Consider the following 261907-nt stretch of genomic DNA (forward strand, 5'->3'; position numbering starts at 1 on the left):
GTGAGAGTTCATTGTTGTAAATTAAGGCTTCATCTTTAGTTTTCAAACGAATAGAACTAAGTTAATGAGTGCCAGTGTAGGTATGTACCTACCATCAGTAATGGAACAAAGTTGGACGAAGAGGCTTGGTAAGTAGGTAAACGATATTGGAAAATATATTGGCAAAGAACCGTGAGATGTAGCACAGTGGACAGGCGGCCAATACGGGTATACGAGTACCTATAATAATCAACGGATTTCGATGAGTTATTAATTAGAAAGGTAAACCATTGTTAATTTTGTTTTGGTTAATGAGACTCGTGTCATCCAATTAGATACAGTAGTTAACATCACTTTGAGAAGATATCGAACAATGAATATATAACTTAGAGTAGGCGCACACCGTTGATTTTTCGTCGGCCGATAGTTTAGTCGGGCAGTTGTTCAGTATGGGCATGTATGGGAGTGCGCACACTACGCCGATTCGATTTGGCCGATTCTTCATACAATTTAAAATCGGGCACAACTACTTATCGGCCAACTAAAAATCAACGGTGTGCGCCTACTCTTAGAACTTATACTTAATACGTAAGAGTCAGTAACCATCCAGCGAGAATTCTTTCAGCATCAGTTCTTACAGAGCACCCAAGTTGCATAGCTAGATTTTGAACTTTCTTGTCTCAGAGGCCTACTACCTACTATATGTCTGCTATGTGCCTACCTATTACACAATGGTCTTGTAAGTACTTGTAAAGAATAGAGACAATCAAAGATTTAGTGCCTTCTAGCATCGTTCGTTAAAAGCCAAAACTAATACCACCTACTAATAAGTACTAAGTACGTAAGTAGTGTAATGTCTCTCACTAAGTCCTCCATCTAGTAGGTAGGTGTATTTTCTTATTTATTTACCGTAAGACATTTTAACCTGTTAATTAATTGTATAATATCGAGTAATTAAGGCTAAAACACTGTTCAAATATTGTTATTCCTGCTCCCAGTTTTACTTACACTAACGTTGACAAGTCCCTTATAATTCGTTGTAAGTATTTAAGTAGGCAGCTTATTATGTTAACACTGATCATGTTTTTTTTTTTTATTTTTTTTTTTTTATTTATGTTGAGCGGCTATTCTAGTTCAATAAAGTCCTAGTATCACTGCGACCGTTATCGATCTATTGTGATCGCCGCTGTTTTCATTACAGTTCGCCTCCGAGTCCTGCATCCATTAGGAAGTGCAGTATCTTTTGGGGGGCGATATGTTTTACATCTTGTGGGCTTAGGATGTGTTTGCCCAGGTGTAAGCTCCGCTTGCGCATCAGAGGTCCGCAGTCCGTGAGAATGTGTAGTGGCGTTTCATCTGCCTCTTGGCACATCCTGCACGTTCTTGTTTCGGACAGTCCCATAGTGGACAAGTGCTTGTTTAAGCTGCAGTGTCCAGTGAGGGCTCGAACTAAGATGCGCATTTTGGTCCTACTCAGTCCTATGATCTGCTTAGAGCTTTTTCGATCATAGGCTTTTATGAGAGCTTTGGAATGAGTTAATCCTGGCGTGTCTGACCATAAGAATAAGAATAAGAATAAGAATACATTTATTTGCTTAAAACACGGTATATACAGATGTTACACAGAAAAATGTTCAGTCATGTTTTGCTTACACGAAGCATGCAAATATTAATTTTGGGCCAAAAAACCCAGTCATGTTAAAGGTACATACATTAGTGCCAAATATTGTTACATAATCATTATATTCAAAACTCTCGGTCATTAAGGAACTCTGTGACACTATAATAGTTTTTACTTTTAAGCCATCCACGCAGTTTATTTGAAAATTGGCTAGAATTTAATGTTTTTATACTTTTTGGTATTTTATTATATATTCTAACACACATTGCTACACAATTTCGGTTATATTTCTCAGATCTAGGTATGACTTCCAGAACAAGTCTATCTGGGTCTCTACGGGTTCGTAAATTTATATCGCAGACTCTTTTGAACAACGTAAAATGTTTCTTGACAAAAGTACATATTTCTAAAATATACAAAGACGGTAATGGTAACAAACCAAACTCTAGAAATAAGGGTCTACACGATTTGTCGGATGGTATCCCAGCTATAGCTCTAATACATTTTTTTTGCGCGATGAAGGCTCTATTAAAATCTGTACTATTTCCCCACGCTATGAGGCCGTAGCGCAGAATCGATTCAACATAGGCATGGTAAGACACTAGTGCTGTTGATATATTAGTCACTTTCCTAACTTGTTTCAATGCATATACAAACCGATTGATTCTTATACAGAGATCATCTACATGTGCCTTCCAATTAATGTCTTGGTCGATTGTTATACCTAAAAATTTTGTTTCGGATGCCTTCTTGATTGCTACATTTCCAACATTTATATTTAAATTAAAATTATATTGTAAGTGTTTGGATTGATTAAATTGTATGTAATTAGTTTTATTCAGATTAATTGTCATCATGCCATAAAGGATTTGTTTAAATAATGGTGGCTATAGACCTAGGGCGTGCATCGTTCATAACAAAAATATTGACCTTTTACCTGTTCCAGAGCTTTGCAATGACGACCTGGTCGCAGGATACATCAATCTCCAAGGGTGGAGTGGGGCTAGAGTAATCGTCTGCTCAGCCTACCTCCCCGGTGATAAGCCCAATCCCACAGAAGACCTGGTGAACGTTGTGGCCTACGCACAAAGACACAACGCCGACCTGCTTGTGGGATGCGATGCCAATGCCCACCACACCTCGTGGGGGAGCACCGACATCAACAAAAGAGGTGAGTTACTTTATGACTTCCTTCTATCTAACAATCTGCATACACTCAACCTAGGATGCACACCGACCTTTGTAACGTGTAACAGACAAGAAGTTCTTGACATAACTTTCGCAACGAATGCCTTAGCCAGGCACGTCATCGACTGGCAGGTAAGTAATGAAAACTCTATGTCAGATCACCGACACATTCGATTTAACCTGGAAGCATCGCTGTCAAGGCGAATCGAAACCTACAGGGATCCAAGGGCTACTGACTGGGACCATTTCAGGGACCAGTTAAAAACCAACCTTGATGTGATCCCAAAAATCATCAGAACTGTGGAGTGCTTGGAATTAGCAGTGGAGGTAGTCACAGTAGGAATAACCAAAGCCTACGAGGACAGCTGCCCTGTGAAAACCAAAGCATCCACAAGTAAAGTCTCATGGTGGAACTCTAAGCTGCAAAAGCTACGAGAAGAAACCAGGAGACTCTTTAATAGAGCTAAAAAATCCCATGAATGGGACACATATAAGAAAGCTCTAACCAAATATATCACTGAGATCAGGAAAGCAAAGAGAGCATCGTGGAGGAAACTGTGCGAGGATGTCGAAAGTCTTCCTCGAGCAGCAAGACTCCAAAAAATGATCTCCAAAACTCCTGTTAGGCAGATTGGGCTTCTGAAAAGACCCGATGGAACTTTCACTTCATGTGAAAACGACACATTGGAGCTGCTGGCAGCAACCCACTTCCCTGGATCGGTGGGCAGCAATTGCTCGGCGACTACACATAGCAACCTTCGCAGGCCGAAGAATGACGACTGGCGGAGGGCTGCTATAATCATAAGACCCAACCAGGTAAAATGGGCCATCAGCTCCTTTAAACCATATAAAACGTGTGGCGAGGACAACATATTCCCTGCTCAACTGAAGGAGGGGATGGAAATCCTCACTCCACATCTGGTCAAAATCTTCAGAGCCAGCTTGGCCTGGGGACATATACCGGAACGATGGACCACAGTAAAAGTCATATTCATTCCAAAGGCTGGCAGAAAGGACTACGCCTTGCCAAAGTCCTTTAGGCCAATAAGCCTCTCATCCTTCCTTATGAAGGTTATGGAAAAGGTAATTGACATCTATATTAGGGACGTAGCACTAAAAACGAAACCTATTCACCACACACAGCATGCCTACCGCAGAGGTAAATCTACGGAAACAGCCCTGATCAGCCTGATTGACAGGGTCGAAAAGGCACTGGAAGACAAGGAAATCGCAAATGTCTAGAAATGCGCTTTGCGCATTTCTAGACATAGAGGGAGCTTTTGACAACACTCCTACTACACTGCTGGTCGAAGGTCTGGTTGCAAAAAGCCTTGACCTGACGACCACGAGATGGGTGGAGTCGATGCTCTCCAACAGGAGAGCTAAGGTATCTCTGCTTCAAACCACTATGGAAGTTACAACCACCAGAGGATGCCCGCAAGGGGGCGTGCTTTCGCCCCTTCTCTGGACTCTGGCGGTTGATACACTACTGTATAAAATGGCCGACCTCAACATTGACACTCAAGGGTACGCTGACGACCTTGTTGTCATAGTTAGGGGCTTCTGCCAAAGTACAATATCTTCCATAATGCAAAGAGCGCTAAACACCATAGGTGGGTGGTGCAAAAGAAACAGTTTATCAGTTAACGCTGATAAAACTGTCATTATTCCATTTACCAGGCGTAGACAGTTGAACAAACTAGTCAAACCCTCTCTAAATGGAAAAGAGATCGAGTTTTCCACGGAAGTCAAATATCTGGGCGTCACTATCGACCAGAAACTTACATGGAATACTCACCTTAATAACATCATACAAAAGGCAAAAATTGCCTTAGGCTCCTGTAGCCGCATGATGGGCAACAATTGGGGCTTGAATCCCCGATCTGTCTTATGGCTGTATACCACTATCGTGAGGCCGACTATATCGTACGCCTCTGTAGTGTGGTATCACAAAACCAGCCAAAAGACAGTAACAGATAAACTAGGTAGTCTGCAAAGACTTGCCTGTCTCATGGCAACTGGGGCAATGTCAACCGCACCTGGGGCGGCCCTGAACGCACTACTGTGCCTAACGCCCCTAAGTATGCACATTGCTAAGGAGGCGGAGGCAAGTGCCTACAGGATAGACGCTCAGGGGGGCTTCCATTGCATATCCCAGAGAATGAGAACATTACTGGAGGCTATAAAGAGCACACCTACTCTTTGCATGACTTCTGACATCATGGTTCCAAGTTGTAGCTTCCAAAAGAACTACAAAGTGGAAATACCACACAGGGAGGACTGGCTGAACAAGCAAGTCACCTGTGAGAAGGGCAGCCTTATATGGTTTACTGATGGGTCAAAAATGGGCCCTAACGTAGGCTTTGGCGTGTATGGAGAGCAGCCGAAGCTTAGGCTATCTCAAAGCCTGGGCAAATTTGCCTCTATCTTTCAGGCAGAAGACTACGCCATTATTGAATGTGCGGAAGCTAACCTGCGAAAAAATTATGCCAACCACATAATTTACATTAACTCAGACAGTCAGGCCGCGCTGCTGGCCTTAAACTCCAACTTAATCACCTCAAAGTTGGTAGAAAACTGCATGAGTCGACTAAATACTCTAGGAGAACGGAACAGAGTAACGCTGAGATGGGTTCCAGGTCATGCGGGAATCGAGGGCAATGAAAATGCCGACGAACTAGCCAGAGCGGGAGCGGAGGGAACACAATATGGTCCAGAACCCTTTTGTGGTGTTCCCAAAAGTCTCGCTCGAATGACCCTGGAGAACATCTGATCATGTTTAGTTAAATAAATTAGTTATATAAGTCCTTTGTACAAGCTTCGGTAACCACAATATTCGAAAAGGTCACTGTAGTCGTCGTGTAAATAACTAAGTATAAATAATTAAAACCACACTTTTAATCGCAAGCTTTACGTGAAAGTTGTAAAGCAATTATGGACACAGTGTTTTATTTTATGGTTTTTGACAAAGTTTATAATTCATTAGGTTCCTAAGATTATACAAATAAAACTAAAGATTTTGTTTGTTTCTCTTTTTAATTGTACTCGCTAGTCTCAAGAAAGAACTATTGATTCGAATTGAAAAAATAAATTTTGTGTTGGATACTTACTTACTTAGTTCATTAGTATTTATTTTGGAAGGCTAAAAAACCACGCTAAGATCAATAGGAGCGGGGCGGCGCGCAGAGCATCATTGAAAAAAACCGGCCAAGTGCGAGTCGGGCTCGCACACCGAGGGTTCCGCCGTACAAACGTAGCGGTTTACAATTTATGACGTATAAAATCAAATTACTTACTTGATTCCGTTGCGAGTAGTGGCGAATTTCAAAATATGCGGTATGATTATTTTTTATTTATTTATTTTTCCTATATTTGCATTATAGGATAGGCGTTTTGAATTTTGAATTTTGCGTTGATATGAATTTCAACTTTAATATCTCTACGCGTTCATGTGAAAAAGGGTAGGTAGTAAGTTTATAATTATTAAAAAAATATTTTATGTCATGTAAGCAAAAATAATATTTTAAATTTTATATAACTTCAAATTTATCATTTTCGCAATTTTTCCTTTATCTGTACTATATAACGTTGCTTCGTGCCGAATTTCAAGATTCTGAGTTCACAGGAAGTACCTTGTAGGTTTTGATTCCCTAGCGTGTGACGGAAATTCGTCTAAGGTGTCGGTATAAACTGCTGTATCTTTTGATCGCGTTAACTTAGAAGTTTGATTTTTTTACTTCTTAAAGGGACAATAGATCTAGGTATTTGGTATAAATTTCAATTTGATACCTTTATTCGTTCGTGAGAAATAAGGTAGTAAGTTTCATTTTATTAAAATATTTTTATTATATTATATAACTAAAAAAATGTAATTTTCGCAATTTTTCCTATATTTGCATTATATGACAATGCTTTATGCCAAATTTCAAGATTCTGAGTTTACGGGAAGTATCCTGTAGGTTTTGATTCCTTTGCGAGTGTCGAAAATTTGTTGAAAATATCGACATAATCGGCTGTATCTTTTGATTGGCTTGGCTTAGAAGTTTGATATTTTCACAGCTTAAAGGGACAATAGACCTGAGTATTTCATGTGAATTTCAGCTTGATACGTTCACGCGTTCTTGAGATAAAGGGTCTTGACAGACGGACGGACAGACGGACAACAAAGTGATCCTATAAGGGTTCCGTTTTTTCCTTTTGAGGTACGGAACCCTAAAAACAGGAAAATAATAAAATTTAGTTTGAATCATAACTTATTTACACGTTTGATGAAGTTTCACAAGCACATAATATTCATAAACTGAAGCAGTCGTACAGTCAGCGTCAAATAGTCCGTGACACCCAAAGTGGCCAAAAAGTTGACAAACAACCTTAATCCAATTGTAACAAAGACTTTGCCTGTCCCAACCCAACTATTTGATCCTGCATTAGGTACTAATACGAATACCTATGACAACGATTTTGCCCGATCAGTCTCCCAGCACACCCAGACGCGATCCAAATTAGAACTGACTGTATAAATTGATCGGACCGGGTATCGAACCCGGGACACCTTGAAGAATTTCTCCCATAGGTAGGCACCTATCTACGCCACAGGAATAAGTAATCTGTATAGGTATTAGGGTAGGTAATCGATTAAATTATAAATACGTGATTAATTATCTCAATAATGGTACCTCCTATATGTATACAGGGTGGAAACGATAAGTGATCTCATTCGATTATTTCTAAACTATACAAGATATCGAAAAACTGGTTACTAATCTTGAAAGTGCTTCACAAGCTCTATCCAACGGTACCAATATTAGGTTACAGAATTAACTGGATCTATGCGAAAATTTAATATTTTCAGCCTCCATACTAAATGTATGCCAGCCAAACAATAAATAGAAGTATAATTTTTTTTTATTAAATAATAAACACTTAAAATGAACTCGAAAATTGCATTCTTATTTAAAATTATTATTGGAAAACATTGGTTTTAGGCTTTACTTGCTATAATATTAACAAGACATGAGTGCCATGACTGTGGCTATACTAAATGTATGGAAGCTGGAAACATTAAATTATCGGATGGATCCAGTTTATTTTGTAACCTATTATTGGTACCGTTGGATAGAGCTCGTGTAGCACTTTCAGGATCAGTAACCAGTTTTTGAATATCTTGTATAGTTTTTAATATTATGTGGTTTTACTAAATGTATGGAAGCTGGAAACATTGAATTTTCGGATATATCCAGTTTATTCTGTAACTTATTATTGGTACCGTTTGATAGAGCTTGTGAAGCACTTTCAGAATCAGTAATCAGTTTTGCGATATCTAGTATAGTTTAGAAATAATCGAGTGAGATCACTTAACGTTTCCATCCTGTATGTATATAAGCACATGTAAATATTAAACGACTAGGTGAGTGATTATTATGTAAATACACCACCACCACCGTCCACCACACACCAATGACAACCAACGCATCTATATATTTTTTTTTTGTTCAAATAAGTACGAGCAAGTACCTACATAAATAACAATAGTCTCTCATTAGTCCGCTCTTCCGTGACTCGAAAATCCGCTTTTTCGTGATTATCCTAAATTATATCCCAACTCAGGTTTTCAACTATAACAGGAACAGTGATACCTACTAGGTACCACAGAAGTCAAAATGGTCCACGACGAAATAAAAGAAGTGCGTGTCGGACTCACGCACAAAGGGTTCCGTACCATTGATTTATGAATTTTTTTTTTAAATTTAGGTTATTTGTATGAAACATTACGCGGTAATAAGCGGTTTACGATTTACGAGGTATTAAAAAAAACTACTTACTAGATCTCGTTCAAAACAATTTTCGTTGGTAGTTTTTATAGTAATGTACAAGTTGGTAGTTTTTATATTATGTTTTTTTTTAGATTTTTCATTTTCTTATTTTAGAAGTTAGAGGGGGGGGGGGGACCAATTTGTTTCCACTTTGGAAGCGTCTGTCACGCAAACTATTCGGTTTAGAAAAAAATATTTTGGAAACCTCGATATCATTTTTGAAGACCTATCCATAGATACCCCACACGTATGTGTTTGATGAAAAAAAAATTTTGAGTTTCAGTTCTAAGTATGGGGAGCCCCCAATATTTATTATTATTTTTTATTTTTGCATCAAAATCTTAATGCGGTTCACAGAATACATCTACCTACCAAGTTTCAACAGTATAGCTCTTATAGTTTCGGAAAAAAATGGCTGTGACATACGGACGGACAGACGGACGGACAGACAGACATGACGAATCTATTATGGGTTCCGTTTTTTGCCATTTGGCTGCGGAACACTAAAAATACATAAAGTACAAATTATTATCATGCAATCAATTATTTAGTGTGATAATTATTATTATTATTTTTTGAGAATTTGATATTGGTCCTGCTGTAGGAAAAGTAACCTAGTTGTATTTGAGTAGTAGAATCAACGTTGTTTGTTTGATCAACTTTAATAAAAACACACCCTGTAAGGATTCCTGTTGCTCGCCTCCCCATTTCCCCAACGTGTGCATCTCGCCCGGTAAAAGGTTAATAAAGTAAATACTTATTTATCACAACTCAAGCTTCACCAGATCAAAAGTCGGCATCCGGAAAAATGCAAATTAAGTATAGGTGTACCAGAATCTCATGGCAAACAAAAATATTGGAAAAGTGTGTTTTTCATATGGCCATTGTCTATGGCTTTATTGTCACCTGTCAAAGTAAATCAAGAGATCTGTCAGCCGCTGCAGAAATTTTGTAATCTCTTCATGCCTATTTGTTATTTTTGTGAAAAAGTTGAAAAAGCTCAAGCAAGTCATATTGTTTTCAATGTGTATTGTAAAATAAGGCATAATTCAAAGTCAGTCTTTGATTTTAAAGCGTGTCGTTGAGTTGACAGTAAGTTGGAGTGAAATGTTTTGATACATTTAGTTTATTACCTAACTGCGTCAGAAGGAGGGTTATGTTTATATTATTCTTTATCTGTTATATTATTCTGCTTTATCGGGGTTTTCAGGTGTATTTCATACATTGGTGCAGAGGAATGGTGAAAATGTTATGACCATGTAAAGAAAATTGAAAAAGATTTCATCACGCAAGTTTGAGTAATTAAGGTTTAAGGTTTAAGAATTTATTTCACAAAAGAAATTGTACATTTCACTTAAAATGAGAAACAAGGTATTTCAATTATTTATAAAATAAATGTAGGTAGATCTTAAACTAAGGGCGCACGGATTTAATTGTTCACCAAACACAAGACATTCGTCGGTAGACGTGAAAAAAAAAAAGACAAGACACATTGACCTTATTAAGTATCACTTTTTGACTCAGGTGTAGAAGGCGATCACTTGCCATCAAGACCTTTATGCGGACCTTTGAGGATGTGGAACTTTAATATCTTTTTGAAAAACGGAAAAGACTGAATTTCTTTGATGTTTTTGGGTAGCTTATTATATTGCTGAGCTCCTTCATATAATATACTTTTTTTACCATAATTAGTTCTGGAAGGTTTCAAAAGAATATTGTTGTTTTGCCTAGTTATATTTTTTCTTGATTGTCCTACTTTAGTAAATGATATTTTTGAATGAATATCTTTAGTGAGGATCTTTCGTACAAGTACACATATATTATATAGGTAGGTCTGGGATACGGACATTAATTTTGTATCTTTGTAAAGTTTTTCAGAGGAAGTATAATAGTCGTAATGGAAAAGAAGTTTAATTAGTTTGTTTTGCGTTGTTTGTAACTTTTTGAGGTTGGTTTTAGCAGCTGTGCCCCATATTTCAATGAGATAGTCGAGGTGAGGTTTGACCATGGAGTTGTAAATCAAATACCGAACCGGAAGAGGGAAACAATTTGCCACGCCATGCAGTGAACATATCAGAGCAGATAATTTTGATCGAACTTGGTTTATGTGAGGCTGCCATGTTAAGCGATTGTCAAGTATTAGTCCAAGGTACCTTTCTGAGTATATTCTGGTCAAGTGTTCGTCGTTAATGGTTAAAGCTGGGTGATTTTCGATTTCTTTGTTTTTGGCACTAAAAATGATATAATTTGTTTTAGATACATTGATCGTAAGTAAATTTGATTGCAACCAAGAATTGAGTGAGTCTAAGTCTTTTTGTGCCTCTTGAATAATTGGGTTTATTTTGGTGCCGAAGTAAAAAAGACTTGTGTCATCCGCGTATAGTGTAATGTCACCTTTCAGACCAATGTCATTGAGTAATTGAAATGTTGAAAGAGCGATTTATATTATAATAAATACCTCTTTAACTTGATAATCTATTGAAGAACAAGAAATGCAATAGTGGAGTTCTTAGAATCGTTTTCGAGTTCTGAATGAAGTGATAAGTTATAAGTATGATAGTTAATATAATTATTTACAGTAAATTATACGGTTTACTTATTTTTCAAGACATGTTCCTATGTTAAAAACCCGATGTATAACAACATTCTTCATACACATACCTAAAATGTAGAGGTAGACATTCGTACTTCATGTTCATTAAATTAAAGTCAATAATAAAAAAATAAATAGTATCAAGATCGTTTAATCCAATTTTCCCAGTATTGCACTCAACAAAGTTTATTTACCCCATTTGCCATGAGATTCTGGTACACCTATATTTGTATTGTTTCGCTTTGGTTGGAAATTGGTTGAAATCGGTGCATTTTTGGTAGTTCAAGCACGTTTCGTTTTTCACAAAAATGCCATTATAATTACTTAACTTAAAAAAAAAACAATAACTTACGTGTATTCAAAATAACAAATAAGCAAACTGCGAATTTAATTAAAATTATATTTTTCATTGTCTGATTCCGTAAAGATTAATTTCCACTGTTCCACGTAACGGAACGCCGTAAATGTCAATGTCACTAAAGTCACAAAAGTGGAACTTGTTTGTGGCACAGTGCAATATTTTGACATTTAAAGTTTATCTTTGCGATTCCATACAAATCATTGGTTAAGTTTTTTCCCAATAATTACATGTGAAATCCCTGCCAAAATGATTCCACCACCAGTTGAATTAAGTTTTGACGAGATTTTGAAGTTCATGTTGGCACATAATGGCAAAGTTACAAACCATGAGTTAGTGAAACATTTCAAAGTGTTCCTCAAAAACCCTGATATGAGAGGTGAGTAATATATTTGCTCTCTATTGTTATCTGTAGAACCTTGAATAGGTTAGGCTGAAAGCAATTTCATAAGTTTGTTTTCATTCAACAAACTAGACCTAAGACAAACAATAACATCTTCATGTTATGGTTTCTAAAATTTCGTTGAAAGACACGGTTAGATACATTATGAACTTTGCATGTATCAGTTCAATAATTAGCTTAACAATCAATGTTTTTAACTGTTGTTTAATACTTATTGGTAAAGTACCCAAAGCTTGTATCTGCTTTGCTTAGTTTGGAATTTGAGGTTAAAGTAAAATATACAAGGATATTTATAATTATTAGGAAACCAGATACCACACATTTCTAAGTTTGTTGTTTGTTCTAATATTGTTGACCCGGTTGATATTCAACTAGGCAACTCATAACATTAACTTCAAAATAGTACTTATTCACTTAATAATATTGATTTTATTTAATAGTTACCTAAATGTTACCTACATGCTGATAGACATACATATTATAGGTTAATACTCCTACTTTTACTGGTATTTCTGTGTTTTTTTCTTTAAAAGTGTCTGCAATTTATCAAGTAACTTTTTCAAACATGTACCTAGGTTGATATTGTAAACCCTATTCTTAAAATGCAAATTAGTGATATATTTAATTTATTATGTATTTAATTTTTTTAGATGAAGCTAGAAACACTTTCAAAAAACATGTCAATACCATTGCTGTGATAAAAAACCAGAATAATGAAAAATGGTTGATATTGAAGAAAAAGTATATGCCAGGTGACAGTAAAATGTCAGACGAACCAAAAGATGATATGAAAACTGAAGAACCCAGTGTCAGCACAATTCAAGACGAGTCCGTTTCTATGGAAAGCAACATTCAACCTCCATACCGACCCCCACCACCTGTGCAACTGAACCAAGATTTCAACATATTAGCTAACATCATACAAGATAGAAATGAAGTAGTATTAAGAAATACTCCGATGGACATAACACCAACTGAGTCCAAAGACAATTTGACTAGTCCTGTTGACGATGTGCCTCCAAAGGTGCATCCACGTAAAAAGTCATTGGATACCAAAGTTGTTACCGAGAAACGTTCCAGTATTGGGCAGATTGGACAGCGGTCCTCAATACCTAATCAGGAGAATGTTGAAGTTGAAGAACCTTTACTGCCAACTTTGTCATCGTCGAGGAGTGAAAGTATGTTGGTGGATAATGAACAGAAGATTTCAGTCAAGGAAAGGAAGCAGATGTTCAATAGGATGGCATCGGAGAGTGATGTGCTGAGATCCAATAAGCTGGGAAGCATGAGCCCTCAGGTATGTTTTAAAATAAATTATTCATTTACTAGTAACTGTGTCTAACGCACACACAATGCATAATATCATCAATGCATTATCAATAACTGTTTTTATACAAAATGAAAACTTTTAGTTAATTGTTTATAAAGTGTATTTGCGAGCAGCTTTAAGAATTTTAGCCATGGTTCCAGAGTGAGGCTCATGAGTTAAAATAATGCAATTATTTTGAGACCGAAAAGTATTTAGGTTGTCAATGAAATCATTAAACTATTTATTATTATCTTACTTCCGTAAAGATTATACAGGGCAAACACTGTGTAAGTGTTTTTTTGTGTATGCACACTATACTGCAAGTTTATTATGCTGCTGCATGCTTTAGGCTTTAAGTATAAGTAGACAGATAAATTTAAAAGAAATCTTAATCTAAAATAGTACAAAAGTGATATGATGATCGTGAAGTGTGAATGATGATTGTGCTGGTGATGAAGTTTATAGATGCCACACAATGGCATACTACTGATATAAATCAATAGTATTTACCTAATTTGGTAGGTAGGTAAGTTATTTAAAGTTGCTAACTGATATTAGAGATCAAAATGATAGTTTTCAATAAGTACTCACAGTTTGGCATCTGTATTAAGACAGCATAATGGTACGGACCTCTTATAGATTTGTCATATCTGTCTGTCTTTCTGTCCGTATGTCACAGCCACTTTTTTCCGAAACTGTAACAGCTATACTATTGAAACTTGGTAAGTAGATGTATTTTGTGAACCGCATTAACATTTTCAGACAAAAATAAAAAAACTATTGGGGGTCCCCATACTGAAACTCAAAAATGTTTTTTTCATCGGACTTATATGTGTGGGGTACCTATCTATGGATAGGTCTCCAAAAATGATATTGAGGTTTCTAATATCATTTTTTTTCTTAACTGAATAGTTTGCGCGAGAGACACTTCCAAAGTGGTAAAATGTGTCCCCCCCTCTAATTTCAACAATAAGAGAATGATAAAACTAAAAAAAATATATAATGTACATTATCATGCAAACTTCGATTGAAAATTGGTTTGAACAAGATCTAGTATGTAAGTAGTTTTTTTTTAATAATTTTTAAAAAAAATTACAGTTACTACTCCTTTCCTCATGAACAGTAGAGGTATTAAATTGAAATGCATATCAAATACTCAGGTTTATAGTATCTTTTAGCTGTAACAAAATCAAAGTTATATTATATGTATATGTTACGGCTAAAGATAGGTGTGAACATAAACTTAAGATTAGCCGGCTAAACTTAAGTTAGTAAGCGGCTAAAGTTCGATAACATGTTAGTTTGCGTCGTGATATTCCATCTTTAGCCGGCTAATGTGCACATTAGCCAAAACGAAGCGGCTAAAAATGTATTCGATGCGCGCGCCAGGCCGGCGCACAGTGGTCTGAAAATGAAGCTCCCATACCATAGAAACTTAATGTCAGAAATTAATAAATAAAAATATGTAAAAAATATTTTATTTTTTTTTGTATGGAAAAAAACACTTAAAGTGGATTTTTTTAAAACTGAATAGAACTGAAGGGCTGGTACTCACATGAGCTATTGCACCATACACGGCGATCAAGATGACATACAATTCTTGTGCCTTTGGGTGCCGCTTTGCATGTACCAAGCTTTGGAAATTTTGAATTTTCGGTAGGTGATTTTTCAAGTCTTTGATGTTATTTTATGAAGTTATTAACCGCTTTCAATACGAGAATAGTATGTAAATTAATACTCATATAACTAGGAATATACTAGGGATATTATTAAATATTTTTTATTTTGAAAATATAAAAAAATAAAACGTTTAATCATTGAATGAAGTAACCAACCAGTTGGTAACTGACATTGTTATTAGTTCATCATTTCAGCCATAGGACGTCCACTGCTGAACATAGGCCTCCCCCAATGCTTTCCATGTTGATCGATTGGCAGCGGCCTGCGTCCAGCGCTTCCCTGCTACCTTTACGATGTCGTCGGTCCACCTTGTAGGTGGACGTCTCACGCTGCGTTTTCCGGTACGCGGTCTCCATTCCAGAACCTTTCTGCCCCATCGGCCGTTAGTTCTGCGTACTATGTGCCCTGCCCATTGCCACTTCAGCTTGCTAATCCGTCGGGCTATGTCAGCGACTTTGATTCGTTTACGGATCTCCTCATTTCTGATTCGATTTCGCAAAGAAACACCAAGCATAGCCCTCTCCATAGCACGCTGTGCAACTTTGAGCTTCTGTATAAGGCCTATAGTGAGAGGCCACGTTTCCGAGCCATAAGTTATCACTGGTAAAGCACATTGGTTATACACTCTAGTCTTCAGGCATTGATGTATTTTGGACGAAAAGATGTTGCGTAGTTTCCCGAACGCTGCCCAGCCGAGTTGGATTCGACGATTGACCTCCTTCTCAAATTGGACCTACCTAGCTGGATCGTTTGTCCGAGGTAGACATACTTGTCGACAATCTCGAGAATTGAGCTCCCAACTGAAACTGGGTAAGGCGCAACATGGACATTCGACATAAGCTTCATTTTGTCCATGTTCATCCTCAGACCTACCTGTTGGGAAACTCGATTAAGGTCTTCGAGCATTGTGCCAAGATCTTCCAACGATTCTGCCATATCCACAATATCGTCGGCAAACCGAAGGTGAGTGATGTACTCGCCATTAATGTTTATGCCGAATCCTTTCCATTCCAGGAGTGTTATTAGTTACTAACCTGCTAATGACGTTTTAATGAAAATAATAGAAATCAATATTGATTAAATAAAGAATTTAAAAAATCGAACTGCCTAATAGGCCAGTAGAATTACATTTGAAATCGGAAATAATTCATACAAAAGATTTTATTGTTTTAATAGCTTCATTTGTTACCCATTAAAACTATACTAAATTTTCGACTTCGACGGAGTTGTGCTTAAGTGGTGGGGGCCCCCGAAAGGGGCGTTTTTTCGGTGTTACGGTTATATCGCGTAAAGGACTTACCCTAACGAAAATTAATAAATAATAAATAAATAATAATTCATAATACATAATATTATGTATTGGACAAACCGTTCTCCTGCTTATCTTCGTAAAAGTACAAAATGTACGTATAATTATTGACCCTCTCTACGTCCAATGACTCGTCACTCGCAGGCTCCCAAGCCTTGTAAAGGGCCGACTCAACCAGTTTAACCCTGTCAAGGCTTAAGAGCTGGATGCACCTATCCTTGTTCGTCCTAGCCGTTCCTTAACTGCGGTTACTGCACCTCTTCCTCGGTTGAGGCGGTCCTTTTCAAAACTTGGAAGCGGGTATCGAGCCATTGGACGTGGAGAGGATCATTAATTATACGTACATTTTGTACTTTTTCGAAGATAAGCACGAGAACAGTTTGTCCAAAATATATGAATTTGGTCTCATTCAATGCGAGATTAAATGCTCTTCATCCGTCATGAAGACCAGTTTTCGATAGGGTAAGTCCTTTACGCGATATAACCGTAAAACCGAAAAACGCCCCTTTCGGGGGCCCCCACCACTTAATCACAACTCCGTCGAAGTCGAAAATTTAGGATAGTCTTAATGAGTAACAAATGAAGCCATTAAAACAATAAAATCTTTTGTAGGAATTATTTCCGATTTCAAATGTAATTCTACTGGCCTATTAGGCAGTTCGATTTTTTAAGTTGTTTATTTAATCAATATTGATTTCTATTATTTTCTTTAAAAGTCATTAGCAGGTTAGTAACTACTAACAATGTCAGTTACCAACTGGTTGGTTACTTCATTGAATGATTAAACGTTTTATTTTTTTATATTTTCAAAATAAAAAATATTTAAAAATATCCCTAGTATATTCCTAGTTATATGAGTATTAATTTACATACTATTCTCGTATTGAAAGCGGTTAATAACTTCATAAAATAACATCAAAGACTTGAAAAATCACCTACCGAAAATTCAAAATTTCCAAAGCTTGGTACATGCAAAGCGGCACCCAAAGGCACAAGAATTGTATGTCATCTTGATCGCCGTGTATGGTGCAATAGCTCATGTGAGTACCAGCCCTTCAGTTCTATTCAGTTTAAAAAAAATCCACTTTAAATGTTTTTTTCCATACAAAAAAAATTAAAATATTTTTTTTCTCACACATGGAGCTACTCATACCCTTCATACTATATTAGTAAAACAAAGGGAGGTATACTAAACACAATACATATTTTTATTTATTAATTTCTGACATTAAGTTTCTATGGTATGGGAGCTTCATTTTCAGACCACCGTGCGGCGGAGGGCTTGAGGGGGCGGTGGGGAGACAACGCGCATTTGGTAATTTTAAATACCTACAGAAGATTCTGTAATGACCAAATGGTTCCTTATTATTTTATTTTAATGATTAGGTAGATATTGTTTTAAGTAATTAATATTTTGTTATTGTAATAATTGTAATTTTGAATACCTACTTAGGTACATAAAAGTATGTGTAATGAAAGTGATTATTTTTTAATAAAGTTTTCGTGTCAAAATACTAAACATTATTACGTTAATTCCTTTTCCATTTCCTTCTACATTTTTAGCCAAGGGCCTGCGGTTACACTTAAGTTTAGCCGGCTAAAGATAGAAGAAACTAACATTAACACCTCGTCGAAGATAAACTTAAGTTTAGCCGGCTAATCTTAAGTTTATGTTCACACCTATCTTTAGCCGTAACATATATACTATACCATGCTTGTACGGAACCCTCGCCTCGTTGCGCGAGTCCGACTAGCACTTGGCCGGTTTTTTTCGCATATTCTAGACTATCTGTGTACCAAACATTTAAATTGGTCCAGTGATTTCGAAGTTATATCACCTGAATATAGATAGACCTTCTTGCCCATACATGTACCTGATTATATTATGTAGGTACCTAATAAAAATTACCTGCATTTATAAGTATACAAAAGTTAACATCTTTTATCCTTGTTTAAGAAACAAAACTCGTATAAAAGCACATTTTCGTCTGTCGTGGTACTCGTGGTTAATCTCATTGATTAGTCGAAGTTACACACAAACATGTTAGCAGTCTTTCATTTTGTTTCTTTAAAATATCAAGACTTAATTTGATTCAAGACAATTTGTATAACAGTTCCTGTGTCAAGGAACACTCGTAAACATATTATCACCTGTTGTTATCAACGAACATCCATTCCCTAATTTATCGGTCCGAGTATTCTGTAATTGTGTTTTAATTATATCCTAAGCTTGTTAAGTATCATTTTGTATTTGAGAGTTCTGTTTTTAATATTTACTTTGATAATTATTGTCTTGAAACAGTAAATAATTACGAATGTTCGGAGACCTCACCTGTTGGTCGTCAGTCGACCATAAATAAATATTTTGACCTGCCGTGATGATACATACAAACCAGTTTGTTGAAACACCTTTAACGTAAATTATGAAAGCGACCAAATTTTTACAAAGCAATAATTAGGTTGTAAACACTACTTATCGAAAGTACGGACGATGGCACATCAAGGTATTAACATTCGACACTTTATACAGTTGTATTAAGAGTGATTATGTAACAAAAATGTAGATAGTCTGATAGTTGACGATTTTACTTGGATATTTGGGGTTGCATTATAGCTTTAGGCGGTTATCACACTGGGACGACAGATTTCATCATTGTATGCAAGTACCTCAGTTTGTTTAGAAAACACGCGCGGCACTTCACACTGACAACGCGTCTGCGCGCGGGAACGCGTCGCGCGCGCTGATTCCGCGAGCCCGCGCGGGGGCGCGCTGTGTGCCGCGGGTAAGGCGGTTATCACACTGCGCCGCGCTCCGCCGCGGAGCGCGTGATTTTCATATAAAAAATCACGCGCGCGGACGCGTTGTCAGTGTGAAGTGCCGCGCGTGTTTTCTATACAAACTGAGGTACTTGCATACAATTATTAAATCTGTCGCCCCGCGCAGTGTGATAGCCGCCTTAGTCAGTGTGATAGCCGCCTTAGTCTCTACGCTTTACATGACTTTTAGTGCCGAAAATGTTCTAAAAACATCAAGACTGAAATTATGTATTTTAAATAACTCTTTAATATCTGTTATCCGTATCGGTTGTCTATAAATGAAATAATTCTTTTAGTTAAGACATTTATTCACCTCACCATTATAATAATATCACGTTTACTTTGAGTTCATAATCTGATGACCGGTTAGGTACATTACTATTTTTAATCAGTCAGTCAATTTTTCTGTAAATATTGCATTATTATTAACTAGCGATTAGACTTTTCCTGATAATTCTCTCTTGTAAGTGTTAAAATACTAAAGGATCTTGACTATTTAGACGGCTCATCGTAAAAAGGGCAACTTTTAGTGATTTTGTATCTTTTGTTACCATCACTTGTTCATTTAAGAGACGAGCCAACCATTTTAATTAAGAACAGCGTAGTGGTTACTCTAATTGTCTTTCATAATCTCTCTGAATGTAAGACACACTACGTTTCTCACATTATTAACGTTGTTAGTCTAGCTGATATTATAATTATTTTAAACAAGACAGCGTATTTGTTAAAAGTGGAAATAATATCATCATTTATTGTTGTCGACGTTAAGTTTACATCCCCCATAATATTTCATTATAGAACCACTTTATACGTATTATTATTCAACATTTGAATAGTGAGTTAGGCGAACTGTTTATTGAAACACAACTATGAATTTTATTATCTGCTCTATTAAAACTCTTTTGAATATTAAATTGTTGCATAGCGGTGTTGGTTAAGTTTCCTGCCGTCGACACCTGGTGTAGCTAATTGAATTGTAAAACCTTCGTCATGGCCCTTTGGCGGTCAAAACGACGTCGAATCCGATTATTATCGATATTATATTTTTTGTGATATCACCGGGATATCAAAAGGTAAAGGGAAATCGCTAATGTGTGTAATCATTACACCTTTCATAGTAGAGTCACCTGTTTAGGTCACATGACAAATTGATATTGTTTTATGACCCCATCGACTTTATTAGCGACAATACTACACCCAAAGGGCACATTTGTAAAATACCAGAGGGGATGTTCACTGGGAGTGAAGCAAAAATTTGTATAATAATAATTTTTGCTCATTTGAACGGGCTCGGTACGCGAGGGATGCTCTGACACGAATAACAAAAGCACCTAATGACAAATATTAGGCAACGCGCGTACGCCTCCGCACACCTAATGGACTTTACAATTGCTTTATACAGCGTGCTCCACATTGTAGCCTATTAAAAAGACGAGAGCCTACATTAACTCGCGTGTAATTAATGGCATGAATTTATGTGTAGTGTAGCGGTACTGATTTTTTGCGGCTTTACCCTCAAAAGTCGCTCCGGCTAAAATATTTTAGTCAAATAGCAACATATTTTACAAGCTTTTATTGTAAAGACAAAGACATTAAATTTTGAACAATCCGGTGCTTACTAATATGCCACATTGCCACCCGTCGCAGTCAAATCTCAAAACATAAATCAACTCTGAAATAGAACGACGATGTTTTAACTCTACGCTTCCGCTCATCAAACTAAATACTTTCAAAAAATTAATCTACTAAGGTTTTATGAAAGCTTATTCCTCTTTCACCGCTGCGCTATAAAGGGGATACTTTAACTTCGAGCTTGAACATTTAATTTTTTTTATCCGCTTCCTTCGGATGAGAGCCGATTACAGAATGGAGTCTCACAATCTTGCATATGAGTAAAACGTTGTAATTTTTGAGTGAGATTGTTGTTATTTTACACCAAACACTATTATTTGGACAAAGCGATTTACGCTGAAATGCTAATTGGGATAAGGATCAGAATCAGATAAGGTGGCAGGCGAGTGTTGGTTCGTGGGTTCGGTGACTCGATGAGCGATGGTATGTCGTCATTGGTGGAGCAATATGTCAGAATCGGAATAGTCTATTAAGACACTGTTTTCTCTTAATTTTGGGACTAAATGCTTCTTGACTGCTAGATCGACATCCTGATTGATGATTTGTGATTGAATATAATATTAAAAATTAATAATATTTATTATTATTCATGGTGTATCACGGCGACTGCCAGCTCGTGACTCGCGGTTGCGGCCCGATTGTCTCTACATAATCATTGTCGTGTGCTTATAAAGTGCACGTGCGCCATTAAAGCTCAAAAAAGGCCATTCGTGTGTGACACTAACCACGTTGTTTTACCGTTACACTTGGACTAATTTAACAATCGCTATTCGTATCGACACTTTACAATAATTTGACAAGACAAGCGGTGATATCGCAACAGACAATGTAGAATTTTAACTACTTACCTTTTTCTTTAATAATTGTGACATGAATAGTACGTAAAAACCTCAGGTTTAAATATTTATCGATTGCAAAAAAATATCGGTTGATTAGTCATATAAACCACGCAAACGTATCGCAATTAATAAGGTGGTCTTAAATTTTAATTAATAAATAAAAAAACGTTAGTAAGACGATTAATCGTTAATAGTGGTTGAACTATTTTAATCTCATGGATCGTTTAAAGTTTCTTCTTAGTATGTATAAAACGTGGATTTCAATTCGTTTTAAGTGGCTAAGCACTACGTAAACTTTTTATGAGCCCGTCGCCGCGTTTTGTGTTTAATTTTAGATCTAGTACTCCTGCCATTTAAAAGTACTGATGACTTCTTTATCGATGGCTTCCAGTGATGTGGACTGGTAAAAAAGCAACCATAAAACCAAGTTACATCAAGTATTTTGCTTTCCTAATGATTTACACGGATTGTTTTTAAACAAACAAATGAATATTCATGTAGGTATACTAATTGACGTTCGTACTAATACTGTTTTACTAGTAGTAAATAAGATACGTTATATAATTTAAGTGATTTTTAATTTTCTTGTTAATAAAAAAATTAAACTATTAATAAATGCAGATTTATTTACTAGCGTAGCTTTACGCGTGTCTTATCTCACAACACGTATGAGATACTTATAAAAGTATACGCGGCGGGGTCTAAGTATTTAATACGCTATTGTTTAGTATGAATCCAAAATTAATTACCTTTCTCACGTACCTCGATAAATCCTTCAAAAAGGTAGCGAAAATAAGCTTCGTTTTAAGTAGACGTCATCATTGTTTTGAATAAACGCATTTTAGTTGTTATGCACGATGCTGCAGATAAGCAGGCACGGTCCGTTGCGGGCTGGCAGGAAAATATGACCGATTTCATTGTTCCTCCGCTATTCGGGCCTGAGAATCACTTGCAGCCATCAACAACGCGGATGCCACACTTAACGAGCCTTGTCGAAGTGATGGAAAATAGGAACAGATGAATTAGCTGTCAGCTATTCAAAGATAAAAGTGAGCCACTGCATAATAGGAGGATAAAACAATTGAGTGTTTACGTCAGTCACTCCGTGAAAATATCACTTGAGCCAGATTTTTTATCGTAGTCTTTAATTACGGCTATTACTTCAATCATGAAACTTTGAAATGACACATCTAGACGGACCCCGTAGGCGCCAGTCGGATGATAGTATCTCAAATCTCCGCGAGGATCGCTAATTCGTAATGTGCGTTACAAGTCTTACATATAATTTGTTTACAGCTACTCGCAAGTGAAATAAAGTGATTGTTGTTTTATTAGTTTTTTGCTGCTGCTTTGATGAACAATGCATTATTTGGTTTTCATGACTCATTCTTGGCCTGCTGAGTTTTGTTCCAGATAATGTAACTTTCGGTTTGTGAATTAAAACTTAACTGGTAGAGTTTATGTGAAATATTTGGGTGGTGATGGTGTAGCGATGAATGGATGGGATAAATCTCGGTGGGTGGATTGTCGAGTGATGTGTATCGATCGTAATGCCGTCCCGTCGCCACCATAATGTGGCCCAGCGGTCACCGGCGCGCGCGGCGTCCCGGAGTGCGGCGGGCTCGCCTGCTGGCTCCGGGGACGGTGCCTGACATCAATTGCGCCTTGACCTATCCCCGTTTAGTGCACGAGACATCGGCTGGACATACTTTTGCAGTTTGACTTTTTTAAATATTGGTTAGCACGCTCATACTTCTTTATTTGCATCTCTTAACTGCTATTGATTGAAGGTGTATGCGCATTGCGCGTGGTGAAGGGTGTGAGAGATTATTTGTGTGTACAAACGAATGGTATTTAAGTAAGTGGTTTGATCCATTTAGATACGGTTTTAATAGTATTCGTTTAAAATTGAGCAATAAGTACAAAGGCACAAAGTTATTAAAATTAATTGGACAAGGATATTTTAATCGCCTGGCTAATTAAGTATTATATCAAAATCGTAACATTCCGAAATAAAGTCCCAATCAATCCTGTCAAATTAGGTTATCTGTCGTTAAATTGCATTATTCGTCATTTCGGTTTTGTAGGTACATTTTGAAATGCTCGGCGGTTTTAGAAATGCCGATGGCAAAATAAAGGGTCTCTAAAGTTTATAGTGCAAAACTTAATAACTAAGGTGCGGTTCAATATAAAGTTACTTAAAATTACTTTTACGGCGATTATAATTACCGTTAGGTATATCTCATGTTGTATTGTTGGTGCTGAAACCACCTGTTTGCCTCCAGTAAAATCAGTTTTCCTTCCGCATTTTTTAAACTTTTGCAAGTAATCGTGTAAACAGCTGTATTTTGCGGTTAGCTGACTGTACTGATTGTAGCCGTCTCGGCCACCACAGCGGTGTGGCCGGCGATCGCTGAGGCAGCCGAGGCATCCCGGAGCGAGCCGGCCCGGCGACGCGGTGCCGGGCGTCGTACGTAGCGTCCACCACTCAGTTCCGATTAGGGACCAATGTCGAAACTATGGGTTCCTGGCTATATGACAAGTAGATTTTAATAACCTTTTGTTTAAGGTAAAAAGACAGGAACGAATTTTTTTTTTAGAAAAGGATAGCTTTTGCAAATGAACATTTGTAAAAAGTATCTTGCGGTTAGCTGACAACATATCGATTGTAAACGTCCCGGCCGCCACCGCGACGTGCCAGGCGTCATAGCGTCCACCGGGTTAGTAGTCGTTTCGCACGAAATTCGTTCGCAGACTCCTTCGAGAACTAGTAGTATCCGATTACTAAAGTCCGGTCGCAAAGCACGTAGAATTTGGTCCATACACGTTCCGATTAGGGACCAAAAGTAGAGATTATAATAACCTTTAGTTCCTTTAAGGCAAAAGGACAGGAAAGAAGAATTCCTTATGAGCTCTGCCTCAGCCATAGTTAACCAAATTCAAATCCTCTTAGTATTTAGGCCTTTTTTCCGGGTGGTTACACACTTCTCAAATATAGCTTGCCCTACGGTCACTTCAGGACATCATAATCGGCTGATGCTGAGAAGTGGAACAAGACACTCAGTCACCTTTCTCAGCGTCTGGTTTTGGTAACCACTTTGGCAAGGAAAATCTACTTCTTGATGCACCTTCATGATTTTAGATTTGCTCTCAGACCAGTAATTAAGAGATGATTATCACACTAGACCCTCGTCGTCTCCCTACTGCTGCACTGGCCCTCAAAGTAAACTGAAATTGCAAGGTAGAGCTTTCAGTCCTCGATCTCATCGGCAGTCAACTTTTTTTAGCTTGTTATTTTGGGATATACACTGAACTAATCCATAAGAGAAAGCTCCATAGAGCTTTATAGATCGCTCAGTGTATTTAGTTTGAAGTAGTGCCCTAGGCGGATTGTGTCCTCGACTTAACGCCATAGTACGTCATGAATGGTTATATTTTTAATTTAAACATTATGCCAAAACTGCAGTCATAAAAGGTACCATACCAAGGTACATTAAACTATTAAACGTACCGAAGCACGTACTACTTGAGAACAGCTGATTGCACTAAATAAAAACACATCGTTTTCAAAAACCATTGTTGCGAATCGCTAGATAAAATTGTGCATTAACTTTAGATTCAAGCAGTAGGTAGGCTTATTTTATTTTTTTATTAAAACGTAACATATAACATCTTCGAAGCTTAATCCATTGTGCTTTACTTCAAGGTTTTTTATTGAACAAGCACAAAACTAAAATTGTATAACATTCATTATGCAGCTAGATTTAATTGAGAAAAGTCTAAATGTCTTTATTTCCCCTCTTCCTGTACATCACTCGTCTTTACAGTTATAACAATTAAGATGAGTCATATCAATCAGAACATATTTTTATATTTTACTTATTATTTGTGCGTATGCCTAAATCAATATCAATATTGCTGCACTAACTGTTGCTGTTAAAATCTAAATATACAGGGTGTCCCAAAAACAATGGATAACCCTGTAACCATCGATAGGCCTCGCCATGGTCTCCCTAACGTCCAATTTTGACCCCAGTAAAAATATCACCGTTTTCAAGATTTTTAAGTTTTTGTGCATTTTTAGAAAATTGCCACCTGCGATTACTTTTTCTCATGCCATTTCTACAAATGAGGATACTTTTCAATCTAGTTTTTTTTCCTATCACAAGGGATAGTTGGGCTATCAAAAGAAAAGATTAAAGTTCAACAAACTAGTTTAAAAGTATGAAAATTTTAAGAAATTGCAGAGCAGAAGGAAAAATTAATTCATTGTCTTGCACTTTTGATCAGCCATCGTGTAAAAAAAATGTAGAAAGACCATCGTGCCCATTACCTTAAAAACTTCCTTGGTTAATTGAGATTCTAAAAACATATCACAAGCCTATGTATTCTGTATTATTTTTATCTTATGGCTACTTGAATAGCAACTAGTATGAAAACTGCAAAAATGAGTTTTTCTCGTAATAGTTAAACTAGGACTGCATAGTGGCATTAAATACAAATGGATAATTTTTAGCGTAGGAATTTTAATAAAGCAACATTTTATCATCATCATCATCATCATTTCAGCCATAGGACGTCCACTGATGAACATAGGCCCATACCCCAATGATTTTCATAATGACCGCTTAGTAGCGGCCTGCATCCAGCACCTTCCTGCTTACCTTTATGAGGTCGTCGGTCCACTTTGTAGGTGGACGTCCTACGATGCGCTTTCCGGTACGTAGCCTCCACTTGAACCCTGTTGCCCCATTGGCCGTCCGTTCTGCGTTTTTGTGATTACATAATTTTTGTTTTACACCTCATAAATGTGCCTATAGACAGATGTTCGTGATGATACACGGCTCGGAAACGTGGATTTTTTGCACAGCGTGCTATGGAAGGGGCTATGCTCGGGTTTCTTTACGAAACCGTATCAGAAATTAGGAGACCTGTAAACGAACTAAAGTCGCTGACATAGCCCGACGGATCAGCAAGCTGAAGTGGCAAAGGGCAAGGCACAGTAGTTCGCAGAACTAAGGCAGCAGGGTTCAAGTGGAGGCTACGTACCGAAGAGCGCATCGTAGGACGTCTACCTACAAAGTGGACTGATGACTTCATAAAGAAAAGCAGGAAGGTGCTGTATGCAGGCCGCTACCAAGCGGTCATTATGAAAATTATTAGGGTACAGGCCTATGTTCAGCAGTGGACGTCCTACGGCTGAAATGATGATGATGATGATGATAAAATGTTGCTTTATTTAAATTCCTACGCTAAAAATTATCCATTTGTATTTAATGCCACTATGCAGTCCTAGTTTAACTATTACGAGAAAAACTCATTTTTGCAGTTTTCATACTAGTTGCTATTCAAGTAGCCATAAGATAAAAATAATACAGAATACATAGGCTTGTGATATCTTTTTAGAATCTCAATTAACCAAGGAAGTTTTTAAGGTAATGGGCACTATGGTCTTCCTACATTTTTTTTACACGATGGCTGATTAAAAGTGCAAGACAATGAATTAATTTTTCCTTCTCTTCTGCAATTTCTTAAAATTTTCATACTTTCAAACTAGTTTGTTGAACTTTGATCTTTTCTTTTGATAGCCCAACTATCCCTTGTGATAAAGAAAAAAACTAGATTGAAAAGTATCCTCATTTGTAGAAATGGCATGAGAAAAAGTAATCGCAGGTGGCAATTTTCTAAAAATGCACAAAAACTTAAAAATCTTGAAAACGGTGATATTTTTACTGGGGTCAAAAATGGACGTTAGGGAGATCATGGCGAGGCCTATCGATGGTTACAGGGTTATCCATTGTTTTTGGGACACCCTGTATAAAAGGAGAAACTGACTGACTGACTGACAGATCAACGCACAGCCTAAACGGCTAAACGTAGGCACTTGAAATTTGGAAGGGACGTAGTTTAGGTACCGTAGAGGTGCACTAAGAAAGGAATTCCCGAAATTACCACGGGAACGGGAATTAGCGGAAAAATCCTTTTGTATGAAAAATCTAAACCGCTTAAGTTAGATGCTTGAAATTTGGTGTGCAGGTACGTTAGTAAACTTAAAGCTTAGGTACAACAGAATATCGTAAAATTCCCACGGGAACGGGAGTTAGTGGGAAAAAACATATGTATGAAAAAATCTAAACTGCGTAAGATAGACGCTTGAAATTTGGCATGCAGGTACCTTAGTAAACTTAAAGCTTAGTTACAACAGGATATTGCAAAATTCCTACGGGAACGGGAGTTAGCGGGAAAAAACATTTGTATGAAAAAAATCTAAACCGCTTAAGATAGATGAAGGGGGTAAAACGGGGTCCACGCGTACGAAGTCGCGGGCGACCGCTAGCTATCATCTTATCTATCTAAATATATAAAAAGAGAAACTGACTGACTGACTGACAGATCAACGCACAGCCTAAACGGCTAAAAGTAGGCACTTGAAATTTGGAAGGGACGTAGTTTAGGTACCGTAGAGGTGCACTAAGAAAGAAATTCCCGAAATTACCACGGGAACGGGAATTAGCGGAAAAATCCTTTTGTATGAAAAATCTAAACCGCTTAAGTTAGATGCTTGAAATTTGGTGTGCAGGTACGTTAGTAAACTTAAAGCTTAGGTACAACAGGATATCGTAAAATTCCCACGGGAACGGGAGTTAGCGGGAAAAAACATATGTATGAAAAAATCTAAACTGCGTAAGATAGACGCTTGAAATGTGGCATGCAGGTACCTTAGTTAACTTAAAGCTTAGTTTCAACAGGATATTGCAAAATTCCTACGCGAACGGGAGTTAGCGGGAAAAAACATTTGTATGAAAAAAATCTAAACCGCTTAAGATAGATAAAGGGGGTAAAACGGGATCCACGCGTACGAAGTCGCGGGCGGCCGCTAGCTATCATCTATCTTCTAAATATATAAAAGGAGAAACTGACTGACTGACTGACAGATCAACGCACAGCCTAAACGGCTAAACGTAGGCACTTGAAATTTGGAAGGGACGTAGTTTAGGTACCGTAGAGGTGCACTAAGAAAGGAATTCCCGAAATTACCACGGGAACGGGAATTAGCGGAAAAATCCTTGTGTATGAAAAATCTAAACCGCTTAAGTTAGATGCTTGAAATTTGGTGTGCAGGTACGTTAGTAAACTTAAAGCTTAGGTACAACAGGATATCGTAAAATTCCCACGGGAACGGGAGTTAGCGGGAAAAAACATTTGTATGAAAAAAATCTAAACCGCCTAAGATAGATAAAGGGGGTAAAACGGGATCCACGCGTACGAAGTCGCGGGCGGCCGCTAGCTATCATCTAATCTATCTTCTTATCTAAATATATAAAAGGAGAAACTGACTGACTGACTGACAGATCAACGCACAGCCTAAACGGTTAAACGTAGGCACTTGAAATTTGGAAGGGACGTAATTTAGGTACCGTAGAGGTGCACTAAGAAAGGAATTCCCGAAATTCCCACGGGAATGGGAATTAGCGGGAAAATACTTTTGTATGAAAAATCTAAACCGCTTAAGTTAGACGTTTGAAATTTGGTATGCAGGTACCTTAGTAAACTTAAAGCTTAGGTACAACAGGATACCGCAAAATTCCCACGGGAACGGGAGTTAGCGGGAAAAAACATATGTATGAAAAATCTAAACTGCGTAAGATAGACGCTTGAAATTTGGCATGCAGGTACCTTAGTAAACTTAAAGCTTAGTTACAACAGGATATTGCAAAAATCTTACGGGAACGGGAGTTAGCGGGAAAAAACATTTGTATGAAAAAAATCTAAACCGCTTAAGATAGATGAAGGGGGTAAAACGGGATCCACGCGTACGAAGTCGCGGGCGGCCGCTAGCTATCATCTATCTTCTATCTAAACATATAAAAGGAGAAACTGACTGACTGACTGACAGATCAACGCACAGCCTAAACGGCGAAACGTAGGCACTTGAAATTTGGAAGGGACGTAGTTTAAGTACCGTAGAGGTGCACTAAGAAAGGAATTCCCGAAATTCCCACGGGAACGGGAATTAGCGGAAAAATCCTTTTGTATGAACAATCTAAACCGCTTAAGTTAGATGCTTGAAATTTGGTGTGCAGGTACCTTAGTAAACTTAAAGCTTAGGTACAACAGGATATCGTAAAATTCCAACGGGAACGGGAGTTAACCACTGAAGATAGATGAAGGGGGTAAAACGGGATCCACGCGTACGAAGTCGCGGGCGGCCGCTAGCTATCATCTATCTATCTATATAAATAAAAATGAATTGATGTTCGTTAGTCTGATTATAACTCGAGAACGACTGGGCCGATTGAGCTGATTTTGGTTTTAAAATGTTTGTCGTAGTCCAGGTCTAAACGATGAGTAAATACGCGCGCGATATTGTTTTTCTGTGACAGACAAAATTCCACGCGGGCGAAGCCGCGGGCGGAAAGCTAGTAAATCATAATACGCTTGTATTTTGGCAATGCGAGTATGTTATTTAATTCTAAAGTTATCAGTACGCACCATTCGCATTTTATTTCTACGACTCGTTGCACCGACTCCGCATACAATTTCCAATTCAATAGTTTATGAACAATCGACTATTGTTATATAAATATTGAATTATTTGCAATGAAATTCTATTATAAAGCAAGTGTACATAGTAGCATGTAGCATTACTGTTCACATTTATTTGTGACACCAGAGATTTGCTTGCAAAAAATATTTAATGACGATAGTAAAATATAAAACTAGCCGAGTTGGCTTATATGTATTTCTCAAGTATTATCCTATTACTTTTCTATTACCTACTAGATATCACCACGTTTATTCCGTACATAAGATATTCCGCTAATTGTAGAGACCTCTCCGTCGTAAATTCCCTTTACGTAGGCGTGGTCAACAAAATGACTTTCTTGAATCATTAAATAATTCTACTGAAGCTAGGCATTAAATCGGTGCCACTGTAAAGTTAATAGCAACATCAAACGAGATTTAGATTCGAATCAACACGCTGTCAACGAACGCAATCTAGTTTCAATTGTGCTAACGCAAAATTCAAATACGAAAGAGGCACAAACTTAATCTTATTATTAAATCAAACACATCACATTAAGGATGTTATCTTGTCAATATCGAAATCCCTAACAGTGAAGCCAATAGTGTAGACATAAATATGTAACGACAGGTGGTAAAGTGGTCATGCTGAGCAGCGCACGCCCAGAGCGCCGTTCACAAACATTGTAACTCCATACGCACACTACTCAAAAATGAACTGTATTATACGTATCTTACGGGTTTTAATTAACCCTATTTATTCACATCACTTATCGCACGCATTGTAAAACATCAATCGCATCGCAAGCCTGAAGACGGGAGAATTCGAATTTATTGACCATTAATTCAAAATATTATTTTCACAATATAAGTACTCATTTATTAATTTTGAAATATTAGGTTCCGATTAATTTATATGTGTCGTTAAGATATTTATTATGTATGTAAGTATCATCTTTATTTATAATCCTAATCTTTTGTTTTCGGCCGTTGAGTGCGTTAGTGATGTGTACTCATTTAATAAACGTTTTGAGCTGCATGAATGAACGCGTGAATTAAATTAGTATGGATGAATGTTGATTTTGAGTTATATGGTCAGGAGGCTAAATTGATGAAAAATATATGAATGTGTGTGAATTCATCGTTGTTTTTCGTTGTTACAGCAGGGTGTGGACGAGGAAGATCGAGTATCGGTGAGTACTGACATTTGTGCATTTCTAGCTGCTAATTCAGTGTTTTTAAACTTAATTTCAGTTACCTACTACCCGTCTATGAACTATTTTAATAAACAAAAATTAAATACATTGCATAAAGTAAAGTATGTAGTTTACAAATACACTGTTATATCGTTATGAACGATAGTATTAATTACTGTTATTTTTGTATGTGCAAATAACCACTACATTTACCTGCATACATATCTTAGAATACGGTTATCTACAGGATTACTAATTTGCTACCTTGTACCTTTTTATTTACGAAGCTCGCGATATTTCGGCATTGTTGCAAGCGCCATGATCACGAAGTAACCAAAATAAGAATCCTAAAAGGGCGTCCGCGGAAGACCAGCTTCGTGACTTGCCCTTTTGAGCATGTCACTATAAATGCTGAGCGGGTGCCTATTGGCACAGTTTTTTCTCACCACTTGTTTAAATAGCCTACATATTATGTGCTTTTGTTGTATTTTTTTGTATTGTGTTTTTTTTTTACTGTGTCAATAAACCTTTTCTATTTCTATTTCTATAAAACGGAACATTGTAGCAATCCCGTAAATATCATTTTTTTAATTAGTGCCCTTGAAAGTTTAAAACAATATAATTAATGCAGATCTAGTTACCATAGCGACTCTTGTATTTTAGATTTATTTTTCAGTTGGACCAGAAAAGCGAAACGGACCCATTAGATTCTAAGCAGAAGCAGTGGATACTGTGCGCCGCCAAAGGGGAATATCACGCCCTAGCGAAAATGTGCAAAGAAAACGTGAAAGTTGTGAAGACAAAGGTAAGTCACATCTTATTAACTTTACATATGGAATCGCACGACAAAATATCGCTCTATAACGTGAAACTAGCGCTCGAATGTACCCTTTAGGAACATAATGTAGGTTTCTTAAACTTTTCGGAGTCAAGCATCCCATGATGTAGGTCCTCCTGTTGTATACTTATTTTAGATTGTTATTATTAATAATTTAATCAGTACAACTTGTACAATGTTTGACAGGTGAAAGCCTGGAATTTCATTACAATCTATAGCAGGCGTTAATGTAGAGTCTCCGATTCCGATTTGAGACAATATCAAACTTCGTTAAGCTGTAGATCTAGACAACTAAAAATTGCATGAGAGGTTGCATCCCGTTTTGACGATCCCAAACTGGTAATGAAATCCCATGGGATAATATTATAGTCTTATGACAATAACGTTGATTTAGACGAATACAAACAAGCGGCAATATGTCCCTTCTCTAATTTACCTTCTGTCGAAGTAGGTCAAATGTATACAAAGTCATAGTATACATGACGTCGATGGACTTTTGGAGAGGTGATGTCGAAAATGTTTGCTACACCGGAAATACGCAAACGCTTTAAAACAATGTACAAAAGAAGTTAAAAGGACATCGCGGCATCGCTAATGTAGAGGTTACCACTTCCGGTAGTCATGATTTTCTTAGCAGCAACATGTCAAAAGGTTTTAAAAGCTATTAAACTGCTATTTTTGTAGGTAAAATGAGATTTTTAAACTTGAAATATTACTTAACTTTTTAGACTTTGGAATTTATTTTTCAAGTACATATGTATTTTGTTTACATTTAACGATATTTTAAAGTAGGTACTAGAAGGCAAATGTGGTATTTTTTAAGAGATTTCATATTCAATAATCTAAAAATGAGACAAAAAGATTTTTCCGCAAATTCCTTACTAATGCTCCAATGGTTTTAAATATGTTACTGCATAATAAACATAAACAAACACGATTTCCCATGCTTCCTAGTTTTTTCTGTGACAAACGATAACGGATGTTGGGTTTCCATATTTTTGGATTTTAAAGCGTTAGTTAGCGAGAGCACATGTCCAAAAGGTGTGTTTCTAATTGGGCACCGGGGCGCGCGTCGGCGCCGGCCGCCCCCCGCCGCATGCTATCTTGACACATCTCCAGTCCGGACATAGTCCCTTGTTTTACTCGTATTTTACGAGCCATACCCCGAACCTCGTCTTTTTTTTCTCTATCAAACAATAGGTGTCTATGCCCTTTTATTACATCTTTCTTGACCACTATTAATTCGCTAACTCGGAAACGTACCCTTTAGTTTAATGGGGACCAATAAATTACAATGTTTGCCGAAATAATTCTAGCAATAGAAACTACTTATTATGCGTAATTATACCTTTTGGGTTCATCCAAGTCATTCCAATTATGGATTTATTTTGCATGTTATAATGAATTTGCATGTTGACGTTAAACTTGGAGTGTCGAGTCATTTATATTATTGTTAATAAAAGCTACGTGATAGAAACTAATCACAGGACGTTGAATGAAACGTTGTTGACGGTGTCGAGTAAAATTGCTAACAAAAACCAGTTTAGCCGTTCTGCTAATTGGACGAATATAATAACTTTTTTCATTACTTAGTCCATACTGTCTTATTGCCGTGACGAGTAACTTCCTCCCAAGATCGAAAATGTCTGTATAATACCAAAATCCGCGCTCTAAGAGCAGCTGTTCATCTAAGTCGTCGCGATATCTTCGAACTACTTCTTACTACAAAATGTTTAATGAGCTCGGACAGGGTTGATAACTACACGAGCAAGAAATAGTGCTCTGTCCCATGATTTGCGCCCTAGGGCTCTAGGCTTTATTCCAAGCTGTTGTTTTGCCCGCGCGTTGATTACTGACTACATTACTTTTATTGAATACGCAATAAAAAAGGTAATGATAGCCTTCTCTTTTATTGATTCGTTGTAAATCAAGGGTCGACGCAATTGGATTTGAATTTTATTGGTATCCTCGCATAGCCATGTGAATAGTTGTTAACCGGACTTAATGAGAATTACTTAAGATTTATCTGACGGGTCTCGTCCGTTGTTTCTGTATTCATTTCTCATCCTAGAAACAATTAGTAATAGAGAACTGAAAGTTTGAAGAAATTTACGAATGGGTAGGTTCAATAATTTAGCGTTACATGCCCCTGTTTCTCCAAAATGTTTTGAGTTTGTTTCCAATTAGTTCATCACACTGTTGATCATAACACGTGCTTTGAAATGTAGAACGTTGGTTATTTTCATTTTCTTGTGTCCGCCTCTCGAGCTAATAAAGCAACATTAAATATTGTCAGACAATATGTAACACGTGTTAGCTACTGGGCCTGGCTGGTTGACATTTGTCGTCTTTCCTCTAAAAAACACTTTGATGCTTATTTTCGTATTTGCCTCACTTGCTGAAAGAATTATAGATTTGTGGAAATGCCTCTCTGTGTGGGTTCTTATGATATTTTTTATGACACGCCTTTCTTGTATCGCTTTGAATCGAGATACTTAAATGTGTCATCAATGTTTCCTACACAAAGGGGCACTACTTAAATATTTATTCATTATTAACCTTACGATGATTAGCCTGTGAGATAAATTAATTGATCTCTACCTACTACGGTCAAACCCAACTTTGCCTTTACAATTTAACGTAAATATTTACCGTTTGCGTTCGACGACCATTTCTAATTTGGAACTGTGTTAGAGTGATCCCTGTTCGCAAACACCACAAGCATTTTTATACTGTTCACTCGCTAAATGTGTGCAAACATTTTGTAACTTGTATATCATCTTTTAACATCAGATTATCTTCTTGTTGAAGTTATCTAACATCTAAAAGTTTTTGCATTGTATCGTTGTATTCCCGACCGCATTTATGGCATTAAAAGTGTCTCATGTTACAAACCTATTCAATACCAAAGATAACGCAGTATTGGAGAATAGATTGCGTTAAAGTTCTTTTCGTATTAGTCATCCTTTCAACTCTCAAAATCAATAGAAAAACAAATATTGAAAGATAAACATTTCCGTAAAAAATAAGCAATATTTAAATTAAGAGTGCATCTTAACGATCTTGTAATTGCGTTGATAAAGATTTGTTTAGTCAATAAAAAAACGAAAGCTCAGTATTATTATTGTTGATTTACTGCTCTTCGATTCCGAACGGGGCGGAGATGTTGATCGAGGTAATTAAATCCGAATCATTTGATGTTAGTTAGCATACCCATGGTTATATTGAGGCGAAGCGATTCAATAACAATATTGTTAATTGCATTTATATTGGGCATCTAAGTAATAGGTAATTTAGAGTGTACGCATTGAGTCAGTCTTTTATAGTGCAGTAAAATTGAATAATACCTCCGCCTCATTGATAGTTTTAAATCTATTTTGAGATATTCATGTCTAACATATTTTTTACCAAATGTTTATCTAGGTGTGTTCAACGGAATTAGAAATCGTAAAATCAAGTTTTTGCATTTGGCTGTTGGTTGATCTGAATGCAATTAGTCATGTTTTTTTTTCTGCTCAAGTGGCGCCTTCTCGGAGCTACAGTATTCGGTTACAGCAGAAAAAATATTTCCAAATACTCGTCTAATATTTCGGTTGCACGCGCTATTAACGCCGTCTTGGCGGTGGGAGTGTCATTGCGGAAAGCAATTTAGGTCCTGATTTATTCCGACCGGGGCATTGGCTCCGTTGACATCTCTCAGTCTAATTAAGACACTGATTTCCTAAATGATTTATCTCTTCGAATTTACTACGCTCGAGTTGTGTATAGTGCCGTTTAATTGACCAATTAAACTAATTCTACTCTTCGACATTGGAGAGATTGTGTCATGCAGTCGAGTCGTTTAGTTTTATTTCGTGTTGTAAATACTTGAATGGCTTTAATGTTGAAGTGGTGGAGTTAATGCTTAAAATGAACGGGTGCAATAAATAAGTAAGTCACATAATTAATGTTACAGGATGTGGTTGAGATTTTTAATTTTGTACAATAGTGTGAACAATGTTCCGCAGATCGATTTTACAACTAATGCTGATTTCCATTGTTCGAGTGGGTTCATGTGTGATTTTGCAAAAACGATAAATTTTTATTGGATTCAGATTTGCAAGCTCGTAACACGTTTAAGAAATCGATTCCTCGTCGAACTCGTTTGTTACGGTCGCTTGTTACTTTGTGAAGTGAAGCAGGACGAAGGGAACTTTTGGTGCATTGTTGTTTTTTTATGTTCCAATGGGTGTGCTAACTTCTCGGATGTGTCTCGGCGCCAACTCAGTGCAACCCGAGAATTGACGCTGCGCCTCATTTGACCCAGTAGGGTGACCAGCCTGTTGATACTCCCCTCATTAGTGGGAAATATTTACCACTGACATGGTCCCGTTGTTTATTGATTTAACCATTTATAACTTTATTGCCCAGGAAGGTGGTTCATTTGTCATTCTTTTATAATCAACATTTGGGCGATGTAGGTATCTAAATAACTGCAAAATCAAATTTCTATTTAGAAATAATTGCGTTACAATATGTTTTCTTTTTGAGATAGTGCTTTAACTTTAACCGTTTTACAAGCTGAAAGAAAAAGACCTAAATGGAGTTTACTCGCCGAGCTTGCGTGATATGGCTGCAATCAAATTAAAATAATCTAAAGTATAAAAATAGTGTAATTACCGAGCAACTTCGGATCAGAATGAGAGTTTTGGCTCTACATTTTTTCCCCTATTTAAGGCATCTAAATTATTTAATTATATTTTTTTTAGTGATGTCCGATGGATATTGCTGGCAACACCACGCAGCGTCGAAGGCGCGCGCCATTGTTCATGCATGTCGGACTCAGGTCGCGCCGACAATAGGCCACTCTATTATTTGTTTTGTACCTGTCACATGAGGCAGACATCCAACCACTCATGCGTTATTCATACTTATTACAAATATTTAATTGAACCACCGCATAATTGCTAATGATATCTATACTACCACTTACGGCACGTAAACCAATCAACCGTGTTAAATAAATACAATACTCGGTACAATACATACATGAACTATTTCATGATAGCAGATAATAAGAATTTGTTACACAATTTATCCTCACGCCATATTTTTTGGTTTACTATAATGCACCTGCTCCATCTTTGCTGGATAATATAAAATATATTTCATTACATTTTATACTAACTAGGGATTTTTTTATGAATAATTATTTTTTAATCAGTGGGGTTTCTGCAGCTTTCCCACAGTTTATATATTTCAGATATATCCATCATTTCACTCATAGCTAAATACTAACACGAGCATTAGTGACTGATAGGTACTTAGACTCGAAAATACGGTGCTTATAGCCAAAGCAAGCTTTATTAGTAACAGTAACTTAACATAGACACTGCCACTTATTCTGGCTCTACCTAAATTTTAAATAGCATTTTATCTTACATAGCGTTTCATACATCTCTTTGGCATTTGTGCAGTTTATTACGCTACTAAAGAGTACCTACCTAAAGAGGTGATTATCAATCGAGTTCAATATTACCCTCTGCACACGTGCATCTTTCATAATCTCTTCTTTGAGTAGGTTTTCGTCTTTTGCTAGTTTTACATCTTCCTTGAGTATACTTTCCATATCTTTTGCTCTCAAGTATAGGTTTATTTCTTGCTTCCATGATTGAAAAGATATACTGGAAATCAGTTTTTCTATATTTACTTCCTCTGAAGCCATTTTTTACTTTTTACTTGTTTTCACTGGTTTCTTCGTATTTTCACTTGTTTTTACTACTTCTTATTCAGTGTTTCCTGGACCCATAACCTGTTCAGGTTTGATGTCCTTTGAACAAGGAAAACACTTATTTTAAATATTACTTCCTTTATTTAAGGTTTTTAAGGTTTTACAATAGTTTTACATGGTTTTAGTTTTTTAGGTAACCCCTAGTAGCGTTTGACAACTATAGAGTGAAGAGTATTCAATTTCTTTTTAAAACTACGTTTCTTTAAACATAGACAATACACCAACAATACACGGCCTCATTTGCAACATTCTATTTTCACAAAATTGTGCTATTTTGTAGTGGATTTATAAAACACTGAGTAGGTAAGATTAAGATAGGTGAAGCATAAACATAAAACTAATAACATCCGTTGTTTCCTCAATATTACTTAAAATTCTTTTGCGCGTTTCCTATTGCAGTAGCTTTTTATGTTGAAACATTAAGGTTCTTATTTTCAAAAATATATTTTTATTTTAAAAACATTTCAAAATATTTTTTAAGTCGGTGTCTCCTCGAAAGGATGCGCAATGCCAAAAACAGGACGTCCGCGGAAGACCAGCTTCTTGATATGCCCTTACAAGCATGTCAAGATAAATGCTTAGCTGATCCTATTGGCACCAGTATCAGTATCTACCACGTCTACCACCATTGCTTTTTTTGTTGTTGTATTGTTGTTATTTTGGTACTCTATGTGTCAATAAAGTTTTTCTATTTCTATAAAATCATGCTGGTAACCTATCAAAAGGTTACAGTGATGAAATTGTGATGGTATTAGCCGTTAAAACGGGGGGTCTCATGCCGAACTCGATCTAGGCGCGTAGCATAAGGCACTTGCGCGCGAGTGCAAGTCACTCCCACAATAAGTGATTTCCAACACAGTGACGCAGCGATATTGTAATGGTTGTTTGTTTAGTGGTTCTACCTTACTCGTGTATCAGCCTAATCATATATGCCCATAGTTTTGTTTTTATATGGCCGTTTCATTATAGAGTTCATGGGCGTGATGTTGGGCGCAATCAAATTTGAAAGGAGACAGGTTAGCATTCGTGCTGCTTTGGTAATTTAGTTCTGGCGCCAAGACTTGAGGAGAGGTGTTGGCAATGCTCGATCGAAAGGTCTATCATTGCTATTCAATTGTATGTTTCCTTTATGAAACATACACCGTGTTCACATTGTATTTATTTGTTGTATTTTTGATGTTGAGCGTTGACTTTGAATTGTCATTAGAAATGCATTGGTAGGATGATATGACTAACTAGACATTGAGGAATATTAACCATGAAATGAGACTTATAACGATATCAATATGTAAAATGAGACTTATAACGATATCAATATGTAGAGAGTGTTGTATTCTTTCATACTGAACATTATTGTAGTTAAAGTAACCGATTTTATTTATTCATTTGCTATATAATATTCAGTTTCCAACCATAACCATTGCGGTTCTATGTCATTCTAACGCCTACAGAAAGGCACTGACTATAGAGCGTTCATCTATCGTCCCTCCGACTTGGCCATACTGGTGAACATTATAAAAATAATTGAACATCGAAAAAATCTATTGGGGTTTCATCGGGTATCACGATGTACGGATTTATTGTTCCGTAAGTTACTGGTTTTCACCATGTTCTATTGTTTTTGTGATGTTCACTTGTTCACGCTCTTTACCGATGTTCATTTGATTTTCTATTAGGTCTCGTTATTATCGACGCATCTTTAAGATTTTCAGCACAACATACAATCATCGTGTTGATCTTCAATTACTAGGTCTTGCCGCTTATTAATATTATCTAAAGAAACTGGTTGTTTCTCGTGCTTCGACTTACACGTACTCATATATTTACTTTACTACGTGCCCATATCTATCTCAGTTTAAATTGCAGATTGTTGTATTAAAAGTAAATATTTTACGATGTGCTACCCCAAGGTTTCGTTCAGGGGCACCAGACGGCGTTGTATTCCACCGACTCGGTTTGTTATTGCAAAACACGAAAGCATGCTAATTGAAATTCACTATGGAAGGGATAATAAGGGAGGGGCCGTCGCCTCCGATCCGTCACTCAAGCGCGAGTGCAGATCATACAAGTGAACCTCTTCTATATAATCTTAATTTATTCTTCATATGGACTGTTAATCTACATGGTGGAAACGATAAGTGATCTCATTCGATTATTTCTAAACTACACAAGATATCGAAAAACTGATTACTGATCCTGAAAGTGCTTCACAAGCTCTTTCAAACGATATCAGTAATAGGTTACAGAATTAACTGGATCTATCCGAAAAGTCAATGTTTTCAGCCTCCATACTAAATGTATGCCAGTATGCCAGGCACACAACATTAAGAAGTGTTGTTTTTTTATTTTAAATCATAAACACTTAAATTTAACTCGTAAATTGCATTCTTATTTAAAATTATTCATGGAAAACATTGGTTTTAGGCTTTACTTGCTATAATATTATCAATACATGAGTGCCATGACTGTGGCCGTAGTAAATGTACGGAAGTTAGAAACATTGAATATTCGGATAGATCCAGTTTATTTTATAACTTATTATTGGTACCGTTAGATAGAGCTCATGGAGAACTTTCAGAATCAGTAACCAGTTTTTGGATATCTTGAATAGTTTTTAATATTATGTGGTTTTACTAAATGTATGGAGACTGGAAACATTGAATTTTCAGATAGATCCAATTCATTTTGTAACCTATTATTAGTACCGTTGGATAGAGCTCGTGAAGCACTTTCAGGATCAGTAACCAGTTTTTGGATATATAGTTTAGAAATAATCGAGTGAGATCACTTATCGTTTCCACCCTGTATATTAATAGTTCAGGTCAGATATCGTGGAGTCTAAATGGCAAATATTATGTCTTGTCCATGTGTAATATAATACGTAGTTTTGTTTGGTACAATAAGTAGTAAGAGAAATGCAAGATCCCTTGATATTTTTTATAATGTAAATAATGATTTCTTTTATTGCAATAACAGTTTCAAAGAAAACGTAATGACAGTTAAGTATAACATATGCAAAAATTAATAATAAAACAAGTAAATCAACATTACAAAATTAATATTGAAAATAAATAAAACTGGTTGAGTAAATAAAACTGGTTGAGTGCACCCGTACATTTTAATATTTCATGTATGCTTAAATACTTTAACGTTAATTGATTGTGCTATATTAAATATTCCTCAGAATTGACCTAAAATAATCTCTAAATCTTCATGACAAGTCGTATTGCAGATAATTAACGTGTGATAAACAAACCGAAGCGTAGATCGATAAAGTTCTATCCCGACCCTTTGAACTACAAGAACAAAAAATATTAAGAGGTCAGCAATGCCGTTGTCTCTCTCCAATGCCCAAATTAAAATACCCAACTAAACATAAGCCATAGCGTATCTAGACCACGTCAGTGTTTTCTGTTTTTTTTACGGTTTGCACCTTTAATAAAACCGAACCACCTACTGCTTATAGGTACATATATTAAAGTGCTCTTCGGTCAATTGGCTTCTTGTTATATGATTATGTACTACCTACTAGGTTAACGTGTTCCTCATCAATTTATCTAATTATATTCCATGTAATAAGCTAATTTTATTTTATAAACGGTCGCTTGTAGGCACATTATTTGCATAATAATTCAACACCAACTCTAAAGAGTGGAAGACTTCGTTTTTGTTAAGTGAAAAATTCACCAGCAAACTCGAAATCTTTTAGGCGTCGAATTTTAATTTGGCAAAATTGGAGCTGTTGTACGTGAGGGAGATGGGCGCAATTTACGGAACCCGACTAGGGATGCGAGGGAGCCTCGCACTCCACCATGGCACATTAATTACTCGACGGAATCTACATACGGCGCCGCAACTACGTACAGCGCCCAATGGTGGCAAGAGCGTAGATTTACGACTCGTTCGACCACCATCTATCGGATAAACTAATTGCAGCGCAGAGCTATTGTTTCTAAACACTGGCCAGAAATAGAGCCTGCAGTTAGGCCAGCGATTGTCCATGGACGATTATTCGATTGTCCAGTTGGAATTGCTCGGATCTTTGGCCAACTGTGATGATAGACGGTCCGGCGCTTCGTTCGGCAAAGCTCCGTGTGATGTTTAGATTATACCTCCAACTAGAAGTGTGTTTTCTGTTATAATTTGCCATTTCTTCCTGATTAATATTTGCCGTGATGGTGTATGAATTTTGGTTTGTAGTTTGAGTTTTTAAGTGAAAAACTAGTTAGCGTGGAGGTTAACTTAGGATAGCACAAAAAATCACGGATGGTCTTACCTTCATTAGTTTAGATGGAGGCCAATATTTCATAACATAATGCCTAATTAGCTGATAGATGATCGTGTGGAATGGAAGTAACACTTAGAAATATTATTAAGTACTACAATTATCTACGAAAATCTATTGCTAAATATCTTCCATGCGATCATCGATCGGTAATTAGACATTATGAAATGTTGTACCTTCATCTAAACTAATGAAGGAAATGAAGGATAGACGATCCTTGATTCTAAAAAAATGATTTATGGATAATGTTAGATTTCATCGTTAGTGGCTACTATGCCAGTATTTAGAAACAAAGGAAATTAAAATACGGGTAACAAGGGAATTCTTTCCTATTGTCTGCACTCGAATGTTGAGTAAAGTACGTGAAAAAGGAAAACTGTGCTGTTTCCAAAAGAACCGTTTGCAATATTCAATGGAAAATGTAGGTAATTCCTTCCCCCCCCCCCCCCTCTAAAAACTAAACTGTCGGCTTGAAAAATTTGGAAAAATTCGTAAAATACTGCTTTTCATGAACTTTCAAGGAAAACTATAAGTTAAGATAGATTAGTTAGTTTAAGAGTAATAGTCATTTAACTTCATTTAAAAATTCCTTAGAAGAAAACATTAAAAGTGACTTTAGATGAAGTAATTGCTTGCTTCTGAAATATATTGTGTTAACGACGGACACTACGGAACCCTACACTGCGCGTGGCATGACACGCACTTGGCCAATTTTTATTAGAATTAGATAATGGAAAACTCACAATCCTCAATACTGATGGATGAACCTAATTACCAAATTTTTCAACATCTACCGATCCTTACCTTCAAGTGGCCATCAAAGGAACAAAGCCTCATTGTCTGAATTAACGTATTGCAAAATTCGGTATCAAGTGCAATAGTAACGGTTCGAGTGGTTATCACGGGGGTGGGGGAACCGTCGCTTGTCATGGCGAGCGCTCCGGGCGAACACGCGCCGAACCAGCGCGCCTCGAGCGCTCGCGAACCACCGGCCTACCCCGAACAAAACATACCTATCCGATATTTAAACCCTGTTTGTTTCGGGTTTGCGGAGAATTGCCTATTATCGTCCGCCCAAAGTAACTACTGACATGATTCGGCTTAATCAAAACGGATTTGTATTTCATTATTCTATTTATCTCTGACTGATTTAGACAGTTTAGCTCACAAAGTTTTCGACAGAATTCGAATAACGAAATATTCGAATAGGGTAGGTATGGTATGCTAAGCTTCGTCAAGTCTTGAATTATTGGTATTATTATGGTGAAAACAGATTTTTACTTGAGAAAGAAAATATTTTTGCAAGGTTACATTTTACCACAGAATAATAATAAGTACTACGTACAGAAGTTTTACTTCGCGAAGATATTTAAAAAAATGTATGCTCAATGTCATTAACAATATGGTGTAATTTAGCCTGTCTCAAGAGTCAAGCACCATTTTGTTGACAAACGTCAGTGATCGGCACTGCGCCGAAGCTATAGGGCTGACTTCGGTAAAATGATGTGACGTGAGGTGCCAAACTGCGGAAAATGGCGGAGGAAATACATGATTTAGCATGAATTATCACGAATAATATTAACTACTTATTTACCTCTCAGTGTCTTGAGGCAACTTAAAAAAGTACATTCTGTGTTTTTATTATTATTTAGGCAGTTAAATACTGCACAGTATTTAGTACACCATTTTCTTTATTTTCTTCCATCATACACAAGAATATTTATTTATTTATTTATTTAAAATCTTTATTGCACACATAAAAAACAGTGGTACAACAACGTGGTGAATACGCGTGCGTAAGTCAATGTTCGCTCGTATGTGAGGCCTTGTCGAATAGTAATCCTGTAGGTGGGCCATCGTGCGTGTTTTGTTTTCGATGTAAACTCGCGGAGATGAACAGGCCTGATTTTACTGAGTTAGGCCCGATTCGACCAAACTTTTAATCCGAGAATAACTCCTGGTATAACTGGCACATTTACAGTTTCAGTATGGTAAATAAGTATGTCAAAACTGACGATTTATTCTGTGATTAGTATTTACTCTTGTTTGGTCGAATCCACTCTTACACAGAGATTATAATAGGTAGGTACAGCTGACAAAAATGACGTTTGTTAACATTTCATGTCTTCATCATCATCATCTTCTTTCAATCTTCTTCATCAATCAAAATGTTACAAAAAAAACAAACGACCAAAGGAGAGACAATCAGGTCAAACACAATCGAATATTATGCTATAAGTGGTAAGGTAACAAGGATGTAATTGAGATCGATGTTGTGCTCAAACTTAATCTGCTAATCCTATCTCAGTGGTGAACACTTGGGATACCTAATCCAATTATTGTTTCCGATATGTCTTCGGAATGTGAATCATTAAAGATGGCTAGTTGTATCATTTTCAAAGATACCAAACATAAATTGAATTCTAATTTAGCTCTTAGCCATCACAGCCCCATGTAAGATAACGGAGCGGCCCTAATCATTTAATCCCTGGAAACGGCTCGGGCGTCAACTTGTCTCGATTCACTTTCATCTCGATCTATACGCGTCTATTCTGCGACAAAAATAATTATAACCACCAAGGCGCGGTAGGCAAAGCCCGCGGTGCCCCGCTAAGCCACTACAATTCGTTTGCGGCGGCAATGAGCGGCTTGTAAATCAAAGGGATTCTACATAATTAAGCTCATAATTAATGTAAAGACTCCTTTATTTATAGGCGCAGTCATTCTTAAAATTGCTCCCGTTTTGATAACGCGGCCCTAAGAGGATGTGATTAACACATGTAACATGTTAATGGGTGTAGATAATGGTCTCAAGTTGGATTTTGAGATCGTAATACGTAATGTCTTGTTGTGTTTTTTGTTTAGCTCCACTTTTAATTATTGAATTTTATTACTAGAAACGTGTTTTGACACTTTTTCATCTGAGGATAATTGTAGGAGAGTTATGTTTCCTTCGTACGGAACATAATCAAAAATCACTGCAACGCCGGAAGTTTATTTATTAAAAGAAAAAGGCAGTGCTGATTTACAGCTAGCGCGAGTAATATTTTTCTCCTAAATGCATTAATGACACTCGGGAGCGGTTCCTCATTGAAGCCCGTCAGTCCTAAATTATACCCGCCACCGCAGCGGGCCGAGTAGCTCTCCCTATTAATTTGTTTATATTAGAGATGTTCACTTGCGCAGTCAATCACGATTGTCGTCAAGAGCCCGATACACGATTTGTTTTCGAAAGATCTTAACCGTGTTTCGGTTATTTCTGTACAATTGAAGCTTTTAAATTTAGTGTCACCGCAACTCTCCGGAGACGTTCTAAACATTTGTCTTGGAATATTTATCGTCGCAGCTTGTGGAGTATATCATCCGGTCGCTATTGTGGCAATCGATCAGGAGCCGCGCGGGGTCGGCTAAATTGATTATTTATTCAGGCTTAGTTAAATCTTTGAGAGCGGTTGCGTTATTTGTAGACTAAAGAGACAGGAAACAGTTTAATGTTCATTTAAAACGTGACGGCGGCCGGCGATCGTTTGTCATCGTGGCAAATTTTTGACATATCATTTAGACATGTGTGAAGTGTTGCTCATAATTAATTATTTCACAATTTTTTACCGCGCTTAAATATTTTATGACAGAAATACTAGTATTAATTTATATAAATTATGTTATTTATCATTCAATTTGAACAACTGAAATTATATTCATTGTTTTATACAGATAACCGCCGACATATCACTTAACAAATTATTATATTAAATTATATTTACTCAAAGATACCACCACACACCGCATGGTAAGCTAGGGATGGTATTGTTGCTAAGAACTCGACTATCGAGTTACGAGGGAGTAATAAAATAAACAAAAAGTTCTGATGAAAGTCTCCAAATTCAAGACAAACAACTACACTGGTAACTTATAGTAGTTCTTCGACTGAAACTGATTTAATTTAGAAGACAAGAATAACTTTAGTAGTGAACAATAAAATTATTAAGATTCATACATAATCATAACCATTAAGTTGAGTTTCTTTGTACCTATTTATTGTTCAATTAAAAATGTTTCGTCAAGAAACGCTGAATCAAAATATTTTTTACTTGCGAGTTTTTCAGGATTAGGAATTTACGGACAAGACGTTATTTTCCTATCCAGATAATATTCAAATTTGAGAGGTAACGGTCAATGGTAGTATCGTCTTATGAAATTCATATATCCTCGCTATCATTTTAGCCCTGAAGTATTTTTACAGTCTTTGTCCAACACAACGTATGTAGTAACTTTTAATATTTATAAAGAAATGCATAAGCATTTCATAAGGATGAAAATACAATATAAATGTTTTAATTAACAGTTTTTTACTATTCAACCAATGTATAATGATAATATCGATACAGCTCAATAGATACCGTATCCGACGCATGAGTGTTGAATCCGTTGGATCCATAGAGTCAGTTTTAGATTAACGTACGAGCAATTATTTTTCAATTTCGTACCAGTGCTCGTTAAATTGGTTCGGTTTTCGCAAATGGCTTTAATCCCATTTCCTAGCCGCATCCACATCTCTAGGGCACAACCGCATGACCTCCCGGGGCAAACCGGGATGAGTACACGCCGCACTCGGGTGAAAATATAAAACATGTTCATTATTTTAGGGCTAATTGGGAGGCCGCGTGCAGTGAAGTAGGTGCGAGCCGCCCGCCCACGGCAGTGCCGAATTTGCCTCATTATGCTGTGTACAGGAATATATTCTATAGACACTGTTTTTGCATTAACCTAAAGTGTGTTGTACATGTACGCTGTGAGCGTATATGTATCATACATGTGTGTGTGTTAAAGATCTGTAGCATCGAAATTATACATCTAAGAGAGAAATTAGCTTAGGAATGAGTGCAGCGCTTTATCCAACGGTTGTTTTATTTAAACATTATTTTTTATCAACGTAAATAATAATGTGTCTACTTTAAAGATGAAAACTCAAGGTTGTCTGCGAGGGGGTAGGAGCCTAATTTTGTAAGGTACCTAATGTCTGTCCCTTCATAAACCTTCGTTTATTACTTTCTTTTAAATAATACTTTCGAGTAAATAGATGGGCAAGTTTAGACAGAGAATTTATCCTCCCCTTTGATGATCTCCCTGCCCGAGGCGTATACGTTATTGTAAAACTTTTATATTTTGTTTCAGATTGAGCGTTGTTTTACTGAAAAACTTCTCTTTATAGAAGAAAATACAAAAGAACTTAACCCTTGCGTTGAGATTTCTGTTTTCCAAAACTTTTAATTAATCAAAATTAAAAGAGACGTCTCGAGACGTCGTGTTTTATTTTAGGTTTTGTACCGATTTTTCTCTTGGGGTTACTTAAAATATTTTGAAACTATGAAAGTTTCATATTACCTACGTTTATGAAACCAATTACAAGATCTAGTTGTATATGTATTGAATTTCAATAACTTTTGCATTTCTACTTACAATCATTATAAGTTTATGATCCACTAAAACTTTTTTGCCAGCCCAAGAATATTGCATAATTGAATGTAAATAAATAAAAAGTTACGATCGTAAAGTGTGTTCATAAATAGTAATTAAGTAATATTAACCACTGAAACAAATCAGGGATATTTATGTTCTCTTGCAAATTAATTTCTAATCCGAGCCAAGAATTGGCATACTTGGATCTGCGATACCAAAGGCGGGTATATAGTTAATCACTATTCGCATCTGTGATGAAGTGTGGCTCGATTGTAATTACTTCGTGTGTTGATTTAAGCTTTATCACGACGTAGAGCGAAGGGATCCGCGGCCAGCCCCGCGCCGGTATATTGAATTTATTCCTCCAGAGATACTTTATACAATTACTGGCGAAGGTGCCGCCACGGGAACCTATTAAAATATTGGAGATAAGATCAAATTTTTAGTGCGGACGAGGTGGGCCGGGCGCTTTATAAACAAGAATCGGCCGGCTACTTCCAGCTCGCTTGCTTATAGCTTTTGTATTTACAATTGTTTCTAATTATGAATAGATCAAACATTCAATTCGATATTGTTTGTAATTATCTCGGGATGTTTTATTTTGTTTGTAATTTGTTGTTTAATTGGCTTCTGATTGTATGTACCTACTTGCTGATGTGATTTTAATTAGTAGGACGTTAGACGGTTTGTCCATCATAGAGATTTGATAACACTTATAACACTAAGCTTTTTGTATTGTATCTTATTCATCGCAAGTCTTATAATTACTGACATAAATACCTTACGCTCAAACAAATTGAAAATGTCCAGTAAAACCCATTAACTGTTCGCCTTGATTTCTAAAATCTTGTGACGATCTGTCTTATCCGAATCAAAGTAAACATCTAATAAAATAACGTAACAAATGCATAGAGTACGTAAAGCATGATTAAGGAACAATACAACAACTTCCGTCGCGGCAAAGCCATAAACGCTAAACGACTGGGAGGTGGCCAGACGGAGTGACTAACTGCCTAAGGGCTACATCTGCGTAATATACGGCAGAGGCTGAATATAGTTTTTAATTAGGATCTGCCTACCGACCGAACAAGGCCTCTATTTGTTTAACCAAATGGAAGGAAAAACGAGATGAGAACGAGACGATAACCGCTATCACGAATACTTGAGTCGTGGTTTTATTTGAGGATCGTCCGTTAGAAAGATTTACGCACAGCTGCCACGAAACGGGTTAACTGCCACAATCAATTGAGCGAGCAGAATTAAATACAGATAGGGTAAAACCCCTAAACAATTTTGATTACGGCTTCCTAATTAAGAATCACTGTTGGGATTGTCCTAAACCCCCAAGTACCGACCCCGCTATTTCGCCTTGTTCGAGATGTGTTTTTCCTTTGTTGTTTTAAGGACTCTCTCAACCTCCTAATCTTCAGATCCGAGTTTTTTCCTGTTGCTCATTGTCTAGGGCCGCACGGGGTGGGTATATGATGCAGTAATAAGATTAATGGTGTTCCCGTCATCCCAAATGAAAGTTCCCGTCAAGATATTATAAAGGCCTTTGCGAGGCAAAACTTTTGAATTTATGTAGTGTTAGTTGCCCCTTTTGCTTAGTAATCGTGGTTGCTGTTAAGTTTCATTATGTTTTGCTTATAAAAGTCGGTACGGTCAGCGTTACCGTGGCAAGTGGCTCGTTCAATCCGTATGTCGGTTTTGATTAAACTTCTCCTATCTTCGCTACCGCCGTTGAATTGGCCCAATGAACAAGTCGTTTTGCATAAATGCCCGCCAGCTGTTTACAATAATCGATGATATGTTTTTACGAGTTACATTTTCAATTTATTGATATTCATTCTTGGTCGGACAATTTATTTGTATCGATAATGTTTCAAAGACTTCTGTTTATTTTTATAGTGGGCTTTCTGACGGCTTTACGACGGTTCAACTGAGCATCAAATGATATATCGGTGCCGCTAATTCCCCTTCGTTATGATAAGTTCTTTAATTACCATGAAATGTATTACCATAAACGAGTGAAGTGATACGCGCGACGACAATGGCCTCAAGTTGAAAACGTTTTGGCACGAACGAGACAGATACAATGGGAGTAAAATAAGTGTGACTTGTTTGTTATTGTTTTCTCCTTTGTGAATTGTAACTTTTTATTTGTTGGGTACTTGGGTCCCCAAATCCTGTTCAAACGTAACCTCTGGAGGCAATGACTCGAAGCGGGCGGACGAGACCGCGCTGGCGCAACTAACCGACGGCAGCGAGTTGAAAACTGTTTCTCACATCCCGGTAAGATAAGTGCATTTGCTTGTCGCGACAAGGCGCGGCGCGGTGATCGCCTCGCCATCCCGCCTCAATGGGCTCGCGTTCTTTATTTATATACGCCCTTCTGTAATTAACGATAGTAAAAAGAAATACATATATCATTTGATTTATATCATATCATTCTTCAATCTTATTCCTTTTTGGAGAAAACTGTTTCGTTATCTTCTTTTGTTTACTTTGAAATGTTTGAAGGTGGTTATATTTTTTGATTTGTAATATCTAAAGTCTACCATTATGAAGCTTTTTCTAAAAATTATAGCAATTGCTCTGTCATTTGCCTAACTTGATTAGAAGTTCTAATGATTTCTTCAGCTCTACTAGAAGTACCTTATTTAGAGAACTAGCTAATGATAATAATGTGGTACGAGGAATTAGTTTCATTTAAGTTTACGACTTCGGAGAGCTGAGAGAGCCTTGCCTTGGAATGGCATAAACCGAGTGTTTTACTTTTCGCCAGTAAGTCATATAAATCTTCGTCGGGTTTGTCTTCTACGTCGCCTTTAATTTATTTGCATTCAAAAACTGCCTGCCCCTGTCTCCCCTTTAGTGCTGCGTGCTGAAATTAATTTGCTAATGTAACTCGTAACTTTAACTTGGGATTTTTGTCTTATTTTTAAATCTTTACATACTACATTCCTATTAGGTACTTGCTTTCCCCTTATGGTTTATTTTAATAGAATTCAAAATGAGTTTTAGAAAACCCTTCCTACTAAGTACTTAGGTTATAGAATAAGCAATAAAGTCTCTAACAAAGGTGCTTTTATTCATTCTGAAACAAAATGTCCGAAATAAGTAACTATGAAAAATATGTTACATTCCTAAAACACTCACAAAAGTTAATTGTGTAAGTTTTTAGAAAAACAAATTGACACAGCTTAGAATAATGTAAATGTGTAGGTAGGCACTTCGAGCAAACAGATTAGCACAACCAACGACGATAATGCTAAAACAAACAAATAGAATGACGAGAGAACGAAACGAAAATTGAACGGGGCGTTGATGAAATAAGAGAATTTAGAAGTAGAACGTGAGGAATGAGACATCGACGCAAGAGTGCAGAGGCGGTGGAGCAGCTGACACCTGTCATCACGCAATTTATTAGTCGCTCCGAAATAACAGAGTCAGTGAACGTTCAAACAAAATGAAGAGACACAACGCTCTATTAACGACATAACCTCGGGCGCGCCCGCAACAACCAAACTCCAATTAAATTCACAATATTTTGACAGAACGCACTCATTCCATGCGTTTCGATTGTACACACTTTGTCATTATGCTCATTAAAAACATCGTGTACATAATTTAAATGCTATCAATTTTACGATATCGGACGGTTCTTTTGAAAACATTCATGTTTGTAATTGCTAACTATACTGTTTGGGAATAATTTAATTCGGCGCGACATTAAACCTTCCGTTTCGAATTATCAAATTAAATGCAAGACAACTTTGTTAATTGATTTTCGTTTATCAGTCTCCTTTTTAATGTGGTTAGTAACGGTGACAGGTAAAAAGATACTGGAAAAAGAGTATTAATGCGATGTTATTTGTCTTGTGGTTTGATTTATGTACTAGTTTCAAATGCTGGTAGCACAATATCCTCGGCCGGATCATGTTCGCCGGGCTCATCCTGATGCAGTGTTCTACCGCTTAATAACTGTCGACGAATGTTTGCGTCACTGCGTCTGCAATGCTTTCGATAATAAATTGCATCTTATTTTAGAAATTCTCATTCAACGCGTTTCTGTCCATATGCGCGGGTACAGTCAGCCGGCACACATTTTGACGGCCCGTGACTGATTATTTAATGATGTTGTGATGAATGTTTATCTTGAAACTCTTCGGTTTATTGAGATAAATGTGTTTTCACTAAATTAGCAAGTGTTATTTTTCAAAGATGATATTTTCGGTGAAATTGTGAATTTAACAATTAAGCCAAATAGGAGATTAATTTGTCGAAAACACGCATGTAACGATAAACGAGCATGTTATGTGCGTTCATCCGTTTAATATATTCAATCTGTTCGTGTCTGAACTATTATAAATAACTCACTCCGTCTGATTCACAAAATTCTTGCAATTTCACCGAAACCTCAATATTGGTTCCTTTGGCTTGCGGTTTTGTACAGGATACCGATACAATTATCCCATGGAGCGGTAGTAGATTATTTATAGATTGTATTTTATTATTTACTTAAAATATTAGTTCTTATTAGTCTATGTCAAACGCTTTAATCTAAACCCATAGGTACTCTGTCAGAATGTAAGACCGTTACCGATCATATTGTACAAAGGTTAATTTAACGTTATTGAATAAAGGTAAAATCAATCGCGGAGGCGGTCGGGCGTCGAACAATTACCTTGGCTCATCTTTGTACACGCATGGCGCATAGCACTGAAGGGATATTAAGGTTATTACGAACGGCGAAATTGGCCCAGCGACCGCTGAGGAAGCTGCCCACCGAGACCTATTAGCGGTATTACATATTTCATATGATCCTCCATCGATCGACGATTATGGGTGCATTAAAACGCGTCGGACCGTCTCCGGATCATGGGAATATGCACAGCCCTCACTTTTGTCTACGTTTTTTACAGTTTAGTAGGTAATTCGGTACTCACGAGCGTCTGGGCGTACATTATGGGAACTGCTCCGAAAGTTTTAATGGTTAATCTGCTCCTCCGCGTAAGTGTTGTCGTGTGAGCGATATACGCGTGTAATTGATTAAAATTCACCATGAAAATAAACTTTATTGGCTTTTTAAAGATAAAAACGATTTTAAAAACATTTATACGTTCAGACACAACCTAAATTCTTTCATAATGTCTCGAAAATTGACGACTACTAATTTATTTTTCTCTTGTTTCAGGACCCATTTACGGTAAGTTATTGCACGGTAATGCATTGAGAAATCACATAATATTATATTACTGACCTTAAAATTGACGTGAAGTCGGTCTATTTTCTATATCAAAAATGTTAATACTTTACGGTAACTTTACATGTTGAGATTTTTTATTATTCTAATGATGTTATGTTTAGTTAGTATAATGTAGGTTGTAGTACAGTATTATGCGAACATATCGTATGTTTTAACTATAAAGATTTTATAATGAATTCCTTTTTCCCGGAACACCACCATTGCGGCGGGTGACTTCAACAGGGCGTAAGTATTTTCACCTTTTTATTTTATAAAAAGCTTGATGCATGCATACTCAATAGGTACTGATAGGAGCGACTATTTATAATTTATAATTGCTAATTGGCGAAAAAAATCACTAGCGTGATCAAGTTTAATGCGATGTTTTTATCGTGTCATAAGTATACGAGACACGAAGAGAAGTTGATGATGACGCTCTTTAAATTAGCTGTCTGAGCAGCTTATAGATAATTATAATTAGTAGGTAATATAATTTAACATCTCATGATCATCCAAAGTTAGATGAAGAGATGTTTTATAGATATATTAATTAAATTCAACCCGTTATTATTTTAGATTAGAACGTAAACGCTACGGAACTTCTGGGCGTTTAGGTAGAGCCTGTGTTTTATTGGTAATTTGAGCAATTCCAGCTCATTTGATTCAATTTTTTTTTAAGATTAATCTCTTCTGTTCCGTTACAGAATCATCTTCTCGATTCATGTATTATGTAGGTTCGATTTAGGTGTTACTTAAGCAACATTATGTAGCTTGGGACGTTGTCAATCCAGCCATCAATACTGACTAATCAACGTAGCTGTCACTATACACATAGTGAGTAATTACGCATATAATTACAGACAGCGAATGACAAGACGTTAATTAGGGCCACTGAAGACACATCGTTCTGCGGATCCTAATTGACGTACACGTAAAGGCAATCAATACGTGGTAGTAGCCGGATATTGCCGGCACACAGGACATGCTATAAGCGTGCACTGCAATGAATATAGGTGATGAACAATAGAATTGCTGGCACCGGCTCACACCGAAGCGTCACGCATCAAAAAATACGGTCCCTGGTCGCGATTCAACGGCGCGACGTTTTCTGTGTGGAATCACATACATTTTCATACACATTTATCACAACAAAGACGCGCCGCGCTCACGCCATGCTCACTACTGTCTGCCAAATCCTTAAAAAATCATAACTTGGCTTATCAATAATGAGTAAGTATCATTAATTTATCAGCACATCTTAAAAACTCATTGTGTCATGAAAATCACGTGAGCATACGGTGTGTACATGCGACGCAAATGCAGCAGTCGATCACAAAACACGGAATCGCTTTTTAAAACGTTAAAACGGTGTGGCCTAATACAATTTACACTTTAAAGTGGCCGGATGTAGAACAGTTTTATAGACCTCTAAAATTTCCGTATAAAATTTTAACAATAAACAATATAACAGACAGCCAGCGAAGATTGATCGTATGAAAAAACACCAAGGACGCTGCTCCAATTAAGAACTTCAAAAGTAAAGACATAAATATCTTTAACTCGCCTTAAATGATCAAGTCACTCGTTTCCATAGGCGAGAGATTTATCTGGAGCAAATTATAAAGCTTTATTTCGTCCGAGGACTACATAATCCTGCTCTAAATTTATTAGCTTAGGCAGCGATACATAAGTGATTACGTCGCTAGCCGACCCAAAGCGTCGCTCTAATTCAATTTTGAATTTTTAAACTTTTTCAAAACTCTTATTACATACTAACGAATCTAATAAAGATTTATTTATGGCTACAGGTTGAAAAAATGCTAATTAAATTAACAATTTTCTTTATTTAATTAATCAAGAAAATATTACTAATTAATAAAATATTTCTTTCCGCATGTATGATGCCGCATTTCATGGGACCTGCAGTATGTGAGTATAATGTTAATTACTTTCTTATGATAATGTTGTCTTAACAAAGAACTGGCTTAACTACCCCAATTAGTAGAGCCATTAACAAAACGCTACACCATAAATCTGTTGTTTAGTTTTATATTTGTGTTACGTGTGTTGCGTGGATTGTACGAGAATTCTGCCGATGCCCCACAGGATTGTGGTACATGTGAGGTTTATAGTGCCTATGACCTACGTATATACGTGGAAAATCGCGCCAGTACCGAATGTGCGCTGCAAATTAACAGCGTTTCCCCGGGGGCCAATATTTCTCCGGGCGACGTCGAACCTAGGACCGCCCGCCACTAACTACCCGACTGAATCAGCGACGATCACGCCTACACCTTGTACATACGTCGATTGCTACGTAACTCGTGCCCCTCCGATAGAGTAATATATATTCCCAAAGACTTTACTGCTGACTGAACACCTTGTTTTATCTTCCAGTACCTTTGAGGGTTGCCAGTGGAAATTAGATCTAATGTTACGGGGGAATATCAAATAAATTACAGTCATCTTCCTCGATACATCCTATAATTAAAATTGTAATTTAATTAATTGCATTTTATAGTTTGCGTTCCAAATAAAAAACTTCATGATTCAATTAAATGCTTTTTATGCCGACTATGTAAAGCTATATTACTGGGCTATAAATGTCAAAGGAAATAGAAACCCATAAGCTTTCCAGTCGGTTTTGATGAAAAGAACTTTTTTTAAGTCAACCAATCAACGTTATTTTTAATTTAAAAATACTTACATTAATAACACGAATATTACTTACCAAATCGCTTAATCACAAGTCTACCTACTTCACTATTATAGTCTTGAAACCTCAAGTTCGGTCAGACAGCACTGCTATTTAAAGTTAATCTTTTATCTAATCACCTGTTGTTTCGAATTATAATATGGTTACCATAACATTTTAAAAATTAAAATGACCACCGATGATGGCAAGTTAATTCCTATAACTATGCTAATAACACCTACCTCCACCAAAATATAATCTTTAATCTGGATGCAAATCATTCTAATACGTTCCGATTATAAAGAGCTATAATTTCAGCATTATATTGTCCATCAAAGTGTTTTACATATATAAAAATAAAAGGCTGGCAATCAAGTAATTTGTTTCTCGACCTACTAAACTTTCCGTAATGGTATCGTGTTTAAGGTTTTGAATATTTTACTTCATAATTTGGCATCGACTTCAAAATTACACCTTGATTATATTGCCAATTTTACTACTTCAACCAAATTCACGTTTGTTTGTTGTTTTCGATAAAAATTGCGTGACTATTTTTTATATATTCATGCTATTTTCGCCTTCCTTTATTAATATTATGTTAGATCACGTAATAATTTTGAACCGGTATTGTAGCGTTTGGTAGGAAATTGTGTAGTTTGTTGATTTCTCTTTTAATCAGTTTGTTGCTTTATTGATCCCTTGAAATAGGAACATTGTAGTAATAAAGTTAATTTGTTGGATCCATAATATTTCAGACGGCGATGCACTGGGCCTGCAAGCGAGGCGATGAGAATTTGGTCAAGTTACTGGCCGGAGCGGCTCGTCATTTAGTCAATGAACGATCGGTGAGTATAGTTAAGACATGTTGTCATTAGTAATACGAGTATACAGGGTGGAGTTTTGTAATACCACCTGGAAGGAAAGTACTCTTAATACTGTAGATAGAAAATTTTACTCAAAGGAAACATTACAACTTAATTTAGGAAAAAAAATAGAACTGCGTTCAAAGATTTCTAAACATTTGCTTGCCACACCCGGGAATCGAAACAACTATTTTTTTTTTTAAATTACACCCTGTATTTTTATTGCATCGATCGTTAGGGTTATACTATTAAGAGTACTTTTCCACCAGGTGGCATTACAAAATTCCACCCTGATAATAATTCTTCTAATATTATGTGAACTAGCTTTTGCCCGCGGCTTCACCCGCATGAAATTTAGTTTGTCACATAGCGTCATAAATTATAGCCTATGTGTTATTCTAGGTTATAAACAATAATACTGTAAAGTTTCATCAAAATTCGTTCAGTTGTTTTTGCGTGAAAGAGTAACAAACATCCAGAAATCCAAACTTTCGCATTTATAATATTAGTAGGATTAGTAGGAAGTAGGATGTTTATCAAAAAATGTAAATAATTTACATTAACTATGCATTATTGTTTCTACATCAGAATATTTTTTCGTGGGAGAAGCCACGAGAATGTTTCTTTTATCTCAATAAAAGATAAAAATTTTAAAATTTAAAAAAATTAAACTGAGGACGCCAAGAAATAGAGGCCTCTACCATTCCTTGCATATCTTTGCCGTTCCATTCGCGTACAAATTTTGATAGGCAATGTGTCATAGATTTGTGGCGAGGTTATCTTAAGTTATTAAAAACTATGCTTATATGAAATTATTTATTTATTCATTTGCATTAACATATTCAGCTCATACAGACATACATGAATTCATACATTGACCCTGTAATGGTGTAGCAAAGTCACAATTAATGTCGTTGTTAGCTAATACTTATTAAGATTTTAGAAGAGGTTAAGGAGACCAATATAATATTATTTTATACCCTTTTCTTTAGGTAAATAAAATTCAGCGTGATTAGGTGCTTACTTGTTTAAGATTTAATTATTTTAATGAAGAACATCCGCTAGATCTTATCATTTCTAGTTTTAGCCAATGGAGTTGCTTTAATTTATATTTTTAGGGTCGTAATTTCTAAAGACAGATAAAATTTATCAGAGTAATAAAATATAATACGACTAAAACTGTGAACTCTTTGATATAGCAGTGAGATGAGACTCACCGGCTCAGAGATTTAATAAAGCTACCTAAATATATTGGAACAAAAACGTCTCACAATTCTTTATTGTTTTATTATTTGATGCGCTAATACCTAAAATATAGAAGAAGTAATTAATGTTTATCAATTTGATTAATTAATGTGATATAAACATTAATTTTGTAAAAACTTAACACAAACACAAAACTAAATTAGATCCAAAGACACTTTCCAAATTACAAAAAACTAATGATTTGAAATCATGCCGTTTACAATTTATTGGCATTTATTATTAATAAAAACTTCCGATTTTATATTAGTTCTCTGATAAGTCTTACATGACGATTGAGTTCAGCTTTGCATTTTTATTAAGACGTAATTAAAGAAAAGTTTAGTATAAACATTTAATAATTTATAATACATGGCCAGAAGTTATCCTGCCGTCATATTATGAATTATTACATGTTTATTGTTTATACTCGTAAAACTAATATAGATTACAGGATGATTTAAGCAGACCGTCGAAGCTTGGCAAAGCTTCGTAGCTTCATACTTGATTTGTGTCTGCTATGGCCCCAAGATCTATTCATGGTTCCATTTCCCATTGGTAGATCATAAAAATACTCAACAATTAACTAGAAGGGGATCAGGGCCACAACGTGTTTACATCCGTGCTTGGCAGTCTTTTACTGCCTCCTACTTTTAATACCCAATCAAATTTACTTACCGTTGGTTATTTTGCCAGTTTAACGATATCGTTAAAGTGTCATTACACTTTTTCATGTGGTGTTGGGGCGCCATCACACGATCAGAATGGGGTAAGTTCTACACGATTTTATTGCTTGACTACTAGCTACTTGTGGATTCTTAGGGTTTCACTTGAATGCTTTTTATTAATTTGAAGCGATGAGTAATTGAATTATGGCAGTACTTGATAAACAATAAAAACATTCCAATAATTTCATAGGAATATACTGTTCAATATTTAAGTTGTAAATGGACTGACGCGAAAACAAGACTGTTCATGCTTATAAATTAATATTGTTAAAACGGCAGCTTCAGAACATTTATCGAACACAGGTTGTTAAAATAAGTCAAAATCATTTGAAAATAAACCTCAAATGAGTACAAATCTAACATTATTAGTAGTATTGAAACTAAAACAAAGAACTCTTATATTACACGCCGTATTTTCACAAGTTTAGCAGCTGTCGCTTCGCTATATATTCAATAATATCCAGCAAGTTTAATATCGACCCCGAACCATATTCAGTATAAATATTAGAAATCACGAGGCGATAAGCTCAGAGGGAACAGATGCGTGTGCACCCTTACTGTACCTACACTGTATGGTAGATTTACGTTACTTTTAATGTAAATCGTTTATACCTTAGTTAAAGTTACTGTGCTTTCATATTTATTGATTAGAGTCTCGGTTTACTACGAATATATCAAATTTCTATATTCCTATATAAGCAATTATTTTAGAAAAAAAACTTACATAGAAGTAAAAACAGTTACCTAAGGTGCAATGATGTACCATAGTCGGTTATTTGCCGACGGACATCAGTCCCTAGCTAGATAATAAAATATACATATTTCATATTCCATATTTAGCGAAACCCAATTCTTAATAAATAATTAATTAAAAGTACAATGTTACCTACATTGTACTTTTAATTAATTATTTACATGTAAATGAACTTTCTGTAGAAATATCCTCAAACAGGATTTACTTTGAGATGTGTATGATACGAAAGACAAATATTCCGACTTGTCTCCTTAATCAGCATTAATAAAACCGGAAGTGATTACCAAATGGCTGGAGGCGCATTGATATAACGATTAATTGGGAATATCCCGTCTGATGGCATCCATCTTCGATTCATCCAAAAGATCTTTTAAACTCCAATAATCGTTTTGAGGTCTTATTATCTGTATAATTATTAATTAACTCATAATCGGTCAAAACCACTTTTGACTGCAAAGATCAGTCAAAAGTGGTTTTGGCCCTTGGTCAATATCGCTTTTGACTGATTTTTCCAGTCAAAGGTGCTTTTGAACAAGCGCGTTAGTCAAAACCACTTTTGACTGCAAAAAATCAGTCAAAAGTGCTTTCGCCTGTATAAAATTTTACCAATCAGTTCAAACTTCATACAAAGTAAAGATTTTACTTATAATTTTGTCTGACAAATAACTAGATTTCTTAAAAATATGATAAGAAATACAAAACAACATTACAGTGGTACCTAAGGTCGGTGTGATAACGTTGTATGCACAAATCATATCAAAGTTAGACTTTAAACTGCTTTTATAACATAGGTGTTGATGATTTCCTAGTAATTTTCACTGATCATAACACTTCGTATGAATTTAGACTGATTTTTGCAGTAAAAAGTGGTTTTGACTGATTATGAGTTTTGACTGCAACATACTTAATCAAAAAGATTTATTGTCCATCAGACGACTAAATAAAATACATACTTATCCCTCTAGTGACCGTTCGATAAATTAACTAAGCTAACTATATTTCTCATTATGCTTTAATATTTATTGAATTTCCCTTTATCTATAAACAAGCAATCTTATTTTCACGTCTTTATCCTTCACCCGATGCCGAGATACGTTTTGAACATGGAAAATATTTGCTCTCGTTTGATTTTATTATCATACCCTATCGGCTCATGCATCGTTGCCCTGGGTTCCACGATAACGATCCCAGCTACCACAACAGCATATGCGTACGTAAATTTAGCACTTCGCTACAGCCGACGACGCAGGCTTATACTTATCATATTTCAACCATGATAAAATCGATTCAGACCATAGTTGCGATTGACGGAAACGCCAATAGTGCGTGCAGACTACTAAAATTATTCAAAGCGGGAATAGAAATAAAGGCCAATTTCCAATATATCCTCCAAACTAGTAGCTGTTGAGTTGCGATATGATAGGATACGACGTTGTTCTGACAACTATCCAGATATTAAAACTGAAACTCTATTACGTTATTCTAGAAAGTTCCTGACAATAACAATTTTACAGGGATATACACCACTTCACATTGCAATGCAGTTTCGCCATGAAAATGTGTACAGGCTCCTGGTTGAAGTGTATGGTATGTACTTAATTAACTAATATTATATCAACCGTTAAACTTATTTAAATCGTACTTAATACATAACAGTTACGGCACAGAATAATAATAAGTACTACGTACAGAAGTTTTACTTCGCGAAGGTATTTAAAAAAATGTATGCTCAATGTCATTAACAATATGGTGTAATTTAGCTTGTCTCTAGAGTCAAGCAAGTTTGTCAGAAGTTTTGTTGACAAACGTCAGTGATCGGTACTGCGCCGAAGCTATAGGGCTGACTTCGGTAAAATGATGTGACGTGAGGTGCCAATCTGCAGAAAATGGCGGAGGAAATACATGATTTAGCATGAATTATCATGAATAATATTAACTACTTATTTACCTCTCAGTGTCTTCAGGCAACTTAAAAAAGTACATTCTGTGTTTTTATTATTATTTAGGCAGTTAAATACTGCACAGTATTTAGTACACCATTTTCTTTATTTTTTTCCATCATACACAAGAATACGCGTGCGTGAGTCAATGTTCGCTCGTATGTGAGGCCTTGTCGAATAGTACTCTTGTAGGGGGCAATCGTGCGTGTTTTGTTTTCGATGTAAACTCGCGGAGATGAACAGGCCTGGTTACGGGTAAATAGAAATGATTCCAATTTCGAACCATAATCATAAACAATCAAATTAAAACTAAATATTACTTGATGCAATCATCAAGTAGGTAATGTTTAGTTTGATAATGATTTAAAAAAATTTTTTTTTTGGACAATTTCACACAGCACCAGCTAGCCCCAAAGTAAGCAACTTAATGCTTGTGTTATGGGTGCTAGCTTAACGGATATACTACTTATATACTTTTTTTTTTAATACATATTATACATAGTCACACCCAGACCCGTCACAGAAATTAAAATTCATCATTTCAATTTCTGCCCGGCCGGGAATCGAACCCGGGACCTCTCGGCATAGTAGTCCGTTCTGAACCACTACACCAAACGGCCGACTATGCCGACTATAAAATAAATTCAAGATTGATGGAATACCATCAATCTTGAAATTATTTTTGAATCATTACTAGGTATATTATATGTATAGGAAATGTCAAATAAACATACTCGACTGTCGAGTATTTTAGAATTTTCGAGCTCTTGCTAGTGTAAATCCTGACACCAATCTCTCGATGTTCCAACGAACAGAGCTTTCCTGCAAATCGTCAGAGTTGTTCGTCGGGTAACCGCTTCGTATAATACTAGTTCGTTCTAACATCACACTTCGTCAGACAGAAGGACATCGCAATATAAACTGTTACATATTTTATAACGATATTTGAAATAGAAATTATATGATCCATTTATGTCAAATTAATATACTTAAATTAACTATTTCTACTACAGATGCTGACCCAAACGTCCGCGACTGGTCTGGAAGAAAACCGAGGCAGTACCTAGTTCATATGGATACCTCATTATCACCTGGATGCTTTCGAAGTAAGTATATACTAGTCTTTAATTACGTGACGTGATAGAGTAAATCCGTAATTATTGTTTCATAATATCTTATTGTCGGATATTCTTCACAAATGAATAACTAAATATTACACAAAGACGATCCCGTTAATCATAAATAAGATCCTAGCGAGTGAGTGAGATGAATAGAGCCGGCATATTGTTTTGCGCGGTATAACGCTACTGTTTGTTGCGGGAAAAAACGAGAAAATTGTATAACTCTTGTCTAATGAATACATTTTTTTATACTAATTACCAATTAGCGCTAATTATTATGGGTACGGAATATACGTCGGGGTTACTGTTGATTCGATATATTCCTTATAAAAGGTGATAGAGGAGCAAAAACACACCATCAACGTACAAAATACAATACCTTTCTAAATGATCTAGCTAATCTATCGTAAGATGTAAGTAGATAAAAACTTAATAAAGCTAGACAATGCTTAATAAATATTAGTGGGTTTGTGTTGTTTTCATTCCAATCTTAACTATAATTATAGTACGCTACAAAGGATTTGTTCAGGTGAAATGTATGAAGAGTCGTCTTTCATTCTTGTCACCGCCGCTTACCAAACCGTGGTCCCAAGACCAAGAGAAAACATCACTGATGTTGGAGAGATTCAAGCCCAAATCAACAGAAAACTTTAGTATTCCCGCCAAACTAGTACAGTCATTATGTAGCTCCTTGGAAATCTTAGAATTTTGCTCTGCTAACATACAGACAGTAAGCTAGTTACCGATGGCAAGGTGGACCGACGACCTCATAAAGGTAGCAGGAAGCAGCTGGATGCAGGCAAAAATCATTGGGGGAGGAATACTTATGTTCAGCAGTGGACGTCATATGGCAGAAATGATGATGAAGTTACGCGATTCAAATGGATTAGTACTACGTTTTTTAAATACAACATCATCTACCCAGTCGTTATCTTGCAGAGGCCGACAAGCTTGACGTCGGACGTACAATTCCGACCCAACCGGATTCACGAACCACTCCAAACTCCCTACTTAACACCATTGTTGACATGTCAAGTAAGGCAACTAGAACGTCAGAATGTCCACTTGTGTACCAAACGTTTTGCACAGAAATTGCATTTTTCACTTGGAAATAATTTGCTTGTTGCAATAACACTTTGTTAGGTACACGGAAAGTTGCAAAAATATTTGTAATTTTTTCAACACCGGGGCTTGGACTTCTTATAGAGATTTTCTTAAATAAGTATTATTTTAATTTTAATGATAAAAAGTATGCGGTAAGTTAATAAACACATACCTCGATCGACACATTAATTTCAGATTTTCATAAAATATTCATTCGGACAGTCAGAATACCTCTATATTTGATTCAACTCTCTGACTAAATAATAATACCTGATACGTAGTGAAGTCGATTCGGATAAATGGAAATCAATACGTCACTATCTATAGTTAAATGAATTAAACATTAATAGTGTCTGTCGGCTATGCCGCTCGAGGGAAGGCTTTAATTTAATTTTAAAAATTAAATAATACGGCAATTTAAAAGAAATGCTTGCCTCATCTGGAATTCGGATCGATCGATCGACGAAAAAAAACACAGCTCTAATCTAATAACGCATTTAAAGATGTTTAAACAGTTGCTTGGTCCGGGTAATTAACCAAATATGAAAAAAGAAACCGTATTTCTAAAATACCGATCGAGGGGAACAATTTCTTTCAAGTAACACGGTGTGTTGGGTTAGTAGTAGTTTCGCACGAATGTGCGAAACGTCCCCTTTCAAAAATATTTTTTTTTAAGTAGGCGTTTCGCCCGATTGTGTCAAAAGTATTAACAACGGGTGCGAATCGACCCCTTTGAGAACTAGTAATCGCATACTACTAGTTCAAAAAAGAGTCGATTCGCACGCGCATCTTTAAATGCGGGTTAGTAGTAGTTTCGCACGATTTTCCTTCGCACGAATGTCCCTTTCAAAAATATTTTTTTTAGTAGGCGTTTCGCCCGGATGTATTAAAAGTATTAAAATCGCGTTCGAATCGACTCTTTTTTGAACTATTAGTATGCGATTACTAGTTCTCAAAGGGGTCGATTCGCACCCGTTTTTAATACTTTTGATAAATCCGGGCGAAACGCCTACTAAAAAAAATGTTTTTTGAAAGGGGACGTTTCGCACATTCGTGCGAAGGAAAATCGTGCGAAACTACTACTAACCCTTAAATGCTATACACAACTAAAAATAATAAAATGACGTGCAATTTGCTATCTACAATCTACACTTTTTTTGGATAGCCCATTTATCGAGGAAGGCTTTACGCTATACAGGGTGTGGTTTTGTAAAACAACGCCCATCTCAGGGGTGTTTGTGCACATGAAAGTAATTACAAGATAAATATAAATAAATATTTAACTATTACTTTATTAGTAAAAACCTTGTTCAAACGTATCCTAAAACTTTCGAGACGCGCTCGTTACCGAAACAAAAACGGAAAATATTATTCAAACTATTTTCACGCGTACGAAGTCGTGGACACAGCTAGTCTATCTACAATCTACATACATAATACATATAATAAAAGCATTTTTCTCTGTGAGGCGTAGCCTTGGGTTAGCATGTGTTGTAAAAGTTTGCAGCTTACTTAATTAACATGGTATCAGAACGTGATACTTGTTACAGACAAACAAACGTATCTTAAGTATAATTCAAAGATTTTGTCGGCAATCTTTAGAGATTTCAATCAACCATCGCACCAGAAGCACTCATTTGTGTATTTTCCACACTCTTTTAAAGGCACAGTAAGTCACTTGTTTCTGTCATTCACAAACTGAGGACACCAAGTTTTTCTCAAATGTAGCACATAATTTATTTGTACGTATTTTTTAACTATGTATTTATGTGTAAAAAAGGATATTTTCTCAATGAAATTCAATTATTTTGGTTGTTTTATAGAATAAGGTACAAGTACAATTGTATGTTATGTAGCTAGGTTTACCACATATTTTATGATTGTATTTTTAATAAATACCTATTGCATAAAACATTTATGTATTTGCCTTCGACTTGTACCTACCTCAAACTTATCTATATCTGTTCTTAGAAAGCTATTGTTATTTTCTTTATAATGATAATCTGCAAAATGCACGTATATTAATTACTAATACTGGCATCTAATGGAAAACGATTATTATTGCAAACAAAAAAAAACATGAAAGTTTAATTTGTCCTGTCGACAATACAAACTGTAGGCACTTAAACCGGCTTTGAAATTCAAATGTATTGCTAACAACTCCGAATGTGTATAAAAATTCTCATCAAAAGTATATTTAATACAAATTATTATTTATCAACCCACTAGAAACAGTATTCTTACCTAACTCATTTCTCTACACAACACTTAATGTTCAATTAATGTGTTTCAGAAAAAGAGGGATTTTTACGCATCGGGTCCCTTAATGTTCGTGTGAAGAAAACAACCGAGGCGTTCAGCAATTTCCTAGGTGTGGGAGCGACCAGGGCGTCGGCTTATATACCCAAGTCTGCGAGGGACCGCGAGGAGAGGAGGTCTGATGATGGAGAGCTGCACAAGACTTGGGGCTCCGCTGATAACATTCCAGTACGTATTTTCAATGCAGACAGACACATGATGACACATCATCATTTCAGCCACAGAACGGCCACTGCTGAGGCTGCCTGATCCAATGATTTTCAGACACATCCATAACTATTCTTAAGGAATCTATACCATCTATACTAATATTATAAATGCGAAAGTAACTCTGTCTGTCTGTCTCTCTTTCACGCCAAAATCACTGAACCGATTTTGATGAAATTTGGCATAGAGATAGTTTGAGTCTCGGGAAAGGACATAGGATAGTTTTTATCCCGATTTTTGAAACAGGAACGCGCGTGCTAAAGTTTTTCTGTGAAAGACAAAATTCCACGCGGGCGAAGCCGCGGGCGGAGAGCTAGTTATAAATAAGTTTCAACTAAATGACGTCCACTGCTGGACAAAGACCCAAGGATTACCACAACGACCGATCCTGCACTGCCCGCACTCAGGCGCTTCTCGCGATCTTCACTAGATCGTCGGATAAATCCACACTTATATACTTCTTCTAATAAACTATGTCTGTCTATTACCTTTTCACGATTAAACCACTGTGACTGAAAGAAAAGATAATTAACGGACATATTTTGTACATTACTACTTAAATTTTCTTACATCTACTGTTTAATGCTAATAATTTGTTGCCAGTCAACGTTTTCTATAGTCCGATTTTTAATTCGACGGAATTCTGACAGCTGTCATTTTTTGACAATTCAGATGTAATAAGCCTTTTTTGCTTTGAATTATTAATAAATAATAAGAAATGAAATTTCATCAACTACAACTTACAAGAATGAACTATTGTTTGTTTCGTGAATTCAAGGTACACTAATTATTATGTACATTTTAGAGATTAAATAGAAAAAAAACGTGTTTTTAACACAGTAAAACAACATATTAACTTAAACGAAAATATGTATTGATCATCAATCATCATTATCGTCATCATAATCAACTTGGATTATAAAATTGGCATCTTGTTAAATTGATTATTTTATGAAGCTAAGATTTTATAAACAAAAGGATTTTCATAAAAAAGGTTTGTAACCCATGGATTATTGGCCAGGGAGTCCAGTAATAGAAAAATAATTTCCCAATTTTTTTTGTAACTTCTAAAATATGATAATAAAAATTCAAATAACCATTTTGAAATGATCAGTACATTTTTAAGCCTTAGTTTTTTAAGTGAAACCTTAAATTCAAGAAAGGATTATTTTTTAATTTGTGAAAATGCTCTCCATCCTTAGTGGGAATGTTTCAATGTTGGAAACACTTTTGAAATGTCAAAATTCCGTCGAATTAAAAATCAGAGTTTATACTGTAACATGGATACTTTCCGATTCATAGAAAGAAGATCACCTTATGCCGCCACCTATGAGCAGCAAAGTGAGGCGTCGCGGTGCTAGCGGACGCAAGGGGATCGGCTCGCACAGCCGAAGCACGCCATCTACCCCGGACCAGGTAAACCAAAACGCACCATAAAGCATTCCAGGAACCTCCAGCTTTACCGCGCTCGTCTCGGGACTTTTTAGTACTCGGGAACATTCCTAGATGTCGCTAGCGCGCGCGTAGCACCACCAACCCTTCTGATTCACCGACCGGACCGAGGGGAGAATTTATTGCGCACCTGCGCGGTAACCACTGCGCATCTCGCGAAATCAATATCCCCAGACGAAAGCAATTAACTCGTCCATTTTCGCTCGGGTCGTCTCCGGGGCTGCCAGGGTGCGCGGTCTCTTGGGAATTTCAAGGTAAGTGGATAGATAGCTTTTCAAACCTCCTTCAAATTAATTGAAAACCGAAGTGAGTAACAGTAAATTCAAAAACTTTAGCGCGATTTTAAAAGCGACTTTTTAATATACGTTTGAAACATCTACGTTGCAAAAGCGATTTATTTTTTTATCACGCAATAGCCTCTGATTGTTTTAGAAAGCTTGTTTGTAAAGTAAATTAAAGTGTGCTATTGCGATTTCTTAAATTAACATACTCCAACTCTTATGCTTTACCCAAAATCCCTCAAAACCATTATTTACAATGAAAAGTGTTTTAAATTCTTAAAGTATTAAATTCATTTTAATTAATTCATCTTATCAGATTTCACAATTTACTACCGCAGTTTAGCATCAACTTTGAAATATTGCAATTAACTATATAAAAAAAAAACTTATTTCACGGTGATTTAAATAAGAGTTTTTTTTTTTCGAATACGGAATCCATAAAATATTTAATTTTCACATGCGCAATACAATGAGTGCCTTTTCACACGTTCCGGTTGCTGGCTATCCGGCGCCGGGTACCCGATGGTGAAGTGTATGGGCATGGTACGGAGCTTTCACATGTTCCGGCGTAAATTAATCCGGCAGGCGGTCGCCGGGTGCGCGCCGGATCCACCACTGTACGTCCGGTCGCCGGGCACCGGTTAGCCGGCGGCCGAACTGACAGTGGTGTATGGAACATGCAACTAGCTTTCACACGCGCCGGCCGGTTAGTCGTCCAGGTACAGTCTGCGAGAGTTGCAGTTTCTCATTTTTGTATCCTGACGTTGCAAAGAGTTCTTCAAACGGTTATGTAATTCATCAAAAGTAGTTGTACTTGAAAAACCTGTCTTCATGTGCTCGTAGATCTGGGAATAATGTATAGAATAGGGAATGCAGAATCGGTTCTGGTTTGAGGAACCGGGTTTTTCGGGTCTGGTGGTCATAAGAACCGGGAGCCCCGGTTTTTTCGGTTCTTTCGGTTCCAAACAAACAATATTTTGATTGTTTTTTTTTATTGAAATAACACTTCTTTGAATAGACTATGAATAATCAACAAACATGATTTACAATATTTTTCTATTTTTACTAAATTCTACTCCCAAAAATAAAAAAAAGTAAAATATTTAGAATTAGTTTTCAATTGAGGTACAACTTAACGATATATTTGACTATTTATACAGGGTGGAAACGATAAGTGATCTCATGCGATTATTTCTAAACTATACAAGATATTGAAAAACTGGTTACTGATCCTGAAAGTGCTTCACGAGCTCTTTCCAACGGTATAAGTAATAGGTTACAGAATTAACTGGATCCATCCGAAAATTCAATGTTTTCAGCCTCCATACTAAATGTATGTCAGCCACACAATATTAGAAGTGTTATTTTTTTTTATTAAATAATAAACACTTAATTTGAACTCGTAAATTGCATTCTTATTTAAAAATTTTCATGGAAAACATTGGTTTTAGGCTTTACTTGCTATAATATTATCAAGACATGAGTGCCATGACTGTGGTAGTACTAAATGTATGTAAGCTGGAAACATTGAATTTTCGGATAGATCCAGTTTATTTTGTAACTTATTATTGGTACCGTTGGATAGAGCTCGTGAAGCACTTTCAGGATCAGTAACAAGTTTTTGGATATCTTGCACAGTTTTTAATATAATGTGGTTTTACTAAATGTATGGAAGCTGGAAACATTGAATTTTCGGATAGATCCAGTTTATTTTGTAACCTATTATTGATACCGTTGGATAGAGCTCGTAAAGCACTTTCAGGATCAGTAACCAGTTTTTGGATATCTTGTATAGTTTCGAAATAATCGAGTGAGATCACTTATCGTTTCCACCCTGTATATTGACTGTCAGATGCAAAGCAAATAAAGGAGTCAGTCTTGCCAACTCTCATACAAAAATAACATCATCATCATCATTTAAAGTTTAAATGATGATGATTTTATTATTTTTATTATTTGTTTAAATTTTAAACCATAGGATAGGACGTCCACTGCTGAACATAAACCTCCCCCAATGCTTTCCATGTTGATCGATTGGTAGCGGCCTGCGTCCAGCGCTTCCCTGCTACCTTTATGATGTCGTCGGTCCACCTTGTGGGTGGACGTTCCACGCTGCGTTTTTCGATACGCGGCCTCCATTCCAGGACCTTCCTGCCCCATCGGCCGTCAGTTCTGCGTCCGCGTCGGGCTATGTTCGCTGAGTCCGCTGACATAGAAATGAGGAGATCCGTAAATGAACTAAAGTAGCGAATTTAGTTCATTTACGGATCTCCTCATTTCTGATTCGATCTCGTAAAGAAACTCCGAGCATAGCCCTCTCCATAGCACGCTGTGCAACTTTGAGCTTCTGTATAAGGCCTACAGTGAGAGGCCACGTTTCCGAGCCATAAGTCATCACTGGTAACACACATTGGTTGTAGACTTTCGTCTTCAGGCACAGAGGTATTTTGGATGAAAAGATGTTGCGTAGTTTCCCGAACGCTGCCTAGCCGAGTTGGATTCGACATTGACCCCCTTTTCGAAATTGGACCTACCTAGCTGGATCGTTTGTCCGAGGTAGACATACTTGTCAACAATCTCGAGGATTGAGCTCCCAACCGAAACTGGGTAGGGCGCAACATGGACATTGGACATAAGCTTTGTTTTGTCCATATTCATCCTCAGGCCTACCTCTTAGGAAACTCGATTAAGGTCTTTGAGCATTGTGCCAAGATCTTACAACGATTCTGCCATGACCACAATCAGTATCGTGGGCAAACCGAAGGTGAGTGATGTACTCGCCATTAATGTTTATGCCGAATCCTTTCCATTCAAGGAGTTTAAAAGCGTCTTCCAATGCAGTGGTGAACAGTTTAGGAGATATAACATCTCCCTGCCCAACGCCTCACTGCAGAGGAATCGTCCTCGTGCTCTGCTCCTTTACTCGGACCGACATGGTGGCGTTTTTGTACAAGCACTTTTCAGCACCTCGATATACCGATAGTCAATACGGCACCGCTGAAGAGACTGTAAGCACTGCCCAAGACCCGATCGAATCGAAGACCTTCTCATAGTCTACGAACGCCAAGCATAGTGGCAAGTTATACTCCTCAATCTTCTGTATAACCTGTCGCAGCGTAAGCGCACAAAAATGTGCCAGTGTATTAAAAAAAAATAAGAAAAATGCTTAAAATATTTACATCTATAATATAAAAATGAATCGCAAAATGTGTTGGTAAGCGCATAACTCAACAACGCCTGGACCAATTTTACCAATTCTTTTTTTAAAATGTTTGTTGAAGTCCAAGGATGGTTTTTACAGCGAGAAAAGTTTGAATAATTTCCGGGTAAACCCTAAAAAACTCGAAACTTCACCCCTAAGGGTAAAACGGGGTCCACGCGTACGAAGTCGCGGGCGGCCGCTAGTATCTCATAAAAAAAAACAAAGTACAAAACTAATAAGTAGGTAATCTTTATTAGTAGCTAATCTGATATCTTTACGTTCTCTATACGTTCGCAAATTTTCTTGTGACGACTCATGCCTAATACCTATAACAGATTTTTAGATAACTATGCAAAACCCGAAAGTACCGAAAGAACCGGGTTTTGAATTTTTAAAACCCGGTTCTTAAGCTGTCGAAAAAACCCGGGTTTTCCCGGTTCTTTCGGTTCCGGGATTACCCGGGTACAAACCCTAGTATAGAATGCACCTAATGCTTCTCTTTTCATATTAATTGTATGAACCCAATAATTTCTTGATATTTCTTTCCGGCGCAGATATTTTCGTCTTCGATATTTTCAACCGACTTCAAAAAAAGGAGGAGGTTCTCAATTCGACCCGTATGTTTTTTTTTTTTTTTTTCTATGTTTGTTACGCGATAACTCCGCCAATTATGAACCGATTTGAACAAATCTTTTTTCTGCGTATAGGTAATACCTCAAGGGTGGTCCCATTTAAATTTAATAATAGAAAAAACAACCCCCAAGGGTGGAAAATTGGGGATGAACTTTTTTATACGCAATATCTCCGCCGATTATAAATCGATTTGAACGATTATTTTTTGTTGAATAGGTATTATCAAAAGGGTGGTTTCATGCGAATTTGAAGAAAATATTTCACCCCCAAGGGTGGAAAATTGGGGATGAACTTTTTTATACGCAATATTTTCAATTTTTAGTTTTTTTTTTGTGTTCAGTTTCACGCATTTGAAGTCGGTTTTATTTTTTTTAAAAGTTAATTTTTTATGCATAGCAAGGCAGGTATTTGATCACAATCGCACCTGATGTTAAGTGGGATGCAGTCTAGGATATAAAAGCCACATTGCAATTATTTGTTCACGGTCCATCTTTGAAAGTATGAAATGAACGAGACTGTACTCTTGTCGGCTCTCTAGTCGATACTGCCGTCATCAACCGGAGCGTGTGAAAGCTCATTTGACGCCGGGTAGCCGGCGCCGGATAGCCGGCAACCGGAACGTGTGAAAAGGCACTGACTCATCAGGGACGCATTATACGCATGCGCGAGGGGTCAAGTATTGATCGGGAATTAGAAATTGGCAAGATACTATTAACAAGACATTAGTAACATAAATATATAGAAAAATAAATAAAGTTTGACACAAAACAACGGCTGTGAACACAAGGAAATATGACGCCGTAATTAAGCACACATCAAAACTATTTAGTAAGCAGATTGCATTATTAAAATTAAAATTCGTGATTAGCAAAAACATATTTTTTTAAGTGCGCAGTACTAGGTATAAAAGTAATTTTCATGAGTCATCTCTGACGAAATTTGATTTACGCATGCGCGACGTCGGTGACCGTTGACTATTGAAATAAAATACAAAATAAAAAACTATACAGCTAAAAACCTTCGGTCAATCACAGGCATAAAAATAATGAAACCTTTTTGTTAAATTAAACAGAAAATATGATTTTCTTCAATGACTTATCAGTGACATCAAATAACGTACCTACGCATGCCCGTCACATACTTGGCCCGTGTAAATAAATCGGACAAACGGCCTCATAAATTAAATATTTTATTTAAAAATTATGGACCAGGTATGAAAAATAATCCTTAAAAAAATTAAATAGTGAGAGATTCGCATGCGTTAACAAAATGTCGGCATCTCTCACGATCGGTGACAGCGGTCACGCATGAGCCGTTTGTTGTTGAACTACTTACTGCGCAACTATTTTTGTGTCCTGTTGAACGTCGTCACTGCTAGAGATTTTCGTGATTAGAAAGTAAATTGCAGTCTTAGATGAAGCAATAAAGTTAACGTTAATATTTGTGTTGAAAAATAATAATTAAAAATAATTTAATAGTGAGTGTTTCGCATAAGTGTAACAAAATGTCGGCATCTCTCACGACCGGTGACAGAGGTCACGCATGCGCCGTTTGCTGTCGAAATATTGCGCAAATACGTTTGTGTCAAGTAGTTAAACGTCATCACTACTAGAGATTTTCGTGAGTAGAATGTAAATTGCAGACGTAGATGAATCAAACGTTAAAGTTAATATTTGTATATTGAAAAATAATACTTAAAACAAATTAAAATAGTAATTCGCATAAGTGTAACAAAATGTCGGCATCTTTCACGACCGATGACAAACTCAGGCATGCGCCATTTGGTCGACCTACTGCGCAAATACATTTATGTCAAGTTAAACGTCATCACAGCTAGAGATTTTCGGGATTTGAAAGCAAATTGCAGTCGTAGATGAAGCAATAAAAGTTAACGTTAATATTTGTGCATTGAAAAATACTCATTAAAAAGAATTTAAATAGTGAGTGATTCGCTTAAGTGTAACAAAATGTCGGCGCCTCTCACGACCGGTGAAAAAATCAGGCATGCGCCGTTTGTAGTCGAACTACTGCGCAAATACGTTGGTGTCAAGTTAAACGTCATCACTACTAGAGATTTTCGTGATAAGAAAGTAAATTGCAGTCGTAGATAAGTCAAACGTTATAATTAACGTTAGTAATTGTGTATTGAAAAATAATACTTGAAACAAATTAAAATAGTAAGTGATTAAACTACTGAGATTGTTCTGCCGTTCGTTAACGTTAATATTCGTGCGTTGAAAAATAGTCATTAAAAAGAATTTAAATAGTGAGTGATTCGCATAAGTGTAACAAAATGTCGGCATCTCTCACGACCGGTGACAGAGGTCACGCATGCGCCGTTTGTTGTTAAACTACTGCGCAAATATTTTTGTGTCAAGTTAAACGTCATCACAATCAGATATTTTGGTGATTAAAAAATATATTGCAGTCGTAGATGGAGCAAACGTTAAAGTTAACGTTAATAGTTGCTTATTGAAAAATAAAGACATAGTGAGTGATTCCCATGCGTGTAACATAAAATGTCGGCATCTTTCAAGACCGATGACAAAGGTCACGCATGCGCCATTTGTTGTTGAACTACTGCGCAACTATTTTTGTGTCATATTGAACGTCGTCACTGCTAGAGTTTTTCGTGATTAGAAAGTAAATTGCAGTCATAGATGAATCAAACGTTAATGTTTGTGTATTGAAAAATAATAATTTACTTAGTGCAGTCGTAGATGAAACAAAAGTTAACGTGCATATTTAATTTGTGTATTGAAAAGTAATACTTGAAAAAATTTTAATAGTGAATGATTTGCATTACTCTAACAAAATGTCGGCGTCTCTCACGACCGATGACAAACTCAGGTATGCGCCATTTGCTGTCGAACTACTGCGCAAATACGTTTGTGCCAAGTTAAACGTCATCACTACTAGAGATTTTCGTGATTAGAAAGCAAATTGCAGTCATAGATCAAACAAATAATTAACGTTAATATTTGTGTATTGAAAAAGATTTAAAATAGGGAGTGATTCGCGTTACTAGGGAGTTACACGACCGGTGACGGAAGTCACGCATGCGCCGTTTGTTGTCGAACTACTGCGCAAATACATTTGTGTCAAGTTAAACGTCATCACTACTAGAGATTTTCGTGACTTGAAAACAAATTGCAGTCGTAGATGAAGCAATAAAAGTTTACTTTAATATTTGTGTGTTGAAAAATGATAATTAAAAAGATTTTAAATAGTGATTCGCATAAGTGTAACAAAATGTCGGCATCTCTCACGACCGGTGACAGACGTCACGCATGCGCCGTTTGTTGTTGAACTACTGCGCAAATACGTTGGTGTCAAGTTAAACGTCATTACTATTAGAGATTTTCGTGATAAGAATGTAAATTGCAGTCGTAGATGAATCAAACGTTAAATTTAATATTTGTGTGTTGAAAAATAATCATTAAAAATAATTTAATAGTGAGTGATTTGCATAAGTGTAACAAAACATCTCTCACGACCGGTGACAGAAGTTACGCATGCGCCGTTTACTGTCGAACTTAAACGTGTCAAGTTAAACGTCATAACTACTAGAGATTTTCCTAATTTGAAAGCAAATTGCAGTCGTAGATGAAGCAATAAAAGTTAACATTGATATAATTATATGTGTTGAAAAATAATAATTAAATAGAATTTAAATAGTGAGTGATTCGCATTACTGTAACAAAATGTCGGCATCTCTCATGACCGGTGACAGAGGTCACGCATGCGCCGTTTGTTGTTGAACTACTGCGCAAATATTTTTGTGTCAAGTTAAACGTCATCACTACTAGAGATTTTTGTGATCAGAAAGTAAATTGCAGTCCTAGATGAATCAAACGTTAAAGTTAACGTTAATATTTGTGTATTGAAAAATAAAGACATAGTGGGTGATTCCCATGCGTGTAACATAAAATGTCGGCATCTTTCAAGACCGATGACAAAGGTCACGCATGCGCCGTTTGTTGTATAACTACTGCGCAACTATTTTTGTGTCAAGTTAAACGTCATCACTACTAGAGATTTTCGTGATCTGAAATCAAATGCAGTCGTAGATGAAGCAATAAAAGTTAACGTTAATATTTGTGTGTTGAAAAATATTCAAAAGATTTTAAATAGGGAGTGGTTCGCATACGTGTAACAAAATGTCGGCATTTCTCGCGACCGGTGACACAGGCCACGCATGCGCCGTTTGATGTCGAACTACTGCGCAAATACGTTTGTGTCAAGTAGTTAAATGTCATTAGTACTAGACATTTTCGTGAAAAGAAAGTAAATTGCAGTCGTAGATGAATCAAACGTTAAAGTTAATATTTGTGTGTTGAAAAATAATCATTAAAAAGAATTTAATAGTGAGTGATTCGCATAAGTGTAACAAAATGTCGGCATCTCTCACGACCGGTGACAGAGGTCACGCATGCGCCGTTTGTTGTTTAACTACTGCGCAAATACGTTTGTGTCAAGTAGTTAAATGTCATTACTACTAGACATTTTCGTGATAAGAAAGTAAATTGCAGTCGTAGATGAATCAAACGTTAAAGTTAATGTTTGTGTGTTGAAAATAATCATTAAAAAGAATTAAATAGTGAGTGATTCGCATAAGTGTTACAAAATGTCGGCATCTCTCACGACCGGTGACAGAGGTTACGCATGCGCCGTTTGTTGTCGAACTACTGCGCAAATACGTTTGTGTCAAGTAGTTAAATGTCATTACTACTAGACATTTTCGTGATAAGAAAGTAAATTGCAGTCGTAGATGAATCAAACGTTAAAGTTAATATTTGTGTGTTGAAAATAATCATTAAAAAGAATTAAATAGTGAGTGATTCGCATAAGTGTTACAAAATGTCGGCATCTCTCACGACCGGTGACAGAGGTCACGCATGCGCCGTTTGTTGTTTAACTACTGCGCACATATTTTTGTGTCACGTTAAACGTCATCACTATTAATAAAACGCATATTTAACAATATTCACCGCTACTAGAGATTTTCGTGATTACCCATAAAGACAGCCTACACAGTATAAAAGATTATTAAGAGAACTTTCTTGGGATAAAATCAATAATGTTGAGACATTTTCATCTACCTGTAACCTCTAAATATTCTAATGCGCATGTCTTTCTCAATAACCTATTACGGCGCATGTCCGAAATTCTTCGCGCATGCGCGTTGTACTTTTGGACATCAATCAATTGCCCGGTACATCACAAGTTGATAACATGTGCGTTTATTTTTCTTGCTCTTGTGAAAAGCTGTATAAGATTCTATCAATTCAGATTAGTAAATAAATTCGTAATAGTGAGTGCGATTGGTCGTAAGTGTTACATGAAAGGTAATTCTTTTTCTTATTATAATCAAATCAGTCATTTCAAAACATGGTCAATTTGCCAATGGCCATGTCGATAAATAAGCACGTCAAACATAGAAAGAATTGATCACTTTGGCATTTTTATTTAGATTTACGTAGGAATGTTTTTATTATTACTGCAATATATTTATTAAAGCAATAATTTTGAACTTTTGACATGTCCTCAGAATTGATCAAAAAATGGTGCGCTCACTTAAGTATATGTAATTATTTGCCACCTAAAAACACTAAACGGCAAATATTATATCATAATGTGAGTACATAATATTAAATCTTGCTATATTTTATACGTTTTACCTGTCACCTGATAATTTTCCATTGCGCATTTATTTTCCAGCAGCCATTACTGCGCATGTCACGAATTCACCGCACATGCGCGTTACACTAATGGATATCAATCAATAGGCCGGTTCATCACAAGTTGCCCACGTCTAGTCCTTTATTTTGTTTAACGTCTTTAAAAATAAAATTTCTTCTTATCTTTCTTTTGTGAGTAAATCTTAATAGTGTGTGGGTGAAATTATTACATCAATCAAAGGTAATCGTGTCCATAATAATCAAAACTCAGTTGTTTGCGCTACCTACGACGCAAATAATAATTATCAAAATTAAACAACAGACCTCTAAAAATTACTTATTCCATTGTAAATTCTGCATATTTAGCAGTCACTAAAAATCTTTATCCCCTAATTTCCACAATAATTTTAACAAATTATTAAACGAATAAATTTTAATGTGTATAACGCTTCATCTTTAAATTAATAACATCCATGTCAACTGAAAACCAACTGAAAACATCTCATCTAACTCTTAGTGAATCATGAAAAAATGCAATGCGCATATTTATTTCACATGCGCGATGCTCCTCAATGAATTGGGCAGTCAGTGAATAAAATCAATGGTACAGATTCTATGGTTATTATTATTAAAATTCATTATTTGTTGATATACTTAATTCTCATTCTTTAGATCTTATAAACAAAAAACGTATGATTATTAGATACTACTTAAAATGGCGGCTTTTGATGACACTAAATACACTGCACATGTGCAATAACTCGTTGCACATGCACATGCGCGTTGCACTCGTCAAAGCTTGTGACGTTTCTTAGTGCTTTCTAGGAAAGTGTTATGCGCAGGTCACAAATCCGTTGCATATACGTGTTGCACATGCGCGCTGCATCGATACGACGCGTGTTCTTAAAAATTAAAGTACTTACATTACAATTCCTTACAGATATCAGTTCAAAAGTTTCAATGTGAAATCGTAGTCATAAGTACTAATGTGTGATATTATGTCCAATGACGTTTCTCAGTGCATTCTAGAAAAGTGTAATGCGCAGGTCACAGATTCGATGCACATGCGCGCTGCATCGAGAACAATAGATAAACCGGTCGGCCATTACGATTCCATTAGATGACGCGTGTTCTTGAAATTGTGTTTGCGGCTTAAAAAATTAAGTACAATTTCTTACAGATATCAGTTCAAAAGTTTCAAAGTTTAATTCTTTATGAGTACGATTAGATGTCATGTCATGTCTATTAGTTGACGCACGTTCTTGTTATTCTATAGTTGTGGTTTAAAACATTACCTACAATTACAATACATCTTACAGATTTCAGCTTAGAAGTTTTAAAGTGAATTCGTAATCATGCGTGCAAACGATATATTATCCACACGCTCCTCTGTGTGCGTTATTATTTGAGAAAAGACACACGCCTGAATAATTTTGGGTCTCTAAAGTAAAATAATTACATAATCATATAAATTAGAGGTTCCGTTAATTTGGTGTCTACCTGGGAACGATAAACAAATTGAGTATAATAAAATATAACTGAATAGAATTAAAGGTTTTTATGGATATTTAGTAAACGATTCTAAAGTTATTGTCATAGATTTCATTAAACAAATGAGTATGATTAGCTATCATGGCCAATGACGTTCTTCCGTGCTTTCTAGAAAATTAAAGTGCGCAGGTCACAAATTATTGCACATGCGTATTGCATCGAGATCAATGGGTTGACCGGTCGGCCATTATGATTATTACGACTTCATTAGTTGTCAGGTGTTGTTGATATTGTAGTTGTAAAATAATTACTTACTAAATCATAATCTAGAAAAGTGTAATGCGCAGATCTCAAAACAATTTCACATGCGTGTTGCACATGCGCACTGTATCGAAACCAACCGATTGACCGGTCAGCCATTATGACTCCGTTAGTGGAAGTGTACTTATTTCGGTTCCGATAGTTGAGGTTATAATTTTTTAAAATATCAGTTTTGACATTTCAAAGTCGATTCATAATCATGCTTGTACGTGAGAGTGAGAATACATAATATTTTTTAATAAAATAACAATAATAATTATTTTGAAATGAATAAAAATGCTCAAAACCAACCAGATACAATAAACAATGACGTTTCTTTTGGGCAAAATCTAAAGCGCATGTGCAGACAGGCATTGCACTTCTGGAGACCAACAGGTTGACCGGTTAGCAATGGCGGCTCTAGAACCTAACTCGTGTTCTAAATGTGCATAGTTCAGGTTTTAAAACCATTTAAGTAAGATTGTAATTTCTTACATATATCAATTTGGAAGTTTGAAAGTGAATTTGCAATCATGCCTGCAGACGAAATACCCACACGCTCCTCTGTGTGCGTTATTATGTAAAAGATATCGAAAGCAGTTAGAAATATACTCAATAAACCTTCGGATCAAAGGTGATATTACCATTTCTTAATTAAGCGATAGATTCGTTGGATAATTTGATTATAGTTTTAAAACCGATTGACCGGTCAGCCATTGTTACTCCGTTAGTTGAAGCGTATTTATTTCCGTTTCGATATTTAAAGTTATTAAAAATTAAAATATCAGTGCAGACATTTCAAAGTGAATTTATAATAATGCGTGCACGAGAGTGATAAATAATAACCTCCATAACCCCTTAGATCAAAGACGATACATAATATTTTTAAATAAAATAACAGTAATAATTATTTGAAAATGAATAAAATATAGACAAGTGTATTCAAAACCAACCAGATATAATTAATGACGTTTCTTAGATCAGATTACAGTCGTTGCACATGCGCGTTGCACTTCTGGAGACCAATGGATTGACCGGTTAGCAATGGCGGTTGTAGAAACTCGTTCTAAATGTTCATTAGTTTAGGTTTAAAAAAAATAAGTAAGATTGTAATTTCTTACAGATATCAATTTGGAAGTTTGAAAGTAAATTCATAATCATGCGAGCAGACGATATATCCACACGCTCCTCTGTGTGCATTATTATGTAAAAGTAATTAAAACAGTGAGAAAGATACTCAATAACCTTCGGATCTAAGGTGATATTACCATTTCTTAACTAAGCTATTAGATTAGATCATTTGTTCTTTTTTTTCTTTTGTGATTGCATATCTGCAGACATTACCCATACCACTATTTGGATCGCATAAGTTTTTTTTTATGTCTATTAGAATCTAAATTATGTATTTCTAAATAAAATCAAGTTTTTTAAGATAGATATGTCTTTAAAGCCCATCGTAGTCTGTAATACTTACCTATGAAATGACTATAGCACTCGGGCAATGCAGATCTGCCGTAACTGCGCATGTCACTGAATATTCGTTGCACATGCGCGTTGCAGTTAGGTATAGAAGCCATGATGGACTGGCACATCGCAAGTTGTTCGCGTGTGCATTATTATTCATTAATGCATTTTAACTTAGATTAAAACTTTTGCAGATATAAATTCGAAAGCTTCTTAGAAAATCCGTAACACGTGTATTGAAGACCAATCTTTGCGCTACTCTGTTTACCTAATAAATTGATAAAACATAAATACAGTACGTGGAATTTCGTGGATTAAAGGTAATGCTCTACTTACGTGTTATTGATGTTAGTATAGATGTTCTATGTTATTCCGTGCTATGATTTGCTTCAACTTGGATATATTTATGTTTGCATCGTATCAATGTTCTATGTTAGTTTTTAAGGTTTGTTCACAATCAGATGCTATTTTGATGCAGTACATTATGTTTGCATTCTCTTCATTTTTTTTTATGAAATATTATCTAAGTACTTAAAACAAAAACAATGGCTTGTGGCTCATAAATCGATAAATTCGTGACTCACTTGAAGTTTTTGCATCAGCATGATGCACATGCGCGATGCACTTATTAATTTTACCCCACCTCCTTGTTTCCCGTCTAACGTGTGCAAAATCTGGACGTGGAAATTGTTACTCACTTAAAATTTTACTTTGTTTGGAATTCGATTTTTCATAGTAAGAAATGGTTACAAAATATGATCATTCTCGTAGTTGGTGAATATTTAGTGATAGAAATGTGTCAGGTTAAATTTCTTTATGACATAAGTACTATATTATATTATCATAATTTATTAATATTCAATATGTCTAACAAATGGGTTCTTTGGGCGATGCATCGCTATGATTGCACATGCGCCCTGCACTTTACTTACCGATCGATTGACCCCTTCCTCCTGCTTTCCTGTCCAGTCTGCGATTACCGCAATACGTGCAACATCCAGACTTGCATATTTTTAAATTTTACTCAGTTGTTACATTTGACCGTGAATTTCTATTGTCTATTAAATATTTTAAAACAAGGAATAGATTTCGTTAAGAACGATAGTAAAAAATAACATATTCGTTGTAACTAATTACATAGTGATCAGTGATAGTGATGAACATTTTAAGAACCAGGTATGTTTTGCTATCAACCGGTAATAATTAGTATTGCCATCATAAATAGAGTTTCCAAATCAATAACTGTAACAAACCAAGCCTGCATTGTTGCACATGCGCGCTGCACTTATTCGTTTCCGATCACCCCTTCCTCTTTCTTTCCTGTCCGAGCTGCCGGCAGTGCAATACATGCATCATCGGGACTCTGAAATTATTAAGATTCTACTCAGTTTTTGAAGTGTTTTTTCTTTAATTGGCAATATATTTTTATAATAATAATAAGCAAGTCATATACCCACTCTTAATCGAAGATTAAGTGATTTGTGATTGTGGTGAACGTTGCCTTAAGAACCAGGTATGTTTTGCTCATTTTCGATCCGTAAAAAGTTTGATTGATGCTTTATTAATATCCGTCTAATTTAATATTCTAGACCAGTGTTTTTCAACCTGTGGGTCGCGACCCCCTGGGGGGTCGCGAAGCCTCTATAGGGGGGTCGCGAGAGGTCGCAAAAACTACCTCAGTAAAAAAAACAGTAAAGTTTTAAAGCTAGATTTATCCGAAATCTAATTATGCAAATGCATAAATGTTGTATAGATTGAAGAATTCGGTCCCTGCAACATCTTCGTAAAAGGCATGAAAGAAAAGCGAACGGTCGGGGGGTCGCAAAAATTTTTTGCATGTTAGGGGGGTCGCGTCATGAAAAAGGTTGAAAAACACTGTTCTAGACTTATAAATCAATATGTCTGACTATTGGCCAGTTTGGGTGAGGCATCGCCATGTTGCACATGCGCGCTGCACTTGTTTCCGCTCACCCCTTCCTCTTTCTTTCCTGTCCGGTCTGCCGGTAGTTACAATACATACTACACCGGGACTCGGATATTGTTAATATTTTACTCAGTTTTTGAATTCGAAGTGTTTGTTTTTAAATTGGCAATAGATTTTATGATTAAGAATAATAAACAATTGATATACTCTTCATTGAAGATTATTAAGTAATTTGTGTTGTGGTAGTGGTGAACATTGTCTTAAGAACCAGGTATCTTTTGCTAATTTTCGATCCATAAAAAGTTTGAAAAACTTAATTATTCATATCCACATTCTACACTTATAAATCAATATGTCTGACTTATTGTCAGTTTGGAGACGCATCGCCATTGTTGCACATGCGTGGTTCAGTAATTAATTGCCAATCGATGGACCCCTTCCTTTCCTCTCCAATCTGTTGGTAACGCGACGCGTGCCACATCTAGTCTCAGATATTGTGAAATTGTACTCAGTTTTTACATTTATCCGTGAATTTAATATCTTATAAAAATCGGGAATCGATCTCATAAAGAATAGTTGTAAAAAATTGACAAATTCTTAGTTGGTGATTATGTAGTGATCATCAGTGACAGTGATGTGCACTGTCATCTGAACCAGGTAACACTATGTTATTTTTTTATTGGCAATATTTTTATTTTACAAATGGCCATAATGGCCCGGGCGACGCATTGCCATTGTTGCACATGCGTGATGCAGTTATTAAATTACCGATCGTTTGAGCCCTTCGTTTCCTATCCAGTCTGCCCGGTGCATCACCGGACTCGGACATTGTTAAATTTTGCTCAGTTTTTACCGTGATTTTTTGATGTTGTCTTTTATATTTTAAAAATGATAATCGGTTTCACGAAGTATGGTTGTAAAATTGAACTTATACACAGTTGGTAATTATGCAGTGATCAGTGATAGTGATTTACATTACCTTAAAAGCCAGGAATGTTTTGAAAATATCATTTGGTAATAACTTTTTCTGATTCTTACAGTCATCATTTAGTCCAGTCAATGAATGCCTTAACGACGGTGTAGAGAGAAATCCGTGGAACACAATTTCTGACCTCAGGACTTTATTTAGCCTAGTTAGGTGGTGAACATAGCAAAAGTCCCCGCCCTTAGCCCTTGAGCCGGCGGGGAGAGGGGGGTTTAAAGGTACCACTTTTCGGTTTTTCGCTTAATCCTCGGAAACTATGCGTCCTAGTGACATAACTACTATGAACCAAAAAAAGCTTATTCAATTTGCTACAGGTGAGACCGTCAAGTTTTTCTATATCTTGTATAGTTTTTGCGGCATCTGCTCTAGAAGGTCTGTAAAATTGGAAATTTTATTGTTGTCTTACATGTTCCTTTCAGGAGAAAATCGACTAAATCAACATTGAGCAAACACTATAGACATGCGGGAGCATGTTAAGCCTAGTTCCATGGAGGGGACTGCACCGTGCGTATATTTAGAAGAACCAATTAGAGCCACTTTTGACTCCTCATCATTCAAAAACTACTGTGCATTAACACTTCAAATTTGGCTCATGCATTGAGACTTGCAAGATATACATCAGCTTCAAATTTCATAAATATACCTCAAACTGTTATTTAGGTATTGACGTTCAAAAATCGATATTTAGAGCACTACTATCTATCTATCACATGTGAAATGTTAAAATTTACTGGTTTTTTATTTGTTCCTTTGTATTTACATAACTACCTTTCTGGATGCCAAATTTGAACCTTCGAGGTCATCTGGAAGTGGTTAGAATTTGGTCTATAGGTCAGACATGTAGATTTTTGGACGTCAATATCTAAAGAACCGTTTGAGGCATATTTATGAAATTTGAAACTGATGCATATCTTGCAAGTCTCAACACATGAGCCAAATTTGAAGTGTTAATGCAGAGTAGTTTTTGGATTGATGAGGAGTCAAAAGTGGCTCAAAGTGATTCGTCTAAATATACGCACGGTGCAGTCCCCTCGCTGGAACTAGGCTTAACATGCTCCCGCATGTCTAGAATGATTGCTCAATGTTGATTTAGTCGATGTTCTCCTGATGGGAACATGTAAGACAAAAATAAAATTTCCAATATTACAGACCTTCTAGAGCAGACGCCGCGAAAACTATACAATTTATAGAAAAACTTGTCTATCTCATCTGTAGCAAATTGAATATGCTTTTTTTGGTTCAAAGTAGTCATGTCACTAGGACGCATAGTTTCCGAGGATTAAGCGAAAAGCCGAAAAGTGGCACCTTTAAACCCCCCTCTCCCCGCCGGCTCAAGGGCTAAGGGCGGGGACTTTTGCTATGTTCATCTCCTAACTAGTCTAAATAAAGTCCTGAAGTCAGAAATTGTGTTCTACAGTTTTCCATCTATAATGCTTTATTGACTGGACTAATTGAATATTCTAGACTTACTAATCAATAGCTCTAACCAATGGGCAGTTTTGGCGACGCGCCGCCATCGTTGCACATGCGCGTTGCACTTTATTCATTTCCGATCGCTTGAGCCCTTCCTTTCCTGTCTAGTCTGTTTGAAGCGCTACGCGTGCACCACCGGAACTCAGATATTGTTAAATTTTACTCGGTTTTTACATTAGACCGTGGAGTTTTAATATCGTCTAATAAGTATATGAATTTTGAAATCGGGAATCGGTTTCATGAAAAAATTTGAAAAAAAAAAAACTTATACGTAGTTGAAGATTATGTAGTGATCAGTGATAGTGACGTATACATTGTCTTACAAGCCAGGTATGTTTTGCTAACTAACTATCCATCGGTAATAAATGGACCGATTTTTTATTAGTACCTAGTCATCATTAAATATTCTAGACGTACTACCATAGCTAAAACCAAGGGCATTATTTGCGACGCACCGCCATTGTTGCACATGCGTGATGCACTTATTAATCGCCCATCGATTGAGCCCTTCCTTTCCTGTCCAGTATGTCGGGAATCGCTTTCATGAAGAAGTATTGTAAGAAAATTACTTATACGTAGTTGAATATTATGTAGTGATCACTGATTTATTGCCTAAAAAGCCGGTTATGTATTGCAGACTAAGATTTGGTAATAAGTTTGGCCGATTCATTTTATAGTCATCATTAAATATTCTAAACTTACTAAGCAAAAGGTCTAACCAATGGGCAGTTTTGGCGTCGCATCGCCAATGTTGCACATGCGCGCTGCACTTATTAATGACTAATCGATTCTCCACTTCCTCTTTGTCTCCTGTCTTACCTGTGCAACGCGTGCAATATCCGGACATGGAAATTTTTAATATTTCGCTCAGTTATTAAAATTGACAGTGTTTTTGTTAACAGGACTAGCTAGATTTCATGAGAAATAATGGTTGTTAAAAAATGCATTCGTAGTGGGTGATTATTTTCGATCGGTAATAGTTAGGCATATTCTTAAGTAAGTCATATTCTATAGTTTTAACAAATGGGCAGTTTGGGCGACGCATCGCCATTGTTGCACATGCGCGCTGCACTTACTAATTACCAATCGATTGACCCCTTGCTTTCCTGACCAGTCCACCGCCGGTAACGCAACGCGTGCATCAATCAGGTCTCAGATATTAAGATTTTATTCAGTTTTTACATTAATTGAGCATTATAAATCGGGATTTGATTTAATGAAAAATGGTGATTGGTTTAGAAATTTTTGATAGTGATGAACATTGCTTTGAGAATCAGGTATGTTTAGTAGTTTGGATCATTAAAAACTTTCACTGATTATGATGATTACTGTCTTAATATAATTTACGCGTTTAATGTAGACTTCTAAAACAATGTTTCTGATGACTGGGCAGTTTGGGTGACACATCACCATTGTTGCACATGCGCGCTGCACTCGTTAATTGCCGATCGATTGCCCCTTCACCCTCCTACCCCGTCCAGTCTGGTGAAATCGTAACGTGTGCAACATCTTGACTCAGATATTAAAATTTTATGCAGTTTTTACATTTGACTGTGAATTTATAATATCATTTATGAAAATATTTTAAATGAGGATTTGATTTAATGAAAGATGGTGATTGGTTTAGTGATTTGTGATAGTGATAACCATTGTTCTAAGAATCAGGTATGTTTAGTTGTTTCGATCATTAAAAAGTTTCACTGATTTTTTATTACTGTCGTAATAATTTATATTGTGTACTTATAAATCAATATGTTTGAAGATTGGCCAGTTTTTAGCGACGCATCGTCATTGTTGCACATGCGCGCTGCACCCGCTAATTACCAATCGATTGCTCCGTTACCTTTCCTACCCTGTTCAGTCTGCTGAAATTAACGTGTGGAACACCCAAACTTGGGTATTTGATAGATTATTTTAATCATTACATTTGACCGTGATTAAATAAACGATTACGACACGTTCGTCTACACATATAAAGAATGCTTGTGAAAATACTCGGAGTTAGTGACTTGTGATTTGTGAATAGAATCGGGTACGTTTTGCAAATTTTCGATAATTTGGCTGAGTCATCATTAAAATATTCTAGACTCAATTCAATCATTTTTGGGCTACGCAGTCCCAATGTTGCCTGGACTTATTAACTACCGATCGATTAACCCCTTCCCTACCGCGTCTGTACAATTTCAACGTCAATTGCGTCTTTCCGTGTAAGTAGTTAAAAAATTCACTACATTTTATAAAGAAATCATTTTTTTACAAAATGATTGTTAGTCGATACTTACCTAGTGATAGTGATTACATTTTTCTTAAAGTTCCTCTAAGTTCAACTGTCAATGATTTAATTTCCCTTTTGGAAAGAAATGCGCAGCTAGAGACGTCTTTAACATATGCAAATTACTATAGCTCTATTGTTATTACGCACATGAAAATTGGTGAAGGACAAGGGTACGTCCTTGCAAACAGCCCCAAGGTTGCACATGCGCCCTGCAGCAATTAACTATCGATCAACTCACCCTTTCCCCTCTTTGCATTTTGCGCGTCTGCCGGTGACGCTGCGTTGACGGCCATTTTGATTGGGGTGTTCTAGTGTTTTCCACTATCTGAACATTTGAAAAAAGTAAATTAGTTCAATCAATAGCAATGACATTCATTTATCGTTTACCGTACCTACCTGGTTCTGGATATGTTTTCAGACAGTTTTTAATAGATGTTGGATATTTAGCGAAAACATTTTTTTTATGGTCAAAAGCAGGAAATATTCCGTATCAGGCAAACTCCATGCGGTTTTGCAATAGGCATGTGTACGCTGATATACATAAAACTTTTTTTTTTAATTTAACAATACTACTGACTAATCCCTTTACTAGATGTATAGATTTTCCTTTACAAAGGAACAGTACTGTCCGACTGATATCCATTCAAACTCTAGCAACTGTATCTTATTATTTTCCTAATCTAATATTAAATACGAATGATTGTTCTCCGTCTCAATGTTACTTCTATTATGTGTACACCTGTTAAAAAATACTTATCATTGCAATGTTATGTAAGTGTTATCGTCTTGTTTCAGCCCCGAGCCCAGATTGGGGTGAGCGAGGAAGGAGACTCCGACTCGGACTCTGCAGCCGGCTTCCATGCCGCGTGGAGGCAGCAGCGGGCATCCAACTACACATAACCAGGATTCAAGATCGTTCAGATCACCAATCTTGACAAAAAACAACTGACACCCGCGCAGGAATGGCCCTACAACTGAGAAATGGAGTTCCAGATATTTTCCTCCCCATATTGATGACCCAGATTTGACTACACATTTTTTCGACATCTAAAACGCCGTGAGAGGAGGTACCTGAGAGTTTCTACCCGCTGTCCAACAACTTCGCTCGTCAATCGAGAGTTCTACTCAACATTGAAAAGTGCAGCGTCGTACTTCAAGGATCTCATTTTACCGACTTTCGCTGATTTAGATTCAAAATTCTGAAGACGACACCGGCATCGTTTCGACAACATTCCGATCAAACTCATATTTAAGTCTCGTATTATTTTATTCGTAGATATAAGTTTATCAATGTGTAGTCGTATCGCGTATTTAAGATATACTATTGGAAGTATTCATCTTTTTCAATGAATTCAATTTATGAATTGATTTGTTGTTAAAATTGTTTATTCATACATGTAGCCATAGAATAGAAACCCGCAAGAATACTTGTAAGTTTTATGTATATTATTCAATTCACAGAATGGCATCAAGAGTGCCTTATGCTGCTTACTTTATAAATAAACTGGTTGAATTCATGTTTGTGTAGGCCGAGTATGTTTTAGAAGTTAAAACATCGTACTAATTGATTTGGCAAAGAACAAAAATGACGCTACACAACATAATATCGATCAACATGGAATACATGTCGGGCGCATTCGCCCAGGAGATATCTCTCGTATTTGATTACACTTGACATGAGGCTTTCTTGACTCAGATCAAAGGACCTTCTTCATTCGATTTACTTAAAATGTAATTGTAAAACGTTCAGTTCAATCCACTTTGCTTTGTTTTTTTCGTCTTCATTAACTATTATCTTATAATTCCCACGTATGGATTGTACGTAGCGGGATTAGGCACCCCAATATATTGTCAAAATGAATATAGGTACTAATGAAGTACACGTCTCGTAGGGCGTTGATAAATTGATGTTATATGCTGCGTATGCATTAGATGCTTACTAGTAAAAATTTGATGTGATGTATTTGTAATTTTAAGATACTAGCTCTGAAAGGTATATCTTCTATAATCTTATAAGTATTTAATGTTTATTAACTAAACACTAAAATTTTTGAGATACTTAGTAATTCATATTATTATGGCTATTTTTAGCATAAAGTCTGCGACTTAAAATATCTTCTTTTTCGTCTTTTCTAATAACAACTTGTTATATTACTCTTACGGCTCGTATATTAATTCTCATTTTTCTTTGTAATTGACTGTAGTTCAATAACATTTAGTATTTTCTAAAGGGGACATCGGTCTCGTAAATATTTACTGAATATTTCCTGTGTAACCCATTTTAATATATTACATCAAAAATATTATCTTATCTAACTACATCATGATGCATTAACGAAGTCTTCATGAAATTTAAATTTTTCTATATTTTTTAAAGTACCTACTAAAATTATTTAATCAAATCTAATAAAAAAATATTATACTCAAAAGTTTTATTTTATAAGAAAAAATATGCAGTATGTTTTGAGCTGAAACCCAGAGATGTGCATTTAAATGAAAATGGCATATTATAGCTAGTGCCAATTAATTCAAAGGGCACACACAAATTAAAAGACGGGCACTGATAAATTATTACATTGGTACAAAATTTGATATAATAAATATTTATATTTATGAAATTTAATCGATTAAAAAACGTTGCCACTTAGTCATCGGGGCTAGCATTAGTTAAAAATATGGAGAGATTATCACCTTTCATCATGGACAAGTAGTGCAAAATTAACTCGTAACAGCCCCAGATTTATTCCGCGCTTATTATTGTGGCAAGCTTAGAAATTTAGACTGTCGAATCTAAAACAAACTATGAAGTACAGCGCCTAGTTATATAATTACCACAATTCCAGCACATTTAAAAATTTTGCTCATAAAATTTCAATAAATAAATTTTGTATCTTACCAAAACTAGATCAAGTCTAATGATTATATTTCGCCCATTAGCTAAGCTTCTTCGGTCAGAGTCATACCTTATACATATATAAATACGAATGATATTCCATTCGTCGTGTATTTATCTATAAAACATTACAGTGTGCCTTTTACAATTATAAATTGTGTAACCATTTTGTATTTAATCCAAACCTATATCTATTTCATATATTTTTAATACGAGTTATGAACTTCAAAAGTGTAACCTTTTAGACATTCGGACATTAAATTATATCACTTTATGTTCTTTTTTGAAGGAACAAAAAATATGTTATTTCTCTAAGTAAGGTAGATTTTCTTATATTATTATTTAGATTAAGAAACATATTATAGGTATAGAAGATACGTGTGGCCTGAAACTATATTGTGTAGAATTCATAGATGTTATTTGCTAAGCGTGTAGGATTAATACGGTATTTTATATGCCTGTAGAATATACAAAATAATGTGTAACAAAGCGATAACTGTAATTAATTAGGAAGGGATAGTAAGAGTAATATTTAGTTGGGTGCATCATGTATATTTCACACCCAACTTATAGCATATTTGCGTGACTGTATTTCTATGCTTTATGAAATGTCGTAATATTCTACGACGCGGCGTTGACTAGCGACGCCTGATAGGATCTCGCTTACATTGACATCGAATTGCTTAACAATTCTAGTAAGGATATTTATGTAGCTTATAAGTCGACTCTTTAGCAGTCTATAGTTATAGTGCGTCTCTCAGCTTTTTTAAAATAATAATATTTAACCAAGATTTATAATAATCTATATAGTATTAAGAATCAGTAGCGTGTAAAATCCACGTGTTGTCGAAATAACAAACTTATTAGGTAAGAGAACATTCCCCTCAAATATACATAACACATCTTGTGGGTGATAAATTTAATAGTATAGTATAGTGTTTCTAACGATATGGTAGTTTCTAATCATAAATATCTATTTGCCTAAGTCTTTAGCTGATTACTACTTTATTTACTATCTCAACGTCTTCTTTTAACAAATTAACGGCATCAATATTGTGTTATTGTGATCTAAGGCTGCATAATGTGGCATACAATAACATATTAACTAGTAATTTATATTTAAACAATTCAATCCCCGTCTCTTCTCATAGATATAGTAAAGGTTACTAAGGGTTACATTTTATAATATTTATCTGACTTCATATCTACATTTTGTTGTACTTATTACCTTTTTAACTCTCTTCATTATACTCATGACATATCCCATAAGAACTAATACAAAAACACATAATATGAGCAGTGCTATATGTCCCAAAACCATGTAACTATCTAAATATGTCGTGATATCACCAAAGCCTCTCTAATCTTTACCTTTGTAAAAACATCAGTTTTCAGAATTTGTCACTCTTTGATGTCACGAATTTAAATTTTAATTAATGCTACTTATCAATTTCTATTTTCATCTTTACTTCATTGCAATTAAAAATAAAATAATAATAATTGTAAGAGGTAATCCTTTTCGTTTCTTGTATCATTCAACAATGTAGATATGTATTAAAGCCAGTCAATGTCTACATAATTTGAAACTATAAACTCATGAATTTGAAATTACGAGCACATATTAACTGTCAATAGCAGACGAGTAGCTAAATATAATTTGTAACTGCACTATTACACAAAAATAAATCGTTGGATCTTTAAAAGTTAACTTCAAAGATATCCAACCAACATTTTTTTTTAATACATGAACATTCAATTGCACCAACATCAAGTATAATGGCACTTACAAAATCTAATTCTGGGAAGGTTATTTTGTTTCTTCGAATCAAAACTCACTCTGATTTCATTGTCAACGCCTATTTTATGTAACCTTTACTGTACTTATTATTTATTAATTTCATGTATTCGGTGTCTTGTAACGGCACAATTTCCGTAAAAATCTTTTTAAAATAGCTACCTGTATTTCTAGGTAAAACTTGCAAAATATTTCAGCTGTCAAGATAGTAAATATTATTCATGTTAATCTCAATAATAATTGTCACAGAAAAATAATAATAATAAACAACTCCGTATTTTTAGGGAATCGCGATAATGGTACAAGTACAAAAACAATTAGAAATAATTCCTTTGTATATTGAATAAAATTTGAGAAAAGTGGGTATTAATAATAAGCTTTCATAAAATACGATTTGGATCGTCGTGTTTCAACTCTCATTCAGATATCAATTGAAAGTTATCAAACAATAAAAAAAAATCTTGCAATTCTTTTAGGGTTGATGACGTTGAGTTCCAATATTTTACATCTGCGTTTTGTTATTTAGATTTTTGGTTACATACCTACTTATAATGATTTACTGTTGAGACAATTATACATGCGTAGCCACTGTGTGGCTCTCGGTGGTAAAGAATAAGGCCAACCCTTTCTTCTCGTGGGTGTCGTACGAGGCGACTAAGAGTACGTCATACACCCAGGGGGTGGGTTGCAGCATCCCTTGGGCACCACCTGTACGTGGAAGAGGTGTTTGATTACTTATAGCATTGACATTTATTAATACAAAGCCTTGTTTTGTATATTTTTAATCAAAAGGATTTTTTTCGAAAATTTCGACATTATTCGCTCTACAATCCAGCTCAATCAAAAATAATTTTTGGTCAGTTTCAATTTTTAAAACAATTGTTAGGTTTTATAAAAATCTTACTATAACTACCTGACCATTTAAGCATTGTAAATGCTTACCCATTATTATATTTTCGAATTAATAAAATATACACATCAAAACCATCGATGTGTTCGAAGAAATGAGGGGACAGTAGGTGCATAGCTCGTAGAGCTGTTGGCTTTGGGGCAGTAAAGTTCTTGGCGACTACGGACCGGAAGGAAGACAAGTGTTGGCAGGTTTCCCTGTAGGTGGACCAACGATCCGGTGAAAGGAACATGAAAACAAGCTTCTGTAGTAATTAATTTCAATGCTATAATAATAAAACATCTAATTCACGCCCAACCTGCAACACCACTCAAACTTATTGGGTGGTGTTTTTATTTTCCTTAACTTTGTTTTATTAGCTTTTGTTGTTTTTATACACGCGTTTATAATTGCCTCAACTAATGTTCATTTAAAATTATTTGAGAGTTGAAACCTATTTTATCGACATTTTATTATGTATCAAGTAGTAATTGGTATATTTTATTGCTTTTTAGTAACTAACTTAATTATATAAGTCAACATATTTATTAGAAGTAATATTTAAGAACTAGAATTAAGGATATTCCTCAGAATGATGTACAATAGGTTAAGGAAAAAATTGCAGATACTTGTACATTGAAAAATCTGCATAGTTTTAAGTTAGCTCTTAATGTATGATGCTGCACCATTGCCAAGCTACAAATTAAGAAAACTAAATGTATGGCCTAGATTACTTTCTTATTACAACAATAGACATTTAAAACAAATCAATCATTTAGGTCGAATGTAATAACTAATTTAAGATGAGAGGGTTGATGAAACAAATTAATCGTATTGACAATATTATTATTTTTAAACTGGAACGGAACTGATGATGATGATAACTAATGATTTTGTTTGGATCAAAATATCTTGCAATTAATTATATTCGGGCTAATTTTAATAGGTGTAACTAGTTTTTGGCCGCGGCTTCATCCGCATCGATTTCACAAAGAATGTCTTGCACGTCATGCGAACAAAAACACAGACGTAAATCTATACCATTCTAAGACATTCTTTACCAAAGCATTTATATACATTTTCTTAATCCTATAATTAGCCCTACCTTTCCTATATATATTATTATGTCATCCTTCCAGTTTTTTGTAAGCAAATTTTGTTAGCTATCTGTACCAAATTCATCAACATTACTTTTATGTTTATTATAATACAATTGATTACAGATTTCGATGAGAAACGCAATTTCTTGTCTTGGCGTTACAAAATTTTTACGTACTTACAGATATTTAATTTTTACAAAAGATGCTTTTTGTTGTCTCAACTTGAATTGTTGTCAATACGCATTTGTTTGCAGTAACGCCCTTTCTTTCATTTATCCAAATTTTAAAAACATAATGTTATCGCACTTTAGGTAGAACAAGGGCACAATTTTAAAAAATAATACTCATAAAATTTATTTTAAAAAAATTAATCGTTTCTTGTGAACAACTTGGCTAAAATAATGATCATCTATACATATTTTATTTCATGCATCTGAAAACAAAATAAAAGTAATATTAGCAGAGTGAAAGAGAAAAAAATACTTTTCTGACAATTATAGAAACCTCAGTTACGCTCGTGTTCTACCGAAGTTACGATAAACGTCACTTTTATTTAGGGTTATTTTTCGGAATTTGAGACCCATTCATCAATATTGCCGTCTTTGTATCCGTAGGCCTCACAGCACATGTTAACATCTGTGTGTTCAGATCATCAAAGGTCTCAAAATCTCAACGTAGATACATATAATTACTAAGGAGGTGCCACTTTTTAATTGAAAAAACTCATTAACTTTCAAAAATTTAAGCAAGTAGGTACGTTGAATTCTAATAATTATGTAACTTTGGGAAAATTATTTTTATGAAAAAATTACATATTATCAAGCAGATTTGTTTTACCCTACTGTTCCAGGAGGGTCATTACTACAGTTTACTATGTTGTTCACGTTACATGGTGTTCTATTTATTTTCTTTAAGTAATTAATTATTCTCATGTTACTTAGTTTATTTCGAAAATTGTTTCAGAATAAGGGAGTTATAATAATTTTCAATTTTTGGCAAACAAAAAGTGGAACTTCAATGGCTAGGTCGTAAGATTTTTTGTTGTTTAACATTTTATGTTGTGACCAACAGTCACGTCGTAGATTTCATAGGTTTTTTGAGAGAATATAAAAAATAATTCTCCACAGTCTTGCGCTTCGACTAAATCAGAATAAAACAGTAGCATGTACAGTATTCGTACTTAGGTTTAATAGAGGGAAAACACCGATAACATATTGTAGCCAATACAATACAGTCAACACTAAATAGTACTAGACCTTCAATTGTGGAGTTTAGATTAAGGTATATTTACTCAATTATATTTAATCAATTAGGTAAGTTAAGTCCGTCTTATAATGACGATGTGGGCAAAAAACCTACTTAATTAGAATAAGTGACTGGTGAGACAGACTCCCAGCAATACGCGTACACAGCATTATGTAGCATTTAAGAATATTAATTAATATTAAAAATTATTACTATTTAATCACATTAGATTTTAGGATTATCGAGGATCGGGCCGAAGTCCACTCGTATAGATTTAATGAAATAATCAACATTAATATTTACTCTTCTTAGCATAACAGTAAAATTCTTATAGCCCGTACGATTTAGCTAGCACATTCGACATCAAATAAAAAATATCGTTATAAAACAATCTAAATAACAAGAGCCATTTTCAAATTAAATTCCAATTCCAATAAAAAGGTGTACCAATTTCAAAAATAAATTTTATAATTAATTCTCTGTCAGTCTAAAATCATATTCGAACCACACACATCGAAATAAAATAAAAAATAACCCCATGTCTTTCTGACGCACGCATTAACAATTTTCATTCAATTTTAACTTCACACTATTTATCAGCCTTTGGGGTTAGGGTTGCCAGGTTCAGAAACACAAAAGCCGGACTTCTCGCGTAGTTTGGCCGGACATTCATGGATGGTGTACATGAGGCGGTACAATTCATGGATGGTGTCCATCTTTTAAGCGGTCTTCCTCTGCCGCACATGTTATTGCGGGGTCCCCACTCCAAGTCTTTGGCCCAGCGATGTGTGGTACAATGGGTCCTGCCCATCTCCATTTACGGCTCTCAATCTCTTCCACCACGTCGCTGACCCCCGTCTCTTCTCTGATCCACTTGTTTCTCTTCTCTATCTAACTAGGCCATAAAACCACTCGATTCCGAAAATCAGGTTTCTGAAGTAGGCAAACAGCCATGTTCTGCGCTCCAAGAAAATTGCTCAACACCTAAAAGGTGTTCAATCAGCGTGTTCTACCGGTCTTCGTGTATGGGATGGAGAGGACGGAAACCACGTCGCTGGCAGAAAAGTCTGCTGTCTGTCTGCTTGAAGTCTTCGTGTAACGAGCAATGGAGATGTCTGTCTGCTAGAAATCTTCGTGTAGCCAGCAATGGAGATGTCTGCTGAAGACTCCACGTTGCACAACGAGCAAAGGAAAAGTCTGCTTGGAGACACCGCCTTACACAACGAGCAATGGAAAGACAGATACTTGGCGTTTGTCTCTAAGGCCACAAGAGAAACGAGTGGATCAGAACTTACACTCTATGTCACATAATTTTGATATTTGTTCGTGGCATGTGGTGTGCCCTAGATAGCACCACCCCATCTCCCCCCGCGGGTTTCATAAGAAGTGACTAATGCTTTAACCACACCAACGCGTGCAGAACGCCATCGCCGGCGCGATCACGGCGCGGTCATACACTGCCAACCCTGCCAAACATGACGATTACGTCAAATACCACTTTTTAACTATTCGATCCGACGACAACAAACTACATAAAAAATAAATAAATAGCTGTTTGTCTCGAAAATCGTACTTAACATATTTCTGATAACAAATCCGCTCGTTTTTTGGAATGTCTCTTAAAAACAACACGTTAGTTAATATTCCCTTCGATTAAAATACAATCACCAATCATCGTCAAATCTATTCTGATACTTTCAGATTTCTAACATACAAAAGGACATCATCCATTTTGGTCCAAAATCAAAAGTGCCGGCCAAAAAATAAAAGTGCTGTATTCTGATAGAATACGTCCGCCTTAGCATTTATTACTATGGCACCAAAGCTGTAGCACCACTGTGCATCGTAGTATTTGAGCTCTAAAAATATATGAAACGACTGACTTTGATCTCAAATACTACGATGCACAGTGGTGCTACAGCTTTGGTGTCATAGTAACAAATACTAAGGCGGACGTATTCTGTCAGAATACAGCACTTTTTTTTTATTGGCCGACATTTTTGATTTTGAACAAAAAATGTATGAATCGTCGATGAATTTTAGATCTCAAATACTCGACGCACAGTGGTGCTACAGCTTTGGTGCCATAGTAACAAATGCTAAGGTGGACGTATTCTGTCAGAAGACAGCACTTTTTGTTATTGGCCGACACTTTTGATTTTGAACAAAAAATGTATGAATCATCGATGAATTTTAGATCTCAAATACTCGACGCATAGTGGTGCTACAGCTTTGGTGCCATAGTAACAAATGCTAAGGCGGACGTATTCTGTCAGAACACAGCACTTTTTTTTTTTTGGCCGACACTTTTGATTTTGAACAAAAAATGTATGAAATAATCGATGACTTTTAGATCTCAAATACTCGACGCACAGTGGAGCTACGGCTTTGGTGCCATAGTAAAAAATGCTAAGGCAGACGTATTCTGTCAGAATACAGCACTTTTTTTTGTTGGCCGGCACTTTTGATTTTGGACCAAAAATATATGAAACGTGGATGATGTCCTTTATATATTTACATAACCCTTAATTGAGAAATGACTGGTTCCCAATTCAAACTTTTATGCCCCAATTTGTACCCCCTTTGAGTCTATTTACAAGATTATTTGTATCTTTTCAACTTTATTGCAATTTTCATCAAAATTTGTTCAGCGATAACATAACATAATACCTAATTTCCTTATGGGTTAATCCTACATTAGGTATATTTATGTTACCCAGTGTCTACTGCGTGCGTTATTCAGAAGTTAGCAATTAAGGCCCTGCAGCCATATAAAAAGCCGGATAGGCCGGACGAGAGAATATTTGGCCGGATATTTTACCCTAAAAGTCGAACATTCATGGATGGCGATGTGAGGTACAATGGGTCCTGCCCATCTCCATTTACGGCTCGCAATCTCTTCCACCACGTCGCTGACCCCCGTCTCTTCTCTGATCCACTTGTTTCTCTTCTCTATCTAACTAGGCCATAAAACCACTCGATTCCGAAAATCAGGTTTCTGAAGTAGGCAAACAGCCATGTTCTGCGCTCCAAGAAAATTGCTCAACACCTAAAAGGTGTTTAATCAGCGCGTTCTACCGGTCTTCGTGTACGGGATGGAGAGGACGGAAACCACGTCGCTGGCAGAAAAGTCTGCTGTCTGTCTGCTTGAGGTCTTCGTGTAACGAGCAATGGAGATGTCTGTCTGCTAGAAGTCTTCGTGTAGCCAGCAATGGAGATGTCTGCTGAAGACTCCACGTTGCACAACGAGCAAAGGAAAAGTCTGCTTGGAGACACCGCCTTACACAACGAGCAATGGAAAGACAGATACTTGGCGTTTGTCTCTAAGGCCACAAGAGAAACGAGTGGATCAGAACTTACACTCTATGTCACATAATTTTGATATTTGTTCGTGGCATGTGGTGTGCCCTAGATAGCACCACCCCATCTCCCCCCGCGGGTTTCATAAGAAGTGACTAATGCTTTAACCACACCAACGCGTGCAGAACGCCATCGCCGGCGCGATCACGGCGCGGTCATACACTGCCAACCCTGCCAAACATGACGATTACGTCAAATACCACTTTTTAACTATTCGATCCGACGACAACAAACTACATAAAAAATAAATAAATAGCTGTTTGTCTCGAAAATCGTACTTAACATATTTCTGATAACACATCCGCTCGTTTTTTGGAATGTCTCTTAAAAACAACACTTGAGTTAATATTCCCTTCGATTAAAATACAATCACCAATCATCGTCAAATCTATTTTGATACTTTCAGATTTCTAACATACAAAATGTATACATTTACATAACCCTTAATTGAGAAATGTCTGGTTCCCAAATCAAACTTTTATAAAATAAAAAAATCATAAAATTCATTTATTTTTGCAAATAGGTATTAAAAAAGCGCTTTTACACGTCCCAATATTAACCCTACCACTGCTTCGGGACAATAAATGGGCCAGTGCTGAGAAGAAGCAGCGCAAGAAACTCAGTCACTATTATGCCCCAATTTGTATTTCCTTATGGATTAATCCTACATTAGGTATATTTATGTTACCCAGTGTCTACTGCGTGCGTTATTCAGAAGTTAGCAATTAAGGCCCTGCAGCCATATAAAAAGCCGGATAGGCCGGACGAGAGAATATTTGGCCGGATATTTTACCCTAAAAGTCGAACATTCATGGATGGCGTAAATGGGGATGTACGCCATCCATAAATGTCATCTGTTTATCTTTTAAGCGGTCTTCCTCTGCCGCACATGTTATTGCGGGGTCCCCACTCCAAGTCTTTTTGGCCCAGCGATGTGAGGTACAATGGGTCCTGCCCATCTCCATTTACGGCTCTCAATCTCTTCCACCACGTCGCTGACCCCCGTCTCTTCTCTGATCCACTTGCTTCTCTTCTCTATCTAACTAGGCCATAAAACCACTCGATTCCGAAAATCAGGTTTCTGAAGTAGGCAAACAGCCATGTTCTGCGCTCCAAGAAAATTGCTCAACACCTAAAAGGTGTTTAATCAGCGCGTTCTACCGGTCTTCGTGTACGGGATGGAGAGGACGGAAACCACGTCGCTGGCAGAAAAGTCTGCTGTCTGTCTGCTTGAGGTCTTCGTGTAACGAGCAATGGAGATGTCTGTCTGCTAGAAGTCTTCGTGTAGCCAGCAATGGAGATGTCTGCTGAAGACTCCACGTTGCACAACGAGCAAAGGAAAAGTCTGCTTGGAGACACCGCCTTACACAACGAGCAATGGAAAGACAGATACTTGGCGTTTGTCTCTAAGGCCACAAGAGAAACGAGTGGATCAGAACTTACACTCTATGTCACATAATTTTGATATTTGTTCGTGGCATGTGGTGTGCCCTAGATAGCACCACCTCATCTCCCCCCGCGGGTTTCATAAGAAGTGACTAATGCTTTAACCACACCAACGCGTGCAGAACGCCATCGCCGGCTCGATCACGGCGCGGTCGTACACTACCAACCCTGCCAAACATGACGATATGTCAAATACCACTTTTTAACTATTCGATCCGACGACAACAAACAACATAAAATTTAAATAAATAGCTGTTTCTCTCGAAAATCGTACTTAACAAATTTCTGATAACACATCCGCTCGTTTTTTGGAATGTCTCTTAAAAACAACTCTTTAGTTAATATTCCCTTCTATTAAAATACAATCACCAATCATCGTCAAAACTATTCTGATTCTTTCAGATTTCTAACATACAAAATTTAGACATTTACATACCCTTAATTGAGAAATGTCTGGTTCCCAATTCAAACTTTTATGCCCCAATTTGTACCCCCCTCTGAGTCTATTTACAAGATTATTTGTATCTTTTCAACTTTATTGCAATTTTCATCAAAATTTGTTCAGCGATAACATCGACAGACTGACTGAAAGACATTTTCAAAATCATTTCCTAAACTAAAAAGTAATTCAGGTGTTTCGTTTTATATTTTTGACTACTTTACCTACTTCATTACTGTTCTTCAAATTGATCTAGTCATTCTCAAGGACAGGGTGTAACAATAAAATCGTTTGGTATATATTTTTCATCTTTACCTATTGCTGTCATGTTTAGTTCGATTGTACGGGCTATAAGTTAATTTTTACTTTAGATAATAAGGGTTTTGTTAGTTATGTTTTCTTTGTGGATACACTATCCACGTATTTTTGGCCGAGGAGTCCTCGAGACACCCGGTTCGACGCCATGCCGGTCACGAACGTTTAGATGCACTACAGCAGCACTATATAGCCGCTTAGTATTAGATAAGGTAGTTAAGGAAATATTATTTATTACTGCAATTTGCAGTCCTATCAATCTGGGGCTTCGCCGGGGTATGATATATAACTAGATAATAGTAAAGTAGTAAAGTAAGCAGTGTTTCTTTTGCCGGATGAAATCTCAAAAAGTAATCAAAGAAATTATCTAAAACAACATCAGAGTAATCACATTTTTTTTTCGGGTTAATTCTTACATTTATAACACTTTGTAACTCCAAAATTACCATCAGTGATAAATTACTTCAAAATTTCAAAATTACTTATCTTAAAATCAGGAGGGCTACGGAAGTTTTTGACCATTATCTCGGGTATAAGAAACACTGTGAAAAACATATTATTAGATCCATATATTTTAGAATAATTAAGTCGCAGCAATTTCAAAATTCAAAACCAAAAAAACATAAAATGTTCAGAATATACATGGTTCAATTAAATTTATATTTACAAACAGCTTGCAAGACGTTCTTGATCATTTAATAAATTGAAAGGATTGTGTTTTACACTTTTATACTTTTTTAAAGTAGGTACATTGCATACATTTTACACATTACATTTTACAGGCTGTAACATCGGTTACGAACATCATATTGGCTGGGTTTATAACATCTTACCCATTTCACTATTGCCATTGCAGACTTTCGAATTACAAAGTTTTTCTAAACAAAAAATATTACATAAAAGCAAGCCACTATAATTTTTGCATCTGCAAATATTTAACTATCTGAATCTCATTTTGAATACAGTTAAAAAATTTCCAAACTTGATAATTTTTATCAAAACTCATTCTAATTAGCATTCAGCAATCCTTGAACTACGAGTAAGTTAAACATAACGGTCTCATCCTGAATCTTATGTATTCTGAACATTTTAAGTAACTATATTAAGGACTGCGCACATTATATTTACGGTTTAAGACATTTATTTCTCAAAACAGAAAATACATACATTCACTTAAATTGAGAAACACTGGTCGGTAAATTATTATATTATACACAGAGCGGATTAAGTCGCAGCTTTTAACATAACAATTTGAAGCGTAGCGTTAAAACCTATGGTACTTTTATTCGTCACCTAAAATCCCCATGGCCGTGCCATCCCGATAATTTGAGCAGTCTCTTAAAACAGTATGTCAAAAAGTCAATATCAATGTCATAATAATGCACCTAATATTTCGAATCAAATTCATAAGTTTAAATTATTTAGATACATAAGTGTAGGTTATAATGAAAGGAAATCTTGTCATCACACTTGAGAAAACTGTAGAGTAGACTTAAATATAGAATTACTCATTTTGTATTGGTATTTAAATAGGCATAGTCAAGTAATTAAATAAGCAGTGTTTCTTCTGCCGAATGAAATCTGAGAAAGCGTATGAATTTTTTTTAAATAACATAATGCTCCGTACCATCATCAGAGCAATACCTACCTACATGGATTTTAGTGTTCATTAATTCGTTTTTGGATTCATAATACATTGTAACTCAAAATTGTCTCACTCTGTAATAATTTACGTCCTAGTATCAAAGTTATTTATCTAAACTCTTTCAAGTATATTTTCTTACAGTAGGTATATCTCGGGTAAAAGAAACGCTGTTAAATATTATTATCTTATTAGTATAAGTATGTCTCAGCAATTTAAAATTGAAACTGTTCAGGATCAAAATTCAAACCAGCAAAAACAACGCAAAATGTTCAGAATATACACGGATCAATCACCATCAATAAAAAGTTTAAAACTGTCGCTCTGTCTCTACGCTTAGGGTTTTTTAAACTACGCAACAAATTTTACTGCGGTAAAATTAACTAATTAATAGAAAGAAAGATTTCAATTATTTGTTGGTAACAATACAAACCAAATTAAAGTAAAAAGTGTTGCACCAAATTGGTATCTGCTCAGTTTAAGGCCATAGAGTGATTGATGAAAACGGTTTAGGGACTGCGTGAGAAGCCGGAACGGGTCGTTGATAATAATGTAATAAGAGACAACCAGTGGCGAGCGAACCGCAGGGGCAGCTGGTGGCGAGCTGTAGGTGCGTGGCGACACCTCGGACCCCGATCTCCAGAGGGCCCGGATTGATTTGGCCCTCGCCTTCTGGCTTGCCTTAACTGGCCGGTCAGGAGTGGAGTTGCAAGAGCGGAACCTATGCTCCAGGTTGGAAGTGTAAAATGTAACAACACCGGGGGCATGCTGGCCGATAACGCGATCTTGCGCCCCGCAGTGTCACCTCTCGACAACCTTAGCTGTTCACTAAAATGAAGCAGCCCTCGCTGCCATCCGGTAGCTTATATTAGGGCGGCCTATTTAGTGAACGGCGAGTCTCCGTCTGCCGTTATTATCAAGATGAGACATTGATATGGCAGGCGTCCCGTTGTCTCATCAATATCCCGGCAACCAGTCCAGCAATTTCCTGCCCATAGACCAGGTTTACTTTCCATCTCTTTGCAATAGTCCTTGCACCTAGCGGATGCTGTCTTTGGCTGTATCTTTTCAATATTGCAGGTAGAGATATCCGCTAGGTGTACACATCTCAACACATCATCGTATCTCGAAGGTGCTTCTTCGTGTTGGATCTGTATCCACACAAAAGCCTTACAAAGAACCCGGCATTATTTTCCATATGAGAGATACAAATAAGTATAATAATATTATAAAGTTCGAAGGCCTTTTCCCGTCAGTGTCCGTCATTTCGCTGAAACCAATGTGTCTATTTACCGAGGAAGGGTACATAGCCTATTATAACTTCACACTACGACCAGTAGCAGCGGAGTATCAATGAACAGTGTTGCAAAAACGGGAAAAATATTTAAACAATTTTCACGCGCACAAATTCGTGGGCACAGCTTTACCCAATTTCTTTAAAGTAAGCATAGCCTTATTGTGTTTTTTTAATTTACCATATGCACAAAATGGTGGGTGGTACTGGGTGGCTAGGGCAAAATGCCTAGCGTGCCCAAGAAAACATCTATGCCGTAATTGTCCATAAGGAACTCTACAACCGGGTACATGTATGTAGATATGTAATTACTTAAAGCAAAGCTTTTTCTTGCATAGCTCCTTTATTATAAGTAACTATGTACAAAGTGGTGGGCAGTATTGGGTGGCTAGGTTATATTGGCTGTACATATAGTCTGGCGTGAAAAGAAATTGCCTAGCGCGCCTACGGAAAGGTGTTGTATTGTGTCCTTAAGGAATTATCTGGCTCTCTTGCCCTTCATGCCGTGATATATGTGGATTACGGCAGGAACAGGCAAGTGGGTAGCAAACAGTTCAATAGTTATAAAGCTTTTGTGAGCCTGCGGCGTTTTCTGTATGCTGAATCTCTATTTATGGAATGGTTTTAAGGGATTCACCATTAGAACACTTCAGGTATTATGTGGGATTACACATAAAAAATGTCTCATACTTTTATCACTTTGAATAGCTTTAGGAATGGTATCCTTGTAAATAATATAGATTATAAAGTAAAGTGGTAATAGTATGCCATACATTTTACCTACATAACATCACAAAATGCTTAATAATTTAACCTAAAAATTAACTATCCCACAATAGCCGGTAATTTGTTCAACGTTATTATCCTTTATTTATTATTTCATGGTATTTCACTATACTAGTTGTACCCGCGACTTCGTACGCGTGAAAATCGTATTAATATTTTTTCGTGTTTTTACATCATTTTTTATTGATGTTCCGCTCTGTTGGTCGTAACGTGATGACATAAAGTCTATAAGTCTTCCTCGATAAATGGAATAACCATCACGAAATAAATTAAATCTTACCGGTAGTTCCTGAGATTTGTGCAATCAACCAAACAAACCCACAAAGTCTTCAACTTTATAATATTAGTACGAGTATAAACAGCTTAGGCATACAGTATATTGTATGAATAGAATTGGTTACCGAAAACAAGTAAGCAAAGCCATTTTTGTGATTTTTTTTATATTTTTCCTGCGTAATTTCATATACTTATACAGTACCTATGTGCAAAATGGTAAGCAGTAGAGGTTTTTATCCGCTATCCAGTAATTTCCTGGTATCGACTTTCCAGAATCTTCCAAATGCTAAAACTCTATGTGTCACGGTTTTTAATACGACTAGGTATTACCTACCACAGATTACTAATAAGTTACTATGTAACAGATACATCACTTCCTAACAAAACGGCGAATACTACGATTTACTAACAAGCTGTCAAGCCACGCGAGGAAAAATTAACTTAACGTACTTACTAATGAAATGAAAGATTTGCGATAAGACGTGCGATAACGTGCGGCCGTGTGAAAATACGTTATTGTTGGTTCAATTAAATAAAATCCAAAATTGAGCGAGTAACGGGGGCCTGATATTACAGTATTTCGTCGTCGTCGTCGAACAACGACGTCAACGTCTGCAAAATGTTATCTTGCACAAACACGTCTCTGTACTGCGTTATAATCACATCCATCGGTGTTTGATTCTGTAGTTTAATGCCCAAAAACAGATCTTGACGGATATAGACATGCGACCTTGTTCGACGACGCCGACGAAGAAGTACAAGTCGATCGCTTCTGCTTTCTGCAAAATTAAACAGTAAATACCAGAATTCTTGAATATGTATTTCGCATTAGAATTTGGATTGATGTCGATCAGCTCAATCGCAGATTCAACCAGACATCTATTGTTTCAATAATATATTTCAACAGTTCTTATGGACTAAATAACTTCTATTTATAACTAATTATGTACTCGTATAAAGAGTTTTTGGGAATCTTATGTATTTACGAATATTAAATGGTTTAAACTTGTAGGCTAATTTCTCCACAGCCTACGACTACGAACCATTTAAGACCAAAACCACTTCTGGCATTTTATCATTTATAATGCCAGAAGTGGTTTACATACGTACTTTTACCTCTTTGTGCCGCTTTTTAGGAATGGTACCCTATGTTGTAAATAAAAATTAATTGGAAGTCAATATAGATTTAAGTAAAGTGGTGAAAGTATGTCATATTTACTATAAATAAATAAAAATCTTTGGTCGATTTAACATATAAACAAAATTACTGCTAAGCTCCTAGGCTCAACTTTAATAGGCGCAAAAGACTTGTTTAAGAGAAAGATTCTAATTGCCCTTCAGGCCGTATGTACATTGGTGGTTGACAGCAGAAACAGAAAAGAAGAATCTTGCAGAATTATTCGTTTTAATTGTAACGTTTTTCATAACTGCATTAATAAATTCCCAAACGAAGAACTTAGTCTCTACCACTTTTTAAGAATTGCATCCTTTGTAATACATAATTATGTATACCTAAACATTTATTCACAACTAGGTACTTCCGTTCGTAATATTCTAATGACTATGCTACAAAGAAATATGGTCCTAGTTTTGGCACATACTACATATAAGTACAAGCCATGTAAAAACAACGGGTAGACCCTACAACTAATCGATAGGTTTCATTATGTCCCTGTTTGAAAAAAATATCTTTAAAAAAATCAAGTTTCATCAATCACTCTTCGTTTTTTTCTCGGTAATTGGCCTTTTGCGAATCTGCTTCTCAATCAATTTAACAATCCTAAATCAATTTCAACGTCCACTGCTGAACATAGGCCTCCGCCAATGCTTTCTATGTTGCCCGGTTGGTACTGGCCTGCGTCCAGCGCCTTCCTGCGAAACTTGATAACTTTCAGCAAATATCTTTCTGATTATGCGTCTATCCTTGAACTAAGTCAAATAACGGTCTCATCCTGAATATTCTGAACATTTTCATTCATCAGTCAGCGCTAGAGTGTATATTCTTTTAATGACAGGATTCTGAAAATTGATTTAACCGTTTATTTGAAACATTTACAATTAATTTACATTGATAAAAAAACTGTTATCTTTCGGTTAAAATCGAATCAAATTCAAACATTTTAACTAATTAGATAAGCGTAGTTTAGGTATAATGTAAATTGAATAATGTCATCGCAAAAGAGAAAAGGATAGAGTAGCCTGAAACGAAAAATAGTCACTCGTACATGTAAATAAGGTCATGTGTATTGTACGAGTATAGGATAAGACCTATTTAATCTATGTAATTTTAATTGTGTACTGAGTAACCCATGGTCCGATGTAGTTATATCTTGTAAGACATTGTGCGAACAATACGTACGTTAATCTCCATTATTTTAACAGGCCTTAGTGTCGTCCTATTTTTATTAATCTAGATAAATAGAATTTAAGCAGTCACCTAACTAAACTTAGTGGTTCAAGGTGGCCGACAAATATAATATCTTTAATACACTAACCTCTAAAGTTAAAATAATTAGGTACTTTGATCTCTGACATTTATCAGCTTATAAGTAATAACTTCTGTAAGGGAAGTAAACTACGAATTTCTGTAACGTTTTCTATATATGTAACCTCTATGAGACGTTTCCACCTTTCACCACGACGATTTGATAGAATAAGTGCTACTACCTTCATAAGAAATTTAAAAAAAATAACGTAAAGTATTAATAACAAAATTGAAAAAAAATGGTTTGATACTCTATCGATATTGTTAATAATCATTAATAACTAAAGTCATAAAAACATTTCTTTTCTCGAAATGGGCTATAAAAATTATTCTATCTTACAACACTGTCACTAAAAAATTAAATCTTACATTTTGGCTCCTAACATTCATGTCTATTAGGTTTTAAATTCGCATAACGTCTCATATGGTTTGATTTCAATTCCACCTCCCTGAGAATGGTATTCATACTTTACTACGTTACCATTCATTTGACATAAAAAGGGAAGATGATCGGTCGTGTTAAAATCGATTCCCATTTTACATTGAGCTACTAAGAATTAGATCTGGAATTCAATCAACACAATCAAGTTTACAGACTTTTTCATAAATAATTGCCCAGGTATTCTAAAATTTTGACTTGAACTTCATAAAATAACTAAACTCTTTGATATTATAACAACAGCTATAAATCATTGTCTTCTCACACAAATAAAAATTACTCGTAGGTAAGTTAGTTTAAGTTTTTAATTACTTTATTCGGACTTTAAGTTCACACTGTTTACGTGCCAGCCAATTGGGTCAAATGATGTAGTAATTAGGTATATAAGATTTAAGTATGTAGGTTCGTAATGCAAGTCATTTTATAATCCTTTTTAATATAAGGTCTAGAATTAAGTGTACATTGGCGCAAGGGCCCGAAAATTTATATTAATAATCATTATTTAAGGAGAGTAGGTATATCCTACGTATTTCTAATATTACTCATATTATTATAGTATAATCTAACGTAATTGTATCTTACCGTGTTAGAATTATGTCAATTCGTTTGTTTATCTTTGAAACTCAAATATATTTTATTGCACTGGGTTGATATTGTAATTTATGTTTAGTTTTGGAACACAAAAGTATTAGTAGATACTGTGTTGATATTATTATAAATTCAAACGTGAAATGTAGGTACCTATGTGATTTTGGTTGACGAGTTGGAGTCAGTCAGAGTATGTACGTCTGGGTATTAATTTTAATGTAGGTATTAACAACATTTATAAAAGGCACAAAATCGATATATCGTTTGTTTTGTTGTTTTAATTAATTTAAACTCAAAATTACTTTTTATGTGGTCATATTAATGACCAGTTTTGATTACAATACCTACTTGTGATTATTGATATTTCATTAAGGTAATTTTATACGCATTTGAAAGTTTATGAAAAAAGTACTCAGAGACTTTATTTGTTGAATCTTTGTGATCACTAGTGTTGTTAAATACTTATACTTTTGTTTGAGTTAACTGGCACGGTATACTCGTATTTAATATTTTAAAATTAAGTGGATATTAGATAGTTTCGCTGGCAACTTTAAAAAGTTCCAGCATTAGTTACAGGAAAGGTTACAGTTTATAATCCGCCACATAGTTAAGGGATTCCATTAACTGTTCGCTATGTCGAACAGTAATGATGCGTAGGTTATAAGATAACCATAAAATATTCGTACAGGTTAATCTAGTAACTTTTATAATACATTGATGTAATAAGTGTCTATTTTGCCGGCGCTGACCGGATGTAATTTCTTCTTTTTCAAAAACTACAATTAAATTGTGAACTGGTTTTTCCTAAATTATCAACTTTCTTAGGCTAAAATTGACATATTTTTCTATGTAAACATACCTACTAATTAGTTTTGAAATTGGATCAATTAGTTAAGTCTTACTATTCATTTTAGTAACCTTTTTCGATTCAATTTTATCTTTACGATGCTCTATTTTTATGTGAATTCTGTACTTTTACATTGGTGGCGGTGGCAAATTAAAGGGTAGTTTTGAGAATTTTGTGTTTTATTACCATGTTAACTGATTTCCTTAGACAGAGTAGGTTTTGCTGTCTGTAATTGTCATTGATAGACAAAATACGGTGTGTGTTAGATACTCTATGGATTGTTGTGCAAAACACGATTTGTATTAGATACCTACTTTAAAACCTCAAAATAGCTCCTTCCTAGTTTGTGGGACGTCTGCGCATCGCATGCGCCATGGCAATACGCCGCATAGTACCGCTGGGACAATGGCGGTATTACGATTAGAGATTATAAGACGAACCCGTGGATGTAAAAAGAGGCGATTAGGGAGAAATATGATATCCATCGCCAACCAGTCGGGCAAAGTTCTGGTATGGAGGCCGCGTAGGTACCGGAAAACGCAGCGTGGTACGTCCACAAGGTGGACCGATGACATCATAAAGGTAGCAGGGAAGCGCTGGACGCAGGCCGCTACCAATCGATCAACATGGAAAGCATTGGGGGAGGCCTATGTTCAGCACTGGACGTCCTATGCCTGAAATGATGACGATGATGAACCAGTCGGGTTAGTGGCAGCGTGGGGAGTGTAGTGAGGCCAAATCATCCATTTTCCAAGTGAATCGGAGATGGTCAATTAGTCATGCTCCTGGAGTAGAGACTTAGTAATAAATTGATCTACTGAGGGCTTTGTGTGAGTTTACATCAAACGACGTTTTGACAAATTGACTAGCGAGCATGTTAAAAAAAAATATGATTTTAGTTCTTGAAATTTCCGCTAGAGGCGCTGCACAATCCGTCATACTTTTAGGCTGAGTTGCACCACCTAACTTTAACGGTAAATATTACCATGATTTATACGCCTACTACCAGTACCGTCTGTTGAAACGTAAGTGGGAAATCTATCTCCAATGGGAAGATTTCAGTATGTAAGTAGTCTCCTACTAACTTTTTCGAGCTGGTTAATTTTGATTTGAATCTCACAGTTGGTGACGTTGGGTGGTAACAGTTTAACTCCGCCGCTGTTAAACTGTTACCACCTGCTGCTACCTTCTGGGACAAACATGACCTTCACGGGGTTTTATTGGAGGTCAAGCTGTAGATTCGATGTTAGGCAGCAACAAGAATTGTAGCTTTAGGAATGAGAGGTAAGAAAAGTCCCGTAGTATCGAGGAAACACTGATTGCTGCTACTATTTGGACGAAGATGGTGTAGGTAAAAGAAACGAAATTGAAAATGTACTTATCGACAATTTTAGTTAAATCCTTTCTGGCCTAATCCATTATAAGAAATTGTATAACTAAGTAAGTATACATAATGATGAATTCTAATTCCACCAGTTTAGAACTTAATACAAGCCAGTATTCACAAACATTACTATGAGGTCTCACAGTGCGTGTGGACGCACAGGGTGACACACGAACCAATCGCAGAACTCTATTCAACGCTGTGTGTTTGATTTGCTACTTCACTTAAGGAAGCATCATTATTTTGTGAATACGGGCGTTACTTGCTGCTTACATACCTACTTAGTAGAGGTTCTCGAGTGGAGGCCACGTACTGGAAAACGCATCGATGGTCGTCCACCCACAAGGTGGACCGACGACCTTCATAAAAAAGCAAGAAGGCGTTGGATGCAGACCGCTACCAACCGGGTGATGTGGAAATCATTGGCGGTCCTGTGGCTGAAATGATGATGATGATGATAACAGAGTTTTTAGTGAGACTGCCTCTCGAACCAATTTAATTTAGTCAGCGTGGTGAGGACCTGCACTCTACATTAAAAATAAAAAATAAATGGTAAATTGGAGAGTGTCGCATCCTCCTTCTGTAGAGAATAAATACCCTGATGATGATGATAAATGAGGTTCTCTTATGTTTAATTGAAACCGATGGGAAAATAATTTTATGGTGAATAAGTTAAGAAACCTTTCATGCAAGGCTCTAATCAATTGATTTAAAAAATTAGCCTAATGGATTGCGGGAAATGGAGCGTAAATTAAATAAATAATATTAGCGTAAGTTAAACGGCAGCGGCGATGCTTTCTTCGTTAGTCAATGTCAATTTGTGCTATTCTACTAATTCAAACACTTAACTCGGTTCTCGAGATACGTACTTAAGTACCTACTAGTCCAGTCATTCGGTAGTTTTACCTGGAAAGTTTTTCGGGAGTAATGAAAATTGGTATTTATATAGATTTTGATTAGCTCTTTCCGATTCAACTTTCAACAAACTTCAATTTTGCGACCTCGTGGTACCTATTATGTTTTTTGGTCAAAACGCATATAGAAGTTTACTTCGCGGCATTCCAACGCCTAAACTGTAGTAAATAGGAATTTTTCTCTAATTTAAGTTTCCCTAAGCATGTTTTATCAAAAAATTAATCCGAAAGGAAGTATTTAAAAAAATTTGCTACTAGGCAGCATTTTTCAAATATGGCGGCGCGACATGCAACCATCGAGGCGAGGTCGCAAAGTTGAAAATCGGAAAGAGCATATCAAAATCTATATTTTATAAATACCACCTTTCATTACTCCCAGAAAACTTTCCAGGTAACCCCATTATTTTGTACCAAATGACTAGACTATAGTACTTACCTACATTTATTTTTCAAACAGCAATTCCGAGTTGCATAGAAATACTTAACAACATAACGAAATAGATGCGGGTACATTCTCTTTATTTTCCTTTGTTCCAACTCTATAAAGGAGATGGAAGCCGACATTATTGTTTTTTTAATTTAAATTCCGTACAGTTCAATTCATTTTCTAAAACGGGGGCAGATCGAAATCTAGGTTAAGCAGTTATGAGTTTCTGTGGCAGGTATGTTCCTTCAAGACAAATATAGAAAAAATGAATTCCAGCAATATGCAGGCACTTAAGTAGGTAAAACATGCTTCAAGAATAACAGAATCAGTAAGTAAATACTTATGTATAAATTCGCATCTTTTTCATATGCAAAGCTTTTGCATATCTAACGTGTAAATTGCAAGTAAAAAAAGAAAAAGGAAAAGTAAGTAAATTGCATGCAAGTAGGCATGGACTTTTTCTACCTACGTAGCTCGCACATATTATGTAGGTACTACGTAGGTAAGTAACATCTTGTAGGCAAGCAGGTAGGGGAAAGTAGTACGAGTTGATCCCCTGGGGTAAGATGATCCTTTGCGATTGTGCTGAAACCACTAACGTCATTTAGTTTCTTTCACTGGTAAAACATAGCTCTGGACACCTCCCCGCCTCAGTCAAATCGTAATGGTGGCGTGAGCGATATATCGAATTTGACGAGAAAAAAGAAAAATTGTGTACTTCTGATCTAAAATAGGCATGACTTTGAGTTTATGTTACTTTTGTTCAAACAATGTTAAATGTAACTACTGTTGTCTTTAGGCTTTCTATTATGTTTAATTTTAATATTTTGGCCATAAAAACATGGCCGCGTACTTGTAGATTATTGTAGCAAATATTTAACAAAAAGTGGGACTTGGGTCAAGATGATCCCTTCCTATATGTACGAGATGATCCCTGGGAATTAAAACAAAAAAGTCAATGGAGTAGGTAAAGGGAAGTGAAATAAAAGAAAGAGAACTTCATATAACTCACCTGAGTCTGAAGAAGATGATACTGAGTGGCTGTACTGAACAGATAAGTTTTCAAGCGATACGATAAGGGTGAAGGATGGATAAAATGTTATGCATGTGGAAAATGGAGCCATAAAGCATGTGCTGGGTTAGAGGGTGATGAAGCAGGTGAATTTATTTGTGATATATGCAACACAGCTCCAGCCAAAAAGCGTTTAAATTATTTAAACGTTTTTTAGCAGGTACTAAGAAAGAATAGGTTATTTTCGTTATTTAATTCGTAAATGTTTTTCTTTTCTAACTTTTTAACGATTTGTTCGGATAATTAGGTACTCCGAAAGGAATACAATCAGAAAAGAATAGATCATAGAATAGAATCATAGGGATCATCTTACCCCTACCTGGGGGATCATCTTACCCACAGGGGTGTATAAGATGATCACTTTGTAAGGTTTTGCAAAAAATGAAATATTTTAATGAAACCTCAATTAATTTCTGATTTTGAGTATAAGGAAAGTTGGATAGATAAATATACTAGTAGTAATCGTCTTTATTTTTGGTTTACATTGAAAAATATGTATTTTACAGCGATTCCCGCTTAAGGGGATCATCTCGTACTACTTTCCCCTAATTGTACCTATTTCCTGTGATATAGGCCTTCCTGCCTCTCTCCCAGTCAATATGTTCTCCCGAATGTTGTGTGTGATGTTATGACAAGCCATAGGACGTGCATTAAGTGCTTTAAAAGGTACTTACATTACACGGACGGACCTAAGTAAATAAAGGAGTGATGCTGCAGGCTGGAGCTTGATAAATGCATTTTCTCTTTGCCATTGCGTTTCCTAGTCGTTTCATAAAATCGCTTACTTTTCAGGTAGGTAAGTATCCATCTAGGACTCAAAATTTACGTCTCTACAATGCAACAATAGTTCCAACATCTGAAACATGTTGCTAGACTTTTAAAAAGAACTTACGTTCTTTTAACTACACTCGCGAGCAAAACTATGGAATCACTTACATGAAATTGTTTCCACGCAATCTTGTGTAGGTACACTAAATAATTTGATCTTGTATGCAAAATAAACATTTTTAAGATTCAACTTTAGTTTGATACCAAATTCATCCACTTCTCAATCAAGATGGGTGCGAGAAAATTGAAGGCGTGCTTGTCGGTGACTCTGTTGACAGTTTCGGGGCTGTGGCAGACCTTTTTGGAGTCAAATTCGATTGCTCGAATCTTAGACGATCTGTCCATTCGCCAACAGCTATCTCACGAACATTTCTGAGCTTTTGCTGGACGTCGATACCGGTCAAATGATGATTTTGAAGAGAGGTTGACACGATAAAACGGTCATCCCTGGCGATGTGCCTCCCGAAAGTGTCTAAAAACTTTGAAACCCAGTAGGATAGGCTTATGTGGAGCTGAGCTGACGTGCCTGAGCCCTTCTTGCAAAAGTGAAACTATTTGTGCTGCTTCTGTAGGTGTAGAATCCATTTTCGTCCCAGGTCAAGGGTCAAAAGTAGCGGAGATGTGTATGGATCAACGTGTGAAAGCCAAAATCTTTCAGCCGCAAAAAGCTTTCAGCCAAAAGAACTCATAAGATAACTCATGCTTTTATAGGGGGTAAATAGGCCGAAACTCGTGACGTATCAAACAATTGATACATGTATTTTTCTTTACTTCATATAAATCTTTTTAAATAATGGTTTTTGAATTTGGTATCAATTAAAAGTTAAAAGTTGAACCTTTAAAATGGTGCCATTTTTATTGCTAGTATCTTTGGAAGGCGGGCGGAGAGGAGAGACGAGAGGTGGCGGCGCGTCGGCCCGCGACGTCTACATCGCAAAAGCCCGCGGTACTTCGCGCCGCGCGAACCAACTTCGGCAGAAGCTTCCCGCCCCTTACCCCAATCTGTCGTGTCACGCGCGCGTTTAGATACACACGCTCCATCAACATGTGTCACCCAATCACACATTAGACGAGTACAGTGACATCACCGATCTTTAACGGATTTCAAAAGTACCAAGGTAAGATCACAATTATTACTGCCACCATGTATTAATACGCCAATAAAAGCTTGCGATAGTTAAAAGATAGTAATAAAGACTAGCACAGCGATAAGAATTTGCTTGATGTGCCCATCAAGATGAGAGTTAAACTTAGAAATGTAAACTTATCAAAGAGTGCCATCGTATTGAATTGGGACTGGTAGTTTTGAGGGTAGCAAAACTTTTTACGGCCTACTGTAGGTGTAACAGAAAAGGAATTTCCTTAGCTGAAAACTTTGCGATATCTAGAATACCATGATATTCGTAGATTTTATAATTTTACTCGTAGTTGCTTAATGCGGCTAAGAGAGTGATGAAAATATTTTAAGCCGCAGATTTAAATTTTCATTAGGCTTTCGTGTTTTCTGTATAAAGAACATGAGTGTAGGTATACTTTTTACCATAGTTATCTAAGAAAGATAGGTATCTAATTCACTTCAGAAAAACATTGACTAAGTAAGTATTGCGTTTCGTAATCGCCTAATTAGTCAAGGGTTGTGTTCGACTGCTAATGATCGTGCTGTAGATTCGAATGACATCCTTAATTAAATGTCTTTTTGGACCAAATCATAGTTCATTATGAAAGTACTATATGTTAGTGTTTTGAAGCAGAACTTAGGTCGCAGTAATTTTCCAAGAAGATAAATACCTAATAACTATATTTCCTTTTCATAATAAAATTTCGTACAAAAATAAAACCACAATGACAGCGTTTGATCCAATAATAATTTTGGGATGTTACATTTACTTTAATGTTTTCCTTGTTCTTTTAATATGTCTATTTTCAAGATTAATATTTATTTCTTCACGCAGCACATTATTAATAAGTAATATAAAAATTTAAATGGTGGCCATCTTTTAATCCTTAATCTTTTTCTACCAGTCAACCAACGACGGCACAGAAAAATTTGTATGTTTCTAACCAGACGTATAATAGAGATGTGACGTAAGAAAAAGTTTAACAATATTAATATAACAGAAACCAAATTCTGGTTTGGAAAATCTAGTTCCATTCGGTTAATTAGTTAATAGTCCTTGGCTCATTTCGTTCCTGTCTCCCCTGAAAGAATTGAACCGACAATTAATGGAAATTACCTCAGCTGCGTGTTTTAATTGAATTGATTTTCTGGACACCTTACGGACTCAATAAACTCCAATCTCCTTTGCAATGATGGTTCCTTAAATTAACGCGACAATAGGTTTGGAAATGTACAACTTAACTACCTGGTTATTTGAAATTTTCACTTTTCAGTAGGCATCAATTAGGTAGGACTTAGGTTTATAAAACGCACTATTATAAACACATATTATAACACATAGTACATAGTTGCCTAGTACATAAAATTTTTATATTTAGCTAACCAATCGCTACTAACTCTTTATAATGATATATCTACTTAACTCACAATTTTGAGAGTTATAGAGCAGATAAGTTCGACTACTTTATGTGTACCAAGTAGGAACAATGTTTTAATGTAAGCATTTATGGAATTGAATATCCACCACCCAATAGGGGAGGATGGGGGAATTGCGGACGCGGGGTAAATACGGACTAGCAAGTACCTACTCAATCCCTCCTTACGGACAGACAAGGTTTTGTTTTTGCTAAAAATATTCCATTTGTTGATTGATCTCGTTTAATAAGTATAACTGTTTTTGTAAATGTTTAACTAAAGATTAATAATATAATAAAGACAAACTGATTATTACTAATAGTACGAATGTTATGCGTTATTTCCCTTCAGCGTCCGCAATTCCCCCACCCTCCCCTAACACATAGTCATGGACTGAATAAATACCTCTCCCATCGATCTCTTGCGAAAAGACCTAAATTGGCCTGCATCCAATGGGACGCTTACTCAGATTCGTCCAGTAAATTTTAATTTTATGAGTTTTTTGAAGTTTTCTTCAATCAACTTCTTCTTACCTTGGTATAGTTAGATATTAGATTCGATCGATTTTTGTTCCGATCCGTTTTAGCTTTAGGCTGAGTTGCACCATCTAATTTTGACTTTAACAAACGTCAAAAATCTGTCAAATTCCATACAAAAAACACCGGTTATCGTTATAGTTACGGTCAAAGTTAGGTGGTACAACTCAGCCTTAATTTTCAAAATAAAATCAACTGTAGTTGAATCATATTTATTTACATTGAACAAGATGACTTTTTAATATAACACGGAGTAGCATTCGCACTGAAATATTGTTAAGCTTATCAAATTGCATCCAAGCTTATTCACGGAACGCATAAATGTTCTGCGAGAAAACTACATTGTATTAAGTAGAAATGCATTTTCGTTCGTCTCCGGTAAAGTTAAATTAAATCGCAGTAGCCGCATTGTCACTTAATACACGTTTCGAAACTGTAACAAACTTATATTAAGGAACATATTCGATTTGTATACGAAATGTGTTCTGAAATAACAAGAATACCCAAGCGATTATTCCGTACATACGAGTAGGAACGATAGGTATGTAAAAACTTTAGAATGATATAGCAAGCTCCTGTTCAAAACTGTGTCTCAGGATATACAGGGTGGAAACGATAAGTGATCTCACTCGATTATTTCTAAACTATACAAGATATCCAAAAATTGGTTACTGATCCTGAAAGTGCTTCACGAGCTCTATCCAACGGTATCAATAATAGGTTACAAAATAAACTGGATCTATCTGAAAATTCAATGTTTCCAGCTTCCATACATTTAGTAAAACCACATAACTAATACTAAAAACCATACAAGATATCCAAAAACTGGTTATTGATCCTGAAAGTGATTCACAAGCTCTATCCAACGGTACCAATAATAAGTTACGAAATAAACTGGATCTATCCGAAAATTCAATGTTTCCAGCCTCCATAAATTTAGTAGGTACTGCCATAGTCATGTACTCATGTCTTGATAATATTATAGCAAGTAAAACCTAAAACCAATGTTTTCCATGAATAATTTTAAATAAGAATGCAATTTAGGAGTTCAATTTAAGGAAAAAAATAACACTTCTAATATTGTGTGGCTGGCATACATTTAGTATGGAGGCTGAAAACATTGAATTTTCTGATAGATCCAGTTAATTCTGTAACCTATTACTTATACCGTTGGAAAGAGCTCGTGAAGCACTTTCAGGATCAGTAACCAGTTTTTCGATGTCTTGTATAGTTTAGAAATAATCGCGTGAGATCACTTATCGTTTAAGAATTGTCCCTGTTCTGTTTGTTATAGTTTAGTAAACTGCAATGTTATAAAAACCTATCAATATCTACCTAGTTCGGAAAAAGCTCAAGAAAAACGATTCTGTGATATACTCAACTGTATTCTGGAAAGCTCAAGGGTGATTTATAGAAATAGCAATCCGGTAAATCACATACTAAAAAGAAACAATAAGCAATAAACTCGGGCCCCAAACATTTGTATTTTCGAGTGTGCTTCGGGGTCTTTTATGTCGCCACATAACTTTTAACTGAAGGATAATATTGGTATTCTACTTGACATAAGTATTATCTATTCAAAACTGCCAATATGTCAAAGTTTTTCAGCTGATAAAATCTATGAAGATAAAAAATCAGACCTTATGAATGACTTTGCTAGCTTCATTATTTTCACACAGAAGTTTATTACTGAATCGATACTTATAGATAACCGATAAATCAAATGAAGCGTACTTAGTAGCGAGTTTAATTAATTTCATTGGGTAGATACAACACATACCTAGGCGACTGTGTTTTGTTGGTTAGTAAAAGCATAATTACTATTTTATTATATTTGCATACCTATACCTTCTAATTGAGTCTTATGAATAGTTAGTAACCATTAAATTACTTCTTTTTCTATCGGGTGGATTTGTAAAAGCTGAAATTTACGTTTTCAACTATTGGAATCATGGTAGGTACCTATTACCTATTACACCCACCTAATGCTAAATCTAAGTAACAAATAGCTAAATATTAAAATCGCACGTCTATTGCCGTAAATGGCGTGCACTTAGAACTGCAAATCATAACACTTTCGATTAATTTAAAAGTCTGATCCATAACCAGTAAACGGGAATTCATTTATATTAATGCACGGTGAAAATAACGTTCTTTTAGCTTGTCCTTTTTATTTTTCTAAAAATAAAAGCTGTAGAATCACGTTCAGCGTTAATAGGGATCGCATTTTAAGGTTGTCGCGATACTCTCGAAGGTGTTTAATATTCCGTGTAATACCGTGGCCAACGATTTTAAAGTACTAGAGAAAACCGTTTAAAAAGTTCACAGTCCTGTCATGGATGCTGCGGGGCAAAAAACTTTATAAACTGGCACTTTCAGATTGGAAAACTCTGTCGTGCTGCATTTAAGTGCAGTTATTATAACTATTTGATGTTATTTAAATAGTTTGATGCCACTTACATAATAATGAATGACGATAAAGTTTCATACGTTACGGGTGCTTCTTTCAAAAAAAATACTAAGTATCTTTTTTACAACTTGCTAATAAAGTGCCCACTGATTGATAAACAAGTTAGTACTTATATATCAAGTGCCAGATAAACTACTTAGGTAAAACTTTTGCTCTTCCGGCACACAGATCATAGGGTATTGTGCGAAATGGGTCTGTACCCACTTATAATATATACAAAAGGATTTTTCCGCTAATTCCCGTTCCCGTGGTAATTTCGGGAATTCCTTTCTTAGTGCACCTCTACGGTACCTAAACTACGTCCCTTCCAAATTTCAAGTGCCTACGTTTAGCCGTTTAGGCTGTGCGTTGATCTGTCAGTCAGTCAGTCAGTTTCTCCTTTTATACAGGGTGTCCCAAAAACAATGGATAACCCTATAACCATCGATAGGCCTCGCCATGGTCTCCCTAACGTCCAATTTTGACCCCAGTAAAAATATCACCGTTTTCAAGATTTTTTAGTTTTTGTGCATTTTTAGAAAATTGCCACCTGCGATTACTTTTTCTCATGCCATTTCTACAAATGAGGTTACTTTTCAATCTAGCTTTTTTCCTTACCACTAGGGATAGTTGGGCTATCAAAAGAAAATATTAAAGTTCAACAAACTAGTTCACAAGTATGAAAATTTTAGAAATTGCAGAGAAGAAGGAAAAATTAATTCAGTGTCTTGCACTTTTGATCAGCCATCGTGTAAAAAAAATGTATGAAACTTAAAAACTTTCTTGATTAATTGAGATTCTAAAAAGGTATCACAAGCCTATGTATTCTGTATTATTTTTATCTTATGGCTACTTGAATAGCAACTAGTATGAAAACTGCAAAAATGAGTTTTTCTCGTAATAGTTAAACTAGGACTGCATAAGTAGTGGCATTAAATACAAATGGATAATTTTTAGCGTAGGAATTTTAATAAAGCAACATTTTATCATCATCATGATCATCATTTCAGCCATAGGACGTCCACTGGTGAACATAGGCCTGTACCCCAATGATTTTCATAATGACCGCTTGGTAGCGGCCTGCATCCAGCACCTTCCTGCTTACCTTTATAAGGTCGTCGGTCCACTTTGTAGGTGGACGTCCTACGATGCGCTTTCCGGTACGTAGCCTCCACTTGAACCCTGTTGCCCCATTGGGCGTCCGTTCTGCGTTTTTGTCATTACTTAATCTTTGTTTTAAACCTTATAAATGTGCCTATAGACAGATACGCGTGATAATACACGGCTCGGAAACGTGGATTTTTTGGACAGCGTGCTATGGAAGGGGCTAGGCTCGGGTTTCTTTACGAAACCGTATGAGAAATTAGGAGATCCGTAAACGAACTAAAGTCGCTGACATAGCTCGACGGATCAGCAAGCTGAAGTGGCAATGGGCAGGGCACAGTAGTTTGCAAAACTGAGGCAGCAGGGTTAAAGTGGAGGCTATGAACCGGAAAGCGCATCGTAGGACGTCCACCTACAAAGTGGACCGACGACCTCATAAAGGTAAGCAGGAAGGTGCTGGATGCAGGCCGCTACCAAGCTGTCATTATGAAAATCATTGGGGTACAGGCCTATGTTCAGCAGTGGACGTCCTATGGCTGAAATGATGATGATGATGATGATAAAATGTTGCTTTATTAAAATTCCTACGCTAAAAATTATCCACTTGTATTTAATGCCACTATGCAGTCCTAGTTTAACTATTACGAGAAAAACTCATTTTTGCAGTTTTCATACTAGTTGCTATTCAAGTAGCCATAAGATAAAAATAATACAGAATACATAGGCTTGTGATACCTTTTTAGAATCTCAATTAACCAAGGAAGTTTTTAAGGTAATGGGCACGATTGTCTTCCTACATTTTTTTTTACACGATGGCTGATCAAAAGTGCAAGACAATGAATTAATTTTTCCTTCTTCTCTGCAATTTCTTAAAATTTTCATACTTGTAAACTAGTTTGTTGAACTTTAATATTTTCTTTTGATAGCCCAACTATCCTTTGTGATAAGGAAAAAGACTAGATTGAAAAGTAACCTCATTTGTAGAAATGGCATGAGAAAAAGTAATCGCAGGTGGCAATTTTCTAAAACTGCACAAAAACTTAAAAATCTTGAAAACGGTGATATTTTTACTGGGGTCAAAATTTGACGTTAGGGAAAGGTAAGGGAGACCATGGCGAGGCCTATCGATGGTTATAGGGTTATCCATTGTTTTTGGGACACCCTGTATATTTAGATGATAGCTAGCGGCCGCCCGCGACTTCGTACGAGTGGATCCCGTTTTACCCCCTTCATCTATCTTAAGCGGTTTAGATTTTTTTCATACAAATGTTTTTTCCCGCTAACTCCCGTTCCCGTAGGAATTTTGCAATATCCTGTTGTAACTAAGCTTTAAGTTTACTAAGGTACCTGCATGCCAAAGGACAATGGGCAAAATGGTACCCGGCTCCAATAGATATGCTTCTAGTGTCGTTTGAAAGGTCTTACCAAGACGAACAACTTTTACTATGGCCACCAGCCTCAGATCTGGTTGTGTTCGAAGATAAACATACTTTTTAGCAAAATAGTACCCGGCTCCAATAGTTATGTTTGTAGTGTCATTTGAAAGGTCTTACCAAGACGAACAACATTTACTATGGCCACCAGCCTCAGATCTGGTTGCGTTCGAAGATAAACATTACTTTTTGTGTAACCTAAGTCTCATACGTGTCCATAGTATGGTACTTAGGTTGTGCGAGGCATGAAGTGTTTACTGCTCCAGCATCCTTCCTTAACTCTATAATTATTGATAGGGATAATTGTGAAATATTTTTTTTTTTTAAGAACTACTACCCCCTTATTAATAAAAAGTTACACCTAGGAGAAACCTTGGATTAAAATGACATTTCCATACCAAATGACAATTTAAGCCAGAGTTCAACTAGGGTGTAACTTTTATTAATAAAGGGGTTAGAGTTTTATTACTTCTTAAGGGTTTTATTATGGGTTGCTAAAGCGAATAAACCCACAAGACCCAATAAGTCCACCCACAAGATGGACCGACGACCTCATAAAGGTAGCGGGAAGGCGCTGGATGCAGGCCGCTACCAACCGGCCATTGTGGAAATCACTGGGGGAGGCCTATGTTCAACTAGACGTTCTATGGCTAAAATGATCATGATGATGATGATGAAAGCGAATAAAGGGCTAATAGCTTGGGTAGTTCATCGAAGGTACAATCCTTTCCTTTTGAATGTTTATTTTAGTTATATTAATAGATTCTGGTCATAGTACATACTCGTATACATGGATGATTGTGTTATACTTTCATATAATACTTAGTGGAATTACTGCTTTCAAAACGTGAATTAGAACTGGCCCCATAGCAGACATTTTCCTACATCTAAAGGCCTTTTGAAATATATATTGGTTATGGCTATTGGAGCGGGTACCACTTTCCATACATTTGTGCCCATCATCCTTTCAAGCGTCTATCTTACGCAGTTTAGATTTTTTCATACATATGTTTTTTCCCGCTAACTCCCGTTCCCGTGGGAATTTTACGATATCCTGTTGTACCTAAGCTTTAAGTTTACTAAGGTACCTGCACATTAAATTTCAAGCATCTAACTTAAGCGGTTTAGATTGTTCATACAAAAGGATTTTTCCGCTAATTCCCGTTCCCGTGGGAATTTCGGGAATTCCTTTCTTAGTGCACCTCTACGGTACCTAAACTACGTCCCTTCCAAATTTCAAGTGCCTACGTTTAGCCGTTTAGGCTGTGCGTTGATCTGTCAGTCAGTCAGTCAGTTTCTCCTTTTATATACAGGGTGTTTGGCGCATCGTGTGCCAAAATGATTTGGCGGATAGAATGAGTCATTTCCTATATTTTCAGCCCCCATAACACGTTCCATGCCAGGCGGCTACTTTTATATTAATTTTTAGTAATTTCACCAAAATACCCAAATCGCATCATTTAATTTCAATTTAAAAAAATAACTACTAGGCGTAGCCTCAAAGTAAATATTTTGTTAAGTTTTTACCTGCTTTGAACTTATTGTAAAGTAAAAAAAAGGTTCAAACTTCAAAATTTGAATATCATTCCGAGTAGAGTCAATGCACTAATTTAAGGAATTTGTGAAGTTGTTGTTATTATTTAAACAAGATTAGTATACCGTTTGACTGGGGATAGACTAGAGAAGTTTTGATAAAATCCGAAGATCGCTATCTCTTTTAATTTTTTTATTATAGCCATGTTAACTTAAATGTTCAGTCCATTTTTAACTTTTCGGAAAACTTCAAAGCTGAATTTAAAAAAAAACTAGATGATATTTGCCAGTAAATTTAAATTTGATGCAACTCTACATCAAAGCACGTCAAAACAAAATATTTACTTTGAGGCTACGCCTAGTAGTTTTTTTTAAATCGAAATTAAATGATGCGATTTGGGTATTTTGGTGAAATTACTAAAAAATTCATATAAAAGTAGCCGCCTGGCATGGAACGTGTTATGGGGGCTGAAAATATAGGAAATGACCCATTCTATCCGCCAAATAAATTTGGCACACGATGCGCCAAACACCCTGTATTTAGATTTTAACGAGAATTTTGACAAGTAATTAATTTCTAAACTCTACACATAGTTGTGGCTCGTGGTAGGGTCGAGAAAGTATTCCCTGGAAAAGACGGGATAGTGCGAGAACGCCCACTTCGGCTATGAGTATCAGAAACTTAATGAATGATGCAGTTTTACTATAAATCGGTTCCAGCACGAATTCTAGCATTTCACTTTATTTAATTTTATCATAACAAATGTTACGGTCTAACCACGCAGAAAAACTTAAATATTTGGTCCTTTATAAAATATGTTGTTGTTTTAGTAAATTTTTACGATCTTGTTTTTATTAGCCTAAAAATAGATAGGCATTTCATGGAACTGTCTACGCATTCCATTAATAGGATACCGAACAATGGTTCAAAGATTTAACACGTCTCTATTCCGCGAAAATATTATTTCGTCGAATTAAGTATTTTCGGGGATGCTTATTTAAATGTTAAATTATTAAAGATTTGATATTTATGATAGGTAAGTAAACCAGAATGTTCCAGATGTATCAAACTCATTCTGTAACATAATTTTACTGGTAGACTAATAGCGCCATAAAATACCTAGGTACTTACTCATCATGTTAAATTCTAATTGTTAATTTAATAATGTTGATTTGTGTATTCGAGTCGACAAGTTTAAACATCCTGTAAAATTGTCAATTATTTCACTTTTCGTGATGGTGATATATCAAGAAAAGATTGCACTAACTTATTTTATATTAACACTTTATTACTTTACGGGAGGCAACCCTTCACCAACCAGACTGTACTGACAAAATTGCATTTTTAGCTCGTTGAAAATATCGAATATGCAAGTAATATTTGTCGCAGGAGCATCTTAAGGAATTTCTACATTTGGAGTTCCAAACTAAGTATTTCGAAAAGTTGACAAGACGTTCGAGAGCTTTTTTAACTCTACACAAACTTGTATGTAGGCAGCTTGTAGCTACCTAACAAGTCATTTCTAACTAAAATTCAAAATTCTTTCTTGCATGCTAAGCTTGACATTTTGTTAGTGCAGTAGTAACATAGGGTTAATAACAGCTTAAATTCCAAAGTTGCGTTACATAAATGGTTCCATTGACGATACATTCTAGGGCTATTGTATCTGACCTATGTACCTAATTTTCCATGTTAGTAAATTATGTATTCACAGAATATCTAAATATACAGGGTGTTTGGCGCATCGTGTGCCAAAATGATTTGGCGGATAGAATGGGTCATTTCCTATATATTCAGCCCCCATAACACGTTCCATGCCGGGCGGCTACTTTTATATTAATTTTTTTAGTAATTTCACCAAAATACCCAAATCGCATCATTTAGTTTCGATTAAAAAAAAAACTACTAGGCGTAGCCTCAAAGTAAATATTTTGTTTTGACGTGCATTGATTTAGGGTTTTAAATTTACTGGAAAATATCATCCAGTTTTTTTTAATTCAGCTTTGAAGTTTTCCTAAAAGTTAAAAATGGACTGAACATTTAAGTTTACATGGCTATAAAAAAATAAATAAAAGAGATAGCGATCTTCGGATTTTATCAAAACTTCTCTAGTCTATCCCCATTTAAACGGTATACTAATCTTGTTTAAATATTAACAATAACTTTACAAATTCCTTAAATTAGTGCATTGACTCTACTCGGACTGATTTCCCCATTTGTGTGAATAGCACGTTATTAAACACCTAACAGGTAAAAATTATTTATCTTATGCAATGTAAAAACCTTTACCCTATCGTTTTTCAATGTGGATTTCTTGAATTTAAGGACGAAAATAATTATTTTGATCGTTTATTAATTATTACAAATTTTGTTCAAAATGACCGTCTCGGCAACGTATACACTTACGACATCTTCTAATTTTAACTGTTGTCGTATGCAGCCACATTTCTCTTTTTATTACTACAAAGGCGTTTTCTACTCGTGAATTGGAAGAGATGGCCCTATACAGTGACCTGCACGTTCCCCAGACCTAATTCCGTTAGATTTTTACGTCTGGGGACGAGCTAAAGAACTGGTTTCAAACAATAGAAGAACTACAACAACGAATAGAAAACGCCTTTGTAGTAATAAAAAGAGAAATGTGGCTGCATACGACAACAGTCGAAATTAGAAGATGTCGTGAGTGTATACGTTGCCGAGGCGGACATTTTGAACAAAATTTGTAATAATTAATAAACGATCAAAATAATTATTTTCGTCCTTAAATTCAAGAAATCCACATTGAAAAACGATAGGGAAAAGGTTTTTACATTGCATAAGATAAATAATTTTTACCTGTTAGGTGTTTAATAACGTGCTATTCACACAAAAGGGGCTATAAACACAAATTTCGCAAATCAGTCCGAGTAGAGTCAATGCACTAATTTAAGTAATTTGTAAAGTTATTGTTAATATTTAAACAAGATTAGTATACCGTTTAAATGAGGATAGACTAGAGAAGTTTTGATAAAATCCGAAGATCGCTATCTCTTTTATTTATTTTTTTATAGCCATGTAAACTTAAATGTTCAGTCCATTTTTAACTTTTAGAAAAACTTCAAAGCTGAATTAAAAAAAAACTAGATGATATTTGCCAGTAAATTTAGATTTGATGCAACCCTACATCAATGCACGTCAAAACAAAATATTTACTTTGAGGCTACGCCTAGTAGTTTTTTTTTAAATCGAAATTAAATGATGCGATTTGGGTATTTTGGTGAAATTACTAAAAAAATTAATATAAAAGTAGCCGCCCGGCATGGAACGTGTTATGGGGGCTGAAAATATAGGAAATGACCCATTCTATCTGCCAAATCATTTTGGCACACGATGCGCCAAACACCCTGTATATAAAAGGAGAAACTGACTGACTGACTGACAGATCAACGCACAGCCTAAACGGCTAAACGTAGGCACTTGAAATTTGGAAGGGACGTAGCTTAGGTACCGTAGAGGTGCACTAAAAAAGGAATTCCCGAAATTCCCACGGGAACGGGAATTAGCGGGAAAAACAGGATTCACGCGTACGAAGTCGCGGGCGGCCGCTAGTATTTCATAAAAATAAACACCGCATAATCGGGCGGTTATCAAAACAAGTGTGGGTGCGATCCTGAGAACAAGGCGTTCCGCTTCGCCGGGCACGTCTGAATAACCCCCGCGACACATGATTACGCGGCCGCCCGCCTAACGCGTCGCTTGAATGACATATTATGAATATGTACATTATTTAAAATGTAACCTTCTAGAATTCAAAGGGTAAATATTTTAGAGCATTTGCATACTTATTACACCACTATGTCTAAATTAGTAGATATTTATGTTTTATAGACAATGGGTCCAAAACAAGAAGACTTACTTACTGCGGGGTTCTCTTAAATATAAATAATATTGTGATATTAACACAATATTATTTATATCAAGAGACTTGGCTCTCGCTACAAGTATTACAATTTTCCTTTACACTAAAAAGTGAAGCCTGCATCATTTTCCACCTGTCAATCATTCGGTGAGGTACAAAATATTTCTAGAGGAAACAGAAGTTTTCGCTGAAACTAAAAAAAAACTAAGCATCCTCCGCTCCCATGACCCAAATAAGTCATATTAAATGACACAATGGAAGTAAGCAACTGTTTTAATCGAACTCGAACTGTTCGAACTGTAAGCTTCGGCCAAACCATCGCGTGCAGCTCATATTGTCAGCGATGGTGATGGCGATCACTGCACATGTGATACAATATAAATGAAGATTTTAGCTCTTGAGAGTTTCCGCTAGGGGCGCTGTACCATCCGTCACTCATTTAATGACATTTTTTACGCATTCAATGCGTTTGACGTAAACTCACACTACGCTCCGAGTCTGGTCTGACACACTGAGACACACTGGTCTCAAATTCATTTTCACTTCGATTATAGGTAATTTTCATTTGCAGGATGATCAATAATAATTAATTTATTCAGAATGTGCATATCAGGTCAGCGATCACATCTCCGATAATTTTTATTGATAGGCGGCGAGGTAGCGATAATCACGCTTTCCCGACGCGTTCGCCGGAAACTTTTAATTTTCTTACTTTTAATTTCACCTCCGACAATGATTTATGAAATATTTTTGTCCTTGTCGAGGGTTTTATTGGTTGACTGATGTGGGTGAAACTCGTTTTTTGCCTAATTCCGGTGGCGAATTTTAATTTCCACTTTCCAAAACTTTTTTGTGGCAGAAATAATAGTAAATAACTTGTATTATTCAATGATATGGTAGAGATCAAAATATTATTAATACTTCTCGAGATATGTCAATTTGAAATTATCAAGAGCCACCGAAATTGTATTTGAGCCACCGGAATTAAGAACCAATCCACCGAAATTTATTTATACAGCGGACTTCGGAATGTTACGGATGATTGTCTCAAATTACTTATTTATTTGTAATCAATTAAGTATTATTATCCAGTAAAGATGTTTATAATTAAAAACAATATTCAGGCCTGTGTTGTGACCCTAAAAAAGCATCGAATCTTCCCACGTGAGTCGTAATAGCCGACTAAGGAATCAAAATACTGGAGGGTGGGCTGCAGCATCTTTCCGGGTATTATACTACCATACTGGAACTACCAACCAGCCTGCTAAGCATGGTGATAACGGCAAAATCTCTCCATAGAGAACAAATCCAAAACTTTCTGGCTCTAGCCGCCAACAGCCCCGTTATTCTAGAGTCATCACAAAGACATCATAAATGACCCTCAAACCCAGAAACCAACTCTAGTCCCGGGAGGGCGACCAACTGCCCCAGGTTGGTGTTAGGTTTATCTTCCATAAGTAAAAATATTGGTCCAGGCTAGCCAAGTTTTCATGATGGTAACATACCTATCCTATACTCAGAATTACGCAACTAATTATTCGCTAAAGACCAAGCGAACTGGAGATTAAGTATGAAGATATTTCTAGATCTATACCAGCTACTGAACTAACACATTACATATTTGTGACAGGGTAATTTAACGGAAAACTATGCAAACCTAGCGACAATGAGCTAGATGAAAGTAGTACAATTAAGAAACGGAGGACTAAATCCAGCCAGCCTCATAGAGAGAGAAGGCCTAGCAAAAGATGCCAGAACTGTAAAAGCGTACAGAGCTGCACCCTAATAGTACTGCAAAAATCAAAATGTAGTAATCATTTTTAGACGAACAGGCAATTTAATCACATTTGCATTCTCCGATCACCACACAGCTTATGACCGCAGTCTATGAAGGAACACTATCTGCGGTTGCGATCCTCATCAGTGAGGGACCGAGGAAGAAGAAGAAGTCATCACCGGAATAGAAGAATGCCGAATAAAAGATGCTCAAAAGCTGTCGACTGATGAAGCCTAAGCCACGACCAGTGCCAATCCAGCTCCAAAGCCCCACGAATTTTCATCTCGAGTGGCAGAATAGATTGCAACCTACGAGACTAGGGAAATTTTAGCTGTTTCAGGACTATTCTCATCTGTTTTTAAGATTCTGCTTAGTATCGATGTATAAATAGCTATCCAAGTCCTCACGCTGATACAAAGTGTATTATAGAGACGATTTTTTGTAATAAATCGAAAGTATGTATTTGCGAGGACCAAATTGAATATACCAACATGAATAACGAGGATAGCAGAACCATTTTGGTAAATGCCTAAGCTGCTAGGAGAGATTAAGAAGCACTACTAGTAATTAGGCTGAAGATCGAGATTATTCCGACACTTTAGCGAAGATATCCTAGACTTTAGCTTGAGTGAGATTAGAATGCCCTATTAAAAACAACAAGGTATGTACCAGGAGATACGGGACTATTCCCACCTCTCGTTCCCACCACTGCAACTCCTGTGTAGCCAGGATCTACAGCTTGACCGCCACAAAAACCCAACCAATGAAGGTCAAGTTTGTCCCGGGGGAAAGTTAAACTGTCATTGGACCCGCAACGAAATTAATCAGAAGAACATAGGAGGAGTTCGAAATTAAGGTTCGACTTCCCTCCATTGCAAAGCGGATGACAGGTGACAAACAAAGGTTTTAAACCTTCAAGAAAAGATTATGCACCACGGACAATAAATTAAATTAAGGGGGCCTATCTTATGAGCAATAATAGCAACTACCTGCCAATAATATTTTTCACAAAATCGCTTAAAAGCACGGAAATTTTTCCTTGTCGCGACAAGATCGGTGTAATAAATTGCGGAAACAGATGTATGTTGTATTGAATTAAGCATTATATCACGTTCATGTTTCCAAAGATCACACTCCCACAAGATATGATGGGCAGACTGCTCATGACTGACATCATCAGTGGAACACTCGCAAAAAGGAGACGGAACTAGTTTGAATTCGTGAAGTTTATGTTTAAAGTTGCCATGTCCCGTGAGGAACTGCGACGAGCAATGGTCGATTTCTAACCATCGCCTAGTTAGACGTTCGCGTACATTCGGGAAGAACTTATATAAGTGACGTCCTTTGACTGACGTATCCCATCTTTTTTGCCATTCATTAAGTAAATTTTCTTCAACGACTTCTCGGGAATCAAATAATCGACTTATTTTAGAACGATCGCGGCGATGTACCAGGAGATAATGAAATCACAACTGAGCTTATGAAATCAGATGGAATGCTAGTACTAAAGTTCTCTTAAATACCACCATGTTTATTGGTCGATAAACCAAAAAATAAGACATGGTGGTGGTGCTAGAGACTGGAATGCAATGGACGTTGGCGATGGTCCAGAGTCAGGTGAGGCAGCTTTTTCCTGAAACATGACACTCTCGCTATCCAACATCCAGTCTCCCAGACAACCTCATTTTCGAAAAGACGTTCGTAATACTACGTACATATTTAATGCTGCGTCAAATTATGCAGAAGACTGAGGACTATAATCAGTCATTATTATTGGCCTTTTTGTACCTTCTTCGATTCGGTCAAGACCTGGGCTGTGCTACAGTCTCTTTAATGGCGTCAAATTGACTGTCGATACATGCAACTTCTGAAGTATTTGTATGAAAACTTCATCATATCAGCCCTCCCCCAAGATCAGAACTCGAAACTTATCTGATTGCTGCGAGGGTTCAGAGTTGGAGACACCATAATCTCTTAAAGTCTTCACTACCTCCCATTTGGAGTTTTTCAAGCTTCTGAGCTAGACCGAGCTCAGTATCAAGATACGGCGAGTACATCACACAACTTCGATTCACTGACGATATTGTAGTTATGACTGAGACCTTAGTAGACCTAGGTACAATGCTCTAGAGCCAATAAGACCAATTCCGGCAATAGATTCGCCACCGGAGCCACCGAAATTGCGCCACCGGAATTGAAAAACTGTTACAAAATTCAAATTATAAAGAAAACTATAATTCTGATAAATAATTTCTGTATGCAGATACAACAAAACACCAAACTTTAATCATGTTAAAGAATCGTTTAGCATCTAAGTAAGTAGCTTTCACTCATACACTTGCCAGCGAAATTGAAAAATTTTGTATTCCTGTGCCGCTGATACAAATATTTACGGGTCTGCTGGAAAAACAATACCACAAGTCGCAAGTCTTTATAGCCCGATCAGGAGGACACAGTTGAGTGATGCAGGGAAGAAGAACTTTACGTCTCTCAAAGCTTCTTTGGAGAAGTAAGAGAGTGTCGAAATTGAGCCACTGTAATTGCTTTTTTTCGTGGGACAGTTTTGAAAGGCTATTTAAAACACTTAAAATATGAAATATCACATTTCTTTCATATCATTTGGAAGTCTTATTTAATGTATTTTATGGCTATACTATTTTTAAATTACTAGAATCCCCGAGAAAGAAGGAATAACACAATTTATGAGTAGAAATAGAGTTAGGACGCGCCACCGCTATTAGATTTTGGGTCTTTGAAAATTTTTTTAGTACATAAAATAACTACCTATTGTCCTGAAGACTTTGCTATCGTGTAAAACGCTGTATAAACTATATACAGATAAAAAATCATCGCTCTAGTTACATTTCTCCCATCGATTCTCAGCTCCGCCGCGTAAAAAACGTGTTTGGGATATTCACCCATGTCTGCCTGCTTGAGACAGGTAGCTTCTTAGTTATGGTTTTAGACTTTATTTATTGTTTTTTTATGGTTAGAGGCATAAAATGCGTTTTACAAAATTTGAAGTTTAAAAACTCACCCAATCAATTACAACTGTCTACAGCATTTTTGCGCACGGGTTATGCATAGCTTATTTTTATTGCTTTAATACCTAGAAATAAGAATAACAACAAAAAAATTTTCTGAATTTGCTTTTATGTGTAAAAAATAGAAAAAATCATATCAATGAATGTATGAAACATGAACATAGAGATGATTTAATTTGTTGCCAAATATTTTTTTTTCTTTCTTTCTTTCATTCTCTCTGATTATTAAAACATACCAAACATCCATTTAAGATTCATTCTCACAAGAGAAAATTTAAAATAGAGTCCAAATATTTATTAAAAATGAAAAGTTCTAATTTCCTGTCACGTTCCATAGAAGATTTTTCTCATAAAAATCTAACCCTATCAGCTTACTGGCCTTGGTAACGTCGTCACTCAAATCCCACTATATTTTGATGAAAGCGTGCCCCTTGTTCTTGCGAATAAGCCCCCATAATTATCTATAAATATATCCCAATGAGAATGTGACGTGCATCTTTAGAGACATTCTACTATGAAGATGGAAAATTCAAATCGCTGTAACTCTTTAAAAAGCAAATATTTTCGATTTGTAATCGCACTTTTTTATATAAATTTGCTTATATGATCAGAATATAATAAGTAAAATCCATGCGCAAAAAAAAATTTTTTTTTTGTTGACCGGTGTTATTAATGTCAATAATGAATCAATAACTTATTTTCGCGTTTTTACATGAAATTAGGCGTAGTTTATTTTAAATAATAAATGTTAGGACTACATTATAGATTCGAAAGCCACAATTTAAAACACCTAAAGTAAAAAAAAACCCTGTTTCAAATGGGATCCAATAAATTTCGCTTACATCCAGATAAGCTTAAGACCCCTATTCGTAACTATTATCTTTCACATTTATTGACTAAGAAAGTTTTTATTATTATAAGTATCGAAATAACTTGTAAATACAAATTAAACAACACGCATTTAACACCCAAAATTATTAAAGATATCTTATGATGTTCATACGTAAGAAACATTTTGTGTTTCTTACATAATACCTACTAGTAATGTGCTATTCACGTTGAAATTATAATAAAATAATTGACACCTACTTTCTTAAAAGGCACTTAAGGTACTTATTATGGATGCTATGTTACATGGTCTCAATTCTGTATCGAATAACCCATTTGATCACATTCATCTATACACAACACATAATAATATTTGCCGTAGTACACACGTTTGTTTTGGCCGCAATAAAAAGTGACTACGTAAAATATTACTGTTATCAGGCGTCGATGGTTAAAATCAATCAATCCTATTATCTGATTGCATCAAATTGTGTCTGTCCGCTTCATATCGTAACGCCAATATGATTTTCTAGATCGCGGGAACTGAATCTGTACACCCTTTATTCGGTAGCTTGCTGACCCGGCGAACTTCGTACCGCGGTAATTGTAAATAATATTATTATGTTCATTAGGCATACTCGTAATGTACTTTTCAATTCAAACAATCAAACCTCTTTTCTTAGTTAGTGTAGATTAATCGATTCTGAATAATTAAGTGGCTTTTGTGCTTGAGTATCTAGCTGTTGACGTAATTAAAGCCTGTATTGGAAATATGACGACACTGGCCTGAAACACCCACGCTAAGTAAGTATGAGTCTAAGGCTGGGTTGCACCATCTTAGTTTAACTTTAACAAAAGTCAAAAATCTGTCAAAATCCATACAAAAAGCACCGGTTATCGTCAAAGTTACGGTCATAGTTGGGTCGTGAAACCCAGCCTAAATATTGAAATTCAACCAATCACAGTATAACTTGACTTTGAACAGAATACTATGCGTTATTTAACATCTTTCAAAGTGACTTACCTACATACTTAGGCTGAGTTGCACCATCTTACTTTGACTTTAACAAACGTCAAAAAATTGTCAAACTCCACATAAACAAAAAGCACCAGTTATTGTTAAAGTTACGGTCGAAGACAGTTGGTGCAATTCAGCCTAAGATGAACTCGTCAATCATTTAATTTTATTTATCATTGTAGTCAGAAGGATTTCATGGGTCGTGTAACGTGAAGAGGCCTCTTAAGGATGAGCACAAAACACAACCTAAGTTCTGAAAGGGGATTCCATTTTGTCTCATAAAATTGTTTTATTAGATAAAATACAGCTTTTGAGTGGTAAAGGTTGAAATCCGTGAAAACTCTATACAAAATATTATAATTGCTACTGGTGATTCCGCAACCGTTCGCCTACGATCGATTCGTCAATGGACTTTTCGCCGACAGGACGATTCATTTATTTCCATTTCGCCAGCAGAATCTTTTAACTACGGGCCTTTTGCCGACATAACTTTTCATCTAGGTACCTCACTTTCGACGTCAGGCCTTTCCAGCTACAGAATGTTTCACCGACACGACGATTAAAGCCTTCAACTAGGTACAGAACTTTCCATCTACAGATTTTGCCGTCAATCTTCCGACAAGCGTCATCAATAAGAGATCAGATAGCTTAGTGTGAGTTTACATAAAATATATGAAAATTTTAGTTCTTAAAAATTTCCGCTAGGGGCACTGTACATTCCGACATACATTCAATGTTTTTTTTAAATGTAAACTCACACTCAGCCCTCAGCTTGCTACTTACTACGTACCACTTTGGAAGTATATCTTTCAAATGATTGACTTTTTAGGAAGCTCAATGTAATTTTTAGATACTTATCTATAGATTTTTTTTTGTTTTAAATTGCATGATTTTTTTATTATAAAAAAAGACAGACTTCCAAAGTGGTACATAGTAAGTAGCCAGCAGAGGGCTGAGTGTGAGTTTACATTAAAAATACATTAAATGTATGTCGGATTGTACAGTGCCCCTAGCGGAAATTTTTAAGAATTTTTTGTAAACTCACACTAAGCCCTCTGATTTCTTATTGATGACGCTTGTCGGAAGATTGACGGCAAAATCCAGAGATGAAAAGTTTTGTACCTTAGTTGAAGGTTTATCGTCGTGTCGGTGAAACATTCTGTAGCTGGAAAGGCCTGACGTCGAAAGTGAGGTAGATGAAAAGTTATGTCGGCAAAAGGCCCGTAGTTGAAAGATTCTGCTAAGGAAATGGAAATAAATGAATCGTCCTGTCGGCGAAAAGTCCATTGACGAATCGGTCGTAGGAGAACGGTTTAGAATGTCAGTCCGAATGGAGGAGGTACCTCCATTCGGACTGACATTCTAGGATTCGAATAACTCTACAATGCCCAGCACAAATTAGGTCTGATAGAATAGAAATTATTTACATAGAGTTCGTCGGTCGTCGGCCGTTTGGTGTAGTGGTTCAGAACGGACTACTATGCCGTGGGTCCCGGGTTCGATTCCCGGCCGGACAGAAATTTAAATGATGAATTTTTATTTCTGTGACCAGGCTGGGTGTTCTCTATGTATAATATGTATGTATTTACAAAAAAAAGTATCTAGTACCCATAGTACCAAGCTTTGCTTAGTTCGGGGCTAGCGGCGCAGTGTAAAATGTCCAAGGATATTTATTTATTTAAATATTGGTGAAACATTCAGACTTATTTTTAGTTAGTATAAATATAAACTCAAAATATGATAAAGACGCTGATCACTTCAATATACGAGTAACATTGAACTGACACAAATTCAATAACGTAATAAATAATAATCAAAACGATTTCTCGCAAGTTTAGATTAGCATCGTGTTGTGAAAGTAACTGTAGCTTCTTAGTTTGCACTTTTTATTTTATTTTATTTTCCGGTCCAACTGACTTGGACTTCGACTTTGCAAACTAAATAATGATGCCGAGTAACAGTGACAGCGAATATAAAGTGAAATAATTGTGTCATCGCCAGGACAAATCAATCGTTTTCAGGCAGTCTGAAGTAGTCAGTACTTTTAAACGTTTCTTGTCAACAAGTAAGTAGTAGTACGAGTAAATGGAAAAGTACGGTAGGGTAGCTACTTGGTATAGACGACCCTTTTTGAACTTATCTATAGATTTAACACATTTAAAATCTTTTTGATGCAGTATCTCTCAAGCGGCGCAAATGTGTGGGTCGTACGTACAACACGAAAAAAATGTTTATAAACAAAAAAGTGACTTGCGAACTGAGTGTTAACCTATAACCAAACCAGACTTCTTTTACTACAAAAAAGTTTCTTTAATTTACACAACATTTTATTCCTTTTAACCAAAGTTAGTAGTAACCTCCAGTTCGCAATTCACTATTTTTGTGTAGGTAAGCAGTAACCAAACCATTTTTTTCAGTGAATGTAGGTAACATGTATGAGCCTTTTGGTCCTTAGGTTGGGGGACCAGTGTTCCTCGTCCGTGCAGGGAATTAGCGGCTGAATGACTGTACCGATGGGAGAGTTGGTGTATATCTTGACCAACGCATTAGATTGGCTATACAGTATGGATGGATAGGCAGCCAGCATTCTGGGCACCATGTCGCGTTGTTTGGACAGTGATTTAGGACAGGTTTTTTAATTGTAAATAGTTTATGAATGAATAATTATGTAATTAATTAATATTTTTATGATTTTCTAATTGTTTATCTTTATTTATAAAATAAACGCTGGAATCCTTAAAAACTTATAAAGAGAAGCAACGTCAACAACAAGACGCCACTTCAAGTGTACCGTAAAATGTTTAGCGACATTTCGCAACTTGAAAGCCATTTTACTTGACAAATAAAATTAAGAAAGAAGATACTCGTAGTAAAAACTAAAATGGAATAAAAATATAGGCCGAGTAAAAGCTTGGGTCATGTCGTATCTGGAGCTCGGATAAATAATATGTATGTCAATGATAAAAGAAAAGGAGCTCTACAAACGAGAAGCTTTCCTTTAACTTAAGTTTTATTGATAATATGAAATTTCAATTTTTTATTTGAGAAAACTATTGTTTTGGAAAGGAAGAAAACTCTGTTCCTTTCATTTTAGTTTTTTATTGCTTTGAATAAAATTAAAAATATTCAATGTTTTTTCGAAATACTTATTTAACCAAATATAATAAAATATACTTAATGCTTGTGTTTTTGACTAATAAAGAACATATTTGATATGCTATGAATTTGACCGTTTGATCAATTAATAATTTGACGAATGTCGAACTTGACCAGTCAAGGATAAGACGACTGCCTACGAAATCACAAATACAAATGAAACTGCTAATTGTCCAGTTTGTTGAAAGAAAGAAAGAAAGAAAGAAACATTTATTGCCATGGACTGGACATCACAGAAGACAAAAGATGTAGATAATAGATAAAAAAAGCAAATGTTGCAATAATATTAGCACAGGATTAATTAATTTATTGAAGCAACATAATAATGTCCGGCCGAAACCACAGGATTAGTTATAATTTGCATTATTATTTTGCATTAGTAAACTCCTTGTCCACACCTTTGGCCACAAAGAAACTTTTTTCTTTTAATTTAATTATTTTTACACTTGATATTGTGTAAGGGCTCGTTCCCACTATGCTAGACCGGCAGATTTGCCGGAAACCGGACGCCGGACAGAGTGTTTATATTACGCCGGATCCCGCAAGAAAAAAGGAATGCGAGCCGAATGACGCGAGGGGAGCACGGGCGCGGCGGGCGGGGGACCGATACCGGACCCATATCGTTCACATTGCTCCGGTCTGGTGTTTCTGCCGGAACGTCGCAGTGACAAAACGCTCGGCAAAAATTCCAGATCCGGGATAATGTGAATGGCTTCATATAAATTGTAAAGCCACTAGCCCTTCAGGGAGTTTTACCGGTCCGGCGTAATGGGAACCGGGCCTAAGAATCCCTGCGCTGTTCTATCGGCTGAAAATTTTTGTCAGCTTATTGAACAAGAAGAAGCTATGCAAATGCTTATCAATTCAGTATCAGTCGGATAAGAAATGACAAACTGTGCAAATGCGCATTACGGTTATTCAGAATCAGCCGGATAAAAAAGTTTAATGAGTTTCACAATTTCCTTCAAAGTAAACTAACTATCGGCGAACTCGGACGATCGTCGGATCAGCATGGCGCTCCTCCCCGTGCGCACACTGAATCAGCATTCAGAACATTATATTTTAGCCTAGCCGCAGACTACAGACTTTTTATCGGCCGATAGTTGGGCCGGGCTGTTAATCAGTATGGACATGTATTAAAGTGCGCACACTACACCAATTTCGTATCGACCGATTCCTCATACAAATTAGAATCGGGCCCAACTATCGGCCAACTAAAAGTCAGTGGTCTGCGACTAGGCTTAATTTTAATCATTCCCAGAACAATGGAAAGCTACCTTTTGTAAAAGTTACATTTCTCGAATGTTGACTTGTTTACGATAAAATTACTGAAAATGTAAGAGCACGTCGACCATTTCGTGATTTTCTTTTACAGTCAAGAATTTTCTTTTCAATTAATTCAATTCAGTTTGAGATTGACGAATTGACAGGTTTCATATAGAAAATTTTATTTATATTTTTATTCTATAAAAAGTAAGGTACTTGATACAAATAAGGCCTACCTAACTTTAAATGCTTATATTTCAATAAATATTAACGCCAGTCAACAAAAACAAGGTTAATTAACTTCTTCCATCCTTTAATTTTAGCAATATTACAAAAAATAACACAATTTTTAACTAAATCTATTCAAAATAAGCAAATTACGAAACCACTGATTTTGGCTTTATTAAATCACCTACACGGAATAAGGCCTATCCTATATGATTCAAATGCCTGTAGACCTTAAAATTGAGGTTGTATTAAACAAAATGCGGTCTTATAACATTAAACACGTCGATTTGTTTGCGTTATCAAAATTTTACATACCAAGTAAACAGAAATATACTGTATATCTCTAGATAAACTTAAATTCCACTTATTAAGAATAATACATAAATTATAGATAAAATTAAATATTCATAGTAACAAAGTAATGATTCCTTACTTAAATTATCAAAAAAATATATCAAAAACAAACAACATTATTTTTTTGTATAGGGCTTATTAAAACACCGTGTTCGAATAAGGCCTACAAATAAAACCTTTTAAATAAATCAGTTTAGGAACATCATTTAGTCTTGATTTTTTGTAAGCAAAATGAGATCTCAATTTTTGTTAGAACCAGGGCATAAAAAGGCTTCTGAATCATCTTTACGAACTCCTACACAATCTTTATGATACCACCAAAAGCAGTCCTTTATGGTAGCATATCTGCTACATTGTCTTCTAGACAGGCATGATAATATCAGCTTTAATCCTTTAGAATTATACATACGGCTTTTTTTCTTGTTTTTTATTGGTTTTGTATTTTGTTTCTTTTTTTTCCAGGTTTAGTAATTTTTTTTACTCTGTTTTCTTTTTATTTTCAATTCTGTTAGTAACATTTTTATTAAATAAATATTTCGTTACTCTTTGACTCATTTAATTTAATGAATTTGTCCGTAATCAGGTGTTGACATAAGTATCCAATATGGCCTACCATGCTGAAATAAGGCCTAGGCCTTATTAGATATTTCGCTCTTGTTGTCTTTAAAAATTTACAAATAATGCATCTATAGCCAGTAGTACAAATTAAGGTAATTATTAGCTAGTAAGAAATATTTAGAAACGATTACTAAGAAAAGCTTAGTCTAAAACAGCGTTATTTTACCGAAAATTTAAGATGAAATCGCCAGATTTTTATAAGAGAGCACGAAATCACCCACCACCTTAGAAGAACGTGTGCCAATTGGTGCTGGGATCGTGGATCGGGACGCTCTTGCACTCTACCGGGTTGTAGGGCATATGAGTACGTGTCCTTGAAGTATTATCCCGATTGGATTTATTTATCTGTGTTTTCTGATGTATAGGCCTTATTAGAACGTAGGCCTTATTTGTATCAAGTACCTTAATTAAATGTCGGTGTTTTGAATTATGCTGATTTATGCCACGTCTTGTATCCTTAATTTTGGAATATGACTGCCAAGAAATCGTGAATTTAAATCAGAATTGTGATGATATTTTTAATAACTAGTATTGGGACCAAGCATTGCCTGTAATATTCGAGTACAATAAAATAAGTATGTAGTTGGCTGGGGGTAAAATTATATAGAAAATCGTAGTCTGATCACTTTATTTCACCAATTAAGCAATCTTTGTTAGTCCATCGGGTCTAATTGCTATGTTTAGACATTATTAGAGTAATTCCGCACTACAACCGATAAGAATCCGAGAATGGTGCTCCGAAGATATTAAATAAATAAGTCTTAGATCTTTTTACTAAGGTTCAGTCATAAAGGGACTTTCTTAGACTGCTGACGAAACCTTAATTTTGTAATTCTATTTCAATTATTGAATTATTTTTCTATGTACGAATTTTTCTTCTTCGTAAAAGGATTTTTTATTTGTATTGATTCTGAAATTCTGATATGGATGGTCGTTATTGTTAGAGACATTAATTACTTATATTGGAAGAAAGACTGAAAACCATTCGTCATTCCCAAAAGTATGTTCAAAGAATAGCTCACTTCATCATTTCAGCTATAGGACGTCCACTGCTGAACATAAGCCTCCCCCAATGACTTCCACATCGCACGGTTGGTAGCGGCCTGCATCCAGCGCCTTCCTGCTACATTTATCAGGTCGTCGGTCCACCTTGACGTTCCACGCTGCGTTTTCCGGAACGCGGCCTCCATTCATTAGCTCACTTACATTTGCAGTAAATAAACTTTGACCGATGTTTTTTGTATGGAGTTTGTCAGATTTTTGACGTTTGTCAAAGTTAAAGTAAGATGGTGCAACCCAGTCTAAAAGTTGAGATTGTTGTTAATTAAACAAATGGATTGGCGCTAAATAATTATTTCGATAGAACAATGTCTGCATTGTGGACTCGGAAAGTAATGTCGATTTTACGTAAACAATGTAGAAGAATAATGGGAGGAAAGAGATGTGTAAAGATGAGTGAGGGAACGGGATCCTGAATACGCCGCGATTCCGTCTCGCCCTTGACAGTTTTTAGGGTTCCGTAGCCAAATAGCAAAAAATGGAACCCTTATAGATTCGTCATGTCTGTCTGTCCGTCCGTATGTCACAGTCACACAAAAATAGAAAAAAAAAACAATAATTGGGGGTTCCCCATACTTAAACAGAAACCAATTTTTTTTTCATCAAACCCATACGCGCGGGGTATCTATGGATGGATAGGTCTTCAAAAATAATTTAGAGGTTTCTAACATATTTTTTTTCTAAACTGAATAGTTTGCGCGAGAGACACTTCCAAAGTGGTAAAATGTGTCCACATTATTATTTATTTATTTATTTTATTTTATTTGTTTAACAATGTTTCAACAGCATTAAATTGTACATAAATGTGCAGGAAGTATACAACTTGAACATAAGCCAATTAAAGAAACACATTCTATTACTAAAACATTTTTAAATAAGTTAACGTGGGTAGGTAGGTGAACACTAAAACAATTCAAAACTAAGTAAGCAAATACGTAAATTCTATTAGATGAGATTGATAAAACTAAAAAAATTATGATTATATGAACATTATGATGTAGTTACATTACCATGCAAACTACGATTTAGTAAATAAGTAGTTATTATAATAATATTAAAATTAAGTACTACTCTTTTCCTCATGAATGCGTAGAGGTATTAAGTTGAAATTCATTTCAAATACTCAGGTTTATTAGTACCTTTAACCTTTAAGCTGTAACAAAATCAAAATTATATGTATACCTATAGGTTTGTACGGAACCCTCGGTGCGCGAGTTCGACTCGCCCTTGACAATTTTAGAGACTGGGTATTTTCCTTGACGCGGAAAACGGGTTCAAGTTCACCCACTACTTGTACTTACTTTGTCGTTACGTTGAATAGTAATAGTAACTTAACACAACTATAGAAATTGCAATTTTATAGCTCGAACTTCGGTTAAATGCGTGACATGAGGTGTCCATTGCGAAAAACGCCGGGGTAAATACCTAATTTTTGTTAAAAGTTCATTATTGAAATTTTTTACTGTCTTTTTGAAAATATTTTATTTATAGCTTATATTTAGAACTTACAATGTTGGATTCTATGAAAGATTTTTTCAAATCGGTCCAGTGGTTTCGGAGTTTATTTCTTTCAAAAAAAACAAAATCAAATAATATCTTTTATCCCAACTAATCCCAACTAATATTATAAATGCGAAAGTAACTCTGTCTGTCTGTCTGTCTGTTACGCTTTCCCGCTTAAACCTCGCAACCGATTTTGATGAAATTTGGCATAGAGATAGTTTGAGTCCCGGGAAAGAACATAGGATAGTTTTTATCCCGGTTTTTGAAACAGGGACGCGCGCGATAAAGTTTTTCTGTGACAGACAAAATTCCACGCGGGCGAAGCCGCGGGCGGAAAGCTAGTAATATAATACTAGCGGCCTTTATACGCGTGGATCCCGTTTCCGTGATCCCGTGAATCCGTTCTTAGTGAGCACCTACGTTCGAAAAGGAACCCCTATGCAAAATTTGAGCCTCCTAGCACATATAGTTTCTCAGATTTCGTGATGAGTGAGTCAGTCAATCAGTGACCTTTCGCTTCTATAGTAGATATAGATTATGCAAAATATAAGTCTCGAAAAAAGAGTCATGCTCAGTCACAGCGCCAATAATTAATTTCTTATTATTTTCCTCGCCCGTCCAACTTGAGCAAACCCAGTGAATAAACAAACAATTTGCGACCCTCGACAAAGGTCATAACTGGACACCTATTAGTTACATTGACACTCCCATAAAATGCAACACAGTAAAATAGAGCTTTACGCAATAATCAATACGGCTGTCATGGTGAAGCCCTCAAGCAAGACGGAACGATCAAAGAATACTAATAAGTGCTAAACGAGTCATCACGTTCTGAAAAGAAATAATACTTTCACCTTACATTAGCAAATTGGGATGAAGATAATTAATTTGGTGGGACTGGAAGATGGTTCGTAAAAAAATTAATTGCCCACAAAAATTTCTTTTGGACTCCAGCCGCTTATAAATACGCTACTTAATGTTTTTTGCCGATGAATTCATAACGTACCTACATTAGATCCACTTTACGGTTTAGTAATTCTAAAAAAATATTATCCTACTTATAGATCGTTTCATCCTCGAAGACGCGCCCCACCACCAAACCAAAAAGTGGTGGGGCGCTTATTCGTGGATGAAACGATCTTTAACAAATTTTAAAAAGAGACAATATACAGGGTGGAATTTTGTAATGCCACCTGGAGGGAAAGTACTCTTAATACTATAGATAGAAAAAATTACTGACAGAAAACATTCCTTTATTTTTGAAAAGAAAGAGAACTGCATTCAAAGATTTTCGAAAAATTTTCGAAAATTCACTACCATACCATAAAATTTTCTGTACATAATTCAAATAATTTAAGATTTCATGGTTTTCCTTCCATTTGATTTATCAAGTTTGTTAGAGAGATTTCATCCTTATACTTAGCCCTAACGATCGATGTAATAAAAATACAGGGTGTAATTTTTAACAGATTTTTGTTGGCTCGATTCCCGGGTGTGGCAAGCAAATTTTTGGATATCTTTGAATGCAGTTCTATTTTTTTTTTTCAAAAATAAAGGAATGTTTTCTTTGAGAAAAAATTACTATCTACAATATTATGAGTACTTTCCTTTCAGGTGGCATTACAAAATTCCACCCTGTAAACTATCTTGTCTAATAATACTTATTTCTACGTAATAAGAAATCGGCACTTCAAAACCAGACGGCTTTTCCTTAGCCGCCACCAACAACGGTTCACTACTGTAAGAGATGACGTCATGTGTCTTGGCCAATCCGTTTTTAAAAAAGGCTTTAATTTCTCAAAAACTTTCCAGACAAAATACCAGTAACAACACATAGTAAGGTAGGTACCTACACAAAAATCATGATTTTCTACAAAAATCAACAATTACCATAATTTACAAAAACATAACTCTTAAAAACATCCGAAATCTTTCCATAACTTTTCTCTGTAGGTACTTGATTTAGAAATTTAATATCAGATAGTCGATTAATGTGTGTACATAAAAACATTGACTATTAGTATCAATTAGTAAATGAGTGCCCTTCGGATATTTTAGCTTGCTCGTCAGTGGATGGCATAATACTATAGTCATTAATCATATTGTACGTATTACAAAAGCTCGGAAGTCTTTCCCTATAGTAACGTACACACAACTACATTATAGGGTAACATAACCTTAAGATCGCCCTTATATCTTGCGAATAAAAGCGACTTTTCAGAACCCCTTCTGCACTTGACGTGCCGTCGAGTATCATAGAGAACTCAGCCCGTGTCCGGTCTTGGATAACAATAAGTTGTTATGATTAAATATTTTATGATGCCTTCCGTTTTAGTTTTAATGTTATTGCTCTCATTTTAGAATTCTGAAGATTCCGTTTAAATATTTCCGACCGCCACCAACCGGCCATTGTGGAAAATCATTGGGGGAACCAACATAGGCCATGTTCAACGGTAAGTGGATGTCCTATGCTGAAATCATTATGACGATGAAGTCCGACTAAACAATAACAAAGGTGGATAATATTAGGATATTCGATAGTTTTCCAAAAATATGGTATAAACTCTCTTTCTCCGTGACAACATACGCTACTTAAAAGATTACATATCGCTTAGGTAGGTAGGTGCCTACTTATAATATAATATCCAAACTCTTCGGTCTTTAAAACGCTGCGTACCCTTCATAAGCTGTATTGGAAAATTTTCCGTTTTCAAATGGATAATGTAGATGGATTTAGAGTTTTGTGATGCTTTCAAATCTAAGCCCTTTGAGTCTGGTTTATTGCTACTGAAAAATGAATTATGATTTTAAATCATCTTCAAAAGAAAAGCCATGGAAAAAAACATGAGAAAGTGAATTAAAAATAAACATCAAACGAAAAACTATCTGAAATCGCACTCAATTAACAAGCAATCCTTTTTGCATCCTATCTTAGTCCTTGGACCAGGTTGCTTTGGACATTAAAAGGATTTTGTTAAATCAAGTAACATCTTCATAAAATACAGAATCTTACGTAAATAAGCTCCTTCTAGCGCAGTCGCTTAAAAAGGAACGTAGACATCATGATTTTCTCAAACTCAATTCTATCATAATTCTTTAATTATATATCTATAATTCATACCTACTTAGTAGTTGTATGCTTTTGTTATTGAACTACTCGTATTTACGGTATCCATTAGAAGTACATACAGTACGTAATAATATTAATTTATATCTTTCTGAAATTACCATACCCAGAGTTCAACTCTTGAAAGACTCTTTCGATGTTTAGAATTTCATTTAACAAGAGTTCTCTACATTTCGTTCAATACGGTACTACTACCGTATTGAACGAAATGTAGAGAACTAGAATTGAATGTAAATGTAGAACATTGGACCATTAATTATTTTAACTGTCTGGGAAATATTTTTTTCCTTCAGAGGTTAATTTTAAGCCGGTCGCTGCGATTGAACCGTGTCTGGTGAATATACCGGCTCATTAGGTCTGACGCCAGAATTGTTACAGCCAAGAATTTACTTCTGGAGGATTTCGACTAGACATCTTTATTTTAGTACTGACTAGCGTCGAAATTATGTAACTGGCATTATCATTGAATTTGTTTGGTGCCGTAGTAAGTAACTAGGATAGGTACCTACGAGGAAAAACACGAGTAAAGCACACGTGTGCAAGTGCATGGTAAACTATTAAATTAGCAGTTAAAGCTTAGGTTTATAATAAAAAGAAACTAAGAGGTAAATGTTGAGGTAATTCTGCTAAAAACGTTGGCTAAAAGCCTGTTGTGAAATATGTAGTTTTTGGAGACTCTGCAAAGAAAGAGACATACTTGTACCTACCTATTATGAAAAGACCATTGAATGTAAAACAAATAATTTTAAGTAAAAAATATTTATTTTATTTATGTCACATTTTAAAAATCCCCAGGCAGATTACCTACTGATAGTCCTAGATCCTTTCATCATAAGACGATATCATATTTTCTAATCTCTTTAAAATCCTACGCGGCATGATTACAAAGAAAAATGCGCTTACCTACTTTCAAGCTAAAAGCGCTTTCATCTTCGCAGAATGAAATTACTTACCTGAAGAACGTGATTGATCGAGAACACAAGTTGAGTGGAACTCTTACTTATTATATTGACGAACAATGTGGCATCGTACGAGTGTACTCCTGTCTGTATACTTTTTACACTTCAGATAAAGTTACCTTGTCGTAGAAAGCAGATATATTTATCGAAGAAAAAGAAAATACACTTGAAAACAAAGACAAGAGAGATCACATTTTAAAATGCTGGATAAACAGTTCATGTTGTTTACTTCAAAGAGGCGCCGGCGTGAAATTCAGTATTCATGGTTTTTGTCTGATTTATTTTATCAGGAAGGATACGATAATTGCAATTAGACAGGCCAGTTTTTAGATATTTTTAGAGGCTCGCCTGTAATGGAATAAAAACAAATATCATCATCATAATATTATCATAAAGTAATATAATAATATGACCATATCCGATGGCAACGTGGCAACGGTGACACTGATATTTTATTTAAAAAATGGGTCGTGTAATAAATACGTTGCCCTAATTAACCGGCACGGCCCTATCGAATTAGGAGCATAACGTATTACCTGCCGCAGGCTACGAGTTTTATCTTCGTGGTGGTATCTAAAATTTAGCTAAAAATATCCGCAGTAATTAACAATGTTGTTGTTTAGTAACATGAAAAAACATATCACGGAAACATTTAAAAAGACTGAGGGAGTAGCAGAGAGTAATTAAAACTTTCATTTCAGATAATCCTGATGCTGCGAAGTGTGCAGCGCCACTGTCATGTGGGCTTACATCATAGCGGCGGCTCGCGGAGACTCGCGTCACTCTATTCACAATCGTAACTCGGCAGCGAACTCTGGCGATGATCATATTTATTCGTATGTTATTTAGTTTATTACAAGTTATGTTATGTATTTAAGGTTAATTGTTTCAATTACTATTTCCGTTAATAACTTCCAAATGATCAAAACATGCTATCTTTGACCGGCGACAATGCAAATTCATGGCATAGGTATTGAGACAAAACTCGTCATAGGACCTCCTAAACTACTCTTTCCTTTTTGCATTAAGTACAGCTCTTCCATTTTCACCACATCATTTCAATTTTTAATTTGGATGATTGGTCCTCATACTTGAAGACATGTCAAATTACAGGGCAATGAAAACAATAAGATTTTTTTTACATTTTTAGATTACAAAAAAAGTACTGAAATAAACGGCCAACCCTTCGTTTCAGGTACCGCGATGGCAAAGTATTCACTATATCCAGCTCTGCGGGCCCTATGCCCGGGCCCTCTGGGATAAATTCCCAGAGTATGACTCAAAGCCAGGGGTTCTCATACATTAAGAAGCCCTTCGCTGCCAACCCGCTGAGCCCTTTGCACGTGCGTTCCAGCAATCGATTAGAAGATGGGATAGAGCCTCTCCCAGAAGTAAGTGGCTTTACATTTGACAATAAAATAATATTATTAGGAAAAGATCAGCTAATAGGATCAAGTTAATGTGATACAAACGGCCATCACACAGCGGAGACAGATATCGAAAACGCCTACATCTTAAACAGAAAAGTAGAGGTATTCATTACAACGCCAAAATTTAAGGACGACTTCATGGTATACGAACTTTATGGATTCAAACATAACATTATCAATGCCAAGTGGCAAGAATATGACCCTCTTTAAAAGTAGACTGCGGTGTCATTAATGTACGTAAGGCCCGTGTGTCCCGAAACAGATTAACGTTTAAATCCCGCATATTATTACTCGTATTGCTTCAAAGAGATTGAAAATATTACATTGCGATGGAAAATTCCCTCAAAAACCCAACGATAACGATTTCCAATCCCCGCTAGAAGGTTTCATTCAATGGGATAACAATTTAATCAAATTAATATTCCTTAATGAAAAGTAGAACATTTTAAAAGCAAAGACGTAAACATAAATCAATCTAATAACTTGATTACTTTTTACGTGATTTTAGAGGTTTATCTTTGATATTTTGTATTAATATACATATAAATCAGCTGTGTAAGTAAATACGAAGATAAGAAGGTCAAGTCCTTTAAGTTTCTTTAAGATAAAATAGGGAATACTAAAGTGGTAGAGGCAGATGAACCTGCTGGAATTGATAAAAACTTATCAGACTAGTCTGTTCAAAATCCTGACTGATGGTTACCTTGGGTAACGATTGCTATCAAGAAGAGAGTAATAACTTCTTTACATAGAATTAAACGAAATTGAATCCACCTTGGCAAACTTCAGATAACAACCATTCCTCGCTCTTGTACTTATAAAGATAACAGTGAAAAAATATTAAACACATAGAATCAAATATCAGTGACGGTGACATCAAAGGATAGCACCTAAATCTCCTGATGCCCTCTCGGCCTTAAAAGTAAACATCCACTTTCAGCGACCATCAAGAAGTTAATTCCAGATTTTAGAAATTCGTGTGTCCCGAAACAGATTAACGTTTAAATCCCGCATATTATTACTCGTATTGCTTCAAAGAGATTGAAAATATTACATTGCGATGGAAAATTCCCTCAAAAACCCAACGATAACGATTTCCAATCCCCGCTAGAAGGTTTCATTCAATGGGATAACAATTTAATCAAATTAATATTCCTTAATGAAAAGTAGAACATTTTAAAAGCAAAGACGTAAACATAAATCAATCTAATAACTTGATTACTTTTTACGTGATTTTAGAGGTTTATCTTTGATATTTTGTATTAATATACATATAAATCAGCTGTGTAAGTAAATACGAAGATAAGAAGGTCAAGTCCTTTAAGTTTCTTTAAGATAAAATAGGGAATACTAAAGTGGTAGAGGCAGATGAACCTGCTGGAATTGATAAAAACTTATCAGACTAGTCTGTTCAAAATCCTGACTGATGGTTACCTTGGGTAACGATTGCTATCAAGAAGAGAGTAATAACTTCTTTACATAGAATTAAACGAAATTGAATCCACCTTGGCAAACTTCAGATAACAACCATTCCTCGCTCTTGTACTTATAAAGATAACAGTAAAAAAATATTAAACACATAGAATCAAAGATCAGTGACGGTGACATCAAAGGATAGCACCTAAATCTCCTGATGCCCTCTCGGCCTTAAAAGTAAACATCCACTTTCAGCGACCATCAAGAAGTTAATTCCAGATTTTAGAAATTCTCACTGCCTGGCAGTAATTCGTTTTTGTTTCGCATTATGCATTTAATACTTGTTTTGTTTACATAAGGTCTTGAAAGTCTACAATATTAGCAGTAATTTTTAACCAACTGGATAACTAGATCTGTTGGAGTTAGAATTAATATGATAATATCTGTAAATGCAAATTATGTGTTTCACATCAGTATTCAGATCACGTCATTGATTGTAGGCACAGTAATCATCAACATTGTAGCATTTGAATAAGCATCTTAATACATGGAATGAAAAATGGATGATAGAAAGGATTAAATTAAAAAAAAATCATAAATCTACATCAAAATAAAGGCAGAATGAAATGAGACAAAGAAGCCTGTGGCTATTTTAGTTCAACTGGCATAGTAACCACACCAACGTCATCAGAAACTTACCACTCCTCGCAAAATCTGCCATTTTAAATACATAACTTTTTGAATATTTATTTTAAATATATTTTTTAAATTCGTCATGGTCATATTTATCTAAAGGATTCACCTTTATCTTTATCTTCACAGCGACAACGGGACGAGTCGCTTTTCAACCGACTTCAAAAAAAGGAGGAGGTTCTCAATTCGACCCGTATGTTTTTTTTTTCCATGTTTGTTACGCGATAACTCCACCAATTATGAACCGATTTGAACAAATCTTTTTTCGGCGTATAGGTAATACCTCAAGGGTGGTCCCATTTAAATTTAATAATAAAAAACAACCCCCAAGGGTGGAAAATTGGGGATGAACTTTTTATACGCAATATCTCCGCCGATTATGAACCAATTTGAACGATTATTTTTTTGTTGAATAGGTATTATTTGTGTTCACGCATTTGAAGTCGGTTTTTTTTTTTAAAAAGTTATTAAAATTACGTACGACTCTCTTCCGTCACCATGTAGGTACTAAATGATACAACTGTGCTCGTCTCATTGCCATCTTGCTGAAAGACATTGGCTAAATATTATTCCTTCAGCCAACATCGGGATTGTAATTTACTTTCGATTTCAATTTTATTTACGTTTTCATACGTTTAGTTTATAGTCTAGGTATACATATTTTAAGACATTTAGATTTTGAAATCCTTTGTAAATATTAAAGACGACTAAAATAAAATAAAACCTAAAATCTGCATAAAAATAAAGATAAATGCAACATGTCGCAGTATTTCTTATAGATAATGGCGTAGTAACAACACCAACGTTATCAAAAACTACCCAAATCCCAAATTCAAAATCTGTCATCGTAAACATTTGAATTTTTTCAACTAGAAGCAGTATTATTCCATTCATATGCATCAAAAGAAAGAGAAAATAAAATGAAAAGCATACAGCAGTATACATTATAGAGCCTCTAACCGCAGAATTGATGGCAGAGGCATATTCTTCAGCGCATACAGTTGGAAAGTTTTGGAGAAGAGTTTCAGTTGATTTTAAAAGGTCAACCTATTTCAAATCGTAGTCGTCTCGCTATGCTTTCACCTACACTTGGAAACGACAGGCTATTAAGGTTGGCTGGTAGAATCAAAGCCGCAGAAGACATCAGCCCAGATTCTCGCTTCCCAATCCTCTATTATTTATTTATTTATACTGGTCGTGGTAACCACACCAACGTCATCAGAAACTTAACCACCCTATAGGTATTTTTCAGGCTTATGCCCAATAGAACACGCTCTCAACTCCACACGACAGATAAAAAATACCTACCAAAATTCCCAACTGCTCATTTCCATAAATATTTACTTAGAAGAAAACAGAAAATACAGTCAGAATGATAAGTAGATAACTTCAAAACCAATGACTATCAACTTTATGTTAAGCATAACAAATCAAAGCAAATCAAATATTTTTTATTTGTGAAAATGGATTAATTTATATAAATTGTTAGAACTCATGTTTTTTTCTGTTTTGTCTACTACTACTTTCTTTCTGGGAATAAACCGATGAACGAAGTAGAAAATAAAGTCGTCGAACAACGGTTACTAAAATGCTGGATATGAGATGCAGAAAACAACAATAGAAACAAGAAACACGTTTTTATCTGCTTTTATAGAACTAAATAAATTCTTAGCCAATCTTGTGTATGTGTCCTTTGTGAGATTCGTAGAAATAAAGTATACTTACTCGATAAACGGGTTAAAAGGTGAATATCATTATTAATTACAATATTTTCCGAGTCGAGTCGTGGAAGTGTGCGTGAAAAAAAACCAAGGGTCGAGCGAAAAAAAAATCGCCATATTGGTCGCCGAGAAATGAAAGCCAAGGCTGTGACCGTGTAGGTCGCTATAAAAACCTGTAAAATGTTTTGACGAATCTGAACAAAAACGGGCGGTAGAAAGACGCTTGTCGAATAACCAGAATTAACCAAATACCTTCAGTATTGATATCCAGCGAGGAAATACAGCCAGCATCCTCGTCCTCCTTGTCACGCGGACACGCTTTTATTTTTGATTAAACAATAAGTTTTCTTTTTTTTTCTTTGTTTATGGTAGTTAAGTTTGCGTTTGTTGTAAAAAATGTCTGTTTATTTTAATAATTTATAAATAAATAGTAGGTATTAATACATTATACCCCTAAAATATAAGTTTGAATTTTGATTAACATCAAATCTCAGAAAAAATAAAACTTAGATTTATATTTTTTCTTACTAACTAATATTCTGATCACTTCTACTTATTTCTGAGAAGTTTAAAATTTTCCAAAATTTCAAAAGTCAAAATTGGTAACACCGATCGTTATTGGTAGCCACCACACTAAATTGAAGTGAAAACGAGGTGTGAAAAAACCTCTTAAAAATTAATTAACTTAAAACGTTTAGATTGCAAACACCAATAGTGGTAATTGAGATTAGACATCGGAACACGATCAAGTTAATGCATTAACTTTTAAAGCGGCAATTAGACATATTAGGTTTGGCGATGGTGGTAGGCAATCAGTATTTACAACGGAAGCTACGGTGAACGCGTCACACCGCGCGCCGGCTCATGGAAGACGGCTATTCGCTCTTCATGGCCTATTGTTTCGTCCGATGGTGCTGCCTTGGACACGCACAGACTATCTATTATTTTCGGATCAAACGCTCATTTCCATTTGGATGGTTGATCAAACCACATACAATTTAGTGCAAATAAAAATACGCCGAACAACGCAGTGGAATCCATCTTAATTGAAGCCTCGCCGTCTCTCATACCTATTAGTCGTGTTAACTAAATTCCTTTAATTGAAGTTCGTGCTAACTCGGTATCGTGACCCAACCTTCTAACAATTACTCCGATACTGATCTCTACTATTTGACGACAAGTCTTAATGGCTCCATTTATTTTGAAGACATTTGTGTGATGGACTAAAGTGAAGTACCGAATGAAATAGAACTTGTGAAGGAGGGCAGAAGATTCCGTCAAACAAATAAGAAATGAGTCCTGTTTATACCATACACAAAATTGGCTTGAACAGCATGGGTTCGGTAAGTAATTAGATTAACTATCGCGAAACCAAATTATTGCTTTAATTCGCCTTAATTTGTTGTTTTTTCCACATTCCAAACCCATCAATGATAGTTATTGATGGGTTTGGAATGTGGAAATAAAATAAAGTAAACAACGTTGTAAGTATGTTGAATAAATGAAATGCTTTTATGTTTATAATGATTTTGCTAATAATTGTAACACTGAACAAGGTTTTCACGTATATGAATATATTATTTCATGCATTAAAAAATATAACCATTAAAAAAGCAATAAACCGATTTGTGGAAGTGTAAGTGATCTTACCTTTTACACTGTCAACCATAAAATTTGTTGAAGTGTCTCCCACGATTTTGATACATCGATTTATAGGCCAGTAGAATTAAACACAAAAATTGATTAAATCGGAAATAATTCCTACAAAAGATTTTTTTGCTTTAATGGCTTCATTGGTTGCCCATTAAGACTCTCCTAAGTTTTCGACTTCGACGGAGTTGTGCTTAAGTGGTGGGGGGGGCCCCCGAAAGGGGCGTTTTTTCGGTTTTCCGGTTATACCGCGTAAAGGACTTACCCTATCGAAAAGTGGTCTTCATGACGGTTAAAGGGCACTTAATCCTGCATTGAATAAGACCAAATTCATATGTTTTGGACAAACCGTTCTCGCGCTAAAGTTCGGCAAAGTAGAAAATATACGTATAATTAATGACCCTCTCCACGTCCAATGGCTTGTTACCCACATGCTTCCAAGCCTTGTAAAGGGTCGCCTTAACCAGTGTAACCCTAACAAGGCTCACGAGTTTGATTCGCTTATCCTTGTTCGTCCCAGCCGTTCCTTAACTGCGGTTGCTGCACCTCTTCCTGGCACTCTCCTGAACGACTCTGTGTTACCTAATGTGGCTGCCCCTCTTCCTTGTACCCTGCTGTACGATTTCATTGCTTAGCCTTATGCCTGGTCCAAGGTTCGACGCCACAAAATCAACTTCGTACGAGTGAAAATAGTTTAAATACTATTTCCCGTGCTTGCAACATTTTTCTTTACTGCTTCGCCTCTATTAGTCGTAGAGTGATTGTATATATCCTATAGCCTTCCTCAATGTATGAGCTATTCAACACAAAAATAATGATTTCAATCAAACTAGTAATTCTTAAGATTAGCGCGTTCAAACAAACAAACAAAAAACTCTTCAGCGTTTTAATATGAACTTGTTGTTGTTGATTTTTGGCGTCGAACCTTAGACAGGCATACGGCTAGGCAACGTAGTCATGCAGGAGGATACAAGGAAGAGGGGCAGCCACAGTAGGTAACACAGAGTCGTTCAGGTGAGTGCCAGGAAGAGGTGCAGCAACCGCAGTTAAGGAACGGCTGGGACGAACAAGGATAGGCGCATTAAGCTCGTAAGCCTTGATATGGCTACACTGGTTGAGGTGGCCCTTTTCAAGACTTGGAAGCCTGTGGGTAACAAACCATTGGACGTGGAGAGGGTCATTAATTATACGTATATTTTCTACTTTGCCGAACTTTAGCGCGAGAACGGTTTGTCCAAAACATATGAATTTGGTCTTATTCAATGCAGGATTAAGTGCCCTTCAACCGTCATGAAGACCACTTTTTGATAGGGTAAGTCCTTACGCGGTATAACCGGAAAACCGAAAAAATGCCTCTTTCGGGGGCCCCCACCACTTAAGCACAACTCCGTCGAAGTCGAAAACTTAGGAGAGTCTTAATGGGCAACCAATGAAGCCATTAAAACAATAAAATCTTTTGTAGGAATTATTTCCGATTTAAAAGCTAATTCTACTGGACTATTAATAAGGTTTGTGATTTTTCGATCTTATGAGCATTCGAGTTAACGTTTTCGGGCAAATATGATTCGCCGAATACGATTTCAAAATAACGGTAGTCCAATTTTATTTTAATTCGGAATGGAGTCGAAGTTAAGTTAATGTTTGAAAAAAATGGGTACAAGACTTTTTTCATGAAAACCCTTTTCCTTCTTCGGATACCTCATTCATTGTTTGATTCTGCGAATATACCTACACAAAAGTGAACCAGCCCGCACTTAAGTTTAACAGTGGGTAGTACCTACACTAATTGATTTTCCAAGTTATCCCTAGTTACACGGATCTCACTCTCGTCTGTATTAATTCAATAAACAAGCCATTAAAATGCAAATACCAGCAATAGTGACATCAGAACCCAATGCTATATAGCGAATGTGATACTTATGACAATGTACTTAGGTAGCTACAATACTAATATTACGTTGTGTGTTTCGAAAGTACTTCATTAGCAGGGTGATGTGAGGAACGCGTAGCGTTTGTTATAGGTAATGACCCATCCCCATCATTTTGTAAATTATCAACAGAGAAAATGTCCTTTGACACAACTGAACCGAATTTTGCTGGTCAAATGACTTTCCAATTAGTCATTCAATGATGGCCAGTTTCGCAACAGAAACTGTACGTTAAATGATCAAGAATCAATAGTAATTAATGTAGATAAGAAACTAGGTTGGTACATAAAAATTGCATGTAGGCCAGATCACAAGAATGGATGATGTTTTACATTGATTAATTTACTTTGAATTTCGTTATCGTCCTTATACAGTGACCTTTTCGTTGTACCTTAGACACGAACCCTCTATTTGCGAATGCCATTTAGTGTCTTTGTTAATTGGCTTTTCCAGTCGCCTCCTTTTGCTTGTCGTTCGAGTATATTAGATGCGAATCGATCCTCAAGGAACCTCAAAATACATCTTAAAAATTCAAGCACATGTTGATGAATGTTGTTCAAAGAATACTGTGTATTATGTGGGACGATGGAGTTCTGAAAAACACTATAATGAGTAATGATTATTGATTACTGAACTGTAGTATGAGACAGACACAGGGCGGTGATTAATAGCAATGGGAAAGAGACAGCAAGAAATATCTGAGTGGGGAAAGGGAAATTACGTGTGAAGTATGACGCTCAAATATGAATATAGAGCTCCTAAATTCATGAATCGAATGAATATTGTAATAAGGTTCAAATATTGAAGTTTATTAAACGAATCTCAAACTTGAGCCTAAGCTTGAGTTGGGATCAAGTTTTGAACAAGTTCCATTGTCATATCCATTTTATTTTAACTAGAGAGATTAAAGACGATAGCCTATCAGTTTAAAAGCTGCCGATTTGAGAGGTTGCAGGTTCTATAACATTTATATGACCTATGTAGAGGTTTCTGGAAATATCCTCTAGTAGCAGTAGTCCGGTTGACCGGACTAGAGCAACTTGTTCGTAGCGGTAGTTCAGTTGAAATATGTATAGAACTGAACTACCGAAACTATTTAGTAGCAACAGTTCGGTTTGTAATATTAGGAATTGAACAATACATTTTTGTTATTTTAAAATGAATAAGCACCTTTTATCTTTGAACGGCAGATTCTTTAATTTAATTTCAGTGAGCTCTACTGTCTGAGAAACAAATAAACGATGGTTGGGTTGGGAATGTATAAAATTGAATGAAACACCGTATGATGACGAAAGTTTTTAATAAGTATGAACTATTTCAATTTTTGGATGGGGGCAAATTTTATTTCCAATTAGGTCTATTTTCAATTGTCACCGGACGAACAATGTCAATGCAATTTGTGATAAATAGAAATATAAAAAAAAACACATTCAAAAAGCGTTCCTTACAACAATCTGACAAGAATAAATCAATTACTTACTCGTGTAAGATAACACCTAATTGATAGTATTCTGGACCACTAAAATGATCCATGTAATCGAGTTGTAATTTAAGGCCCATGGAATAGTGTTAAATATACCCTCACGTACATGGTTTGTTTACTAAAACATATTCTCAATGACATGATTCGCTCTGGCGGAAACTGATTGAGATTCATACGCCATACTAAAATTGACACTTACACACTCCATATAGATAGCGCTTGGCTTTGGTTCACCAAGGAGCACATTTTTCCATATGAATACGCAATGGCAGTGAATGTGTTAAGGAAATTACGTGTCTTTAACGTGCAGAAGAATTTTCATTTTAAACAAATGTTTCTTTTGGGCGTCTGGAAAAAGAAAAACTGGAATTTGATTATTGATTGATTCTTAAAGCGATAAAACGGTGTAACACTTGATACTTTACTAATAAAAAGTTAAACATGCGTTGAAAAATTGTTTAAAATGACTTTTCTATACTGAACGTTCAACGCTTACTTTTTATGGGTGTTAGAATGTATTTAAATTGATATTTTTATTTATCTTTTGTAATATAATACGCAGTTATTCGTATGCACATAATTTCAGGAAATTCCTTTGCTCTACAAAGCCATAAACATTTTATTATGAGTTGTTACCCACATAATGCATTCAGGCTATAAGTACCTAGGCACTTATCTCCAGTTTTATTAATGAATTAGAAGTTTTTACTTTTATTTGAAGTAGAGTGGTTACTAGTAGTAGAGTTTCACAGTTGTAGCGAAAAATAAGTAAAACGTAGGTACATCTATTAATTTTTTGAGAATATCATAGAAAATAATTAAGGATTTGTTTAAAAAATATGAGAAAGTAAATTAAACTATTGAAGAAAATTTATAATTTATGTAAGTATACAAAAAAGGGATTTATGGTAGCAAAATAGTAATGCGTGTATTTCATCGTATCCATTCATCCAATTTTCTATTAAATATACTCGTTTTATTTGTACACTCGCGAGCAAAAGTATGGAATCACTTACATGAAGTTGTTTCCACGCGAACTTGTGTACTAACGAATTTGTTAGTAACAAAAAAAGTAGCACCATTTTAAAGATTAAACTTTTATCTTTAAATTGATACAAAATTAATTTAAATCACACCAGTATTTAAAAAGATATCCCGGCTGATGTGAAGAAGTAAGGAAAAAGACATGTATCAACTGTTTGATACGTCGCGAATTGCGGCCTATTTACCCCCTATAAAAGCACGCGTTTTCGGATTTTTGCTTTCACACGTTGATTCATACACATCTCCGCTTCTTTTGACACTTTACCTGGGATTCTACACCTTCAGAAGCAGCACAAATCGTTGCACTATTGCAAGAAGGGCTCAGCCAGCGGGCTGTCGCACGTCAGCGCCACATAAGCCAGTCCTGGGTTTCGAAAGTTTTAAGACGCTTTCGGGAGACTGGTGGCTTTATCCCGAGACCAAGTTCTGAACAGCGCCGGTGCACATCGCAGAGGGAAGACCGTTTTTTCATGTCAACCTCTCTATGAAATCGTCATTTGACTGGAATCGACGTCCAACAAGAGCTCAGAAATGTTCGTAGGATAGCTGTTAGCGAGTAGACAGTTTGTCTAAGACATAAGCAATAGAATTTAACTCCAAAAAGGCCTGCCACAGGCTCGAAACTGACGGCAGGTCACCGATAAGCACCCTTTCAATTTGCTCGTACACATCTCGATGGGAAGGCGAGTAATGGAGGCGAGTTCTGTTCTCCGATGAATGCAAACTGTGTTTGCAGGGCAGCAGTCGAAGAGGTCGGGTTTATAGGCGGCCTGAGGAGCGATTTGTGCAGTGCTGGTTTGCTGAAACAGTGGCTTATGGGGGTGGCTTGCTCGACTTAACATCGAGATGTGTACGAGCAAATTGAAAGCGTGCTTATCGGTGACCTGCCGTCAGTTTCGAGCCTGTGGCAGGCTTTTTTGGAGTTAAATTCTATTGCTTATGTCTTAGACAAACTGTCTACTTGCTAACAGCTATCCTACGAACATTTCTGAGCTCTTGTTGGACGTCGATTCCAGTCAAATGACGATTTCATAGAGAGGTTGACATGAAAAAACGGTCTTCCCTCTGCGATGTGCACCGACGCTGTTCAGAACTTGGTCTCGGGATAAAGCCACCAGTCTCCCGAAAGCGTCTTAAAACTTTCGAAACCCAGGACTGGCTTATGTGGCGCTGACGTGCGACAGCCCGCTGGCTGAGCCCTTCTTGCAATAGTGCAACGATTTGTGCTGCTTCTGAAGGTGTAGAATCTCAGGTAAAGTGTCAAAAGAAGCGGAGATGTGTATGAATCAACGTGTGAAAGCAAAAATCCGAAAACGCGTGCTTTTATAGGGGGTAAATAGGCCGCAACTCGCGACGTATCAAACAGTTCATACATGTCTTTTTCGTTACTTCTTCACATCAGCCGGGATATCTTTTTAAATACTGGTGTGATTTAAATGAATTTGGTATCAATTTAAAGATAAAAGTTTAATCTTTAAAATGGTGCCACTTTTTTTGTTCCTAACAAATTCGTTAGTACACAAGATCGCGTGGAAACAACTTCATGTAAGTGATTCCATACTTTTGCTCGCGAGTGTAGTAGGTATTGCAATTAAATATAAAACAAAAAACTAAAAGTTGTTTAGTCATTAACATTTCGTTTTACGATAATTTAATGAAATCCATTTCAATACTGGTATCATTTATCCATAATTAAAATTTATGAAATGATTTTACTTTAATGTATTTATTTTCTCTTAGCCTAACTGATTGAATGTTGCTATGTTTTAAAATTTCCAGTGCTACTATCAACTACAACAACAACAATTCGCTCAGGGAGACACTCCAAAATTCTAAATTGCTCATTTTCTGATAACGCCTGAAAGCAGCCTAGGCCTCTCTCCCTGTTCGTTTCAGAAAGCTAGGTACTCGTTACATTTCCCATAGCTTTTCTGTCTTCTGTGTATGGTATCTCCGAACTCTTTATTCCAACACTATCTTGAGACTGCTTGATAGGAGCACTCTTTCTCTTGACTAATCATCATCCCTATCGCTACTTGCCACCATGGTCGCGTAATGAGGTCGAGCCCCCGCCACGCCTGAATCAATGACGTCATCCGCAGAACTGTTGTTCCTGCCTGTGCCAGCGGTTCTAGGGCCTATCCACCTCTCTTTCCCACCGCTGCATCTCCTGATCCACCGCTTGACCGCCAATAAAAACCCAACCAGTGAAGTTCAAGTTTGTTTCGAGGGAAAGTTAAACTGTCATTGGACCCGCAAGGAAATTAATCAGAAAAACATAGGAGACGTTCGAGGTTAAGGTTCGATTTCCCTCCAGTGCAAAGCGGATGACAGGAGATAAAACAAAGGTTAAGTTAAGTAACCTTTAGAAAAAATGGGCACCACGGACCGTCTTGTATCAATTATGAGGATCTACCTTGAGAGATATTAGCTACCTGCCGACGATGCTAGCTGTTTCGCGACGACAGCAAGAGACCTGACGGGATGACGCTCGAGCTCATTCCCTGGAAGCAGGGCCGTCCTATTTTGAAGGACGCAACTTGCGCGGATACGCTTGCTCTCTGTCCCTTTACCTCTCGTACTTCTTGTATGGAATGGATTAGAACGTCGGATATACATATTTATTAAATACCGGGCATCAAATTAAATGCTGATAAGAAACTCTGAAGTTGTCTAAATTGACAGGGTGTTTACACAATATTATTTATAAATTCGTAACATTTCAGTAACATTAAATAGTTATACAGAATTATGTCAAAGTAAATTAGAAAACGGCGAAGCGACTATCCGAAGTTTAACATAACAATAACAAGCTCAGCTTCAGAAAGCATTAATTAAAGTAGTAAACAAGATAACAGACTCCATCATAACAAAAGAAAACCGAATATTTCAATATTTTAAGATGAGTCGTTTCTTACATAATTTTTCATATCGTTTAGATGCTGAATTTTCTCGCGTACTTTATAGGTAAATATATTAGGGTTTCAAAACGCTGCCTAGAGGCACGACAAAAACAACCGTAGGAAATGATCGTACTTACTTCAAAGGAAAAAGACACTGCCTGCGGTGGGGAACGAAAGGAAACGATATACAAATAGCTTTGTTCTGCCGAATGTTAATAAAAACCTAAAAAAACATTAACGGTGGATTTGAACATAAATAATTATCCTTTAATTTGAAAATATACGATCAACCCTGAACTAAAGAATCTCTTCCATTTATGTAAAGGCGTTCTTTAACTACGCCACTACAAGCTAAACACTGTGGCAACAGAAAATCGAACCTATTACAACTACATAAAGTTGCAATAAGCACGAATTTGTAACAAAAATCGTATAGTCTGATGTGCCATCATCGTCTTTTACTTCGTACTTTTACGATACTAACAAGAGCAGCCGTGTGATATACTTGACAAATGTTTTATTTCTACTGGGACCTTTACACGTGTCAAGTACTGTTAAATTATTTACGACTCTCTCGTTAGTAAACTCGCTAATGATACAGGCTTTACTCATCTCATAAAGGAATATCTTTGGTCTTTAATTATTTTGTCTTAATACGGATCAGTTAATGATGCCTAGTATCAAATCTACTTATAATAAATCTGTAGAGAGGTCAATTCTGTACATGAAATATATTTTCAAAATAACTATCAGGGGGTGATTAGTGATCGATACTGATGCCAAAAATGCAATCAGTAAAATTTTTGTCTGTCTGTCTGTATGTTCCTTATAGAAACAAAAACTACTCGACGGATTTTAACGAAACTTGGTACAATTATTCTTCATACTCCTGGGCAGGTTATAGTATACTTAGGAATTCCCACGGGAATTAGCGGAAAATTTATTTTGTATGAAAAATCTAAACCGCCTAAGTTAGACGCTTGAAATTTGGCACCTTAGTAAACTTAAAGCTTAGTTACAACAGGATATTGCAAAATTCCCACGGGAGTTAGCGGGAAAAAAACATTGTATGAAAAAATCTAAACCGCGTAAGATAGATGAAAGGGGTAAAACGCGATCCACGCGTACGAAGTCGCGGGCGGCCGCTAGTATAAACCTATTTTTCTAACAGATTAACATAACAACAAGATGCAAGAAGCGAATATATTGTGAAAAAAGTGATCTAGCTTCACTTTAGGTTCGACGTGTTCAGACCAAAGTATTAATTTTTGTTGTACACCTTAAATGCCTACTTGTCCTTAAATACCTAGCCTAATATTTCAATGTGAAATTCTTTATGGACACACAAAACAACTCAAAGTACGAGTATGTGCCAAAAGGGGCACCCAGTCATTTCTATACAGGACATCATATTATGACAACACGACAATGGTTTTCAGCGGGAAACCCATTCGCCATTTGGAATCCTTTCCGGCGACGAAAAGGCAGAGGATTGAAAGGAAAAAAGAAAATTTCAAATATATTCGAACAATGAGTCTCTGAAGTCTCTGCATAACCTTGAATCCATACAAATATTTAAAATGCTAAAAAAATAATTCTGTTAACATTTTTTATAGATGTTTTATACAAGATGGCCCAGAAGAAAGTTCACTTTTGAAAATTCAAGGAAACGAAAAGTGTACATTTTTATAGAACTTTAATTATTGAAATTCAAAGGAAATTTAGTGGAATTTATTTTAAAATTTACCTTTATTAAATTAAATCGCCCAGGAGATTTCCTTGGCACTTACAACATTCGATCAACATACATCAAAATCTTGAAATGCGTTCGTTAGAATTACCTCGAAACCTATTTTCAATTTTTTGCCGAATGCTCAGCTTTAGTTGCTGCATGGTTGTTGGATTATAAAAGTATACTCTATTCTTAATGTAACACCACAAAAAAGAATTTTCTGGAGTGAGATCAGGGCTTCCTAGTGGCTAGGAGATGTCACCCCTGCCTGAAAAATTTTTTTTGTGGGAACATGTCTCTTACCATCTAAATGCTCTCATTTGAAGTGTGACACGTAGCCCCATCTTGAAGAAACCAAGTGCTCCGGTCAAAGCCTTGCGAATCTTGCAGCTTTGAAATCAAAAAGCTTTTCAGCCTACCAGTATAGCGCTCTTAAAAAATAATCATCCTTTCAATGCAACAAACCAATTAAGCAGGGGCGAAATCTCACTGCCTCTAAGAAGCGCTAATCTTATTCCAGCAGACTTCTCTTTGTGGGGTTACCTTATGAGCAGAGTATACTCTCATAATCCAAAAACTCTGCAGCATTCATTCATCCTGAATCCATTTCGAGGTAACTCTAACGAAAGTTTTCCAAAATTTTTATGTATGATCTATTGGGCAATTGATTGGACAGACACGGCTTCTTCTTCTATTTTATCGAATGGGAAAATCTCAATTCTGCAAGAGTTTCTCTTAAGAACTGGCATGAATCAGCGCAACCTCGTAAAAAACGTTAACAATAGAATCTTGGATCTTGTTCTGAGCCAGCCACACATCTCTTGCGATATTACTGAGTCGCAGACCTTAAGTCGATGCGACAACCATCACCCACCTCTAGATATAGACCTAAAATTTCACAAAGCACATCAAGTGAAAAGAAAAGATGAAATTAGATACATGTTCGACCGAGCTGCCTACTCGAACCTCATCGCGGAACTTCCTCGGGTAAACTGGAGTGACTATTCAGACCTCTCCTGTGATGGATTCGTACAAGTTTTTTATGACCATTTATGGAACTGCATAGATAAATATACCCCTAGAAAGAAAACTAAAAAATCATATCCACCATGGTTCTCTTTTTCTTTGCTTAAATTACTAAAGGAAAAGAACAGATATCACAGGAAATACAAACTATTCGGCAATGCTAAGATCAAGAGATACGTTTTCAATGCTAAGATCAAGAGTTAAAGCCACCTACGAATCTACGAATCGAACTTTAAATCCTATATTCAGGGAATCGAAGAACACTTGAAAACCGACATAAAGTCTTTCTGGAGCTACACTAAGTCTAAGAAAACCAGTAAAGATTTGCCAAGTCAAATGTTTTATGGTAATGACATCGCTGATGATTGCAATGGCATATCTTCCTTATTCGCAAGGCATTTCGCTACAGTTTATAGTGAACCCCTGAACGAAACATACACACCTGACTTTCCCGAGTCAAGTTTTGCTATCTCGTCAATAGTCGTTACAGTCGAGGAAGTTGAGATGGCGCTCAAATCACTCGACGTGTCAAAGGGCCCTGGCCCTGATGATATTCCTCCCTCGTTTATAAGAAGGTGTGATGGTGTATTGGTTGAACCCCTGTGCATTATATTTAATAAGAGCCTCAGTACTGGGTGCTTTCCCTCATCTTGGAAAAAGGCCATTGTAGTTCCCATACATAAATCAGGAAACAAGGCGGATATAACACATTACAGACCAATTAGTATTCTGTGCTGTTTCTCAAAAATCTTTGAAAGCATAATCTACAAATACATTAATCTACACCTAAAACCTATAATAAATCACAGACAACATGGTTTTGTCAGGGGGCGTTCAACCACCTCGAACTTATTATGCTACATTCATCACTTGACCGTTGCCTTGGACAAGCGAACACAAGTCGATTCCATATATACAGATTTCGCAAAAGCATTTGATAAGGTAGATCACTGTATCTTGACTCGGAAGGCTTATCACCTTGGAATCCATGGCTCCCTACTGCGTTGACTTGTCTCATATCTATCTAATCGAACACAAATCGTCAAGGTTTATGGATATGAGTCTGCCCCATTCGTGCCCTTGTCTGGCGTGCCACAGGGTTCTAACCTGGGGCTTCTGCTGTTCGTCATGTTTATCAACGACCTGATTGATTCAATCTCTTGTGATTGCCTTGCATACGCAGATGATATTAAAATATATAGAGAAATCAGATCGACAAGTGACTGCGTAGCCTTACAAAACGACCTTGAACGACTTTTCCGATGGTGCCTAAGAAACAACATGTCCCTAAATGTCTCTAAGTGTAACTTGATTTCGTTTACCAAAAATAAACGCCTTATAGATAACACTTAGTTTATGTTATAAACATCGAGCCACTCTCTCGTAATGATGTGGTCAGGGATCTCGGGGTTATTCTGGACAGTAAGCTAACATTTACCAAGCACTATGACCATATATATATAGTATCTAAAGCTAATAAAATAATGGGATTCATTTTTAGGACCATTAAACCTTTTAGACAGTCAACAAGCATACTAACACTATTCTACGCCTTGGTCAGAAGTGTTTTGGAATACTGCTCGGTGGTGTGGTCACCATTTTATGATGTCCACATAGATAGAATAGAGGCTGTGCAGAGACGTTTCCTGCGTTGTCTGAGCGCAAAATTCGGTCTGAGGCGTAGGCTGGGTACCTACGAGTCCAGACTCGACTTTTTTAGGGTGAGCACCCTTCAATCTAGGAGAGGCATTGCTGGCATGGCTACGCTCTATAAGATTTTGAATTCCGAATGTGACTGCAGTGAACTGTTGAGCCATTTTTCACTTAAAATAGGTGGTATTAAAAGAACGCAAAAACTTTTTTCCTTGCCAAAATGTCAGAATAATGTAACGTACAACAATCCAGTGTTCCGAATGTGTAGAGCTTACAATGAAATTAGCAAGGATCTAGATGTTTTCTCACTTTCTCGTGCATCTTTTCTTAAATTGTGTAGGTGCAAATTGTAAATTAACACGCATGTATTTATTAGAATTACTGTATCACTTAAATCAAAGCTAGACTAAAACGAATGTTGTGTTCAGCTACAATCGGAGTGCAAATTAATTGTTAATCTTTGTTCAATGTACTTTATTTTTAAGCCATGATTTGCAATCTGTTGCTGTACCTTAATAAATAAATAAATAAATAAGTATGTTGACCGAATGTTGTAAACGTCAAGTTAATCACCGTGGCAGACCAACATTCAAGCGAGCGAGCCCCTGGTAAAAGCGAGTACTAATAAAACTACTAAACTTTTAACTGTCATCCGACCGATACCAGCCGAAGTGACCACGTCGACTACCAACTGTCTTGGCGGCGCTGGTGCTCACGAAGATGGCGTACGGAGCCTAAAACCTATTACACTTTTTCAAAAAAAATTACTATAATATATTTTTAGGCCGTCAGCGAAGTGAACACTGGTACCAGCTGGATGCAGAGGCAGTTCTCCCGCGTGGCCCGGAATATCCGGTACCGCATCAGCGGCGAGGGTCGCGCCAAGCCCCCAGACTGGTTCCTGGATAAGTTCGCCGCGCAGACCTTCACAGACCCGGAGGAACCGCTGTACCAGGCCAAGAGGTCCAAGCTGCTATGCGGACTGAAGCTCGCCTTTGACCCGACTCTGCCAGCTCATTATCACGTATGTATACATTTTCTCCTTATATAATACTTAATTTCTAGGTTGTATGACTCTTTTCTAGGCCTAAGTTTCCTTGGGAGGCGTTTGTCCAGCAGTGGACATCATTTGGCTGAAACGCACGATGATTGTTTTCAAAGATTTTTGAGCAGAAAATCACTACCACCGATGTATATTTTGGTATTGGTTTGGTTTGGTCACAGTATCGGACTAAAGTTACGAATGCTAAGAGATGTCAACAATTTTCATCAAATACTTGATAAACCACATAGTATTTAGGTACTGTGGTCTAGTGTTTCACTTAAAGGACTACAATAGCAGTTATAAGGTGCGAATCCCTATGACTTATAGATAATAATAAGATTGAGTATTTTATACACGATCCCGCTCTTTAATCTACTAGCTGTGTCCTCGACTTGGAACGCGTGAAAATAGTATAGAAATATTTCCCGTTTTTGCAACATCTTTCTTTACTGCTCCACTCCTATTGGCCGTAGGGTGATGTTACATAGCCTTTCTCGATAAATGACCTACCCAACACAAAAAGTTTTTTTTTTTTTTTCAAATCGGACCAGTAGTTCCTGAGATTAATTAACCAGTTTGTTGGTTCTCAAACAAACTCTTCAGCTTTATATAATTAGTACAGAAGTATACTATATACTAATATTATAAAGCCCACTCATGTTTGAGAACGCAAAAGCGTCCGTGAGAGAAATCACAAGAGTAATTCCGGTGGAAAATAAATAGGCATAAGCACTTTCTGAGTCGTGTTATATCAGATAACATATTTGCGAGAAGGATGATTCGGCTCGGTGATATTGTAAAGGCTCATTCAATAATTCGAAATCCTAATGGAAACTCCATTCGTACCGCCATAAACTGATCCATCATTCGAGACATGTTTTAGTAGTCGGCGTTATTGCCGCATCTTGCTTGGTATTTTTTTATTATATTCAGTGACTACAGAAAGCAAAAAAGCTAACGAGTATTTTTCGCATTTGTATGGAAAGAAATCGTTTCAATTGTCCTCATTATTATTGCATGTCAATTAACGTGTAATGGGAATTACGCACGTAAAGCGTTTCATAATCATACTGTGGTTAACAATCAAGATCAAGTTTTTCAAATAACTCGTTACACATTGTTTTTAATTGTATAAGTTTGATTTTAGTTACAATATCCTACAAGATAGGTCAATTAAATCTAGGCAAGCCAATAAGTTGTGTCTTTTTTAACACATTTCATAACCGTGGCCAAATCAGACATATTCACCCGTATTTACAAACGATGCTTGCATAAGTGACGTAGCAAATCGAACGCACAGCGTTTAATAGAGCTCTGTGATTGGTTCTCGTGTGACCCTGTCCACGGGCACTGTGAGACCTCATAGTAATGTTTGTAAATACGGGCGATTATTATCGTAATTCACCATTGACCTAAACGATAGTCCGCCTGACTAAGAATTTCTGCCATTAAAGATGGAATTAAAAATGTTTATTTGTTTTGTCACATACAGTGGTTGGCCGTGGTATCCCTCGCCATTTTATATAACGTGGTGTTCGTCATTGGCCGAGCAGTCTTCTGGGAGTTGGACAACCTTACTTCCCTGTGGTTTTTCCTGGACTACTTATGTGACGCAATTTATCTCATTGACACTGTAATACACGTGCACGAAGGTTAGTATACCCCTTTTGTTTATTTTACGATTGTACCATTATATTTGAGTGCTATGCGAATGTCTGCTGCTGTTGATGGAGCACACAAGCTAAGTGCTTATCAAAACGCACGTAGAGAAGCATATTTACGAGTTAAATTCTCAAAAAAATAAAGTTAAATCTTCAACTGGAAATACAAGCGTGGAAATGTGATTTATTAGTTGTGACAACTATTTCTATCCCCAAAACTTTTAATTTACTTTAACTCAATTCATAACATCAACTTGGGGAATCTCGCTGGCTCAACAACAACAACAACTATCCCTACTAATAACAACATGGGCACGTGTAACCGCCAATCGATTAACGATCTTAACTCAAATCGATTGCTAAACAAGTGCCAGCATAAGTAGTATACGGGTGCACAAATGACATTAATGCTCAATATCCCGCAAAGGCCATTGAAATCGATATCCCACACGACAATGAAAGTTACGAGTATTGCTTTTGAGCCAGAGCTACACAAATCAACAATTTGACACCCACACGCAAAGCCACACCTTGCGTCAGCAAATTTAGCTAACGTGTGTACAAACAATCGACCCTGCCTAGTTGCTTTTTCCGTACAAATATTGCACTGTGCCTGATCTGACATGATTCGATTGGACTTTTGATAGATTGATCACCACTCCAATATTGTGATTGCGATATGTATGAGCACGGACGTGATTTCGGAATATGTCACATAAAATAATTGAATTGGCATCTTATTTTAATATAGCTCACGCGAATTGTAATGCGACTGGTTTTAAAATTGTATGTTTCGTTTTTAGATGTAAAAATGTGAAAAATCACTGTGTTTTTTCCAGGATACCTCGAACAAGGACTCATGGTAAAGGACTCTAAGATGCTAAGGCGCCACTATTTGAAATCTGACTCTTGGAGATATGATTTGATATCGTTATTGCCTACTGATATTGCATATTACTGGTGGCGGCCTGGATCTTGCGATTCCGTTAGTATAATGCTTAATATTTCCAACTATAGTAAAACATTGCAGACTAAGTGCTGTGATGGTTACAAAGAAGTTACATTGTTTTAAGTGTTTTCATGAATTTAGAAATTTTGTAAAACAAAACATGAAAAATATTAATCGTAGAACTTACATCGGGGTAATTCACGTAGCTTTGAAGTAGCATTATTGCGTAATCTTCACTTGACACTACTTTCTGGGACAGCCTGTATACTGAAGTGTCAATATTGGGTGTTTCAGAAACGTTTGCCGTGCCCTGTTATTGTACGACTCAATCGGCTATTCCGCTTGCCTCGAATGTGGGAGTGGTTCGATCGGACTGAGACAGCAACAAGTTATCCTAACGCGTTCAGGATATGCAAGGTAAATGTTTTAGAGATTGATTTGAATAAATCACATAATATGTATACAATAATGATTATTTTTTTTATTTTTAGGTCGTCATGGCAATACTTGTCCTGATACACTGGAATGCATGTCTATATTTCGCTATCAGCTACGCCATAGGATTCGGATCTGACAACTGGGTTTACAACCTCACCGGCCCCCGAAACGAGAGTCTCGCCCATCAGTACATCTACAGCTTTTATTGGTCCACGTTAACGCTCACCACGATCGGAGAAACCCCACAGCCAGAAATCGATGCCGAATATTTATTCGTAGTTGCAGACTTCCTAGCTGGTGTTCTGATATTCGCTACGATTGTTGGAAACATAGGTTCAATGATCTCTAATATGAATGTAGCACGGGTCGAATTTCAAAATAAAATGGATGGCGTCAAACAATACATGGCTTTTAGGAAAGTTAGTGGTGAACTTGAGGCTCGTGTCATTAGATGGTTCGCATACACATGGGCTCAGAGCGGAGCACTGGATGAGGAGAACGTGCTATCATCTTTGCCAGATAAACTGAAAGCAGAAATCGCTATCCGAGTTCACTTGGATACCTTAAGGAAAGTACGCATATTTCAAGACTGCGAGCCGGGACTTTTGGAAGCTTTAGTGCTTAAATTAAGGCTTCAAGTATTCAGCCCTGGAGATTACATATGCCGAAAAGGTGATGTTGGAAAAGAGATGTACATTGTCAAACGGGGCAGACTCCAAGTGGTGGCTGATGATGGCAAAACTGTTCTTGCGACTTTAAGCGCTGGTTCTGTTTTCGGTGAGGTCAGCGTTTTAGAAATTGCTGGAAACCGCACCGGAAATCGACGCACAGCCAATGTTAGAGCTTTGGGATATTCGGACTTGTTTTGTTTGGCAAAACGAGACTTGTGGGAGGCTCTAGCTGACTACCCAGACGCTAGAGCCACACTTACTGAACGAGGATGTCAACTTTTGCGAAAAGTAAAATACAAATTTTTCCTTATGCACTTCAATTTGCTTACAATTGAAAGTTTTTAATCAGTTACTTACGTCGTTTTTAAATTTTCAGGACGGACTTTTAGATGAGAATGTTTTCGAAAATGCCCAAACAACTCAACAAAGTTTGGAGGAAACTGTTCACAAACTCGAAAATACTGTTGACATGTTAAACAACCGCTTGCAAGGTTTACTGTCTGACGTCGGTGAAGAACAGGAAAAAATTAAACAAAGGATCAATAAAATTGAAGGCAGGTCGGTAAAACAAGTTACCAAATCAAGCAGTGCGAATTCGTATGCTATGACGAAGTAATTAGGCAACCTGCGAATTACTATCATGTACACATTGCTGTGTTAAAATTATTGACATAAATACCAGTAAATAATAAAACTGTTTTATATTATTTTCAGGATGCTAGACATTGAAGACGACGAAACCGATTCTGATGACGTTACATCCATGGGAGCCCCTGAATTGAGGAGTGAAATTGCTAGAGTGTGTGAAGCGTCTGGGTACAGCGAAATGCCCATGAGTTCAACACACGACACAGCGATGTTTCTCCTCAGCAACCCCATACCAGTGAGAGAGCGAGGCCGCTCCCTCTGCGTGGAGAGAACTCCTGGAGGACTACTACAACTTGGTCTGGAGCCACGAAGCAAATCCCTGCGTTTGAAGAGAATAAACAAAGATACGACAAAGTGAAATAATAGTAGATAGTAAAGAATTGTCTTTAAATTGTCAGATTTTTATTGAAAAATCTGTGCGCATGTGCCGATTCAAACATTATTGTTTTGTAAAAAATGTTATTTTTGATACACATTTTACAATACCCAATGAATTCACATTCGACGTGGGAGATGAAGGTTTTTAAAACATGTTGTTTTTATAAATTGAAATCTATGTATTTTTCCCTAAGTGTATTAATTAAGTATTTATGAAATTTCTCAGAATAGTTTTATTAACTGTACAGTCATCGCAATATTTATGTAGCATAGATTAGTAGATCCTACAGTTTTATTTACAATACTTTTGTACTTGTTATATAATGTATTTTCTGGTTTCATACAACATATACTTGTTAGACACTATACTCGTAAGTTACATAGTATTTGAAGAATATAAAGCCGTTAGAAAATATTCATAATCTCTTCATATTTAAGGCGTTGACTGTACATACTCGTATTGTTAGATTAAGAAAATATTAAGCAAAATGTGCGTCAATGGCATGCGGCTTTAAGAAGGAATATTGTTAAAGAGTTGATCATGAAAGTATATGGTGAGATGGCGATGATTTTATATGGAGACTTAGAAACCAAATAAATGTGTAAAATATGATGTTTCCCTTTATTTAAACCCAATCTTATGTAAAAGATAGGATACTCGTATATTATAGGCAAAAAGAAAATAAGCTTAGTACCTAACCATTAAATTAAATGCTATAAAGTTTATATCAATTTGGACTTTCAATTTCAATCGTGCATAAAGTTTAACTATAAGACATCAATCTGTCTTTGAAGAAATCTTTAGTAGAAATGACGGGCATTTACGTCATAATGTCGGCAGTAAGATGGATGAGCTGAAGACCAACCTTTTTCTTATTTTGCTAGTGTCGTTTGTTACAGGTCGTTTTAAAAGTGTCCTTTACACCTTCACAAACAGATAAACATCTTAAAATTTGACATAATGTGAGATGTGTTAGCTAGAACAGTGCTCTTGGCACTATGTGTATGAATAAGAACCAACATGAATTTGAATACTTGCTAACTGACAATAACCACAAAGTTGTTTTAATATGGTTGCCCATGAATGCCTCCCCATACTCAATCTGTGAGGTTTAATTTTTCCTTGTTCTAAGTCTCACGATAGTTACTTGTGATGAGATAGAGTGCTAATCAACCAAAAACAATTGAAGACCTGACCTAGAACTTACTAGAGCATGTCAGCGTCTATTTTACAAAACCAAGCGCGCAACATACATAATAAGCGCTCTGTCTAACTAAATCATTAAGTAGAACTAGTTTTCTTGGAGAACCATCAAATAAAGCCAAACTGCGATATTGCAAGCCGTTCCATTGCTAGGATCAGCATTCGTTTCAGGCAAACTGTACAATGTAGAGTCAACATTACACTAGACATAAAACGATTTTAGTACCTACTTTTTGTTAGTTAGGAAGGAGATGTTGAAGGATTTTAATGAATTTTTAAAACGAATACTCAATGAAATGAATATTAATTTAGACCACATCAATGACAAAGCGGTGAAGCAGAAAAAAAATATGTGATTTTCTAATTTTTATTACCATACTATTCACATCAATTTGAATAACACAGTGATTTATTAATGTTTGTATTATTCTTATACAATCTTCTACATACATATTTTAAAAGAAGGTACAGTACCCTGACTGAAACACTCATACGTGTTTAACATTTACATTTAGACGACATAAAAGTTATACCTATTAATTGCTTACATAATAGAATGTTTCATTAATCAATTTAACAACGAGTAATTTAAACAGTGTATAGGGCTGATATTTATATACAAAACAAATAAATAAAACAAGAATTTTGGTATTAAACTCATAGCAAATGTAACTGTACAACAATATGAAATTATATACAATTGAACTTCAAACAAACCGATGCGGATTCCGAACGAGAATCGAAGGAATTTAAAAAGCGCGTTAGGGGAGTACCCATAGTTACTTCCGGATGTACCCATAGTTAATTAGAGATGTACCCATCATTACCTAAGGACGTACCCATAGTTAAAACCTTGGGCCCGTTACCTATCTTTATCGTATTCCGCGCGGAATTGACGTGTCGGTGTGATCGTTAGTTTAAGAATACAAAACAAATCAACCATATTCAACTATGGTACCTCAGCACCATCACATATTCCAAGGTTTTCAAAATTAAACAATCAAAATGTGACCACCACACATCAATGTCGGAAACAAAGTACAATAATAATAACTTACCTAATACATTGTTTGAATCAATCAATTTTATTTAAGTTGACTTTTTTAATTTACAAGAGTAATAGTAAAATTTTTAAAACCTCTACTTTCTACATAACTACGTGTAGGTAAAATGCGTTTAAGACGCCTACTGTTTAACTGGGCGAGAGATATCTAAGCTCTATTAATTTATGTATCTTTCTAATCATGTAGTCTTATGTTGAAATAGCCACTATGTACTGTGTAGTTACTATGTAAATATTTGTGGAAGAAAATTCAAAAATGTCTACTCTACTTTTTACTGTGTTACGATAACAGAACTTACCTGTACCATATCAACTATACGTAAAGCAGGTACCTAATCACCTTTAAAAGCATTGTTTAAAGAAGCTTACATGTAACGATTGAAACTGTTGGTATAATTTCGTATAATTTCTAAAATGTAGATATTAGACGATTCAAGTCATTTCTCATTCATCCAATAATTTTAATGCATCCATGCGTGCCAGTTTTATAGCCTACATACAGTATTATTTATAACATCCAGATTATTCTAATACTCGTATACATCAGGTAAAAGTACAAAGTATGTGAAAGATGTATTCATACACTATCGAAGAATGGAATCCACAAATACAAATAAACTCGTAAATACTAACTGTACGTTTAATTCAATCATAGAGAGTGACCTTTCAATCGGATTACGAATCACAGACTATTGGAAAAGAGATCGCATTTAAGATTCCATCTACACGTCACAATAAAAGGGGCTACAATATATTTAATTAACATCTGCTTGTTATGTTGCAGTAAGTATTTCTAGACCGAAAACTCGCTAACAACTATGACACTACTTATCCTTGTACAAACATCAAGATGAAATTTAGAAGCAATCTACTAGATAATATTAACAGTATGCTACCATAAATGAGATCTTTATCATCGAAAATTATGTGTCTGAAACATAATGTCGGTGTGGACAATATCATCAAGCCTACTGTGATCAGCTAACACTTATTTGGCAACTTAATCGCACGTCATTTACCGCCATTCAACAAATCACTGACAAAACGCTCAATTCAAAATCGTGACTTTAAACCAACTTAATCAATAAAAGTGCACATTTATACACTGAAAATTAAATCAATATCATATCATTATAATCCATTTTTGGTTTACATAATTTAAATGCCTAAATGGAAGATAGTCTTGTTTCCCTCCAAACATGATTTTTACAACTTAACGCAAGAAATGGAAGATGCCTAGTCTTGTTCTCCAAACATGGTCTTTACATAAAGCATTTCGAATACGGTGGGCCATTCGACACAAGACTAGACGAAGCCTCTTCTTTTACTCCAACTGTTGAAAATAAAATACCAATTAATATTCAGAATTAAGTACTTAAAATCATAGTAGAGTCACGTACACACATCAACACATACCTACTTCTGTTTCTGAACTATCTTATTCAGCTGAATAGACATTTTTTACAGGCCCAGAGTATTTCTATTTGCATTTTACCAAATAGATAATTAGAAATTAATCGTAAAAATTATTTTACGGTATCAGTGAGCATAATTTGATTGCGTCCTCTTTCTCTCACGAATGGGCAGTCCGAATCCTAAACCTTCGAGTTAATCCTTAAAACTGTCAAAAGTTTAAATTTACCTACCATCTGGCCAAAACGAGTAGCGAGATCCTGGCGAATCCGATGACGTCACGGCTTCGTGGCGCCGCGTGGGCGAGAAGTTGCTGGCTGGCACGTAGCCTGTGTTGGGGCTCGGCGACCCGCCTGACGAATCAAACATTTTAGACTAAGAGATGGTGAACGCCAGACCTACGTCATTTTATAAAAGCTGAAAGATTGTCAGCGTATGCTCCCAATATAGGATAGAATGTTGGTGACTTCGGGTCATCGTGGCTTTGGCAGCTATCCTAAAAAAACTGTCCGGCAAGGAGTTGGAACTGTCAAAACTGTCTGGCTGATGTGGAAACAACTTCTAATTGTTGCCCAAATATTATATATAAAAGTCAGTTTTTATGGTACAACGTAAGTAGTATTACAGTCTATTGAATATACAGAAAAAATCCACCGTAAAAGTTAGCTTTTATAAAATGACGTAGGTCTGGCGTTCACTAGCTCTTAGTCTATTTGACTGTCAATTTTAACAAGTTATTTAACGTCATTTAATGTCATGGAATAAGGTTCACAATAAGTACGTAAAGTTCTCTTGTCATCGTTTTCATTTCACCTGCGCTGCTGAAGTCAGTCAAAAATCAAAATCAAAAGTATTTTATTCAATTTAGACCACTATTGGCACTTATGAACGTCAAAATACAGTAAATAAAAAAAAGGTAGTCCTTATGGGGGGGTGGGGGGTACTTTACATGTCTCCTTATCTTTTGGGCCCTACCAGCGCTTCGAGACAAACATATGGGAAATGCCGAGAAGAAACGCCGGAACAAACTCAGTCACCACTAGTGTTGAGTGCTGAATAAATATTAGTGTATAAAATTCAAGATTTATAGCCACTTATGAGACATTTAAAAGCAATTATACGATAAAAAGATAATTTAATTTGAAAGTCCCTACATTACAACAATAACCTAGGCTACATAGTGGAATTAACTTTGTTCCTAAAAATTGCAGCACCTAAATTGCGCCATTGGTAATGGCAAAGTGAAAGAAGGAATATTGGACCAATTTAAAAGCTTACGTGCTGAAAAAATAAGTTGCTTTTTGTTTTCCAAGCTTGTCCATTCTTCCATTGCCTCAAATCCGTTCTATACAACAAAGTGGTTACCTCTTTGTTGCAACTAACAAAACATGACTCTACATGAATATACTCGTATTTCAAAATTTTCCTATCTAAACAATCTTCCAAATTAACAGCGATATCTACAATACTTGAACTACGCGATAACACACGTCATGATTAAAACTGCCCTCTGTAGTTTTCATCTGGAACTACGCTGTAGGGTTGCCACGATTTTCAACCTTCATAGGCGTCCAACAGACTCACCGCGAGGGTAAGCGTCGAAGCGAAAAGTATTTATGCTTTCCGTGTGATGGCGCTAGTCGTATTAAGTACCTACTTGTTTATTGCCCTTTGCTTTCAGATGATGAAACTGATATTAAAGTTTCTTAAAAGGACCGATATAAGTGATTACTACTCGTATATTTAAATCCTAATGGTCATTGCAATTTATGAAAAAATATTATGATATCTAATCAGGATGAAATCGGGAACTGACCTGCATTTTGTTGTGTCACAAAGTTGGTACACAAGGCGAACTTAATGCCGTTGGGTATTCACTGCCAGTTGACATATTAGTATGTGTTGGTTCTTTTAAAAGTTTTAACCAAATAAAATTAATTACCTTCAGGCCAAAAAGGGAATCTGGACACAGCAGCATCGGAAGATGTGACGATGTCGTGGTGTCGAGTTGGAGAGAAACCTCCAGAGGACGGCGCGTAGCCAGGCCCTGGACTTGAAGAACCCTCTGAAGACAGAAAAAAGAAATAATAGTAACATACGAGCAATTCCTGCTAAATTATCATTCATTATCATTAGGTGGTAAATGCACAAGTAGGTACTCTAAATAAAACGTCATACCCAATCACCCTAGTGACCAAACATTATGCAAGCAGATTACATAAGTAGCAACAAAAATGAATCAAATTCAAATGCAAGATCCGAATTATTTCGGTGCCTATTTTGTTATTATCAAACGATAAACTAGCAACCTCGCAATTTACCTAATTACGAGTGACATTTGACGACTGATTAAAATGGTGTGAAACTAATTAAATGTTCAATTAGTTACTTTAATTTAGGCTGCGTTAGTTGAATTAGTAGTTGAACTATATCAACTACACTCGTATGATGGAAAAAGATTTCTAAAAATTTACACATTTCTTTTACATCATTATTGAATAACTCTGAATAAATGTCATGATTCAAAAATACAGCATTTCATTGAACATACGATCGTGTATGAATGTTATACGAGTATACAGATTAAATAAAAAATACTTCAGAGAAATATAGAATAAAAAAACTTATACATCGATTTGTTTACGTTATGGGTTTGAATGAGTTGAAAACCTTTATAATCAAGAAAAACAAATTTTCTTACCTAGTGATGTGACTCCAATTGGATTGTAACTATTCATTGGGATTGTTTGCATCGGTTGCAATGTGTTTTGAAGCTGAAATCAAATAAAAAGAAAATTTAGGTAAATACAAACAAGGTTTTCTTCCCATTCGATGAAAATTAAAGTAATTTTTCATTGATTGCTAGGTGTTTGTGAAAATAAATTACGCAATCCTTAACAATGAGTGTCCCCGAATCTCGAGTCATAGTTTTTTGGGAGAGTTTATCTCGCTCAACTGTGCCAATAAATGACTCCTGAGGGTTTTGGATAATATTAAGTGTATTCTTTTTAAACCAACTTTGATGAGTTTGCAGTATCTTAATCTTAGCCTTAAACAACGAGAGACCTTAGACCTATCTTGATTCTGGGCAAGGTTAAGCTTTAGATCACAAACCTGTAGATTAATTATCTCATAACCGTCTCTGATTGAGTTTAATATTATTAGTGCAATTAACTTATAACTCGTAAAATCGTTTTAGCATCCACAAAAATGATGGAAAACGGCCCGAGCTCTGGGATAGCCTAAACGTAATCTGTGGTACGACTACCAAAGGAAGACTTAGTCACTAAAGCCTATATCAGGCTCCATTTCGATATTAGACTGTCCGCTTTCCAGGTGACCACGACTTGTTGAGCTAAAATCTCTCTAGCTACTTTTACCATTATTAATAAACTAGCTTTCCGCCCGCGGCTTCGCGCGCGTGGACCCCTGAACCCTATTTTTTTTTTTTCAAAACAAAATTTAGCCTATGTTACTCGTGGATAATGTAGCTTTCGAATGGTGAAAGAATTTTTTAAAACGGTCCAGTAGTTTTTGAGCCTATTCATTACAACCAAACAAACAAACAAAGTTTTCCTCTTTATAATATTAGTGTAGATAAGCCTTGTTTAAAGACATAATACTTAGAGTAGGTAAGTAATATAGATTTCGTAGAAAATTTAAATCGACATTACATTAATTTAATTTATAAAGAAAGGCAAATTCAGATCATTAATATTTTCCATGTGAGCCTTTGTTTAAATCAGAAGCATCAACACTTGTATCCAATTTATCCATGGCAATTGATTAAAACTTATTCGAAAGGTAAAGCAAGAGGTTTTACTGCTAAAATAATAGTAAAATAACAGAGATGCCGGTACTACTCGAGTTAACAAATTCACCCAGCAGAAATGCAAGGCAGTGATTTCATCGATAAACGTTTTATTGGGCGGTCATAGTGGCAATTTGTGAACAAGCAGCTTTATTGCCTCTTGATACGCTACTAAAATTTTAATCTGAATTTAATTACTGGATCGGAATCAGCTAGTGGGCATTGAAATGGTGTTCGAAGCTGTTACATTAGAGTTTGTTGCAGTTTACCTTTCAAGTGTACCTACTATTTTTATTTTAGTATTTCGAGATAGGACATGAAATTTAACAAAACTGTTTTTGCGACAGTGTCCACCAATTCTTCAAGTTCAACCATTCCTTAGGGAAAGAGTCCATAGCTAGATCATGATCATTGTTTTTATTAACGGGGTTTTTTCAACACAGCAACCTTTCAGGACTAGATAGCTGACATCAAAAGCAACAACATATTTTGTTCTACGAGTTTTGACATTACTCATAAAAATATCCTCATTTTACTGCATATCGTTTCAGCCAAATGACGTCCACTGCTGGACAAAGGCCTCCCCCAAGGTTTTCCATAATGAGCGGTCCTGCGCTGCCCGCATCCAGGCTCTTCCCGCGACCTTTACCAGATCGTCGGTCCACCTAGTAGGAGGCCTGCCCACGCTACGTCTTCCAGCCCGTGGTCGCCACTCGAGAACTATCCTATTAAAGCCTAAGAGGAAATGTATGATCTCATCTTTTCCTTTGGCTGAAACTGCATATAATTATCACAAAATCAATTTACCATACCTGCCCCTGCAGCTGATGGCTTGCGAACGGGTTGACCGACACTGGCGAAGACTGGTGGGGCATAGCGCTGTGGGGCGAGCACCCGGGGGGGCTGCGGCCCATGCCCCCACAAGCGCCCGAGTACCCCAGGCCCGACGGCGACTGGGTCAACCAAGTCCTGGAAGCAACATGACCGAACTTGTTTACCATCAATGCTTCAGTTAACAGAACTGTTATCGGCAATGCTTTTCGATACGACTTTATACATTTACAGGGTGGAAACGACAGTTAATGATCTCACTAGATCTTCTAAACTGTACAAAATAATCTGAAAACTATACTGATCCAGTCGCAGACCGACGTTCGCGATCGGGCCGTATCGAGCGCATAAGGCGCCCGATCAGTGGCGAACCCAACTAGAGGGTTGCCCACCGCGGTGTTGGACCAAAGTCCAGCCTACGGCGGGCTCACTCTAGTGAGCCCGATCGAGGGGACACGGACGCGGCCTGAGAGCGCCACGGTAGGCTCGGACCTCGGCTCAGGCCGTGTCCGGGGGACGGATAGGGGTTCAAATATTTTATGTAAATTATCAGCTTTTATAGTATGACGTAAATAGGACTACATTTTCATGAACTTTAGGGTGCCTGGCTAAGGGCTGCCACGATGGTAGCTGTCTGTCAATGAATGACGTCATTTCTAATAACATTTTGAAAGAAATTTTATACTTTGACGTAATTAAGTTGGTATTTTACACCACCTTTAGTACCATCAGTCTGCCGAAGCCACCATGACCCAAACTTCATGTTTGGCCCTGGTTCTTAGCTATGTTGGGAGCATGCGCTGACAAACTTTCAGCCTTTATAAAATAACGTGGGTCTGGCGTTCATTAGCTCTTAGTCTAAAATTTGCAACAACTGAAATACAAAATAGCAGGAATTGCCAAAATGACATTTGTAGTGACCTTTAAAGTTCATAGGAAGTGGGTGTTTACATCAATGTAACAATCGGATATAAAAACAAGAGTTGACAAATAACTAACATGTTTTTACAATTCAGTTCAGTTTTATAAAAAAAGAAACCGCCACCGATTTCTGTAATCCCCATATCCACGTTCCATCATAGGAATGTTTTACAAACAAAAGCAAATAAAATATGAAATCATTTAAGGTTTATTCATTCATTTATGTAAAGCATATCGCATTTTAAAGCATTATTATATCGAACCTAATTATTTGGTTTTATAAGCAATTACGGAAATTAAATAACGGGTTCACATGATGACTGTTTTTTATTTAATTAAAATAATCTAATCAAATCAAATCATTTATTGCATTACATGTGTGGTTTGACAGTTATCCCTATAGTCTATACTAATATTATAATCTATACTAATATTATAAATGCGAAAGTAACTCTGTCTGTCTCTCTTTCACGCCTAAACCACTGAACCAATTTTGATGAAATTTGGCATAGAGATAGTTTGAGTCCCGGGAAAGGACATAGGATAGTTTTTATCCCGGTTTTTGTAACAGGGACGCGCGCGATAAAGGTTTTTTGTGACAGACAAAATTCCACGCGGGCGAAGCCGCGGGCGGAAAGCTAGTTGTACATAAGTGTGATTGTGAACTTAGTACAAAGAGTATGTACGCTTCCGCTTCCGTGACGGTCAACTTCGGAAAATTTAATTGAGAAGTCAAGTAAACTTCAAGAAATGCCAATAAATGAACAAATTGATGCTTCAAGCTTCATCGGAAAGTATAATTTTAATTATTTTCGAGAATGTTGATCATGGCAAAACTTGACGCAGCTCAGTGAGGAAATACATAGATGATTCGGCACAATCCTACAGCGGAGTGAAGAACGTACATTTTTTTAAAGTGAGTCATCCATTTTCATTTTAAAAGTATTTTCATTTTCACCTTTTTTTTTGGTCGGCCGTTTAGTGTAGTGGTTAGGAACGGACTGCTATCCCGAGAGGTTCGATTTCAATCCCAGCCGGGCAGAAATTGAAATGATGAATTTTAATTTTAGTCACGGGTACTATGTATAATATGTATTTAAAAAAAACTACTTATGTAGTATATCCGTTAAGCTAGCACCCTTAACACAAACATTTGGGGCTAAGTAGATAGCTCTGTGTGAAATTGTCCAAAAATATTTATTTATTTTTAGCTGCACTTTATTTAACCCAACGCTTGCACAAAGTATGACCCACAAAGGCTACACAAATTGCGGTTGGGATCGTAATTTTACAAACAATAAAATGCTATTGAAATCTGAGTCTTATTTTAGGCGAACACAACAAAAATAATAACTTATCTAAATAACTTTGGTCTGGCTAGATAAACTTTTGCTTATCCCACGTTTATGTTTGAAAGTGACGGATCAACTGTGGACTCTGCTACATCAGCACGTGTAGGCATGAGTCATGTAGGTAATGATGTCGTAGGATCGCGAAAACTCGGAACAACGCATGCAGTATATCTTGGGTCCGTGGCCGAGTCCATTTAAGGTATGGGATCATAAGTAAGGTTTATTAAGGAAACCATTAAAATATGTACGAGTAAAGTTCATAAGTAGCTACACTATAAGAGTAGTCCGAACGGACGCTAGTGTAAAGAGTGTATAAAATGTCAAAATTGTTAGAATACTTCAGAGCACATGGACCACCTGGATATTCCCTACATCCGAAAATCCATAGTTTCGTAATTTATTTACCTACGGGTACGAAACGAGTCCATGTCTCTGCACTCTTCATGATAGGGGCTAGGGACTTTTTAATGGTTTTAACATTTAGGAATTCTTAACCTTCTTGATAATTAATTATTATTCTGGGTCGGTTTGTACGACAGCAAAAGCTCATTTTAATAATAGGACTAAGTACCTACAACATACAAGTAATGTAAACATTTTTAAATACAATTGCCTTGTTCTGAAGCAGTGGTAGGGTTAATACTGGGACGTGTAAAAGTGCTTTTTAAAAGCCTACTTGCATAAATGAATGAGTTTTATGAGTTTGTTAGTTTTAATTAACCAATAAAAGCCAATATAATCAGGCATAAATAAATAATAAATAAATCTTTGGACAATTTCGCACAGCTGCAGCTAGCCCTAAAGTAAGCAACTTAATGCTTGTGTTATGGGTGCTAGCTTAACGGATATACTACTTATATTCTTTTTTTTAAATACCTACAATCTACATACATATTATACATAGTAACAGCCAGACCCGTCACAGAAATTAAAATTCATCATTTCAATTTCTGCCCGGCCGGGAATCGACCCCGGGCCCTCTCTTCATAGTATTCCGTTCTGAACCACTACACCAAACGGCCGACATGGCATGTGTGGGATGTAGATTATAGAGTTGACGAATATTATTTAAAAATGGCGCTAATACTGTAATTTGACAATAACTTTATTAATAAATGTATAAAAAGGGAAATCTAAATTAATTTGAAATTTTGAACCCAATTTAGTAACTACTCGTACGCTACAAAATTAAGGCGTTTACTGAACGTAACGAAGTGGAACTCAGAGTAATTGCTTCACTCTAGATTTGGAACGGCCATAGAGGCGAAAATAGCGAGAATGGCCAAGTGGAAAACCTTGAGGAGCAACGTAAGACTTCGTGAATAGGCAGAGATAAAGTCAGCCGACCCCGCCCACTACCTGACCGGCCAATGGCGGCCCGACCACATGCACATTTTGTGCTTTACTAACGTAAAGCGCGATAATCGCATTCTAATCCCATTCGGACCAAATCTTCTAGACGGGATTTGGTACATTCATAATGTGGTGTATTTAAGAACGAATTCGGCCGTTTGGTGTAGTGGTTCGGAACGGACTACTATGCCAAGAGGACCCGGGTTCGATTCCCGGCCGGACAAAATTGAAATGATAAATTTTCATTTCTGTGATGGGTCTGGGTGTTACTATGTATAATAAGTATGTATTTACAAAAAAAGTGTTTAGTATGTTTATATCCGTTGTCTAGTACCCACCTAGTACATCATCATCATCATTTCAGCCACACCTAGTACAAGCTTTGCATTATTAATTATAACACTTTAGGTGTCGAGGAACCAGATGGACAAAAAAGAAAATGTAATAATGTTCGAGGCTCATCGGTGAGCGCGGCGTTCAAAGTGTTAACAAGTGTAAAAAAGCTTCTAAAGCTTAATTACGCATGCCTTAAAAACTACCGAAGATCGTTCACTTAAGCACTTTTCTAATTAAATTAATACACTGCCAATGATTTTTCATATAATACGAATATCTGCCGAATGCTCTTGAAAGAATCGTCTTTTTTGCTCTTTGAATCATAGAGTCATATTACTATTTATGTGTTTAACTATCTACCAACCAATTTACTCCTTACGTACAAAAATTAAAGATAAAAGTTTTAGCAAACAAACAATCGTGGAACTCAAGCACTCAGCAAATAACGAATCAATTAGTATTTGACCGGTTGCGGTATGTAGTCTATCTTATGTAGATTATCTTAATGTAGTCTTGTCTCTATATGTAGGTAGGTAGGTACCTATCTTAAGAATTAGAAAATACACATCTTTAACCTTTTCTAATGAAAACCTTAAACAGTATATAGTCCAGTCAAATTAGACATGAACCCTGCAATAATTCGCATACAGCTGAAAATTGGTACGAATGTTCGGAGCACCATTATGAATTAACTGTGAAAAGTCCCCATCGATCCGACGTGTGCTAAAAAAAAAATTCAAGGTCAAACTTAAAAAATACGGGTTTTTGAGATTTTCAGCCAAACGGTAAGTTTTATCACAAAAATATGTATTACAAGGTTTAAGGCCATACAATTATCTATCAAAATTGTCTATACACTTTCTCCTAAGAGTCAGCGTTTCTGAGATTCGATGATCCGAAGAGTCAAAAAAGTGTTTTCTTCATAACGGTCTTACACATAAATCCAATGTGATATCACCTCGTGCCACGACTCAGCATTGTATCATGATGTGTTGTCGATGTCGAATATAAAATAATCAACCTCTATGTCGTCTGTCATCTTTAATTATCGAAAAATGGGTGCAACTTTGACGAAGGACTGCACCGTGAGTTTCTAAGATACGAAGTTTTCGTGTCTATTATGTTTAAGAGCTCTTATATGCACACGTCACTACTCTACTTGTAACTCTATGGTCATTCTTTTAGCCCGACCAAGTTAGACAGTCCAGGTTATAATAATTCACATAGAGCTGAAAATTTGTGTGAATGTTAAGAACACCATCCTAAATGAAATGTCAAAAGTCCCCGACGATCCGTTTTTAAAAAAAAAAGTTTTCGAAGTCCCAAGTTTTTTGCATTTTTTTGCCAAGTAGTAAATTTATCATAAAAATAGATAAGAAATAATAGTAGATCATAAAATTATCTATTAAAATTGTCGTTACCCCCTTTTTCCTAAGAGTCACCGATTATGAGGTAGAACGATTCAAAAAGTTAGTTTTGATGTTCTCGTTATATGCACATGTTTCCACAACACCTATGAGGGTTATTTGGCGTATTTTTTTACCAGGTTTCCCCAGTAGGCCTTTTTAAAGATGTATTTGTTATCCTGTTCAATTCAAAACTATTTTAATAGAGTTGAAGTTGTGGACTTTTGGAGTAGTTAACAGAATGCGAATTCTCCAACTTTTTGCATCGTTACCACATAAACGGTGACTCTTAGGAAAAAGGGGGTAAAGACAATTTTAATAGATAATTTTATAATCTACTACTATTTCTTATCATTTCTTATGATTAGTTTACTGTTTGGCGGAAAAATGCAAAAAACTTGGACTTCGTAAATTTTTTTTTCAAATGACGGATCGCTGGGGACTTTTGACATTTCATTAAAGATGGTGTTCTCAACAATCACACAAATTTTCAGCTCTATGCGAATTATTTTAACCTGGATTTTCTGACTTGACCGGGCTAAAAGAGTGACCATAGAGTTACAAGTAGAGTAGTGACGTGTGCATATAAGAGCTCTTAAACATAATAGTCACGAAAACTTCGTATCTTAGAAACTCACGGTGCAGTCCTTCGTCTAAGTTGCAAACATTTTTCGACAATTAAAGATGACAAATGACATTGAGGTTAATCATTTTATATTCGACGTCGACAACACATCATGATACAATGCTGAGCCGTGGCACGAGGCGATATCACATTGGATTTATGTGTAAGACCGTTATGAAGAAAACACTTTTTTGACTCTTCGGATCATCGAATCTCAGAAACGCTGACTCTTAGGAGAAAGTGTATAGACAATTTTGATAGATAATTGTATGGCCTTAAACCTTGTCATACATATTTTTGTGATAAAACTTACCGTTTGGCAGAAAATCTCAAAAACCCGTATTTTTTAAGTTTGACCTTGAATTTTTTTTTTAGCACACGTCGGATCGATGGGGACTTTTCACAGTTAATTCATAACGGTGCTCCGAACATTCGTATCAATTTTCAGCTGTATGCGAATTATTGCAGGGTTCATGTCTAATTTGACTGGACTAATAGTTTTGTAATACTGCTGATTATAATAACCCAAAACGTGATAGTGGCTTATTATTACACAAATATAGATTACAAATTAATAGTATTGTTTACAAATATTGACCTTATCCAAGTGACACCTTAATTTCACAACAAGGTCACATTAATCATAAGGTACTATAATTATCTAGAGACTAAATAGCTGACAGACACACTCTTGTGTTATTGTGACAAACAGATGAGAACAGTCACCGCGGAAACGGGAAATAAAAGTCTTCGCGAACATAACATTATTAATATATCATTAGCATTTGTTTTGTAAACACGACAAGGAGAAACGTAAATATTTATTATAATTAAAATTAATTTGTAATAATGTCTCACTGTGAGTTAATTCATCGTTTGATTTATGACGCGGGAAGACACCAATTAATATTATGCTTTTGTTTTTTATTTTGTGAGCACAATCGGAAGATAACACAAGGTTTATAAAGATCTGCTATGTTTATGAAAAATGTTTAGCATTTGCGTTTTATTATCGCGGGTGATGTTTTTCTTCGAGGCCGTTTTTTTTTATTTCCAAGTTTAGAATAGTGTATCTAGGAATGTTGAATGAAATCTTCGAAGGGTCAATGGTGTCACATCGTTTCATGTGACATAAATATTCTGACGCGGCATAAACAAACCTAATAAGTACGTCCAGTGCGAGACTTTACGTGACAAAATTCTGCTGCGGACAACCGAGTTCAACCGACCTATATTCGGTTACTAGTTCCATTGGATTTAAGAAGATGGCCAACGATGTTGAGTGCAGATGGAAAACTATGCCGAATAATATCAGATGTACAAAATGATGCTTGAAACTGAAAAGTAAAGAAATATGCAACGTACGTATCATATCTCGGGTAAGACGGTGGATACGGCGATCCTGAGCCGAAGTAGTTGCGGGCCCCCAGCGGGAGCGGCTGCATGTGGGGCGGGACGTGCTGGGCCACGTGGGCCACGTGGTACCCGTCCCCGAACAGCGTCTTGGAATAGGGCGTCGCGCGGAACGGCCGCTTCATCCGTCGCCGTCGCCTGAAGTTCCCGTTCTCGAACATATCGCCGCATTGGGGATCTACAACAATACTCCACTCACAAACCCAAAAAACTTTGCATACACACACATAGACGCCAGCATTTCGCTAAGAACATCAAGCGATGGATAATGCGGATGATCACACACGCTCAGCTGTTTCATTCGCAAGGCCGATGAACAACAAAAATTGCGTCAGACATGATTAGCAAACATAACATTCAAATCAAAAGTAATCACTAACTAAATGAGTTGACAAATCGCTATTTTTTGCCAAATGCCAATAACTAGCGAAATAACTCACCAAGGGTCCAGTAGTTTCCCTTCCTCTCCCCGCCGCCTTCTCTCGGTACTTTGATGAAGCATTCGTTCAAGCTTAAGTTGTGTCTTATGGAATTCTGCCAGCCCTTTTTATTTTTCTCGAAGTAAGGGAATTCCTTCGTGATGTAAGCATATATCTCGCTGAGAGTGGCTCGTTTGCTTTGACTGTTTTGAATGGCCATCGTGATTAGGGCAACGTATGAATAGGGAGGTTTGGTCAAAGCCTGTGAGGTCGGTGTTGTGGACTGAGGTTTCATTTCAGAGTTTCCAGGACTTGACGGAGCCGGTGGTTTAGCTTTGCTTTTAGTTTCATTGCTGAAAATAACATTTTGTTGTTGAAAATACTCATTGTAGGTGGCATCCTTTTTTTCTGGATATAAGTAGTTGTTGTTGTTGAAGTAAGACCTGTTATTGTTGGAATTGGTGTCGTCCCTAGGGAGTGGTGGTAAAGTTAGGGTTTGATACACGCGGGACAATTCTTCTTCGCTCTTGACTTGGGAATTCGGCGTATCTGCTTCACCGTTGTCTTGCAAACATATTCGGTGGTCGTATGGCGGTGTACCTGACAAAGAAAATTTACTAACTTAATCATTTGTAAATCTTAAATCAGACAAAATACGAGGAATTCAAGATTTTTAACTAGAAATAGAGTACAGTGAGTACCTATATGAACAGGACGGAGACGTGACTATAAGTAAGGCAACAGTTGGTCGGTTGGTTTGGACACGAGATCATATTTCAAAACGACTACAGCATCCGTCCAATACATAATTGAACAATACTTAGGTAGGTTACAAGGTATACAAGTCAAATATTTGAGTGTGGCAAAAACACTGACCGTAACACATTATCTGCAATGTCAGTACCTACATTTAATTTTATTTCAGAATGATTGTGGATAGTGATAATATTTTTTTATTTAAACAGAGTACCTAAATTGTATTTTGAAGTGCTTTTAACATTTTCATAATGAGCATTGCATTTTTCGGAATAAAAGTAATTGCAATAATGAATTTTATTGTTCCTACAAATTATTTAAATTGTAACTAAACATACCTAAAATTCTTTTAAGAAAGTATGTAAGTATAGTTACTTATTGAATAAGTAGACTCAAAATAAAATACTATAATAATTTAGAAACGTTTAACGAAACGGTTGTTTGGTAGCCACCATCTACTTCTTGTTATTATTATGTTATTACATTTAACGCTTGAGATTTAGCCAATCTTACGCGTACGTGCCTCCCGATACGGTTTTCTCGGAATCCACGGCTAAAGTGCGCTCTACCTAAACAAGCTCTATACCTAACGTACCGTGCACATGGTAACCGAATACCTACTCCACACGTCATTGCTTATTAACCAAAAATATATCAGGATAATTATATCTGGGGTAAATGTGATATTTTTGTTGGATTCGTCGTAGTCGTAGTCAACACAACAAAGAGTTAATGAAAGTCTTGTCTCAGAATCAAAATATGATAATAAGTGTTTTATTATGGCTCCGCAAATCGCTTCTAATGATAGTTGTAATACTATAGAGATGAAATTTCCACATTTTGCATGTATATGGAATGCGTCAGTTAGACGACGCAGCCGGCTGCATATCGGATTCGAACGGCGCTGCGAGCACCGCAAGGTATTGTGTCGCTTACAGAACAATGCGTCGTATTTATAAAACATTAAAAGCCGGCGTATCGTTCGTGAAATTAATAACAAATAACAATTGTGAAACGTTAGTTCGGGAGCAGTGCGAATTACCCATGCCGTATAACTCGCCTTGCGATAAATGGTGGGATGGGATCTACTCGGTAAAGCGGCAGATCCTTAGCGCCAAATATTAAAAAAAAACTAAGAATCTTAGACTTTGTCAACGAAGTGGAAAAAATATAAATTTACCAGTTTTTGACTTAAAATTTTTGCGACTTAAAAATTAAGAGCACCCACTCGTCGATGGATGTAATTTTGTAACAGTTCGATTCAGGGTGTTAGGTAAATTGGTATATGAGCCGACACTAGCCCATGTTAACATGGTCATATAAATGGTATGGTGAAGTCAGAAAATTGATATCTTCATTTTAATTATTTTAATTTTCATACAAATCGGATTTTATAGAATTTATTTTGTATGACAATTAAAAAAAATTAAATGATGATATCAAATTTCTGACTTCACCATACCATTTATATGCCCATGTTAACATGGGCTAGTGTCGGCTCATATACCCATTTACCTAACACCCTGTATAATACTCTTAAAATGCTATGATACATTGAGCCTACGCTTCATTCCATAAGTACAAAACTTTTATCCACAGCAACAAAAATGATTGAAACAAACCTTTAGAAAGTTGATATGCCATGTAGGTATTTAAAGGTTTACCCCATAATTAACAACACGGAAAACTGACGATGACTCGTTAAGCTACCATACGAAATTTGCAGCGATTCATTTCACCGTGGATTTGATTGATACAATCTTTGACAAAATAGTCAAACATTGTAGTATAGCAAACTCGGCCCACATACTCGTATGACGATTAAAGACGTGATAACTTATTTATAACATATTGACACAAATAGGTAAGTACGCCAACTTAGTAACATCAAACCGAGAAAACGGGAACATTTATAAAATAAAATATACTAGCACAAATTCGGAATAATAAATCAGAGCTACCCTAAAGGCAGGAAACGTAATCTTGGTGATCAATTAGCGAATACCTCTAGGCCACTATTATGTCATCAACCAAATAAGGTCTTACTAAACTTACAAAGTACAAAAAAGAAACGTATGGTTTTTTTCGCAGATGGGTAATTTACATTGTGAATACAATTAAGTTTAGTTTTAATTGGCGATATGGTTTTGTTGTTACTTTGAAACTTCAATATGGGGTAACTTTTCTCGTAAGCTTTCTTTAGCAAAAAAAGGTTTAAGGTTTAAAAATTTATATCTCAAAAGAAATTGTACATTTCACTTAAAATGAGTAACAAAGTATTTCACTTATAAAATAAACGTAGGTAGATCTTAAGCCAAGGGCGTACGGATTAAATTGTTCACCAAAAACAAAATACTCGTCGGTAGACGTGAAAAAACAAAACAAAATATTAACCTTATTAAGTATCACTTTTTGACTCAAGTGTACTTCGAAGGCGAAGGACCTTTTGAGGATGTGGAACTTTAATATTTTTTTAATAAAACATAAATAAAGCACTTGAAAATTTATTTCAAAACTTACTCAGATTCTTAATATAAAAATACATAATATTGATTGGATTGGATATCAAAGGTGGTTCTTAAATGCATACATAGTAGATACATACATAGAATACCTATTACATGGCCGAATTGTATTTCATGAATTGCCTATTAGATTTTGACCAACGAACGAGACTTTTCCCACCTCTCATTCCCAGCAGTGAAACTCTTGAACCAGCATTTACAACTAGACCATCAATAAAAATCCACCGTGAACCCAAGTTACACCAACTGTGAGATGTTAGTCAATAGGGATGTTTCCTGGGTCAAAAAGCAAGAGTTTTAATTAGTTAACTAACTTAGTTAAATAACTTATCAAAAAATACTCTATACGTATTTTTCACTTTTTCAAACTAATGAAAATTTAAAGAGATAAAGCGCGCCAAAGTTCATAAGAAGAGGCCCGTGACGTCAATGCGTGCATAAAAGTGCCGCACGTTGTGACGTCGTGCGGAACTTCAACGCACCATAACTATGTAATTATTTGTTAGATTGACAAATAAAAATACATGTGTCCAATATTTTTTTATATTAAACATGACGGACTAAAAAAATTTTTTTAGGAAACTAGCCTATTGGCCCACAACAATGAAGTAGGTAATAAAATATTACTGAATGGAGACATAATAGGTATAAGTGTTGTTACAATTAACTGATATTGTTTTATTACCCGTTTTATGCACTTTATCCACAGCTAAGAATTTTATAATATTATGTAGATATAATGAGAACCAATAAAATTTATAAGTAAATGCGACTTAAGAAGGATGATTCAAGAGTCGGCCAATTATCGAAGTGAAGAAGCAGGTTCGTTGGTTCCAATGAAACCAAAAATGTAGAGTCCGATATAACACTGAGCTAAAAAAATCCAGACTTGCATCAGGAGTCAGCGGGTAACATGATACGTCTGAAATGTTTAGGTATAGTGAATACGACATTCTGTAGGGTGCAGGATTGACATTTGTTACCCTGTCTACTACAAAACTTATTTGGATTATCACTGTTTCATACTTTATAGTAATAAATTGTGGTATGTATCTTGCTAATAATGATCAGATATTCAAATTAAAGCTGTTGCACTTTATGAACAAAGTCAAAGGCACCTAATGCTCAAGAATAAGTATTTCAGGTACTTAACTAGAACAATATTATTATACCGCAAATGTTATACATTTTGAAATAAATGACTAGGCATTTATGTTTCTAAGTGTGGACCCGTAGGCGTCGGTAAGTGAAAGTAAGTACTTCTTAAAATGTACGCTTGAAATCATTGGGTTTGCGGAAAAAAGCAATTGATATTCATGAGAATAGAGAATTTCTCAGTAATACCAATTCACTTTTTACCAGCTACTCCAATTAATAAACCGGTGGTATGGTCATTCACAAACAATAATGTTAAGATAGGCACACTTTTGAATGCCTAAAATACAATTGCGGTTGTCTCACAAAGGAATGGTCAAATTCCATTAAATTCATAGTTAATTCAATTGATCAGACTCTCGTAAATAAAGCTGCAGACATATAAACTTGCGTGCTGGGTCCATAAACTTTTATTGTCTGCCCATTTTCAGTCTACAACATTATACATAGTTAAATATCTCAGTAAATACTTATGTAATGTAGCAGAATAGTTTCTATTACAATGAATCATTTCGTCATATCAAAAGGTTTTTTTACTTTACTACATGAAATGTGCCCACAGCACGAAAGCCGCCCCTTTTAAAGACTGAACAAAGAGGTATTAAAAAGTGGTAACGGCTTCAGTCACTTACGTTAAATAGTCGAACCCGATCCTTGGGTATTACTTAACGCGTCTACTGATAATGGCGTCGATACACTCGTACAAAAGGTAATTGTTCTCTCAAACAATAAAGTTTAATAACGCAAGGTTCTAGGTAAGCTGCGCGCACGCATTGTGCAAGTAAACCCGATGACGATGACTGTTATAGTTAGATAACTCTTAAGTAACGCCGTACCTAGACTTTTTAGCTTCGTGTTACTGTGTGACTCAAAATAGGACTAAGTAAGCAGCGATTCCACTAATACAATATGATACTTAGTAATGACTCATCACAAACGGCAGAACGTTTGTCAGACAATAAGATCAATTCATTCAGTTGTTTGCTCGTCAGCATCCGTTATAGGCATTTATTTCTTACTGTTAAACATTAGAAGACCGCCGAATGTTATCTAAACTTTTTGTTTTGTAGACTACATTGGTGATGTTTTCAAAAATGAATTTTGAACTTATAAGACTTCTTCTTACTTACTTCATGTCCGCTCGTAACTAAACAGAACTAAAATGTGCATTGTTTGTTTTGTTAGCTTGATATTTTGTGAAATTTTTACATCGGAAGCCATTTAATATTCAAAATTAAAAACAGATAAAAAATAACCACAATCCACACTCAAAAATGAATAAAAAACCCGCGCCGTGCGCCCACGTGTTGAGAGTTTTTGCAAAAACATTGACTTGTGCCTATGGGGAAAATGATATATTTAGTTCCCGTGTTGCAATCATTGGAAAAAATTGTATTTACTAACACGAATGTCAGTCACTGTTTACACAAAATGTGACTGGGTTAGGTAGAATAAAATAAAACCAATACATTTTTTAGTATAAAAATATTACACATCCAAAGTTGAGTTTTTTAAACAAAGATAGTTCAGCTGGTCATTTTGTCGTAAAATAGAATCACACTCTTTTCAACCCCGTAGATGTCGTCGAAAACGACTACGGAACAAATGTACAACCATAATGGTAGTTTCCTCAAGTCTGACCAGCAGGAAAGTGTGTAGTGCCTCTAATGAATGAGAGGGTCGTGCTCCGTGTAGTGAAGATGATGATGATCTGATGATGATGATATTTTTTCTATTATCTTTTGCTTTCCTTATCCCTGTATGAATAATTTCTAAACACTTTCTTCGTTATAGACAGTAGGTAGGTAGGTACAAAAGTTTTACACATTGTTAGTAAGTACTTAATATTATCTATCCATATTATCATTTAGTAAGCATACTTAAACTTAATATCAACTTTGCAATGAAGTATTATACAATACGTATTAAGGGGCCCTGAACTGTTAGCTCTTTAACTTTGATTACACGTATCTGAACGAAGTTGTTAATAAGATTTGTTACTTATCTGGAAAATGCATTAAAATTTAGGTTAATTGTTTGTTACATATTTTGATAAGCATTAGGTACTTACGAGTATGACATAACTAAATTTTGAATAGAATAGGTACCTACTTACATAGGGTGAATATTCAGATAAGTAGGTGCTTCTGCACATCAAATCAAACCACGGATTAATTTATGAGCAACATTAAATTTTTTGATTACTAATTGAATTGGTCAAAGTAGAGCGCTCGACGTAGTTCATTTGTATGGAAAGGAAAAAGACCTATTAAAAGGTAAAGTAAGATATCTTGTATGATATGTAAACGTCGTTAGTCGTAAAATCGTTTTAAATTCTTAATGCTTCCCTGAATTTATTGCGACTGATAAAAAGGTTCAATAAAGATTTATGCGTTTTCCATTTTTCTTTTAATTAAACATATCTTCTAGTAGGTAGATAATGCGTGTACTTGACCGCGACGAGTCGATTAGTCGTTATTTCGGATAGGTATTGAAGATTGTTCTAGGAGTTATCCATCGATTTAAGGTTCCGTACCCAAAGGGTAAAAACGGGACCTTATTACTACAACTTTGCTTTGTGTCTATCACCACGCTGTATCTCATCAACCGTGATAGCTAAACAGTTGAAAATTTCATAGATGATGTATTTTGTTGCCGCTATGACATCAAATACTATCACAGAATAAAATCCGTATTGGGACACTTGCATGAAAGACACTAACGCGAAAGACTTGCGCGAAGACACAAGTGTGAAAATCCATTTGCGCGCATGGACGCTTGCGCGAAAAGACATGAACGCGAATGTCAGCCACTTAAATATTCATTTTATTGGTATTTACATACCTAAAAGTTTGTTTATAACCCTCGGTGCGCGAATCCGCCTCGCACTTGGCCGTTTTTTTATTGTAATCAGTCGCGAAGGCGCAGCGGGCGAGGTTAAGGGGACGTGACCGCTAGTGACGTAAGGGGCTCGATCGCCCGCCCGCTAGATACGGCGATGGTCGTGCTGTAGATAAGCCGGCATCAACGCAAATCTTAGCAAACACCAATACTGTGCACGTAATAATTATGGTCATATTACTACGTTGCAACCAGTTTCAACTGGCAAACAATTCATTCATTAGAGTCCAAACTCTATCTAGCTACCTACAGGAGCTGCAGCGGTGGGAAAATCAACACACATCTTGGCAAATACCAATATTATGGTCATATTACTACCTTACTACAACCAGTTCGAAATGGCAAGCAACATTCATTGGAGTCCAAGCTCTGCAGACATTGGAGGATACAGAAGTTGTAGTGGCGGGAAAGAGAGATGGGATTAGTCCCGTAACTGGCATGCAACATCTATAAGTTTTCCGACTTGATACGCAACAGGGAGAATTGAATATACCTATTACCTACCTACAGCCCCATGGTGGGGAGGTTTTTGGAAGCGCCTGATTCTTTTAATAAAGGATCTATTGCGTAAAGTGTTAGGTAAGTCTTGCGTGACATATGACGAATTATCCACGATCCTTTGCGAATGTGAAGCTACAATAAATGCCAGGCCATTAACCTATGTAGGAGATGACAGCGGCAAGGAGTTGTCTCCTCTCACTCCTGCATTTTTTAAATCCTCTTTCTCATTCAGATACAAATCTAAGCTAGTATTTTATATTTCATTTCTTAAAAAATCTTTTAATTAACACCAAAAGAAGCAACCATCATCATAATATGGAATTACAATTTTATACTTAACTACTCGTAGTACTTACTTGGAATACAATAATCTATGTATAAACAAACAAAATAAGTTTCCATTAGCAGATTCGAGTTATTGTTGAAAAGCTCAATGAAGTTTAAGCGTCATTAAAAGCTTTAAGTATTCATTTATAATAAATTAATTATCCTTATATTCAAACTACAAACACTAAACCGGTCGTACTTGCTATTGTTTTTGAAGAAAAAGTATAGTAGTTGAGTACGTAACTATGAGTAGGAATAACATTTTTATTACATTACACATTACACTAAATTGATTTAAAAGACTTAAGTTAGTATCTAACTGTGCAAACAAAATATATTTTCTTAAAAAACAGCGGATTGATCCGATTCATTTTTCGATTCTTTTATTCTTGTTATATTCTCTTTCGAATTCGATGAAATCGGATAAAAACTTTGATAGCAAGCAATAAATCTATTGCAGGATTCAGTTCCACTATCGGAATTAATTGTTTTATTTCCATCCTTAGATTTTGGAGCAAAATTGATACAATTTTATTGGGACTTGAAAAAATATTATTTTTATCGATTAGTAAGGTTTAAAAAATAAAGTATGAAATCGAGACTTTATATTGTTTTGTTTTTATGAATGAACGAAATTGTAATATTTTTAATTAGTAACATAATACAAGTTTTCAACGTCAAACCATGAGTTAGAGTTACGATTCCTGTTACACATTTTTTTATTTTACACCTTCAACCACATTTTATGGTGTTGAAATGTATTAAGAATCGTAAATGATAAAGCCATTGTAAATGAATTATCGGTGCGTATAAGTCAAATCGATTTCTTTCGATGTCAAATCGATTTAGGTGTAAACTGTGCTAAAAGTGCTAACATTAATGCTCAGTAAATACACGTTCCTATTTGTACTGGATTCGTCACGAGCCACTTTACGATCACAATCGCAGTTCAATGGTATTGTTTTACAGAGAGCACTGAACATGACCACCAGAGCTTGCCTATCTGTAGCCAAAAGGTTTTGTCCGATATAACATGGGTTGTGCGCACTTCGAGTTTCGAAATGCGAGTACATTTTGAAATGTTTTGGTGGTTTATGAAATCTTAAAATATGTGGTTTAAAACATCATCCGTTTTTAAAGTTCCATACCTCCTTATCATCAATATCATTATCATCATCATCGTCATTGTCATGATCATTTTCCCGCTGACTGAAAAGCATGACAAGAAAAAAAGCTTAGGATTCTACGAGAAAATAGTTGGTGTAAGAATACTTCGAATTCTAGGTAGGACTTCGGGAACTTTAGTAGAGTTCTGTAGTTTTGTTCTGTAATTTTGGAGCAAAAATTTAGTATCTGATGTGCTGTGGACTGTACAAATATTAGATTAATAGAATATTATTGTATATTATTAATAATACCGATTTTACGAGGAATGAAATCGTTACCCCAAGCATGAGATTTACGAGAAACATTATCAAAACAACAAACAAACAAGAGTTTGTTTTTATGAAATAGATTCAATCTGTAAATAGCATATCAAAGATTTTGCATGGAAATACTAAGCTCAACAGAACATATCAGTGACACTTCCATCGTACGCTAAAACTATGATTATTTAAGACGTATTGAAACTAATATTATATTATTAACATTCGTGAATTGCGTAAATACTCGTACATTTAGAACATCGTTAAATAATTTGCACTTTGTGGGGCTTTTGACCCTTGGTATTTGCTTGTAACCATTATAGTATTAGTTTTAGGTTAATCCGCAAACCATTGACCGAAATATCGAATTACCTAATTAACTGAATCTGATGAATCAGTAAAAGATATTGTAGAGCGGCCGAAAGGGAAAAGGTAACTTTATAGAAGATAAAAAATCTATACATTTTTTAGCAATTACCGCAGCAATTTCGCTTGACAAATAAGCAATTACATGAAATAGTGAAGTGACGCAAATTGGCTTCAATCTCAGGCCTCAAGGATCTAGCTCCCTGAAAATAGCAGCTGGTTTTAGTGCGGGCACACCGGACGGCATTAATGACCTGGCAATACACTCCCTGCACCAAACCTATTGCGCGGTGTTATTTCAGTGCAAGGCGATTAAATCTATCAGCGAATTTCCGGCAGCGCACGCTTGACACTTTTAATATCGACAATCAACCCGAGCCGCCGTGAATGAACAATGCTGGTCGGGTCGTAAATTAAATATTCCTAAGTTCGTGCCAACGTTTCAAAATGGGTCTAAAGACCCGCAGTCACACTGCGCTACACTCGCGAGCAGTTATAATAAGAGCGTTATGTTTCAACACGGCTGCGTGACACCAAACATTTAGCAGTTAACAAATTTATCAATGCATTCATACAACACCGGTATTGTAGTGGTTTCATATTTATGTTACTCTTATGTTCCTGTTAATAATGCTAATAAGTTCCTTTTTTAATACGCAATAATATTAAACTTTAAAACAACTAAGTTTCTCATCTTGCCTTGCCCTTGGAACTGTATTTTTACGACGGAACAAAAATAAATAGTTCAAGGTATTTTACTTAAATTGACCTCGATCCGACTAGCCGGATAGTCCATTAGGAAGTTAGCTGTGTTACTAATTAGTCGCAAATAATGTACAGTGAATTTTCTCCGAAATACACTCCCCTAATAGTAATTCAATCCTTTTTCAACCTACCGACCCGTAGACAAGAGATGCTATATTTACCTTGCTTTCCTTGTTTCACAAATAAATGTCTCATTAGGAATCGCGAAGAACTGTTTAATTAGTTAGGGATTATCTCAGATCATAGAAGGGAATAGATGTGAAACGGGGGCGTGGCGCGTGTCTCCGCGATATGCCCAGAAACGAACATCGGCCGCGTAGCTAGGTTAGTCGCGATTCAGTCGTACTAAGGAAATGTTCTCCGATATTTTGGATAATGCGTCGTTTCGTGCAATAAAACAAGTGAAACGAAGAACTACAGGAACAATGGAGTCATTTACTACATGTAAGTATTGCAAATCCATTGGTATTTTGCTTATAAATAAAAAAAACTAAACATTTTTACGAACGAATTCAGTGCCGTAACAGTTACTGCGATATCGAAATCAGTGGTGATAAAAATTCTAACACGCTTGTACATTGACGATTTAGTTAGCAACCACTTTATGTCATGCTCAACTACTGCGCAATGTATTTAATTTCTTCCGATATCCACTGTCGTGTGAAAATACACAGTACGGCCGCATGTGCCGGTCGTAACATAGTGCCGTGCTCGTGTTCTAATGCGGTTTCCTATTATCGATAAATAGAAGTAAATTATAATTTTCTATTTTGCAATTTTTAATAAAAAAATGATGTGTTACTTGCGATTATAAGATTTTACAAAAAAAAATAATTACAGTAGAAGTAATTAGTAACTGTCAACTATGTAATTACTATAAGAGCTAGTTGAAAGCCATTATTTTTGATAAACATATGCGGTACGCAGATCGCCATAATTAAAAAATAAATGCGTGATAGTAGTTAATGATAACGTATAATAATAAAAAGGTTTTCATACATAAGCATTTTGTGAAACCAGTTTCGAGCCTTGCCCCTAGCGATTTAAAGTATCGATATCTTGTCGACTCCATTTTATCTTTGTTCTCTCACTAGCTTTTTCTAAGTGTGCGTCACGTCACGCGGCCATTGATTGGCCATAAGGCACGCCTTCTGGCCAATCACAGCGCTTTTAAGCCGGTTGCACATGTTGTCGTAGACTCTCAGTCGCTTTGTTTTTACACAGTTGAATGTGTGTGTGGGAGCTGTGGTGGGGGAAATGTGGGGACACTGGTTCTCGTTGTTTTTACGCGCGACTTCATATCTATTCTCTTTCTATGATCTGAGGGGATTATTCTTTTATACGATAACTATTTATCTTATAACAGCGTCTGCATGATAGGTTCATCTCCTGCAAGTAAGTCCTGAGCCTCCAATAAAAACATTTTATAAAACCGATTATTGCGTAACATACGGGAAAGGAATTCTTTTGGTCATTAAAGATCGCTCTTATTATACATATATTTATAAGGCCCATATTGAGAGGCCACGATTCCGAGCCGTAAGTATATCATCACTGGTACTTAACACACGATGATTGAAGATTTTCGTCTTTAGGCACTGAGGTATTTGATTGACTGAGGTATTGAAGAGGGCTATGCTAGGTGTTTCTTTACGAGATCGAATTAGAAATGAGAAGATCTGTAAACGAACTAAAGTCGCTGACATAGCCCAACTGATTAGCAAGCTGAAGTTAGCGTTAGCAAGCAAGCTGAAGTGGCAATGCGCAAAACTGACGGCCGATGGGGCAGCAAGGTTCTGGAATGGAGGCCACGTACCGGAAAAGGCAACGTAGGACGTCCACCCAGAAGGTGAACCCACGACCTCATAAAGGTAGTGGGAAGGCGCTGGATGCAGGCCGCCACCAACCGGCCATTGTGGAAATCATTGGGGGAGGCCTATACTCAGCAGTGGACGTCCTATGGCTGAAATGATTATGATGATGAAAGAAAGCCCTTAAAACACACTTTACTCGCATTTAACAAGCCTAGAAAATATAAATTTGCGATGCCACGCGTAGTCAGTTTTCGTAACTAAGCTACAGAACAAATAGAGGCAATGGACCGTTGTGATGGAATGAACTTTTAACACATCGACACTGCTATCAACATCCAAACCTCAAACTTTCCACCAAACCAATCTGGTGGCGGATTTGTGTGATTTATTTTGAAGGTTTCCATATTGCAGCAATACAATACTAGGTGTAGGTGCATTGAATAAGTGTAGGTGCATTGAATAAGTGTAGGTGCATTGAATAAGTGTAGGTGCATTGAATAAGTTGTTGTTAACTTTAAACAAGAACAACTTCAATATTCGATATTATTGCTTTGTATTCAGCAAGATACCAAGTAACCAACGTTTCAACCGAACGCATTCCACGGATTTCCACTATTAAGTGTAATAGGTACCTACTTTAATTTCTACAAAATATTCAGAGCTATCCACAAGCTTTGTTTTAAAGTTTGTGGCTAATTTACACAATAAGCCAGTTAAATCGCGCAACAAGTAGCGATGCGATGATATACACACAAGTTCACTACAAAGCGACTAACAGTGCAAACAAACCACCCCTGATTGTGTAGCTGGCTCTAATTTTATTTACAGACACCCAGGGCGTGCATAGCATCCTAGGCATTTAGTTAATTTAGGCAAAACATACCTGCCACATGATGTTTTACCGATTCTTTTGTTTGATCGTTCTATAGGGCTTATCTAGAAATAAAACAACGCCTACAGGCCCAGTTGGAAGATATCCATACTAATATCATAAATGGGAAAGTAACTCTGTCTGTCTGTCTGTCTCTCTTTCACGTCAAAACTACTGAACCGATTTGAATGAAAGGTACACAGATAGTCTAGAGCCTGAGAAAGGACATAGGCTACTTTTTATTGCAAAAAAGGGGTTGTAAGGGGTTAAAAGGGGGATGAAAGGGTGTATGAAAGTACTCGCTTTCACGTCAAAACTACCGAACCGATTTGAATGAAATTTGGTACACAAACAGACCAGAGTCTGAGAAAGGACATAAGCTATTTTTAATGCGAAAAAGAAGTTGTAAGGCGTAAAAAGGGGGATGAAAGGTTAAATGAAGCAATTAGAATCTTGATACTTATTTTTAGGCTTTTGATTAGACAGAAATAAAAATGACATTTAAAGTTTCTAAGAATGTTACGCTGAAGGGAGTAATAAAATTAAGGGAGGAAATTCGTCACTTTTGAAACTTTTTCTATTTTTTTCGATAGGGATACTCCCGACGTGATCCCACTGTCACCAAGTCAGGGTCTGATGATCGGATCCTAGGGAAATCGCGGCAAACCCTCAAATTTTATGGGCACGTATTACGTTTTCCTATTTTTTTTTCTTAAATTATTCAAGCATCTGAAATTCATCATTTCATGTTGAGCTGATGATGGAAGGCAAAACTCCTTAACGTTTACGAGTTGGAGGATAATTTTTTAAATATTACAGGTACGAATAGACCGAGATTTGTATTCTTTCAGGTTATTAAGGTTGGCTGATGATGGAAGGTCATTTTAGGTTGCCAATTTACTAACCTGTAATTTGTAGGGAAGATGTTTTTTACACCTAACATGGGAAAAATATTGCGTGGCGCAGCACGGTGTAGGTGGGTAAATTCATATGCCTGAGTGTTCTTACTCTAAAGGTTCGACCAAAACAAACGCGCCATCGCCATCGCGCACGCGGGCTGATTTATGGTTAATTTAACTAAATAATGTTTTTCGTGACAAACATTTTAAGTTGTTTTGTTATTAAATAATATGTTTTCGTTTAAATACATAGGTAGCTTATTTAAGTATTTACGCTCGTGTGTCTTATTTGTAAAATAATTAGACTAAATTATTAAAAGTGCCTACCCAAAGTCATTATTCCACGCGGACGAAGTCGCAGGCACAGCTAGTCTAAATATACATATATAACTTAAAGGTGACTGACTGACTGACTGACTGACTGACATAGTGATCTATCAACGCACAGCCCAAACCACTGCACGGATCAGGCTGAAATTCGGCATGGTACGCTAAGAAAGGATTTTATGAACCTCTACCCCTAAGGGGGTAAAACGGGATCCACGCGTACGAAATCGCGGGCGGCCGCTAGTAACTAATATAACTAACTGAGATGAATGAGTTTCTTCCACCACTTCTTCTCAGCACTCCAGCCGATATGTTGTCCCGAAGTGGCGGTAGGGCAAGTTATATTTGGGACATGTATAGTGCCCTGAAAAGAGCCTACATATACTCGGCATCAAATAAACCGCACCTCCCGCGACAAGCATTTCAAACGTTTGCATCCCCACATCCCACCAATATTGGCACCATTTAAAAGCCTATTTCTAAACTTCATTTCATTAAAGGAAAGGTTTTTACCCCAAAAATGTGTCTTTAGAAGGATCCAGAGTCACTTAATCAAAAAATTGGTAGTTACGCTTGAGCCAACTTTTACGGCTATAAAACTGTTAAGTTGCAATTAATCGATATCCATCAGTTAAAGAGGACACGTGAGATCATTATTTGGTTTTATAACCATAAAAATTGGTCTAATTGATCCCAGAGGTGAGCCCAAAGTGAGGTCTTTTTTCAAGTCACATTTATGGTATATGTTAATCATTTAATAAGAAATTAAATGTGCCATGTTTTTCTTTAATGATATTTATTAAGCTTTCAAATAACACCAGTTTTGTTGGGGCACCATGATTGAGTCAGAAGAAAATCTTTAAAGTTCGCGTTGCGGAAGGTGCGGTTTATTTGATGTTGAGTGTATAAATAAATGTGCCAGCATTAGTACTGAATGTACTTGATTGACACAGTAATTAAAAAAAAACATTCAAACATTTCGGCCCATTTTGAAACATTGTTTTTAATATTGTTATGCAGAACCTAAACAAATAGTCACAGATTAATTTATCGGAATTCTATAATAATGGATAGTTCGAGACCAATCATTTGTTGTTCCAACTTCTATGTAAAACATATTTGTTTTCGTAGTGACTGAGTGACAATAGTAGGATAGATTTCTATACAGGATAGCTGATATCAATATTAAGTGTTTTCCATGCCTTTCAATTCGGACTGCGCAATAATGCATAGGCATTATATTACAGGACTGAAATAAAATACATTTCTTTGTTTATTCAAGTTTTTTTCTACCATGTGCAAATAAACATGGCAACTCACAGCACACTACCTACCAAACATTGAGATGTCATAGACGCATCGCTAAAAATCATTATTGAGCCTAGGAATGAAAGTTCACCTTTTATATTTTGTTTTCACCAGTGGCTATGCCTTTCTGATTTTTTTAAGAAGTTATGAATGTCGTGGCAGTCTATGATTAAGGCAACACTATTGAATGCAGGATTTTAATGGTAACCTATATTATTTTTCGTGTGATAAGGTGGATAAATAAATATGTAATATTTAAAGACACAAACCTGAGTGGTGCAAGCTCACAGAGCACAAGTTTCCCGAGGGCGCCAAAGAGTACGAAGGCTCGTCCTTTGGCTTCAACAGCTCGTGGGTGGACATCGCATGGATTGATAGCTCCTGGACAAAACAACAGTAAACATTCATTAATTTGCTAACGAAGTGAAGATAATGAGATTAGGTAATAATGCAATAATTACAATTAAACTCTTCTTCTTTTACTCGTATTTGGATTGCGAGAACACAATCCTGTCATCATACATCATGTACAGCCATAGGCGTCTAATATAGCGCTGTAGTACGAGTACTTATAACACCGAGTGCTCATGGCTCCTTTTTATGATAATTCAACAAGTAACTTTTCTTCTCTAACTAGTATTGCGAGAACAGAATCCTCCTGGTATCAGACATCAAGAGCAACCAAAATATGCGTGCCAAACTTAGCAATATACAAAGTCCATAATGATCCCCCGCTCGGTTGCAAAGCGCCAACTTTTTAATAATTAAGATGACACAAGTCTTCCATAGGCAAACAAAACTGGCGACAATTTAACAACAGTCAAAAAGTCACATTTTTTTGTCTGAAACCAGATGAAAAAATAATTTATGGTCAAAAAACTCAAAGTAATTAATTATAATGACAATGTTAATATGTCGGAAAACAATAATAAATCGTACCAACTCGACAGTGCGCGTATAAAAGTATCCTTGAACATCTTTATAAAATCCGTAGTCTCCGTAGAAATTAGCGTCCACCGCGTAAACACGTGCCGACTATATTTTTCTAATGTTAATATTAAATCGAATCTCGAAGAGATGGCTAATAAATATCCAACAATATCTATTTTTACATATGTAGGATGCTTTCTCCAATCTTGAATGAACGGGCGACCCTCCTCGTAATGTTTGACTGTAACGCGCGCGTTGGCGCAAGGGAGGAACGTACGCGACAATCAAATGTTTTCAAGGGACAAAAACAAAGGGTTTTGATTTTAGAAAACTTTATTTGACACAGAAAAGCGTAATTTATTTTGTATAAAGTTCTAAAACTGCTTGTTTTCTAGTATTAACAGTAAGTGTGTTCGTTCGACATATAACATTTTTTTTTATCACGTAAGTCAAATACACACTCTAGTGTACCTTACATTATAAGCTATAACTTTAACTGTGCAGCATTGATTGTTTTTGTTCATAATAAAATTAATAAAACACAAATCTTTTCTATAAAATGTATGAAAATCCTAAAAACCTTTTTCAGCGTAATCAATTTCTAGTACTAACCTGATAAGAAAATTATTCTGAACACTCTTGAAGGATATGAGCATAATACGCTTTGCGCTCTTCTCACACGCCGATGTGTTAGCTTTTTGACAGTGTCAGCTATATCCGAGCTGATTTGTTCGCAACAGCTGCGCGCGCGCACCTATTAACCGCTGATACATGTTTGTCAGCCGGCTATTAGGGTGAAAGAGATAAAATTTCGGAATCATCTATATAAGAGCGAGATCGATTCACTTCTCCAATTCACGACCAATATTTATTTGCTGCATCGTGACACCCGAGAAAAATTCTTGTACCAAAAAATTAGAATTTCAGTATAAATGGGCCAGCGCTGGCAGACCATTCTTCTTGTTGCTATATAAAGAAATATTGGTCAAGGAATGCTACTTATAATAATATTTAGATGTCTGCGAATAAAATTATTCAACAAACAGTAAATCTGCGATAGAAATGTTACGATAAATTCTACCATAAAAATTAAGAAAGGAAAGGAAATGAGTGATTTGCGAAAGAATTATAGGCCACTTTGTAAAAGCATCACCAACCATATAATTGAGACATTTATTACTTGTTCTTTTTTATAACAAACAATATATTCTTGGCTTATTATCAACTACCTACTGTCTACTCTCACAAGCTCACACAAGTCACACATAACAGAAGATAATCATCCATAATCAACAAAATCCAACACACCGAAAAGCATTATTGAGTTGAATTAACTAATTAGCGAAGTTATATTGTATGCTGTGAGTCTAAATCTTTATTTAACATTTTACTTCAGCATTTGAAATTAAACAAGTTAAAACCGATCGCTCCATATTGATTATACAGTATTTGGATGGCCTTTACTAATTAACGGACGTCACTTAGCGCTTTCTTTTTAGCTTAGTTAAATAACACTGAATTAATAAAATAGTATAGTTTAGAGATAAATAAATCATTAACATCTTTATAATTTATTATTTGTTTACCTACTATTAACGTGCTTGTTATTACTAGTTCACTCGCAAATAACGTACGCGACTCGACGTCTCAAAGCGAACGCAATATTTCTCTTTTGGTAAAGGAATGTCAAACAAAATTATCCTTGTAAAACAATGATGGTAATCGAAATTCTTTCACGTCGTGATGAATTAACTAATAAAATTCAAAGACAAAGTTTTGTATAAATAAATAAAATATTCCCAGCATTTATAAAAAATGTCTGCTAACTTCGACACGGTGACGAGGCGACAGTGGATCGCAGGGATTAAACCAAAATAGCACTGTAATTAATGGGCGTTTCCAAGCCCACAATCTCAAAACGAAACGCATTTCAAGAATTCCGACTCATACATAATAAACCCCTGGAACTGGATAAATCAGAGTTTTTAGCGAAGAAAACGCATCGGATTTTCAAAGTCAGTTGGTCTTTAACTAAAAACTTTCAAAGTTTCCACCATCAGATACTTACTTTGTTATATTACAATAAAAAGATTTTGATACTACGAGTATTCTTTTTTTCAGCGGTGCACTAAATAGTATTTTTGTTTCATTTAGTTGTTATATTTTATGTAAGGATAACATCAACAAAATAAAGATTGGAGGAAGCCTTTGTCCAGCAGTGGGCGTCATTTGGCTGAAACGAACGAACGAAAGATTGATCTTCATCATCATCTCAGCCATAGGACGTCTACTGCTGACTACGTTCACCTCCCCCAATGCTTGTCTTGTTTCCAGCGCCTTATGTCATTAATGTCAATTTTGTTGGGGAGTGTGAACAGTGAAGGCGATTTCCCCGAATGATTAATTAAAATTCGTCAGACGTGTTTACCAATTTTTCACTTTGACAGTTCATTTGAGATTTACGAGTAAGCCGTTCCGGTCACTAAAAGTTACCTCGCTTTTCGTGCACTGACTATCTATCTAGGCTTTTTTATCTAAGATTAAATTACAAGTAGTAAAGTACAATTGCATAGACATTTTACAAAGGTTCCACATTGAAATCAGTTATGAGGAATCCTAAAGTTATGAGCATAATTCGTCACCTGTCTTTTTCGTCAATCGATTTTTCGTCGGCCGATTGTTTACTTGGGCGGTTGATCAGTATGGGCATGTATGGAAGTGCGCACATTATACCGATTCGACTTGGCCGATTCTTCATACAATTTAAAATCGGGCACAACTATCGACCAACTAAAAGTTGATGGTCTGCGCCTAGGCTAAAACTTGATTCTTCGAAAATATTTGAGCGAGGAATAACAAACTTAGTAGTTTTCTAGTCAATTGTACTGTAGTCAATAGTATAAAAAGTTGGTATGAAAATTCATCTTCCTTTGGCTAGTTCGTCCTTATTATACCTCGTCCCCCTTAAAATGTGTTGGTAAGTGCATAACTCAACAACGCCTGGACCAAAATTACCAATTCTTTTTTTAATGTTCGTTGAAGTCCAAGGATGGTTTATACGGCGAGAAAATTCGAATAATTTCCGGGAATACCTTAAATACAGCCCTTTTTACACGCCGGCGAAGCCGCGGGAGGAAAGCTAGTTAATAATAAATACACCATAGATGATCCCTGTTTTAAAATCACGTTTAAGTAGTACTTTTTATTAACAAGGGGGCTCAAGTACACATTATTCAATCAACGCGTTGATAATTTTGCTATTATTTAAATAAATTATTAATTAATCAAAATCCTTGAAACGTGAAATATAAATATGAAACCGCATCTCATTTTATGAAAGGATTCAATTATGAGAATATTAAAAACTTCCCTGTTCAGGTTATTAAAGTACAAAATATGTAATTTAAAAATTAATAAACCTCGTGACATTATGACAATACAGTTTCAGGTATACAATATTGGTATCGATTAAACTTTTCAGCAGCCCTATTATTTTATAGCCCAACTGAAACGTTATCACAATAAAATTGTAAATGAAATATCTTCGTAATTATAACTAAACAATCAGGAATAAACCTATAAATTATTTAATTATTGAAAATAAACAATTTTCATTGTGTCTGTTACTTTTTATTTACTTTCATTTTAATTAAATTCAACAAAGACTAGATAAAATTACTTATATCGTATTATACGAGCATTAATATTTTGTTAATTGTTCGCAAATCCGTTCTTAGAAACAACTCAACAGGCTCGGATTATGAAATTCAAAATTACTTAAATAGAGAAGTTAACAAGAGCGAATAGATAAATCAAGCTAATTCTCATTACTGGCAATTGTGCGTTCTATATTTCTGTGTTCTCAATGTTTTCAGGAAAGTTAACATGTTTATTTTATAGGTAACAGCAACTGTTTACTGTTGTTTGTAAAATTCAATACTCGACATCAAGTTAACTGCAGTATTTCTTGTCTTAGGCTGGGTTGCACCATCATACTTTAACATTGACAAACGTCAAAAATCTTTGAATGCAGTTCTCTTTGTTTTCAAAAATAAGGGAATGTTTTCTTTGAGTAAAATTTTCTACCTACAGTATTAAGAGTACTTTCCCTCCAGGTGGCATTACAAAATTTCACCCTGTATGTAACTCAAACTGACTGACTGACTGACTGACTGACTGACATAGTGATCTATCAACGCACAGCCCAAACCACTGGATGGATCGGGCTGAAATTTGGTATGCAGGTAGATATTATGACGTAGGCATCCGCTAAGAAAGGATTTTACGAAATTCCTTCCCTAGGCTGCCGCACAATTTATAAACGCAGTAAGTACCACTTACTGCATTTATGATTGTTTTGAATATTCTGAATCCTGACATCGCGATCTATAAGAATCAAAGACCCGTTTTTTTCTATCTATCTTAGAACGGAAGATACATATTATCATAAACGCAGTAAAGAGCAGATTGTAGGTTTCTTCACATACTATGTTAGCAGTAAGAGCACATAATAACTTAATATTACGTGAATACTCGCGCTTACTTAATTTGCTACACAGTAATAGTGCAGTATGTGCCAATTACATCATTCTTATTATGTTTCTACAATTGTTAAGTTCACCTTGCACATAGTATATGTGCAGTAATTCCACTTAAACACACACTGATATTATGTTTCCATAGAAAAAACAGATGACTTGTACTTAATATTAATGCAGTAATTACAATTATACTGCGTACATACTAAGGATTGTTAGAGTGCTACCTAGGTGTTAACATGTTATGAACGCAGTGGCTGACTCTTACGTTATTGGAAGAAGTTGAAAACCTGTCCAAATGACAAATCTAGCCGAAGACCTAAGAGCTAGATTGACCCGACACTATACCGAAGATATCCCGGACGTGTCTGTACGAGATTAGAATGGCTCTCAAATAGCTAAAAAACAACAAGGCACCGGGCGATGATGGAATCACGGCTGAGCTTCTAAAATCAGGCGGAACGCCGGTACTAAAGGCTCTTTAGAAGCTATTCGATTCCGTCATCCTTGTGGGAAAAACGCCTACGGCATGGCACAGAAGTGTGGTGATACTCTTCTTCAAAAAAGGCAACAAAACCTTGTTGAAGAATTAATTTTATACCCATCTCACTTCTGATTCTGTTTTTGAGAGTCATCATGAATGGTTTCACGCGACATCTAGCCTCCCGAACAAATCAGTTTCCGATAAGGCTTTAGTACGATAGACCACATACTTATCTATGGCAGAAAACTGAGGAGAATAATCAGCAACTTTGTCTGGCATTTGTGGTCTATGAGAAAGACTTCTCTCTTCAAGCTACAATATCTCCAACGGTGCCAAATTTACTATAGATATAATCGTTGAATGGCTTGTACGAATAGGCCACAATGTCAGTCCGTCTCCGGGATCAGGACTCCAGTTGCAGCGAGGGGTCAGACAGGGAGATGTCATATTTCTAAAACTGTTCACTACCACTCTGGAAGATGTTTTCAAGCTTCTGGACTGGAGCGGATTGGGCATAAAATGGCATAAATATCATCAGCAAGTACATCACCCATCTTTGATTCGCGGACGATATCGTAGTCATGGCTGAGAACGTGGAGGATCTCAGCTCAATCCTCGATTGCCTCAATAGAGCCTCTCAACAAATGGGTCTTTAATGGACAAGACAAAAATCATGTCAAATGCCGTGCTGTACCCACTTCTCTGAAGGTTGGAGACACTATGAGTTGTCTGATGGCCGCTGGGGCAGGAAAGTTCTTGAGTGGCGACCATGAGCTGGAAGACGCAGCTTGGGCAAGCCTCACACTAGGTGGACCGATGATCTGGTGAAGGTCGCGTCAGGTGCCTGTATGCGAGCGGCACAGGACCGGTCTTTGTGGAAATCCTTGGGGGAGGCCGTTGTCCAGCAGTGGACGTCTTTCGGCTGAAACGAACGACCGAGTCTTTATTTTATTAGATTGGTATATTTAAGATCTAAAAGTGGGTGCAATATCTTAATTTTTGATTGAATAACAAGCGATCTCAGCAATTATTTTGTAATACTTGTTTCATTTACCCCTTGGTCATTTGGGAAAGTTCAACATGAAAGCGTTATTGGCTTATGATAAGCGCAGTATAATTGTATTATTACTGCACATTTAAAGTTTTGATAAATTATTTTGATTCACACTCCCACTCATAAATGCAGTAAGTTGTGAAGATACGGCGCATATATTACGTTGTAAGAACTAAAATTTAAATCAATCATTTAACACATGTACCGTAAGTAACGAAAACTACTGATAAACGCAGTAAGGAACAATCATACTGCATTCATGGGTAGTAAGTATCGAACGAAATCTTAGTTAATCCATAACATAAACAGTTTTTTAATAATTTTAAATACAAAATATTAATTAAAATACAAAAACCTCATATCAAAATAAACTTTGAGTTTAGCTCTATAAGCCCATATATTTTTTTTTACAAATTTTTGCGTAACTAATTGTAGACACCCCAAAATAAAATTTCAACTTTGATCGCGTTTTTCTCGAAACTGTTCACGTGTTACTTACTGCGTTTATAAATTGTGCGGCAGTAGGGGTGTAAAACGGGATCCACGCGTACGAAGTCGCGGGCGGCCGCTAGTTACCCATATGTAGCTTTAAGTCATTTCCAAAAAACAAAAACGAACAAAGGACCCGACCTGAACCGACCAGCATCTAATGAAGACCCGTAAATATTATAACAAACTATTTTTAGAGTGAAACCTTCAGGTTTTATTAGACCCACGTTGATACCATGATAAATGTTATTAAGCACTGCTTTTTCAGACCTTTCGAACTACGGAAAATGAGTTACCTACATACGACGGTGACGAACACAAGACGAACAACGAAGAACTACATTGCACAGCGTGCACAGCAAGTGATTGTATTTATCGAATAATCGTTTTTGATATCCCAGCTAACCCACTGGCCGATAGAGATGCAAAGAATTTCCTGGTGAAAAAGGGTAGATTTGTAAGAGGATTCTATGATTTTGGAACTAACACCCTGAATTTCGTGATATTTACAAAGAAAGACATTTTATTCACTAAACTTCAAATCAATTTCTTTCAAAAAAAGGTTGCATAGCCACAGATTATAAATTTCTACGCTGCAAGCATGGAGGTTGCATTCACCTACCGGAGGATACCGGAGAGAAATACGAAGAGAAGTGCACTGTGTAAAACTGAGCCTCGATTTTAATTCGTATAACGTAAGAAACGCAGAAGGTTCTGCATAGTATGATAATTAAGGCAAATAATGACTGAAAGACAAAGACATTACTGCACATAAAAACTAAAAGCAAAACATTAAGATCTGCATTAATTGATTAAGATCTGCAAAAAATAGTGGATAAAAATATCGTAAGATACACATTATTTAATTCACAAAGAGAGTACCTACCTAAATGCCAAACAAACGCAGAAATGTTTAAATACTAAGATCATTAAAGAAAATCTCTTGAAATAGATTTTCCTGAGATGTTTATTCAGTATGTTTATCTGTATTCTAAAATTGTTCTTGGATTTAAAAGAACGTTTTTCTAGGAGCTACTTACCTACTTAGAAAATTTTCTAAGCTGAAGATATTTTTAAAATTAGTAAATATGATGGATTTCTGATTATTCATTTTTCATTCATTCGATATTAACATAATAAATGGCCTTCTTCTTAGTTGCAGCAACTAAGGTCAGAAATCTCGTATCGAAATTAACAAATTAGTTTTCTTTTGAATTCTTTTTCTACTGCCCCTTATGCTAATTCACATTATCTTTTGTTTACCTACATTATTATTTATTACTCGTATCTATTTTATGACTATTTTTGAATAAATCGTTACAAATGTCATAATATTGCGATAAATTAAAATCGGGTATTTTATTATTATGTTATCAAATCGTTAAAGTCGAGTCTCACGTTTCTATCTGTTCAGTGCACTGAGATTCAAGCAATAAAAGTGCAACAAAGTTAATTGGCTCGTGAAATAGGTCCATTGTGCGTTGTACACGACCGAATTAGCCTTGTGAGTTAGCAATATTTCCGATAAGGCACTTTTTAGGCTCATCGGCATATTTAAGTCTTGGTACATTTCGCATAAGATCGATTCTCGGTTGCAGTCAGTCCCAATGGAAGTTGACGCTCGAGTGAAATATACACATGTAAAAATGTACTAGGGGCCCACCCACGAACAGGGGAATAATTTCACAAACGCTGAATATTCGTTGCACGTGTTGTGGGTACAATTAAGGTAGTACCTACTGACCATTGTACACCTTTACCAGGACCAAAATCTTTTCATGGCTTAATAATAAGGTCCTTTTATAAATCAAATATATAGACGGCTTTAAATGTTGGCAATAGCTAATTGGATTTAAAAATGTTTGTATTTCTTTTTTTGAGACAGGCTTACCTATGGAATGTCATAGGTTAAAATGATAATAACAACATTGGCTCATTAAATCCTACTGTCTGATAAAAAGAACTCAACCTCTAATCTAAAGCTAAAGTCCTTTTTTTATCAGGTAGTACAATTTTATTAAACATACGGTAAATCAGTCTTGGGTTAAGTTAGTAACCTCTCACAGTTTTATACTCTACTCCATAATCACCAGGTCAAATTAAAAAAAAATCTCTTATTTTGTCTCGAATTTAAACTATAGTACAATATTTCATTTACCTACTAAACAGCCCATGCTACTTACTTGACAAAAGGCAATGTACAGGGTAACGTAAGTATGGTGGTATGGTCATGTACTCGTTGTATAGATTGTAGGTATGCATTATTACCGTAGAATGTTCTTCATTGGCCACACATACTGAAACTTCAGTTTTCGTCGCGTTAGCAGAGACTTAATGCTGATCTAACTACAACGCAAAACAATCCGCAGTATCGTCACAAATGTAACATTGACATAATTTTATTACTATTTACGATACATTTGATTCAGGTCAAATGTTGCAACAATATTTTAACCTCCTGGGGCCCGGGAATTATTTTTGTCGTGAATTCATATGAAAACTATCCAAATAGTATTAATAATTGATATAATTATCATAAAAAATAAAATAAAAAATTTTATCTGGAAAACGGCAATTTTCTCAATGTCATATATTTACGACATCGGTTCCCAATGTCAACGACTTTTTTATTTCATGTACAGGATGTCCCGTAATAAATTGCACAAAAGTAATTCCTAGTTAAGTTTTTTGACTATCTACAACGAATTTGAATCGATTTTTGAAATATATTGAGATGCCAAAAATATTTTTGTTATATTTTTAATTTTTTTTCTGCCTGTACTTACTTTTTTCTATGCAGTGGATGCAACTATTGATATTTTTTAAGTACCTTTTCGTTAAAATGTAGCTAGATAGATTCTTTATCAAGTTTTATGTCATGTTTGGGCAATAACATTGCATCTCTATTTTTTTTTTTAATAGTATTTCAAAATTTTATTGCATTTCATTTGGATGACTCAAATTAAAAAATCCTCGTGATAAAAAATGCATCACACCAATGTGTAATTAACATTAAATGATGTAGATAAGGTCAATAGCAATAAAAAAAAAAAAAAAAAAAACAATTTGATTAAGTGCCTTATGAAATTATTTTAATTTAATTTAAAAAAATCAAAGTGACTTGAGGTGTTGATAATACTTCTGGGCCGACTTTACCAGTAAAATTGATTTTTGAGTGTTCTAATATGTTATATTAAGTTCGTTTTGGGCAGCCTTCGGGAGTGGACGTGCGCAACACGTGCGCTCCAGACGGTCCGACCCTAAAAGGCACTTACAAAGCCCTAAAAATGGCGTTTGACGCCGACGCGACGGTGAAACCCAAATGTTCTAACAGTGAATTACCCGAAATCATAGTCGCGATTAACTATTAACATAGTCAGATGTGCAAAAAATAGTGGTTATAGATAAAAAAAAAAAAAAAATGTGTAAGAAAAACTGTAGGTGAGAAAAAAGCATCGAGTAGGTGACAGTGACCAGCACAGCGCCTAAGCTAAAAGCCTAGAAAACTAATCCGACGAAACCCGGTGAGATCTTTCCTTATCTTTCTTTGTTTATAAATATTTTGTGTCAATTATCTTGCCAAAAAGCACCAAAGCGAACGCATAATTATGATCTAGTATTTTCACTTAAAAATATGTAACATAGATCGTATAGTTTGTCAAATGAAAAGCTCTAACTTTTGGTCCATAAACTTTACTTTTTTATTAATAATTTTGATACATACAGATTCTACATGTACTCTACATATTATTATCTACATGTATTTTGCTTCCTGCATGTCATTATAGTAGGTATAAATAATAATCGATAACAAAGAAAGATCCCTACAAAACTTTCACCAAACACATTCTATAAAAGACATCTATTGCACAAAATTTCAAAGCGAATACCAAGAAAGGTCAACATCTGGTCGCCATAAAAAGTTTCCAAAAGCAATAAAATTTAACTTCACTATTGCACTAACATTAGTAGATGGACACTTTAAACACATTTGCCAAAATACACAAAAAAAATTAAAACAACAGAGATCCTTTGCTTTGCAAAAACAACTAATAGTCACATGTGCATGTCGTAAACCATTCAAAAGTACAACCCATACAAAAAAGAGGTGGCCCGACTAACATTTTGTTGAAAGCATGTTAAAAACAAAAGACTTGACGCTTTGACAATGCAAAATACAATAACACCGTAGTCATAATTCACTAACCCTCTAGTTATAAGCCCCTTTCTACAGCTAAAAAACGAAGGCATACACTTTCAATCCCCCCACTGAGTGCGTCCACGTTCGCGATCCCTGGACCCTGACCTGACCCCGGTAACGCAGGTGGCAGGCAGGTGACTGAAGCTCAGTGCGAGCATTGCGACTCACTTAAATTTAATCATATCATTTACCACACAAACATGTCCTCAGACGACGAGTTTGGCTTTGGTTCGCCGATTTCTGGCTCTCCCTCACCGACACCGTCCAAGGCAAAAGCCGCCCCACCAAAATCTACGAAGAAAACTTCTGGCAAGCCGGTTATTCTTCCACCTTCCAAGGCAACAAATAGCTTGGAACGGGCAATTGAATTAATCGACCGAATAAAATGGGCTGTGGATGAAAGCCACAATCTGAGATTAGATCTAAAAGACACGATCTTGCTATGCACGGATGAGTTAACTAGAGTCGTCAATCGTAAAGATTCAGGACTACCAACTGATGGCATAACACCTACTGTCACTTTAGATCCCGTGGAAACCGTTGCGGCTGTGCGTCAGGCCGTTCGGGAGGAGATGGCGAAATTTAAACCTCCTACTCCACCCCCGGTCACTGCTTCGAAATCTACAAACGCTCAGCCTACATATGCTCAAATGGCGGCTCAGCCTGGCGCCCCTAAAAGACCACCCAGTCGGCACGCGATAGTTATAGAAAAGAAAGGGACTCCTGCTAGAAATGCTACAGAGATGGGTGATGTCTGGCGCAAGGGAATCTCTTTCCGTACGACTGCATACGCCCCTGCGCGAGTACAACCCATCTCTAACAATCGACTACGCGTGGAATTCGACACTAGGACGCAGCGCGATGAAACCGTCACCAGACTCACTAGCAGCCCGTCTCTTAAGGCCACACCGCTGAATAAGCTCAAACCGATGGTGATTCTCAAAGGTGTATCTCGCCAGACACCCAAAGAAGAGATATGCAATATTATCTCACAGCAAAATCCTACCATATCGGAGGCTACTAATGATCCCTTAGTAGACATGAAACTTAGGTTTGTTCGGGACAGTCGAAAGAATCAATCTCTCTACAATGCCGTGCTGATGGTTACGCCATCTATTTGGAAGGCAATTACTAAGCTGGGACGTATAAACCTAGACCATCAGCGCGTTTATGCTGAAAACTTTTGCCCGCTACTGCAATGCTATGGCTGCCTGCAGTACGGACATCTTAAATCTAAATGCACCGCAGATGTCACAATCTGCTCACACTGTGCATCTTCTGAGCATATCTTCTCAAACTGCCCCCGCAAAGCAGACCCACAAGCGGCCAAATGTCACAACTGCACCAACAAAACACCCAACAATAAGTCTGATATAAACACTAATCATTCCGCCACCTCATCAAACTGTCCTCTCCATCACGTCATGTCAGAGCGCATAAGCTCCATGACCGATTTTGGCAATTAAATTTAATAAAAATTAGTACTGCAAATTGTTCACAGCGTAACACAAATCAAAATAATAACAACAACATCAGATTTATTCAATGCAATGTAGGCCGCTCTTACGGGTGGCACCATGAGTTTATTAAATATTTTATAACTAACGACTATCCCATAGCACTTATAACTGAACCTTATGTACGCAAAGATTCATTAATGGTCAGGAACATTCCAGGTTATGAGGTTTTCCAAACGGCAAACGGTCAGAGGGTTAAGGCCTGTGTCATTGTTAAAGCTGGGATTGGTGCAACACTTGGTCTGACGCAAAACTCCTCACCCAACCTCAGCGTAGTTCAGATCACCATCAGACAACGCCGCCTCATAATCGCAAGTATATACGTCGAGCCCCGTGACGATGAGTCACACACCTTACCAAAGCTAGAATTGCTCCTGCAGTCCCGAAACGATGATGACATCATCATTGGAGGCGATTTGAATGGATGGCATCCCTTATGGGGGTCCTCAACATCGAATCGCAGGGGAAATCAAATAGTAAATCTAGTCACTTCTAACGGATTAATGATATGCAACACAGGCCTTATACCGACCTACGAAACTGTCGCACTTGGTGTGAGACGCACATCATTTATAGATGTAACGATGGTGTCGGATTCCATCGTCGATAAAATTGATAACTGGCAAGTAAAAATCGAAGCCTGTCCCTCTTCAGACCACCACGCGATAGAATTTACTCTGTTACATAATCTGTCTGATATTCAGAGAGTTAAGAGAAAATCCACTTTTAAGTATGATACAAATAACGCGGACTGGGAAGCTTTTCGCCATATACTAGAACAGTTTGTGAATAAGACGACGCTAAAAAATACTTCTATCGAGACTTTAAACGAGGATGGTGTGGATGATTTCATTTCCATCCTCTACAGAACCATAACTAAAACATGCGACAAATCTCTTCCCCGAAAGCGCGGCAAACTCGCGTACAACCCATGGTGGAGTGATGAGCTGGAAGAACAAAAACGGCTTGTCATCCACCTCCATCATAGAATTCAGCAACTGGCACGAAGTGGCCATAATCTGGAGGAGGTGCTACGCGAACGAGCTGAAGCTAAACATAAGTATGCAGAAATGTTGAGAGAAGCATCTACCACAAACTTTCGGGAGTTTTGCACCCGTCAGGGGAAGGAGGATGTTTGGTCCCTCACTAACCGGCTTCTTACACGGGCACCTCCACCGAAGCCCGCAGTCACTCTTTCCTTTGACGGAGTGCATACTCAAAATAGCGAAGAGACGGCAGCAAAGCTATTGCAAAACTTTTACAATGATGATACGACTGATAGCCTTGATTGCCACAAAACTACTAGGCAACAAAGTCATCACACCCCAAACACTCCTAATGATACAGAATTTACACGAGAAGAAGTTATCTCATGCATTGATAGTATGAATCCCAAAAAAGCTCCCGGACCCGACAATTTTACTTCCGACATCATCTCCGCAGTCTGTCATACCTTCCCGGAAATTATCACCCGCCTTCTCAATCGCTGCTTTGAACTGGCATATTTTCCGACCATCTGGAAAACGGCACATGTGATAGCTGTACCCAAACCTACCAAGGATGATTACAACGTAGCGTCTTCTTATCGGCCAATAGGTCTTATAAATGTCTTTGGAAAACTGGTTGAGAAGCTCATCACTAAGCGGCTCACTCATCATCTTCACACTAAAGGCTTTATGAACCCGAAGCAATTTGGGTTCAAAGAACAAACTTCTACCGTAAATGCCCTCAATCAAGCTCTTAAAGATATTCAATCAGCTCGCCAGGACAAAAAACTAGGGATAGCAGTGTCTATGGACATCCAAGGTGCCTTTAACAATGCCTGGTGGCCCAAGCTTTTGCAGAGACTCCAGCTTGTTGAGTGTCCTCAAAACATATATAAACTCATCACGAACTACCTCAATGATCGGACAGTTACTCTTAATTATGCCGACTCAAGCGCCTCTAAAACAATGACTCGTGGATGCATACAGGGCTCGGTCTGTGGACCGAGTTTCTGGAATATCATCTTGGATGAACTCTTCGAGCGGGAGCTCCCGTCAGGGTGTAAGCTGCAGGCTTATGCGGATGATGTATTGCTGATCTGCACTGCCAAAGACTTGTCACAACTGGAACGCAATACAAACACAGCTCTTGAAATCATAACAGCTTGGGGAGAGAGTGCAAAGCTCACATTTGGCCCTACAAAAACACAAATGATTGGCTTTACCCCGACTGCTCGTAAAGCTTGCATCACCCACCGTGGTATTCGTCTGCAATTTAAGACTGACATAAAATTACTTGGCATCATAATCGATCAAAGACTAACCTTCACAAAACACGTTGACTACACCATCTGTAAAGCTCTTAAAATCTATCGTTCACTTTGTAAATTTGTTCGCCCCACATGGGGAGTTCATAGCCAAAACATCTCAACAATATACCAACAAGTCATCCAACCCATTATCACATATGCAGCCGGAATCTGGGGTGATGCAATTAAATTCAAGAAGGTTAAAAGAAGTCTCTTGTCCTTGCAGCGTGGGTTTGCTGTTAAGATAATACGTGGTTTCCGTACTGTATCAACTATTGCTGCTATCTCGCTTGCACGGCTCACTCCACTTGACCTAAAAGTCCACGAGGTTTGCGTCACCGAGCGTGCAAAACTCTCGGAATGCTCCCCATATCTCCCTTCGAACATCAAGTTACAAAAACCCACACCACCAGCAAAACTTCCCCACCCTGCAGTGCGACAGGGCATCAAATTCTCTTCGGCATATACCGAGCAAGATATTGACAGACTTTGCCCATCTGACGGCACCAAGATCTTCACCGATGGCAGTAAGCTGGAGGATGGTAAAGTTGGAGCAGCGTATGTCATTGTGAAGCCTAACCAAACGCCTATAACTTACAAACTTAAGCTCCACAACAGCTGTACCGTCTTTCAAGCGGAACTGTTAGCCATTGAACGTGCTGTTAGATGGGCCACAGAATCCAGTAATACCGAAAGGGCAACAGTTCTCTCGGACAGCCATTCTGCTCTTCAAGAGTTAGCAAATATGCACACCACCAACAGCTCGGCAGTAATGACTCATAATCATTTACGTCTCCATCCAGGATGCGTGGAGTTCGTCTGGGTTAAAGCACATGCCGGCCTGGAAGGCAACGAAACAGCAGATGAGGCCGCAAAAAGTGCAGCGTCTTCTCAGCGTGCTCCCGACTTTTCTAGATTTCCGATCAGTCATGTAAAGCGCGGTATACGAGAAATTAACCAACGTCTCAATAATGATCGGTATATTACTGCTAGCACGGGTGCCCTTACTCGTAACTTGCTTCCAAACCTGGACAACATTATCCAACTTTTCGCTCAGGTGGAATACTCCTTCCACCTGACACAAATTCTTACCGGTCACGGCTATCACCGACAATACTTACATCGATTCAAGATAGCTGAGACCGACAAGTGTAATTGCGATCCAAATGCTGTCCAGGATATACTCCATCTACTCAAAGACTGTCCGCGTTTTATCCGGCAAAGAGTGCAACACATGGCTATATGCCAGTACCTTAAAGTAAAACCTTTTGAAATATCGGACCTGTTAAAGAGGGAAAGCACCATCAAATCATTCATAGAACTGTGTAAATATATTGTAAATAATTTAAAAGAATACAATAGTACTTAAGAAATAATATATAAAAAAAAAGTGCATAAATGTATAATAAAAAAAAAAAAAAAAAAAAACAATTAAAAAAAAAAAAAAAAAAACCTCTAAAAAAAAAATCTTACTTATTTTGTTAATTTTAAACCTTGTACATAAATGTGTGTAAAGTATGGAGCCTACAAGTTTGCTCGTATACATTGGCGAGAAGCTACCTGCACTCTCTAAATATGTACATTCATTTGTCTGCATATTTAAAATACCATTACCTTGCAAAAACCAAACTCCGGTAATTTCGGCTGGAGATAAAAAAAAAAAAAAAAAAAAAAAAAAAAAAATGTTATATTCGCATATATCTACCTAAACAAATAAGAAAATTATATCAGATTGTATGCTATTTAATAGAAAATGTATAATGTCATACAGGTATTACACTGGGCTCTGTCAGTTTACACTAGTAATTGGGACCTCATGTAATACCTGTATGACATTCAGATTTCACCATGGTTTTCGTAGTTTTCATACGTATTTCCACAATCAGTGATACTCAGATAATAAAACAGTTCAAATCCCAAAACGAATAATAACAAAGGCTTATAGAAATCGTTTATATTTTAGTAAAAATTTCATTATTACTAACCACTTGTTCCCGGTCGCGGCGCCGTCGCTAGTTCAATTAAAGATAAAAAAATATAAATGTCACTTCACTAGCCAATCACAGCTAAGAATGATGGACAGATGCACCATCTAACTAACTAACGTAAAAGTTCTGGTAAATGTCAACAGATAGCGTTGATTTGTATTTTTTTGTTATATGTAATAAATATATGACGCCAGGCCCCAGGAGGTTAAAGTAATGTTTTAAGCGATTTTTTCCAACTCTACTACGATTGAAGAGGACGACGCGACATTGAGTTTTGCCTCGCAATATTGGTGTCTTAATTTGAATGCTATAAAGGTATGGACTTGTTTTCTGCTTTAAGTACACACGTGAAATTATTTTACTAAAAATATAGTATCATACTCCAATGAAAGATACTTAGGTAAATACCTAATACTACATGTTTTTTGAACAACGATATTATTTTACAAAAGGGAATAAAGATAGAGGAGAGATCAAATTATTTTACAATGGTCAAAATTGTTTTTAAAATTGTATCCTTGAGTAATAACCCATTAATACATAATGCGTTACATATCATTGGAAAAAACAGCATAATAATAAGTATTATTTCATCGGTCAACATACCTTAACATTGATAGTGATAGCCTCGTAAGTTCATTTGTTTTACCTACAATAATCTGCCGAGAACAGCAAATAAATAATGACTCGTAATCATATTATGTAACGTAACGTGACACATCAAACTTGTCACCCGAGTATTATACCTATTTACTTACCTAGGTACCTATTAACTTCAATGAAATTATTGACATTAAAGCTTCATATCCTCCTAATCTGCAACATAGCCTGTTTTGAAATTATTTAAAAAATGAATTGTGGAAATAACATCACCATCAGCAATATTAATACAGTAATTTTACGAGAATTTATACGCAAGGAAAAAAAACTATTTTCTTCATTGCAAGTAATAATATTCATCCATTTATCTAGTCACCATAGCATAGTGGCTCTATTTTGTTTACTGTTCAGTTATCGATTTAATATTGAAATTGTTTACGTACGAATTTAAAACATTGGGCACTGGGACAATACTGGGTTGAAGTGCGAAATGAGTCATGTACTTACCTACAACCCATAACCTATACAGGGTTATTCAAAATACGACGTCTTCCAACGGGGCGTAGAGGGACTAATAGTTACTGCAAAACGAAAGGTCGGTGGTTCAATTCCCACCCAAAGTTGCAGATTTTTAACTACATTACATTTGCCTAGTTTTAGCTAAGGTTAGCATCGTAAATATAAAAAACATGAGCTGAAAAGAGTTTTTGAATTGCTGAAAGCAACGGCTTTGAAACGTAATACCTACAAACTTTTTGAGATTGTATAGGTACTTTTATAAGTATACAAATTAATTATTCTTAAAACATAATTTGAGAAATCTCGATCAACGCTAAATTAGTTTTCAGGCTCATTCTTCATGCTCTACATGACCCAATGGCCACCCTGTATCACGCTCAACAAATCATTACTGTCGGGCTGTTGATTGTTACAGCAAACAAAGTTCTCTTTGGTATTGGTAAATGTCAGTGGCAGGAGAACGGGCGCACTTAAAAATGCAATACTTTTCACATTTGTCACAGGGCCGGTCGAGTTACAGTCATTCGAGTCGGGCGCGAGCAGCTGGGCAGTACTTGAACGCCGTCATTCTGAGTGGGGACACCAACTCTTCGGGCGATCCTTACAAATAAGGTCTTTGCCTTTTTTTTTTATTTATTTATTTAATTTAATTACAAGGTTAGGCTTATAATCTAACATTTCTTATATCACTAAACATAAAAATGTTTGTTGTGACATTGCACATTCATCGCAATAGCTTATAAGTATAAAAATTAATATTATAGGAAGGCGGTAGGTATCAATAAATATGCCAGCTGGAGGTGAGTCGCACGACGCGCGCGATACTACGTCAACTCGGGTCGAGCGTTCCGCTAGTTATTTTTTGCAACGTACCTACAGGGTGTCTTCATGTTTATGTAATACAAGTTATGCTTGTTCCAAAGAAATATATATATTTTTTTTATTTTAGTTAGTAAACTAGTATGACTCTGTGTAAGATGTGTAATAAGTGCATAGTTTGGTCAGAGGAAAGTTTTGTTATAGTTTTAGTAATTTATATTAAGGTAGTTAAGGGTAAGTTTTATCATTGTGTTATGTTATTTGTAGTTCAATTAATATTTATAGATTAGGTAGATTAATGGGTATTTAGCAACACGACGGTATGTTGATTATAAATTATTATTATAAAAGAACTTCCTAAGTATAATTTTTATATTTTTAGTGTTTATTTTTTCTTTTATTTCAGTTGGCAGGAGATTAACCAGTCTCGGAACGATGTACTGAGTGGTTCTTGCACCGTAGGTATTTTTACACTGAAGATTCTCAAAAATAGTTTTTTTTTTTTAATTTTTAATATCATATTTTTTCATGTGTTTTTTTTTATTTCTCTAATGGTTAAACATTTATTCATACAACTTGTATGATTAAAACTTATTTTGAGTACAAAAGGCAAACTTAACCATAAAACCATCTCATGACATTATCATCTATAGTCACTAATGAGATAAATAAAAGAATTTAATAGCTATTTCTTAGTGCTTGTACCTAGCATCCGCTTTCGTTCAAAAATATTTCCAAAACAAAAATCATGTTAGCTTAACATTATCTGAAAGTAGGTAAGTCCCTAAGTATGTACAAAATTGTGTTACTAACGTAAGTGCGCCTATTAACGACCCCCCAAAATTTGTATCCTATTACCGCCCTATTTTTCTTTCTTTCATAAAAGACATAATAACAGGTTCCAGAAAACGCGTTACCTAAAAAATATCTAGATATGTTTATTGACTATCAAAACGATTAAAGTTTGTGTTCGTAAATAACCAGTAAACGGAGTTATTTGACATTAAATGGGACGCGCCCGCAACGGACGCACTTTTCATACTGACGCGCTCCCAGCTACTTAAGGTGCATCTTGTTATTAATTAGCGATTTTAACACATTTAAAATGAGAATACCAACATGTTATTGCATAACAATATTAATTCGTACTTTAGTTTCCTTAATAAACCCTCAATATAGCCCTCTCGCTGTATTTTTGTGGCTTAAATACAATTTTAAATAAGGGCGGTAATAGAAACACTTTTCATAATTTTGTTCCTAATAACGACCCATGGCGTTGTTAGAATTTTGATTAAGTTCTTTATTTTAGTATTTATATCTTTAATTACGCATTTAACCTCTACTTTGTTGTCTTGATCGATTCATAAGAATATTTCACATAATTAAATCAATTAACGCCATACGTTAATTGTCATAGGTTTGGCATAAAACTGCAATGAACATTAAAGAATATCTCTAATAATGTATGACAATAGATTTTATAAAAACCTGTTAAATTCTAATTAGTACCTGTTTGATATAAAATAAAACCTAATAGAAATGATACTTCACTGATCACGTCTTCATTAAAGTAGGTATTTTAGCTGGTTACTGTTTTTTTTACGGTCGGTAATAGAATAAAGTAATATTCATACTTAATTCTATTACCGCCTCATAACTATAAGGCCACCTGCGAAGACTTATAAGCCTGTATTTTGTATATAACTAACATTTATGACATGACACCAAACCAATCATGCGTTATCACAACTACTATGTAACTTTTTAAGATCTTTTGGATTAATAAAAAAATAATTATTTATACAGACAGTGTCCAATTTTCCATAGTTTAAATTAAAATACACAATTACACACAATTAAAATCAAAAACATCAGTCAAAAACGAATTAAAAATTATAGTCAAATTAAAAATAAAAATAAAATATTAAATGAAAATTATTTTTTATTAAAACTCAAATATAGTTTAAATAATGACCCCCACTACTCAGTAGAAGACCGGGTATCGCGTAATCAAGTATAATTGAGGACTTTATTATTCTACTATTTCTGCTTGATTATTTATTTATTTTCGAGAAGCGTGCCTTTTCTCTTTTAATAATAAAAAAAAATAACTTGAAAAAAAAACAAATTTAACTAAAACTAAAAAGCAAAACAAAGAAGAACGGTCACGCCCCATACAAAAAAAACCCAGACCCGACAGAAACGAGACATACCTCAGTTTTTTTGTCATGTCTTAATTAGTTAAATTATATATTTTTTATATTCGAAATCTATGTATAATACCAAAATATTACCCTTTGTTTTTGTTTAGGCGTTATACAAAAACTAATACAAAATGCCTATTTATCACCAAAATTGGTAAATGTATGTACCTAAATGTCTATTACAGCTGCTATGGAATGTATCTAGGTGACCTGGAGGTACAGCCGGATTATACAGGGTTGTTATACATATGGAACGATAAGTGATCTCACTCGATTATTTCTAAACTATACAAGATATCGAAAAACTAGTTACTGATTCTGAAAGTGCTTCATGAGCTCTTTCAAACGGCACCAATAATAGGTTACAGATTATGGAAGCTGGTAACATTGAATTTTTGGATTTTATAACTTCTCGTTTCCACCCTGTATAATCCGGCTGTATCTCCAAGTCACCTAGATACATTCCATAGCAGCTATTTAGGTATATATGTCGCAGGCAAATTGTATGATTCCGCATTTTACAAACGGCGTCGTCAGTTCACAAACGCTCGCTGCTCTATGAAATGCCGAAGGCAAAATGTAAATTGCCTGGGCACTTTATAATATGCCAAAACATTTGATAGCCAATTCGATTGCTGTTTACAAAATGCCGCGGCAAATTGAAGTATTTAGTTCTTTTTCTTACCACGCGAGGCGCTGCTAATCAAAACAAGAAAAATGGCGTCGAGTCGTGGTGTTGTGATACAGAAAACAGTGCAAATTCTACGTATTCAAAGGACTTTTCACATAAAAAGACATTGATTATACTTAGTGAATTAAAAATATTTAACGATTCATAAATAGGATCAGTGAAAAAGCTATAGAAAAATGAAATAGTTTTTGAGGTTATCCGGCACGTAAAAAACGCTAAGGTGACAATGGAATCTGGTGCTCGGACTGGTGGTGGACTGCTGCGGAATATTATTGGTTTAAAAAAATATTGTGTTGTCTTCTAGACTTCTTCTAGGTATAATTAAAATGTAAGAATTAAAGGACTGACTATCGAAACTAATTTTATGTATTAGTTTTATGTACCTACCTATAGGTACGTACGTCAATAGTTTAAATTAGTTTAGTGTTGTTTTTATTACGAAAATATTTTAATTACTTTAGGAGTAGCTAGTATTTTAGGTTTGTCTTACCTGAATAGATACCTACCTGATTTCTGAAATTAAATCTGATTTGTCCAACATGTGTTTTATGATGGTCACCCTATTGCAACAATCATAGTCGAAATTTTATCAATTGAACGAGTCGCCAATTTGCCTTCGGCATAGGGTTTCTGATTTCTCGACCTATTTTTTTTCTCGAGTTTCGAGAATTCTCGAGGCCAAAGTCTCGAGTTTTCTCGGGTCTCGAGTCTTTTAATGAAAACTGCTGAAATCGGTTGAAATTTAATAAAAACACAGGTTTTTTTAATCTAATATACCTACTTTTATGCACAACAATGAATATTAGAATTTAGTACCATTTATTTTGGTAAGGAAATAAACAAAAAATAAAATCTTCTTTCATAATTAATATTTACTAATAATCATAACAAAAGTCATAAAGTCGCGTGCACTTTAAGGATAAATAACTTGTTTTTTAAAGAACACAAGTCCAAATAGCAAAATTACGATTAAATAAATAAATAAATTTTCAATTTTTTTTTAGACTAGTCGATACCACGCTTCCACGCAATCTATGCACATGTCGTGGCAGCTTTTAATTAAGGCTACACTATAAACACGTATTGTTTTCAATGTTTTTTCCAGTTAATTGTGTATGTCTTGTTAGCTGTCTTTAAATAAATAAATAAATAGTTTTCTTTTATGTAATAAATTTTTAAATTTCTTACAGATAACGACTTGAATAATATTTACGAGGAGGCACGAGTACCTAACCTAACGTCTGTTAGGTAAGGTAACTGTCTAGTTAACAAATTTTTCAGTCAGATTAAACATACATAATAAATAAATAGCATACTCGTTGGTGAACATTATTACTTAGTTTCGATTGAGATCATGACTTGCAAATCAAATCAGTCAAAAAAGGAAAGACTAGACCAGTCTAAAAGCAACGTTGACCTATTAAATAATAAAAAACTTACTTTTGTCTAAGAAAATCGGCTTTCAAGAATATTAAAGCTTCAAAATCGAAACTCGAGAATTCTCGAGCTCCGGTAATTTTTTTCTCGTCTCGAATGAAGCCAAATTTCTCGAGTTTTCTCGAGTTCGAGAAAGCTCGAGCAGAAACCCTACTTCGGCATTTCATAGAACAGCGAGCGTTTGTAAACTGACGACGCCGTTTGTAAAATGCGGAATCATACAATTTGCCTGCGACATATATATATTTACCAATTTTGGTGATAAATAGGCATTTTGTATTAGTTTTTGTATGACGCCTGAACAAAAACAAAGGGTAATAATTTGGTGTTATACATAGATTTCGAATATAAAAAATATATAATTTAACTAATTAAGACATGACAAAAAAACTGAGGTATGTCTCGTTTCTGTCGGGTCTGGGTCACAGATGACCGTTCTTCTTTAACTTAAAAAATCAAGTGGTTCCCGAGCCTCTGAGCGGGAATCGAACCCGTGCCTCTTGGAATATACCCAATTGAAGAGCAATATTCTTAGCGGTCGGTAATAGAAACAGAAAAAACGTTAATAGAAACACACCTCGTCTATAGGTCGGTAATAGAAACAACTGCTTTTTTAGATTAAATTGCTATTTATTAATTATTGTGTGATTGAATACTCATTGTTACTCCTTGAATTCAAAGATTAATTCATCATTGTTAAAAATAAATTAAAGTGTCTTTTCTATCACCACGTCTTATATCTAATTTTCTAACGTTTATCCGAAGTCAGCTTAAACTGGCGGTAATAGGCGCATTTACGTTAATGTGGCAATATGTAAAGAAAAATGAGTTTTCGTTAAATTCCCCACACAAAACGGCCTCAGAACCTATTATTTGCCAAAAAGAATCCCCAAGACTATTTTTAATTCTTGTAAAAAAACCGCTAAAAGCAATGCGTAGCATGTGTCCAGATTGTTTAGCAGGCTTAAGGATTTTGGATTCCCAGCTCAAAACATGGACACAGTCGGAATCTGGAAAAGCAGATTTGTCTCGAGCTTCTTCCTAACATCTTCGTAGGTACGCGTGGCGTTTTGGACGTGGCGAAGCGAATTCTACATTTGCAGAGGAGGTACACGTTTCATATTATGGTGCACATTATGATTTCATGCATAGGTAGATACTGCTTGGTATAAATTATAGCAATAAATACAATACTCTACAATCTACATTTTGTCGCAATAATTATTTATGGGGAGTTGGGATCCAAAATAAACCTTACCCACCTAAAGTAGCAATCACTGAAAATGCCTTTGTTTTATCAGTAAGTAGAATAAACTTTTGAAGACAAATGCTTTCAATAATAATACTGAACACAAACGAATCAAAAAATTAAATACACTCCGTGTGGAATAGCCATGACTACGAGCGATTTGTGGTGACAGTACTCGTACCTTTCGTGTAGCTATACCGCTTAAGGTATGCGTTCATGAACACAGCACGAGCAATAATTTATCAAATTCAATCGAGCGCCGATGTTTGATGACTTGAACAAAGAGCTTTGTTGATTTTTTTTAAATAAATTTAACAAGATTATGAATATAATCTCAAAATAGGAAATACATAATTATTGTTCTGACGTGTTAAATCTACTCAAGGATTAAGGACGGGTTATTGTGTATACGATTTCTGTTGAGTCCCGTATATGACATTTTTTTTTAAATTTAAATGCATTTATTCTTAAAAACAAATAAAAGTCGTAACCATACGCTACACGTCTCATTACAGACTTTCGTTCTTAGCGTCTATTTTTAGTAAAAAGGATCAAATTATTACGTTGTGTCTTATTTAAAACCAATAATACCTTAGTTTGAACCAAATAAACAATTTTTATTTCTTTCTTTCTAATAATGCAGTCTAAAAATATAGTTTGCTTATATTTAAGTAGTCATGTACGTAACACATAAGCTACGTCAAAACTGACCCCTCTATTGCACTCAGTCCATCATATTATTCCTTCGGAATAGAGAAACAACCACGAGCTGTCAAACGAAACCGATTTTGGATTACACTGGATAGGGGAGAGTTCGGTATATTGTACCGCCGGGTAAATTGTACCACCCTCATATTTCGTAAAGTATTTATTGAATGTCTGTAATTGCAACACTAAATTCAATTAATATCGGCCATGTGGTTTTTGCCGTGACAACGATCACGTGTGTTTTATTTTGAAAAGTATTTTTTCATTGTTTTCAAGTAACTTTTGATAATGCATGTTTAGTTTGTAATTTTGTTAAATTTAATACAGGGTGTTGCTAATATATTATTTAGAACCGTAAATTAGTGTGGATTACAATTATTTGAAACATTTTTCGGTATTTATAAGCTATATTTTTTACCGATTTTTTAAAAGCACTATCACCTAGTCGGCTAAATTGTACCACATCAAGTTGTATGGAACTTTACCAAAGGATTTTGACATTTTTTTTAGTAAATCATATTTTGAAGTTGTAATAGCGTAGTTATGTTTGACTAACAATAAATGAAATCAAAAGACTGGCAAAGTAGATTAGGTACAAGTGTGCGTTACGATAATTGGAATTACAAAAACTTTTACTCAAAATCGTGATAACGTGTAAAACAATATCGATTTTCTATGTTATTAACTACTGTTCCTTTTCGTTACCTAATTTGTTAAGAATGCGTCGTATAATATTTTGCCATAGTTTTTTTATAGGCTTGAAATTTATTGAAATCCAATATAATAACCCTGTGGTACAAATTATCGAACCGGTTGGCTAAATTGGACCGGAGCTCTGAACTCGTATTTTGTTGATTTGTGCTAAATATACTACAATTGTGTTGATTAATACCTATGAAATAGTAAGTTGAATAATTTCTCTTTAATTATATACCATGAAAATTAGCAAAAACAAAAGAAAACTATGTGTAAAATGGGATTGAAAAAAACTGGTCCAAATTACCGGACTCTCCCTTATCATTTTGTGTGTAGGTATACCTACCTACTGCTGACAATGTATGGAAAATATTTCCACGCATGTAAAGTAAGTTAGATAAACTAATATTATTATCTATAGAACAGATTTTATTTGAGAAAAGTAACTATTTTATTTTAGTAAATTTTAATATATTCCGCGGTATTATTCAACATGTTTCATCATTACATTTTTGACAAATACTAAGATGTAAATACGCTGTGGATATCTTATTGACAATCAATAGTTCAGTCCGCGATGAACTTATGTCAGGGGCATTTGATAAAATACCCGTTCAGCTAAATTAGGTAGCTACATTAACTTTCATTAATTGTATTATTACTTTGATCGTATTTGAATCATGACAATTTAAGTAAACAACGAATGAAAGGTACAAACTAGGTACATATTGCCAACGCTTAATTTAATTATTACTAATTTAATCGGAATTTAGTATTTAAACAGTCATTCATGGTAAACAAAATAATCAATTTTATGAAAAGTAAGGCTTGTTTATTATCTATCGCGTATTTATTATACATAATTAGTACTTACCAAAAATTTTAATTTATTATTTTTACAATGCTCCCTGTTACTGTAATATTATGGTATACGTGCATACTCTACGCTTAAGTAGAATTTTATAAACAGACAGACGAATTGAGAACCTCCTCCTTTTATGACTGTCTGTGAAAGTGACACAGACACTTACTTCTTACTTTCGCATTTATAATATTAGTATAGATAGTATTGATTTTGTGTATTCTTTTTTAAATATGAGTTAGGAACCACAAATCGGATCATCCTTTGTAATACAACAGGCATGAAATAACTGAAATTATGATTATAGTATCTATATAACCAGGCTTCTAAGCCGTAAAACAGATACTATAATCATAATTTCAGTTATTTCAGGCCTATGTTCAGCAGTGGACGTCCTATGGCTGAGATGATGATGATGATGATTCACAATATTTATACATAAATGCCGGAATACAGTAATGCTATTAACATTACTATTATAGTGACAGACTAAGGAAGATAGAGTTGCTAGCCAGGCAGACTTAGGCTGGGTTGCACCATCTTACTTTAACTTTGACAAACATCAAAAATCTGTCAAACTCCATACAAAAAACACCGGTTATCGTTAAAGATACGGTCAACGTCAAAGATAGGTAGTGCAACTCAGCCTTAGATCAAACCCTACCACCATAATCCACCCCAGGTCATAAAATTTTATAATATCACAAAATTAACTCTATCTCCTAAACTAAACAAAATCGTAGAACATACATGAGGGTGATTACACTATACACCTTGATGCAAGGAATCTAAATTTTTCTTTTAGACCCCACTGTTTTGGCCACCCTGTTTTTATAGGGATATTTTACAAATTACTTTAAGCAACCAGCTTTTCAGTTATTTCTGAATATCATGTTTAGTGTATAAAAATCACCACCATCAATTTACATTTATTTTCTTATGACTACGATGCTGAAAAATATGCACATAATTTGACTTACTGGAAAAATATTTCGTGAAAGAAAACTGGGTGTTATTTTAAACAGAGATAATGAAACTGATAGTTAATATGTACTGGATCATATTTTTAAGCACATGATAGAGTACTTGCACGAATAAAAGTCAAATAAACAAGGTCGGTGATGTAACGAAGTGTGACGGAGACCCCGATAAGACCCAGAGTCGCGATAGTGCCCAGCGAGAAAACGTCATGTCATGTTGATCATAACATCGTGTGTTATGAAAGTCAGCCCGCCCTACCATAGACACACATGCGGTGAGCATTCTTTGTTTTATGCAATTGATGACTATGTTATCGACGAGTAACGCCCGTATTCACCAACATTACTATGAGATCTCACAGTGCGCGTGGACGCACAGGATGACACACGTACCAATCACAGAGCTCTATTCAACGCTGCGTCACTTAAGCAAGCATCGTTTGTGAATACGGGCGGAAAATTGTTTTTGAAATAACTGTAATAGCTAAGCGTTATGCGATTTTGTAGCTCATTGCTACGTTATTTTAGTTTGTAGTCTCTTTTTATAAATTTGATTGTGTCAAAGCTTTCAATCCACTACACCTAATTAATTTTACGATCAAGGTATGAAAACTAGGGCGGGTTTGCACCATCTTACTTTTACTTTGACAAACGTCAAAAATCTGTCAAATTCCATACAAAAAGCACCAATTATCGTTATAGTTACAGTCAAAGTTAGGTGGTGCAACTCAGCCCAAATGTCCATGAGCAACACGCATCGCACAAAACAGTTGTGGGAGTTGAACCTGACATTACTGAAGTCCAGATCCAGACTTCCAGTCTGCGACAAACTTAACCGTATTCCTACAAATGATTGATACCTAAATAAATTAAGGATATGAAATGCGAAATTACAATTCTCTCTTTAGGCCTACATGGCCCTTTTCAAGGCACTTACTCGTCTACACGTCCCAAAAGCGTATCCATATTTTAATATTTTTTTTAGTTAATTCAAAGTTACCTACTCAATTTTATCAGATTTCATTTATGCCAAATCTTTGATTCTTATATTGGTTCGCCTTTAATACCTATTCCTATTACGAGTGAGTAGTTATAAAATACAGCTTATGCCATCACAATCAAACTACGCCAAGTCGCCAATACACTTCTGAACATGCTTATCGGCCGCTATACCACCGCTTGCAATCTTTGCGTACATTCCTTGGTACAACTTTATACATATTTGCTGCTTGCACTTCATTAGCCCTCTTAAAATAAATTAAAACAACGCTATGCACAGATAGACCTAGCAAAAGTTTATTTAGCTTTGTTGATGGGAAGTGGTGAAACTTCTTAAGTTAATGTTTATGATTTACATTTTAATGCAGGTATAGGGACTACCTGTGTACTGTGTAGCTAGGATCTACATTCTACAGCCAATAAAAAAAACCCAACCAATGAACTACTAAAAAAATCTTGTGTGAACTACAGAATTCGAAGTTAAGCGAACGTACGCCACAACGAATTGGTAACACAATACCTGTGTACCAGTAAATTATTCATGTTTTCTTTTTTACTCACCACAAATAGTATTTTGGATTTGATTCTCATATTGTGCTTTTATTTTGTAAATACATAATTGTTTCTGAATATTTTATTAGGGTAAGAGTAAACCATTTTTATTCCGGTCAAGTGTGATGTGAGTGGTATTGGCGTGCAGGATGGATACATTTTCATTGCAGCACAAGATGATTGGATTTTTTTTATACTTAATTCTACAAAAAATGCGTTTAGTAGGCTCGAAATTATGGGAGTATCTCTAAATTAACACTCTTATTTACAAAAACAATAACTTATTTTCATTACCACTATATGGAAAAAGTTTTATTTAAATACATTTAATAATCGCTCCGTCTTTTTAAATAAATTGTTGTAAGTAGCAGGTGAGCCAAGTGATCTTATTAATGAATTCAGTTCTTCCGTTCTTACTCTTTTCACAGGAATAAAGAAAATAATTACAGTAAAATAGTGGACTTAGTGATAAGAGCTTTTTCTGCGAAAACTTCTCTATTAGAAGGATTGTAATGAAACGATGAAAATATAAAATCATGAGCAGAGAACAGCTTAAGCTCTTTAATAAATGTTACTAAGAAATTGAATTCTCTCAATAATAATATGGCTGTAAAGAGAGCAAACGATAACGAAAATATAAAATTTCTTTCTATGGCTTCCTTGCGATCAGCATGCTCAAGTGTATTGGAGCGGGATTCATGGAAATGGCCCTGAAAGTCTGAAATAAGTAATGACCTAATTAATTCTATTTATTTTATTTCTATTTAAGTTTCATTTTATCCGTATTCTCAGTAATGGCCCACTTGTTGTATCGAAGCTCTGTGTTAGGGTTTCAGTTTGTGGGACGTCTAAAGGACCTTTTTAAAACCCTAAGAAAATAAATTAGTTTGAATTTGAATTATTAACATAATGATAGTTTAGTTAGTTTTGTATGATGATGGAATCGTACCTATACATGTTTACAAACGGAGTAAAAAAGTTTTGGATGATGAGGGTAATTATTTTAATTTGGTTTTACTAATTATTTTGCTAATGAAATTAATTTTAATCTTCTATATCTATATGTCAACGCGAAATTGTAAACTCCGTCAGTTCACAATATAACGCGTGAGATTGTAAACTAACAGTGGGTTAGGTTAGGTTAGATTGTAATCCAACTACGTCAGATTATAATCTGACGGAATTCACAATATTACGGTGACATATATATGTTATACAAAAGAAAGTCATGTTAGTTACTCCACTTATAACTCAAGAACGGATGAACCGATTTAGCTGAAAATTGTCAGGGAGGTAGTTTAGAGCCAGGAGAAGGACATAGGATACTTTTTATTTTATATAAATTAATATAATATTTGTGTCAGTGTCGGACTGTCAATTCGAGGTTGCTTGTTCGAACCTGTGGTTCGAACGCCGAACCTGCTATAGTTACCTGTTTACTACAATAGTACAATAGTCACGATAACTTAACAGGAGAGGTTAGCGTGAAATATATGATCATCATCATCATCATCATCTCAGCCCCATTTCCAGATAAACGGTTGGCAGTGGCCTACATCCATCGCTTTCCTGCAACCTTTTGGGCCAAGACAGGTCATCTGTCCACCCTTTTGGTGGACGTCTCACGCTGCGCTTGCCGGAACTTGGCATTCCAGCACATTTCTCCCCATGGACCGTCAGTTCTGCGTGCTATGTGCCACTTGTTGTTAATCTGGGAGATCGCTAATAAACAACTTACCGTCGGATGAACGTGAGGGTGGGAATACAGTTGCATTCTACGCGTGTCCACGGTGTACGTGTTGAGCGGTAGATCGTTCATCTCGAAACTCCTCTGCAGGCCTGGGGTCAGCCGAGCCACCTCCTCATCCCCATGGAGGCTTGCCCCATCAGCTCCGTTGGCCACTGGAAGAGAGCTTTTGATTATTCAGATTGTCTGATCAACAATAGCTATTGATTTCACTACTACTGATGGGCGTACCCAGATCTACCGGGGGAGAAAAGTTAAGATTTTTAGGAAGGTTCGCCCGCTCTTAGATATTTAAGAAGAACAGGGCAGGCTTACATTTAGTGTTACTACCGCCTAAATTGTAAATTTTGTATGGGGTGCAATGAAATGTATTCTGATAATAGTCAGATCGCTTCATATTGGTACATACTACACATTCTTAAAAATAATAAAAGACCTGTAACCCGTTAACATGGAAGGGAATTGCGTTCACCTACTAGTTAGCTATATATTTTTTAAATTATATTGGAATTTAGATAAATTTCAAATTGACAAGGTATAAATAAATAAAAATGTGATTTGATCATTTTACTTCCTCCATATTCATAGGGATATACACAAAATCTATAATATAATAATGACACATGATCATTTATTAAAGTCTATTCTACTCTATTAATCCGATTACTGTTAATGACATGTATGAATTAATTTAAAACTGAATATAGATACTACACTATGAAGGTACAGTCGGAATGAATAATAACGTACAAATAGAATAACCCTACTGTGCCTACTAACAATTTATCTCAATGCAATTGCAAAATTACACCTAATCACCTTTACCGTAACTATAACTTTAACCGGTGTTGTTGTATAAAGTTTGGCAGACCTTTGACGTTTGTTAAAGTTAAAGTAAAATAGTGTAGTCGTAATAGTTAAAAATTGAAATACGAGCTCATTGTACTGGATTATGTCATTGACGTTCCACCACCTGTTACGCAGAGACTGATTTTTGTTTGTTTTGATTTATTAAGATAAGGTAATTTAATGTAACACTGAACATTTTCACCGAGAAAGTGTTATTTATGTGAGCTCGACCTTTCAAAAATAAATGGGAAACTGTGATCTAGTTATTTCAATGTTTGTTAAAAATAGACAAAATATGTTTTTAGTACTTTTTAACTGCTGAATACATCCAACTACCATCTACTTAAACGACTCACGTAATCAGAATCTGTAATAATGAATACTTATTTTTTATTGTGACTGTACCTACCACTAACTAATGTTCAATATCTAACAAGTAACTAAGTACAGATTTTAAACAGGTTTATTTCTCTCCATTTATATTGGATCCAAATCCTAATGATACCAATTGCCGAGTCAGTGCTATTTCGTATTACTCGCTTCTAGTCAGTGCGTCAATTAATACATTTATGTGCAGTCCACGATTTATATTGGGTAACCACCAATAATGCCTAATATTCATCTAACTCTCTATGTTTATAATTAATTTATAATTTATAATTAGTTTAGTATTTTTTTGCCTTTTTAACCCCTCCAGCAAACATGTTAGGGTTGGGTTCATATTGACTCATGACAGAATGCTCTAAAACTTTACGTAGAATTAAGTTTATTGATGCCAACTATACTTTAATTATGTGTAGGTGAACGTCGTAACATTTGTCTAAACACTGTGAAATCTTTATGTATGTTCTAATACGTCAGATTTTACATCAAAACTGTAGATCCAATGTGTTTTTTCAAGTTCTGAATGCACAATCTATGTCTTCTACTATTATGTTACATAAACATCTAACAAAGTAAATTAGTTTAATTGCATATCATCCTCAAAAATCTTTCAAGATCGAACTTAGGCGAAAGCTTTTCCAATCAATGAAAAATATAGAAGAGACTTATTTGGGCTCGTAGTAATTACTCGTATCTGGTAGTCGCGAGTACTCTCTCGTAGCAGTGCCTAGTTAGTAGCTACGGGTCTCTTCGTAGTCGTTAAGTCCGTATTAAAAAACTCGACTCAAACTCAAGATCGTAGTCCAAGATTCGTCTAAACCAGGGGCGGCCAACCGGTCGATCGCGAATATTAGTGCAGTCGATCGTGGCAAGGCAAAAAATACTATGTACATGATTGTGTACTAAACTATGCTGTTTCATTTAAGATTTCAAGAAGTATGTAAGTGATAGATCGCCCAGGTTTTCGTTAGTAAACAGTAGATCTTATGTCTAATCTAGTTAGCCACCCTTGGTCTAATCATTATATTTCAAATTTAACGTAGTAAAATTAAATGAAAACTTCTCTTTCAATGATGCTTTAATAAATACGATCGAGTGCAGCTAAACCTACTTGAGTTTGAAGCTAATGTTGAGTGTTGTTTTAGAATACTTAACTTACTTAACCTGTTGAAAGGGGTTGTTTGAAGGTTTATAAGTAGGTATAAATTAGAGGGGTAGCATTAATAGTATGTCCAAGTTTCATTAAAATAATAGTCCAATTACAAAAAGTTTTTTTCTGAAATACCAGTGAAACTTTACAAAAGCAATAACAAAGTATGGAAAATATAAATATAATGACTTTATTTTTTTATTGATTTGATTTTAAGGCAAGTACAGTTTATTAACTAAGTAATTCCCGACAAGCAAGAATTATATTATGTAACATAGGAAATAACTCTTTAGGTAATAACGCTTGCACTGCAATAGTAGTAAGTATATTGTTTGAACTCGATCAGTATCATGCGTGACCAACTTATGAGTCAAAAATGTAGGTCACACAAACTTATTATAGCAACGTATGAAAAATATTTGTAACCATTATGTATCATACATAATTGTATGTCATTCGATATTCATTACCTAATCTAAGAAAATAGGTATTTTACAGTAAAAAATGTTTACAAATAGGTACACTATAAAAAAAATTCGGTTATCGAATTTGTCATGATTTAGTTTAGAGGCAAATACCTACACAGAAAGCGAGTAAAAAACACACAGGTTATGCCAGAGTGAACCAAACAGCAACAAAATATTTCATTCCACTGAAAAAAGCCGATCAAATTCCCGAGAATTCTATACTGTGTAACTCAAACAAGCAATAGCAATCAATAAACTAAAAGTCTGAAAGCATAAAAATTCTTAATAAAATATGTACTCGCGCTAACTTTTTTTCAAATAAGTTAAATACTAATTCAATACTTAAGGTAGGTTAAGTCATTAATGTAAATAATGCTTTTAAAAAACACGATTTCTTACTACTTATAATGTAAATTAAAAAAACAACATCAATAAATATTTGGGTACAATACCCCCAAGTAAGCTTTTCTTTAAAGCTTAATTTCGGAGAACTTTGAGTAGATGAAAATGAAAATGAGTCATTTTATTTAAGATACAAAACTAGGTAATTGAGTGACTTTCAAGTATAGACAAACAAAAAAACCAAATGAAAATAATTTATTGCCAACGTAAAACTTTCGGCGATGTTTCATTTGATCGGATTGGTCAAAAATTACTGTTTTACTATGCCATAATCCAGTTTTACTACCGCATAAAAATATTTAATGCCCTCACACACCCATTTAAGATTTTATAGCCATTACTTACCCACTTTTAAGTCTGTGAAATCCAGCTGAAGAATCCTTTTCTCCTCTCAGAAGTTTTCTTTTGAAACTTTCAGGAAAACCAAGAGCATCCTTTAGATAGTAGCACTGTAAAGTTTTCCGCACTCAACGTCACTCAAAGTTTGTTTTGTCAATCACTATAATGTTCAATGTTCACGTTATAGTTTAAAGTTTATTGAAATTGCATCGTATTGTGCGCGCAAGGCGGGCGGGAGGTAGAGTGATCCCTCCGCGAACCAACTACGGAACGAGCGACGCGCGTGGATGCCGGTCAGCCGACTGACTGAATCTCGCGTTCTCTACAGCGAAGCTCCACGCCATTCGACGTGTAGGCGGTCTCGCCACCTTTCGCTGAATATGCAATTTTCAGCCTCCCAAAAAGCTAACTTCATTAGAAAAAAAACTCGTAAGCCACGTTATGGCTTAACTCACCCTCACGCAACTTTTACGGCGCTATGCGGTCTTTACATCACGTGACCGTCATTAAGTGTTAAAAAGTGTGAAACGTTTTTCTTGAAATAAAGAAAACATAATCTTCATAACACTTAGTGGCTAGAGCAGTGGGGAAAGGCGCGACCTCATTGGTGGGAGTGTGACGCCCGAAACCAATAGCACGGGAAGGAGGAGTCGGAACGTAATCACTTTGAAATTTGGCTGAATATAATATATTTGCCCTTTATATGTCGAAATATAATTTGGTGGTTTCCCTTCCTGAAGTACCTATTTTTACCGCCGGCCGATTATGGCAGCTTGGCGTCTATAGGAATGAACCATGAAGTACAACTTCGTCAATGGTATGGAGCTTGAAGAGGAAACTCGACCATTTACTGAGGACCCGGGTTCGATTCCTAGTCTGGTCGATTTAAGAAAATATCTTTGCTGAAATCACTCGCGTCTGAAATGTACAGGGAGACACCTCCGGTAAAATTAGTTTGTCTAGTAAATAAAGTAGGTATCGTTCTTAATTTTGAGATCATAGTAGGCTTCCGCACCGTGTACGAATTAAATAAATCTCGTAAATGTGTAGTATCTAACCTCATACAACTCGATGGGTGCCGGGAATAAAGCCAAAATCGACAAAACACAATTTTACAGGACAAGAGATTTAGTGTCAATTTTGAATAATTCTAAACTACGAGGCGTATCAAAACGGTTTGTATATCAAACGATGCGTTATTTTTTCTGGAGTAACATTTAATGTGCATAAGGTTATAGTGCTTAGAATATACTTTAAAAAAGGTAGAAATATGTACATATTGCCGCTTCATACATTGAAAGTCGGTTCCGTAAGAGTCCATTGTGGTTTTGTTCCGGTAAAAAGTGTGCAATTAATCAAACAGCAATAGTGTATTGCAGCCTAGGGCGCTGATCTGAAGGATGCAGTAATAGAAGTTTGCTTGTAGAAGATTTAAATAAAAGTTTTAACATTGTATATGGCACGATTATTCCGGTCAACAAATTTTAAATGATGAATGGGAATAACGATTCAATATCCATAGTGCTTTTGGTAAATCAGGCAGTTTCAAAGATAAAATTCTGAAAAAATTTCAAAAGGTGTATAGGGACCCGCAGTTTACTAAAATCACTTAATCGGAAAACTGCTGCTATGGCTATTGCGGTTTTATTCCAGGCACCCATCGAACTGTAGAGACGCTGTTTTATTTTTCATAAAATAAAAAAAAGTTGAGTTACCATCTTACCATACCATAACAAGGACGATATTTATTCGTGCTCCGGATACTGATTTTCTGTTTACGAATTATTTATATTTATAAATTAATAGGAAATAATAAATTATTTTATTTATATTTTATTGGATTGGACATTACAATTTCATTTTAATTTTTTTTTAAATACAGGCATGCAAGTATGTACGCAAATTGCATGCAAATATGTATCTATGTTACCTACACATCATGCCGATTACAACAGTTCCATTTAAACGCTTGTGTATCGCCGCTTTTTTAAGGGACGCGCGCTGTTAGTTTTATGAGCTTTTCCAGCTTCACCGGGCAGAGTGGCGAGTACAGAAGTTACTCTAGACGTTTGGCGATCGTCGGTGCGCGCCTTAATACGGAATACCTTTACATAACTTAGCGCCATCTACGCTTCAACTAAGCTAATCTTGTACCGGATAACAATCACATGTCATAAATATCTTATTTACATTAAAATATTTTATTATTAAGTGAGTACATAAATAACAATACAAATCTTACGTTCAAGCTATCTGCTACGTAAAATCATTTAGCAATACCTCTATTACAAAAAAAACTTTCAATTTCGTATCGTTTGCGTATTCGCATCATCGAATGGTACGTTCCGAAACGTGTTGTGATAATTTACATTTCTATTACCAATCAATAATTTTATTTTTATTGTTCAGAAAACAAATGTTTGACATTGACAAGTGAACTTTGAAATAGTTTCTAACCTGTAACCACAGGGGCCCTGCACTGTTGAAGTTTTCATACTAAATCTCTCGATGGCGATGCGAATACGCAAACGATACAAACTCGAAAGTTTTTCGTAATAGGCTAGGGGTCTAGGGTATTTACTTAACTATTCATTTTGATTAAACTTCTATTTCATTTTTAAAATAATTTATGGTAATCTTACTTTGATTTGTTCTCATAGCAATGTGTTTACTATCCGCGTCACAGCGTTATCAACCGGTATTGTAGACTTGGCTGAAATTCAACTGGTAACATGTTCATATTTAAAACTATTTTGTAACTGTCGTGATATTAATTAGTAAAGAGTCAGTACCTGAATAAACATTAATGAAATCCTTGGTAGAAAACCACTATCTTAAAGGCGGCATAAATCATCCGATGTTCGGTGCCGGATTAAGGCCTGGTTTCCATCAAGGCGGAGCGTTGCGGAGACGAGAGATGTGCGGCAAAGCTGGCAGGCTCTTTCCACCAAAGTGGAGCAGAGAAGAGCGGTGATGAGACAAGACGAGAGATGTGTGAGCTGTGCGTAGCCGTCATATGTCTATTGCATTAAAATACCGCACCGCTCCGCACAGCTCCGCACCACAACGCTCCGAACAGCTCCGCACCACAACGCTCCGCCCTGTCAAATTCTATAGAAAAACAAGTCCGACCGACACTTCTCCGCTCGATCCATTTCCACTGAAGCGGAACAGAGTGAAGATGAGGAAATAATTAAATCTGATTGGTTATTCAACAGTTCTCTGCTCCGCTCCGCCTTGGTGGAAAATGGGCTTAAAACTAAGTACTTACCTACTCGATGCCCTTAGCATTCCACCAGGCCCCTCTTTCCCACTGGGCACTTTGGGCACGTGCCCAGGGCCCCGCGACCGAGGGGGCCCCCATCTGCTAATAAGACCTTTTTCCAGATGATAAGGGCCTAGGGTTGCCAGGTGTCCGGATTTAGCCGGACATGTTTGGCTTTTTACGGTCGTGTCTGGCCTAAAATTGTCTTGTCCGGCCTGTCCGGCTTTTGTTAGGCTTTATTTGTGGTTGCCGCGCCAGGCGAAAGTCGAGCTACAGAATAATATCAAGCGCACGCATCAGGATGTTGGGCAACCGATGATGATATAATTCACTCGTAAGCTATGACACTAATTTCACGCCCCCCCCCCCGTGACATTTTCGGCTTTAGGGCCTCTAGTAGGTTAAAGACGGCCCTGCATTCCACACCTGAGCTGTGTGCTTATGTCACCGTAAAAATGTGAATTTCATCAGATTATATTCTGACGTAGTTAGATTTACAATCTAACCTTTTTTTTTGTCGCGGAGAAAATGTGCTTTCGGGGGACAGGGTGGTGTGTGGGACTCTCGGCGGCGCCCTGAAAAGGGCGCTGCTATTTCCTGAAAAGGACGGGGTATACCCACTAAAACCTCCGCGGCGTTCCGTCATAGCCCGAGTGGGGGTGTCGAGAGTATCCGGCCGTAGCCTGACTTCCGCGACAATCTAATCTAACCTAACCCACTGTTAGTTTAAAATCTCACGCTTTAAACTGACATTTTTGTAAACTGACGGAGCTCACAATTTCACGTTGACACGTATGCAACCTATACATTTATTTTGTTCTTCAAGGAAAACTATAACGGTTAAGATACATCAGTTAGTTTAAGAGTAATAGTCATTTGACTCAAGTATTATAAAATTTCTTAATTAGTAAAAATTCGACACGCACTTGGCTAATTTTTATTTAATTGTTATTTATTAATATAATAACTATTCGACAGTTTAGGTAATAATTTGAACTAGGTACGTAGATCATAGAAAACAAAGTAATAGGGAATTACTATGAATTCAAAAGATTTACAAACAAACTGTCCAAACATCCCTATCCGGGAAGCCTATTGAATTTTCACAATTTCTCCATGTGGTTTCCAGGGAACGGAGACTGGTTTTAAAGTAATGAAATGGGACACTACGTAGCGTTGATACTCTACTAGCCCCTTCTCGGAATCAACTGCCAAAGCTGGAGCTGCAGCGGAGTCGGCTAAATTAGCACGATCCCGTTTTACCCCCTTAGGGATGAAGTTTCGTAAAATCCTTTCTTAGCGGATGCCTTCGTCATAACATTTACCTGCATGCCTTTCAGCCCGATCCGTCCAGTGGTTTGGGCTGTGCGTTGATAGATCACTATGTCAGTCAGTCAATCAGTCAGTCACATTTAAGATAAACGAACGGATTTTTTTTCAAATGCGCCAATTTATTAATGTACAATAATCGGATGACAAAACATTGTTATTTTGTTACTCTTTATTTGCTGAATTTTAAATAGGATTTTATTTTTGAAGCTGTAATTATCTTTCTATCTGCAAGGCAACCGCTATAGTCGACTCAATTCGTCTGAGAAAATAAAGCTGGGTGAAATGATTCCGAAGTGAAATGAGGACACTAAAAATTCCACTTTAATAATAATAATAATGTATATATAGTGGAGGAGGCTCATAGTCCAGCAGTGGACTGTAAAGGGCTGTTGATGATGATGATGAATAATAATAATAAGCCCCGCAGGGCAGCTTTGTGGCGAGCTGTTGGTGAGTAGCGACACCACGGGGCCAGTTGTTAATCCGAGGATTCGTACCCACTGGCCCGGGGAAACCAGCGGGTTATGTGAGGCTCTCCCTGCCAGATGGGCAGGGCCTACTCACTAAAACCTGACGGTGTCCTCCCGAAGTCTTTGGGACGGAGCTGCGAGTTATTGTCCGAGCTAGACGGTCTAGACATTCTTTCGCGGCTCCGCCCCAGACTGTGGCTCGCTCTGTTGGGCAAGCGACGACTGGCTTCAGGGGAGTAGTACCTCCCCTGTTCTTCGCTAACGGTGCGCGTGAACACATGCGCGCGCCGCCGCCACGGGTCCTCCATTAGCGGCCACCAAACACCCCCGTGTCTAGTGGCCGAGGACCCTTAAGAAGGGGCATGGAGATGGTAGTGTCTCGTGGGGTGTCCTGGACGTCGGCGACGGTTCGGTGGAGCATCAGGCGCCTTTCCCTAGGCCTCGGCTGGGAAGGGTACTCGCTGAAAATCATCGTCGCACTTTCTTCACCCAAGTGAACAAAGAGGAATAAACCCTGCTCTGGATTCTATGCCGCTGCTCAGTCAGCTCTGCTATATGATCAGAGAAGTACCGGCCCTGCAAAGAATGGGTCAGAGCAAACGCCCCGCTAGCCCCCGAGCCCGACCCGGGTCGCCCAACAGGCCCGCCGGGTTGACGAGACCTGTGGTTCTATATGTATCAGTACCCACTAGGGATGTTATGGATCATATTTTGGTTATGGATACGGTTACGGATATTGGAATAACATTATACCGGTTTCAGTTACGGTTACGGATATTTTTTTAATTCGGATATCCGAAAGTTTCGGTTACAGTTACGGATATCCATAACATCCCTGGTACCCATCATGACTAGGTGGGCGTTCCCTAAAACCTTACATTAATAAAGCCTAGATGGATAGTCTTCATACAAACGCTTCGTCAAGAGTGAGGCAAAAATCTTATGTCATTAGTGTCAATTTTGTTGGGGAGTGTAGACAGTGAAGGCGATTTTCTCGAAAGTAGGGAAATTTTTAATACGTTTTTAATTATTTTATAATTAACAAAAATAAAACGCATCATGCACTTACTTATTTATTGAATTCAAAGTACCTACCTAATTACAATATGATAAATCGACTTAAAAGTCTCGATTTCATAAAAAAAGGAAGTGTATTTGTACGGCGAACAATTGGGAAATAAATTTTCTTGTTACTGGCTTAGATTAATAAAACCTAGATAGATAGTCAGTGCACGAAAGGTGAGGCAGATTTTAGTAAGCCAGAATGGCTTACTCGTAAACGTCACATGAACTGTCAAAGTGAAAAATTGGTAAAAAATTGGTCCGACGACTTTTAATTAATTAAGACTGTTTGTGCTGTGAAAGGGTGTCTAAATACATCAGAAAAACTAAAGAAAGTGACCAGTGTTACATTTCATAAGTAAGTACTACGATTCGACGCGTATTTTGCTTGAATTTGGCTTTCAAAAATTAAATACGGGAATGATACCAGTAACAAGAAAATTTATTTCCCAATTGTTCGCCGTACAAATACACTTCCTTTTTTATGAAATCGATACTTTTAAGTCGATTTATCTTATTGTAATTAGGTAGGTACTTTGAATTCAATAAATAAGTAAGTACATGATGCGTTTTGTTTTTGTTAGTTATAAAATAATTAAAAACGTATTAAAAATTTCCCTACTTTCGGGAAAATCGCCTTCACTGTCTACACTCCCCAACAAAATTGACACTAATGACATAAGATTTTTGCCTCACTCTTGACGAAGCGTTTGTATGAAGACTATCCATCTAGGTTTTATTAATCTAAGGTTACTGGTATCATTCCCGTATTTAATTTTTGAAAGCCAAATTTAAGCAAAATACGCGTCGAATTGTAGTACCTACTTACATATGAAATGTAACACTGGTCACTTTCTTTCGTTTTTCTGATGTATTTAGACACCCTTTCACAGCACAAACCGTCATAATTAATTAAAATTCGTCGGACGTGTTTACCAATTTTTCACTTTGACAGTTCATGTGACGTTTACGGGTGAGCCGTTCAGGCTCACTAAAAGCTGCCTCACCTTTCGTGCACTGACTTGGCTTTCTATTATCTAGGCACGGGTCAGGCTCGCCCGCCTTCGTGGGTTGCAGGGACTATAAATGAGCGTACCTGTGTCACAGCATAGTCGGACCTCGATATTAATTAATTATGTAATTGAAAATTATACGATTAGGTACTAAATAATTCTCACTATACTTACCTGAATCTGTTAATATGCCTACACTCTGTTGTTACTAACCTAAATATTAAAAAAAAATAAAATAAAATATTCAAAATGCAGTCAGTGCGATGGCACATCAGACTATACATTTTTGTTGCAGAATATCATTTAAATATTTGTTGGTATGATGGATGTGGTTGTCTACATGCGATTTTTGCCGCAAAATGGCATTTAGACAGCCGCAGAAGATGCCACAGTGTCTCCTTCGATGTGCTACCGCCTGTACCTACGTAATAAGTGTTTACTACGACCACTCTCAACACAAGTTTAATTAACTGTTTTATCTAAACTGTGGTAAATGATGCTGGTGTTGAATTTAGATAATATTGGTATATTAGTATTATTTATTTGCTACTGTACTTCAATACTGTTTTTTTACCCAAATAAATAAATAAATAAAATAAAAAATAGGCTTTATTAATCTAAGCCTAAAACGCAAACCGGGGACTCGTCGGATATGACAGACCCAAAACTACACACGGAGTCCGGACGGATTCACCCTAATTTATTTAGTGCTGTTTTTCTTCATTCTTCGTCTTAATAATATCAGGACTTCAGGAGTAGAAAAATACTTGACTTACTTGACTTATGGTCCTATGTCCCCTAGATGGGGCAGAGGGCGTCCACAACAGTCCTCCATCGCGTTCGGTCTTGAGCTATGTATGTGTTTGATCTCGCTCCAAGTCTTGCCGATCTTCTTCGCCTCGTCTGCCACAGTGCGCCGCCAAGTTTGCTTGGGGCGACCACGTTTGCGTTTTCCTCGGGGGTTCCAATCCAGAGCCTGCTTGGGGATGTGATCGGGATCCCTTCGGAGAGTGTGGCCAATCCAGTTCCACTTGCGGCGCTTGATCTGCTGGTCGATCGGAATTTCGTGGCAGCGTTCCAATAGCTCGACGTTGGAGATTTTCTCAGGCCAGTATATGCCGAGAATTCGGCGAAGGCAGCGGTTGACGAAGACCTGCAGCTGGTGCGAGATGACCTTGGTGACCTTCCACGTTTCACACCCATAGAGCAGCACGGATTTAACGTTGGACCCGAAAATTTTGATTTTGACCCTTCGGGTCAGTTTCTGTGACTGCCATACGGGGCGAAGTTGTGCGAAGGTGGCTCTAGCCTTGGCAATGCGCGAAGTGATGTCCTCTTCGGTACCTCCAGTCTCTGACACGACGCTCCCGAGGTAGGTAAAATTGTAGACACGTTCCACATCCTCTGCACCAATCCGTAATGGTGTGCAATTCCTCACTCCAGATCGCATCTCTTGGGTCTTCCAGCAGCAAAAGAGTTTCAACGGCCCCCGATAACCTATCCAAGATAATCTTGCAGAAAACCTTTGACGGTATCGAAAGCAAAGTGATACCTCTCCAATTGCTACACTGGCTTAGGTCCTCTTTCTTTGGCACAGTAATTAAAAGCCCCTTATTCCAGTCGTCTGGGAGTTCCTCTTCCATCCAGATGTTTTCGATGAGAGGTGTCATTACGTCGGCGGCGGAGTTTACGTCGACTCTCAGCAATTCTGTGGAAAAATAACTATGTAAGTATTTTGCGATCCATATCAAGACAAAAACTGTGAAACAGTGGTTATGCCGGAAAGGAGCCACAGAAGTTTTATAAATAGATAATACATAATCTGTATATTTAGTCAGCCTTACAGCCTTCCCCAATTTTGAAAATTGCCGTTATTAAATTAAAAATTGGCCAAGTGCGTGTCATGCCACGCGCAGTGTAGGGTTCCGTAGTTGTCCTTCGTTAACACAATATATTTCAGAAGCAAGCAATTACTTCATCTAAAGTCACTTTTAATATTTTCTTCTAAGGAATTTTTACTAGTTAAGAAATTTTATAATACATGAGTTAAATGACTATTACTCTTAAACTAAGTGATGTATCTTAACCGTTATAATTTTCCTTGAAAGTTCATGAAAAGCAGTATTATTACGAATTTTTCCTGATTTTTCAAGCCAACAGTTTAGTTTTTTAGAGGGGGGGGGGGGACGCACTACTCGAACAAAAATTGGCACTTTAGCCAGATATGGCCCGCGGGCCGTAGTTTGCAGACCCCTGCTCTAAGTCTACACTGAAAGATTAAAAGGTTTTAAACTTTTGTTAAAACAACAGATACCTACTATTGTTTTCACATGCTTTAAACTTTAATAATTTGCAAACAGATCCCTAAATGGAAAAATGGTCTTAGAAACCCCTAAGCCATTTTAAAAGACCTATCTAACGATACCCCACTCGATGGGGTAGAAGATGAAAAAAAAACTCATCGCCACTTTACATGTAGGAGCTACTTTTTACTTACTCTAAAAAAATGTTTTTTCATAATTTTATTTTACTGTTTTGTCGGCGTAATTATATACGAGTACATACCTCCACAAAATTACAGCTCTCTAGTTCGTTCGTTCATTCGTTTCAGCCGAAAGACGTCCACTGCTGGAGAAAGGCCTCCCCCAAGGATTTTCACAAAGACCGGTCCTGCGCCGCTCGCATCCAGGCACCTCCCGCGACCTTCACCAGATCGTCGGTCCACCTAGTGGGAGGCCTGCCCACGCTACGTCTTCCGGCTCGTGGTCGCCACTCAAGCTCAAGCTCTCTAGTGCCAATAGTTTACATCAAAACCTCGGACAGACAGACAGACAGACATATCGAAACTATAAGGGTTCCTTCTCAGGACTACGGAACCCTAAAAAGCTCGCTACCTACAATCTGTTCATAAACAATCATATTTCGTTTAACTGAAAACAAAAAAAAACATTCGAGAATTTGAGAAGCCAATCTAACTTTTTATTACGCTACATTTTATTAAGTATTTCAAAATTAAAACAAGGATTTAAGATTGTTTATCAACCGACTTCAAAAAAAGGAGGAGGTTCTCAATTCGACCCGTATGTTTTTTTTTTTTTTTTTTTTCTATGTTTGTTACGCGATAACTCCGCCAATTATGAACCGATTTGAACAAATCTTTTTTCAGCGTATAGGTAATACCTCAAGGGTGGTCCCATTTAAATTTAATAATAAAAAAAACAACCCCCAAGGGTAGAAAATTGGGGATGAACTTTTTTATACGCAATATCTCCGCCGATTATAAACAATTAGAACGATTACTTTTTTGTTTGAATAGGTGTTATCAAAAGGGTGGTTTCGTGCGAATTTGAAAGAAAATATTTCACCCCCAAGGGTGGAAAATTGGGGATGAACTTTTTTATAATATACATAAGAATATGGTCTCAATGTACTGCCTACCTTCAGTGGTAACATCAAGGTAATAATTAGTTAACTAAAAAGCAAGAAATAAGTAAAATTTTATAAAAAAAATAAAACCGACTCTATAATTCGTCCTAATAAATAAGTAGGTAATTAGTAATTATTTTTCTACTTTTTAGTGTAGGTTTTTTGGAGTCGGTTTTATTTTTTTTATAAAATTTTTTTTATAAACTGAAACTAAAATAATTGTAAATCTTAGTACCTACTTATACAGGGTGTCCCGTAATGTAACGTCAAGCCGGAACTGGGGTGTTGAGGCAAGTTGTGCTGGTTATCAGAAAAATATAAAAAAAAATCTATGTGGCATATTTTAAGAATAATAGGCATTTAAAAAAAAACAAAAAATTCTACTCCAGGTGACGGTCCTTTTGCTCGTGGTTGCCATAAATCTTCACTTTTTTCCAATTTTTTTTTTTGTTATGTAACCCTGAATAATGCTTCTCTAAATTGTTATCAAAATTACGAAACCAGCTGCCTCAGCTTGGATGAAAAAAAATACATTATTCCCAAAAAAAAATTCAAAATAAAAATTTTGCCTAGTTTAAAACTGACTGTACTGAAAAAAAAAATGTACTACGCGAGTGTGGCAAGTGATGTCATAATTTGGCGCATTTAGTAAGGATTCCAAAATGGTATAAACACTTGGTAAATTTTTGCTGTAATTGTCGACAATTTTTGGTTTTTTTGGAAATAGTCCCGTTTTTAACTTATATCTACCCTGGTTAAAAATATTATTCTAATGTGCCCAAAATTCAAGTTTCTGGCTTAAGTGAGGTGGAGAAGCCATTTTAAAAGGAATGAGCGGGACGGAGAGGGCCAATCTTACCAAGCAGGGATGTTATGGATATCCGTAACCGTAACCGAAACTATCAGATATCCGAAATAAAAAAATGACCATAACCGTAACCGAAACTGATTCAAAAGTTACGGATAGTTTCGGAATAAAGGCCAAACTGCAAAAACTATGAAATCTGCAGTATACACGCCGCAGCTGCAATGCCGCGCTGCCCGATTTCATAGTTTTGCAGTTTGCGGTCCTGCGGCCCGTCTTGGAATTGTACCTTAAATCTTAATATTTGTTACCAATTTGTCTGGCAATTCGCTGGCACCATCTAATATGCCAGCCTGTTTTACCTGTATCATACATAGGTGTCGTCTTAGTTGGTACATAAAGTAGCTATGTGGGTCACGCTCAATTATAGCCTAAGGCACCCCAGAATGGCACCCCCCCTGTCATGACATCACGACCGTCCTTGCCATGCAGATGCGTCAGTGAGTACTAATCTGCGCGACTTTGTCACCCCCCTGAGCTCGGCACCCGGGGCGGACCGCCCCCCCCCCCCACCCCCCCCCCCCCCCCCCCCCCCCCCCCCCTTACGCCGCTACTGATCTTGCTATTTGTATTATACCTACATTTTTGAAATTCCAATAATTCCGTAACCGAAATTATCCGAGACTTCGGATAATCTGAAATGATTTCATATCCGTAAACGTAACCGAAACCGTATAATATTATTCTAATATCCGTAACCGTATCCATAACCGAAACTTCATATCCTTATTATCCCTGTTACCAAGTACAAGTGCAGGCAGAGCAGGTAGTAAAGGCGCGCGCGCACGGGTGACTTTTGTCACAGTATGTCAACTACTAATTACTGTCATGGTGACAAAAGTTTCTGTGAATGACTGTACGGTAGTCAGTCACAGAAACTTGAATTTTGGGCACATTAGAATAATAATTTTTAACCAAGGTAGATAAAGTTAAAACGGGACTATTTCCAAAAAACCAAAAATTGTCGACAATTACAGCAAAAATTTACCAAGTGTTATACCATTTTGGAATCCTTACTAAATGCGCCAAATTATGACATCACTTGCCACACTCGCGTAGTACATTTTTTTTTTCAGTACAGTCAGTTTAAACTAGGCAAAATTTTTATTTTGAAATTTTTTTTGGGAATAATGTATTTTTTTTCATCCAAGCTGGAGCAGCTGGTTTCGTAATTTTGATAACAATTTAGAGAAGCATTATTCAGGGTTACATAACAAAAAAAAAATTGGAAAAAGTGAAGATTTATGGCAACACGAGCAAAAGGACCGTCACCTGGAGTAGAATTTTTTGTTTTTTTTTTTAAATGCCTATTATTCTTAAAATATATAGTTTTTTTTTTTATATTTTTCTAATAACCAGCACAACTTGCCTCAACACCCAGTTCCGGCTTGACGTTACATTACGGGACACCCTGTATACAGGGTGGAATTTTGTAATGCCATCTTGAGGGAAAGTACTCTTAATACTATAGATAGAAAATTTTACTCAAAGAAAACATTCCTTTATTTTTGAAAAGAAAGAGAAATGCATTCAAAGATTTTCGAATATTTTTCGATAGTTTCACCACCATACCATACAATTTTCTGTAAATATGTAATAAAAATAATTTAAGATTTCATCGTTTTCCTTTCATTTGATTTATCAAGTTTTTTAGAGAGATTTCATCCGTATACTTACTTAATTCTAACGATCGATGCAATAAAAAAACAGGGTGTAATTTTTAACAGATTTTAGTTGGTTCCATTCCCGGGTGTGGGCAAGCAAATTTTTAAAAATCTTTGAATGCAGTTCCTATATTCAGGAATGTTTCCTTTGAGTAAAATTTTCTATCTACAGATTAAGAGTACTTTCCCTCCAGGTAACGTGGCATTACAAAATTCCACCCTAGACAAACTTCGTGGGTGTATAGGTAAGGTCATTTTAAGAATACAGGTTCGCCCATTTGACCTAAGTGAGCTACTTTTTTTAATAATTTTTCTTCCGAAATTTAACCTAAAAACTGCTTAAATTTTTTTTTCTCGCATGATTTCAACCATTTTTTTTATTTGGTATTAACGAGTAGATATGTCTTTAGTCAAATAAAATAAATTTCATATCCATATATTAATTGGATAACTAGTTACGAGCCGCCAAAGTTGAACAAAAGTACAAACCACGATAAAAAATTCAACTTAGAATTCGATCTAAAAAAAATGAATGGAGATAATGGATTGCCAACATAGATGAATTAACGACTGCCAATGATTTTAAAAACATCTCTAACTTTTCTTCTTTCCAATGATTAGGTATATCACATTTAGTAGGATTAGAAATTGAAATTCGTCAAAAATTCAAAGTTTAGGAAAGAAAAAATGGAGTAATTATACAAAAATTATAAGAAAAATTCAATCCGCGCGACACTTCTTCTCTCTTCTCCACGCGATCCATTTCCACCGAAGCGGAGCGGAGAGAAGATGGTGGAAATAATATTATTTTTAAATCTGATTGGTTATTCAAAACACTTCTCTGCCTCGCTCCGCATTGGGGGAAACCGGGCCTTCAGCTATTTTAGAACTAAACTATCATTATTGTCCTTTCCCAGGATGAGTGGATGGATACCTTTATTAATCTAAGGCCCGGTTTTTTGATTCGTAGTTAAAATAACCAATGGTCAAATTTGACAGATGTCAAATGACAAGTGGTTAAATATCAGAAAAAAATGTTTTTTGAACAATGGTTAGCTTCACTTTTAGTACATTTTTTAACTATTTGTTTACATTTTGTTAATATTAAACCATTAGTAGCAAAATTTAACAATTTGTTATTTTAACTAAGAATCAAAAAACTGGGCCTAAGATGGATGCGACCAAACAAGAGTAAATAAATATAGTGCCAATATACTGAACTGTCCTATCCACAGAATATATGGTCCTATCCATGACCCATGACAATGACAGCGGGGCGCCTCCGTCCAATACCGGATCGCTGGTTCCGATTTTTGCCATGATGGAAACCATTGTATTAGGTATATTATGTTGAACGATGGTAGCGCGCCCCCTTGTTGAGTTTGGTGGGACAGTTGAACAGTTCAGCGTGGGTCATCTATACTTATTAATCTCAGAATAAACTGTGAATGTGCCAGATACAAAAATTACCTAGGTAAAAAAAAACGATAAAAAAATGAAAACCAAATTGCTGAACATGCGAACGTTTTAATTTCCCGCTCACACACCTTCCTTTGGCATAAATGACATCACATGACAATGACATTTAAATTTGTCAAAATAATGTTGCCATATTTACAGTACTAGGGATGGTCTCCTCCAATCAATTAAATCATTCAATTTGATTTCATTCAATCGATTAAACCTATAAAATAACTATTGTATTGAAGTATTACTAGGTAGTCGTCGCATTACGTCGGTCTTTTGGTGTAGTGGTTCTAAAACGGACTACTATGCCGAGAGGTCCCGGGTTCGATTCCGAGCCGGGCAGAAATTGAAATGATGAATTTTAATTTCTGTGACGGGTCTGGGTGTTACTATGTATATTAAGTATGTATTTAAAAAGTATATAATATGTAGTATATCCGTTAAGCTAGCACCCTTATCACAATCATATTAATTGCTAACTTTGGGGCTAGATAACGCTGTGTGATATTGTCCGAAAATATTTATTTAGGTATTTGTCGGCGCCGGACACAGATGCTGCAAATTATTATTGATGATTAATATAGATGACCCACGCTGAACTGTCCCACCAAACTTAATGACAGGGGGGCGCTACCATCGTTCAACTATTATGGTTTCCAAAATAGCAAAAATCGGAACCAGCGATTCGGTATAGACGGTGGCGCCCCACTGTCAATGTCATGCATAGGACAGTTCAGTATTTTGGAACTATAGTACCAATCTTAATATTATGTTATCTGTATAAATCTGTAGAGCAGGAGGTTTGTGATTCCTAAACGTATAGATGACCCACGCTGAACTGTCCCACCAAACTCAATGACAGGGGGGCTAGGGCATGGATACCGGTATACCGGTATACCGAAATACCGGTATACCGGTCAAATTTTTCGGTATTTTGATACCGGTATTTAAGGGGAAAATACCGGTATTTCGGTTTTTCGAAAAAAGTGATCTAATTTTGCAATATCGGCAGTTTTTCAACTAATGGAAAGTCATTGATAGGTTTTACACCATCTCTTTTTATTTTTATACTTATTTTTAATATTGATTCAGATGATAATGATTCGAATCATCATATCGATTCCAATAATCGATTGAGTCAAGTCAGTTCTGCTGATATCATTGATAAGCGAGCACGAGCATCTTAATAAGCACGAAAATATACGTATTAATTAATGACCCTCTCTACGTCCAATGGCTCGTCACCACACGGCTCCCAAATCTTGAAAAGGGCCGTCTTAACCAGCGTATCCCTGTCAAGCCACACGAGTTGGATTTGCCTATTCTTGTTTCCAGCCGATCCTTAACAACGGTTGCTGAAACTCTTCCCAGCACTCTCTTGAACGACTCTGTGTTATCTACTATGGCTGCTCCTCTTCCTTGCACCCTACTGCACGACTGCGTTGCCTAGCTAGTCCAGTCATTATAGTAAGTTCACCTCGGAATTCGAGATACCCAGCTGTAAGTCTGTAAATATGTGTATATTGACACCCTAAAAGTTGTCTCAAAACCTACATAAGGTAGGGTGTAAGCAACTATTAAATTTCAAGGTCAACGGTCACAAAAATCGGTTTTTTGCCCTTTTTTTAGAAATATCTCATTTCCTATGGGTTTTTTGCTATTTGTATTTATTATCAACTAGCTTTCCGCCCGCGGCTTCGCCCGCGTGGAATTTTGTCTGTCACAGAAAAACTTTATCGCGCGCGTCCCTGTTTCAAAAACCGGGATAAAAACTATCCTATGTTCTTTCCCGGGACTCAAACTATCTCTATGCCAAATTTCATCAAAATCGGTTGCGAGGTTTAAGCGGGAAAGCGTAACAGCGCTTAAGTTGACCTGAAGTGATGCAGTGACCGCGCGCTCTCCGCCCTCTATCTCTAAAACGGTTCACCGTATAAAAAAAATTTCTAAACAAAATTTGTAGAGAATTTTGTATTCTACAATATTGATAATAAATACAAATAGCAAAAAACCCATCGTAAATGAGATATTTCCAAAAAAAGCGCAAAAAACCGATTTTTGTGACCTTTGACCTTAAAATTTAATAGTTGCTTACACCCTACCATATGTAGGTTTTGAGACAACTTTTAGGGTGTCAATATACACATATTTACAGACTTACAGCTGGGTATCTCGAATTCCGAGATTCTTACTTAATTTAAGCTTAAATGACTGGACTAAGCCGTATACCTGGTCCAAGGTTCGATGCCACGAAATCAACTTTGTACGCGTGAAAATAGTTTGAATACTATTTCCCGTGCTTGCAACATTTTTCTTTACTGCTTCACCCCTATTAGACGTAGCGTGATCGTATAATATCCTATAGCCTTCCTCAATTTACGAGCTATCCCACACAAAAATAATTATTTAAATCAAACTAGTAGTTCCTGAGATTAGTGCATTCAAACAAACAAACTCTTCAGCGTTTTAATATGAAACTGTTGTTGTTGATTATTGGAGTCGAACCTTGGACCAGGCATAAGAATAGGCAACGCAGTCGTACAGGAGGGTGCAAGGAAGAGGGGCAGCCACAGTAGATAACACGAAAGTCGTTCAAGAGAGAGCAAGGAAGAGGCGCAGCAGCCGTAGTAAAGGAACGGCTGGGATGAATAAGGATAGGCGAATCCAACTCGCGAGGCTTGACAGGAATACGCTGGTTAAGGTGGCCCTTTTCAAGGCTTGGGAGCCAGCGGGTGACGAGCCATTGAACTTAGAGAGGGTCATTAATTATACACATATTTTTTACTTTGTCGAAGATAAGCACGAAAACGGTTTGTCTAAAATATATGAATTTCGTCTTATTCAATGCAGGATTAAATGCCCTTCACCTGCCATGAAGATCAATTTTCTATACTGCAAGTCCTTTATTTATACGGTATAACCATAAAACCGGAAAAATGCCCCTTTCGGGGGGCCCCACCACACCTCCGTCGAAGTCGAAAACTTAGGATAGTCTTAATGAGCAACAAATGAAGCTATTAAAACAAAACCTTTAGGAATTATTTCCGATTTGATTAATTTTCACGTCTTATTCTACTGGCCTATTAATAACTTTTCGCAAACGAGACTTACTAATCGTTCTTGGAAACATTTAAACAGTAAATAGCAGTATCTCAAGAAATACCGAAAAAATACCGAAATTTCGGTATACCGGTAATTGAAATTTCAATACCGGTATCAATACCGGTATAAAACTTATTCCGGTATTCCATGCCCTAAGGGGGGCGCTACCATCGTTCAACTATATGGTTTCCAACATGGCAAAAATCGGAACCAGCGTTCCGGTATTGACGTGGCGCCCCACTGTCAATGTCATGCATAGGACAGTTCAGTATTTTGGAACTATAACACCCGACTGATGCGCAGAAAAAGGTAACTGTCAATCAGTTGTGTCATGTCAAGTGTGAGCAAGCGGCTGCGAGGTTATCTTTGAAAGCGTGTTGAGTTTGGTGAAACGTTAAATTGTAGGGAAAGTGATTGTCAACCATCCAACAATTATTATCTCCTTGCCCGCTAATGGAGATTCCACCCCTAGAGTTCCTTCTGATAGAGACCCAGTGCCTTTATATTTATTATTTATTCGTCTATTCCAAAGGAGAATGTGCGGATCAGTACCTCGCTCCAATAGTTATGCTTGTAGTGTCATTTGAAAAGTCTCACCAAGACGAACATTATGACCACCAGCTTCTTGGTTGCGTTCGAAAAAATCTCCATACCTTTTATTAATATCGCTCCAGCCGTTTAGACGAGAGTAAAGAGAGAGTAACAAATATACACCTCACAAACTGTCGCCTTTATAGCATTAGTGTGATTCTAAGAGCAGCAGTTTTGAACACGAGTTTCTGAGAGAATCAAAATATGAATGTAATGAATATTATCATAATAATAATCGAATTTATGTTGGATTGTTATATTATTATAAGCATTGCACTTTGTACCACATGGTAGACTCTTACAAACTTACCTGAAAATTTGAAAAAAGTAATTAGTAATAAAATACCACGCCTAAGTTAAGATATAATTTAGATAAATTTGCAATTGAACACTAAATTGAAATATAAAATTGAATTACTTTGGATTTGAATCGGGTCACACCGGAACTGTCACACACGCACGAGTGACATACATCAGTGACATGGGTGCTTTTAATTTATCTGTGCTCAGTTCTGTGTCTGTCTATTATTCATTGGAAAAAGCGCGGGAAACGTCGTACTTGGTGGACGTCATTTTTCTTGCTAAAAATTTTTAAATTAGAAAAAGGATCAGATTGGTGGTTTAGTGCATAATTAAGTAGTATTCTAAGTTATATTTATTATTTTATTGTAGTGTAGCATTCACTTCTGCAGTTCTGGGTGAGTTTTAATTGTTTTTTCTCGTGATGAACGAGCCGGACGATCCTGGCGGGACAACCCCCCAGGCGTCAAATTTTGTTACTATTTCAACATGTAGCCAGTCAGGTATGGATACGGAAGGTTCTGTAATGGACACGGACGGATCTGAAAGTGCTTCTAACCCTTCTAAAAGAAAGAGAGTAGTTGTACGTAAAGTTTGCAAGCATTGTAATAAAAAGCGTAAAAGTCGTCATAACAAATCTTCTACATTGAGCCAGGTACCTAATGATTCTGATTGTTGTTGTGCAAACACAGAGAACGTAAATAGCGCTAAAAAAGTTGTTGAAAATGAGATTCCTTTTGTTACTCCATCAACTCCTGTTGCTACTCAGTCCCACACATCTAATTCGACCCCTGCTGCACCTAATTCGGTAAGTAGATGCTTTTATGAGGCTACTGATGTTGCGCCCTTTGTTGTTCATATACAGAAAGAACCCCTTCTGACCCACCGCACTACCAAACCACACTACCAGTAGTGTCGTGGGGAATATTTTTTCCCTTCTGCACTACCAAGCCAGTAGTGTCGTGGGTAACATACATCTTCATTCCCATTGACACTACTACCATAACTAAATGTAAAATTTGTAAAATTTTGGATTGTTTTGTAATAAATTATGTTTATATGCAACTCTAACCTCGGTACAGCTGTTTGACGGAATTTACTGAAAAAAAAAATTACCTAAAAGGGCTTATACCTATATAACTTTGCGTGAAAGAAAAACAAAAATTAAATTATTTTTACCCGACTGCGGCAAAGCAAAAGGAGGGTTATGATTTTGACAGGCTATGTATGTATGTATGTATGTTCATCTATTCCCTCGTAACTTCTAAACTACTTATCAGAATTCGACAAATGACATATCATTAGAAGCGTCTTAATTGTCCGCTGGTTATAGGCTATATGGGGTTTCACAAAATCTAATGTGGCGCCCTCTAGCGGACAAACCATACAGAGTAAAAAAATAAAGTTAAGATAAATATGCCGTGTTTGGTATCATTTGAAAGCGCTTTACTTGTACATTTACCGTAACATGTACATAAGCCCTTTTAGGTAATATTTTATTTTCAGTAAATTCCGTCAAACTGCAAAATTGCACAGAGGTTAGTGTTGCATATAAACATAATTTATTACAAAACAAGCCAAAATTTTACAAATTTTACATTTAGTTATGGTAGTAGTGTCGATGGGAATGAAGATGTATGGCCCTTAAAAATTACCCACGACACTACTGGCTTGGTAGTGTAGAAGGGAAAAAATATTCCCCACGACACTACTGGTAGTGTGGTTTGGTAGTGCGGTGGGTCAGAAGGGGAAAGAACAATCTATGCCAAATGAAAACTGTACTCTGCACCCCGTGACTGTGGGTCATTTTCTAAAACGAAAATCTATAAGAGGTATTGTTGATGGTAGTCTGAAAAAAATAGGCAGAAATCGGATTTCTGTTGCTTTCTCTCGTTTTGAAGATGCTAATGCATTCCTTAATAATGACTTGCTTAAAACTAACAATTACAAGACTTTTATTCCAACATTCAATATCACACGGATGGGAGTGATCAGAGGAGTTCCTACAGAGTGGAATGATGAGGACATCCTTAATAATATAACTGTACCAATGGGGTGTGGTAGAATCTTAAAAATTAGAAGGTTGAAAAAGAAGAAGTTTGTTAATGGAAAGTCTGAATTTGTCCCCATTGAGACAGTTGTATTAACATTTGATGGTCAGGTTCTGCCTAAAAGAATCTTTGTTTGTTACAACTCTTTGCCGGTTGATCTTTACATTTACCCAACAATCCAATGTTACCAATGTTGTCGCTATGGTCATGTGAAGAGTCAGTGTAGGTCCCTTCCAAGATGTTATAAATGTGGTCTTGGCCACACCGGTGATACCTGTAATGTTGAGGAGGAAAATGTATTATGTTTCTTGTGCTCAGGTCCCCATCAGGCTACTAGTAGAAAATGCCCTGAATACACACGTCAAAAAAATATTAAGGAGACAATGGCCAAAAGTTGCATTACTTATGCTGAGGCTTTAAAACTGCATCCTCCAATTGGTAAATCTTTTGCAGATGTTGTAAGATCTGGTAGCTCGACTCAATCTCATTCTCAAACTTCTGGAAATCTTCCCCAGAACTCAAAACTAAAATATGTTCCTAATAATAACCCAGGCTGGGATTCTTACAAAAAAACTGTTTTAAAGAAACCTAGATCTCCGTTCAACCCAGGTAAAAGTTATGACCGAGAACAACATCAAAATATGACCAATGATTATAATACTCCGTTTGGCCCAAGCCAAAATATTTTATGTAAAGATGACAATTCAAACACCTTAACAAATATGTCAATTAAAGAATTAATTATTACTCTAATTACCTCTTTAAATCAATCTAATTTAGTACCGTCCCACGTTGCCCTTCAAAATAATGATCTCGTAGTTGACCTTAGTTCTATTGCTGATGGTAAAGTTCTCCCTAGCAGTTCAATGGAACTGTCGAAGCATTAACAGTAAAAAAAGTGATATATTACATTTAATTAATGAATTTGATCCCTTTTTAATTGCCTTACAAGAAACCTGGCTCCGTCCAGATTCTAATTTTAAAATTTCTGGTTTCTCTTGTGCCAGAGAAGATAGATATGATAATTATGGTGGAGTAGCTTTGTTAGTCCATCACTCTATTCCATTTACATATATTCCTCTCCCACCACACAATAATGATTTTTCCATAATAGCTGTTTCTATAAATAACACTAGTTTTGTGTCGGTTTATATTCCTCACCCGTCAACTGCTATATATGATGAGGTAGAACAAATTCTTAGCAACATATCTAGGCCTATTATTATCATGGGCGATTTTAATGCTCAACACCAGTCATGGGGCAGTAGCAATTCCAATTACTATGGCAATAGAATTGTAGATTTTCTGGATAATAATAACTTGTGTATTCTTAATACTGGAAATGCTACTCGTCGTACCCAGCCGCACGAAGGTGTGAGTGCTCCTGATTTAACTATATGTAGCCCAAATCTTGCTTCCTCTTTAGCCTGGTCCACCCTCCCTTCCACCTATGGGAGTGATCATTTTCCAATTGTCTTTTCTTTTCCTGATATTAATTAAATTAATACTAGACGCCCTCCACGATTCAAATATAAAACTCAAGATGTTGACTGGAACCGTTATAAAGAAAAAGTAGAACTGAAAATTCAATCACTGCCTGTAGTTCAAAATGATAATTATACCTATTGTGCTGAAGCACTAGCATCTGTTTTAATAGAAGCAGCAGATGAAGTTTTTCCTGTAAAAAGTAGTAATAGAAGTAAATTACCCCCTCCCCCTTGGTGGGATACCGAATGTACGGCCGCTATTAAAAAGAGAAAAGAAGCCGAAAAATTATATTCCTCTTATTCTACAGCCGAAAATTTTGATAATTTATCGAACGTAATTAATAGTACTAGAAAACTATTTAAACAGAAAAAGTGGGAAAGTTGGAGAGCTTTTTGTCGTTCCATTTCACCTGATACTTCGCCATCTGCAGTTTGGACCAATATAAGGCGTTTTCGTTCAGCATATAAACCACCTACACCCAAGCTCCTTCATGAACCACTAATTGAACAATTTTTAGATAGTCTTGCCCCTTCTTTTGCCCCCCAAGATCTTTTAATTCCAAATGAACAGTTTTCTACTAATTCAGATCAATCTGAATTAGGCAATCCTTTCAGTCTTTCAGAGCTGAAAGGTATTCTTTCATATGTGAAAGATTCTGCACCTGGCACTGATGGAATTCCTTATTCTTTTCTGGTCAATTTAAATGATTCAACTTTAACTTATTATCTTTCTCTCATAAATTTTATAATGCAGTCCGGAAACATTCCTTCTCATTGGAAAATTCAAGAAATTATTCCTATCTTAAAACCAAATAAATCTCCATCCAACGCTGACTCTTATCGCCCAATAGCACTATCCTCTGTTCTTTTAAAATTAGCTGAGCACCTTATTAAAAATAGACTTGAATGGTTTGTAGAAAGTAAAGGTCTACTGAGTAATTTCCAATTTGGCTTCAGAAAAGGTAGGAGCACTGCTGACAGTATTGCCATTTTTATAACCGACATCAGACTAGCCTTCTCAAATAATGAACACCTTCTTGCAGCATTCCTAGATATATCAGCCGCCTATGACAACGTAGTGTTATCAATCCTCAGAGACAAATTAATAAAATTAAATGTTCCTTGTATTTTAATAAATTTCATTATAAATATTTTAGTTGGACGTAGTATTAATATTGCATGTGACGATTCTACAAAATCTAGAATTTTATGGAATGGATTACCTCAAGGGTCTGTTTTGAGCCCACTACTTTTCAATATATACTCGTCGGATTTAGAAAGCTCTATTAATAATAATGTTAGTATTTTGCAATATGCAGATGACCTTCTCCTTTACTTTTCTGATAAAAGCGTTGCAAAATTATGTTCATCACTTAACTCTTCTTTACACTTGCTTAAGTCATGGCTGGATAGAAACGGCTTAAGTCTTTCTGTTGCAAAAAGCTCAGTTGTACTTTTTTCCCGAATGCGTCGCCCTCCTCCAGTATTAGTTGAGTATAACAATTTAAGTATTCCTGTTAATAATGAGGCCAAGTTCTTAGGTATAACTTTAGATTCGAAACTTACTGGAATGTCACATTTGTATAATATTAGTGCTAAATGTGAGCGTACACTTAATATTTTAAGATGTTTAGCTGGAGTATGGTGGGGTGCCCACCCATTCAATTTAAAACTTATTTATAATGCCTTAATTAGGAGCTCTCTTGACTATGGCACTCAATTTTTAGAACCCTGTAGCATGGTAGGAATTAGAAAGCTTGATGTCATCCAGACAAAAGCACTCAGAATAGTAGTTGGGGCAATGAAATCTAGCCCGAATAACGCACTGCAAGTTGAATGTTCTGACCCGCCTTTAACACTTCGTCGTCAATTTCTCTGTGATAAATTCTTATTTCGAGCTTTTCAGTTATCAAACCATCCTTTGTTTTCAAAATTAGAAGCATTGTCTGAACAAGTACAAAATTCTCCATATTGGTCTCATAAAACTCCACCATGTCTAGTCATTAGTTTCCGAAAACTCCTTTCTTTACAAGCACCTACTCACAAATCTATGTATTTGCCTGTATTCTGTGCAAATTATAATGCATTAATCCTTTCTCCTAATGTTAAATTTGATATTGATATTTGTAAGTCTGATATTCATGCAAATGTAAAATTTAATATGATTTTAGACAATGAGTGGGACGGTTGGCATCATTTATACTGTGATGCCTCAAAACA

At 36.2% G+C, this 261907-nt stretch overlaps 4 protein-coding genes across 6 annotated transcripts; 3 read left to right on the forward strand and 1 right to left on the reverse strand.

The window, feature by feature from the left end:
• The first annotated feature begins 11719 nt into the window (after nt 1-11719).
• LOC135086661 (uncharacterized) lies at nt 11720-52901 on the forward strand. 2 transcript variants are annotated; one of them, XM_063981433.1, is made up of 5 exons: nt 11720-11931; nt 12606-13252; nt 31231-31260; nt 31940-32068; nt 52814-52901. In XM_063981433.1, exons 1-5 carry the CDS (start codon nt 11802-11804, stop codon nt 52850-52852), a joined length of 975 nt encoding a protein of 324 aa, XP_063837503.1. In that variant the 5' UTR covers nt 11720-11801; the 3' UTR covers nt 52853-52901. The 2 variants fall into 2 exon arrangements, with proteins under 2 accessions (XP_063837503.1, XP_063837504.1); XM_063981434.1 differs by having other exon boundaries at nt 31234-31260.
• A 3419-nt stretch (nt 52902-56320) lies between these two features.
• Nucleotides 56321-96632, forward strand: LOC135086664 (ankyrin repeat domain-containing protein SOWAHC-like). Its single transcript, XM_063981438.1, has 6 exons — nt 56321-56404; nt 60661-60733; nt 62100-62192; nt 65605-65798; nt 67140-67253; nt 87794-96632. The coding sequence occupies exons 1-6, from the start codon at nt 56321-56323 to the stop codon at nt 87896-87898; spliced, it is 663 nt and encodes a 220-aa protein (XP_063837508.1). The 3' UTR covers nt 87899-96632.
• A 17831-nt stretch (nt 96633-114463) lies between these two features.
• Nucleotides 114464-170968, forward strand: LOC135087202 (cyclic nucleotide-gated cation channel subunit A-like). The gene is made up of 10 exons (XM_063982042.1): nt 114464-114580; nt 146588-146722; nt 147082-147277; nt 165350-165589; nt 167103-167262; nt 168111-168256; nt 168515-168637; nt 168712-169617; nt 169706-169887; nt 170044-170968. Exons 2-10 carry the CDS (start codon nt 146625-146627, stop codon nt 170333-170335), a joined length of 2343 nt encoding a protein of 780 aa, XP_063838112.1. The 5' UTR covers nt 114464-114580; nt 146588-146624; the 3' UTR covers nt 170336-170968.
• Nucleotides 170969-171095: 127 nt separating this feature from the next.
• Nucleotides 171096-237884, reverse strand: LOC135086660 (forkhead box protein L2-like). Of its 2 annotated transcripts, none has more exons than XM_063981431.1 (11): nt 237603-237884; nt 233993-234156; nt 202714-202825; nt 186946-187102; nt 186524-186855; nt 186036-186261; nt 178659-178815; nt 176737-176809; nt 175978-176100; nt 174269-174388; nt 171096-173955 (listed from the first exon to the last, which is right to left on the reverse strand). In XM_063981431.1, coding segments are annotated over exons 1-11 (1536 nt in total). In that variant the 5' UTR covers nt 237604-237884; the 3' UTR covers nt 171096-173884. The 2 variants fall into 2 exon arrangements, with proteins under 2 accessions (XP_063837501.1, XP_063837502.1); XM_063981432.1 differs by having other exon boundaries at nt 237599-237884.
• Between the last annotated feature and the right edge of the window lie 24023 nt (nt 237885-261907).

Source organism: Ostrinia nubilalis, chromosome Z, assembly GCF_963855985.1.
Source record: "Ostrinia nubilalis chromosome Z, ilOstNubi1.1, whole genome shotgun sequence".
Lineage (NCBI taxonomy): Eukaryota > Metazoa > Arthropoda > Insecta > Lepidoptera > Crambidae > Ostrinia > Ostrinia nubilalis.

Bases quoted from the DNA above. Each gene is read 5' to 3' on its own strand.
- LOC135086660 (XM_063981431.1), bottom strand. The intron at 202,826-233,992 runs GTAAGTTGTTTA...TGTTTTGTCCAG, and splicing joins ACCCTCACGTTCATCCGACG to GAGCTATCAATCCATGCGAT. The intron at 178,816-186,035 runs GTACGTTGCATA...TGTTGCTTCCAG, and splicing joins TCTTACCCGAGATATGATAC to GACTTGGTTGACCCAGTCGC.
- LOC135086664 (XM_063981438.1), top strand. From the start codon at position 56,321: ATGCACTGGGCCTGCAAGCGAGGCGATGAGAATTTGGTCAAGTTACTG. The intron at 65,799-67,139 runs GTACGTATTTTC...TCCGATTCATAG, and splicing joins GCTCCGCTGATAACATTCCA to AAAGAAGATCACCTTATGCC. The intron at 67,254-87,793 runs GTAAACCAAAAC...GTCTTGTTTCAG, and splicing joins CGCCATCTACCCCGGACCAG to CCCCGAGCCCAGATTGGGGT.
- LOC135086661 (XM_063981433.1), top strand. From the start codon at position 11,802: ATGATTCCACCACCAGTTGAATTAAGTTTTGACGAGATTTTGAAGTTC. The intron at 11,932-12,605 runs GTGAGTAATATA...TAATTTTTTTAG, and splicing joins CAAAAACCCTGATATGAGAG to ATGAAGCTAGAAACACTTTC. The intron at 13,253-31,230 runs GTATGTTTTAAA...TCGTTGTTACAG, and splicing joins TGGGAAGCATGAGCCCTCAG to CAGGGTGTGGACGAGGAAGA.
- LOC135087202 (XM_063982042.1), top strand. From the start codon at position 146,625: ATGTGGGCTTACATCATAGCGGCGGCTCGCGGAGACTCGCGTCACTCT. The intron at 146,723-147,081 runs GTATGTTATTTA...CCTTCGTTTCAG, and splicing joins GGCGATGATCATATTTATTC to GTACCGCGATGGCAAAGTAT. The intron at 168,257-168,514 runs GTTAGTATAATG...TGGGTGTTTCAG, and splicing joins GGCCTGGATCTTGCGATTCC to AAACGTTTGCCGTGCCCTGT.